At 39.6% G+C, this 262,771-nt stretch overlaps 8 protein-coding genes across 12 annotated transcripts in view; 7 read left to right on the plus strand and 1 right to left on the minus strand.

Annotated features, from left to right (window-relative positions):
* The window catches only part of xpc (XPC complex subunit, DNA damage recognition and repair factor), an 11,353-nt gene extending 1,638 nt beyond the window's left edge, over positions 1 to 9,715 (plus strand). The window contains exons 2-14 of the mRNA XM_005800178.2: positions 1 to 5; positions 248 to 344; positions 1,406 to 1,490; positions 1,588 to 1,745; positions 2,295 to 2,415; positions 2,502 to 2,591; positions 3,099 to 3,965; positions 4,576 to 4,736; positions 5,829 to 5,910; positions 6,062 to 6,193; positions 6,919 to 7,088; positions 7,217 to 7,310; positions 7,856 to 9,715. The exon at positions 1 to 5 is cut by the window's left edge and continues 301 nt beyond it. Coding sequence (XP_005800235.1) covers positions 1 to 5; positions 248 to 344; positions 1,406 to 1,490; positions 1,588 to 1,745; positions 2,295 to 2,415; positions 2,502 to 2,591; positions 3,099 to 3,965; positions 4,576 to 4,736; positions 5,829 to 5,910; positions 6,062 to 6,193; positions 6,919 to 7,088; positions 7,217 to 7,310; positions 7,856 to 8,185 — 2,392 coding nt within the window. The 3' untranslated portion in view covers positions 8,186 to 9,715. The remainder of the gene's footprint in view (positions 6 to 247; positions 345 to 1,405; positions 1,491 to 1,587; positions 1,746 to 2,294; positions 2,416 to 2,501; positions 2,592 to 3,098; positions 3,966 to 4,575; positions 4,737 to 5,828; positions 5,911 to 6,061; positions 6,194 to 6,918; positions 7,089 to 7,216; positions 7,311 to 7,855) is intronic.
* Positions 9,716 to 12,269: 2,554 nt separating this feature from the next.
* On the plus strand, positions 12,270 to 28,501 carry arih2 (ariadne RBR E3 ubiquitin protein ligase 2). Of its 2 annotated transcripts, XM_005800131.3 has the most exons (15): positions 12,270 to 12,414; positions 15,815 to 16,338; positions 18,386 to 18,453; positions 18,957 to 19,029; positions 19,909 to 20,050; positions 22,175 to 22,296; positions 23,422 to 23,531; positions 23,658 to 23,775; positions 23,942 to 23,992; positions 24,143 to 24,164; positions 24,279 to 24,430; positions 25,003 to 25,146; positions 25,690 to 25,758; positions 26,086 to 26,211; positions 27,115 to 28,501. In XM_005800131.3, the coding sequence occupies exons 2-15, from the start codon at positions 16,072 to 16,074 to the stop codon at positions 27,184 to 27,186; spliced, it is 1,536 nt and encodes a 511-aa protein (XP_005800188.1). In that variant the 5' UTR covers positions 12,270 to 12,414; positions 15,815 to 16,071; the 3' UTR covers positions 27,187 to 28,501. The 2 variants fall into 2 exon arrangements, with proteins under 2 accessions (XP_005800188.1, XP_023186117.1); XM_023330349.1 differs by having other exon boundaries at positions 24,143 to 24,430.
* A 287-nt stretch (positions 28,502 to 28,788) lies between these two features.
* Positions 28,789 to 39,516, plus strand: impdh2 (inosine monophosphate dehydrogenase 2). Of its 2 annotated transcripts, XM_005800128.3 has the most exons (14): positions 28,789 to 30,127; positions 31,369 to 31,417; positions 31,673 to 31,774; positions 31,859 to 31,933; positions 32,284 to 32,490; positions 33,768 to 33,855; positions 33,956 to 34,155; positions 34,797 to 34,887; positions 35,176 to 35,271; positions 36,782 to 36,925; positions 37,235 to 37,379; positions 38,645 to 38,788; positions 38,909 to 38,992; positions 39,168 to 39,516. In XM_005800128.3, exons 1-14 carry the CDS (start codon positions 30,030 to 30,032, stop codon positions 39,187 to 39,189), a joined length of 1,545 nt encoding a protein of 514 aa, XP_005800185.1. In that variant the 5' UTR covers positions 28,789 to 30,029; the 3' UTR covers positions 39,190 to 39,516. The 2 variants fall into 2 exon arrangements, with proteins under 2 accessions (XP_005800185.1, XP_023186131.1); XM_023330363.1 differs by lacking the exons at positions 28,789 to 30,127; positions 31,369 to 31,417 and adding an exon at positions 32,097 to 32,103 and having other exon boundaries at positions 31,682 to 31,774.
* A 9,357-nt stretch (positions 39,517 to 48,873) lies between these two features.
* Positions 48,874 to 58,408, plus strand: dalrd3 (DALR anticodon binding domain containing 3). The gene is made up of 13 exons (XM_005800127.2): positions 48,874 to 49,337; positions 50,565 to 50,872; positions 51,002 to 51,312; positions 52,345 to 52,403; positions 52,510 to 52,611; positions 52,716 to 52,780; positions 53,103 to 53,161; positions 53,398 to 53,480; positions 53,701 to 53,827; positions 54,772 to 54,830; positions 54,966 to 55,082; positions 55,173 to 55,241; positions 56,122 to 58,408. The coding sequence occupies exons 1-13, from the start codon at positions 49,104 to 49,106 to the stop codon at positions 56,239 to 56,241; spliced, it is 1,713 nt and encodes a 570-aa protein (XP_005800184.1). The 5' UTR covers positions 48,874 to 49,103; the 3' UTR covers positions 56,242 to 58,408.
* Positions 58,409 to 91,163: 32,755 nt separating this feature from the next.
* On the plus strand, positions 91,164 to 214,301 carry celsr3 (cadherin EGF LAG seven-pass G-type receptor 3). Of its 2 annotated transcripts, XM_023334615.1 has the most exons (37): positions 91,164 to 96,713; positions 115,742 to 116,085; positions 119,131 to 119,419; positions 136,582 to 136,804; positions 139,495 to 139,610; positions 140,058 to 140,146; positions 140,429 to 140,443; positions 140,799 to 140,956; positions 164,756 to 164,919; positions 166,161 to 166,286; positions 167,161 to 167,330; positions 170,216 to 170,401; positions 172,530 to 172,640; positions 172,772 to 172,940; positions 181,723 to 181,864; positions 183,029 to 183,149; positions 184,393 to 184,576; positions 184,818 to 184,919; positions 185,008 to 185,102; positions 185,521 to 185,730; positions 192,220 to 192,418; positions 194,852 to 195,043; positions 195,130 to 195,316; positions 195,932 to 196,099; positions 196,638 to 196,764; positions 197,055 to 197,261; positions 199,995 to 200,169; positions 201,670 to 201,782; positions 202,472 to 202,551; positions 203,200 to 203,326; positions 203,415 to 203,534; positions 205,388 to 205,485; positions 206,618 to 206,709; positions 207,137 to 207,310; positions 209,044 to 209,232; positions 209,771 to 210,830; positions 212,050 to 214,301. In XM_023334615.1, exons 1-37 carry the CDS (start codon positions 91,244 to 91,246, stop codon positions 212,075 to 212,077), a joined length of 11,820 nt encoding a protein of 3,939 aa, XP_023190383.1. In that variant the 5' UTR covers positions 91,164 to 91,243; the 3' UTR covers positions 212,078 to 214,301. The 2 variants fall into 2 exon arrangements, with proteins under 2 accessions (XP_023190383.1, XP_005800234.3); XM_005800177.3 differs by lacking the exon at positions 140,429 to 140,443.
* Positions 214,302 to 216,589: 2,288 nt separating this feature from the next.
* Positions 216,590 to 220,185, minus strand: LOC102223975. Its single transcript, XM_023334647.1, has 4 exons — positions 219,907 to 220,185; positions 219,034 to 219,080; positions 218,742 to 218,910; positions 216,590 to 218,213 (listed from the first exon to the last, which is right to left on the minus strand). Exons 1-4 carry the CDS (start codon positions 220,109 to 220,111, stop codon positions 217,852 to 217,854), a joined length of 783 nt encoding a protein of 260 aa, XP_023190415.1. The 5' UTR covers positions 220,112 to 220,185; the 3' UTR covers positions 216,590 to 217,851.
* Positions 220,186 to 221,046: 861 nt separating this feature from the next.
* On the plus strand, positions 221,047 to 229,075 carry wdr6 (WD repeat domain 6). Its single transcript, XM_014469161.2, has 7 exons — positions 221,047 to 221,152; positions 221,419 to 221,511; positions 222,418 to 222,561; positions 223,102 to 225,616; positions 226,673 to 226,750; positions 227,139 to 227,255; positions 228,119 to 229,075. Exons 2-7 carry the CDS (start codon positions 221,442 to 221,444, stop codon positions 228,930 to 228,932), a joined length of 3,738 nt encoding a protein of 1,245 aa, XP_014324647.1. The 5' UTR covers positions 221,047 to 221,152; positions 221,419 to 221,441; the 3' UTR covers positions 228,933 to 229,075.
* A 15,320-nt stretch (positions 229,076 to 244,395) lies between these two features.
* The window catches only part of slc26a6 (solute carrier family 26 member 6), an 18,611-nt gene continuing 235 nt past the window's right edge, over positions 244,396 to 262,771 (plus strand). The window contains exons 1-20 of one of the 2 annotated variants that reach the window (XM_023334640.1): positions 244,396 to 244,855; positions 245,271 to 245,410; positions 247,032 to 247,171; positions 247,539 to 247,649; positions 248,494 to 248,669; positions 249,494 to 249,658; positions 249,741 to 249,893; positions 249,969 to 250,051; positions 250,139 to 250,286; positions 250,382 to 250,495; positions 252,681 to 252,758; positions 253,180 to 253,275; positions 254,231 to 254,337; positions 254,601 to 254,670; positions 255,640 to 255,732; positions 257,716 to 257,838; positions 258,036 to 258,179; positions 259,772 to 259,826; positions 260,575 to 260,720; positions 262,117 to 262,771. The exon at positions 262,117 to 262,771 is cut by the window's right edge and continues 235 nt beyond it. In XM_023334640.1, coding sequence (XP_023190408.1) covers positions 245,283 to 245,410; positions 247,032 to 247,171; positions 247,539 to 247,649; positions 248,494 to 248,669; positions 249,494 to 249,658; positions 249,741 to 249,893; positions 249,969 to 250,051; positions 250,139 to 250,286; positions 250,382 to 250,495; positions 252,681 to 252,758; positions 253,180 to 253,275; positions 254,231 to 254,337; positions 254,601 to 254,670; positions 255,640 to 255,732; positions 257,716 to 257,838; positions 258,036 to 258,179; positions 259,772 to 259,826; positions 260,575 to 260,720; positions 262,117 to 262,140 — 2,154 coding nt within the window. In that variant the 5' untranslated portion in view covers positions 244,396 to 244,855; positions 245,271 to 245,282 and the 3' untranslated portion in view covers positions 262,141 to 262,771. Of the gene's footprint in view, positions 244,856 to 245,270; positions 245,411 to 247,031; positions 247,172 to 247,538; positions 247,650 to 248,493; positions 248,670 to 249,493; positions 249,659 to 249,740; positions 249,894 to 249,968; positions 250,052 to 250,138; positions 250,287 to 250,381; positions 250,496 to 252,680; positions 252,759 to 253,179; positions 253,276 to 254,230; positions 254,338 to 254,600; positions 254,671 to 255,639; positions 255,733 to 257,715; positions 257,839 to 258,032; positions 258,180 to 259,771; positions 259,827 to 260,574; positions 260,721 to 262,116 lie in introns of both variants that reach the window. The other variant, XM_023334635.1, reaches the window with a different exon arrangement.

The following is a 262,771-nucleotide window of genomic DNA, read 5'->3' on the forward strand; positions in this document are numbered from 1 at the left end:
GGAAGGTAATCCTGGAAAATCAAAGATTTAATGGTGTGAGCAGACGGGTGGAAAGGAATCTGAAAACACTGGGTTTGTTGTTGTGCGTGTGTGTGTTTGTGTGTGTGTGTGTGTGTGTTTGTGTGTGTGTGTGTGTGTGTGTGTGTGTGTGTGTGTGTGTGTGTGTGTGTGTGTGTGTGTGTGTGTGTGTGTGTGTGTGTGTGTGTGTGTGTGTGTGTGTGTGTGTGTGTGTGTGTGTGGGGATCAGAGCTGGCCGAGCCGCTGGGTCCGGCTGAAACACCAGAACCCGTCCTGTCGCCTCAGCCTGTAGAGATCGAGATTGAGACCGCAGAAGTCAGAAAGCAGTGAGTAGATATGTGCAGAAACAATTAGAAATACTCCAAATATTTTAGCTTTAGTGTTATTTTTCATTATAATAAAAAATGATTACAATGTTGAAATAATAGTAGTTTACACCCCTTACCTCTCACCCCATAAACACTTCAAACCTCCTGTGCATGCAAGTCAATGGGTTCATGAGGACACCGCTGTCCTCATGCCAGTTAAGGGGCTTCAAAGATGGATGATTTCATGAACTTTGGATTTTATAGCAGACATACAAATAATTGCACAAATATTCTCACCCCTTGATCTTTTTCACATTTTCTCATGTTAAAATATGGCCTGTAATAGACTGAATTAGTGAAATGAAATGTTTATGGGAAATGATTCATGGTTTTCTGAAGCTTTCATAAGCAAAAATCTGAAAAGTGTGGTGGTGTAATTAACTCACCACCTCCAAATCAACAATTTGCTGAACCAGTTGGATTTGAGTCTTGACTTTGACTAGGACATTATAGTACATAAATGAGCTTTGATGTGAAACTTTTAATCATAGGCGTAGCTCTGACTGTATGTGTAGACACCTTTTCCTACTGAAAGGTGAACATGCACAACCTAATCAGTCCAGGGGCCACAAATGGAACAAAACGTCCAGAAAACTGCAAAACATTCGAAACACTGAGTTTCTTTAAATGTGGGCTAAAAACGCACCTGTTTAGAGTAGTAAACAGAACATGGATCAATATGTTTGATGTTCATTGACTTGATGATTTTGATGATGGCATTTGACAAAATGAAATGCTTGTTTCATAAATAGTGACACAGATTTTTTTTTTAACAGACTTTGAACTGCCTTGCAGCTGAAATGTGCTGTACCAATAAACTTGGCTTGATTGGACAAATGTCCTCTGGGCTGCGCTTTGTACGGCCCTACTCTAAACATTCTGAAGTCTCATACATTTTTAATTTAAACACAGGTGGTAATAGTTTTAGGTAACCTTTATGACAGATATACAAACTGCAATATCTCCATTTTATATGACTAGGAGTTAAAAGCAAGTATTTGTTTCTGACCTTCTGCCAGGAAGAAGAGGCAGGCGGAGTTTGAGACGTACCTCAGGCGAATGATGAAGCGGTACAAGAAGGACCTGCTGATAGACACACACAAGGTGAAAACACCATTCACACCTCCTCTCCTGTGGCCTCATTTTTGTCGGCGCAGCGGGGTTTCCGATCTTCACCGACCTCTGACCTCTGGTGTTTCAGGTCCACCTGCTGTGCCTTCTAGCTAACGGGATGTTCCGCAACAGGCTGTGCAGCGAACCGGACCTGCTGGCGGTCGCTCTGTCTCTGCTGCCCCCGCACTTCTGCACGGTGGCCAGGGAACACATTGACCAGAACTACCTCTCTGGACTCCTCAAGTGGTGTGTGTGAATGTCTGCAATGTGCTGAACTTTGAACTCTTTTTTTCTTTTTTTTTTTGAAAACTCTAAATGTCCTCAAACTCTGCCAGTCATGTGAATGTGGACATTGGAATCCTTTTTATACCTTTCAATTAGAGTAGAAGCATGTTGTGTATTTTTTTTATATATTTTTTTTATTAGAGCCAAAGGAAAAAAAAAAAAAACATGCAATACACATCTCACTATGCACACATACTAATCAATACACTCAACAATACAATACTGGCAAACATTGGGCAAAAAGAAAATTAGAAAATTTTAAGGCACCAGTTTCAGCGGATTTTTTTTCCAACAGAAAAAAAGAAAAATTAAACAATAAAACTAGAAAACAGTATATATAGAAAACAGTAAATATTGTGGGACATTTATCCAGTGTAACAATAAAGTACATCTGTCCATTAAAGATGGAAAAGCAACAATATCCATTTGAGCAGAACTTGGCACTAAAGTAGGGTTGAGAATTACATTTTTTTATTTTTTTATCATATTCTACCTTTTTGCCCCTTTTAGGTTTAGAGCGACCTTCACCCTCGACCCCAGTCTTCCCACTGAGGAGCGTCCGGACCCACAGGCTCTCCTGCAGAGACGACTGGGAAGCCTCTCAGCCAGGGACCACCAGGAGATGACTCATGTTGGTTTTTAATAAATAATAAATGAATAATTAATAATAAATAATAGTTTTAGCATTAATTCCATGTATTTTGTTTTTTCCTGCAGCTTTTTCTGTTGTTCCTGAGGTCTCTGCAGCTCTTCTGCCGACTGGTTCTCTCTCTGCACCCAGTTCTTTTCAAGCCTCCGTCCTCAAAGGTGATAACTAACTTCACTAACTTCATGTTGATGGACATATTCTGTTTAGATGATTTCTTGATTCTGCAGGTCAGGCAGTCTAGCTACTGAGATTACCTTCTGTCTTTCAAAAAAATGCTTGAATAATTGCTTTATTATAGGTTCATTATAGAGCTACAGTACTTCTCAGTGCAACGCTGGTAAAAACTTAGTTGTGTTGTGATGTTGTGATGACTTTCTGAAGGCAAGGTTTCAGAAAAAGCAGGAGTTTTTAAAGAGACAGAGCCCCAACTTCAAGGTGCTAAATTATTAAATCTGTCATATGTGATAGAGCATTTTTATAAGAAATGACTGAAAATAGTTGATTGTGCGATTGATTTATTCTGTGTGGCTTGAAAACACATAATAATGCTGCTTTAATGTCAACATTAGCTTGATACGAAACATTTAGGTGTGTCAAAATGACAAAAGCCTGGAGAAAGCTTTAGAGGCACAACTGTAATAACCATAAATAGCTATTTTTTTCAGTCCAAAGGGGCTAAAACATCAACTGGCGCTGCAGAACGTTGCCAGACAAGCCAGGAAAGCTCCAAGAGCAACTCTCCTGAGACAAAAGTTTCTCCAGGCACCAAGAGACGAGCTCAAGGTGAGAAAGTCAAAGGGAGCAGCAGAGGCAAGAAAGCAAAGAGGAAAGAAATGAAGGAGGAAGAAGAGGAGAAGCCCGTGTTATCTGGAGGCCAGAGACCAAAAAACTCCAAACGCCGCAGCGTCGCCTCAAAGGTCAACTACAAAGAAGAGAGCAACAGTGAGGCAGACGAGGAAGAAAAAGAGGAAGCTAGTGATGCCGAGGAATATCAGGAATCCAGCGAGGACGATTTTGAAACCAGCACCAAACCTGCAAGAAAGAGGACGGGGCTCGGAAAGAGCTCTGAGAAGACCTCAAGTACCCAAGGCGCCCTAAAGAGAAGAAGAACCGGTGGGAAACAGCAGGAGAAAAACGAGGACGGTGAGTGGGAGGAGGGTAAAGAAGAAGAGGATGATGAAGACGAAGGCACGACGAGCAACAGAGCGAAGGGACGGAGCAGGCAGAGGAAAGACGGACCCGGAGCGGACGAGTGGATAGAGGTCTACCTAGACAAATCGTCTTCGTGGGTGTGCGTGGACGTGGAGCATGGAGTCGGAGTTCCCCACCTCTGCTCACAGAACGCCACCGCGCCGCTGACCTACGTGGTGGCGGTGGACGGAGACGGCTTCCTGAAGGACCTGGGAAGGAAGTACGACCCTACCTGGATGACGGCGTCCCGGAAGAGGCGGGTGGACGACGAGTGGTGGGAGGATACCCTGGAGCCATTCATGGGCCCAGAGGATGAGAGGGACAAAAGGGAGGAGAAAGAGGTAAGTCCAAGCAATCGACTCCAAATGCTTCATGAATTATTTTCTTAACCCTTTTGATTTTGTTGCTTTTGTAAATTCTTTTAATTATTTGCTTTTTTTGTAGTAAATCCAGTGCTTGTAAAACCATTTATTTCTCTTGCACTCCTGCACTTTGGCTCAAACTGTGATGAGTATTATTGGGATTTCATGTGATAGATCAATACAGATGTGAATAATTGTGAACTGGAATGAAAACGATCCATAGTTTTCCAAAGGTTTCTACCAATAGAAATCTGAAGTGTATTTGGTATTTCTGTTAAGCCCTTTTATGTTTGATACCCCTTAAATAAACTTCAGTGCAACCAATCGCCATCAGAAGTCACCTTATTAGTAAATGGAGTCTGCCAATGTGTCATGTAATCCAATTTTAAATCCAGCTGTTCTTTAAAGACCAACATTTCAAGTAGTGTGGTGTTACTGCAAACATTTGGCTAAATTATGTGCAATGTGACAAACCAGGTTAATTACGAATGATCTGAAAGGTTGTGTCAAGGAAAATAAAATGCACACTTTATGCGTTTACTCATAAATTAACTGTATGCATTTTTGATCATTTCACCTCCCTTCCCAGCTCCAGAGCAAGCTGCTGAACAAACCTATGCCAACCTCCATAGCGGAGTATAAAAGCCATCCTCTGTACGCCTTAAAGAGACACCTGCTGAAGTACGAAGCCCTCTATCCTCCAACAGCCGCTGTGCTCGGATACTGCAGAGGAGAACCAGTGTACTCCAGGTCAGTTCTACCCCTGTCCTTATTGACCGAGTACGCAGATGTTGCACATATTTATACATTTACACCTTTAATGCTTTAATGATCAGCTGTACTGAGCCAGGAGATGGATATGAGTATTTAAAATGTTCGGTAGCCTGCAGAATCTGAGTTTTACGCAGTCGTTGGCAGTTTGGAGTTTATTTCAGCTTCCTTTTTTGCATAAAACCAAAAAACTAGATCATTTCTAAACAGAAACAAGCTGGTCGACTAGGGTTCTACTGTAAATATTGCCCTAAAGATGGAAACTGTTGAGTCCATGTTTTTCTGTGTCCACCTGATGGTGCTGTGTTGTTCTTAAAGCTGTTCTTCTCCACTTCTCAGTCCAAAGTTAATGTCATTTTAATATTACACCTTTTTTAGAAATACACCTAAAAGTTTTTAGTAAGGTGCTTTATAGAGCAAATACCCCAAATAGTCATAAAGAGGATATGATTGTATTCAGATGTAGTATATATTTAAAAGAAAACCGTAGGATACACTTTTAAAGACAAATTAGGGTAAAAGAGAAAAATAAAAGCAGCTTAGATTTGTTTTGGAAACGCTCATTTTATTTGCATATCTAAAGTCTGATAAGACATGATTCCATGTATTTCTCCTTTATCTTTTTCATTCTGATTAGAAGGCCAGACCACAAAGAGTCCAGGGACTCAAATGGCTTCTTAGATATCGCGGTGCTCTCCCATTTTAAATGCTTTAAATTTACAGTCAGTCTTAAAAGCTGAATTTTAACCAATGAACAGAAAGAAGCCTGACAAGCCATGTTTGACTGAAGCAATTTTTCCCCCCTTTCTTTTACAGAGATATCTTGCTGTTAACTAAAACCTAACAATAAAAATAACAGTCTAAATGCAATTTTTGTTTTCTTCCTCCAACACAACATTTTGCTCATTTTAGTACCAATAATAAAATTTCAAACAGGAATAATGTAATGCCTTTTCATTTTCTGTCATCGTCAATCATGAGTGACTGCATCTGGTGGTTTCACTTTGCCAGCTTGAAAAGAATTTTAAAAATGGGGTGGGAAAATAATATTTCTGTCTTCACCTTTGTTAGGGATTGTGTGCGCACCCTCCACTCCAGAGAAACCTGGCTGAAGGAAGCTAGAACTGTTCGACTTGGAGAGGAGCCGTACAAGGTGACACCCTAGCTGGATCCTGTTAGCCTCTGAAGTTCGAGGAAGCCTTTACATGAAAACACGGTTCTACTCTTACGTTTTAGATATGTCCGATCGACATCCACTTACAACCTCTTTTAAATATTCCTGTTAATTATTCCATCCTTATCAGATGGTGAAAGGCTTCTCCAACCGCTCCAGAAAGGCCAGGATGATGTCCGAGATGAAGGACGAGAATGATCTTCCTCTGTTTGGAGAATGGCAGACTGAAGAATACCAGCCACCCATAGCTGTGGATGGGAAGGTACCTGCCTCAAGAAGAAACACAGTTGTGCTCATGTGTTTGCAAACCCTGATAGAATTTCTGGGGGGATGGAGGAGGGTTTGGCAATCTTTTAGAGAACATGAAATTGCAACAAGTGGGAAATTATTGGAAACAACAAAATTTTCATTATAACTGCAAAGACGATTATTCAAGGTGCAAAGAAAAACCCTTAAAAGTTTGCCGCCTGTTTGCAATACGCACAATAAAGAGGCACTTGAAGAAATTTGATCTCTGTGGCCCAGTTTCCAGAAGAAAGCCAATACTACTCTATAATTCACAGAGACACGTTTATGGGCGAATTTTACTGCCATAAGTCAAGAGCACACATTTTCAATTTGAAAGCTGATTCATTTCTTTGCACTCAAAACTTCTGCTCTCTTTCAGATGTTCTCTGTGTGCTCTCAAATCTTTGTACTCACACTCAGACTTTATCCTTACGCGCAAAACTTCTCTCCACACGGATTAACTCTCCGCTCGCAAACCTCTCTGCTCGCTTGTGAATTATTTTCTGTTCTCTCGCAAAACAAAAAAAAAACCCATCGCCCTGGCAACGTTTCAGCCAATACAATGAAAGTGTTATTCTGTAAATCTGTAAAATCCCGTCAACAGTGTGTCCTATCCCATTTAAAAAGGGCAAATTAAAAGAGAAACATGCAACATTTTTGGCATAATTCTCTTATTTACTCCCTCTGTGTCCCGTTCAGGTCCCCCGTAATGATTACGGTAACGTCTACCTGTTTAAAGCCTGTATGATCCCGGTGGGCTGCGTTCACCTGAGGCTGCCCAACCTGCACCGCGTGGCTAGGAAGCTGGACCTGGATGCTGCGCCTGCAGTCACAGGATTCGACTACCACGGAGGATACTCCCACGCTGTGTAAGACCCGACGGCGGGCTGACACACACTGCCACAGCACCTTTACTCGCACCTACAAGCTCCAGCTTTCCCTTTTTGAATTTCCTCATCGTGTATTTGATCAATTAGTAAATTCCTCTGTGTTATAGGACTGATGGTTACATCGTGTGTGAAGAGAACGAGGAGGTCCTCCGAGCTGCCTGGGTGGAAGAGCAGGAGATTCAGAAGCAGAAAGAAAAAGAGGTGTGGATCTTTCTGGGGTTCGTTTTTACTGAGTGGACGTTTTGAACTTCAGGTTTCCCACGAGGTCAGAACGAGTCTGGAAAAGTCTGGATGTTCGTTATTCTTCTATGCAAATGTTTGATCCGACTGTCCATTCGTACATCCATCCATCTAAACATCCCTCCATCCATCATTACATTTAGACGTCCATCTATCTATCCATCCATCCATCTATTTGTGAGTCCATCTGACCATTTGTACATCCATCCATCCATCTATACCTCCATTCATTCATCCTTTTGAATCTCCATCCATCTAGCTGTCCATTTATCCTTCCATCCATCCATACGTCTATCCATCCATCCATCTTTTCATCCATCCATCCACTGATAACTAAGGAGTTAAATATAAAAAAGTAAACAGTTCTGACCATCCATGTAGTATTTTAGTTAAAAGTGATTAGATTTTTTTTTTCCAAGTTAAACACAAACCAGCCATTTAAACTCCAATTACCTGGAAAACTCAGCTTGAGCTTGTTTTCTTCTTTCTATCTTTCTGCCTCCCAGAAAAAAGAGAAGAGAGCGATCGCCAGCTGGACTCTGCTGGTGAAGGGACTCCTGATCAGAGAGAGGCTGAAGCAGCGTTACAGCCAGAAGAGCCCGGGCCTGGGGAGCCTCACTCCTGGAGAGGAAGCTGGAGGTTTCTCCTCCGATGAGGACGGGGTCGAAGTTGATCTTCCCGGAGCCAAAACGGCATCTGAGACTCTGGCGCTGTCCTGGCCCCAAAACAGACAAGCAGAGGAGGACGCAGATCCAGGCAAACAGAAGAAGAAGAAGACGACAAAGCGAGAGAAGAAGGGTCAAGAGAAACATTTATTTCCTTTTGAGAAAGTTTAAAGCTAGAAACCAAACATCAACGGTTTTCCTTTTTGGCTAAAAAAAAAAAAGTGATTCAAAATGTGAATCGACAAAGCACTAAACTGAACACTTCTAGCATTTTCTTGCTTTGGTAGCAGGATGTAATGCTTCTCAGGAGCTGATGCCAAATTTTAGCAAGACTAAACAAAAAGAGGAGGTGAGGAAAGGAGAGAAATGTTTCTTCTTCCAGCTGTGATGCTTTTTGTATTTGCGTGTTCACTATACAATAGTCTTACGTTTGGAGCCAGCAGGAATGCTTTTGTTAACGACCTTTCTGTAGAGAAAACAAACACAGTATGAATGTTAAAAAAAGTGTCCTTCAGGTTAAGGTGTGCAAATCATCACACTGCTGCTGGTTAGAGGTGGCTGCTGTCTAGTAGGTTTAGCATTTACTGTCTCCATTGGTGAAGATGTGTGCAATTATATTTTATTGCATTATATTTTATTGCAGCAGTATAATCTCACACTAAAATATTTTCAGCACTTATAGAGATCTTTTACCTCCCACATCGTTTTTCTTCGCTGTGCACAACATCAAGATAAACCTGTGTCCTCCACCAAGTTGTTGTTTTAAACTTTTTAATCACATCTCTGTAGATATTGAAAAGTTCCAATAAGAAATTATTTTCGTGCAGCTGTTTTCTGACTTGTTGATCAACAGATATCTACCTTACTTGAAAGAGAAGAAAAGAAACGGAGAAAATGGATGGATGGACGACTATGACTATGGACGGCCCTCTGTGTCGCATCATATTTATACTCCAGGGAAGCAGGTTGTCATGGATTGCTTATGCTTTTGAATAATATTATTTCAAATGAATTGTTAGAGATGTTAATAAATGTTGGATTGTATGCCCACACTGAATCAGCTAAAAGGTTGTATTTCTTTAATTTTTTAGTGTGAGATTATACTGCGGTGGCAATAAAGGAATTTATTTCATGACCTTTTAACACAATTTTCCCCAATAACTGTAGAATTTGCAGCCTATGATAATGTGTTGAAGGTAATTACAGTGGTTGGTTGAATTGGCTGATCCACCAGTTGTTTTTTTTATGCTCTATAAAAAAGAATCTGCAACAAAAACATGACAATAGAAATTCAGGAAGGACCAAAAGTCCTGCTGTGTTTATTTAACCTCCGATTGTACAGATTTGTCCATTTTAACGCAATCACAGTGACGTTTAGCATTGATGTGAATCGGTTTTGGTTTGTGAGGTGGAAAGCACTTGATGATCAAAGAGCAGGCTGAGTCCTAAAGTTCAGGGTGTCCTTCCTCTTTGAATATGTTCTCTTGCTTATGTGCTCCATTCTTTCACAGTATTTTTTATTTTCATACAGATTCCAGTGTACAACTTTCCACATTTGTCTTTGTATCTTTTGTCACTCTTTCTCAACTTTAATTTCTGCAATATTCTTGTACACGAGGCGACGGTAGCAGTAATAAAACTAGTAATGTGTTTTTCTATGAAAAGTATTTTTGTAAGAAATGTTATGAGTAAAAAAGCAAAATAACCAAAAGAATTGATGAAGTCTTGTCTTTTTTGTTTTCAAGCATTTACAAGACAAACAGAGTTAACAAGTTTTAAACCACTAAGCAAAGGGCATATCTGAGATAATTTGACTTGACGCAAAACCCTCTTGTGCAAACTGTACAACACATTGATTAGATTAGGCATCATAGTTGTTGGAACATTTTCACTCTTTACATCTTTTCACTCAACACAAAGTCCTTTTATTGTATTACTTTATTCTTAATGCATTGATATAATAGTTGCCTAGTTGCAATTAATACATTAACATTAAAATTCTCCTAGATAGATGCTAATTGACTGACTGAGTAATCTTTATGATCTTAAAGATAAACAGAAGGATTACAAATAATAATCTGCAAATAGTATCCTGAAATCTGTTATTGCTCATTGATTCTCACACTTTTCTCGATGTCCATATGTTGTGGTTTTATCTGTGTTGGCCAGCTTTTCCAAAGTTTCTTTATCAGGGGAGGCTGATTGGGAGGTATTTGTGTACAGTGAACTGACAGTTCCATTACTTTCTGGTGAATTTTGCAGCTGATTCATTATTAAAATAAATTAGTTAATTACTCATCTTCTGAATGTGAATATGAGGAACTTTAAATCTACACTTTAAACTTACATTTGAAACTTCAATGTCTAGCATAAATTTTTCACTTTTTTTACCCATTTATCAAGTTACAACCAAAACACAATGTATTATAGTAGCATTGAAAAGTGGAAGGAAAACTATCCCTGTTCTCCGTTGTTTACTATTTAAAAACTGAAAAGTGTGGTGTACATTTGTTTGCAGAAACATGTAATCTAACACATCTAAATAGAATGTTGTGCAACTAGCTACATTCAGAATTTAAGATCTTTTTGGCCTATGTGCAAAACTAAAATTAGATACAACACATAATTACAGTAAAACATGGTTCGGGTGTCATTGTCATTCAACCACAGGGACAGGGAAGGTGGTCAGAGATGATGACCGCCTTCCCTGAGGATAGATGAAGCAAAACTACAGGGGAATACTGAAAGAAAATAAGTTAGATGCCCTACCAGGCTTGAGAACAGGACAGTATAAGAACAACCATAAACACAGTCACTATCTTGAAAAATTCAGGACCAGAAGATTTGCTTTCTACTGCTTGAACAATAAAACTGAACTCTGGCTAATGTAAGCAAAAGCTCCAGAGACATAAAAGCCACTGCACACTTTTCTTTTACTGAACTTTCCTTTAAAACCCCGGCTGCTTTGAAACCTGAATACAAAGGAAACGTACCACTCTTATAGAATGTAAAATATAAACAGTTGCAGCATTAAGCACATTAGACCTACCTCCTCAGCAGTTCCGGACCTATTATCTCTGCATTTACTCCTGCTCCTCAACCCCCTCGTTCTCATTTGCAACACAGAAGCACATTAGAGGATAATGCATAAAAAATGTAGACCTTGCTCCGATACCTTTATTGCCACAAGTGCATTATCTCATCTAACAGAAGAGATGCATTAATGTTTCACAGTTTCACTTTAACCTATGGAACTTGTGAAAAAGGCAGTGGGCATGTTCTGGGTCTGTCAGATGACGGATTTATGGGTCATTAGTGGACAGGGATGTTCTTTATGGTATGACATCAGGACATTGGACACTGAGGACACCATCCATGTTCACTCAAGAGCATCTCATGTACTCTGAAGTTTCATGATGTTGTTTTTGTTGCTGACACAAGTGTGGGATGTGAAACCGAGAGCAGCAGAGCGTGCACTTAAAGCAGGAGAATGAATGCTTATATGGACTAGCGTGGTTATTATTACTGTGTTAAATTGACATGGCTTCTCTTTGCATCTGCACACTCCATTTTCAGTCCAGAGCGTGAAATTGTCAGTAAATAATTCTAAGTAATTTGAAGTAAACAAAGGACTTATTTTTGCTAAGGCAGATTTAAATGTACATATTTGACTAATTATTTTTTTAATATGTTTATTACTCAAATTTTTTAACAAATCATTTACTGTTTTATTACAGTCCCTAAAGAGGACAGTGGGAGGAGCTAACTCCTAATTGGTCTTAACTTGGGTTGCTGTGCAGGTCAAATTTTAAGGTCAATAGTGGGAAAGCGATAGTCTCACACACGACGTAAGCAACATTTACAGGTAATATCAAAATAGTTCTAATAATGATTTTTTTCTTTTCGAAACAAGGAATAACACTTTTCACTTTTCTTACGCAAATTCTATGTAAGTTTTTGTTGTTTTTTTTCATAATGTTATGTCGATAATGTTATGTATGTTGATAATGTTATGTCGCTTCTATTACAATTCAGATAGTTACTTTACTAAAAACTACTGATTTAAAAAAAAAAGTAAAATCAGTATGTTTTAATTTCTCAAAACATTGAGGAATTAATGTTTTGGCTGGAATTTATTATTGGGTTATTTTGGGATGAAATTATGAATAATAATTTTAAAAAAAAAACTCGGTTCTAAAGAGCATTTTAGTGCTGATAAGGCGCTTTAATGCGACCACAGAGATCCGTCCTGCAGCGCAGAGAGAAGCGGACGTTACGTCGCCGATAAGCGCCTCGCCACCTTCCGCCAAGCAAAAGAGTGGAAATCGCTCTTTAGGTTTTCCCCACACAGAGGCCGTTGTCCGCTGTTACAGCAGGTCCAGCCAGCTCTACTCTGACAGGTAACTGTCGCCTGGTTTTTGCTCTGGAAATGAACGCAGCAGTTGTTTAAATGGACGTGTTTACTCCGGAGCTGCACCGGGCCTTGTTTACATCTCAGTCCCCGGAGTAGAGTAGGTGAGAGGCGGAGGCTGAGGGGAGTGATAAGGAAGGGTGGCTACTTCTTGGTGTGCTTTTTTTTTTTTATTCTTAACTGAGTAAATATAACGTGTCGTATAACACTTTTGCAAGCTCCCTCTAGTTGCGCTCATTGGTGTAACTCGTCGTATTTTGGGGGGTTTACGCATATCGCTACTTTAACTGCTGAACACAACAACTACAGCACGCTAGCCTGGAAGCTAACCCTGCTAACGACAGAGGCAGCCACTCTGGGGATTTAACTTCAGCCGTTCTTCTGGCTCTGGTCGGACTAAAATGCCAGTGCCCACACTTTATTAACCAGTTTTCCCACTTTCAGTTCCCCTTCCGAACACGCCAGCAGAGTTCGGTTAAACCTGTTATCTAACCTGTACGGTCGCTGTGTTGCATTAGCCTAGCGGGATGTGTGTCACCCACTTTGCTGACTATTTTTAACTTGGATCGGACGGAATGTGAACGCTGGTCCAAAGCTAGGCTGGCACCGGGACCCGCTGGCTGGCTCCCCCCGTGTTTTCTTTCCAGATTAACATTTTCAAAGTCACATCTGAAGTCCGTTACCAGTTGACCTCTTTAATATATTTTTTAAACTGTAATAAATAATCATGTGTCGAATTTAACTAGGCCACCCTGGCCTTGTTGTCCCTTATAATTCCCATAGTTTTTATTGGGTATGCTTATAAAGAATTCAGTATTAAAGATGGTAGTCGTACTTTTCTCTAAACTCATATAAGATACTTTATCTTAGATTTAAAAAAATCAATTGGTCAAGTTTTCTATTTAGTTCGATATTTCTTGTGTAAAACAATAATTATACAACGTATATTGTGTGCATATATATACAGTACAGACCAAATGTTTTTTACACACCTTTCTAATTCAATGGGTTTTCTTTATTTTCATGACTATTTATAAGGCAAGAAATCCCACTTATTAACCTGACAGGGCTCACCTATGAAGTGAAAACCATTTCAGGTGACGACCTCTTGAAGCTCATCAAGAAAATGCAGAGTGTGTGCAAAGCAGTAATCACAGCAAAAGGTTGCTACTTTGAAGAAACTAGAATATAAGGGGTATTTTCAGTTGTTTTACACTTTTTTGTTTAGTGCATATTTCCACTTGTGTTATTCATAGTTTTGATGCCTTCAGTGTGAATCTACAATGTCAATAGTCATGAAAATAAAGGAAACTCATTGAATTAAAAGGTGTGTCCAAACATTTGGTCTGTACTGTATGTATATATATATATATATGTATATATATATGTATATATATATATATATATATATATATATATATATATATATATATATAACCTTATCAAAACAAGCAGCTAGCCCACATGCCTCTAGTGATGTTACAAAACAACTGCTCATTTTTAAGTATGTCCATTTGTATTTCTTGTTTTTTCTGTTTTGCTTAGTAAAAATCTTCTTTAAGGGGCATTACTTGTATTTCTGTAACAAATTTACCGTACTTGAGATGGAAAATGTGATAACAAAACGCATGAGGCTTTTCTTGAAGAGAGTCAGACGATTCGTGTCAAAAGAAAAAAAAAATTGCTTAGCGTTTGTCGTTTTCCAGATCATTATTTCTTGTCCCTTTTGTGATGTCACCAACCAAAATACACATCGAGCAAAATGTTCAGTTTTCAACTTTTGTGTGCTTTAAAAAGAATACTTTTTTGTGAAATCCTGCAGTGAAAATCAATCTTTTATTATTCCGCTGCCAGTTGTTGTTGGTGTAAAGTTTGTACTGTAAAAATATACTACTGAGTAGACTCTTTAAGGATCTCTTTTTAGTTTAGTATGATCTAATCCAGGCTGTTTAAAGCCTAGTTAGAGTGCATCAACAGGGTCAAACTTCTCTTTGAATTAAGACCATCTAGTCATCTGGAATCCATAAAAACTAATAAATCAAATTTACAAAGCGGTAGTTGTAATTGAGACCTATTCTAGATTGTTTTATGGATATAATAACTGAAAGATCAACTGTTTAGAGGAGAAATGGTTGATTTAAGGACACTTTGGATTTTAGCACAATCTGGTTTGACTTGTTTGATTCTATGCAGTTCAGGTCTAACCTCGTCTTCTATGACTAGCTTAGGGGGATCAGTTGTCATGCATAGCAAAAGTATTTTCTCTGCGATTTTTTTTTTAACTTATTTTATCCACCGCAGCATGTCTTTAGTCTACAGAGGATAGTGTTCATATTTGTGAAATAGCCAAAACAATTATGGACTGTGTCTAACACTCACAAGTTTTGCTTAGTTTTTTAAATACTTTAGTCACTTGTTGTTTGGTGCCATTTTTTTTTCCTCAATGGCTTTGACTTTAAATCATGTGGTCATATTTCTGGCTAGTTAAGGAAACCGATAATAAATTTTGCCCTCTTATATCCTGTGCATTGCTGTGAAAAAGTATTTGCTGCCTTATCTGTTTCTGTGTTTTTGTCATAGTTAAATATTTCAGATCTAAATTAAATTTCAGTAATGGAAATTTACTCCGGATGTACCTGAGTAAATATGAAATTCAATTCAATTTATCAGTGGAAAAAGCAATATGAAACTCAATCCCGTGTAAACGAGTAACTTCTAAAGCCAATCACTTGTGTCACCACTGTTGGCATTTCTGAAAAGAAGAGGTTAGGGTTTAATGTGATTGTAATGTTACCTTCTGGGGCTGATTTGAAGCTTTGGGACCACAATAACTTGCTATAATTGATGGATCCATAAATTCAGCTTTCTACCAAAAAACTCCTGAAACGAAGTGTCTGCATTAAAATGATCTGAAGGACACCAGCAGCAAATCCATTTGCGAACAGCTCAAAAACAACTGAAGGATTTGGAGTGTCCTTGTCAAAGACTTGTATAACAATTAGTTTCATCTAAAACATCGGAGTATGACCGAAAGCACTGTCCAACCACATGGAGTATTGTTTAAACTATATTTTCACAAATGTACTTTTTTTTCATGTAATCAGTTTGCCATTAAAAAAAAAAATCACAACATTTTTATAAAAATGTTGCATTTTTGGCAGTACAGAAACTCTATGACATCAGTTTACAGCCATTTTTAACTTGAAAGAAATATCACAGGACTCCTGAAATGTGTTTGTACACCATCTGTGTCTTATATAACCTCCAAACTAGTAACAGGATGTTTGAATATGGAATTAAACTTCATGGAACTCATTGACAGGTCACTTTTCCATTATTTTTGTTACTGTTTTTACTCTTCCTTTGTCTGTTTTTTCCTCTTCCTCCAGATTGCGCCTGGAACCCGTTTTCCAAATGAGTGACGGGGAGTGCGACTTCTTCTGCTTTTTCCGCTGCTGCTGAGTGCGCTCTGTTGCGCCTCAGTCAGAAAGGAGGGGAGGGTTTCTCTCTCTCTACACACTGACTCGAAGTGGAAAAGAGGAGGGAGCGGAGCTTCAGTCAAACCATTTCAGCTAGGGCTGGACCTCTGAAATCCGACAGGTAGGCGGCTCGTCTACCTGTCCGGGTGATTGGCACAATCGACTGAATGTCTGTGGACATGAACAGCCAGGCATCGGACAGCAATGAGGAAGACTTTGGGGTGAACTCTGAGGAAGAGCAGGAGGAAGACGATGGAGGAGAGGAAGAGGATCCGGGCGATATCGCAGACTATTACGATGGGGTGGCCAGTGACGTTGAGCAGCAGGGGGCGGATTCCTCCGACCCAGAGGAGTACCAGTTTACCTGTCTGACCTACAAAGAGAGCCAGCGAGTGTTGACGGAGGAAGTGAACACCGTGGCTGCTGCTCTGAAGGTACGTTTATCCCATACCTGGACTAAATCGTTGGGAAAATCTCACTTTCTGCACCAGAGCGAGAACATAAAGTACTTCTACAACATAAAATGTTTTCCAGCATTTCCTCTGAGAGCAGTTATTGATTGTTGTAGTTGAGGTGACAGTGTCAGAGAGCAGACATTTTAAATTGACATTTGAAACACTTTTGTTAGTGGGTTGCTAGGTTTCTAAAACAACAAGTTTTCTATCTACTTCTTTAAAAAAAACAAAAACACTGTTAGAAAAATTATCCTCCTGTTCATTTACTCATGAGTTTATTTTACAAGTTATGTTTTCATATTATTCTTTCATATTATTCTTTTTATATTATTACTCTCATATTATTCTTCTTTTTATATTTACTTAACTTCTCTTTCTTTTGTAGTGTAGTATATTATTAACTTTGTTTAGGATGTTTGTTTGGAAGCTAAAAACGTTAAACATTCATGTGTTATTAGTTCCATATGTAACTGATTAGTTGTGGTCAGTCACATGCCCTTGTAAGGGCATGTCCATAGGAGGTTCCAGAATGTAAAGACGGTTGGTCAATTCTCTGTGTGACTGTGTGAAGAAGCCCAACCTCCTTTTTCTATACAATAAAGAGAAATGCAAAGAAAGAACTGGCAGAATTGAGTCCAGACAGTGTTTGACAACGATTCGTCGTGTCTGTTCTCAATTCTCCTATTCTGCAGAAAAGAAATTAAAAGAAACCTAGTCTCTGTCTCTGGCTGATTCTTTGCAGGTTATGACAAATAAACCTATCAAACACCTGTAGATCTTAAATCAGAAACTTCCTAAAGGCTGCCGACGATTCCAAATCCAGATTGTTCCATGTCAGAGCACGGTTGAAGTCTCAAAAGGACAAAACATCAACCTTGCTGTACTCCAGTCCACTCAGCCTTCCTGTTTACTATTTAAAGTGTTGCTCTCTTGCAACAATGTCCTTGAAAATAGTTTAATCTCTGCTCTTTCTTTGAATTCATTTTATGGCGCATTGCTGATTCTAAAATCAAACTAACTGAATCTTCACTCAGTTACAGAGTAACGGCCGCATGTTTAGGTTTGATGATGGAGTTTGTCTCTCTGGGGTGTGTTTAGTTTGTTTCTGGAGCAGTGATAGAATATGTTTTACATACATGGTGTATATAAAACATAATTAAGCAAAGTGTGTTTTGATTTCTATTGTTTTATATTATTTAGAATAAATAGTTTACTTGGACATACGACTAATATTATTGTTTTACACTGCAGTAATGAGACCTACAGAGATTAAACCCCTGCTTTTCTCACTCTTCTTTCTCTTTTGTTCTCATAATGTTCCAGCTTCTCTCCTTTAGCGTTAGCATCTCAGTCACTAAATCGAACTGTACACATTGAAGAGAGTTAAATTCCTTCCAGTGGGTTCAAATTTAATTGTGGCAATGCAGTATGTGACTGCATGGCCTCTTGATATATAGTTGCCCTCTAAATGTTGCATGCAAGCAGTCTTCTGTGATCGCAGAGTTGCACACACTGGTATTGCAGTGACCTTTGCAATTCTGTAAATTGTGCAGCTCTATGTAGTTTAGCATCACTAATCAGCATTGATCAAAATCAGACAGTTCTTTTGACTGTTGTTTGACTCAAATCACTGATCGGCAGACTAGAAAATGAAAATAATGTTTTGTTTTCATTATGCGTTGGAACATTACATGCATTAACACAGAACACTTTACTCTGTTCATAAAAACATCAGCAAACGGCATATTTAGTGATGCATTTTGTTTCGAGTTTAGTAGAAGTCACATAAAGGTTAGGACTGATCCTTTATTGCAGTGAAAGGCAAGTTCTTTTATTTTAAACTTCTGCTCTTATCAAGGAGGTTGTAGAATATGTTTTCTAATCCAATATATCTAGCTTTTATTTTTGTCATTTTACACAGACTACTTTTGCAAGAAAATCCTCAGAATCCATTTTTCTTAATCAAAATCATGTGACTTTAAATTAAAAATAACTTTAAACCATGTCTTGTTTTTTTTCCTTGCAGGTTTCACCGTCGGTAGCAAAACTGATCCTGGTGCATTTTCACTGGCAGGTTTCACAAATACTGGACAGGTATGTCTCTTCTTATGTGTCACAATTCATAGATTTTTTTGCTTTTTTTTATAACTGGTTGTTAACTGGCTCATCTTCCTCAGTCACAAGGTTCTCTCAAACCTTTTTGTTAGTTTTTTTTTTATCTTAGATCCCTCTGATTTCTCTAGAATATCATTTTGATTTACATAATGTCTCTTATGACTCTGTTACGTTGATTTTATTGGTTTTACTGCAGTTAGTGCCAAAGTCCAGCTCTTAAGGACTTTCTAAGATGATATCTATATTAATATATAATGCTGATAAACTCCTTCACAATACTTTTGACATTTAAAGCTATCACAAAAATGATATTTCCCAATCCCAGCTCTACACTGAGAGATCGACTTTATAGTGGTGACGCTGCTTTTCAAGCATTTGTTTTTTAATATTGAGCTGTTACATGAACTAATCTGTGATTTTTTTTTTAATGTTTTTTCCTCTTTCCCTTTCAACCTTTTTTTTTCTGCCCATCTTTCTGACAGATGTAAGTCCAGCTCTTCTCAGCTTTTGTCAGATGCTCTGGTCCAGTCCAGCAGCGCATGCAGATTAGCCACTGTGAGTACAACTTCTTTCTCTTGGCCAGTGATTGACTGTAGGGTTGCAATATTTTTGGTGCTATTGTGATAACGATAAAAATTAGGTTAACTGTATGGCTGTGATTACATGGCACAGCATTTATAATGCCACAAACACAAATACTATTGAAAAGAATTCCCATTTAAAATGGGTCTGTTTAGGATGCCACTTACTAAGAAGTGTTATGTCACACAAAGTATCTTCATTCAATCATGTTTTCAAATGTACTGGTATTTATTGATGCTGTCATGAAGCAAACAGTGGAGAAAATGGTAAAAATGATATTTCCAATAATACAATAAGTTTTTTTTTTTTAAAGTTGTCATTCATTGAAATTTATCAAGACAAAAATGAATCAAAATTCTTAAGTTATTCTCAATAAATAATGCAATAAATGCCTATTTTTGGGTCATCATTACACTCCCTTTCTTGTATCATCAAATTTACAATATATTCTAACAGCTGAAAAATTGGTTCTTACTCATATTTGTAAACTTCAGCTAGATTGACCCTGACTTGGTTGTAGAAATAATAGTAGTAGTAAAGTAGCTCAGAGCTACCAGGTTATAAAGCTGTAACGACAAGAAGAAGACTCTAGATTAGAGGTTTTCAGAATCTCTAGGTGTCTAATGATCCAATAATTGATATAAAAGGAGCATCTATTTTCATTGATATATCCATAAATGTCAGAGGTCCATTGTGGCTGTGAGAGGACGAGCGAGAGCACTACTTTCAACAGGCAGGCTTAATGGAGCGGATTAATTTGCCATTCATGAAATAATTACTAAAAAAATTAAATATATTAGACGAGCGGTACTGCGACTACTGTGCTTACTTATCTTCCCGTGTGTGTTTCAGGCCGCCCAGTCCCTCCAGTGCGGTGTGTGTCTACAGGTTGTACGGAGAGACTCCCTGCTGGCTCTGCCCTGTCAGCACTCCTTCTGCAAAGCATGCTGGGAGCAGCACTGCACCGTGCTAGTCAAAGACGGCATGGGAGTGGGTGAGTGCTGAGCTCTGAGCATGTGTGCGTGTGTCTCTGCGATCATCCCATCTGGTGTTACAGTGGCCGAGTCATTCTGGTTGTGTTCTTGGTCAGAGGTTGGGTTATTCAGAGCACACACAGTTTTAGTTTTAATATCTATCCAGTAGCAGTTTGTTTTTTTTTGGGGGGGGGGGGTTTACTGGCTGAAGGCTTTGCAGGTCCTAGATGTGTCTCTACAGGTTTCTTCATAAATATGGAGTCAAAATGTCTTAAAGATTTTAAGCTTTTAGAGGAGATTTGATGAGGCCCATCTGGATTGCAGTTTACAAATAAAGCATGCGGTTGCAGCAGGCTCATGAAAATCAGCAAGTGTGTGAAAGTGTGCTTGTGTCAGCAACAAAACAAATTAGTGTGTAGGCGTGTATATGGATTGGTTTAAAGTTGCTCTGTGTTTGTGTGTGTAATGGAAAAAAAGCCTAGTTTATTAGAGTCACTTTCCTGAAGTTGTGACTCCACTAGTTCTGTTTATGATCCTGTTTGTATGAAAAATGTTCCTGTGCTTCTTTTTAATGACCTCTGTGATAAATTCAGCCTGTAAAGGTCAGATGACTCTGTGCTGGCTGCAACAAGGACAGATTTAAAATGACCTCCAACCCCAGTCCAGTGTAACAGTAGAAACCAGTTTGTTTTCAAACCAAACACAACAGCAGGGATTTTCCAAGTTATTAATCAGTTCTATTTGGTGTTGCTTTTACACAGCATTGTGTCCAATCAGTGCTCTCTACAGTAGCAATTCACTTTGCTGGTCTATTGTTTTTATCTTGGAGCTGACTCGGTCTGTTTTACATATACAGTAAGCGCCTTGCAACCTTTTCATATTTTATGACATTGTAACTGCAAACTCTCATACTCAGTCTGGTTGGATTGAGACCATTTGTGAGCATCCATTTTCACATTTTGTAACACCTCTCAATTCACCATCCCTTCATGAGACTGTCTTGGGAAAACAGAGTGCCTTCAGTCAGAGGCCTATTCAGATTCGCTGTAAAACAGACTGCTACAAGAGATCTTTCTTGCTAACAGCCATCACTTTCTACAATAACTCTTTGAAAAATTTGAATTAATGAGTTACAACATTTTATTTCCCTTTGGGAACAATACAGTATTTATTTTTTTTTTTTACCCCTTCAAGGGGGTCTTTTTGTGGGCTGTAGTGTCCTTTATACAAAAGTAGGCTGACAGGAAGGGGGAAGGAGAAGGGGGAAAACATGCGGCAAATATTGTTGGGTCCGGGAGTCGAACCTGTGACGGCCGCGTCGAGGACTCAAGGCCTCCAAACATGGGTCGCGCTATCCCTTACGCCATCACGGCGTGCCCCACAATACAGTATTTTTGAATTGGAATTGAATTTGATCTGTACTTTGACTGGGCCATTCTAACTCATGATATGCTTTGATCTGCATCATTCCATTGTAGCTCAGGCTGCAGGTTTGGGGTTGCTCCTCGGTTTGAAGGTGAACCTCAGCTCCCAGTCTCAACCTTTTAAGGGTGATGTGAAACACTAAGTGATTTTTGTAAATCTGTATTTATAGCAATAGAAAAGCTTACATTGTTTTTTTTTTCTGAAGACAACTGACACTCTATTTTACCAAGAGTAATGGAGTAAAATGAGCTGATTAGAAATGCATATCACATAATGCTATTTAGCTCGGTTTGGATTTCTCTACTACTTCATAATTATAAATCACTTTGTGTTGGCCAGTCATTTAAAAATCCTAATAAAATACACTGCATTGGTTCTTTCTTCATTGCCTGTTTATTTTTAATTAAAAATACCCTGACTTTTTCTGTAGCAGAGGACTTGTGAAGGTTGTCCCTTGTGAATGCTAGTTTAGCCACGTATGCTTATTCTGACATGATGAGTATCTGAGTTACCTGAGGAATAAACAGCCGGACTGCCGGTATCAATATGCTATTGTTTGACCTTCAGTTTTCCTGTTATTAACCGGAAAAAAATTGCCTGACCTGTTTTTTATTCTTTCCCTAAAAGCTTCAAAAAGATTGAGGGTCTGTGGAAAGTGCTGCTCCATGTTTTGTCACCGAGAGCCTCGACATTTCATCAAACAACGTTTGTGCTTTCAGGAATCTCATGTATGGCTCAGGACTGTTCCCTGCGGATGCCAGAAGACTTTGTCCTCCCGTTGCTGCCAGGAGAGGAGCTAAAGGACAAATACAAACGCTACCTCTTCAGAGACTATGTTGAGGTGTGTTCGTCCACCGTCTGACGAAGCAGCAACCAAACACATCAGTTTAGCAACATTTGTGCGAATGTCGAAATTCAGCGATCTTCAACATTCACACAAATGATGGCATCTCACGAGAGAAGTTTATGTTGAATTGAGTAGAATAAAATGTTCACTCACGCCGAAATCACTTTTTGTTTAATGCCAACAACAATTATTGATTTCATTGCATCAAACAATCAGATAAACATCTAAGGCTATGTTCACGTAGCAGGCAAATGTGACCCATATTTGGCTTTTTTTACCGCAGCCTGAATGGGCCAATTCCAACCTTTTCATAAAAAATAAAAAAAATGAAAGAAATGCGATCTGTGCCACTCCCATATGTGGTACTAATTCAGAAACCCTCTATTTGTTTTTAACGTGTCTGCAATCTGAACGGTCATGTCACATTTTATCCTCCTTCTATGTCATTCATGTGAGACATGCGGCAAAATTCTGCTCCAGAAAAAGCCAGACGTGGTAAAGCCAGACGTAAACACTGGCTGAAAATTATAATTATGAACTTATGAAAGGAGTTTGTTCCACTGAAGCGAAAGATCACAATCCCACCACTCTTCCCTCTGCCTACACATCCAGACAGACTTCTTTACAGAAGCTGCAGTCAATGCTCTACAAAAGGCCATTATTAGTCCAGATTTTTTTTTATCATCTTCCTTCTTATGATTTTGATGATACTGTCTTTTCCCAATTCTAAAAAAACTTTAACCTCCATCCATAAATATCTCCATACACTATTAATTCCGTAAAAAAAGAAGTGTTGCTGTGACATCAATGTTCTTCTGTGCATGCGAGGCACTTCGGGGTCATAAACCGTTCACACAGAAGCCTCTCTGCGGTTTAATTAGTAGTAAGAACGACCAAGCAAAAAAAATCAATAAAAAAAATCAAGAGTTTTGGCAAAAAAGAAGAAAAAAATCATAATTAAACATTAAGACCTGATGTGTAAAGGTAGCCTAAATATTAAAAACATCCTGCTAAAAATGTTCCCTTCTTAGACCTGGATAAACTGAAATCAGTTTTATTAAAACATTTTAAAGGGTTTCTCTTGACTTGCATACATTGTTTGTGTTTTATTTTTTTCAGAGTCACTTCCAGTTGCAGTTGTGTCCAGGTGCAGACTGTCCCATCGTCATCAAGGTGCAGGAGCCCAGGCCGCGCAGAGTGCAGTGCAGCCGCTGCAGTGAAGTCTTCTGGTATGACGCGGAGAATGCAATATGTTGATTGAAATTTGTGACTCTTTTATTTAAAAAAAATAAAAAATGTTGAAAATCCTGGAATCCAAGTTGCTTTTTGACACATTTCATGCAACTTTCTTCCAGTTTCAAATGCCGCCAGATGTACCACGCGCCGACAGACTGCGCAACAATTCGGAAATGGCTGACTAAATGCGCAGATGACTCAGAGACGGCAAACTACATCAGCGCACATACTAAAGATGTACGGTCGCCACACACAAAGCTTTGTGACCGCTGTTTACTTTGACATGCAGCAGATACTTACTGTGCGCTCGGAGTTTAGAATAATAACAGAGGACTTAGGTGTTTCTCTGTGATCTTCGGATCAGATTTGCGATAAAGAGCCTTTTTTTTTTTTTGTCTTCCAGTGTCCGAAGTGCAATATCTGCATCGAAAAGAACGGAGGGTGCAATCACATGGTGAGAATCCCACTTTGTCAGAGTACAGAAAATACTTCTGACTCCAGCTAAACACTTTATCAGCATATAGTTGCTGTTACCTCTGTTGAGTCTGACTAATAGAAGTAGCTGCTTTTTGGTTAATTTCTTCCTTTTCTTGATGTCCTTTAGCAATGCTCCAAGTGCAAACATGGTAAGTTTTGCTTCTCAGACTTTCTCATTATTAAGAAGCTATTATCCATAACTCATACTCCGAATCATTTTGGATGCATTTGGAGTCCGTTAAGGGTTATTTTTCTGCTAAAAGATTTCTGCTGGATGTGTCTTGGGGACTGGAAGACTCATGGCAGTGAATACTACGAGTGCAGCCGATACAAAGAAAACCCTGATATAGTCAACCAGAGCCAGCAAGCTCAGGCCAGGGAGGCACTCAAGAAATACCTCTTCTATTTTGAGAGGGTAAGATGCTTTTCTTTTTTCTATTTGATCTTTTATTGCTCTGGATGATCCATCTCAGCTAAATACAGGGGCTTAAAAGAATTCTAGATTTAAATCTTTCTACATTTTTTAAATGTATAATTTAGATTTTTTTTTTTTAATTTAGCTCCTCAAATAGGTTTATTCATTTTGTCATTTGTATGGAGACGAATAAAAGATTTTAGAGAGTTTCAGAAAATGGTGCAGCCTTATTGGATTCAGGAGTATCCAGATTAGACAGAATCATCTTTAACTTTACATTTTGCTGATGCTGCTTTGTTCATACCCAGTTCTGGTTCTGCCTCTCCAAAGCCTGAGATGCTTCAGCAACTTACAGTCCTGGAGCAATTTTAGCTTTTTATAGTCACTTTTTGACTCTAAAAGACAATTCTCCTCAATAAAATAAGGTGGAAGGAAATGTACGCTGGAAAAGCTTCGAGGGCCTGATCTACTGTTTAGTTTTTTTAACCTTAACTACAGATATATTTCATAAGTGAGAGATGCCTTGTTTTATATTCCCGTTTATTTATGTTGGCTGTTTTTCGTGTAACAAGTGGGAGAACCACAATAAGTCCCTGCAGTTAGAGGCTCAGACATACCAGAGGATCCAGGAGAAAATCCAGGAGAGAGTAATGAACAATCTGGGAACTTGGATCGACTGGCAGTACCTGCATAATGCTGCAAAGCTACTGGCTAAGGTATGGATGAAACAAATTATCTGATTGGATGGTTGGATAAACTGCAAGTATACAAGGTTGCTACAAAGACTTTTAGTCTGGAATTTAATTTTAGTGTTTTCCATGCCTGGATAAGTATGGATAAATGAAAATAAGGTGTGAAAAAATATTTGTATTTGTTTTCTCCCCTTTCCTCCTCTTCATTATTTCTTTCTTTTTGCTTTATGTCCTTTTCTTCCCTGCTTTTCTTTTTTCCTTCCTTCGTCTAGCATTTATTAAGCATTTATTTCAAACATAAATGTGTTAAACAACTGACACCTTTATTTGAATTAAACTCAGTTGTTTTATTCTGCTGTTCTGTATATGAACATAACAATCAGCAGAGAAGAGAATGTTCTTCAGGTTGCTACACTTTGTTCCTTCATTTGTTATTCTATTCCTACTGGAGACTTTATTTAGAACAAAGCATATGCACTATCAAAGCTTATGTCAGTAAATTTAACTGTATTGGCTCATTTTTAGCTTTTGTTGAAATGACTAGGATGAGTTTTCCTTTGTTTCCAGTGTCGCTACACGCTGCAGTACACCTACCCTTACGCCTATTACATGGAGTCTGGGCCGCGCAAAAAACTGGTGAGAAACAAACTTCTACACAGTCAATTTTACAGGTTTTCATTGTTCAAATGTTTTGGTTTTTAAATTATGTGAGCTGACCTTTACGTGCACAAAAACATGCCAGATTCCATCGTGTTGTTGATGAAGTCAAAATGGGAATTTGTACAGAACAAATGAAGATCTAGAAATGATTAAAAAAAAATGTATTTTCCTTTTTACTTTACTTTATATCAGCTGCGATTCAACTTTGTTACCATTTTGGCTCAATCTTATCTTACGTGAACTTTGTATCGGTTAGAAATGGAGCCCTCCTTTGAAGCGGAGATCTGTTTCTTTCCTCTGCAGTTTGAATACCAGCAGGCGCAGCTGGAAGCAGAGATAGAAAACCTGTCATGGAAGGTGGAGCGGGCCGACAGCTACGAGAGAGGAGTGGTGGGAGGAGAGGTGGAGCTCAGCGCCAGCGACAGAGGGGTGAGCATGTTATAAATCTATGTTTATGTTGCATCTTAACCCCCCTCCATTCATAAAATCTATGATTTCACCTATCATGGTCTAACTTTCTTAATCTGAAAAAGTATTGAAATATTTGAATTTCCATATTTCTGCCATATTTTCTTATCTAAGAAATAGCAGTTGAATTTTCTACCTTAGATTTCTCATGTCGGTGATGAAGTGTTTGTCCAACGTTGGAGTTACTGATAAATCCACTCTTATTGAAAAATCTACTGTTTTTCCTGTTTGGACGTAGACACAGAATCCAGTTCCAGCATTGTGTTGCGATTTATGTAACATGCAGATAAAACAACCCAACTTCGTTAAGGGTTTCTACTCAGACTTAAAGAATGTTGGAAGAAACCATCAGAAAAATGTAGAACTTTGAGTCTGTATGGAGTTTTGTTGGAAGAAATTTTGTAGGAACCCCGTACGTTCAGACCCCTTCTCTCTGATGCCTCTAAATATGCAAGACCAAATATTCTCTTTCACAATACACCTAAAAAGCTGACATTTCATACAAATGCAGGCCATGTACCATTTTTGTAGTTCTCGTGTAAAAATGTGAAAAGTTAAGGATACATAAAAATTTACAGAAAACTGGTCGTTATAGCATGCTGATGACACAAGCATAGTTGTGGATAAGCGCTTACCATCTGGTTTGAGTCTACACACGTTGTGTCTGATAAGTTGATTAACACAACTTTTTATTGTGTGTTTACATTTGTTCTTCTCTTTGCTGGATATTTAGTAGACTTATTAAACTCTCCAAATAATTTTGACCCAGCCCCCGGCTCGGGCTATAAACCAAAACACCGTGCATACAAATGGACAGTGTATGCCAGTGTTGCTCAGCACGTTTTTTTTTTGGTTTTTTTTCAGGATCTGGAGAATCAGATGCACATTGCTGAGCAGAGGCGACGCACGCTGCTGAAGGATTTCCATAAAACCTGAAGCTCCATTCGCGACTGCAGAGCACCAGCGTCCTCCCTCCTTTTCTTTGTTCCTCGCCCTCCTACCTTTGCTTCCTTCCCCGATCAGCCGTTGTTGCAGTCACACTTTCCCTCCCTTCCTCCCTCACTCTGCCTCCCCACACTGACTCATTCGCTTCCTTCGCTCCGCCTTTCCCTCCTCTCACCGCCATAACGCAGCAGGGTCACAGAATGTCACACTTGCTTCACTCCCTTCCTTCTCATTTCATTCCCATCTCCTTAGATATATTTGACACAACGTCTGTTGTGGTCACACTCGTTTCAACACATCCGGTCTGATCTCGTGGGTCACTGTTTAAGGTTTCGTGTCTGAAAACAGAGTAAAATTGCTTTGACATAAGCAACTACAAGCAACATGTTGCCTGCTGGAGATTAGGAATCTTCCTGAGTAGTTTTTCCTGTTATGGTGGGATTATCATTTGAGAAGAGCAACTGAAGTAGAAGCCTGGGCTATTGAGTAGAGGAGGAATTGGTGGCAGAATGATCGTATTGTTTTTTTTAAGGCAGCAGTGCAACCAGTGGATCTGTATTTTGTGGGTTTTTTTTATATAAACCTGACTGATATACAGGCACCTGTTAAGTCTTGCACCTGTGATAGTAATTTGATTTGGAAATTTTAAGAATGGATATCGTCTCATGTGCTGCAAAATAAGTCATGGAAATGATTAAAATAATTCCTAAAAATGTATTTTCCTGGTTTACATCAACTCGTACAACTGCTAAGTTGTATAAGAAAGATGCTTCCTACTTTTGTCTTTCTTTTTTTTTTGTTTTTCTTTACAAACTGTTCTCAGCACCCTACTTAATATGCGTAACTTCAAACCAAATTTAAAAGTAGTAATATTAAGGTCCAAAAGAGTTGAATAAAATGTAGGGATTTAGACGGCAGCTACCTTGAGTTTTTGCCACCGATGTTTACCTTTATTAGGTGTTGCACCATGACCTGACAGCAACACACGAGGTAAAACCGAGATTTGACCTCCTTCCTTAATGTCCAACATTTAAATGTAATCTCATTCGCATTCGTCATTCACAAGCGCTACAGCACCTCCCGGCGACATTCAGATGGCGCGCGCACGCCAACGCTCCCATGTGCAAACACTCCACTAAAGAAACAGTAGCTGTTAATTTGTTCCCCCTGTCCTCCTCCCCCCGCCCGCTCCGTCTCATGCTCTCTCTTCTTACTTTGTCATCCCAACGTTTTATTTTGCCGTTTTTTTTGTTTTCCTTCAGCTCATGTTGCTCACCTCTGAAAAATGGCTGTTGATAGTTAGATCATTTAAAAAAAGAAATGGGTAAAAAAAAAAAAAAAGAAGAAAAAAAATACACAAAAAAAAATTTGCTGTAATTTTCAACGGTTGTACATTAATACAGAAATAGTTACTGAAAGTTTTTAAAACCGGACAATGTCTCTTGTGTGTTCATTGCACATGCAAACACTGAATAAGCACGCAGCACAAGAAAATTATTCATAGGTCGAATCTCACTGTAAAATAAGAAAGCCAGTTTCTTTTGTTTTTTTTTTTGCAAGATCCATTTTTATTTTTATTTTACTTGTAGTAAAAAAAAAAAAGTCCACTTCTAACGTAACCATGCTGGCCCCTCATCACCTGCATCAGAGTCTTCCACAGAGTTTTCTAGTTGAATGCTACTGTGTGCCAAGAAGTATTTTAAGTGTTGCCACTGTTTGGCCGTATGTTTGTGTCTCATATGTTCACAGATGAGTCTGTGAATGATTACTCCCTCGAGTGGTTACGTCAAAAAACACCTCTATTCTATACCAGCTCCATGTCCACCAAGGGCCAATCTGATGGCCCTTGGAGCTCTTGGCCCATTTTGCTGGTCGTGAGAAATGTTTTGTGCATCAGAAGGGGAAAAAAAATTGGTTTGCTAAATAACTTAAACTCAGACAAAGGCTAATTTGTATTTTTGCTTTTGTCTATGTTTAGAATGGTTTATTCCATGAAAAGTCAACCTGCTATTGGATTGGCCTTTTTGTTCACTGCCCCATACTGTTGCCTTACAGTCCAAAAACGTGCTTGGTTATCTACTGTCCTGTCTTTAACTCCATTGAACCCATTTGAACCTATACAAAATTTTTCATTGACATGGTAAGATGAACTAAACTTGTTGTGTTCGGCCCTCTGTTGCGGTACAGTCTTATTCTCTGAGAACAGCTAAAAGACCATGTAAACCTGTTTTTCCAACCTCAAATGTCAGGACAGGACAAATTAATGTGTGCAGGAGCAACAGAGCCCCCTAGAGTCATTAAGCGGGACGTAGCGAAAAGGTTCATTCCGAAATAAAAAATAATAATAATAAAAAACTGCCAAAAAATGCTAACATTTATGTCCAAAAGTCATAAATGTATAATAACGAAAATATTTTTGGTGATTCTTAAGGGGGGAAAAAAACCGGCGAATTACCCGGATGTGAACGTCAGCGTCGGAAACTGTCAGGAGCAGGTTGCACGTGCGGACTGAACATGAGCAGCAGGCCAGCGGAGACGCAGAGGCCTGATGAAGGGCGAAATCATTTTTACACACTCCACGTTTGTGCTGGGTTTTAGCAGCTAAGCACACCCAGACAGCAGCACCCACAGCAGCTGCTGGAGGAAAGGTTGGACCGGTAGCTAAACGGACGGAGCTCAACTCGCGGCAAGAGGGAGGAAAGTTCTGGATCCGCGCTGTTGACCAGCCGGTGTGTCCGTCCGGTTTCAGATTCTGCGCCCCCCCCCCCAAATACCTGGGGTTTTTTTTCTGTAAAGGTGGTTTCTTAGTTTGGTTCTGTTTGGAGAGTTTGACCATGGCGGACTACCTGATCAGCGGGGAGACCAGTTACGTACCGGAGGACGGGCTGACGGGACAGCAGCTGTTCAACTGTGGAGACGGCCTCACATACAAGTAAACACTAGATAAACACCAATAACTTGGGTTTAAATGTTAACGTTGCTCGTATTTGAATCATGGGGATTTCTTAAGAAAACGTCATAGTTTAATACTAAAGAAGGATTACTTTGTTTAAAATGCTTTATGCCTCCTGTGTTACAGGTCATGTATGAATGTCACCCCTTGTAAATTATTATTAGAAAGACCTTTAAACGATGTCAGGGTGATCCTAACAGCGCTTTGAAATGCGATTATTTTAGTGTTTTTACAACTAGAGCGCATATTTAATATCATTGTTTCTCTGCCACTATAGCAATTTGTTGTTGCTCAGACCACCCAGTGATGTAAAGACCCCCTGGGTGCAGAGCCATATTGCCCATGTGAAAAACCACCACTGCTTGGCTCACGGGCGGCCACTCACTCTGTTTTTAGCCTTATTTCTTGTTTAACTGGTCCTCTTCTGAAATATCATACTCTGAGGTGCTTAAATAATTCATGTCATAACTTGAACTTGCTCAAGGAAGTTTGTTTTATTATGTTTTCCAGTCAAATAGATTGGCTTAGTCTTTGAACTGAAGGTTTCTGGAAATTGTAAAGCTCTGTGGAAGTGTTTTCCAGGTCTGGATAACATGGAAAAATAAACTTGGATTTACTTTATTGTCATTGCACAAAGACACAAGAATTTGGCTTCGAAATGTCGTTGCTTGGTTACCAGTGGACACAGAAAAAATACTGAAAACTATATGTGTGACTATATATACACACATGCACTTATAATACTACTATTTCTAAACTTTATTCTCTATCCCATTATTCCTCCATCTTGCCAGTCTGCTAACTATCCTTTCTTGTCATCCATTCTTCCATCCATCTGGTTTAGATTCATATTTGAAGCCTGATTGTTTAAGGGGGGGAAAAAAAGGCATAAATTCAGAGTAAACTAGTGTAAGTCTGAAAATATAGAGATTTCGATGTGAAAAATGTATTGTAGCTCTGTGAACTTGGAACAGCACAAGCAGATCAGTGTCATATAAAACTTTAGTTTTAATTCTATTCGATTTGTATCTCCTATTTGTGTAGAGAAGATGGGTACGTTTAAGCAGCTAGTGTTAGCTAACTCAAGTTTGGACGTTTTTAACTAACCTCGGTGTGTAAATGCTTAGTTTCTAAATCAGTTATCTCCAGTTTATGAAGATGACTTTATGAAGCTCCTAGGATGGATAAATGTGTAACCAGCTATTCTTTCTCTTCTTCAGTGACTTCCTGATTTTACCTGGCTACATCGACTTTACGGCTGAACAAGTGGTGAGTAAATATGCACAAACATGCTGTAGCCTCTCCATTATGCTTTGACTGGAAGTGATTGGATTGCATAAAGTCTGTATAATTTCAAATTAATTCTTGGTGGTTTTTCAAAGTGTGATATTAAAAGAATGAACAGGTGTGTGAGCCATGTTTCAGCGCAGTGAGACTTAAACTGAAGGGGCTAAGTTTAGCCCTGTTATCTGACACAGATTTGCAGGCTAACCTGATGTATTTTGACGTGCGTCTCTCGTTCAGGACTTGACATCAGCGCTCACCAAACGGATCACCATGAAGACACCGTTCGTCTCGTCCCCGATGGACACAGTAACAGAGGCCAACATGGCCATCGCCATGGCGGTGAGCGATCGCAGAGACCCGGGGTTTCTTTAGGACGCAGTGATGTTCATTCACTCACTCACTCGTGTGTTATTTCCGTCTCAGTTAACGGGGGGCATCGGCTTCATCCACCACAACTGTACTCCAGAGTTCCAGGCTAATGAAGTTCGCAAAGTCAAGGTACTGATTCAAAGCTTCACTGTGCTCTTTCTTCTTCTGCTGTTTCGATGTAATGACTTTGTTTGATCTAAGATATTTTCTTTGTTTTTATTCATCCAACCCCATTTTCATCATCTCACTGTCTTGATTTTGCATGTTTGTCCCACTTCCTGGGGGGGGGCAGTAATGTTGTATGTTGATCCTTTTAGAGCAATTTTTTTTTTCTCCGTGTTGCTCGTCTCCCGGCTGTAGAACGTAGTCAGTGATCGCTTTATGTTCCCTGTGTTGCTCTCTCTCCGCTGCGGCCCCCAACTCCCCAATCCTTCCACATCCCAATTCCCGGTCTTCCCACGCTTCCTCCCTCCCTCCAGCGGTACGAGCAGGGCTTCATCACAGACCCTGTGGTGATGAGCCCCCAAGAGCGAGTGCGAGACGTCTTCCAAGCCAAGGCGCGCCACGGCTTCTGTGGCATCCCCATTACAGACAACGGCAAGATGGGCGGCAAGCTGGTGGGAATCATCTCGTCCAGAGATATCGATTTCCTGAAAGAGGACGACCACAACCTGCCACTAAGTGAGGTGAGGAATATTCATAAACTTAAAACAGGTGTCAGGTTTCAACAAAGTTAAGTAGCTTTTGTGGTTTTAATCAAGTACTCGAGATGAAGTGGGGGTTTTTATGTATACCTTCTGTTGGGCTCAGTAGCAATTTTAGGCACTTTTGGGTTTAATCATTTAACTGTGACTTGTTTGTTACAGCGCCTTGCTAAAGCATTCAGTGTGCTTTTGTCCACTTACAAAAACTTTATTGAAATGGATGTGATTAGGGTTATAGCTAATGATCATTTTAGTAATCGGTTAATCTATAGATTATTCTGGTGATTCACATTTAAATCGAGAAAAGATATGGCACATTCTACAGATTTTTTTATTTAACCACTTAATTCTGTTTGGGACTATATTAGAAAAACATGAAATATGCAAATAATTTAGCTCCTTTTTTAAATAGAAAAAAGTAACATTTTATTGCCTAAAATGCAGTAACATAGAATTCCTTTAGTAAATCTGAACCGGGTGAAATTTTGGCTAGAAGCTATTTACAGACTAAGGTATTATTATCTGAAATGCAAAATGTGTATATTTTTGCACAGTTTTTGCTTAATTACTGCTCTGAATATGTTGTTTTCTTTCAGCAAATTGCATTGTTTTGAGTCTATATTCTCCAGTTAATAATTAATCGATTCCTAAATTAGTTGAGGATTATTTCAATAATCGATTAATCTGATTTATCGTTTCAGCCCCTAGATGTGACAAACACTTTCTACCACAGTTGAGATGTGGGAGGGAAATAATGCAGTTTTCTAAAAGTGACAAGTGTAGCTTCAGTTTGTAAGAAATAGGAAAAGTTTGGCTCTGCTACATCAGGTCAATATCTCAGAATCTATTGACAACAATTAGTGTCTCACTCCACAGGCCCTTTTTTTTCTTTCATTTTTTTAATAGAAGACTGGCAAGAAGAAATTCATTGAAATAAGATTTGCCGCTTTTCATATTCAATCAAAATCTTTGGCCAGATTTATAAATTGTTGCTTACAGAAATTTTCCAATCTGACAAGATTTGTACTTCTCTGTGCAGATTTGGGAAAATATTTCAGTCTCTATATGTGTGTAAAAGGTAGAGATGAGTTCTACAAAAAGCCATGTGAATATAAATGTAGAACACATTGATACTGATTTGTCTCTCTGACTTGCTTCTGTACTTAATATCACAAAAAGTACTTTAGAGTTGGTGAAGTAAAAGATTATTATGAGTTGAATGAATAATAATGAGTGTGCTGTTCTTACCAATATGGCAGGTGATGACTAGGGAGGAGGATTTAGTAGTTGCTCCAGCTGGAGTGACGTTGAAAGAAGCCAATGAAATCCTCCAGAGGAGCAAGAAAGGTGGAGGGAAAAAAAACACATTTTGCACAACTTGCTGCTTTTAAATGTAGCCAAAGTGGAACTATGCAAACTCAGTGTGTTTACCTGGTTCCTCCTGCAGGTAAACTTCCCATCGTGAATAAGGAGGGCTCCCTGGTGGCCATCATTGCGCGTACAGACTTGAAGAAGAACCGGGACTTCCCTCTGGCCTCCAAAGACTCCCGGAAGCAGCTGCTGTGTGGCGCCGCCATCGGAACCCACAATGACGACAAGTACAGACTGGACCTGCTGGTGCAGAGCGGCGTGGACGTGGTTGTACTGGTGAGCACTTCTGCTTCTACTGGTCTGCTGGGACAAGGAGGATGACTGTGTTTAGAGAGTTTTTGTTGGACCAGTCTGGAGAGCTATGGAGTTTGATTTCAGCATCCGACAGTCCTTCTGTTTGTCTATCCTCCCTCCTTTCCTTTCTGGTGTCCTTTCTTCATCGTGGCAAATCTCCAGTTCTTGATTATTTTCCTATCCATCCTACCTTTCTTCCTCATTTCCCATTTGCTACTTCCTTTTCTTCCTTGTATCCAACTTTCCTGGCTTTCTTTGTTGTATTATACCTTTATTCCCTCTGTCCTCTTTCTTCCATGTTTTCTACTTTGCTTTCATTTGTTCTTAACTTGCATCTTTCCTTCTTTCTTCTGTCCCCCTCTAGTTTTTCATACTTCAACTTATTCATTGTGTAAATCTTTGTGCCTCCTACCTCTTTTCTGTCTTTCCTTTTCTTCTTCCTTCTTTGTCATCTGTTCCCTTCTTCCTCTTTTTTGTCTTCCCTCCCTTGCTTCCCTCTTCTTTGTGTCCCCCCAACTTTCCTCCTTACTTCGTCGTGTCCTGCCATTCATCAATTACATCTGTACCCACAAGATATCTGCAATAACGTCACAGTGATGATGATGATGTGTTTCTGTCAACAGGACTCGTCTCAGGGCAACTCCGTCTTCCAGATCAACATGATCAAATACATTAAAGAAAAGTACCCCAGCTTACAAGTTATTGGAGGCAATGGTAACCACACAGATTAATTTCTACGTCTGAAATGTAAAAGTGTCCTTGACTAATTCTACTGATCTCTGCTTCCCAAATGAACGTTTGGAAATATTGTTCTGGAGGCCATTTATTCTCCAAAAGCAGATCATTGTGATAGAAGAAGCATATATTGTATTTTTGTCATTATCTTTGATGGGGAATGTATCAAAAATGTCAAATTTTAGTGAGAAATCATTTAAATTCTCTTGAGTTCTGAGGTTCTGGTTGAGTTCTTACTGGTCCTCTGTCTCCCCCTGTCTGTGGCAGTGGTGACTGCGGCTCAGGCCAAGAACCTCATTGATGCAGGCGTGGATGCCCTGAGAGTGGGGATGGGCAGCGGCTCCATCTGCATCACACAGGAAGGTGAGGATCACACAGAAACATGGCCAAACTCAGGAAATAACACAGCTCCACTCCTTCTGCTCTCATCTTTCTGTTTGATCCTGATGTCTCAGTTCAGTTTGTTTGGAAAAATAGTGTTAGAATCTGCACGCTTGCAACAAGAACAATAATGCTACATCCCAGATGGATGTGAAATACCTTCTTTTTTATTTCTTTTTACATCTTTTCATTTTTCTGAGATGTGGTTCTTATTGTGTGTAATACAGGTGATAGATAGAAGAAAACAAGTGGCATCCATTTGACATCAGTTTGGATTCTGAAAGTGTCTTATTGATGCCTTATTCCTCCTTTTCACATGTACAGAGCATGTACCAATACAAATAAAGCACTAAAATTGTGGTAATTGATAATATTATATGATAAAGGCAGTTAAAAAGGTCAATCTTTTCCAAACATGACCTGTAAATTAGTTCCTCAAACCAGGTGTGACACAAAATAAAGTGATTGGTCAGAACCGGTTCAAGGCTCCTCTACAGTCACATCTTTTATTTAAAATGTCAATCCCTGATTTAAGTATTTCTGGTAACAGCTTTGCATTTGTGGGTGTAGGTTTTAGTGGCTGGAGTTTTGGGGTTTGCTTGCTCTTGCGTCCATTGATCTATTAACCATCCATGGTCTTCCTCCACCAACTTTTCTGACCTGTTGCTCTCTAGACATGCAGTAGGATACCAAAAGTTGAAAGAATGTTGAGGACAGCTCAAACTAAAGCTTCATCCTTTTACTTCTGATTTTTTTTGTTTTGTTTTCTAAACATGTAAATAAAGACTTTTTTACTAAACTTTTGAGCAGCAGTTTGATCACTTTCATGAATGCAGACAGGGAGAGCAAAGATGTTCCTCTTAACAATGATTTGCTGGACTTTTTCAATCAAATATTTCATGGTGAATAAATGAAAGGAGGAGCCCTTTTTAGCATTTTTTTGCTAATGCCTTTCATACACACTGGAGGAAGTTTCAATGAGTGAAAACTCTGTCATCCCGACATTACGCACCTTAAAATCAGTGAATAACTTTACTACTGATCGTCCTTGTTCCTCTTTCTTAACACTGATTGGTCGGTTTCAGAAACCTATCAGCCGGCTGTACTGAGTTTAATGCTGGCAGATGAGTAATATGGAGAGTTTTGGACATGGTTTGATATTTTTTGTGCTGATGTGGCAACTTTAACTTCCTCATTTTCACGTAGCAAACACGAAGAGGCACATTATCAGCTTGTGTTTTTACTCATGTATTCTTTTATCACTTCCTGTATTTAAAACGCGACATGCACTTCATTTTTTAAAAAATCAAATTAGCTTATGTGAATTCTGTATTTTTTACTTTGGTAGATCTGTAAAAGCAGAAAAGAACAAAAATCCGACTTTAAACAGATCATGTGAAGAGCGCAGGTCTAAAGCCAGTCATCAGACTGGAATTAAACTGGTACTCTTCCTTGGCCGTCCATGGTAACTCCTTTGACTCTGTTTTATCAGTGCTGGCGTGCGGCAGACCCCAGGCCACAGCCGTTTATAAAGTTTCCGAGTACGCCAGACGTTTCTGTGTGCCCGTCATTGCTGACGGTGGCATTCAGACTGTTGGGCACATCGCCAAAGCCCTGGCTCTGGGAGCATCAACAGGTGAGGATGACGGAGGAAATATGCTTAGAAATAAAAGTTTTATGATGCGATGTATGTCAATTTAAGTGTGTGTATGTACCTGTAGCAATAGACGGAAATGTAAATAATTTGCAGTTAGAAGGTGTGCACCTTATGTTTCAAGATTTTTTAGAAGTTGGTTCATAGAGTTATGTAGTAGTTTTCAGATGGTGAACCATGGTCACTCAACACACAATTGTATCTTGTTGTAGATTCTAAATAGATTTGCATCAGAAACTGCTTTGTGTGAAACATTTTTATATATATGTGTGTGTGGGCGTGTGTGCGCAGTGATGATGGGTTCTCTGCTGGCTGCCACCAGCGAAGCTCCTGGTGAATATTTCTTTTCCGACGGGATTCGGTTGAAGAAATACCGCGGCATGGGCTCTCTGGACGCCATGGACAAAAACCTCGGCTCCCAAAACAGATACTTCAGGTACGCAATCCACACAACATCCTGCTGCCACAGTATTCTGCTTTTTTTCACCCCCAGCTTTCATCACGTCTTCCTCATTTCATTCTCAGTGGTATCTAGACAGCATCTTGTGGCACAGACTGATGAGCCTGCTAGAAAAGAGTGGCAGATATTTCAGGAAATGCCTGAAATGTCTTCGTGCAGTGATTTTTTTTTTTTCCCCACAGGAACTTCATAAAAACCGAAGTGTGCCGCAAGGAGGGGTTTTGCACTTGATCTTAATACAGTCATGACTACTTGAAAGCACATCCTCTTTCAATTAGGAGGCTTTACAGACAAGAAAAAAAAGCTGTTCTAGAGTCTAAAAAGCTTTAGCATCTCAAATGTACTAAACCAAAACGGAAAAGATGTGCATGAAAAGTGTAACTCCACCTTTCCAAACAATCAGTGGTGCCCATTAATCTGGGAGGGGTTTTAAGGGTATTCCCAACTATCATTCTACAGTCCCACTGTAAAAAATTTCTGAAGGCCTTTTAAAAAATAGATTTACAGTCAAAAGAAGTAGTTGAAGAGTATAAACATTTGGACTTCAGCCAGTTTTCTGACGATGTGAAGCAGTGCTATGCTCAGGGAATTTGCAAAAAGACACGATAAATTTGAAATTTAAGACCAACGAAAAGATTTTTGGATATAACACATGTCAGATTTCTTTCTGTACCAGCTGTATGCATGGTGGTGGAGTGTTGATGATTTGGGCTTGTTGTATCCAAAGGACCTAAACCCCTTGCTGTCATTGAATCAACCGTGAACACAACCAAAACACAAATAAGACACCATTTGTCCAACAGAATGGCTGACAAAGAAAGGAGTCAAGGTGTTGCAATGGCCTAGTTCAAGTCCAAACTTCAACCTGACTTTAAATGCTGAGGCGGCAACGTAAAGCTGTGTAGAAAGAAATGAAAGCAAAACTCATATTGACGCAATTTTGTGTTGTTGCTGTTAAATGTGGTTCATAATTTATTGGCTCAAATATGTTTTGTGTTGTGAACATGATATGGTGACGTGCTACTGGAGGTCAGGTCCGTTTTATTGTTCTTGTCATGGGAAGCCCTTTAAGTGGGTGTACTGTCTTATCAGTACTTCAGGTTAGTCCGGTGTATCCTGCCTAATCTGAAATCAGATTTAAGAAATGAATGAAGATTACTGACATTTACCCAAGTTAAGCAGGTCTGACCCCACCAGACTCACCTAACCGACACTCCACTTTTCCATCTCTTCCTTCACAGCGAGAGCGACAAGATTAAAGTTGCTCAAGGCGTTTCTGGAGCTGTGCAGGACAAAGGCTCCATCCACAAGTTTGTCCCCTACATACTGGCTGGCACTCAGCACTCCTGTCAAGACATCGGCGCCAAAAGCCTCACCCAGCTCAGGTAAGGCTGCGCCGACACCATCAAAGTGTCGCAGTCCCCAGTTCAGTGATACAAGAGGTACAGATGAGCTTAGAGACAGTTACTGTCCCGTCAACATCTGGTTCGTTTTTGTCCGTTTAGAGCCCTGATGTACTCTGGAGAGCTGAAATTTGAAAAGAGAACATCATCAGCTCAGATAGAGGGCGGAGTCCACAGTCTGCACAGGTATATAAAACACACACAAATTGGTACTTTCCACTCGGTTTCACATTCCATTGTCCTAATCTGCTAGTTTCGTGTCTTCACCACAATCACACAAGCCTTCGGTTCGACTTCCTCTTGGTGCCTCAGTTTGGACGCTGAGCGAGTCGTGTGATCTCTCCTTCTGACTTTCCCACAGTTACGAAAAACGTCTGTTTTGAGAGGAGCGGCGCGTTCAAGTGGAGAATCAGTCCGGCGGATGACACTACAACCTCTTCCAAGACCTGCTTAGAATCCTGCAGCTGACTTCAGATTACACTAAATCACTACTCTTCCAGAGATCCATTAGTCTTCCTTTCAGTGTCATCTATGCGTTGTAGGGTGTGTGTGTGTGTGTGTGTGTGTGTAATGGAGAATGTTGCGAAATTAGCTTTTATTAATAGGTGCATGCATGAGTTGAATGAGGAGGGAAGTTCACTCCTATTGTGATATCTCCATGTTTGTCCATTTTAAAGCAAAAAAATTATTAAAGGCCTCATTGTTTTTCACACTTGTCTGTTTTTCTTGTCTAGAAGATTAAAGTCAAAATTCAGGAAGTACTTTTATTCCTTAACTAGTAGCAACTTACATGCAAGTCAGTCTGCATATAATTAAATAACTAAACAAGCTTAAGAAGAACTGAAGTTTGCGTCTAAGAATATACCTAACCTGCCTTTGCAGTGTTTAAGGGTGAAGAGGCAGGTAGGGTTACCAGGGTCTCATTACCTGGAGGGGGGCTCGTATCCCAGGAGGACTTGCTACAGCTTGTAGTGAGAAACTGAGTCTGCAAGGGACAAAAGGATTCAGCTGAGGGCATGTGGTGAACTGTTGGGCTTAACTTTGCTTGTATTGAGAGGCTTTTGCTACCAGTTTATAATAAAGTCAGACAGGCAGTGAGGATATATTTTAATCTAAGAAGGGAAGAAACAACTTAATATCACCTAAACCATAACTGCAACCTTTACAGTCCAAAGAGCCGTTTTTATCCTCAATGTTGCCAAAAATCTTCATTTAGAGACATACATTAAGACATTTTATTTTAAATACTTACTGTAGGAAATTTGTCATTTTTTAAACGGGCAACTTTTTAATTAATATTAAATTTTAATTTAAAAAAACACATTGGGCAGAAAATGGATACATCGTTTTCCTATAGGAAGTTACTCGTAGAAAATGTAAAAGAAAGACAAGAACAATGTTTTAGCAAATGCGAAACCTCCATCTTGTTTTTGTATATATTTAAAAACAGTTTTTTTTATGTTAGCCTTAGACTACAGATGCTCTTTACTGCAAATCATCCAAACTACATGGAATAAACCTTCAGTACCTTTCAGAAAAGTAAAGATGTCATTTATTATCCATCATGGTTTTCATGGGATCAACATAAAGTTCCCTTCATGTCGATCCTTTTACTCTGATACGTCTAACAAATTGCCTTCTGGGGTCACCTAAATAGGGTCTGGCTGTGTGTGTTTTAATGTCTCCTCTCTGATTCAGCTGTTCTGTTAAGGCCTCATGTTTGTTCATAAACAGCATCATGAAGACCAAGGAACATGGCAGACAGAACAAGGACAAAGATGTGGAGAAGGTTACTTCATGGTTGGGTAAGAAAACTGTACTCCAAGCTTCGAGATCTCTTCATTTCTTCAGCATGGACAGTGAAGCTGCGTGGTCAGAATGGGTGGAGGATCTGCTAGATGCTGTAGAAAGTTGGGTGGAGGTTCAGGAACTTAGCGTACAACCAGCGGTACAATGCAGTGGTTTAGAACAAAGCATTATGTGTTGGAAAATCTGAACAAAGACCAGACCTACCTAAAACACATCGACAATCAGTCAGATCGGTTTTTATTTGTATAGTCCCAAAATACATTTATGTAAAGACTTTACATATTATATAATTTTAATAGGCGCTCATGAATTCAATTAACATTTTGGCAGTTTGTTAATTTTACACTCTACCCCAACCACTGAGGGCATTCATGATCTTGATTTGGCCTGAAATGAAAATGTTTTAACCAGAAAATCCACAAAAAAAAAAAAGTCTGTTTGTAACATGACAAAATGTGGAAAGGTTTAAACAACCATACTTTTATATGGGAAAACTATTTTATATTTATTCAAGTCAAAAATTAAACAAAAAAATAAATAAATAAATAATGCACACGTTTCTTTACTGCTAAACCTCTAACGAACATCTGGTCCAAAGCACATCATTAATGAGCTGCACTGAACCGAAGAACAAGCAAACAGCTCGTCTCCTCTCGTCTCACCTCCACCTTCCTCCTCCAGGTCTCCAGAGAGAATCAGGTGCTCCTCTGAATCCTCCGGACTTTCCAGGCTGAAACCCAAACGGACCTGATGGGAGTCGTCCCCGTCGCGCTCTGTTGGTCACACCTGTCTCACATCATCCATCATGAGGCGCTCAGATGTTTCTAATTAGACAGAGAAGAAGAGCACATCCACAGACCTCCATTAGCCTGGCAGAAAGATGAGCTTTTCCCATGAGAACTAAAAAAAAAACGGCAGCTCATGAAAGTTTACCACAGCCAGATGCTCGCTGTACTACAGTCACCTGCATTTACTGTCACAACCAGAGTTTCATTAATACTGACACAACATCATTGCTTTTGTCCAAACAACAAAATTATAAAATGTGTTCATTTTTTCTTGCTTAAAATACAAATTTCTATTGCCTATAAAACACAAGCTGTATTAACAGGCGGTTGCACTTAATGTTGGATGTCACTCACTTAACAGTGCAAGCTTCTTGCTTGAATGCATTCAACCAGGAATATGAATAATTTTGTGCTCAACTGTAACAAATCCATGATGAATCCAATCCAAACCAGTATAAGAAATAAGCAAAATGCATGAAATTACTGAATTATCTGATTATCTTAACACTCGATGGGTGTTTTTTTTATATTTCGACAGGTCAGAGTATTTTATTGCATTTTAGGCAAGAAAGGGTAGCTGAAGCGTTCTTCTGCGTGTTTTATGAAATATCTGAGTAGAATATCTAAAACAGAAGGGGCATATTTTGCTTCAAACTATTTGTATTATATTTTTAAATGGTTTGTGCATCTTCGATGTTTTTTTTTTTTTGAAAACAACTCATTCTGTTGGCCTCATCCTAAAAACATGTTTTTTCCCCCCTTAGTAAAAGTTACATCATGTGGTTCTAAAATGTGAAAAGTGGAAATATATTTTAAATATTGTAGTTTAATTTCTTTAGCTTTTAAAATGAAACATTTAGTATTTGCAGCTTTCATCTACCAAATGTAGCGAATTATTTCTATTTGCTAAATGCCAGAAAACTTGGCGTGAACTGTTTTTTTATAAGTTTTTTTTTTTTTTCAACTTTCCTTGAATTCAAGTGGTTACATACATTTGGTCAGTATCAGGGATAACTGTGTTTTAAAATGTATGATTTTGGTCAAACCCAAATGGACAATGACCCTAAGCAGAGAGACAGAGAGGTTATAACGTGGGTTAAGGACAACAAAGTCGATGTTTTACTACAAAGCCCCAATCTCAGTTTTATGGAGAAGTTTTGTGGGATGATCTGAAACGGCGTGTGTGAGTGAAGCGGCCATCAAAATGGACCCAGGTCCACCTGCTCCATCTGGAGGAAGAGCCAGAACTCCAGCAAACTATTGTGAGGAGTTTGTGGAAGGAAGCCCAAAAGTCAGACAGCTTTTGAATTTTTGAAAGTTATAAACTATATAAAAACTTTTGAATTTTTGAAAGTTATAAAAAAACAAAAAACAACCAAATGTCTAAAAATCTTTTAAGTTCTATGGACTTTAGAAAATATAAATTTGGTTAATTTTAAATAAACTAGACACAATAAAAGTTTGGTTTGATTCAACTTCAGACAGTGCTAAAAAAAAAAGTGTCTTTGTATTCAGTGTATGTAAATATCTGGTTTCAACTGTAAGCCAAAAATGTTTTTTGTCTCCTTAAAGTGCACGTGATAAAATAAGGTCTACCTGCCACAGAGCTGATTTTAGGGTTATTAATTGAACAGTGCTTTGTCAGATGTTCAAATGTTGCAATGTTGTTCTGCAGCCTAAAACCTGTTTTGTTCAAACTTCTCCAAAACTTTCTCCCTCACCTGTTTGCTACATTGTTTGGTCTTCATAATGCCATTTGCCTCTAATACAATAGAGGCCTTCACAGAAAAGCTGAACTCTATTTACACTGGATTGTATTTATTCATTCGTTTTCACTCACTTTCACAACTCTGCGTTATTTTGTATGATCGGTCACATAAAATCCCATTAAAAATGCATTGAAGGTTGTGATTAGTTTGCACAAAGTTCAAAGGGGTTGAATACTTATGCAAGTTACTGTATTTTAATGGGACCTGTTCAGATTAAAAATGGATTTTACCATTGTGGTATGAAAATATTTCCTAACACTGCTATCTGAAAATGCACATGCTTCTGGTAAAAACAAACAAACAAAAAAAAAACATTTCATATGGAGTATTACCAACAAGCAATAGAGAATAATAAGAAAATACAGAATAATAGAGGTGAGAGAAAAAACAACTTTCTGCCCAGAAGGCAGAAGGGAGAGGAGGCAGGGAGTTAGTGGACAAAGGAAGGAAAGGAGGAGTTTGGTTCGCTCAGGAGAAGTGAAAGTGAAATGAATCTCTGGAGTATTTAAAGAGGAAGTTTGGACTAACAGAGCTGTTGGCAGGCAGCGCTGCGGAGGACGACCTGCTGCTCCGAGACGATGGTGAGCTCAACAACATTTCCTATTCTTCACACTCCACAGACAAGCCCAGGCAGCGGCTGCTTGTTTGTTTTCACTTTGATTTTATTCATTAGGCTCTCTAAAGTCAGTCCGCCCTCTTCTTTTATTCTTCACTTTGTCACTCATTTAATATTTCACCTCACTTATCCTAATATTGGATCACTTCACTGCTTTAACAGGCGGTTAAAATGAATGTTTCACAGGCACAAAAGTGAAAATGTTTCAGGCTGTGAAGGTTTTGCAGTACAGCTGTCAAACTGAAAGTATGTTTAGGACGGTTGTACTCTTAGGTGTGTTTAGGTTCATTTTCTGTCAGTCAGTTTTCAGCTTTATTTAAGCCGTCTTGTGTCTTTAGGCTACAGGAAGCTTCAAGTCGGGGTAAATCAGACGTTTAAATCTCTTTCAGCCGTCTCTTCCTTTATCACCTCATCAGCCCTTCCTCGTCAGACTGACCTCTTGTACAACTCCTTTCCTGCATTTCTCCTCCCACCCCCCATTTGTCTTACAACAGATAATACACAACAGGTTTTTCAAGACAGAGCGCTAAATAACAGCACAGTGATACAAAGAGAGAGATGAGCCATTATGCAACACAAAATGAAAAATATACAACTTCCCTGCTGGACTTCCAGACTTTTAAATATGCAGAGTTTTTTCCCCCCCTCTTTCTTCTTCTTCTTCTTCTTCTTTCTAATTGAGATAAAAGTTGTTTTCATTCTTTGACGACGCTGTTAGGCTGCGACAGATGCATCTTGGTGCCGCTCCTTCTCGTACACGACCCAAACGTCAAGGAGGAGTCACGGCTTTGGTATTTTCTGTAGATTGATCTAATCTGGCTGCTAAATCTGCAGGTCGTTTCTTGGGAAAAAAAATGTAAAAAAAAACAAAAACATGTCTGAACCACAAGAATTGCAAAAATATATCATCACTTTTTCTTGTAAATAGAAAAAGAAATCAACATTAAGAAGAAATGTAGACAATTTCGCAGCAGGCTTGATCTTGAAGAGCATTTTAGATTCAGTCATAAGGACCCGGGTTATTATTATTTTTTAGAAATTGAACAGTTCTGATTAGATTCTAACTTTGTGGTGTAACTCAAGTATCTGAGTTCAGGCTGAATTAGAGCGATCACTCTATTTATCAAAACAAAACTGAAACTCTTTAAGGTGCCAATAAAGTTTTATAACCATTTATAGTGCAATGTGCTCTGCTAAATACAGCTTTACAGTAGGTGGGATACTTTTCACACCCAATAATGCATCAAGTTCCACTCTGATTACTGTAAAAAAAGACAATTTCTTCCTGATCACGTGTGACTGAGTCACATCTGCATAATAAAAATGGTGAGCAGAAGTCACTTTGCCATTGCTGCCACAATATTTCTCAGTAGTTTTTGTCAGAGTAGAAAGAAGAGTCAGTTCCTATTTTCAAACCAGTTTCTATAACAATTTAAAAACAAAAAAAAGTTTTGCTTGGAGTTCAAAATTGATTTAGGGGAAGATTTTTTATTACACCTTGTTTTTTTTTTCTCTACAGCGCTACAATATGAACTAGAAAACCCAAGAAAAAAAAAAGCATTTTTTTTCTTTTTTCTCTGTTTCTAACCGAGTTTTGTCTTTTTAGCTGACCGGACACAAGCCCACCCTTGCAACCTGTTTTCTCCTTTTGTGGGTGGGATTGTAACGGAACCCATAATGCAGCTGTGATTCTGAGGCCCAGCTGGTTATGGGGTCCGTTTCCATCCCACAGCGCACAATACACCCCGAGGAGACGCACCAATGAGGAGAACCTCTGCAGCGAGACGAACGATCCGACTGCGTCCTCCTTTTACATCCACTGTAAGGCGCAGTGACAGAATTGGTAACACAATTTGTCACACCGCGAGTCTTGATTGCTCAATAGTGGGGCAGTGAAAACAAGTCTAAAAAAATGAGGTCAGAACAGAACAGTGTAAAAACGACAGGCAGCTACTCCCTGCCGCCTCCATTTTATGTTTAGCTCCAGTTTGGCTTTGATACGGAACGAAGTGAAACTAAAACCACCAGGGCTACCTGGGCATAAAGGTTTCTTGGTTTGCCTTCATGGTCCGATGATGATGTTGTTCCTCAATGACACGTTTTCTCCCGGATTGCTGGTAAGCCTGAATGCAACCGGGAATTTCGTGTCAGCCAAGAATGACATCTATGTCAACACTTAAAAAAAAGAAACAGAGAAAAAACAGTAGTCATTTGTAGAAGGAGTCCATATGTTAAAAGTCTTAATAAATGTTATGTTTTTAATATATGGATGTGTGTATTTTTGTTTAATAAGTCACTTCAATTTAGCTTTAGAACAAATTGAGTTTCTCCACCTGTCAGTGCAAATGCCTTCACATTAATGTCAGTAAGAAGTGAATAATAAATTTCCTTCAACACAAACAAAGAATGGAGCATCTCTGGTCTCTGAAAAGAGCAGCGTGCGTACAGGAAGCTCAGGAGCTGTTGCTGTGATAAATATTTCATATTTATCTATTCGTCCTGATCTGTAACAGAGCAGATGGTCACGTTAAAACAGCAGCTAGAAACGCAGGAGGCCTAAAAATGATCAAATAGTTTATTTTCTACTTTGATCCATCTTCTCTGAAACTATTACTCCGTCCTTCGCCATTTAAAAGCAGCAGCCAAACTTGCTAGAAGGGGTTTATTTTCTGAGATATAAAACTGGTGGTCAGCTTTCAGTTTGAATGCATTACCTAAATATAACAGACCATAACAGAAACTTAAAACACTAATTTAGACATGTGTGGCAGGCCTCAGAGACATAAAGGCTGGCTTTTAAAATGCTGCAACATTTTCTTAGCCGCTCATTCAGCAAGCAGATCTCTCTTCTCGCCGCTTAAAAAGCGATCTATAGAGGTCCTGGGTGTCCTTATGTTGCATGTTATTCATGCTGATGAACATTTAAATTCTTAATCTAAAAGAGTGCACTCTAGCTATAATATAGTCTGAACTAAAAACAGAAATCAGCATGTGCCCATAAAACTCTGATCAGCTCAAAGTATCTTGTAAATGTGACATTTTAGGAGATGCAACACTGACACACACACACACACACACAAAATAATTTCAACATACTAACCTCTAAGTCAAATAAATTTTTACTGCAATACATATTTTTCTACCAGTATCATATCTGAGTCTCTTGAAACAGGATTCTGATTTCCTCCCAACCATTGAAACCATCCATGTTTCCTCTGCGACCATTTGAGGTTTTCTATGGTTTTGAGGCGTTTTTAGCATTAAATTAATTGAAAGCCTACTTACAGCAGGCCCTATCAGTTGTCTAATTATTTTTAATACAACATGGATTTGAAGAGAAAAGGTTCAAGTTTTTGCTCTAGCATCTTTTTGTAGTCATGGAAACCACATTTAAAGAGCAGCAAAGAAAAAAAAAAATTAAAGAAAATCAGCCAAATGCACATGATGCATTTTGAACCAGAATGAGTACCTCTTACAGTTTCTAGGTATCAGTAGTCATAACTTTGTTTAATTGCTTTTTGTAAGATAAGACCGGTGAGGGCTTAGGCCGCTGTCAGCTGGTAGAGAAAAGAGTCAGAGGATTTAAATACCCCCAATAAATCCTACGGAGCCAAAGTCGCTCACACAGAAAGAATCCATTAAAGGTCTGTGGAGGATGAAGGCGAAGGAAACCTGGAGAGTGTTCTTTGAATGAGCTTCAGGTTCCTTTCTTGGTTTTCTCAACTTATCTTTTAACTCATAGATGTCAGTTGACTAATGAGATTGTTCTCGTGGTTCATTAACCACTGCGGTCGAGCATCTTCCTGCGCCTGCATGGCAGCGTCTATCTGTCCGAGCTGTGCCTCAGTTGCAGCCACTTTCTTAGAAACTTGCTGCATCACTTATGTTGTCCTTTTCTTTAATGGAACTGTAAACGTAACAGGACGGTAGCTACTCAAAATGAAAGCTATCTTCCACTTTCAACCTCAGCTGTCTACTGTTATATAAACAGAACCATGTTCAGGAGCTACAAATCTGGGCCCAGGCCTCCTTTTCTCACCTCGGTCTAATGCGCAGCAGCGATGCACTGATTCTGTACTTTAAAGCTGTCAAGGGGGGATAATGACAGAGCTGAAGCCAGGAGTGGGTGTGAAGACGGAGTGGTGCAAGAAAAAAAAAAGTGCACAAACAGCAGCGCTGTCACCCCACTGCTTGCAATGCCTGAAATATGTGTGTAAGCAGGAGTTGTTGCAGGTTACTGATGAAACATTTTTGGTTTTTAAGAGGGTCTTATGGGATACTCACACTTTATATATAAATACATTTGGGGTTTTCATTATGCAAGCTATTACCTAACTTACGCATAAATGTCTGAAATGTGTCGTCCTATCTGTGGTGAATCTATATCACACTGAACTTGAAATAAACTTTCAATGATACTGTACTTTTATGAAACCTACCTGTATCTAACGAATCTAAAAATATATATAATATTAACTTTCTTGGAGTTCTCCTGTTGCCTTGGCCAGAAAAAGACCCAATGTTGTGAGAGATGTTCCACATTCTGCCAAATTAACCCATGTAAATCCAAACATTTAAAATTATCATCAACTATTAAAACATCTTCATGTCTTTAAAAAAAAAGACAATAAAGCCAGGTGATTGAACCTGTTCATAAACAGGTGTCTACAATGTTTTTTTCAGGTTGTAATCCTATTGCTTGTGCAAGGTGACCCCCGATACCCTCACCAAGTTTTGTTGTGGACTGCACATATTTTATCAGAAGCACCATTCACAGCTATTTTAATTAAGATAAATGACTCATCATTGAGTAAGAAACTACAGAAAATGGTAAAAATCACAAATATATAAACAGCAATGTCATAATTATTTACTTTGGGTCATTGTTTATTACTAGCATAACGCTTTATGAAACAGATCCAGTTGCGTATTAGCGATACAGATTCATATTTGACGTCAAATGTTAGAGAAAACAGGCTGGCAACACCTGCACTGTGAAAGTCACATTTTGAAGTACAAGCTGCATTTACTCCTGCAATCCACTAGATGGCACCACACAGGTACAACCAAAAAACGTGTCTCGGGAGAAACATGCTTTTCACGTAGTTCCGCTGACAGTAAACAACCAACGCAGACCTCCCAACCACACACAGCCAATATCTGACATCGACCAGCAAGTAGCGGGCCAGAACACCGCAACATCCACCGCTACTTCCACCAGGGGCACCAACACTTCAGCGGCTCCGAGACGGACATGGACGGAGAGTGAATGAGCAGACAGCGAGCTTAGCTCACCTGTCAGAGCCGCGGTGAGGATGGAGAACACCGAGGAGCTCTCACCTCTGCGGATCACCTCCACAGTGCGAGCGCTCAGCTCCGCACTGCGAGGGAAGAGTGAACACGTCCACGGCTCCGGCCGCGGTGAAAGCGACAGGATGTTCCCCGAACCGGAGAAGCTCTGGTTCAAGGAGAGCAGCGCGAAAAACCTGCGGAACAGGGACTTCTTGTCCCCGAGCACGATGCTCAACACGCTGTATGCGGACGGACAGGTCTGTCAGTCTTATACCCATTAAAATAAAATAAAATGTAAATGTACTGTAATCGTGTCTCGCTTCAAATTCTCGTTCGCTGTGCACATAGAAACTTTAAGCTTCTCGTCTGAAGGCGTACTAACTACATTTTTAACGCCAACTGCACTTATGACGTACCGTCACTTTATCTGCTGATAATCAACACGTAAAAGTTCATGCGACAAAAATCCTGATTTTATTCTTCCGCTGAGCAATATAGTTCTCGTTCGTATCAACGCTTCCACTCAGGTGTTCGACAACTTCAACGTTAGCCAATAAAAACAGAGGACGGAACTATCTACCTGAAAACGTAGGCTGACTCCAGAAAACTGGCTGTAGTTAAAAACTACCAAAAAGTTACATTTGCTCACTATGTAAAGGAATAAGGCAATCCATAAACTACATTTAAATATGTATGGCACTGCCAGAGTCCATATATTGATTATAAGCCACTGGTTTTCCTCCGTTGTGTGAGAGCAGACACTACCAGCCTGTAGCTGTAATTATTTACACACGAGTTGCAAATCTAATGTGGGTCAGCTGGCTGCTGAAACAGAGGCTGCACATACATTTCTCAGGCTAGAACTTCACACGAGCACTACTAAATAAAAGCAACCTTTACCTTTTTAGGTGGAAACGTGTCTCTTAAAGTTCTCTCTATTAATTGACATTTTTACACGTTTGTGTAGAAAATGTTTTAGCTTGTGCTGCCGTCATAAAGATATTAGTAAATGCTTCCAGACATCATCAAAACTCAGCCACCCGCCCGACATTTACAAAATCAAACAAAATATGGTGTCAATCACCTGTGCTGTGTTAGCACAAATTTCATTTGTGCAGTTATTTCTTTTTTTAGGATTACTCTTTTTTTTCCCCAGAGGTCACAAGAGATCAACCTGCCCCATGCCAGCCCCATACCACATACTGATATAAATACTAACAACATCAAATGAAACTGATATAAATTAACTGTGATATGTTTATGCAGCCAACATGTTTGTTTCACAGTTGATTGGCACCAAATTTGTTGGATTTTTGTCAATGAGGGGGAAAGGGGATGCCCTTTAGTGACCTCTGAAAACATTTCTTAATATGTTTAAAATGAGAGCGGCACAAATCTGCACAAGCTGTGTATAGGGCTGTTGTAGTTGTATCATCTACTTGATTATTTCTAGTCTGTTCCCTTTTATGTGTGTCTCCACTCAGGTTCCTCTGGCGGTCATGTCCCGAGTCCTGTCTCTCCGAGGCGGTGGGGTGCTTCCTGTGGCGGGTGGTGAGGTGATGGGTGAGGGCTTGAGGCTGCGAGTGGACCGGGTTGCAGCTTTCAGGGCTGTCCTGGTAGGCGGAACCACCGAGTATCTAAAGCCCTCGAGTCAGAGGGAGGGCTGTGTGGTGCTCAACTGTCCTGCGCTGCACCCTAAACCCAACACACCCAGTCCTGACACGCTGAGCCTGGGTCAGCTGAGAACTGTTCTGCTGGCTGACCACATGGGGGCACTGTTGAGGAGACAAGGGTGAGTCCGTAAGGGAATTTTAAGATGACAGAGAAGAATAACAGGGTGTCTTATTAGAAGATCAGACTATTTTTATTTTTCATTAATTGATAAAAATTTTAATGACGTGATAATTCTTCCTCCCCACAGATTTGAAGTGTACTTCTGCCCAACTCTGCCGGAGGGCAGCGACGTCGCCACCTTCTTCCAAGCTCTGGGCATTGATTGGCCGACGGCTCCCGCTAACTGCGCGAATGATGAGCGGGAGGAGAAGATCCAGAAAGCGCTAGAGAACTCTCCGTACAGAGAAAGGGGAACAGAGAGAGGCAGGAGGACCAGCGGGGGAGGAGGTAGAAAAGCTGCAGAGGAGGAGAACGAAGGAGGGCTCCGAATTAATTTGAAACGGGTTTTCCAAGAGGAAGGGCTGCTAGGGTATGACCCCACCCTTGGCACCTGCAAAGGTAAGGCCTGGGTCTTAGAATTTTGCATTTATTTAAAAACCCCTCGTTAAGTTTCTACGCTGTACCCCTCCTCCAATGCACAAAGATTATTTATGAACATTTTCTTTATTAAATGTGTTTCTTAGTTGACTGAGAGACTTCTCAAAATCCTGGTTTTATAATGAAGCTTCAAATCTTGATTTGTTGTAGGCAATGAAGATGTAAATGTGAATTTTGAATATTAACTGGTTAGATGACTTGTGTTTTGAATATGAGCGGCCATTTTCTGCTTGTATTTACCCAGTAGATGGGGTTTTGCTTGGTATGTTTATTTGGGGTTAAGAATTGTTTCAGCTGTTTGTTGTTTCACTAGCACACACATATACCAAAATTGATATTTTCTACTGGATCTAAGCACACAATTTTACTCTGAGGAGTAAACAAAAAAGATAAGAATGTTGCCAATCTTCCCAAGAGGGGGCGCCCCAGCAAATGATCACCGATGTCAAACCTTGCAATCCTCCGAGAAATGACAAAAACAGTTAAAACCTGTTAAGATTTTCAGGACTCGGTTAGCCTGCCAAAAATCTGAACAAATATGTTTCGTATTGGTAGAAAAAAAAGTCTCTTGTCCCTAAAAATAGTCTGGCGGCATGACTTAAATATGTACAGTTCCACCTGAACAAACTCCAATACTTCAATCTCAGTTGAACAGACAAATGACAAGTAGAGACGTCTGCCATAAAGCACCGCGCCATTTAGGAATAATAGAGCACAGCGCCTATGGTCAACTTTAGAGTCCAGCTGCACACGGAAAATATTCATTTTAGAAAAATATTTAACTTGTAAAAATATCTCCTGTAGTTTGTTTTTATCATGTGACAGTTCAGTCACTGTACCTGTAATAAAGCCAGGTGTAGTGCTTTCAAAAATACGTTTTTGCTACAAAATGTGCTGGATGTTTTTGACCAGGTTTAGGAAATCAAATATAAGAAAAGATGAGAGGATGGATGCTGAACAGCAATTTGATTCTCTTTTTTTTTTTATTTCTAGTTCACAGAGACAGTGTTTCCCACCTGGCACAACTGGATCTGTCCACGGCTGACATCACCGTGAGACAAACAAACACACACTTCGAAGCACACAAGTACCACATGTTGCAGAATCCTCTTTGTTCTCACGAAAAATGTCCTTCCTGGCTTTTTTTTTTCCCCCCAGGAAACCATGGTAACAGTGCTACATGTGACTTCTTGTCAGGATGAGTTTCGCCAGCAGCAGATAGCAGTGCTGTGGAGAGCCAGTGGAGCGACACACTCTCAGGTAACCACCATCATTCGCTCTCACACACGCACACACACACACACAACAGTGCAACTTATTGTGTTCATATTTTTTTAACCTGCTTTTACTCTTTCTGGGTGCAGAGACATCTTGTGTGTGGGCCTGTGAAGACCGCCGGTTCTCACCTCACTGCTGCACAGTACCTACAGTAAGATTCATTACTGTTCATATTTATTAAGTCTTTTTATCTCATGACTTGTTTTATAAACTTACCAGACTTTCTTCTGGTAAATTTGTAAAACAAGTTTACCAGACAACAAAGACAACAAAGAAATTTGTTGTCTTTGTGTTTTAGACCAGAAAAAGAAGAGATGTGCTTTTTATCTTCACTACTAACATTAATTACTAAATTACATTTCTACAATAACTGAATGCAAGACTAGTGATTTTTTTTTTCTGTTAGTGTTGTAGCCATATGTTTTAAACCCAGACTTTGGTGTAAATGTAGCTTCTGTTTTCCTCTCATCCAGGCTGAGAAAAGGTCAGATGAAGGAGGCTTCAGAGATGAAGTATGGAGATAAATTAGAGGGTGCGTATTGATTTTTAAAGAGTCTGGCTCCTTAAACAAATTGCTTTTGCAAAAGTCTGTACTTTTAACGTTTAGTGACCGTACAACCATAGACATTTTTTTAAAGTTTGCAGAATATGACTACCTGTGCCACTTCCTGTATGTGCTCTGTGTGTGTAAATGTTTTGAAGGGCAACAGGAGTGATGTTCTATACAGTATGTTAAATGTAAATGAGTCAAATGAACCCCTGCTGCAGGTCAGACCTGGGATGACATCATCAAAGTTATGACCTCTGCCACGGTCAGATTTGAGCTGCTATCAACAGTTCACACAAGCCCTGTGAGTTAAAACTCTCTTTACGCCTGAACTTGTCATGCGGGTGGTTCTGTACTCACATGCGCAAAGATTGTATGTTCGTAAAGATGCCTACATCGCTTAAATAAACCCACTTTTCCGCTGCTTCATGGTGTCAAACACGTCTTTTAACTAGAATCAGTTCCTTCAGGCTGAAGGAATTTTGAAAGAATGTAGTGAGCATGATCGAGGTCCGTGTGTCCAGGTGACGCTGGACGTCCAGAGGGAAGGGGGTGTGTCTACCAAAGGGCCAAGAGGAGGCGTGTTTGTGATGTATAACTGCGCCAGATTGCACACTCTGTTCGACAGCTACGAGAGAGGAGTGGAGAAGGGTGAGACCCGCTGACGCCTTTCAGTTCTGATGAACAGCTTGCAAACGAGCAGCCAGCTGACCCTCTAGTTTTCCCAGAATATAACATTACTAACATTTATTTGTTGTATTTATTGAACCTTGAGAGCTGTTAGATGCCAATACAGAACACACTTTTACAGTTAAGTGACAGCATGTCATGGATTGTGTTTTATAAAGGAATTTCTAAGTAGATACTTTGGTAATGGTAGTAACATTCACGTCCTATTTACTTGTTTTCAGTCGGTCTCAAACTTTTCTAACCCTCGGATGTACCTCAGTGTTCACTGTTTGATGAACAAATGAATGCTAAAAGTGATGTTAGCAATCTTAACTAGACAATATCTTAATGCCAATTATATTTTTGTTGTTTTATATAACATTAGGGAGTGGTCATTATTAAAGTATTACTTCCAAACATATCTTTAGTGCATTTTGATTTTTATTCACTAATAACCGCCACTAATCTTTGCAGTGCTTTACCAATTGGGAGATCTCGCCCTGTTGTGTTTTTTTTAGTTTAACCCAATAACTGGCATTTGTAATGTAAACATTTTGCAATAAAATTATTATTATAAGAAAAAACTGAGCGCTTGAATTTCTGAATAACGGAGTAAAAATTCTGGTTTTGGCAGAAATCAATGTTAATTGAGATTTGGAAATTAGATTTAGTGTTTGCCAAAACTGGGAGCCAAAATGATTGATTATTAGGTATAGATTACTGTGTTGCTTCCAGTTGTATAATAAAGGAAAATAATGAAAACAACTACAAAATAAAAGGAGAATCATCAGCTTTTATGTGGGGGTCATTGTTGTTGCACGGCTTAACACACACTCGTGTGTATATATGCATTCCTGCTCTGGTTGAAGCGTTAAGACTGAAAGACATTAGTGCAAGATGAGAGGCTTTCCACCATCTGTCTGCAGGTCTGTACCCAGAAATCCCTGATGGGTCCCAGTTGGACTTCTCTGCTCTCAAAGAAGAGGTACCATTCCATGTTTTTCCCTAATTTCTTTACATTTCATTGTTGTTTTTGTTGGTGTTTGAAGTCTGCCTACCACTGCAAAAACAATTCAACCCTAAACGCTGCTTTTCCTCCCTCCACCCGCACCCCCTACAGGGTGAGTGGCTTTTGCTCTTCAATTACCTTATTCCTTTCTCGGAGCTTCTCGACCAATCAGGACAATCATTAGATTGTGAAGGAGGAGGAGCCAGAGCGAACATTAAAACCGAACAGGTACGCCCGATTGACGAGCCATCGTTGTTGTCCGATAACTCAGGACTGTTGGAAGATTTTAATGTAACTTCCTTGCTTGTGTCCCTCCAGATCTGTAAATTTCTCGTCTCGCTCAGTAAAGACTTCAGCTCGTACTACAATAGAGTCCATGTGCTGGGGGTGAGGACGCGCTCATGTGATTTTCTGTGTTTTGATCGGATGAAACTGCAGCTTATTTTAAAATCAGTTCAAGTTGCCGACCATCTTTGTTCTTCTCAGAGTCGCTTGCGAATGTACTTCGGCCCACTGAACTTTTCCACATTTTGTCAAATTGCAATTAGGCCTCTCACAATAAACAATAAATCAATTAATCACACAATAAATGAAAAGAAACTCAATAACCTTCATTTGCTTGATTTATCGATTTTCTCTTTTCTCTCTCTTTCTAAAAAAAACAGATTTTCAGTCATGTGCTTGTCTCAACTATCCCTTTTTTTGAAAGACGAATTTGTTTACAGATTCATAATTCATTTGTTGTTTATTTATTTTGGATCTTTCAAATGCCTCCTAGTTCCGTTGTTTAAATGATCATTAGAATTGAACGTTTATTGATTTTGAGAATGTGTTCTTTCATTATTATGCCATTATTACTATTATATCACTTGAAAATGGTCTCAAAACAACAATATCATTGTTTATCGCAATAAGTTCTGGGACAATTTATCGTCCAGCAAAATATGTTATTGTGACAGGCCTAATTGCAACCAGAAACTTTAATGTGATTTAGTCATTATCCTCAGAGTTTCATGGAAGGTATTAAAAAAAATAAATAAATTGTCCTCCAACTAAACAACTTTGTACACAAAAAATGGACATTTGTGGTTGTGATTTGACAAAACGGGACAAAATCTTCATTTTGCAAACAATCTATGTTTATCCAATGCGGTTCTCATGTGTTTATGATTTGTTTGCTCAGTTAGGCATATGCATTGCTATTTATATATGTATTTACCACAAACATATATAAATGCTCTCTGTAATTATTATCTCTTGTTTCCAGGAACCATTGCCTCACCTGTTCAACCAGATGTTTTGTCGTCTCCATCTGCTAAGAGCCCTGAGGGAGCTGTACCACAGAGCTCTGGAGACCCTTAACCTCCCCCCCATCAGGCAGCTATAGCCTCAACATTACACCATCATCCTTCACACTTTGCTTCACCCAATCCGCCTTCTTTCCTAAACTCTTGCCTGTATGTCGTGTATCCAGCTGAGAGACTCAGTGTTACAGATACTTGTAGGATTTCTGCCCGTCAGTGTTGGTGGACTTACTGGAACTGATTATTTTATAAATGTCACTGTAAGATAGTTGCTCAGTTGCAGAGTTTTGACAGGAATAATTTGGCATTTTGACTCTGATGATGGGTATGGATGTCAGTATGACTCATCCATTTCATTCCGACTCAGTCGATTCTCATGCGTATTAGGAAACCTTGATTTTTTTTTTTCCTCTCCGTCCGTCTGGAGATCAATCAAAAATATCAAAGTATTCCTGTACCTTTTTCCATCAGCACATCTAGGACCAGAACCGGGACACCAGAATCGGGCTTTTGATTTCTGAACTTGTTCTCAGAACAGCACTACTGACAGATACCGTGTGATCTGACTCAAAAACACACTGAACCAAACAGATATAGTTTGATGTTTGTGCAAAAATCGGAGTACTATGAATCTACCAGTTGACAGATTTAGCTCTAAAACCTGCCTTAATGTCTCCGTGTATGCGTTTTGACCAACATTAACTCGAATCAGATTAATTTTGTGTATTTTAGGATAAATTTGATCAATTTTGAACCTGAACCTTGATATTGATGGATGATTTTGCATTTTTCTAATTTACTATAGAATAAAAGTCTAAATCAGAATAAACAGCCTAAGTTTAGTCACAACAAAAACTCACCTGTTTCATTTTTGCTGTGTGAACTGGATGTATTTAAAGTCTTACGTTTGAAGTTGATGCCAATGAAACTGGTTGTTAAAGCTGTTGCTTTAAAGAAAAGCCGAGTCAAACTGACTCTAACTTCAGGTTGATGCCGTTCTTGAAAGTGGTGAGTATATAGAGCACTCTGCATTTACACAGTGCATGTATTTATTAGCACCACTGGCTTAGAAAAGCTGTAAGAAGAGTTCACCTATAGCATACTAATGTAAGATCAAACTGGAAAGATGACAGAAATCCAACCTTCGTTAAGATTATTTAGTTGAGGAAAAACGTTCTATGAGCCATGAGGTCCTGCAGCTAGTGGTAGCATGATGTACGCAAGTAAAGCAAGCTGCTCCTGTGAGAACCAAGCTATTTACAATTTACAGTCATAATAAAGCAATTGGAGCTATAATGCACAAGGCTGGATCAGGACCAAGTTTCTCTCCCTGCCAAAACCCGGGGAGGACGACGATAAGGGAGGTAGAAAAAAACTTTCAAAGCTCAGTTTTAGGAGAATTGCAGCTATTTTTCCCCCCAATCTAAAAAAACTAAGAAAATTAAAATGCAACTTTGTGGCAGAAGTTGATGATAACTCGCTCATTGAGGTTAAAGAAGCTTGTTAAAGTAAACTGGTTTCTGTAAAACTAAACCTTTTTTTTTTTCTGTTGGTCCAAATCGCATTCATGTCTCGCCTCTTTAAATCACCTCCACTTCTCTATGCCTAACTGACGTTTACTGATTCCAGTTCGTCTGTGTATTTGTTCATGCCATAGATATATTTATTGTTGATTATTAAAAAATAAAATAGATATCTGTACATTGTGTATGTTATGCACACAAGTCTTAATCTAGATGTGTTCCTGAAGGTATCACGTAAATCCCCATTAAATCCCATCTATCCTGCTGGACAAATCACAGCCGTTAGTATTATATTGTGGAGTAAGTTATTGACAAAAACCCGAGCAGATATTAGGTCGTCGTGCCACAAAGTTAGAAAATATAAGACATAGCATGAAATTTATACATGAAAGTCTTATTTATGGATTTGGGAAGGGGACACTTAATGGCTGAACTGCTTTTTAATTTTGTATTAAACTGATTATTTTATCAGTTTCTTTTGGGGGTTTTTTGTGTTTTTTTTTTTTTTTACATCTAGCATACATTTCAAAATGAAACTAAATTGGTGTTTTGTGAACAAACGTCAAACACAAAAAACTCACATTTTAAAGATGATTTCTTTATTTTGACCCATGGAGATGTGTGGTACTTCTGTTTTATAGACTTTTGTTTGCCAAGAAACGGTGAGACGATTTTATTTGCCACTGTAATTGCAACAGTATTAAAGCAGAGGACATGCACAAATGAAGATTTTTCCTGTTTTTATTTCACACTCTACACTCTTACGCTACACTCTGCGAAGAACAACAAACCGTTCTCTACAAACAATCCACCATCTTGAAGATCTCTCAAACATGTTAGTATATTTATCTATATGATTATGGATAATACTACCGAACATCTGCCTATACACATCTGTCTGGCCTGTTTTCTCTCTATTTTTTTTTTCCCCACTTTGCAGAGTAAAACAGCACAGGCAGACGTTCTCAGAGTGGTTGCCTCCCTCAGGCTTGGGGAGACAGATGGACACACTGTTGATGCTTTGAATGATAAATCCCCGCATGCAAACAAGCAGATCCAACAAATGTCAACAAACAACACAGATCTACATCCTGTGAGGAAGAGCTTATTAATCCTCCATCATCTTTTTATCTCTAAGTCTAAGGAGCTGGTCTTTCTTACCATTTTTATCCTGATTAGTGGATCTCTAGTCTTCCTGAATGTCTTTTTTTTTCTCTTAGGATTTGAAATTGACTTTAGAGTAGATTCACATGCCCTTTGCTACTTGACGCCATAATGTGTTTGAATTTCTTTTGCTTAGACTAAAAATGAGTGAAGACAACATTTTGATAAACTAGAAAAAAAATCACAGTCTTTGTTTTGCAGACGTAACAGTCGCACTAAATGTAATTAAAAGAAGAATTGACTTTGTTTAATTAAAGCTCAAGCAATGTCAGCTGACTCTTTACTAATAATAATGGAAATATGAGTTTTACCACGTTTAGGGTCGCAGGCATCAATTAGTGTGTGCTTAGATCGAGCATTCAGTCAATTACTGGACATTTTCATGGAACGAAGAAGGTAATTGAACACTATAGGTTTATATCTGGGATGATCCTTGGGCACAGAGTGTTTTAAATTAGCTCAGGTCAATAATACATGAAATGTGTTTTTTAGTCACCAGATGTGGCATTTAATATGAATAATAATCAGCATGGAAATGCTGTAGTGCAAATATGTGGTGGAATCATTAATCCTGAGCAATTAAGAGGACTGAATCAGAGGGCAGAGTGGGGGTTGTGTGTTATTTTGGATCCTCCATGCATGAATTCTGAGCTTACTCAGGATGTATGTCCTAATTGTTAAAACTTTAGGAAAGAAAAATAATTAAACATTTTAAACAGGCTTCTTTCAGGTCTACTCTGGTGGATAACATGGATTTAGACTTTAAATGGGCCTCACACTGGACACGCCTGATCCAGTATATCTACATTTACATGACATATACAGACATTGCCTATCACAAACGTCCACTACTGCAATGTAATATGTCTCAGTATAATTAAATTTAAAGGATTTCACTGTAACTCACACAGTAGAATGTTAGAACAAGTGTTGTTTTCGTAACAAAACCCCATATCTTAACGCAAATGTTAATAAATATGAAAACAAGTCTGTTTAAATATGTCCAAGAACAATATAATCAAAGTGCTTGATAAAACATAGCCAGTGATGCAAGACTTCCACAAAAATGGACATATGATCAGTTGTTATAATTTTATCACAACATAAAATGAATCCATAAAATCTTTTTGACAGTTATATTAGTCTCTTTTTTTTTTTCTAAAATTTGTGTAGCTGTGGAAATTTCCATTTACATCCAGAAGGTGGCAGTGTATGGAGTGACACACCAGATTTTAAAAAAAAGTGTTAATTTATAAATAATCATCTGTTTCTACATATTGGCTTGAGGTCATTAGTAGAACAAAAACAGACAAAACTCTTTCTTTACTGAGAAAGTTCAAATGTTTTAACCGATCACTGGCCCTTTCCAGGACTAACAACTGTGTGAGCATTATACAAAGAGCCAAACCCATTTTGACGTTATTCTCGCATGCTGTGCTGCTCTGAGGTTTTCCCAGGGACGTGATAACGAGCCACCTCTGAGATTTGAAGGCGACGCGCAGATATTCAAAGACCAAGCAGAGCCAAACGGCCAATGTGGACAGCTCTCCACAGAGCAGCTTAATGAGGCCTGCTTCAACCTGACCTCCAGTAATGAGCTGCCAGCTGTATCTGTCTCTGCTGCAGGTGACACAGTTCACCAAATCAAACACACAATGCAGCCTGCTTTCAACTACAAATCATTGACAGAAAGCCTCGAGAAGCACCAAACCAGGTTGGAGTTATTGCCCACTGAGCGGCCAGTCGTTATCAGAACTACGGACCTGAGACCTGAACATTAATCTCTCATGTGATTATGTGCAGCATACATTACTACGCATGCATTCGATTAATGCGCGTCCAAATATAGGAGCAGCTACTCAGGTCCTCAGCAGCTATAACCCAAGAATCTGTTCCCAGCTTCTTCTCTGGCTGAAGAAGCTGGGAACAGGTGGGTTTAAGTCCCAGAGGGAGTGTGTTCAGGAGCATCGTGTGTGTGTGTGTTAGACTTTTTCCATTTGTAGATTTATCTGGGAGTAAGTATATGTTTCAGCCAGAGTGTCTGGATATTTTTAGGAGCAGTAGCGATTCAAAAGAGCAGATTTGTTAGCTATAAGTTATGGGTCAGAAAACAAAGCACCTACTCTGTATAATATACATATACTTTTACATGACTGTATTTAAATCTCATGCATTTGCACAGTTTCCACAGTGAATTTACCTCAGTGAGAATGTGATAAGTTGGGGCAGACAGGAAGCACAGGTCAGTCTGAATGAGAAACCTTGTAAAGACATGATGTAATTTTGTAAGCCATGAGCCGTTCCCACCACACGGTGGCGGTATTGAGACAGTCATTTTTTAAATGCATGACCCTCAAACCCTGAACCCAGCTGGATACACTACAAAACAAACACAACAAAAAGTAAAGAAAGAAAAAGCTGAAGCCCTAACAGGATGGACTGTGGGTTTTTTTTTTTAGCTACAATCACAGAGAGATTGGTAAACAATTTTTACTTTTGTGTTTTGCATTTCTTTGCTAATCCACATTTTCATTAGATACCTTGCAGTCAGTATAATCTATAATTTCCCACAATTAATCATTGAGCGTGGTGTGTAAAAAGCAAACTGTATCATAAATCAAAAGCTTTAGGTCCTTTGTTTTTAAGCATATGCACTGACTGATGGCACCTTTTAAATTTCGTTGTCCTTGTGACAATGACAATAAAGATTTATCTCTATCTCTCTATCTCTACTGGGAGAAGAATTTTAGAAAATATCTTCTCTGTAATTGCTTGAATGACCAGATGTGTTTGTTTTTTTTGTGCGGTTCATTGTATTTTCACCCTGCTGGAACTTAAGGAGGGTTCACAGATCCCAAGAGAAACACGTAAGATGAGGATGGAGCGCTCCTCTGCGCTCACCGTTAAGTCATCCCAATTAAGAGCTGCAAAGCTGCCTGACAGAAAAGTTGCTTCCCAGACATCCTGTGGGAAACCTCTGTGATAAGACTTGAATAAGTAGGTAGTGACTCTCTGTCTAGTCAGAGCAGATCAGACTGAACAGACACCAGGCTTGTCACACATGTCTGCTTGCTGTCCTCATTCTTGCAAGAATTAATAAAGTGCTACCTGAGTGAAAATCTAAGATTGATAGTTAATTAGGGGAAAGTCATTTTTTCCTTTATTATTTATTTATTCTTTCCATTTGCACCTGCTAAGGCATAAATTGTAAATGGACATCTAAATATGGACAGAAATCTAGTTTCCTGACAACCTGGTTACAAGTAGAAACTTTTTATGTAACATGGAGGATTTTTTTTCCCCCCTGCTGGTGTTTTGTGCACCATTGAGTCTACAATATATAATCATCTGTGCAACTCATGTGATTGAGAAAAGGCTGCAGGGACGCACATTATCCTGAGTTTTAACAGCTTCTGTCGTATTTCATCTGGGTTACAGATCAAAACCAGCCTGCCAGGTTTTTAGTATCTACCAATTTTGAAAGAAAAAGAAAACTTAAAAAGGGACATTGTTGATGTTTTTAAACCTTTGTAAAGACGAGGTTTTGTCCTTGAAATTAATTTTAGTCCTTGTAGTTGCTTCACATTAACATTTACTGAAGTCAGTGGGGGGGGGGGGGGGGGGGGATGAAGTTGTGGAGGGAAAAAGGTTAAAACTTGAAGCTATTTTTAGCTTAATTAACCACTTCCTGTTCTTCGTTTTTCCATAGTTTTTCTTCACTCATTTCACTGCTCAGTTTGGTTTTCCAAATTCCTCAAAGTCTTTTGGCCGCCAGAGCAAAAACGGAGAACAAAAGCAGAGTTCAAAGTAGCCACTACGAGCATGGCTGACGTGAAGAAACCTTCCAAAAAAGGATGCGATAAATTTCAAAGAACGTTTTTGCAGCGCAGTCCAGAAGGCTTTCTCCTTTTCATCTCCCTCACCAATCACAATCTCCCCTTGGAAGAGCCCTACTTGCTTGTCAATCACTTCCCCTGGGTGATAGGTTGGATCAAGACAAAAGAGGGAGGAGAGTGATGGAAATAAAAAAAAAATAGGCCTAGGGGTGGGGGGTTGATGTGAAAACGGATGAAAACACAGAGACGGGATGTTGGAAAGAGCGGAGCATGTAGAGTAATTGCTGAAAGCAGAGTCACCGTCTTGAAGAGGGATGAATGAATGGGGTCAGGGACGCTCCTGAGAATTAAGAGGGAGAGGAAGAAAAGGATGAAGGGAGAAAGGTTTGGGTGGAGAAATATTGTGAGCTGGATACGGGCAGAAGGTGGGAGAAGAGACGGATTCAATCAGAGCTAAAGAAGAGATGGAGAAAACCCTGTGGAGTGCTGGGAAAAAGGAGACATCAGAGGAAAAGAGGAAGACAAAAAGAGAATCCATCAAACTTCAGGAGCAGATTTACTTCCCACTATAGACAAGAGAAGCAGATAAATACCTATTTAATATTAGCAACAAATAACTCTTATGAAGTTAAAAAAATACTTTGGGAGAGTTAATATTGAAGCTCTAACAGCTAGTTAGTGTTAGTCAGTGTTAAATGACCAACTCCAGACAGATTTGGAATTTGACACTTAATTAGAGTTAAGGAACAAACTCAAAAGATATATATATATATATATATATATATATATATATATATATATATATATATATATATATATATATATATAACAAAAATTTCAGATATGTCTTATGATTTTGTTCAGTGGAAAAAAAAAACAACAACTGTGAAATCAGCTACAGGAAAACCAAACTATATGTGTTCATATGGGTTTTATGGGAGCTTGAATTTCTACCCAAAAGATTTGCACATCAAATGTTTTTTTATTCCCTCTTTATTTAGAGTATAGAAAATCATTGCTGCTCATCCTATCAAAGGCCTGGCTTGTTGATAATTAATTTCAAGAATTACATTTGGAAGCAAAGTTTCTTTTCATGTCAGGACAGTTATCCAGATACGATCTCTATTATTTTTGTATCCTGTAAAGATCCTGACATAAATAAAAGATGACTCGCTCGACACAGACTGGGAGGGAGAAGTGTGTGACAGGAGCTCAGTGTAACTTTGTTCCCATGACTGCGCGGATACATTTTGTGTGAGCGTTTCCAACTGCAAACGCTCACTCAACGTGGCAGCAAAAAACAGAGGATATGAAAGGAGCTAAGACTCTAATTTGAGCTGGATTCATCTTCCACCAGGCGGTGAGTTCCTTCTTGACTCAGCAGGAAGGCTGAAGGAGGAAGAGGAGGAGGGTGGGAGGAAGACTAAAGCAGGCAGGAAGGAGGTGAGCCGCCGCTGGTTTGGTTGGCCCGCTCACTTAGCATCAAAAACAGATGACTTGTAATTTTCCTGATTCACACCTAGAGCAATTGTGGCTGAGGGCAAAATGAGTTAAACTCAGCGTAAATGTCACTTCATCTTAAGGAGAAAAAAAAACACAAAAAAAAACATGCTGCTTTGCAGTTCTGGGTTTCTCTCACTGAGCTCCAAAAATGAGAGCAAAAAGTGGTGGCTGCTCAAAAACACAGAATGTTCTGATGATAGAAGTCAGAGTGATCTGACAATGGAACCACGTCCACTATATATCTGCTTCTTTTGACAAAATTACATGGAAATAACATCACACCTAAGTTCTTTTTTTCTAATTTTGTCACATTACAACCACAAATGTCAATGTGTTCTTATCAAATTGCTATTACGTAGGGCACAGTTGTAAAATGACAAATGGTTTTCAACGTTTCTTACCAATAAGAATCTGAAATGTGTGGCAGACATTTGCATTCACCTCCTTCGTCAGGACTTCATCAAACCACTTTTTGGACAATCAGAGACGGGAATCTTTGTTCATTCTCCTCAAAATAACTCAGAGTCGGAGTTCATGACCATGAATTTGTATTTTTACAACACCATCTCAACAGGATTTATTTCTGGACTTCATCACATAACACTTTTAAATAAGCCAATCACTCGAAGGCTGCATTTTAAAGGTTGCTGACCTGCGGAAAGGTAAACTCTAAATCAAGGTTAAAGCCTTGTGTAGCCTTGAAAACGATTTCTTTCAGCACTCTCCTGTAGTTAGCTCCTTGTATTGTCCCATCAACTCTGGCCAGTTTACATGTTACAGAAAACCTCCATGATGCTGCCAACACCATCTTTTCCTGTGGTGATGCGTTCAGTGTGATGGGTAATGTTGGCTTTCTACAACATGCAACATTTTGCTTGTAGGCCAAAAAGGTTCAAATTTGTTCTTATCTATACTAAGATTTAACTACACGCACATGGACTTTATTTTTTGATGAAGTGACTTGTTGCAACGGATTTTATTTAAGAGGGTTGGAGTGGGACTAAACATAAATGAAACCACACAATGAAGGTCTTGATGGGAACATGAGTAAATGTGTTCAAATTTCAAACAGTGGATATCGTTGCAACTCAAAAATCTCTAACAGCTCAACATGAGGTTGCTATGTGGTCAGAAAATCACTTCTACGTGTATTTACCCAAGGCCAGCACTTAAAGTAACAGAGAAATCTAGTTGCTTACATTTTGTGGCGAAGGATTCTGAAAATCACACTGAATTACACTGTGAACTCTGAACATCATGATTACTTTACTGAAGCATTTGAAGTCAGGCACAAACCTCCCTGTTAGGCTGGCATCCCACATATTTTTATGAAGTAGTGCACACATGGCATCAGCGGAAACATGGCTGCACTCGCATTGATTCGGGAAGGAGGATGGAGGAGCTGCGGATATCACTGTGGCTGACAGAGTGGAAAAATCTCCCCGCAGCAAAGACTCAGCTCTCTGGCTGGTTCCAACACGTGGGGTGTTTCCTGAACCGTGCACCTCCATTTAAATTCCCCAAACAACTGCAAATGTTTCTGTCAAATGCAGCCGCGGAGGAGTGAAAGGTGGGAGATTGCGACGGCTTCGGTCGCGTCAGCAATGCCTGCAGGGAGGCCTGCAGAGCAGAGATGGGGTCCATGTTAGCCAATAATTAAATAAATTGGGAACAGAATCAAATTTGATAATAGAAATTAGGATTCTGGTTTTATATAATTGCTGTGAACGTGGTTTGCTTGCCCTGGGCCATAGTTCAGGATGGGGGGCTGGGCTGCAGCAAGTGAAAGAAAATATGTGACAAAGTGTTCCAGAATTTAATGCAACAGTGTAGATTTTGGGGGAATAACATTTTTTAATAAAGAAAATAAAACTCTGACTAAAAAAGTCTAAATAGTCTGAGCTCATATAGGAGCTCAATACAGGGGCTATAATAGGCATTAACTCCCTTGGATGTTGGACTCTTTTTAATGCTTTTACATGTAAATCATGATCAAAAATGTCAAAGTGAAAAGTGATTTTTACTAAATAGTAAATATTAAGGTATTAAGTATAAAATATCACACCAAACTTATTAAAAGAAGAATTTCTAAATAACTGGAGATTTGTTGGATCATTTGATTCGAGCTATTGTATGTGAGCATGTGTTTGGATGCATCACTTTGTCATGATCTGGGATAAAACCTAAACTACTGAACTTAGGATGTTTAGCAACAACCCAAGAACCATGAAGGCTAAAACTTGATAGAAACTGGAAGCAGTGAAGAGTTTCCCATCACATCACCAACAAACAGTCTACAGCTGATGTTTCTGTGCTCATGTCTCACCATGCATGCACTTGTTGAACAGGAAAAGCAGCGACTTACGCTCTCAAAGCACATTTGTTTTGGGTTAAATATTAACATAGAGGCTATACTAAATGTAGATAGATTTCTACTTAAAATGGCAAGCTTTGTAGTTAGAGTTGTATTGGAAATGCTCTTCCTCTATAGATTCTTCTTCTACTAATTGTAGATTTTATCTGCGGCGACATCCACTGTCTAAAAGATGAGTCGTGGTGAATCAGGTGCGCCTCAAGCAAGTAATACAATTTAAAGAACTTTCTTCATGTTGACAACACATGGCAAGGGAAGGGGAAAACTGATTATTGAGAATTGGGAAAAGGCATCTGCTTTAAAATCAATGCCATCAGGCTGGAGATTTCCACAAAGACAAACCAAATGTCCTCTGGAGAAAAGTTGTAGAATCAGAGGAGGCTAAACTTTTACTATTTGCCCCCACAGTGATGACAGGTACAGTATATTGTAAGAGTGAAATTGAGGCCACAAAATCTTTTAATAACATCTTGTTTTATAACAGACAAGGCAGGGAAAATCAAGCTTTTCCTGAACAATACTGAAAGTTTGTGGTTAAATATTCAACTAAAATCACGACAAAAGCTTTTTGATGGTTACAAAAACCATAATCTGGTAAGGATATCCAGACATTATTGGGGATGTCTGTAGATATTTGACCCTGGCAGTATAACTTTGATCATAATGATTAAAGGTCGTAAACCCATATCTGCTTTTTTAAATCAGTAAAGTTGGATGTTTTATCATGGTGCTACTCCATCCATTGGAAAAACAAACAGTCTGTCTGAGTGCATTATTAAATATATAACAAACTTCTGGCCCTAACTTTGTGCTTATAGGCTTAAAAACACAAGAAACACCAAACAGCTGCAGGAATAAAACCACTTAAAGAAGAGGCTAACTACACTGAAAATGAGAAACTCTCAACATTGCTGCAGAGCAACGTCAGCGTCAGACGGAAACTGCCTGCCAGAGCCGGGTAAGTCCTCAACTCACATGGCAAAAACAGGTCATGGAACATAACAGGGAGCCCAAGGTCCTGAGAAGGACTTAAACTCCCCAGATACGTCTGTGATCAAGCATCCCCCAAGTAGCACCGGCACAGTCCACAAAAAGGATTTGACTTTGCTCACTGCAGCAGCTGCAGGATCCACTGCCGACATCAAACACTCAACACTGTCCCTTGTCTGTGTCTTGACAATTCACGAGAGGAGGCTGCATTAAAATCATGTCAGTGAGTTACTTTGATGAATGTTGGTGTTTAAAGGGCTGCGGCGTGTGTCACTGTATTAAATAGGTTAGATTTTCATCTGTCTGACTCCATTTGTTAAAGGTTCCCTGAAGAGGAGGAAACTGGCAAGCCGAGGTATTACTGCTCTTCCAAACATCAGTACCTATAACAACCACACTGGAAGAAAGCAGCACGCAGTATTAATATGGAGACAAATGGTATGCAGCAGCTATCTTGAAATGTGTCCTGACCATGAAACTAGATATTTAATACACCGTGCAAAAAAAAACCCTGGCAAAAACAAACAAACAAACAAACATAAAAAAAACCCATAACCTCACTTTCTGCTTAAATCTGATTAAACTTTTCTGCTTTAGTTCAGCTAGAGTTACCAAAATGATTTCTATTTAATAGGTACCTATCAAAATGATGAGGGGCAGAGTTTGTAATTATTTTTCTTCAAATGCATATGTTTACATTAAATAAGACCACCATGGCTTTACACAATACCCTAAAACCGAGGTGATGACTTTGTAAGTTTCTGGAAGGTTAACTCACAACGTTTGAGTTAAATTGTTACATCAAACAAGGGAACAGGAAGTAAACCGTGGACGTCAACAAGTCTGGTTTATCCTTGCAGACGTTTAAGAAGCTTGAAACTGCCATCTCTTCAAATAATTATGTGCAGGTATCCAACCAGTATCTCCTTCAGGAATTACTCTCCATGGTTCTAATACCAATCTAGTGGCGTATCCTGCACGTCTTCATCCCTTCTCTCCTCTCAACACGTTTCCTGTCTATTGTGGATGAAGGCCACTTGTATCACACGTCAAGAAACACCACAAAGAATTCAGGAAATCCTTGAAAAGCTACTGTGTGATTTAACATGAAACAGTAAAAAAAAAAAAAGGAATTGTCTCTTTAAAGACTGGATTAAAATGTCTAGGTGTATTTATATATCAATTTTATATTTTATATATATATATATTCATGTCTTAACTCTTTTTTTTTTCCCAGCTCATTTTGTTAACGTAGCTCAAGGTGAGCTGTGTGTTTTCTAACGCGTGTGTGGGTGAATGAGTCTGTGTTTGCGTCATAATTTAACTGGGTCCCACCCTCCCACAGCGGAGATGGTCAGATTTAATCAGATAAACTCTCGGTGCAGCAGCTGTCGGACCAGCCCCAGCCTCCATGACCCAGTGTCCCTGCCTCCCCTTCCTCCCACTCTCCTGCTCCTCCTCTTAATTCCTCTGTATTCTATCTGAATCTGATCCTCTTTAACTACATCTGTGTGTAAAGTACGCCTTGAAAACACACGCACGCAGCATATTCTGGAGCATATTCTCCCGAGCGAGACGTTGCTCTTACAAAACAATGCAAGCACGATAAGGTCAGAGGGTAGCTCACATATCCATCCGTAATCCAAGCATCTAAGGATCTGGTTCAATAAAACTTCTCTTTGGAAGAAAACAAACCTGAGCATATATTATTTATTTGTTTATTTATTTAGGGACTGAGGCACCAAGCACATGGTCTTTGAGCGTCCATCTGAAAGAGGGATAGTGAAAACAGGACACTGCATGTGTGTGCTGCTGTGATCTTAGACCTTTTCCTTACATACCTCAGGGTCTAATTGCCATGCAACACTCGCTGCGGTACTTTTAGTTTTGCACCAAAAGTAGGTTGTGTTTGAAATTTGCCTTCTTATTGTTTAATAAGAGCAACATATTTCTGGATTACTTCTGATGTTCACTTTGAAATGTAGTTCAAACCTTCATCCAAGGTTGTAACTTTGAGTTGCAAGTTGGTGGAGATGAGGAAGAGCCCTGGGGGCGGAGGGGTGATGCACCCACAGTTACTGGAAGGCCTTTTCTTTTTTAGTGCCAAGAATAAAGCCAAAACTTACATGTGAATGCCAGACAGATTGATAGTACCTTTCAAAAATAACCTTTTAGCAAGTATAAACATGCTACTAAATATAAATATGTTCAAACGGAAGTAATCTAATTAATCTATATAATGTCTTTCAATTGGTGGTGGAATTGATTTTATCAAGTGCTAGAAACATCAACAACATGAGATTCTGTAACAATCAAAATGCTATTAAACATTTCAAAAGCAGAATAAGGAACTTCTGTGTAACTTCTGTGACAAATGAATCTTTGTCAGAACAAACTTTGTATTTTTCAATGATGTGATTCTGACTCCACAGCTGTTCCTCAGCTGGTTGGCAAAACCTTTGTCCTGCTGAATTATACATAGCAGATGAGATATGATGTGTCTTTAATATAGAAAATGTTAAAGATGCAAAAACCTTTTTGGGTCTGATTGGGGCATTTCATGAGTAGAGAGACCATCAATGTTAAATGTGGCTTAAAGCTGAGATGCTGATGTTTGGATATGTAAAAATATATATTCCTTTTGAATATAAATCTATAAATCGTTTGGTTTCTGTCAGTTCTGTAAAGACACCAGAGAGAACTAAGCGAATTTCTGTTTTATATTGGCCAATATTTTAATTTTACTTAATTGTCGCTGCAGGAGTCATGGTTTAAAATTGAACAAACTTTGGCTCTTTATGCTTTATGAAATATTTCATCCTATTTGATGATTGCTCTGAATATTGCCACGTTCTCCGACCAAATGATGCAATTAGTTCAGGGGAAAAATGTAGAAAAACGGGCGACTGTTGTAGCAGACCCCCCCTCAAATGAAGGATTTTGGCTTTACTGATGAACAGGTTTATTGGGAGTATGATATGTGGTTGACTTCAGGTTCCTGATTTGATGCTTTTATTTTGATAAGACCACCAATAATGACACTTTTAATGCAAAATTGCTCTAAAAGTTGCATGGAAAGTCCATTAGAAGTGCGAATTTGGATTATTTTGTAAATAATGAAACTTTAATGCAAATTTGGCACTTTTAATGGACTTTCAATGCAACTTTTAGAGCAACTTTGCATTAAAAGTGTCATTATTTACCAAATGACACTTCATGACAACAGTCATAGACATTCATAAAGACGCCTTCATGTTCATGACAGGTGTTTCGTCATGTTTGTGACAGTGTCATGTCAGTCTTATGCACACCCTGTCAAGTAAAGTGTTACCGGATCGGCTGTGGTTCTTGTTTCTTTTTTTTTTTTTTTTTTGACTGTTGTTTTTTTGAACATTGGGACAAACAGTGGTAAGTATGCACAAAGACAGATTTACTAACAATACATGTGTTTGTTATAATCTGGGACCGTGTACAGAAAACCCTCAGTTTAAAGACTCAATATGTACTATACCAGATTATTTCTTCTCTCCAGATAATTTCTATCTGGATTACCAGTGGCATCTACAAGAAAGAACAATGAGGAACAGAATACATAAAAAAAACTCAAAGTTTTTAAAGAAAATATCAGTTTCTAAAGGCATCAGAAGTAGATAAAACATCCGATATTTTATTTATATAATCAAGGGAACTATGAATAAATAAAATCTTGCCTGTTTTATCTCAAATGGACAAAAATTCTCTTCTAGGCACAAATATGATCCACAACCAATACGTACTGTTCTGGTGCCCAAACTTTGGATTTAAAAGTAATCTACCAATGGGTCTCAATCTTCTAACAACAAACAGTGTTGTAATCTATTTAAAAGCAAGACCAGAACAATCCAGGAGCAGCGGCACACTTTACACTTTAACACTAATCAGCAGGACGGTCTGAAAATGACAAGAAGCATTCAAATTGGTTTTTCTGTGAGATCTTTGACATTTCACAACATTTATGAGTCATATTTAAATGCTCAAAAGAACATTCGACTCAAAACATAGCACCCGTACAGTCAAGCATAATCACAGACGACACTTAGTTGTCAACTTGATAACTAAAGGCAACATGCACTAATATTTATTCTACTTAACTGCCTCAGTGATGGATTTTTTTTGGTAATGAACTGACAAGTTAGCCTACAGGAACACCATGTTGCTGTATTTTAAATGAATGGGGATAATATAACGTGATTTATTTATTCGGCTGTGGAAGAACTTCTGCTTTTGCATGCTTTCTGCAGTTATTCATCAAGCACATGTTAATTGGCATGTTTTAATATAAATTGTCTGTTTTGGAATAGGACTATAAGAGGAGTGAAAACAACTGAACACATGTCCTATAATGAGACAAAAATATGCTAAAGCAATCTAGATGGTTCAGTAAAATTTGGGAGAATGACGGTAAGAGCAAGGGGCCTATAAAAGTTAAGCTTAAAAAAAGAAAGTGGAGGCAAAGTTTAAATACGACTGCAAATGTTTGCTTAGGGCTTAGTTAAAAGTGAACAGCTCTAAGTTAGCTTAGAATTAGCCTCTGAGCAGCTATTGATCTTTCCAAATTTCTGTCTCAATAGAAATTCAAGAGTTTGCGTAAAGCCTGTTTGGCTGCAAAGAGTTAGCAGCTAATAAAGCTAACAAAGCTAATGAAAGTCAATCAATCAACCAGATCTCAAATGCTGCAAGTGACCTGCTAGTCATTTTATTGTTAATTTGAATCAGCTGATATCACTTTGTTATTCTGACTGGATTAGAAAAGTAGAGTAGTTGCTGTAGAAAAACCTGCAACCTCAAATTATTTGCTTTGTTCATTAATAGCGACGGCCAGAGGAGTCGTTTAGTGTAATAAAAGCTGCTAAATATTTGATAAATAAGCCTGTAGATCCCTAGGGAGTAACAATAGCAGAATTCCAGATTCAAGTGTTGCTCTGTACACTTATGATGAGTGTCTACATGCAGTGATAAATTAAACAAAAAGGAAATGCAAATGCCTTGACGTTTAAGGTTCTGAAGAATATGGGAAAATGTAGCCATTTTGTTCTGCTGAATCTGCTTCTTCTCCACCCTAATGCGTGTCTCAAGGCTTTTTCATGTCCACCGATTCAGTAATTATGTAAAAGAAAGAAAAAAAACCCTCAAGTTTTACTGCTCCTTGGTATTCTGCCAAAACGAGAACACTTGTACTGGTCTCAATTATCCTGTCAACCGTATGAAATGCATATGGAAATGCTCCACTTTGAAAAGGTGTAGCGGGTTGCAAATTATTGTGCCTTCTATTTGCATTGCAGCAGGAAATCATGGGTGCAGATAATGTAGGTTAAAGGGGGTTATTACCGCCATTTATTGCCTTGCAGTGTCGCAGCATGTCTTTTAAATGCTGAGTGACAGATACTTGCCACTTTGCTGCCGTGGCCTCTAGACGGCTGTCGACCCCGAAGGATCTGTGAGACAAAGACTTTTTCATCTCGTCTTTTTATGTTTTACATTTGAAGAGCTCCCCTTGTGTTTCTAGACAGGTACAAGGTAGGGAAAGTTAAATTACAGATGCAATCTAATGCTTTTTCTATCTTTTCTATAGAAAGACGCTGTCAGTTTGCCGAATTTAAGAATAAATAAGGTTAACCTGGATTCATTGCAAATCTTTAAGTAAACAGCAAATAAGACAGATCATTTTAAAGATTCCCAACTTATGTATTTTAAAAATCTGCCTTGAACAGTTATAATTTCATGTTTTTTGGGGAACTTTGGACCTTCAGAGACTAAAATATTTGCCCATTTTTTAGAAAACAGCTCAAGCTCAGTCTGACTGGATGGAGAACATATGTGAACATCATTCATTTGTTCATTTTGTTCATGGGTTTTTCTGACATGTCAAAAAAATCTGACATGTCAGGTTTTTCTCTAGACATATCTGGACTTTAGCTGGGACATTCTAATGATAATGCTTCAATAGAAACCATTCTATGCCAGCTCAGGTTTTATGCCAGCCTTAAGCCTTTTGCTGCCTCCAATAGATCCAATATTCTCCTGTATTTAGCTCCATTCAATTTCCCATCAACTCCAGAATTTCTGCATACAAGAGGAAAAAAAAAAAAAAACAACAAAAAACAACAACAAACAACAAAATTAAAATTTGTACACCTGATATAAGATAAAACTTACAAGTAACTTTTTTTCAGCAACATATAGGAACTTTTTAAAAGTAATTTTGTCCTTAATGTAGATGAAAAACTACTAGTTTCATTGGCAGATTATTTCACTTGTTGTTATGGTTACTGACCTCTAGGGGCTCTCTTCATGAGCGAGGTCTCTTTGTGTTTCAGTTCTACCTGACTGCCACAGGTGCAACGTGTTGGAGCTCGTCAGCCACCCCATAAAGAGCTGAGATGTCAGATCCCTTTTTCCCCTGGGTCTTGATCTGAAGTGATCTTGTCTGTGAGTTGACCGTTTTGTGGGGACTTAAATGATTTTGCTGTGAGCATATTGTGAAGAATCAAGTGTCTAACTAAAGTAATGTTTCTATTCACAGTGGAAACTGGTAGGGGTTCTCTGCCATTTTGTTTTACTGTTTTCTCCTGTTTTGTGGTTAGCTGGGGAGTTCAGGTTTTGTACTATTTTTTTCAGTTCTTCTCTAGAAAGTGTTTTTTTAAATTTTATTTTATAGTTAAAAAGGGGGTGGTTTGTTTATTGTTTTGGCCTTGGAGACCCTGAAGATTAAAGCTTCCCTGTGTTTTCCGCCTCCTGTGATTGAGGTTTTACCTGAACTGTAAAATAAACTTATCTTTTGCTATTGACATCAACTGTCTAGATTACTGATTTTTGCGTTACAACCAGTGCCAGAATTTATCCTTAGTGGTTTTGGGGAGGGGTTGTAACACGTGTAACAATATTTTTTCCATGGTAGAAATGAATCAGTCTGCCAGTGGAACTATTAGTACTTCTTCATCAATATTAAGGTAATTTTATACTTCTAACAAGCCGCTATGTATTGCTGGAAATTTATTTGTAAGTTAAATTTGTAATTTTTCAAGTATACTGATATATTCGCATTAGAAACTAGTAGACCAAAAATACTTAAGATTTTTTGTTTTTGCAGTGGAAAAAAAAAACACGTTGAAACTTGTGGATGTAGCATGACAAAATATAAAATGGTTCAAGGAGCGGGAATACTTCTGTAAGGTGCGGCATGTGATTGATTACTCATTTTTACCATCAGTTATTTTCTCTCAAACCGTCCATGTGTAATGCAATCACGGCATTAAAGTGCAGTCTTCCCTTTTCATCATGCATTAGCGTTGCTCCCCTCACAGGTAATCTGGAGACAAGACAGTGATGCAATAAGACGTATCGCTCGCTCCTGGCTTCACTATTGATCCAATTTGTGATTCCCGTCTGAGCTTTGGCAGCAGGCTGACTTGCAGGGTGCCAAGCAAACAGACAGACTGACTGGGTGAAGCAGGAGCCAGAGCCAAGCCCGCACAAAGCTCCACTGATCTGAATGTGAACACAGTTTGACTCGAATCCAGACAGAAGCCGCTCCACTCCGAGAGAGATGCAGAGATGAGTGGCACTTAACAGGCTCAGATTGCAGATGTGCTTCACAGGCTGATGACCGGTTTGGTCGTCTGATTGGGCCAAGTGTCTCGTTGTTAATGCGGCACGTGCCAAATTGCGAGAAACGATACGAGCAACTGGTCTAGTGGTCTTTTAAAACATAAGAGAAGGAGAAAAAGATGAGTTTTAGACTTATTTTTAAAAACTAGGCGTTTGCAAGAAGAGCAACGGAGAGTGTTTGAATACACGGTTCAAAAAGCTTCCTGGTGCATGAAATCATATGCATAGAATCACTTTATTTTTGGTTCAGTTGCCACTTTGTTTTTTTCCTCTTTTTTTCCTGTCATTTTGGGCAGATCAAAGAAATATCCCAGCTTGGTTTGTTTTTTGGAAATGTTTTATGTTTAATCCGCATTTTTATTTCAATGCACAATATAGTAACTACAAAGAAGGCAACTTATTGCTGCTATTTTTTTTATATCTGGATACTTTTAGAGAAATAAACATAGCCTCTGTTTATTTGAAATATTGTATTTTCAGAGCTGAGTTGGCTCTCTGACTGTCCTCTGTCCGGCGTCTGTCTCTGTAACCATGTAGAAATAATGTGTGGCTTGTCTTGGGTCTGGGATGCTGTTCCAGCTCTGTTTGACATCACACCTGCCGTGGGCCTACAGCAGAGTGGAAACCATGGAAAAAGCTGTCCTAGATCTATCTCACTTGCTTTCTTCTGCTATTTTAATTTAAACCGTCTGTCTGTCCGCCTGGAAAATCAATAGGACTCTCTAGTAGTTGTAAATAATGCCCAAAGTTAACAGTAACTGGCAATACTATCAATAATAGAGTTATCTCCATTTTATGCACTTAAACGTTAAAGCAAATTTGCGCCTTTGAAGATTAAGCAGTTTTGCTAATAGTGCATGCACAGTGCTATGTGTGACACTAAGCATCAAACGTGCAACAAACATTTCTGAACGTGCGACAGCCATGTTGGATAATGAGCTGTGGTGACATTTTTCATGTCTAGACGACATTGGTGTTTAGTTTATTCTGTTTGGTGTTGTACTTATGCCATTCCAATGTTGGTTTATGCAGATTAAGTTTTCCACAGTTTCTTTGTAGTGCTGCATGTGTTCAGTCATTTATGATAGCCAGCCTTCCTCAGTTGCCACAGACTTCCTGCTCATATCGAAATGGACCAAAATTAGTGAAGAACATTCCTGACTCCTTGTTGAATCCATGGCCCAAAGAATTAAGGCCATTCTGAAAATGTGGTCCAACTCTGTTGAAGCACAGTGCACCCAATAAAATGGCCGGTGAGTGTAGCTATGTAGTGAAGTCTCTTCACTGTTGCACCAAACATTCTGAGCTCATCCTAAGTCTCGTAATATCGCAGTAACTTTATAAGCAGATCTGAGCCGAAGGTACCGGCTCGCAATAAATCTTTGATATTCTGGATCAATAATGAAAACTGGAGTATGAATCAGAGCTGTGAACCCTCTGTTCACCCAGAAACGTTAGCTGCTCTCAAAGGTATGATGAGAAAAATACCAAGCTGTTCCTGAATCCTCCTGACGGCACACTGAGCTACTCGTGCCACAGCGCTGTGAGTGCTGCTGTTTTGAGCTGAGGTTGCCACGAGCAGCCATGAATCCTCTGAGTGATGCTAATGGATTCTGCCCTTGTTTCTGATCACATTCTCAGCACTAGAAACGCACTTATCTGCCCAGATTAATATTCAAAACGAGGAAAAACCAGATCCTCCCCCCTTTTTTTGTAGACCAAATATCTGCAAGTGATGGTTTGTTTTCTGAAGATGAATTACTCCTTTCATTTAATCTAAACTTTTAATGCTGTGTATTCAGCAGCACTTTGCTGTCCAAATACGGCTAATGATCCCTGTGTATTTTGAATTCACAGCTTGGCATGCTTCAGATGTTTCCTGTTCCCTCATGCATGTTGTGGTGCTTTGCCGTGGCTGCAGGGAGACAGGGTGTGTGTGTGTGTGTGTACTGTGTAGTGAACCATCGTTGCAGTCACAAAGTTTTTGCTCTGGAAATGTAAAACAGGCAACACAGGAATAACAAGCTCAGATATTTATAACTGCGCCGCATAATTTCAACTCCATAAATGTCACCGTTTTCGCTCCCTTTCCTCTTTCTCCATTATTCTCTTCAACACCACTTCCCCGCCATCCAACAGAACCTTTTCCTTTCCCTTCTCCTCTCTCTCCACGTCTTTTACTCACTTCTCAAGTTATCATTGCTTCACATTGCTTAAACCCATGAACAGCCCTACAAACAACCCACAAACACTCTCTATGGTTGTTCTCTCTCTTTTTTATTCTGTGATTTAGGTCACTGAGTGACTAAAAGACGACACACAGCTGGCCTATAAACCTTCCTTTGCAGTCCCCTCCCCTCTGTATCACACGGAGCATGATGAATCAGTCTTTTTCCCTGAATCTCACCCACAGTGTACCAAAGAACGTCTTTTTTGTGTGCATCTTCCCTTTAACTTGATCTGCAGCCGACTTTCCCTTTTTCTAAAATGTTTGCACATTTTTCTAGTTATTCCTACGCTCTTTCATATGCAAATCCCTGGAATTCAAAATATAATTTTTCATAGAGTTCATAGAGTAGTGTTCATGTTTCTGGCCTGTGGAGAATGCTGGGAAGTTTTAACGACCTAACATCGGGTCTTTAGAGCTCTTTTCATTGATCAGACGTAAAACGAGGCGATGTCAGTGAACGCATCATGTGTGTTGAGCAGTTTATAATATTTATGATGGGCTATTTTTAAAAATCTTTTTATTTTGTTTGCGTGTGAAACAGGATTTGATAAAGTGTAATGCCAAGACCAATGGAGAGCCAGCATCTTCTGGTTAATTTTTATTTTATTTATTTATTTATTTATTTATTTATTTATTTATTTATTTATTTATTTATTTATTTATTTATTTATTTTGATCAAAATCACCAAATTAAAAAAAAAAACAAAACTGTTCAGATGTAATCAAAAAGTTGCATGGAGATCATTTAATTCAAAGATGAAGCATCCTAAAAATACTGCCCAGTTTTATAATAATCTGTTTCACGTCCAGAGGTGAGTTTTCTATTCATACAAAAAGGCTAATTTGGGTTTTACTGCACTGCCTCTAGCGGCAGAAATAAGTATTACAGCAACAAACACAAGACTCAAAAGAAGGGTGGACTTTCTGGACTGAACAGGAGGAAATATTTTTTAGCTTCTTTTTTAAAAGGAAGAATAATATAGTTGAAACTAAATAAATAAAAAAAGAACAATTGATCAGAGTTTGTAAATCTTTTTTTTTTACCCTCAGAGAAAACATAGTCTGGTAGTAAAAGAAAAATAAAACATCAGAAATATAAATATATTAAGAAAATGTGGCTTCTTGATTGCTACATAAAGAAATTGTTTTTGCTGGCATAATAACTCAGATGTGGATATTGTTTGTTTGTTATTATGCTGTTTGTTTTCTTTGGATAAACAGAACAGCAATAGGTCAACAATTTAATGACCAAACTGCCCATGCATGCAGGCTCACCCTCTCTAATTTTGTCATCTAATAACATGGCCACCAGACGCAGCGCACAATCCAACATCCAGGCATACACACACAGCGATGCATTCAGATGAAGACAGTGACACACCCTCAGCACACACACACACACACACACGCACACACACGCTTAATCACATAATCTCTGGGCAAATAATTAATGGCATCATTTTTGGATGGTGCAACGAGACCCAGGGCAATTGGGCGCCGGAGGTAATAAAGCAGAGGCAGAATGGAGGAACAGGAACAAAGACAGTCTTAAAAACAGTAGAGAACAGAGAAAACGGGTTGAAGGAAGGAATAAAGACAGCAATGTTACAGGAACGGAAATGTTGGGTGTTTGTTATGGAGCTTTTGGCATTTGAGTACATGCTTTTACACTAACTAGTACTTTTGAGTCAAAGATGATCTAAATTAGACATTAAATTTGTCCAAAGGAGGTGAAGCTGAAAACTGGAACACTTTGAGACACAGAACAGAGATTTCATTTGGTTATTTATTTGTTGTGGTGTTTTTACACGGCTGTATCGTGATCGGATTCTGAGTGTTGAAAGTTATTTCAAACTATATATATATAACAAAAGTTTCACTGTTTTGACTGGCTATTTATAAATTGACCCTGATTATTAGTGTTTCTTAACCTTAAGAGGCTTTTATTTAATAATTCCTTCTTATATTTGTTGTTACCTGACAGCCTTACCATTATCATGTATAGACAAACGAGTATAGATGATGGATGGATGGATGGATTGACAGACGTTTGCTTCAAGTTTGTGGTAAGACCTTTAGACATGATCTTTAAAATGTCAACTCAGATTGGTTCACCAGACAAAAATAAAATATTTATTAAACCAGCGATTCAATTCAGTTTCACCAACAGAGAACAAATGTCGTCTCCTGGCATTCCCCCTCCTCCAAAAAAAATATTTTTTTTCAGCTCAGCTACATACTGTACGTTCCCACAGTACATGAGGCTCAATTAATTATTCAAAGTAGTTTTAAAAGTTTCTAAGGAAACCCAGCAGACTGCTTCAAGTCAGTGACATGCAGACAATTTTTAAATTTGGATTTCAACAGAAAAAAGTTCGACCTTCAGGCGACTTTGAAGGTCGAAAGTGGAAGGCATCACAATCCAAATGATCCAAAACTTTCTCACAATAGCACTGAAAAGAGTTAGATTTATTAAAGAGCCATGCAAAAATAGAAAAATAAGTAAAACGAATAAGACACATTAAAAACTATACTTGATCCAGAGTCAAAATAATTTCTTACGCCTACAGGAACTTGGAACTTCCATGTAGCTCATCAGTTCATAAATGGTCACAACATTTTAATCGAGGGGGGTCAAGATATGCATTTTCTTTTTCGTGCCTCCTCTGAGAGCTCTGAAGGTTTCTTTCCTGTGGCGGTGGGGAACACCTGGGAACCGTGTTCAGAAATGAGCAGGAATGACAAAAGCTAAAGAGAGCAAATGTCATTTTAACGCGAACAGGACAGAGGCTGAGCGAAGAGGAGCCGAGAACAGGGACTTTAATGATGAAACGAGGAGCCAGCTGTTAAATTTACAGCTATGGTTCACAGGAGAAGGAGCAGCTCTACAGAAGGTTTCCTTTATTTTATTTTTTTTTGTCACCTCTTTTTTTTTTTTCTCCCCACCCCGCAATGCTTTCATCTTTTTCATCAAGAGATGCGCGTCCCCGTGGAGAGGCGAGGCTCATTATTCATGCGCGCACAATCATGGCACGCGCTGGGCAGCTGCCGCCATATGCCTTCCTCTCTCTCTCTGTGTGTGTGTGTGAATATTTTTTCCAGCAAGTGTCTGTCTTGCCTCTTTTAGTGGTGGGCACCCGCGTCTAGCCACACACATACATAAAATCAGTCCCGGCTCAGTCACCCTTGGCCTTTAGTTAAATATGCATCAGCGCTGCATCACTTCCAGGCAGAAGGCGAGTGGCCACCTGCTGGTCCCACACAGGAGCTCCCTGGTTTTATTTGAGGGGGTTGCTAGGAGGGGGAGACCCAGGATACAGACAGCCTGTGGCCTACCCCACTACCTCTACAGCCCCCCTTCATATTCTCCCTGTGGGATGGATCAACAGAGAAAGGCTGAGGGCAGGAGGCAATTAGAGGGGAGTGTTATACGAGAGGGGAAAGGCAATGAGGACACAAAACGACCTTATCTGCAGAGGTTACCTTTACTGTCATCACTTTTCTTTAGATATTTCTCCGTCTTGCTCTTTGTGTTTGTGTGTTTGTTGTGTTTGCGTGTGTGCGCGTGCTTAAGGTTCCACTTATTTATATATATATATATATTTTCAGCTTTTTTCCCTTTCAGTCGTCTCGTCTCGACCTCGGTGGTCACCTTTACATCTCCCTTGTCTTTCTGTCTCACTCTGTTTCGCTCAGTCTCACTGTAACCCCCAGTAAGCACCCCCCCACCACACAACAAACACACACACAGACCAGTGGACTGTTCCCATGGAAACTCACGTCGACAGAAAGCATACTGGCCTCTGCCTGGAAGCTCGAAGCAGTGTGGAGACTTCCTGCGAAGAGTCAGCCGGTTATTGATCCATCAGCACATGGAGGCCAGCTGACTGCCCAAACATACACACGCCCATGCACGCACACACACACACACACACACACACACACACGCACGCACGCACGCACGCACACACACACACACACACACACACACACTTATTCTCTGGTTACCATAGACAAACAAGAAACTGAAACTGAACCCAGTGCTGGTTTTTGATTTTGCTTTGTTGAGAGCTGAACTGAACCGTAAAACATGTCAAACAATGACCTCTAGTCATTTTTAAGGCACTCGGCAAAATATTAATGTGATTTTTATTAGTTTGAGATGAAGAATAAGAGTAAGAGTGATGGAATGAAGAGCAGAACCAGAGGTAAGGAGAGACCTAGTCGAGGGTTTGGGAGAGTGAGGTTGAAAAATGTGATAGCTGAATTGGGTAGAACGAGACCAGAGGTTGAGGAGTGGCCCTGCTACCAAACCTAAGTTAATATGTTATTTATTTGGTGACGTTGGCAGAATTTTGTCCTGTAATTGGTGGGTTGCTGGTTTGAAAACCCCCTCTCCATGTGTTTTAGTCGTTGTATCCTTGGGCAAGACACTTCACCTGCCTTGCCTGCTGGTGGCGCCACTGCATGGCAACACCACCTCTGTCAGTGTCCCCCGGCACTTTGGAGTCCTCTGGACTAGATAAAACACTGTACAAGTTTGGGCCATTTACCATTTAATTTTGCATGGGACACATGTCCACAGAGACGCTTTTTTTTCTTTCTTTTTACAGGAATTTCTTGTGGCTTTCTTTTTTTTAACAATCGATCGAATCTTCCTGCCATTTTGCCACCGGCCCCAGATTTCCCAGGTGTATGAATAATAGTTGTCCTGTCAGCTGATCCTCCGTCCTGGTTTGTGAATTTCAGACGATGGATTGAACAGCGCTAGTGTGAAATCCTCAAAGCTAATTATTATGTGACCTCTCTAGCAAACCCCTATTGCTTTCACATAACTGGATTTATGCTTCTCAAGGCAGTTGGTTTCAGTAGATTTTATTTAGGGGTTTCAGAGTAAAGGGTGTGGAAAATAGACAGATTTTTATGCGTAAAAATGTAAGTGAGACAGCACTTCACCATGCTGTCTCAGTGTCTCAACATGTGAAAAGGTTGAAGGATTATGAATACGTAATTTAGCATTATGTACATGCATCTATCCCAGTACCTGCCTATGTTATCCTTGCTTGTATTTTCTTACACCTTTGAATTGTGGAATGTCTCTCCTCTTAACATGATTTCTATAGTTTTTTTTTCCTTTCTTCATTCAAAATATTCTACAAGTGCTTCATTTTAATTGTGTTTAATGTTGCTTTTATTGTTATAGTCATGTGTAAATATTATTATAACCTTTGGCTTTGTTAAACTACTTAGGGTGACACGTCCACTTCAAAACTGACACACAGAACGTAGAGATGAATTTCAGGATAACAGAGTAAACCCACATTTGCTCAATGCTCACATTCTCGTGTTTTTTGGGGGAAATGTCAGAACAGAACACGCTAAAACAATCATTCCCTCGAGGCGAGTAATAATTAAATTCATAGGATTCCAACATGACCTTTGGGTTGCTTTGTAATTGTTGTAAGAGCTCCTCCCTGAACCCCGCAAGCAAAACGAAATGAAATCCTGTTCTTCAACACCTGACACCATGGTATTAAAATATTTTATAGTAGTTTGTAATTGTGCCTTTTTGTGTGTGGCAAAAGTCACTAAAGTTACTTTTCTTATATTAAACCAATTAAACAGTCGCACAGAGCTGTTTCCGCGCAGCATTTATTTTCAGTTTTAATACTCCGTTCATATTAGCACGCGGATAGATATTAATAAGCAGCAGAGCGGATGGCAGCAGAGTGGATCAGAGCTCTGATTCAGCTGTTCTGACCCATATTGCCTCAACTAAATTAGGAATACATTTTTTCATATGAATGATGTCTGCACATTTCTGATTTCGCTGCAAGCTGCTGGCTTTTAGAAGCTGCTCTCAGGCTCCTGATGCTACCCAGAAAAAGTCAGAGGGTTCAGTTTTCTGTCTTCATTCTGTTAGTTACAGCAAGACCACACAGCAGGGAGTACACTGTGGTCCTTAATGAAGCAAGTCTTCCTACTTTTAGGAGAAATTCTTCCAGCAAGTCATTTCATCCTATTAACAGGCAGGTAGGAGAGCTTGGTTCTGTTTTCCTGGATAATTGCCTCTTGAGGAGTGAAATGCTCTCTCTCTCTCTGGGATGTGTTCATTTAAAGCTAAAATGAACAGCAGTGGTGGAAGTTATTTCTCAACTACCTGCAGATTAATTCAGACTTTAAGCTGCAGAGTCGGTCGATGAAAAAAACATAAAAATTGAGCAGCATCAAAACTGACAAAAGCAAACACGTTTTCTCCACTTATGGGAACAAGACTGAAGAAATCGCCAAAAGACAACTACAGTCTCTTTTCAGCTCAAAAACGTTCATCGGCATTCTGCGTCCGTATGCTGCAGATTTACGAAACGACACAGCAATGTCAATTGAAAAGCAACATTTTACAGGTTGAAGAACTCATGGAGTGAAATTGATTATTTTCCTTGAAAGGGTTGGCAATCTTCTAAGTATTTCTTATTATGAAAGTTCTGCAGTAAAACAGAAGAAACCTCCATGTCAGTTCTCTAACGAAAGGCTTGTAACATTTGTTTGGTTCTGCGCTGTAGTTAGTTAGACATGAGGGTTCATTCTACAAATGGAGGTTAATAGCTTTGGATTGGATGATTATATGGCTTAATGTAATTACTTAAACTTGAACGCGGCTGGTTGCTGCCAGTTGTCAGGGAGCCGGATGCAATAAAAACACTTGTTTGGACATTTGCGTTTTACATACAATCTGATTTTCAACTTTTATTATTACCCTCTTCTTTGTATATAACCGCACTACAGTTTCTGTCTTTCAGGCTAAAGTCTCTAGATTAAATGTTTTGGGAAAGTATTCACACTTCGTTAAACTTTTTTGTGTTTCATCAGATTACAACCAGAGACGTCCGTAAATCTGTTCTTTATGGAAGAAAGCCAAAAGACGTCCTGCAGTGTGTTGCTAAGCAGGGACAGGGAGTTAATATGAATGGAGTTGAATACAAGGCAATGCTAGAAAGAACAGCAAAAACAGTTGTGAGCTGCAATTCCTGAAGAATGTGGCTCAACAAAAATAATGACATTAGTCATTTCATGTATATTTCTGGGGAAAAAAAATAAAGTCAAGTGTCATTTGCTTACCAATTTTCAATCATCTACTATTTTTTGTTAGTCTCACACAAAAAATCCCATAGAGAACAAACAGTTAAAAGATCAAATATGAAGGGGTGTCAATACTTTTCCCACATTGTCACACTATGCTTTTTGTCTTAAAAGTTGATCCTTTCTTATCTCACACAGACAGAATTTGTTTCCATACACAAGCGGATCAGGCTGTTACATTCAGGACCACAGACAGCTCCCTGACATGGAGAGGAAACAGAAATGTTCACTTATTTTCTGTCTTTAAACATGTCCTGTTGTCATCCACTGTAAGGCTGTAAAACTTCAGCTGTAATAGACGATGTGATCAGAAATAAGCTTCTGCTACATCTGGGAAAAAAATATATATGTCAAGTTACTTTTCATGTCTTTCAGCTGCTCAACTTTCCTTCCCTTCCCGCCCTTCGCAGTCTCTTCCCATCATGCTCCGTCTCTCTCTCCCTCTGATGTCAGAGCCCCACAGGGTGCCGTAGTAACTGTCTGTCAGTCAGTTTCGTTTAGCGTTTATAGTCCATCCAGCCTCTCTGATCCATAATAAATAGCTCTAAGTGGCACGGCACACTCCTTGCTGCCTCTAAACACCCCGTCTATTAGACTCCCTGCTCGGCTTAATTAATCTGACTAGATGCTCGGAATTAAAATAAAGGTGGACACGAAACAGCAGCATCCCCGATGTATAATCCTATTAGCCTACAGATTAGTAACTTTTCAACAGATCAACTCTAAAGTTTATTTACTGAGGCATGTTGAATCCGTTTGTTTACTTAATTAGAGCTGCACAGAATCGGGGATCAGGCACGGTTGGTTTATGTTGGTATTCATGTGTACTGACATGCACGGCCATTCATAATTATTCTAATTTTTTTTTTTAAGGATGCATTGATGACTCTTCAAGGTTGTGTCGTCTGTCAAATAGAACAAATCTACTAATGTTTGAATACAACTTAAGTTCTCCCTGGAAATTTTTTATCACTTTTAAACTGTTAATTCAGATTTTGTGACCTTTTGTTTACAATACAAAGGTTGGAATTTCCTAATCTGCTCTGATTGTAGGATTATTATTATTATTATTATTATTATTATTATTATTATTCAGTTTACCGTGATGTTTGCTTTGACAACAACAAGACTTGGAAACACGGTAGGCTTTGTCGGTGCACAGCGTGGGTCGGTTTACATCTCATTTTCCAAAATGGACCCAGAGCCCGCGCACGTTTTCACGTCCCGGTGTTATTAGACTTCCTGTTCGCTGTAATTAACTGCCTCTCTTCCACAGCAGAGGAAGCAAAATTATTTCACGGCAGAAAATTTCCCCCCGGTGGATTCTCTGCGGTCTCGATTATATGCTCCCTGGTGGAGCGGCGGGGCTTTTAATACCTCAAAGGCCTTCAAGGGCAAACAAGGATTAGACTAGTTTTCCTATTCTGTAATGTGGAGAGAGACTTTTAATATGAAATGTGTAATCCCGTCCATCCTCATGTTTAATAATGCCTTTTTTTTTGTCTAATGAATGCTGTGTGACAGACCTGTAACTCCACTCTGAAGTAATATACTGCTGCAATACTTGTTCTGTAAGGACTATAATGATCAAATATGCCATTAATATTCTCAGTAAATTTATATATAATTGGGCTATTGATGTGAAATTCACTCTCGTTGTCGCTAACAACAAAAGTGATCCAAACATACAAAGAAATTAGAACAATTATCTCATAATTCAAGTCATGTGTAACAAATTGGATTGGCAAAGGGATGACATTATGAAAAAGGCATAGAAAGCTCTATGTCATTTTATGGGACCAGGTTTGTCATCTGCTACATTTTTACCAAACGCTAAACTTTACCAGGATTTGGCTTTGAAATACTGTACATTTCAGGGATGAAATTCTCAAGATGAAAAGAGGAGGATTTTTCAGCAACAGGCGGGTCGATCACCTGACTTTAATCCATTTGGAAATCAACGGGAAAAAAAAAAAAAAATCACTCGCAACACAAATAGTAACAATGGGGTTTAATTACTGGTATTGTGCTACAATAGAGCAGATCAGATCTCAAAAAGCCTGAATGTGTTCATTTCCTCTAGATACACTGTTACAATCATAATTCCTGTGTGTGTTTGAAGGTATAATAATGGTAATAAATACCCCTTTATTATATTGTCACATTACATTCTCAAACTTCTTTGTGTTTCATTTGGGGTTTTATGCAATAGCAACTCAGAGTAGAGCACAGATGTCAATTTGAAGGGAAAATATACATTAAAAAATATTTTTTTAAAAACCTTGAAAAGTGCAGTATGTATTTGTTTTTAGTCTTTAAGGAGTTTATGAGTTCAATTTATTAATTTGTTGTTGTTTCACATATGCCAAACATTTTTTTAAGCATATTTTGCACAATGTGCAGTGAAAGAGTGGACTGAACATGTGTGAAAGAGCAGCTGATTCTGTAACTTTGTCTTTGTGATGTCGGCTCTTAACTCAGGTCCCAATCATGTGACCTCTGACAGTCCATAGTTGCAGTGAATTTTGATTTAGGTTTATCAGAGTAAAACAGGGATAAATCAAAGGCACATAACACTTTTCAGATTTTTATTTGTCAAAAAAATGTGGGAACCTTGAGTGATTCTCTATCCTACTTTGTGTTGGTCTATCACATAAAGTCCTAAGAAAATACACTGAAGTTTATTGTGTGCCAAAATGTGTGACCCAGATGTGTGATCAGGCAGTGCCTTTACTTCATGATGCTGATTAAATACGAAGCTGTGACAGCCACTTCAGCAGCCACCTGCCTCGTTAAAGCCTGGATTTCTGCGACCTCTGACCTCTGGATGACCGGCCTCAAACCGAAGACTTCCTCTATATTTCCGGTACAGCTATCATTGTACTGAAGCTGTCGTTGCTGAAGGGCTAAACCGCCCCGCAGCCATCATCCCGCTTCTCACGCTGACCAGTTACAACTTGTCTAGACGTCCTCGTGCTCTCCTGACACGGACCCATCCCAAATCCTGTTAACATCCGCGGCTCGCGCCACAATAACCTACATTCTGCTGCAGTCGCTCCCGCTGGCTGAGGCGGGTTTGTGAGGAGGTGCCCGGGATAAAGGAAAATTAGAAAAAGAAAAAAAAAAGCTGTAAATCCTGGTGACAGAGCGTGAGCATGAAGGGAGGCTGCGGACACCCGGAAAGGGGAGATGAAGCTTTTTTTTCTTTTGTGTTTCTAAATCTGTGTTGGGGAAAGGAGGGTGTGTGTGTGATTTGAATCACCATATTGACGTGGCAGCGTTCCAAGCGTTCAAGCCAGGAAGGAAAAACACAGGAGGCAGGGATCTAGCCTGACTGGGACACACACACACACATAGACATGTTAACACAATGTGATACAAGTATTGGATATTTTATTCAGCAAAGAATTAAATTGCTGATTTTGCTTAAAGCAGCAATTTGGACTTATGAGAGTAAATCAAAGGGCCAAGTATTCAATGTATATTTAGATTTTATTCTTATTGAGTAAACTTTATTGAATTGAATTCAGTTTATTACAATACAACTTTTACAATGATTTCTAAGCTGTTACTAATATGTTAACTTAAAATTTTTTTTTTTTTTTAATTTGATGCCATTGTACCACACCCTTCTTATCAAACATCACTTTCTTAGGGCTAGTAAGACACCCTACCCATTTAGTATAAACACAGAAAAGTAGGGCCAATACAAAGAATGGGACCAAGAGATTAAAAAGGTTTAGCTCTGGATAACATTTTAATTCTTTTTTTTCTTTCTTTCTTTTCAAATCTTTGTTTGGCTTTGCCAGCTTATTCTGTTTTACTAACTCGGCAAAGAAACACTCTGGTCCATATCTGCTGTAACCAGATAAACTACCTGAAAGACAAAAAAATTGTTATAATCATTTCATTCACATGGAAACTGATAAACTTGCAGTTTACGTCAATGTGTTCTTACATACCGACATTTGAAAATATCAAATGAGGGTTGGAAAGAGCCAAAGGTTGAGTTTAGAGATGATTTAAACCGACCTAAGCATTGACTTGGTTGGCACAGAAGGACATAGTGGTGATCTATCAGCTCCACTTCCAGCAAAATACATTGAAGCTGTTATGTGGCAAAATGTGGTAAACATCTGTAATCTATCATCACCCGTTTGATATGAACTTACTTTTATCATTTAACAGCTTATTCCAGTAGATATTTTAAAAGTGTCAACAAAGTTTACCCAGGTCACTTCAGCTTATTATTTTTGCACAGACTCATTTTTGCAGTTAATGCAATAATGTGAACACTTGATCTATTGTTTGTGTAAATCCTTGTGACTTAACACGCTCACAGTCCGAGACCCTTCGGACTGTGAGCTTCCCTTCGTTATTGTGTCTCTGCGAGGACATTTATTACTCGAAGATACCACGGGACTGAGCGACATCTTCAAGACACAGGCACAGCGTGGACGGACGCGTGCCCGTGCAGACGCGCGGTCACGCAGCTCTCTGTCTGTTCCTCTGGGCTTCTCGTCTCAGCCTTGTGTATCTCCTTCCATCAGCCGTGATGGGGGGGGGGGGGGGGGGGGGGGGACTGATATTGAATTTGAGCCGCCATTAGAAACTGTGTACCACCCAGACAGCATTATAAATTGGTACTGAATGGGAAGCTTGTGAGTCAATGTTGGAGGAAATTTGAAGCTTAAAAATTTGCATAATGCGATTTTTTTTTTCCAGCCCCCAAAACTAAGTATCAGGAAATTGATCTGCCCATTTAGCCGTGTGCAAATTAGTGTTAAACTGGGATGATCGCGCGGATGTGCCTGTAATTATTCGCATCACTAATCCCATATGTTACGTTTTGGGGAGATCCAAAATTACCTAAATATTTTTAAATAAATAAGAAAATCCTTATCGTGTTTCATTAATTAATTAAAATTGGAAGCAAACCCGGCTTATTGGGCATAGCTGGGTATTTACATTCAAAAAATGTTTTTATCCACAAAAAATATCTATTTCACTGTTTCACAAAAAAAAAAAAATGCTGTCAATTTGAGTCATAATTGTCGGTGGGCGGGGCTAATACTGCTAAATGCTTGAAGGTGGACGGAAACATGAAGTGATCTAAAACTTTGGTCCCGGTTGACTCTGCTGACTTTGCACTTGATAAAACAAACAGCAGATGACCTGTTTCTCCGTATCACAACTAATGTGAAAACATCACGTAGATTCTGGACCTCTCCATCTTGAAAGGGATTTGCTTTTCAATATTTCCAAGGCTGTGGTAATCCCTATTGACTGTACCAGCTTTTCTATACCACTTTCTTCTTCCTCTCAAACTTCTGGGACACTGTTGATGCCCCTTTTCTACTTAATAAATAAAATCATCTTTTGGGAATTTTTTGCCTTATTGTTGTTTCCTTATAATGTATTATGCTTTTTGGAAGATGTGATTGATAACCTAAAACATGTGCAATAAAAAAAAAAACAGAAGATAATTATAATGGACGAGGTGCTTTTTCCACCGCACTGAATGAATTTCACATTTTTAAATTCAATTACTGAAATTATATATATACATATATATGGTGTTTTATTTATTACACGAGGCATCTTCGGATCCCCAACCTTTCAGAAAATATATAAGTTGCAGCTGAAATTGGAGTAACCCATGTCTGCGTGTAAGGGAGATGTAGTAATGGGCATAACAAGCAGATTACGTCACTTTTACATGATTTAATCTGATACAACCGGAGCTGACCTCACAGTGAGGGTGCGCAAAGCAAGAAAATCTGAAAAATCTGAAACGGCAACCTCAGTCTTTCTTTAGCTTATATGCATTTATTTAAGTTTCAGAGGATTCCCTGTCATAAGTTTGTGCTCTTGTTGACAGTCTGTAGGGATGGTCACGCTTCATGTAAGGAGATGACGGTGTGATACGGACTGCTTCTCCCTCCTTTTCCAGCTGCGGGGATGGCGACGCCGCGGGTGCTGTGTAACAGCCCTTCTTACCGGAGCCGCGCATTTAAAGAGAAAAAGGAGAGAGGGAGAGGCTGTGGAGATGCAAGCAAAAGGGGGAGGGGAGGAGAGATGGAGGAGAGCGTGATTGCGTGTGTGTGCGTGTGTGTGTGTGTGTGTGCGTATGGATGGATGCTACACATTCATACTGCCTCTCTCTCTCTCTCTCTCTCTCTCTCTCTCTCTCTCTCTCTCTCTCACACACACACACACACACACACACACACACACACACACACACACACACACACACACACACACACACACACACACACACACACACACACACACACACACACGCTGAGAGACAGTGTGTGAGCCAGCCCGCCAGTCAGTGTGAGTGTGTGAGCCATGTTGGATGTGAATGAACAAGAGGAGAGATGCTGCCGCCGCCGCGCCGATCCTAGCGCTCACGCCTCCAGCTCCACGGAGCACAGCGGGTAGATGCCAACTCTCCAGGCCGGCAGAGAGACGGGGGAGCCTGGGGGAAGGTGTCGGGCGGTGCAGGCGGTCCTGGAAGTGGCCACCTAGCCGGAGCGGAACGAGGGTGGAGAGAAGTAAGGTGGAGACGTGGAGAAGTGGAAGCGCGCACTCTGGAGAGAACGATAGAGGATAGTCTGAAGTGGAGAAGGGAGAAAGGAGGGGAGGGATACGGAGAAAGGAAGAGACTAAATGGCTGCACCTATAACGGGCTTCACCCCGCTCCTGCTCTCGTCTCTGGCGCTCCACCTGCTTCTCCTCGGTCCTTTGTTAGCCCTCACCCCGGGGACGGTGAACACAGGAGGGGCTCCCAGCAGAAGGACCCCTGCCCTCAGCTACCGAGTCGCCGGTGAAGTAAACCAGCAGCAGCAGCAGCAGCATCGGTGTGAGGAAGCAGGCGGATTACCGAGGGGCAGCTGGGATCTCCGCTGGAGCAGGTGGACTGTAGTGCGGATACAGAGAGAGGAATGCACCGGAGCGCAGCGCGCAGGAGGGAACCTGGGAGGAGATCAACTGGATGGGGCACGGAAAGAGAGACTGAGAGGATTACAACGCCCTCGGGCTCATTTCCTACCACCTTTTACTCTTCGCCTCCCCAGCACCAGGAGCATCTCTACCTCTGATGGCTTCGGCGCTGCAGAGGGTGTGGAGAGAGGCGAGATGGGGAGAAAGGGCGTTGTTTCACCTCCCGCTTCACCTGTCTTTACCTCTTTGCCCGCTCAAAACGGCAAGAAAAGGGCAGTACAAAGGACTAAAACGTGCGCGCAACGGTGGTGGGCGCCGAGGCCACACCTCGTAAAACGTGGTGCTGACAGAGCCTTTGTGCACGCCTCCGGACCGCGCAGCTCACCCGGAAGTTGCGAGAGGAGAGGGGGAAAGGTGTGCAGAGGGGCTCCTGAGGTGAAGAGAGTCTCAGCACCACGGCGTGTCCGCTGTCTAATCCCTAACAAGCAACACATCCTTTCAGCCAACAAGCCTTCACTTGGCTCCTTTACGGCCGCTCCCTCCTGGTGCAATCATCCTATTTCTGGATGCAGTTTACCTCATACTGATGCTTCAGATGACATCTTCAGATGTTACACAGTTTGTACCATTTCAGACTGTGTCAGAGCAACAAAACTGGACTGCATCTGTCAGTTTCCAACTTTTAATCTCTGCAACAATGGCTGCATTTATAAAACCAATCAGCAACCAGTTTACAGGGAAAGCAGCAGCAAGATGGTTTGGGATGCCAATGGGAACTCAGCTAGTGTGGGGAGGAGGGCTGATGATTGTTCTTATTTAAGGAGGCACAATGTTATCAATCTAAACAGGAGCAGAGAGAGGGGTGATGATGGGACGGTGGCGTGGTCCATGACAAGAGGAGGGGCTTTTTTAGATGGTTCTCTTTTTTGTTGTGGGTTTGCAAAACCCAAGCCTGCCAGAATTACAAGTGAAGGGAGGGGTGACGGTACAGATGGAAATGATCTCAGAGGAGGAAGAGGGGTTGACCACGTCAACAAACACGTTAACTTGTCTAATTACCCGGATAATGATTTAGTTTTTCCGTCTCCGACACTGGGGAAATTAGTGCCTGCATCCAGGCAGCAGAGCAGTCAAACCCTGGGAGGAAGGAGGGAGGTTACCGGTGGCTGCTTTAGCTGTTTGGGCCGAAGAGAAATGGGGGTGGCTCTCTCTATGACCCCCATGGGAGGCATGGCTCAGATGAATCTCCTCATCCAATTTGCACTCAGCAGCATTGCAGAGATGCGAGGCAGACAGGTTTTACCCAACAAAAGAGCCATTACGCCACTCGTTCAGACAGATGTAGATCATTTTTCAGTGAGAGTTAAACAAGCTGAAAAGCTCCACATGTGTGCTCTAAGAGTGAAGGAAACTTCAGAGGCTGAGTCTACCGGTGACTCAGGCCTTTTCTTGCCTGCTAAGTTTCCCGTTACATCTCCTTGTGCTGTGTCTGCCACATCTTACTCTGCTGCTGAAGATAATCCCTTTCTCCCTATGCAGCCTAATCACCCAGTAGTAAAGAGCATCTTGTTTTTCTCGCAAGTTAATGTGACAACTCAGCAGGATGAAACCATGCTTCACTCATCCTCTGCAGAGGAGGTAGTTTCAGCACCAAAAGAAGCTCTGCATGTGCTTTTGTGGAGCAAATTCAACACTAACAGCAATAACAACAACGAAAAGAAAGAAAATAATGAGAGTAATGGTCAGGAATCTGATACTGGAAAATCCTCGTGGCATAGCGAGATGCAACAAGGGGATCTTGGGTGCGCTGAAAGTATTTCCAACGACTGCTCAGCAATTGAGCGAGGTGAAAGCACACATATGCAATTAAAATCCGGTGATCAAGAGCCATTAGAGCCCGAAGGTGTCAGACAGTCAGATAGGCAGCAGATGGGGACTGGAGAAGAAAGAAAGAAGAGTGCTGAAAGGGAGGGAGAGAGCTTGGAGGGGTCCGCTGCTGTTGCTGATGCTGTTTGGGGAGGAAAATTACAGGTGGGGGAGGGCAAGACGAGGCTGATGGGAGGCAAGGAACCACGTGCAGACGAGGAAGAGGAGGTGTGGGAGAAGGAAAGGGTAAAGGGAGTAACAAAGACTGGCCAGGAAGAAAGTGAAGCAAAGGGAGGGTTGGGTCAGTATAGGGGCAGCAGCACCTCAACCATCACACAGTTTGATCGCAATAGAGGGAAGAGAGAAACCCAAGCAGATGAAAGCCACCAGGGAGCTGAGGGGGATGAGGTCGAGTGGGAGAAAAGACACACTTCAAGGGGAGAGAGGAGCCTGGAACGCCTGATAATAGTGGCAGATGATGATAGCTCTCAGGGAGAAAAGGCAAGGAGGATTTTGATGCCATGGTCTCGTTCTAGACGTGCAGCCAATAGACACCCTCATTTCTCACTGTATAACTACCAAGTCCAGGTGGCAGAGAACCAGCCACCAAGCACCTCTGTCATTATAATGTCAGCCACAGACCCTGATGGAGGTGATGCAGGTCGGGTGAGCTACACAATGGCCCCACTGGTGAATAGTCGATCATCTGACTATTTTCACATCCATCCAGACACAGGCCTCATCACTAGCACTCAGATTCTGGACAGAGAACACATGGATCTGCATTACTTCCGGGTCACAGCGACAGATCACGGATCCCCTCGGCTCTCTGGGACCACAATGTTAACCATTACTGTTTCAGACCGTAACGATCATTCACCTATATTTGAACAGTCAGAGTACAGAGAGACAATTAGGGAGAATGTGGAAGAAGGTTATCCAATTTTACAGTTGAGAGCAACAGATTCAGACTCTCCGTCCAATGCCAATATCCGTTACCGTTTTATCGGTGATTCTGCTGCAATAGCACGAGCTGCTTTCGAGATTGACCCACGTTCAGGACTAATTACAACCAGAGGATCTGTGGACAGGGAAACAAATGAACATTACACTCTTCAGGTGGAGGCCAGTGACCAGGGGAAGGATCCAGGTCCACGCTCTGCCACTGTCAAAGTTTATATAACCGTTCTGGATGAAAATGACAATGTACCACAGTTCAGCGAAAAGCGCTACGTGGTGGCAGTGAAGGAGGATGTTCGACCTCACTCTGAGATCCTACGTGTGAGCGCTACAGACAGGGACAAGGACAGCAATGCTGCTGTTCACTATAATATCATCAGTGGTAATAGTCGTGGACAGTTTTCCATTGATAGTGTAACAGGTGAAATTCAGGTGGTGGCACCCCTGGACTATGAATCTGAGCGGGAGTATACACTTCGTGTTCGTGCTCAGGACAATGGCCGGCCACCTCTCTCCAACAATACTGGAATTGTGAGTGTGCAAGTGACCGATGTCAATGATAACCCTCCTATCTTTGTATCCACACCATTCCAAGCATCTGTACTTGAGAGTGCCCCAGTTGGTAGTTCAATCCTCCACATCCAGGCTATAGATACAGATTCAGCTGATAATGCTCGGCTGGAGTACAGGTTGACTGGGACTGGCTCAGACACGCCCTTTGTCATCAACTCCGCAACGGGCTGGGTCACTGTCAGCTCGATTCTCGACAGGGAGTCTGTGGAACACTATTTCTTTGGTGTGGAGGCCAGAGATTATGGCATGCCACCTCTCTCTGCTACAGCGAGTGTCACAATTACAGTCATGGATGTTAATGACAATCGCCCCGAGTTCCTCCAAAAGGAGTATTATTCCCGCCTGAATGAGGATGCAGTCGTTGGCACCAGTGTAGTGACTGTCACGGCTGTGGATAGAGATGTAAACAGTGCAGTGACTTATCAGATCACAGGCGGAAACACCAGAAACCGTTTTGCTATCAGCACAGCAGGAGGAGCGGGGCTTCTCTCCTTAGCTCTACCACTGGACTATAAACAGGAGCGTCGTTATGTTCTAACTGTCACTGCCTCAGATCGAACACTCCATGACACTTGCCAGGTGCACATAAACATTACTGATGCCAACACGCACCGACCTGTTTTCCAGAGTGCCCATTACTCTGTCAGCGTGAACGAGGACAGGCCACCAGGAAGTACAGTGGTTGTGATTAGCGCTACAGATGACGATGTAGGAGAAAATGCTCGGATCACGTACTTTCTTGAAGACAACATTCCCCAGTTCCGTATTGATCCGGCAACAGGAGCGATCACACTCCAGGCAGAGCTTGACTATGAGGACCAAATGACCTACACTTTAGCTATCACAGCGAAAGACAATGGCATACCACAGAAATCTGACACAACATATGTTGAGGTGAACGTGAATGACGTGAATGACAATGCACCTCAGTTCCTCAGTCCCAGATATCAGGGGACAGTGAGTGAAGATGCTCCCCCCTTCACTAGTGTCCTGCAGGTCTCCGCCACTGACCGTGACGCACACGCCAATGGCCGGGTTCAGTACACTTTTCAAAATGGTGAGGATGGAGATGGAGATTTTACCATTGAACCCACTTCTGGCATTGTACGAACTGTTCGCCGTTTGGATCGGGAGAGTGTGCCATTTTACGAGCTCACAGCCTATGCTGTGGATCGTGGGGTGCCCCCTCAAAGAACACCTGTCCACATCCAGGTGACAGTTCTTGATGTAAATGACAACGCTCCTGTCTTCCCTGCTGACGATTTTGAGGTATTGGTTAAGGAAAATAGCGCTGTGGGGTCTGTGGTAGCCCAGATTACTGCCACTGACCCTGATGAAGGCGCTAATGCTCAGATCATGTACCAAATTGTTGAGGGCAATATCCCTGAGATCTTTCAGATGGACATCTTTTCAGGAGAGCTCACCTCACTCATTGATCTTGACTATGAGGCTCGCAATGAATATGTTATTGTAGTCCAGGCCACATCAGCACCTCTAGTGAGCCGGGCTACCATCAGAATCCGTTTGGTGGACCAGAACGACAATCGGCCAACCCTGCAAGACTTTCAAATCATTTTCAACAACTTTGTTTCCAATCGGTCCAACAGTTTCCCCAGTGGGGTGATTGGCAGGGTACCAGCCCATGACCCTGATGTGTCTGACAGGCTGTACTACACCATCGACAGAGGCAATGAGCTTCACCTTCTGCTCCTGAATCACACCAGCGGAGAGATTCGACTGAGCCGAAAACTGGATAACAACAGGCCCCTGGTTGCTCCCATGCTGATCACTGTCACAGGTAAGAGACCGTGAAGGGAATATGTGTGGCAAATGTGGACTGGAGAGTGTGTGTGTGTGTTAAGCTCATTTAGATGCCCCTACAGCTTTATTTGGCAAGGAAAATAGTGTGAAGATAAGAACTTCAGCTCTACAAGGTTGGGAGTAAAAGATAAATGCTAAAGCTGGAGAATGAGAGGGTTGCTTTTTGAGTTTCTCTTGAAGAAAATGCTTTTATTAAAAGCATGAGCTGGCATTTCTAAAGGCCTCTTGAATAATAAACCAACCGAAAAAATATTGCAACTCCATCCACAATTCAGATAGTAAAATACATTTATTTTATCTACTTTTGTATTTTATGTATTCTTTTTGGAATAGAATAATCTCACACTGAAACAATTTTAAGAAATTAAACCCTTAATTCAGTAAGGAATTAAAGTCCAATCTTTAATAAATATTGGTTTTACCCAAAATACATCAAAAAGTGGCCGGAGTGTCTCAAATCTTTTGGTTTATATTACTTTAATGTTCTTTGTTTTACAGGTTTTCTGTAAAAACAGTAAAACATTTAGATTAATTTTGTTTTAATCTTCCAAAATCTGGAATTGCTCACTATAAAATAGCTACCTCACTAAACTTGCAGAAGTACACAGACACTACAGTACATAAACTTTTACAACAACTGGAACAGTAAAAGCAATAATTGCCATTCTGAGGTCACCAATAGTAATAGTTTATTTTAAACATTTTTTTACATGAGTGTTAAAATTGTTTTTGTTCTGACCAGAGTAGCTTTTGTGTTGTGTTTGCAGATTCTCTAACAGTAACTCTAGATGGAATATAGAGAGTGAAGAAGGTATTGTTTTAGCAAGAATTGCATAAAATCAAGCAAATTAATAAAGCCTGATGGTCATTCTATCTGGAAACACAGTTATTCTCTCTTTGTGAGGCATGGCGAGGATTTTATTTTCTGTGAGCAAAGTTTATTTCTTTAGAAAATATTGCAAATCTTCAATGTGTGATCCCAGATTCCAACTATGTGTTGAAAATTTTAACAGGTTTCCGAATTTGTTTGCGTTGTTGCCTTTGATATGAATGCTGTTTAATTTGTACTTGGATGTCCAATTTTTATGGAGAAACGGATGGAGCTGTGTGTTTATAAGCAGTGATCAATTTAACAGCTCTGCAAACACAATTAATTGGTTAGATCTGAGAAAAGTGTGGCCCAAATTGCCTTAACTATTTCATTTGAATAAAGAAACTGTAAAAGCTAAAATAGTAGCATAAAATGATACAGTTCTACCTGTCAGAGTAAAGTGCTTTTATTAATCAGATATCTATAATTGACTATCACTGCATTTAGTATTGTAAGGTGTTTGCTGCTTGAATGATACAGTCCAGAAAACGTTGTGAGGGCAACAACCTTTTTGACTTCCCTTACTTGTAAATCAGTCATATCAGAGAACGAATAGAATTTAGGTTTCAAGCTGCTTAAATGTACCACCACCACACAGGACTTTGTTTTATTCAAATATGTTTTCTTTAATGTGCTTTTAAAGAAGCTTTCCTTTTGCACTTATTGGGTTTAGCTCTAAGGCTTCACAGATCCTCTGCTGTCAGCGATCAAAGCCTTGGAGACCAAATAAGCTCCAGAAAATTAAAAGGAGAGCAACGTTCATGCTTTGAGGATGTGATTGTTTTTCTGTTTGCGTTCTGCTCGGCGGAGGAGAGGTTGCTTGGGATTGTGTGTGACCTGCTATCCCACTAACACAGTTTTTTTTTTATCTTAAAAAAGAGCTTCATTTGCTTAGATGTCAGTTGATTAATATTTACTTTGGTGTCATTTTCCACGACTAAACGAGGAGAATGCTGTGTGAGAGGATGAGAAAGTGGTGGGAAGCATAATGAAAGTGAATGAGAGAGAATGAATTATGAGTTTTTTGGGATCATTACATGGGAGTGAGTGACGGTGAGCGAGCTTGAGCGAGAAAGTAGATAGTTTTAGTAGATAAGTGAGTGTGTAAATAGGTTTAGTAGAAGAGTTACTTCACTAATCATCCAAGTAGCAGAGTGAGAGTGAGAAAAGAAGATAGAGTGACTTTGTGAAAGCATATGAGTTTATACATAAATTATAATGATTATGAAGCAGAGCGGTGATTAACTCTAAAATGTGTAATAAGCCTTAAAATGAATTCATCCTTTTTAGGACCAGCAAATCTCACACTGAATATAAAACAAAACAGAACTTCATTTGTGTTAATCTATTTCAGTCAGAAAAAAAAATAGAAAAGAAAAAAGTCAGTATTAGATTTTTTTTTTTAAATCCCTTGTGGAACAATAGTTTATACATCCCAGTTTGGCAATTGAACAGCACTCAGCCTGCTGCTGTTGTTTCAGAAGGACTTCATAAGGATTTTACTGGATTTCTATTTAAAATTTCCTGGCACTTCAGACCAGAGGACAAAATGTCAACAAACATGGAGTTTTAAAATCCACTTCAAAAATTAAACTGACGAAGAAGAGGATGGCAAAGCACTTCTATCATATAAATATGAGGAGAAATGAAAAACAATTCTTGCAATTAGACGATGTTGGTTTTATCTTTGTCTCTGTAGTCGACTCAGCTGATGGTCAGGGTCACTGACTATCTACTGTTGTCAGAAAGGGACAGTTAAGAAAAAAACCCTTTTAAACAGTTTCTAATTTCACTCTAAAATGATTTCTGGGCACAAAATAAGGTATTACTCAGGGCAACAGAGGTCCTTCCTTAACAAATACATGTTTCCAAAAAGATCTCATCTATGCAAAACATATAGTTTTAGTAGAGTTTAGCAAACATTTTCCTAGCATTGGTACACGGAGCATCTACTGCTGCTCCTCCGTGGTAGGCCTTACCATCTTGCTCTCTGAGCTTTTGGTAAGATAGAGATGGGTCTCGATCAAGATGCTTTAATACGTCTCCATGATTTACCTTTACTTACATTTGTCAACCTTTGCTCCCATTTGCCTCTTCCGGTTTGCGTTCAGGTCAGATGAGCCACATGTTGATCCATTTCCATTTTCAGTCTGTTCCTCCTCCTCTGTGAAGCAATTACACCCTCCCTCGCCCTTTCCTATTCCTCCTCTCCTTCTCCGCCGCTCCAGGATGTGACAGTTATGAGATTATAATGAAACAACAGTCAGCCAGAGTCACAGTCAGAGCAAAGCTGTCACTTTCATTGTTTGCTGTGTATTATCTGTGTCGCCATGTCAGCTCCCAGCTCACGACTCACTTCCTCTTGCCTCATTGCATTTGTAGAGCTAAGTTTTTCTGTTTTAACTTTTCTATTAGTCCCTTTTTCCTGTCTTTTTTATTTTTACATGTGTGTTTTTTTTCATGTGCCTTGTTTTCGGCATTGTGCTCCCTACGTTTTGTCTTATTTTCATTCCACCGGGGATTCTTTGTACACTGGAGCACAGGAGAAGGGCCCCTGACTGTAGCTTACCTGTGTGAACAACACCGCAAGAGAATGATGGCTTGATTTCCAAATGCAGAAATGTGAAAATGGAACAAGTTTTGAGCAATTTTGTTATTTCAAGAGCGGAAAAGGAAAATGTACTTGAAGCAAAGTTAGTGATCACTGCACATGTGAGTTTTTGTAAAGCATGTTCCTGTCAGATTTCGCCCGTTCCACTGAATAACACATTTTGGACCTAATAGAACAGTGAGAGTCGTGATAAAAAAATAAAAAATATATATTTTGGGGAAAACCAGAGGTGCTTTATCCTCTTCATCATTCGTTCTTGTTTAATATCCATGCTTAACCAGTTCATTGTTCTGTCTGTGATAAATTCCCTGCACAGAATCAAGATAGACCAGCATTTTACTCTTGATTTAGTCCAGTTCTTCTGTTTTTATCCCTCCAAAATGCCACAGAGTTGTGTGTTTTATCTTTATCAATTTGCATGGCTTGTTTTAAAATGACTTTATATTTTTTTACATTTTCAAACTTGTAATTTAAATGTAAAATTGGATAAGATGCTGAAAAGTTATCATTTTTTTGTGTCCATGCAAAGCATCACCATTCTAGTGTCTGCTGAATGCCATCAAAGATTTGTTCTTCAGTGGAACAAGGTTTTATCTTCCTTTTTTAATCAAACTTCTAATTCATCTGTTTTAACTATAATCTAAAATTAAACACCTATTTCTCTAATCATAGTATTAATTAGATTAGCAGCTACTTTATAACACACTCCTCCTGCTGTTTGACAGACATCAGTTATTTCAGTTTTTTAAAGGCTTAATCCATGTCTTCTGGTTCGTGTAATAAGATTTGAAATGTTGGGAAATTTGTAAAATGTAGAGAATTGCACCACTGCAATTTTGTGGGCATTAGTAAGGGCAACAAAAAAATTCACCTATTTTCTCTTTCTCTCTGAGTTTTTGCCTGTTTAATCCCTCTCTCCTCTGATTATCCCCGTCTCCCTCAGCCTCTGCCTGTAATCCTCTCATACAGTAACTCTCGCTGGCTGTTTCTTTAAACTACATATTTTTCAGAAATATGTAGAAATACGTAGTTATGCTCCTTTCATTCTATCTCCTCACAACATTTCTCTGTTTCTTTTTCTTTTATTTCATTGTTTACAGTACTTCCTCCCTGTGAGTGTCTGCGTTGTGTACTGTGTAAGGTTGCGTATTCCGTGTTATTTGCAGACATGGGCATGCTTTATTTATTTGTGTTTCTGAGCAGTGTTTTCCTGTAGCAGATAGATTTGTTTTTTCTGTGTGTGTGTATAGGTTTTTGTGCATCACTTGCGTTTGTGTATTCTCAGGTGGCTCTGGATCGCACTTGAGGGTGCATTCATATCTTCTCTATGAATAATATCTGCACACGCCAGAGTGCTGGGACTGCTTTCCTCCCATTTTTGCCCTTCGTGCTTTTCTCAAGTGCTTCCCTTTGCTCTTTCCTCCCTCTGTTTCTCTCTTTGCCCGTGTTGTCTGTCCACTTTCTTTCTCTAAATCTCTTCTTTGTTCTCTTTGTGACCATTGGTGTCTGACTATTGATTCTCAGGGGATTCATGTATTTGTTGTGCAAAGAGCCGCTGTTTATGCCCACAAAAACACATACATGAAGCTGGCTTTAGGGTTGAGGCCATAATGAGATCACTTGGCATCCCAAACAGCAGCTGCTCAAGGTGTCCTTGAGCAAAGTAACCCTCACCAGCTCCAGTGGCCAGCAGCAGAGTCTGTGGCTGGTTGTACTGGCAAACCCCCAGTAGTGGCTGTAGTTAGCCGTCTGAATGTAGAGCAGAGCTTTACTGGGAGAAGAAATTTGTGCCTAAGTAGACGTCTCTGGGTGAAGGAAGGTTAAGGCAAAGTCGATGTGGCGTAAACATGTCTGGGAGACGTTTTCAGTCAGCATTTGTCTGAGAAGATATTTAGACAAGAGACAAACGTCAGTGTCTGCCCAGACACATTTTCTTCTTCAGTTTGACAGTCAAGTTTCTCAATTAAATGCTTAAAATAAGTATATGCAGCAATTTGTCTGGTTTAATTTTCATGGGAGTGATGCGTTTGAGGGCCAGATGGAGAGGAAAAAAAAAACCCAACAAACAGGTTGATTCTCTGGAGCTTTACTCCGACTTTTCACACATTTATGTTCAGGGTTCAGTCAGGGTTTTCCAATACTTTTGGTAACACAAAGTGAAGGCAAAGAGGAATAGGAATGTCTTAGGAAACATTTTAAACCAGCAGCTAAAAAAGTATTCACCCTCCGTGAACTTTCCCACTCTTTGCCACATTACATTTACAAATCTCATTGAATTTTATTTGATTGACTAACATGAAGTGAGTGTAAAGTGGAAGAATAGAATAGAAATTATGCCCTTTATTGTCCCACATAAGAATAAAACTCCATTCATCTGCAACCTCCCTGCTTTGTAGTTGAGAGGATGTGTTCAGGTGGCTGTCTAATGTTGGTTTACCACAATAGAATGTATGTAGCGCAAAACATTCAATTTTGGTTTCATCTGATGAGAATACCTTCTGCAACAGCATTGCTCCTTTGGACACATTTAGGTAAAAATAAGATTTGTGGAGTTCGCTGTCAGCAGATCTTCCTACCTGAGCTGCAGATCTCTACAGCCAGTAAAATACTCAGCAGTGCCTGCTTGTGACGTGACAAAATGATAAATGAAATGAAATCAAAGTGCAAGAGGTGCGAATACTTGTACTTGTAATATTTGCTTTGATGAATTTCATTATGTTTACATCCCTGTCATTCTCAATCGTCTTAACAAGCATATAAAATAATGCACGCTGAAGTTTGCTGCTGGCAAGTTTTATGTAACATACACGGGCAAATTAATATTGCATCCGTTTCCATGCTGGGAATTAGCAAAAAACAGATGATGTAACCCCTTCAAAGCCGTTAATGGTGTTTGTGCCTGCAAAAAAAAAAATAACGGCTTGAGTTATAAGCTATTTTCTGTAATGATTACAAGTTAATACATACATTTTATTGATTTGGTTAGACTCACTTGATGCTAAAATAAATATAAATGTAATTGTGAAACCCAAGACATCCAGCTATGAGCTAAGAAATACATGTAATTTTAGATGTGCCCAGATTCGCCTGTTATTGTCTGTCATCACATTAACTGGCTAAATAAGCTAAATAGTTTATGTGTTTTAGTCACACTCACTGTGATATATAAAACACGTACCAGTGCACAGAGCCATATGCTTCCGTTTTCTTCGCACTACTTCCATCAAAGCCTTCATACTCCTGATGTTCTGACGCTGTATTTTTGTACTTTTTTTTGTTTTTTGACATTGACTTCTCTGTCCAAATTCGCCACACAAAGTTGCCTGAGCTTGAAGGCGCGTGTCGAAGAGTTGACATTCTGTGAACCATCCGGCTCTTACTGGAAAAACGGATTATGCAACTATTTTTCTACCCCAGCTCAAGTTTAAAGGGGCTTTTTTTTCTCCTGCTATTTGCCAGGTATTCCAAGAGCTCAGATGGTGAGCACATTATGTAGTATTTTCAAGCCTGGATACAGATCAGTGCACAGGAAATTCACTTACAATACATATAGGTCAACACTCTGAAGTTAACCACTGTCTTCTGGGTGAGCACGCTGACGGTTCTTGTCTAATGTGGGTCAGCTGAGAGAGGTCAGGTCCCGAGTGAATATGCTTTTATTCTTGATTAAGTCCATCTGAGAAGGCATTGGGTTTTTGCTTTTTTTCTCTTTTAAAACAAGGAGAGATTAAAGTTGCGGTGGCTCCCGAGGCAGAGCAGGTTGTTCTCTCATCATTATCTCACAAGTTTGATTTCCAACTTCTCCAATCCACATGTCAAAGTGCCTTCGGCGAGAACACTGAGTCCACCAGGCTCTGATGGATCAGTGAGGAAAAGGAGCGTTGTACATAGGATAAAATGCTCAGCTGGATGGATGAAGCTTTCAATGTAAAGAGCTTTGAGTGGCCAATAGCACTATAACCTCCGTTTACATCGCTCTCCTTTTTGCATTCTGCATTTGCTGCTATGGATAAGAACCATAATTCCTTTTCTCCTGGCCATCCAAGACTTTTAATGATCTATTATATTTCAGTGTTCTGGTGCAACAGTGGTGTCACTTAAAAACAGAACGGATAGAGAAGACAAGACTTTGAGTCTTCTCGTGTTTGGATGGAAACACTTTAATGTTTTGACTCACAGGAAGGTTCTTCGTCCTCCGAAGTAATAGCAGTAGAGATTTTACTAGAAAAGTTCAGAATTGTGAGCTCTTCACTGTCATCTCAAACAGAAACCAAACTAAACATCTGAGGCATAAACACTTAAAATACTGAGCAACAGTCTTCTAGTCATGGTCACAAAATCACAAAATAGAACATGGACACGTATCATGACTTCGACTATAAAGTTGAAATACAATTTCAACTTTATCCTCTGATGGAATAGATAAAAAAAAGTATTCCAATAAAACCTGCACTATTTCTGCACTCATTTGTAGGCATCCTTGTGTATGAGGCCATCTAGTCTTTGTGCAACTATGACACAAAGACTAGACATCTTTGTGTCATGAAAAAACCTGCGACACAGGCGAGTTTTCACATTGACCTAAATTTGCAGCTTTATTTTTGAAAAATATCTTTATATCTTTTAAGCTTGTTGCTTTCATTGCATTTCCCCAACAGCAGACACACACCTCCGCTTCAGAATGTTTTAGAAACGTGTGGGACCGTTTCTGACACAGAATATAAGATTAGCCTATAGCAGCGCTAATCTAATTTCATGCTATGTCGTTTAACCAGCTGCAGGCCAAAGATGCCGTTGTTTTGGGTCATGTATGTTACGCCGTCACATGTGTAATTGCTTGACATTACACTGGCACTGAAAGTAAAGTGGGCGGTCTGTCTAGTCGACAAATATGCTGAAAAACGTCTGCTTCCCCAACTTGTCGGATTTTCCCCCTACGTTGTCATCAGGAGGCTTTACTCATTATCTTCAGGGAGCTGCCCTGCACACAAGAAAAAGAGGTCTGCTTGATGAGCGTCTTTCATTCCAAAGTGATTTGACTGACAGAATAATTCCTGGGAAGTTGAGATAAATGCAGCAGCTTTATACTGCAGGGGGCATGCTGTGGCGGCGAGTTCACGCTTTGGAACGGAAGAACGTTCTGACACGAATAGTTTCCATACAGTTCAAGCGTAACAAATTCACGCTCCCCGCTGAGAGCTTTGCAGAGAGGCTGGGGAAGCTCTGCTGCTGAAAGCTGCTCCTCACACCTTTTAGGTCCAATTCACATGAAAAAGTGTCCACACATAACAGGAAAATTACTACTTTTTTGTTTTGTTGATTCTGGAAATATACTTAAATCATTAGAGAAAAGGAGTAGGGTTTTATAACGATGAAGTGAACTCAAATGTTTCACATAAATCATCACCATATAGTCGAGGAGGCAAAACTGTTTCTGTGCTCCGCTACTTTATCTTGACATTTATCTCCCGTTTGTTTCTCATTAGCAGCTTTCCGAACATATGGTCGGGTGAGTTTTTAAAATACCACAGAAGATTGAGTTTAGATAAGGAAAGTGTCTAAAAATGAAAATAGATGCTTACAGTTACATGTTTTTAGAGAGCAAAGAGTAAATTGTGGAGTGGAGAAAAGTAATCCATGAGTCTATTAGCAACAATTGTGTCTGTCCACATTGAAGATGAGTCCATATCAGTGAGTGCAGAAATCATCATGCGACTGAAACGATGAAGCACTGTCACAAAACTGGCACTGTTATTAATGAAAAACTATCACATTAGCCTTATAATTTTAGTATTTTGTTGTATAAAAGCAAGACTGCAGCAGTGAGAAAGAAAACACTCACGCCCCCTGTGTTTACCGCTTCAGTGTCATTGAAGATTTTGTTTCCCTTTTCTGTGTTTTCTTGTAAGGCTAAAAATTAACTTTTGTTCCATTATTAATTATAATTGTAAAGTTTTGAAAGGTTTGCCCCCCTTCATTCTGATGATACCAAAGAAAAAAACAAATGCAACCGAATGTTTTCAGGAAGTCTCTAGTCAGTAAACACAGTCAGTCTGTGTGTAGTAAGACTCAGTGTTTACAGCTGTTCTGTGATGGCAAAAGAGAGTTTTGAGAACATACAAAAACCGTGTTGGACACATAAAACATGTTGAATAAGATGTTCAGGTGAGATGAGATCAAAATTAAATGTCACGGCTTACACTGAAAGCACCATATGTGGCCGAAAGCCAAAACTGTAATTCATCCTCATTTCCCATGGTGAAGCATAGTGGTGGCAGCATCATTCTTTGGGTCTGCTTTTGTTCAGCAGGAAAGAGAAATCCAGCAATAAACTTGTTAACAAATAAACAACCATAGCTGCAATCTAATGACTTAGATTTTCAAATTTAACAATGGCCTAGTCAAAGGCCAAGCCTAAATCCAGTTAAAAATTAGCTGCAAGACTTGAAAACTGAGGTTAATAGATAGACTCTGATTAATCCAGCTGCACTTGACCAATTTTGCAAAGAGGACCGGGCAAATATTTCTGTTTTTATGTACACAGCTGATAGTGGCGTACTGCAAGAGAGTTGGAACTGCAATTAAAATTAAAACGAAAACATTTGCTAGGCACTGAATATTTAACACGATAAATAAAAGTAATGGAAACTTGTATTCCACTTACAAAGTTGTTGTTAAAGCTGCACATCTGAGAGAATGGCATGCAGACAGAGGCAGGTGCAGGTATGAGGAGGACGGCTGCAGCTGCTCCACACGCTCAGTGGAGAGGTCACTGCAGGTCACTGCAGAACAATAAACATCAGGATTTGTCTGAACTTGAGAAGATTCAGTGACTTTTGAGTGTAACTCATTGGACAGTTGACCCATAATTTAGTTTAAACTTAAAATGAATTATAAACCATAAATTAGGCTGCTGTTGTTTGTAGCTTTTCTGATTTTCATTTTCATAAGAATGCATAAAATTAAACTCCGTAGAGCCCACGAATGGAAAGACTTTGGCAATCAAACAGAATCCGTGAATAAACAGAAATCCACTGACAGGCCAATGCCTGGGTGTTGTTGGAATGATGCATAATGCACTTTTCATTCTTGTGTTATTCTACAGGCTTTAATATATGGTCTCTCTCTCTTTCTCTTCAGACTTGCCTTAACTGAAGTGTTTCTTTATTTTGACTCTTCACACTTTCACACTGTCTTTAGGAGGGAAGTCATTTCTTTCCCCCTTTGGGGCGTGTGCGCTTCAAGCAGCCGTCTCTGAGCTCCATTAACAGCCGCGTTCAGAAGTGGCTGCATTTGTTCAGCAGCAGCAGCAGCCATTTATTTGACAGAGCCGAGGGCAGCTGGGAACGCCGCCGGATTCGTTACACAGAGTTTTGAAAATACTCCCCTGCGCCGCCTTTTGTTGGGACTTCTCGGGAAGACCCAACAAAAGCACAAGTGACAACACAGTGTGAAATGGGATTTAAAAACATGTGATTGTGAGTGCACAGCCTGTGAAGTAACGGGTCGAGGGCGCTCAGATAGAGTCTGGAACGTTTGAGGGTAAACCAGCGTAGCTTTTGTTCACTGTAAATCCGATTGTACTCTTTTTATTTATTTATTTATTTATTTAATTCCTGGGTTCTGCATGCAAGCTGCACTATCTTCCCGTTTGGTTTATTTCCTTTTAATCCGCCCTCATTATCGTTTTAGGAGCGCAAACCGTTCCAGTCAGACCCTTTGCTTCAGCAGTGTTAATGTCATGAGTGAAGCATTGCTGAAGCATGGAGGGTTTTGAACTTCTAACCCTGGCAGTGTGAGTCTTCACCATGACTGATAAAGAAGAAATGGATTAACGACACTGTAGGCACTACAGTTCCTTTACATCGTTTGAGTCCAGAGATCAAGTGTACAACATGACCTCAAAAAAGGTTTTTTGACTTACGGTTTGAAAATAAGGGATATTTAAAATCTGTCACGGTTGCATTTTGTAGCCAAATAGTCACATTTTGGTCTCCTCTAATGAGAGCATGTTCTTCTTTGCTGTGTGGCTGGTGGAAAAGTGCAAACTGGAATTTGTTTTGCTTTTTTTGAACACTGATTTTCTTCTTGCCATTCCTCCGTAAAGACCAGATTTGTGAGACGAACGATTAAAGCAGACGGTCTTGTTAACAGATTCTCCCACCTGAGTTGTGGCTCTCAGCAGCTGCTCCAGAGTTGGTCGGTTTTCTGCGTTGCCACAGTTTTCTAAAGTTTGATGGTTTGAACAGCGCTTTCAGAGCTTTTCAAGGCCTGGAAGGATGTTTTGTAAAGTAACCATGCATGCTGTAATCGACTCCATGAATTTATCTCTCACCAGTCTGCTGTGTTCCTTGTTCTCAGATGTTCTCTAAGAAATCTTCTGACACCTTCACAGAACATCAACACACATAGATGAAATTACATCTTGTTACTAAATATGTGACATTTGAAGGCAAATGTTTGCACTACGTTTTATCTAGAGCTGCCAGGGAGCTGAATGCAAATGTCCGCCACACGTTTCTGATTTCTGTTAGTAGGTTAAATATGAAAATCCTTTGTCATTTTGCTTCCGCTTCACAGTAATGTCCTTCTTCTTTTTGGTCGACAGAACAAAATGTGAAAAAGTTCATATTTTTAACCCTCCTATAAGGTCACGTACCTTTAAGTTGTCTTCAAACTGGAAAATATTTTATTTAAATATTGAAAGCCTTTTGAAATCACAAGTCAGCTAACTGGCATATCTGAATTTGTCCCTCTTCCTGCCATAGGGGAAAATGCCAGGGCTCTTGTTAATGACCCCTCGCTCTGGCATATGTTGACCATTTTTTAAAGTATTTCTGAGGCTGTTTCCTGCCTTTCTGCTGAACGCTTCTTAATATACTATTTCCGTTCAGATTTCCTGGCAGCAGGCTCAGGATGTTCTGACATTCAAGAAGCTTTGAGTGTGTTATTAGTCAGGCTACCTGGCGCAGAGAGATAGCACTGAACTCCCTCAACCCTTTGAAACGCTGGGACCGCTCTCCCCACAAAGCGTCTCAGGGAGCCCAAGCGCCGATCGGAGGTCAGCCTCACTTTCATGGCTCGCGCATCGGCTGAACCTCTGCGTTGGTTCTAAATCAGTGTGGTTATTCTTAGAGTTTCTATGCATGCCAACCCCCCGACTCTCCTCCTCCTTTGAAGTGCGGACACATGCAGGGGAAAACGCCAGAAGGAAACCCATAGGAGCAGTAAAAGCTTCCAAAAGTGTCTCAAAGTTGTTAATGGCGAAAAGCTTTGTTTTCCCCTCGGTGCAAAAGATGTCAGAGTAACCTTCCATTTGTTCGGTTTTCAATTTGGGGGTTATTAATGTTTCATTGTTTTTATGCACACTGAAGTGAGTAGGTATGGAGGCTGTCGGATGCATTAGTTATGACTTTCTGGCTTCAGGGGAGGATTACCTCTCCTCACCTCTCACCTAAAGCAATCCACATTTCATACAGTCTTTATATTACTCTGAAGTAGATCTGATAGAGTGTGGGCGAATATTAAAGGAAGAGTTGGCAATTTAAAGAGAGATGTTAGGGGCTGATGAAAAATGCATATTTGCTTTTATGTCTTTTTAGTCAGTTTCAGTATTGACCCTTTAGATTCAATTTATCACCAACTCAGAGGTTGGACATATACTATATGCAGCTGCAAAATACTAAAATTACCTTTCTTTAAATTGTGAAGGAAAATGTGCAACAGTATTGTAAAATCTGGATTGGGATGGATCTTTTCTGGACAATAGCAGAAAAATATGACTTTTTATATATGGTGTTGGAAAATAATGATAGTAGAAAATATGATGCTATAATTGACAACATTCAAGTCGCAGCAACGTGATGATAGACCATGTGTGTTTACAAAGCATGTAAGTAGGATGACTGTACTAAAAAAGCGAATCTTATCACATCATTTTCTTGAGCGGCTTTCTTAGTATACATATGGGGAATTTTTCACGTGTCCAGCTCAGCTGTGTCAGAGTCCTCATGCAGCCTGTCCAAATGTACTCAGTGCTTTAAGTAAAGCAAAAGTTGTTGTAAAGTCTTCTGCTGATCAACATTTGTACACTCAGCCTTATTAAACCTGAGCTGATCTGCATTGTCAAAGCAAACGTCTTTTTGAGTGGAACGTTCCCCATCTATTCTCCTGCAACAATCCTGAATAGAAAAACCGCCACACTGTGCACTGCTTACGCGAAGCCCTTTCTTTCACAGGAGAATATTGCAAAAGAGTTTTTAACATGCAGCAGTAAAACATTCACATTACGTGCTGCCTAATCAAAGCCCCAAGCAAAACAAATGTACGAAGAAACCAAATTAAAGTCGGTGATGCTCCGTGTTCCTTAAAAACAAGTCATACTTTATTCATTATTACAATTTCACAACGATACATACAAGTAAAAATTCATGTTACTGGGTGGAAATAAATACCATGAAGGTGCAGGAAGCAAAACTAAACTTTAAAGATTTTCATCTACTGGCTGAGTTTGGATGCAAAATTAATATCAATAATATAATAGATACGTGGACTATTTAGGTGACTAAATATTTACTACCTTTACCTTTACAGCGCACAGTCATTGCATGTTAAAACAGAAGCTTGATAATTGGTGGTCCACTTTAACCCTCATCTATGCTGGGAACTTTTATGATATCATAAAAGTAAAGAATACATGCAGATAACGGACTGAAAGGACCTTAGACACAAGGTGTGAAGCTTAAAGCACAGCTTCAAATACTGAGGAAAACCTTTTAGCACTATGCGATACACACTCCCCTTTGGCAACGGATATCAGAAGATCTCATAGCACAAAACCTTGTAACACCCCTGTGGTGGTTTTACTCCTCATTCTCAGACCTCCAAACTGGTTCTGTGAAAGTTCCTGTGTTAATGTCAGCTGCTCAGATTAGCTTTACTGCAACTAAAAAGAAAGCTGTGAAAAAGACTTAAAAGCAGACCAGAAAGACGGCAAATGTCTAAAAGCTCAAACAAAATGTAGCCACACAACATGAGTTTTCAAACAGATTTTATTTGACAAGATTTGATCACAGGAAACTAAAGAATGGAACAGAAAGATAGAAGGAAAAAGTTCCTGTCTTTTTTTGAGCTGATATTTTTTGTCCTCAGTGAATAAAATCTGTCTATATGCCGTCTTCAGGATTGCAGTCAAATGTGGTACGTATGCCGTGCCAGCAGGTGGCGATCACCTCTACACTAACAACACCAAAACCGAAAAAACCCCACAATAACCTTAGCAGGGTCATATATATGCTCCCTCAGCCTGTTTGGCCTGTTTTTAACTTCTCGCAGCTCACACGCATTTAGCATTTATTAGAAATAGAGTCAAGACAAAGTGAGACGGATGTCGTGTGGGAGGGAGAAACATTGAAAAGGTAATACACGTGCAAAATAGGCAACCAGGTCAAAGTTTTGAATTCTCTCCCGAGGTCCTTTCATCAGGACAAAAAAAAAAAAAATCTGTTTTCCTCACGGAGAAAACTCAGTTTGCATGTTTACAACAGCTGGAAATGTTGAAGAAAATTGTTTTGCTCAATATCTGTGGTAGAGTGGAGAGCACCTAACTATAACATCTGATGTTATAGTTACCAGATGGCTCTGGTAATCACTTATTAATTAGTAATCATGACTAGGCGAGACGTGGAAGTAAAGCAAAGTACAGACTTTCACACGGTGATGGTTTTGACTGGCTGAAAAAGGGTTAGCACAACTAAAATCAGTCCAATAAACAAAATCAAATAAAATCCAAAAATGAGACTCCACTGAGTTTTTGCGTGAAACAGATGTACAGTATATCTGGTTTACAGTCAGAGGCTAGAGTTGTAGCTTGAGGGCATAAAATGCTCTGAAGTTTGATAAAATCTCCCTGAATTTAGAAGCCACCATCCAGTCATCCGTCGTCCGAACCCGGTTATCCTTGCAGCGGTGAGGGAGGGGAGCTGGTCCCTATCTCCAGCGGTCATTGGGCCGGAGGGCAGGGTACACCCTGGACAAATCAACAGTCCATCAACAACACAGAGCAACCAACTGTGCACACACAAACGCACACATAAGAGCAATTTCAAGATCAACTAACATGAGAAAATAGGAGAATACCCAAGCTCTTTGGAGAAAGAAACCACTTTGGGATTGGACTGCATTGCTGCTTGGGAACAGTGATACCAACTGCATCACAATACTGCCCTGGATCCCACCAGGAGACCTGATGCTGATTCCTTTAAAGGGCGTTTTACGTTTTGATCCATTTGTGTGATTTGTTGATTTGTCAAAATTTGCAGCTTGAACGCCCCACGTTTCTGCTGCGAGCCTCTGAAAGAGGCTTCCTGTGAGGCTGTGACTCAGATGAACATTTCCCCTTTGTCTGGCGGTGGGATTGCTTTTTATGTTTGTCTGAAAACAAGCACAGGGACTGCAGGAGGCTATCATGCTTCCTGTGCATAAAACAGCTTGCAAAAAAAAAACCATCGAGCCCCCAGAGTGTCTGTGGGAAGAATAATTTTTTGTTTTTGTTTTTTTTTTGGGAAAAGCTTCCCTGAAAATATCACATTTTTGTTGAAATCGAAAACAAAAATTTTATTTAGAGTCATAAACTTAAGCAAAAATATAGAATAAACTAAATCTGGTCATTTTTTTGAGTGCTTGCTACAAAGAATATTATACAGCATTGCTCCTCTGCTTTTTATCGCATAACATTGGGAGTCTAACAACATGATATCAGCTTTCATCATTTAATCAAGAGATCTGCTTAGTAACCAGCCTGCATTCAGCTGCTTTACAGATGAGCCGTCATAGCTTGTTAGCTCCAGTTTTAAAATGGCATTACCTGAATAAGAGTGATGCACCTCTCATAGGAACTCAATTATATGATGTAAAACCAGAGTTTAGTAACCATTTCCAGGCTGAACTGTGCATTTAGCAGTGTATTTAATGACGTGATCGTGTGCTGCTCCAGCAGATTACCCCAGCTTTTGTCACGGATCCCAAGATCATTTTAATGACAGAGAAGGATCAGAATCAATTACTGGATTTTGTTTGCTTTTGGATTCAGCCTAGTAATAAATAATTTGGACCATTTAACATGAGCAGAATAAACATGTCCATTATGTGTGTATCTCTATATTATAGAGCAGTTCTTCCTCTTGCTGTAAATGTATTATGAAGGCCATTTGGTTTTGAACGTGGGTGCTGGCGTGTGTGCGTGTGTAGGTGTGTGTGTGTGTGCGTGTGTGTGTGTGTGTGTGTGTTGGGGGTCAGTAGGGAGTGAGGCTCCTTGTAATCCAGTAATCAAACCAGCTGCCACCGAACCCAACCCCCCACTTTTGTACTCCTGTTATTTCTCCCATCCTCCCTCCATTTCTTCCTCCTGTTTCAGTGATTCTGACCACTGGTTTTATTTGTATGTCCGTCTTCGTTTTGACAATCTTGCTTATTTTCACCTCTCCTTTCCTGCCTTTGTTTGCACAGTTTCAGTCCACAGTAATTGACAAAAAAATCCAAACAAGTATTTGGTTCTTTATTCTTCATATTTTGACAGGTGTGTCTTTTATTACTTTTTAAAACCAATCCTTTTTTTCCACTCCTTCACCGTTGCGTGCTTTTCCTCTTCCTGGGTTTTTAATAAACCTCCTTTGCCGTCCTTCATCCTCTGCTGCCTCTCTGTCCTCCTGATCCTCTGTGTCCCTCTTTCCCTCTGCCCCTCACCCTCCATCAATGTCTGCCATGTCCCTCTCTTTCCTTCATCACAGTATTATGTTTTCCTGCTACAGGGCCTTTTTTATATATTGCCACCTTACTCATTCAGTCAAGATTTACTGTTTTTTATTTGTTTGACTTTAACACCAAGTCACCACCGCACTGTTAGAAATTGCCTCCTCCAGTTGGTGCAGCCCCTTTGTCACAATGGATTGCTATATGGACACACAGAGCAGCAGTCTATTGTGTGTCCTGTATTGACGATGAAACACAGGTTGTGGATGAAATAGCTGTTGGTCAATAATGAACTGTTTTTAACTAAAGGAGCACGACTGGTGTTGGAAGTAAGGAGAAATAATTGTTTTGTGCATCTTTGTGACTTATTAAAACTTCCGTGGAGTGCAACAATATTTAATACAGTATATTTATGCTGTGATATGAAACTAATGAATTTCATGTTTACATCGATGGTTCTGGAATTGTCCATTTTCTTAAATGCTCAATGGATTCCTATTCACACGAATGATAACTGCACTAGCAGTGATATGCCAAGCTATCATTAAAAATCAGAAACATGTTGATTCTGACTGCTATAGACATTGCATGGGGCCAAAGGTTGGAAGTTTCCACTCTGTGTGCTTCATGGATGATTTTATTGTAACCCTGGAAGTAAAACTAACAGGGTAGAAATGTTTCATCACATGACAGATGGGATAGTTCAGAAGGATATTTTTCTCCAATGGCCTTTTCTTAACCAAAATCTGCTTTCAAAATATGGAGAGCTGCCTGTTTACTTCTCCAAAAGCAGTCACTGTTTTTGATTTTTTAAAATAATATATGACCCATAAATGCAACTTGTCTCAAAGTTCTTCTTACTCGAATAAACGGATTCAAGAAGATTAAGTATAAACTTGCTCTGGTGAAAACAGATGCAAAAAGTAAATCACATTTGATTTATCTTGACAGTTTAATTAAAATAGGCTTGAGGAGGGTTTTGTGGCTGATGTAGTTCTTTAATACAGCAGCCATTACCCGAATATTTAATTTGCTGGCAGCATCTCTTGCCATGAATGCATGTATCTGTAATTTATGGTCATATGCAAGTGAAGTACGCAGTGAGCAATTGTTTCATTGTATTAGAGTCACTGCATATTTAATCTCCATCTCTGTTGCTCTTTTATTTCTCTGTCTCTTTTTCCTTTCTCATTTCTGTCCTGGACTAGGTCACACAAAACACACAGGAGGGTTTTTAGACCACATTAGTAAATGTAATTTAGCTGCAGCTATTATTTCATGTGATATTCATCACTTTAGATGTTGCTTAAATCTATTTACTCAACTACATTCAAAACTACATTTTATTACAACTTTAACTGCTTAATGTGTTTGGGATTTTTTACAAAACTAAACAAAAACAGAGGCAATTGTTCCATCAATCTGAGGAACAAGTTGATTAAAATAAGAACTGTCCATACGTTAGAAAGACTGGAATTATGACAAAAGAAAAAAAAAAACGACTTTTGTTCATTGTTATTTAATTCCAGTATGTGTATCTCTGTGTACATATTTTAAATCTTATTTTATGTTTCTTAGCGATGCTTGTATCTACTTGTTATATTTAAGTGATATATGTTTTATTATCTTTATTAAACAGCATTTTGGTCTAAGCTGCATGTTTTAAAATATGCCACTAACCGACAGGCGCACTGAAAAAAAACAAAACAAAAAAAAAACAGGTTTGGATTCACACCAACGATCTTCCCCTCTCGACTCTTTCCTAACTTTTCAGATGGCGTCCACAGCATCTCAGCCCAGTGTGTCCTGCGTGTCCTCATCATCACAGAGGACATGCTGGGAAGCAGCGTCACCGTCCGGCTCCAGAACATGTCCCAGGAGCACTTCCTCTCCCCGCTGCTGGGCAACTTCCTGGAGGGTGTGTCCGCGGTTCTCTCTGTGCCCGTCGAGGACGTTTTCATCTTCAACATCCAGCCGGACTCGGACGCGACACCGGGACGCATCCTGAACGTCAGCTTCTCTGCCGCGTTGCCGGGCGGCCATTTCTTCCCCTCCGAGACGCTGGAGGAGCAGCTGTATTTGAACAGGCCCAGGCTGACGTCGCTGACGCAGATGGAGGTTTGTTTACATTAAGACACAACACAGAGATGCTTCGGCACAGCCGTCAGGCAAGTAGCTGCTTCGCTTAGTCCTGTGTCCTTATTCAACTCGAAATGCCATTGTGCACCCATTTGTAAAGTTTACTGAACAACAGATTTATATTTTTATTTTGAACAATGCTTAGTGACTTACTTGATCATGATTTTAAGAAAAAGGTTTACAACAAAATAAAGCTTATTTCAAATAGGAAAAGGTTGATAAAAGTTTATTACTAACCATATATTCTTTACCAATTTCGTAGCTATTTTTAGATTCCCAAATATACATTTAAAGGAGACAATTATGCCCTTTTGTAAAGGTTGACATTCTTTCTTTAGGTATTAGTGAAATGTCTGACTTTCAAAATACATAGAACCTGATAAGCAGAAACTTTACCAATCAAAACAATACAAATATGGATAAAATACCCAGCTTCACCTCAATAAAAAAAAAGAACCAAAAAGTTAAGGGATTTCAGTAATTAAGTTCAAAATGTGAACCCCTTACATGTAGAATTGCACATTTATGTGTTTATTTCTGTTCATTATATTGATTATGGCTTACAAAAAAATCAGAATTTTACATTACACCAATAAAAAAATATTTTCAGTACAGAAATGCAAGGAAACTGTTGATCTAACAGCTGCCCAGCAGACAGCCGTTGCCATTATCCACAAGGAGGGAACGCCACAAACGTTCATTACTGAAAAAGCTCACTTAGAGGGATCATCTTACCTGGTTAAGGGAGACAAAAGTACTGTTTTCAGGAGAAGGTGAAATGTACATTTCATTTGGAAGTTAAGGGTCAAGAATCTGGAGGTAGAATGAAGAGACACATCATCCAAGTTTCTTGTTCATCCAGTCTAAAGTTAGCACAGCTCTTTACCAGGAAGTCATAGAGCACTTAATGCTTTCATGTGCTGACACACTTTAATGGAGATGATCATTTATCGAGATGAATGCATGTTTGTTAAATCACCTAACTCAAATAGTTCAGATTTCTCTTGACTTACCAAAAGTGATCTCAGGAACTGACAGTAACACAAGCCAGATGCTAATCACACAGCAGCCATATGGCTTCACGCAAGACTACACAAATATCACCACCATATGTTACCATGCATGAAATCCACATACCTGCACTCAACACTGGGCATCTGTTGTCTACATGTGTACACAGCCCTGAGCAATTCTGTGCACACAGAACCAGAAACAAACACACAAAAAAAACACACAGATCTGAACATGTGAACGTGTGAAATCTGCAGGGCAGAGCATTTCTAAAATGAAGCCCAGAGATGCATTGTGAATTGTCTATGGCTGCCATTTCATGGGTATGAAGGCAGCACTGAAGAACTTTGATTTTAAGAATTCAAGTTGAGTTTTTATTTCATTTACCAGATCTGATGGGGAAAATGGGCAGATTTTGGAAACTAACTGATCTTACACAGTTTGGTGACAAACTACTTAAAGGTTTCCTCATACTGTTGACTTCCTGGCATAATATTTCTAATATGTAGTGAAGCAATTTTATGGAAAAGTACTGATGCCATCCATCTTAATCTAATACTTTTGTTTTTAGAAAATAATTTAAAAAAGAATAAATAATTTTTACAATTTAAAAGTGTACATCAAAAACAAAGCATATGGCAATTTAAAATGCTTAAGTGGAGATTCAGATTCAAACCTAACATCAACGAGTAATGGCTCTCCAGGAAGAGCAAATCTGTCCTTAGTTACTGAAGATATTCGCACATGAAAGACAGGAAGGGATCACAGATTTGCAGAAAACAGGACAGGCAGAGGACACTATCAAAAGTATCTCAGGATAGAGACATTTTGAGGGAATAAACAGAGGTTTTTCAAGGACAGAACGAACAGAAACATTCAACATAAATGGCCAATATCAGGATTAAAAAAACCAAGTGGCAGTGAAAATTTCTCAGTGACATGTGGCGCGTTATTTCATACAAACACAGTGATGATGAAGAATTGCAAACACTCATCCTCACCAGTTATAACACAGCAGCAGGTACAGTTCCAGCTGAGGATCCAGAGTCTGGATTATGTACTAAGTAGCTGTGGCAGATTTAGAGTAATCAAATTAATTGGAAGGTTTATTTTGGCAGGATAAAATGGTTTTAATTGATAAACTTTTAGAAAACATTAGAAATACATGGAAAGTTAATGAGCCAGACTCTGAGATCCGTCCGTCCGTCCGTCCGTCCGTCCGAGAGTCCATTTACCTTTCCATTGAAACATCATGTGCATTGTTGCTTACAGAAAGTACTGAGTGGTGATTGGGGTTCTGGCTGAAGGTTTTGGTTTGTAATGGAACATGCTTTATTTTATTGATTCATCTTCACAAGGGAGGAGTTTAAATTTTTCCATCACTGCTTTTTATGACTCATAGGAATATCCATTAAAAGAGCCATTAAAGTTTCCATCTAACTCAGCTCCCGTTTATGCAAAGCTGGCTGAAGTCTGAGCTAGATGGAGGCGGGCTGATTCTGGTTTAATTGTAAAGTTAAGATAACAACTGAAAAGTTGAAAGAGACAACTGTGCAGAGGCCTAATTCCGGTGGCGGTGAATATCTACAGCGTCGTAGCTAAAAGAGACAAGTTGGCGTGAAAACCAGGGAGCAGATAGAGCAGAGGTGGGTGATTAGAAATGAAGGAGAGGTAAAAACCAGCAGAACAAAGACAAAGGGAATTTCATAGTTTAATTAAATCAAAAAACATCAAAATGACTCAAAATATATTAAAAAACTAAGCCAAAAAGTAATTCTTGGTTAAGTGCAAAGAAGTAACATAATTCTTTTAAGAGTGGTACAATGTGGAGCCATTTAATAGCACCACATTGTGCTATTAAATGGCTCTGTGAAGTAACTACGTTATATTTAGCTGTTATGAAAAAAACCCCAAAACAACTTAAATACTAAGCAAGGAAGTACAATGGTCTGTGATTGGGATTGTTCTCCACAAGTACCTTTCTCTTTCCTCTCTCCTCTTCCATTGTTCAAGGTTCTCCCATTTGATGACAACGTGTGTTTGCGAGAGCCCTGCCAGAACTACATGAAGTGCATCTCAGTTCTGCGCTTCAATAGTTCTGCGCCCTTCATCTCGTCGCCTTCCATCTTGTTCCGCCCGATCCATCCCATTGCCGGCTTGCGGTGCCGGTGCCCGGTGGGCTTCACGGGCGATTACTGCGAGACGGAGATCAACCTGTGCTACTCCAACCCCTGCCTGAACGGAGGAGTGTGTGCCCGCAGAGAAGGAGGCTACACCTGCATCTGCCGTGAAGACTACACCGGTGAGTGGGATGGAGAGAGTCCTGGATGAAGGCAAAGAAAGAGGTGCAGGCACAGTTTGATCTGTGGAATAGAAAACTCAAATGTGAGCAATTTCAGATTTCTCTTCTGAAACGGAACCATTATAATGTCCATGTGTTGGTTCTGACTGCTCCGGTTGGCAGAATATGCCGTACAGCCTCCAATTTTCCATGCACTCCCAACATACATGGTTTATATTAATTGCTCTTTCCTGTGCAACTGCTACAATGAAACATCGGACTCTGTAAAGAATGTGTGAACTTGGCTATAAACTGGACCTTCTTTGGGTTGCAGCGGTAGTGAAAAACATGACTCAATGCATATAAACATTGAAGGTCATTGTAACCAGAACCATTAGACTTTTTAACACACAAATTAGCAGATTTGTTAGGGAATAATTAATAACTAATTAATTGCATTTTAGCTGTGTTGCCATATTTAGTTCCAGTGAACTTTTTGTACAGACCATCATGTGTATGAATGCCGTAATATAATTTTGGCCTTTTAGTGATTCATTTTAATTATTTATTTATTGAGCGTGGCCTACAACAGAGACTAAGAAGGAAACCAAAGTTTAAGTAAAGTTAAAGCATAACAAATTTGCATCTGTCTATTCAAGAGTCAAAGATTCAGCTCCACTGTGAAGCATGGGGGTGGCAGTAGCATTCTGAGGGTCTGTTTTGCACTCCAGGAATATTAACAGGATCTTTGTAATGGCAACAAAAATTTTGTTGCTTCTTTGTAACGAGCATTTAGCTCAAAAATCATTTTGGTTGTTTGTGGGTGTTTCAGCACAGTGTTTAGCTCTGTGTGAATGAAAAAAAAAATTCACAATCAAACTTTTGCAACTAATTTTATATTTTTTTTAACCCAAAACCCAAGATACATTTTCAATGTTTTCTTTCTCAATATGCCAACCTGACATAAATGTTTGAAAACTTGAAGGCATTTGAATTACTTAATTTATTAATAATAAAAAAACATGTTTTATTACAAATACAGGAAATATATCATGATGAATTTGTTCATAGACATTAGCGGTAGGAACAAACCAATGTTTGCTTCCACATTATTAATTTAGAAGCTGAAGACACATTGAAAGTAAAGAGCAGCGAGTGCATCCATCTGTTTTTGTTTTAAGTCTTTAAGTGTGCTCTGGTAAAGTAACACAGACTGTCAGTGATTCTTTGTTCTTGTCCCACACTGACTTCCTTTTTGATCGACTCCGTTGTCTCTCTTTTGTCATGTTGAGACGAACAACATGAAAACACACACACACACACACACACACACGCACGCACGCACGCACACACACACACACACACACACACACACACACACACACACACACACACACACACACACACACACACACACACCGCCTCACGGGAGCCTTTCCTCCTCCCGAACTACCTGTTACTTCGTCTGTAACACACAGGCATTCACACACACAAACACACGCAGAGAGGCAGTTGCTATTTTTTAATTCGTCATCTTCTCGCCTGCTATAACCCAGACACAAAAGCTGTTGCATCTTTCTTACCTTGCCCAATAGACCAAGCTCTTTTCAGACATCATCCCTCTTCTCTGTCCCTTTATATTGCCTCAGTCATTGACTTGATATAAAAGAGTATGGAGACTAGGTTGTGTGCGACTATATCCGAGTCTGGGGGATATTTTACATTTCTTTTTATTTCGCGTCAAAAGAGAGCTGGAAGAAGGAAGCGGCACTTCTCTTTCATGAGCGAGGCAGAACGTTTTCCAGTCTCCCACTGAGACGGAGGGGAAGAGATGAGCAGAGAGATAAGAAATGAGGAGAGCAGAAAGAGAAGTGTTGTGACAAAGTGAAAGAGAGATGAAGGAGCCCAGGAAAGCTTACAGAATGGAGAGAAATCTGAGAAGTAGAGCTGATGGGAACATGAGGGAGAAGAAGTAATAAAATCTTTATTAGGGAGAAATAGAAAAGCGGTGGAGATCATTTTAGATAATCGGATTTAGGAGAGAAAAGTTATTTGGTGGGTAAGAAATGCGGTAAAAAGTTTGGTCTGTGAATTCCCAGCTGTGTGGGCGGATCCCACCAAAACATTACCAGAGAGGATCCAGATTTCCAGACATATCTGGACCGGTGATGTGAGTTCAGTTAAAATAAGGAATGAGACGGGCAGCGACTTAAAAACAATGTGTCACGAAGAGATATGGAAATGTTTTAAAGTAGTACATTTTATGTCAGTGAATGAAAATAATTTGATGGAAGTTGGAGCTTGGAGCTGGGATTGATGTCATGGTTGTGTAATTAGTCGGAGAGCCAGTGGGATCTTCTAGTTAATGCTCAAAAACCAAGATAAATGCAATTAGCAATACAATTCATGTTTAACTTTTATGTCTATTCAATGCATTGAAACGCTACAAGACCAAGGTCACAATTTTTGTTTCACTGTAGCTCATTGGAGAAGGAAGTGACATAGCACAACATGTCACTTCCTACTGCGAGTAAAAAACTTTAACTTTTGGATGTTTCCCAAATCATAAATTATGATTTGTTAATTATTTAAAAAAAAAAAAAGACTTAAGTCTAATAAATGAAGACAAAGGGGATAAAAATAATTGCAAAATAAATAGATAAATATAAAAAAAAATTCTGGGTGTCACAGAGAAAATGTTTTACAATAACTTAACAAGAAAAATTGAGAAATAATGGAGTCAGCTTGAAAGGAGAGGGTTGAGTATGACAAAGGCTTTAGTTGTGGATGGAGAGAGACGGATGAACTGAGTGAGAATAATAAAGAGGTAAAGCTTCCGGGGGAAATGGATGAAGAGAGGTGAGCGAGAACAAGGGAAATCAGCCGGGTCTGTTGTTGTTGAGCTCTTTCTGCGTAGGTGTCGGGAGTTATAGCGTCTCCTCACCGCCCCGGGGCAAACAGAAGTAAAAAAAAAGAGGGATGACGAGGAATAGTCAGGGACGAATTGATTCTGCAACTCCTAGAAATCTCCAGACATCTACTAACCTTGTTTGCTTTGTATTTCATTTGGTTTTCCGTCCGGCCCCGCCGTTACCCCTTTCCCCCTTAGCCTTTCTTTGTGGCTTTGATTCGGTTTTTCCCTGAAACTCTATGGATCGCTCTCACAGGCAGGAGCTCAGCTTGCCCGGGGTTTTCATCAACACTGGAAACCTTGGTTTTCCACAGAGGGAGTCATATCTTTACTTTTATTTTTTCAATCAGAAACAGAAGTCTGCATCAGATCTGAGTCAGGTTTGATGCGTGAATAACTGCGCTGATGTCCCTTTGCAGCACACAAGCTCTGAAAAGAGATTAGTGTAGTGCCTACACATAACCTAACTTCAAAGAAAATCTCAATATTATTTTTTTCTCATCTGCCCGTCATGGCGGTGACGTTTTAAATTTGATGAGAACCCAAATGCTAAAACCAAGGGACTGGAAACAGCAGGGAACAAGTCTAAGGAACTGAGGAGATTAGACTAGTGACAGCATAGAAATATAGAATAACAGTGATAATCAACTTTCACACAAAAATAACTCAAAAACACAATGCACAAGATACAGAGGTCAGACAAAAAATAATCAGGGTGACGACAAAACACAATCAGCCTTAACTTAGTCAGAATTTAACTCTTTAAAAGAGAGGTTTCCTACTTTCCTACTGCGTAAATCGCTGTGAAAAGCCCATGGATGTCTTGGTGTTGTATTCGAGCTTTAACTTGGTGTTGTGTTAGCGCTTTAACTCGGTGTTGTATTAGAGCTTTAACTCGGTGTTGTGTTAGAGCTTTAACTCGGTGTTGTGTTAGAGCTTTAACTCGGTGTTGTGTTAGAGCTTTAACTCGGTGTTGTGTTAGAGCTTTAACTCGGTGTTGTGTTAGCGCTTTAACTACTTTCAGGTCTTTTCACTGTGGTCACTTATACATGCGTATTGTTGGGGAATAATGCATCCTTTTTCAAGCATTTTTAATTTTCTTCTTTCTTCTTCTTCTTCTTCAGCTATTTGTGCCAAGCTTAAAGATACCACCATTTCTATGAAGGCAACAAAAACCCAAATTGGTAATAAAATATAGATTTCCTATGTGAGATTTCACATAATGCAAGATTTTGCTTTTCTGAGACAAAAGCATTAAACTGTTCATCGAGGATTAGTAGAAACAATACAGGATGAGGGATTTTTGATAGATTTTGACATTCTGAAACAAGTCACATTTGAAATACAACCGAGCCTTTAATGAGGATTCGGAGGTAAACGGTGAGAATGATGATTGTCTTCAAACCTGTCAGTAGTGGCAAATCTGTTTCATTTTCTGTTTATGTTCCCATCTGTTTGGTTAAGTTTTAGGGTCCTCACTGATAAAATGACTTAATTCTGTGTTATGTGATTTACCAATACAGTGGCAATGCAGGCACTCTAAACTCATTCTACTTAACTCGTCTAAGCAACTCAGCTTTTTCTGGCAGCGGTTCTGTAGGAGACATTGCCGGGACTTGAGCATCAGTATCTTATGTAATATCACCGTAGTGACATGTATGCATGGAAACATGTTTTTGAAATAAATGTTATTTTGGTTTTAAATATCAAAGTAAAGATAAAACCTGACAAAATCATGTTCTACGTTATGCCAAACTAGGTCAAAATGAGCTCAACTGATTTTACAGAAAAGTCTAGTGTTATAAGGAAACAAATGAGAAATACACTCACTGACTGAGTCTTTGGAAAAGAAAAATAAATCAGCTCTTAAGCGCCTGCAAATTTCTCGCGACCTGACATCTGCCTCCTTAAATAATTAATCTAAACTGGGAATGAAACAGCTGCTGTGGTGTTTTATATTAGTGAGTCCAAACCTCAGAGGATGTCTGCTGGCCAAAGAGCAAAACTGGTTGAAAAGTTGGTTTCTAATCTTCCACTTACTCAAATGTACGTTCATGACCACCAGATATGCTTCCTGTACAATCAAAATGTGCTTGTCAAATGTAAAGATATTAAACATAAGGGCTATTGTTGATGTTGATACAGGTTTAGGGTTTGGTATTGGAGCATAAGTTTGGTTTGAATTGCAAAAATGTTAGTTTCACTAAAAAATTAACACTCTGTGTTGGGAGTCTAGTCTGCATGTACAGTACCTGCCAAAAGTGGAGAATAACCTTTCGTGATAAACTATGTCTGAATAAAACTAAAGTTCTGGCTGCTATCAGGCAGACACATCGTCTGTTCAGGTTCTGCTCAGCCAATCTTGCAAGATGCAAAATGTTTCCCATCTCCCATAACTTCTAGTAAGTACCATGTAAGAGCAGCAGTGAAGAGAAGCTGCTGAAAATCTCAGTTTTGTAGAATTGTAACCTGTAAACCCTGTAATAATGTGGCTGTCAGAGCAGGGTTTTTTAAAAAAAAATTTATTTTTACAGCCTATGCCACACCACTCAAACATTGTAACTCCCAAAAAAATCCACTTCAAGCTAATCCTACACAAAGGAAGCTAAAGAACTGACGTAAAATTCAAAAAGCAGTCAAACACCATCTTCAGATAACAATTGGTGGCGACCACTAATTATAACGGGTAAATGTGTAGGAGGACCATTTGTAGAAAACTGTTTTGATTTAATTTATAATGGCACTATCTGCTGAGATCAGCCAATATGTTTTACACAAAAAAGCCCAAACATCACTAAAACAGTACATTTCCCGAATAACACCCACAGTGGAGCTTTTTGTTTTCAATTTGGCATGATCTGTGTTATGTTCTTGTCCTTCAGCTTTGGGTTGTTTCTTCCCTGCAAGCCAACTTTACAATTGCTTCATATTCACCAGAGGCACACAAAAAAAGTATTCTTAATAGAAGAGCTGTATGAGGAGAAGTCCTCCCTCTTTACTCACATTTCCTGCACGGAGAATCGATAGTGAAAGTAAAAGTGCTCACTCCATCATTTTCTGTGTTGCCAATAAGTAACATCCATTTGAGTTATATTTCCATTAGAAAGTGTTTCTTCTTGTTAACAACAAGGGCTTCTTTTTAGTTTCAGCGTTGTGCTCTGGTGGTCCAGATGGCACATAGTGCCTTTTTATTTTAGAGACGTGCCTTCAAAAGCTCTTTTTGTGTTAGACGAGTTATCTGGCTCCAAAATCTAATGATATTTCCGCTTTAAAAAATTTCTCTTGTTACTTTTCCATCCATCAGTCTTTCCATAAACTGTTCTGTATTATGGGAAAATCCTTCTGGTGGCTTTTTAGGACATCCTGTAAATATGTGACAAGTTTCTATATTTAATTGATTTATTGATTTTTGCCTTGAGTGGTAGTTTTAGTGAACCCACTGGCTCATAGCGCCAAACTCTCATCATACCTTGTGATATATGAGGTTAACTTATGAAAACGTAGAAAACAAGAAAAAAAATGTTCTTTTATTTATAAGAGAAGTAGATTTTACCTACATAGAAATTATTCCATAGAAATAAAAATGCATATTCTGCATCTCTGACATAAACAGCAGCACGCCATTTATTAGCTCTGAAAGTAGTCAGTGATTTCAGGAAGTTCCCAGCAGACAGCAAACCTTACAGGTGTAGATAAAAGCCGACAAAAAGGGCAGGTATGTGATTACACTCGCTGTAACACAGGGGCAACGCCTCGCAGAGCTGAACGATACAAAGAAAAGATTCATGAGATGCAAGGGAGACGGAAGTCAGAGAGACGGAAGCGAGGATCCGCACTAAATTAGTTTGTGAGAGGATAAACTGGTGAACGGCGAGAAGAGAGGACAGAGACAGAAATTAAATCTGTTGGTTCTGCAGAAGTAATTTATATTTTTACACCAGGGGAGATAGAAGCACAACATAGGAGTTAGTAACACAGAGCAAGCTGGAGAAGAAATGCGGTAGGCAGAGATCAGATTAGTTTTGGGTGTGATAAAGTAGATATGCGTGTTAGACTGAGAAATCTAATCCTGCCGATAGGGAGAGGAGACAGATCCCACACAGAGAGCACATTAACTGGATGAAGCTTGAGAAGAAAAATGCTCGATATAAGCAAATGCTACTTTTTATCACCAAAATGGGCCGGGTTTAAAAGTCAAGACAGGAAGCAACGTGGGAAGAGGAGACAGTTGGGAAGAGAAGGATTTATAAATGAAGAAAAAGACAAAAGGGTTAGTCTGTGATCTTTAATCAGACTGGACGAAATTACAAGCGACAGGAAATGGAATTAAATCAAAGATGGACACAAAATACATTTTTTATAGCTTCTTTAAAATAACACATCACAAAAGCAGAGTGCACACCTGAACTTTTTGCAGCACAAGAACATTTTTTTTAGTATTTTACTTTGAATAACAAAAACTTTAATATTTTTTGTATATTTAAGCTAAAAATTATTCATGCCCCTGTCACAGTTAGATGCACAAGCTTCAGTCAAACGTTTTCTTTCTGAAAGTGAGCCAAGCAGCTCACAAACGTTAACATGACTTATAAGGAGTGGAGGTTTTAAAAAAAACATCTGCTTTAATTTACACGTTTGCCAATTCTAAACTGGCTATGAATAAAAAAAATATATACCTTTATTGGCATTAAAGCAACCAGTCAACAATTATTTTAAAAAAATAGTAAATCATAAAGTATAAGTTGACACAGAAATATGGAAATATGGTGTACAAATTTTAGCAACATGTCTAATATTTTGCCTCATGTATTTCTGAAATTATTTTTGTAGGACATGTGAATGTAAAGTAGCCAGAGGCAGGAATGAGCGTGAACACAGAGCCAGCTATAAAGGTTATGGAGCTTATTATGCAGGAGACTGAAACTCTCTTCGGACTGCAAAAAAATCTATGTTTTACATCAATTATTTTGATGAGGCAAGAATTTTCTAGTTTCTTTTTAAGAAATGTATTTTCATGTTCAATTTATTCGTTTTCTTTTGTCATTTTATTCTGTGAATTTGAGCAAAGATTCTAAAATTGTAAAGAAAAACATTTGAGAAACAATAATTAGTTATTTAAATTCCGGTGTGGTTTAAACACTAGAATAACTAGCTGATCCTTGTTTATTACACAGTATTTTGGCTGTTTTTCAGCGTACAAATACCTTATTAAAGATTTGCAGGGCACAACAGTCTGACGTTTAAGAGTCATTCGTGGAGAGAAAGTAAAACAAACTCACTTAGCTGTATAGCGAGTCTGACACCTGGGAGAAAATGCAATGAAAGTGATGGCGAAAGAAATCACTTCTGAGCTAAAACGCTGAGGATGCTTCAAGAATCGGAGTTAAGATTACATGTTGAAGAAAAAAAAGGTAATTTTGAAAGAAAATTGGAGAAAAGCAGCTTGAATAAAACGTTTAAAGTGGGAGATGAGTTAGAAGTAGAAACAAACAGTTTGAGAAGATGGCTGAAGAGGAAGATGAGGGCAGCGGGTTGTTGGGTAGATAAAAGCCATTCAAAGACAGGAGAGCCAGGGACGAAAAGAGATAATGGTATAGAATGGATTCAGCGAGTGACATTCATTATAAAGGTCATAAACCGAGTGACTGATTGTGTCTCTTGTGCGTTGAGACTGGGCAACAGAGAATTAAGTGAGTGCCATCAGTTCCTAAAATGATCCGTTTTTCAAGTAGCCGGAGGAAACAGGGGTGTCTAAATACACAATAGGCACTATTTATAATATGCATGTTGAATGGGGAAAAAAGAATCTTACTGCAGTGGGCATAATTTGCAGAACTAAGTGGGATAAATGAATAAAAGAGTTTGGTGAGGACAGGAAAAGGAGGCAGGGTTTGTTTTAGGAAGATAACGCTAAGAGCTGTGAGGTGCAGGTTCAGGCTCCTCGAGGGCATTTCTGGTTTCTTTTAAAAGTGAACAATTCAGATCAGATCAAAACTTTATAGAGTCAGTGAATATTCACATGACCTTGCTATTTTTGTACCAATCAATTAGAAAGTAGTTATCTTCAGTGTTCCTGTTTTCCAAAGGATGAAGGACAGACTTTTTGTATACTTTGGTGCTAAACACCTGTATAAATTAATGTTATGTAAAAAGAAAAACGTAATTTCTTGGTATTACCATAAAAAAAACACAAATCTGTACTGCACAGTCTATCTTTCACGTTTCACATTTTTTGTCACGGTACATCCAAAAACTGCCGATTTATTTCGTTGGGCTTTTATGTGGTAAATCTTCAAAGTGCCAAAATGCAGAGTAAGAGGAAAATTATGTAAGCTTTTAGCATTTTTTTTTACCAATACTTCTAAATAAAGTTACCAACCCAAATCACAATATGAGGACCATGTTGATCTGCAAAGAATATTTTGTGGGCTTTAAATGTTATACATTCATGTTCCAGGTATGAACTCTCGTTGCTTTTGCTGTCGACACCTGATACGCCGCGTATCAGAAGAGACACGATAATGAAGGAAGAGAAGAAGAAGAATCACAAAATATGAATGTCATATTTAAACAATAATGTTCCAGTTGCTTGTTTTTCAAACATTTTCCAGCTTTTCTTTTTCTTTTTTTTGACAGACTAGCATCAAAGAAGCCATTGTTTGCAGGTTTCCACAATGAGCTGAGTCAGCAAGCATGTGCAAGAAGGTTCGGTGATCAGACGAGACCAAAATCAAACTTTTTGTCCTACAAGCAGGCTCTGTTCAGTTTCTGAATGTGTAAAGCTTGTTTGAGACACACCAGAAAATACCTGTTGCTGTAGTCGAAAAAAAAACAAAGTTCTTCAAAGTGCTGATGAATTTTTGCACGACACATGACCCTTACTTTCACTTTACAGTTTTGCTCTCTGTGTTCTTCGATCACATAAAGTACCTTGAAATGCCTGCATGTGGCAAAAATGTGGAAAGGTTGAGGGCATATGGTTATTTTTGCAAGGTGTTGTATCAGATACTTTTACTGAAATTGATTTTGACCAATAATGTTAACTTAACCTGGACCAGATACTTCTTCCTCTCTGCTTTTGTTTCTTCAAGTCTGAAGAGGCGTTCCCAAGAAAACCTTCAGATTTTACAAACAAAGCCCGAGATTTGAAAGGAATAAATTGGCACCGCACAAATACTCACTGTAGTAGTGAGATCACCGACACACTAATAAATAATGAAGTACACTACGAAGCTGTTTGACAGCAGCTTTCCTTTGGATGACACATCCCTGAAATGATCCGTCCTCAGGCTGTCGGCTGGCCAGTGTCGTTTCATGACATCATCTCTATTTTTGCCTCTGGGCTCAGATTCCCGTCGAAAGGGCGCAGCAGACTGTGTTTATGGTTATTGATTTTATACATCAAAGTCACAGTCTCTTCAAACAGTGCCTGTGTTTTACTTCTAGCCGAAACATTTGTTCCAGTTTTGAACAGCTTATCTTTGTTTATCTTGCAAGTTATTTCTGCTTGCTTGCAGCGCAACGGTTGGGAATTTTGTCCCACCCTGAGAAATGTGAATCTTTGCATAACTTTGTTTTAAACGAGTAGTTAAAACACTGCATGTGGTCTAAGCGTCGTAAAGACGCACAAGTAAGGAAAAGCAAGTGCAATAGGAAGGAGTAAGGGGAAGCAAGTGGGAGCGTGCTGGCCTCTGGGGAAGCACCATGTGTTGGGCTGGAGGAAGAGGAGGAGGAGGAGGGCCATGGGGCGAAGCGAAGCAAGATGCCGGGGGCAGGAGGGGTTGAAGAATACCCGCTTTGATGAATAAAACATCTGCGTGAATGAAGGGGCGGTGTGAATGCATTAAGGCAGGCGCAGAGGAAGAAAAGGGAAAAGAAGAAAGAAAGGGTGAGATTTGGAGAGAGAAAGAGAGAGCGGGAACGGGGGGAATTGTAGAAGGACGTAAGCAAGGAAGAAACATGAGGATGCAGGGAGGGAACACGAGAACATAACGTTACATTAATGAAGTAATAAATTCAAACTGGGAGCAGAAAAATATGTCTTGATATGCTTCTTGAATTCTGGACAAGGTGTGAGAATCACACAAGCTGGAATGTGCTGGTAGGTGCGTCCCAGTGAAAACATAGATGGGATACATGAAAATGTTAACTCTAGGCATGGGCTGGAATGTGATCCTCATGCTGAACACGTTGATGTAGCTGGTTAGTTAGTTAGGCTATCTGCAAAGGTAGCTAGCCTGCACTCAGCTGCTTAACACTCTTAAGTTATTAACCGGTATTTAAATCAGGGTAATTGCTGGTGCACATTTACCTTTGGTATAACTGTTTATGTTTTTATATATGTATTTTTTTTATGTATGTAGAAAAGCGTTTTGGTTCCAATAGAGAATTTTGGAGCCAAAAGCACAGAAAAGCTTTGATTTTGGTTCCAAAAAGCATTTCTATTATAGAAGAGCATTACTCACTGGTTCACAAATCTGGAGAAAACGCCAATCACGCCAGCACTTATTTTAGTATTACAACAAATAAAAAATTAAACCATAACTTTTTAAAATCTTGGTATTCTTTGGTGCTAAACACCTGCATAAATTAATATCATGCAAAAAAAAAGATAAACATAATTTTCTTGTATTGCTATAACAAAAAATATGCTTCGTGTACTCTGTTTTAGCTTAAAACAAAAAATAATTCATTTTACCACAAAAACAATATTACATATTGACAGTTTTAACAACGGGCTGAACTCCTTAAGTTTGCAGATCACAAGTACTTGTGTTTTTCACAGCTTGAGTATTTTTTCCAAACGGCCAAATTTATCTACTTGAAAGCGAGGAAAGACGATAGTAGCTGTCTTTTTCAGCCAGCTGACCAGCAGTGTACAACAACAGTCTGAGGACGGGGGAGTGCTGTATCACTCTTTATTCCATGGCAAACAGTCACTGTCTCTCAAGCCACATCAAATGACTTAAACCATCAAAATGGTCTGAGGCCGTTTCTATAAAGTTGCTCATAGCCGGTATAATGTAGCGTTCATCTATATCTAAGCACACACACGCACGCACACACACACACACACACACACCCACGCACACACACACGCACACACACACACACACACACCCCCACACACACACACACACACACACACGAGTCTTCTCTCTTCTTTGTGTTGCTGAAGATTTTAAGCGATCCAATTATAGTCAATAGAGCTATCAAACTGCTTTATGTTTGTTAAAACATGGGACTGCAAAAGCAGTTATTAGTGGCAGTGAAGTGGAGTAAAAAGTTTAATGATCCCACCTGACATGTTGCTGTAATTTTCCCCATTTGCCTTCAGTAGGGCTGTCTGCATGACGCGTCTCACTCTATATGCTCTTCTTTGTTCGGCTGCATGTTTCTATTAAATGCCATCTCGCCTGTGTGGCTGTGTGGGTGTGCTCGCTTCCATTATGGTATGCTCATTAAAAACCATCTGTGCATGCAGCTTATGCATGCTTTTTTTTTTTGCATGAATTTCTAAGTGCTTTCTTGCAATAGGACTCCCACTGTTTTGTAATCGCTTGACCTTTGTGTCCATCTGCATGAGGAACCGCACACCATTTCCCTACTCCGGTGTTGTGTGTGTCGCGCTGCTGTTGATCAATGGGAGCCTCGATGGAGTTCACACCTTACGAGACAAGAAATAAACCCATCTTTGATTCAGTCTGAGAAACTGTCTGCTGGTTTTCTAACTATAATTACAATGCATACATTCCTCTGGATGCGGATTTCTGTTTGTTCTCTTTTTGATATTGTACATCTGCATGCACATATGTTTTATTTTTTTTGCCTTTTTGACTGTCTTCCTTTAGCCAATTTATTTTCTGTCTGTCAACTTGAGCTCAACTCTGTGTGCATAACAAACAGTGTATATCGGTGTGTGTGTGTGTGGATGCGTTTGTAGTTGTCTGTGTTAAGGTCTCACCTCACGCATAATTCATGAGTATTAATGCGTATTTATTTATTTTAATATTAATGAGAGGGTCTCTACGGATGAGCGGTTGCTGCAAACAAAAGCAGGAATATGGAGTGGTGGTTCTCCCAGTCTATATACTTCAGTTTCTTTGTTTTTTTTCCAATATAATTGCTTCCCTGTTGTGTGCACTCACAGGCGAGTGTAGACTTAACCTGCTATGACCGGCGTCATGAGGGAAGGCACACCACGGACAGGCAGATGTGATCATTCTGAAACGTCCCCAAGTCGTTGTAAGCTGAGCTGGGATTGTGTCTGGGTGTCTCTCTGTATGGGTGAGAGCGTTCGCATCCCCGGGGGGTTTGACGCAGCCGCGGTGTGAAAGAGAGAGTGCTTGTCAGCCAAAATCGGGAAGATACGGGCCCGCCCGGAGCCATGGCAAATTAAGTGAGGCAGAGAAACAGGGTGATTAAAAGCAGAGTGGACAAACTGCGAGAGAGTGATATATGGAAGAAAACATGGCTCAGATAAACGGCGACAGCCATCGAGAGTCGGGCCAAGAAACAGAGACCTCTTATTAATTGATGAGATCAGGTGGGTGCTAACAAATGAAGTGGATTTTTTTTTTTTTACAAGGATTTGATGCTTTATGCATACAGTGCCGAATATTCACATCCTGATACACATGTTCACATTTTACCTTGTTAAAAACACACAAACTTCAATGATTTACTGGGAACATTTTGGTGATAGACTCAACAAAAAGAATCCAGTTTGACACGTTTGATCTGAATCATTACTTTATAGCTCAGATTGTTTGTTGTTGGCCTGTTTTCTTCTCTCTGTTGGTAAAAAAAGAATCCCCACAACATCATACCACCACCACCACCACCACCGTGTTTCAAAGTGGGCAGTGTGTGTTCAGGGTGGTGTGGTGTTTTGCTTGTGGTCAAAGCGTAGAATTTGGTCTAAGCTGTGTTTCTGCTTGTTTGCTGTATCCCAAAGGTGACTCGTTGCAAACTACAAACAGGACTTCCAGAAGCGGGTTCTCTCTCTCTCTTGACACTCTTTCAAAAAAGCGAGGTTTGTGAACGCACCACTAACAGTTGTCCCGTCAACAGACTGGATTTCTTGAAAAGTGAAATGGTTATGAAGACATTTGCGAGGAGAAATCATGGTTCAAATAAACAGGAAATGATCAAGAGTCCAGAGAATACTCGTTGACAGCTGAGGTCAGATTAATCTTGGAAATGCCGTGAAGCAGCTGAATGTTATTGTAAAAGCTCCCAAAGCTTTAGAAATAACAGCGTGCCATTCGATTTGTCCTGTGTCAGATAGACTCCGTATCAACATGTGAATCAGACATGTGAGTTTTTACAGCCTTCCTCTTGGTGTGTTGCTTTGACTCGCCCTGCAGAATCTTTATGTGTTTCTCTAAATGTGTTTTTTTTGCTGTATGTGGGATGGCGGTCTGGAAGTGGCCGTGTCTTGCGTGTGTCATACCAAATTTATATCTAATTGGTCACGAGGAAAGGTGAGGACTTTTATTGACTCACAGCTGCAGTGCTGTATGCAGGCGTGTGCAGGTCTGTGTGTGTGTCCCTGTAAAGATGTGAGGTCGCTGCCAGCGGCTTCTCTGGCATCTAAAAGCAGCGAAAACAAAGTGCCAGCAAAGACAGTTACATGATCAAACCCGACAGCCTCGAGGGCAGGGGCAATGATCCATGTATGTGCTGATGTGTGTGTGCGTATGAGGTAGAAAGAGAGGGAAATAAAGTGTTTATGTCCGTTTTGGATATAAAATATATCTGCATTGTGTTAATTATTGATGTGTTAGCAATTTGGTTTTGTTTTGTCTGGTATTTCACTGTCTGTGTGTATTTTGGGGCCGTCAGCAGGTTCTAAAGTGGGTCCTCAAGGAGCCATCTGTCTTTAGGCTACTTTCAAACCCGTCTGCTCTGCCGATGCGAGGGGGCAGTGTGTGTGGGTGTTCTTTGTGTGCAGCTGCTAAATGTCAGACAGTGTGTGTGTCCAAATGCGCTCAAGGAAAGGTGAAAAGAGAAAGTCAATGTGCTTCCTTATGTACCTATTTCTGCAGTGCTTCTGTTTGCGTGTGTGTGTGTGTGTGAGGAGGTGGGGGGGACCGGGAGGGGTTCAAACTCACTAAAACACCCCAGACTAGCACTTTCTTGACTCGCAGCCAAATTTGTGTTTATTCCCGTCTGCAGATTTGTTCATGCTGTTTTTGTTTTGCCACCCAGTTCCGAAGCAACAGAATTGAGTCAACAGGAAGATATTTCTTTCTCTTTATATCCTGCAGAGATGCACCTTCAGCTTCAAACAGCCTCAGAATATCTCATGGCTTTAAGGAGGAAACTTTCAAATGTAATTTTGATTTCTTTTAAAAGGATGGAAAATATTAGCCTGATGCAAACGCGGCTAGAAATTAGCATAGGTTCATCCATTCTCTAATCAAGGAGGAATTGAATTTTTTAGCATTCTAATAAACCACTGCCATACATGTTAAATAATTATAAAAACTCCCATGTTGGAAAACCTCCTTTAACTCGTCAGAGTCCCACACAGTATTTGTTGATCCACGGAGCAGCAGAGAGACTGATTAGCTGATTGCATATCTGAATTTCTGTTTTCAAAACCAAAAGACATGATCAATTTCCCTGGTTTTTAGAACCTTATGAACCGTAAAATATTCAACATGCACAACCATGTAGTCAGAGTAACGTGTTCAATAACAGGATCTCATAGCATAGTCATGAGAGGAAGGTGTAATTTGGGGACCAGCCTTGCTTTTTGCAGAAGATGTCGATCTCTTGGCCCCATCAAGCCGGGACCTTCACCGTGAAGTGGAGCGGGTCCACAGAGTGAGAGTCAGCTTTGTTAGGTCTGAGCCAATGGTTCTCAACCTGCTCTTGTTGGGTTGTGGGGGTCGGTCTCTACTTCAGGTGGAGGGCTTCATGTGCTTTGGTGTGTTTTTTCACATGGGTGGCTTTGGAGAAGGATGGACAGGTTGGTGCAACGTTTGCAGTATTGCAGGCACTGAGAAGGTCTTTCTTGTTGAAAACATTAAACTCTAGATTTTCTGGTCTGTCTTCACTCTGACTGACCTTTATCGTTTCTGGGTCACGGCTGAAGAAAAGAGATCATGAATACAGCAGCAGAGGTATGTTGAGATGCTCCATCATCTGTGCAGAGCTGCTGTTCCACATTGAAAGAAGTGAGTTGAGATAGCTGGGGCAAAATCTGATCAGGATGCATTGATTATGCTAGTTGTGTTTCCCCATAAGACATGGTGACTGGATAAATCTTTCACCAAATTTTTCTGTCATCAGTAAGTAGCTCACCCTTCTGTTCGATAACAGAAACACATATTAACCAAGTGGACACTTCTTTTCTCCAATTAGTGCTTCCTCCGCACGGCAAAACCAGGGGGTGAACTCTTGTAAATAGCTTTACATTCATTTTCCCCCAATTAGTAAAACAGACGTTTACTGTTTGGTGCGGAGAAATGACCAAACTGGTTTCTCACTGCTTGAATTAAGAACTTTTTTAAAAGTCTGTCTTTCCTCTCCTTACCATAAACCCTTTGTATGTAAGTAAGTCGCACTCAGTGCTTTTCATTAAGGATTTCTGTATGACTGGTCAGAACCAGTTTTTGAAGAGACAAGCCCTGACTTTACTTTACTGTGTTTACTGTTCATGTCTTTTAAAAAGAAACATGTAAAAGTTTCTTTGCACTAAATGAAAAAAGAAACCAAAATGGTTGAAATAAATCATTAGGAGCCCATAAAAAATGTAGAATCCATGAACTATTTCACTGAAGAGTGTGACTAAACTACTGACAGGTAGTATATAATAATCCAGCTACACGATTTCAGGATTAGAATAGATTTAATCTGCTATCCTGACCCTTTCTGATGCATTTTCCGTGAGTACTCACTTAGTGCCTCATGCAGCCTCATTTTTAAAGAGTATTTAATCTGAGCCAAAGGTATTAACCAGAATGTTTGTCACAGAGGTAAAGATCTGTCCGTCTGAACGATGCTCGCCTAAAGCATCTGCTTTTTTCACTGGCTTGTTTTTATCCCACTTTAAAGAAATTCCTGAAAAGGATCTCTGTATTTCAGGGTGTTTGTTTCTTCTTATATGTAACATCTGATAACTCCGCATATCATCCCACAGTGTAGTAGCTCTGGGGTGAAACAAGAACTGTTTTGCAGCAAGTGTGTATTTTCTAAAGGTTTAGTTTCATCTGCTTCATTCGTTAACATATAAACTGATGATTTATTTTCCTTATTTCAGGTGACCGATGTGAGTTGGACCGGAGGCAGGGTCGGTGCGTGTCCGGCGTGTGTCGTAATGGAGGGACATGTCGGGAGCTTTCCGGTGGAGGTTTCCGCTGTGAGTGTCCGCCGGGAGGCTACGAGCGGCCGTACTGCACCGTCACCGCCAGGTCTTTCCCACCGAAATCCTTCGCGATGTTCCGGGGCCTCAGGCAGAGATTTCACCTCTCCATTTCATTGAGGTCAGTAGAGTTTAAAGCGCACAATTAGAAAGTCTTTCTTCGTAGCTTGTCTTCTGTCTGCTCCGTACCTCATCGTCCAGCCTCTGGCAGACTGAGATCCTTAAGTATTCATCTTTGATTCTGGCTTCCCTCACAGAGCATCTTCTCTTTAATCTATCCATTTCATCTCTATGTGAGATCAATCCTGCAACTCATCTTTTCTCCCGTTGCCGACTCCCTCCATTGAGGAGGGCCGTTTCTCCACACACTTCTCTTTCATCTGCCTATTTGCTGATTTCAGTAGCATCTCTGCGACCTCCTGTCCTTAAAATTTATGTTCTTATCTTACATCTAATTCCCGTTTCTGTCTCCTATCCTTTAGGCTTACACATGGGTGACCTCAGTCTTTCATGTCAGATCAGGAAAATAAAAAGCTTGGTTTTCAGAGCTGATAAGATGTGTTTTTATTTTTTTTTAATAAGTTGGACATAAATGTTCAACTTATTTAATTAAGAAAGGCTAATAAAAGGATTTGTTTTTACTTCTGTGAAGTAAATGAATGCATATATAAAGTCTTATGAGCTTGCCAGAACATTGTTTACTAATAAGCTACCAATTAACTATAGTTTCCAGTCTTGCTTTGTCTGCTTTTGATTAACTCTACTAGTAAGCTACGACCCCCACACTCATTTGTCTGCAGCCTCTTAACATGCCAATTGGATCTCCAAGGGAGATCTCAAGGAGTGGCCATGCAGGATTATGGGATGGTTGCCATGGGTGAAGTCATCTAATGATAGTTGCTAAGGTGATGTTGCCCGTGGGGTTGTTGCTGGCCTGATAAGGCCACCATTAGTGGTTTCTGCGAGACGTCAGTCGTGGGTGCCTTAAAGCGCTGCGTCTGATTTGTTCTATTGATTTGTGGCGTCCATTTGTGTAGCGATGATAAGTGGAGGAATGAAGTTAAGGGTTAACAGGGGGTCTTTCTTAAGGAGAGCCTTAATTTATGAGCTTTTAACAAATCTGTTAACGTTACTCCTTTATAGAAGATAGACCGATTGATGCTGGATGCTCCAAGCCCTGTTACAATAAGCAATAAATCAAGTAATCGCATGATAAATTAAAACAGGCTCAATAACGTCCACTTGCACGATTTATCATTTTTCTCTCTCTCTACCAAAAACTGGATAACAAAAGTCTTCATTCTGGCATGTTGGTCTTAACTTAACTGAAGGACAATTTTATTTTTGGTTGTTTTATTTATTTATGTTGGATATTTAAAATGTCCTCCAGTTCCAGTGTTAAATGTTCATTAACATTTAAGATATTAACAAAGCTACACAATATACCAACCTAATTTTACAAAAGGGCATACTCTTTTTATAGGAGGTGTTAAATAAAATTGTCACATATAAGCATTGTGCATAGGTAGCACTTAATTTTCACTTATTTTTTAGTTTTTACAAACATACTTACATTCACACTGCAGCACAGCTTCTTGCTTCAGGAGGTTAGAACAGTGTTCAGTGTTCATAGAAATAAATAGTCATAACAGGCCTACGTGGTGAAACTAGTTACACACACCAGGTTAGAAGGTTAGTAATATGGTTTATTATTAGTAATAAAATAGTTTTTTGTCCTGCTCGCCTACACCCAGGTACCCTGAAACATCTCATTAAGAGCTGAGAAACGGACGCCACAGTCGTAGTTTCTAAGTTTCTTTGACTTTCGGTGTTTTGTGACATAGATTAGAACTTTGTTTACAACTACAAAAAATGTTTGTAAAGGTCTTGTATTTGTAACCCACTGTGTTAAAGTATTGGTAATTATTGCGCTACTGAACTGAGTTATGAAAACACAATGTTTTACCCTGAGGTAGAAACGTATTTACAGCCCAGTTGGGGAAAAGTGTGAGTAGACGAGCTGTTTTTGTTTTGTTTTTTTTCCAGACATTTTTCATTTCTTCAGCTCTACTGGAAGTCATAGCCAACTGACGAGTTGAACCAGTTTTAGGAAAAGAAATTATAACGACGACATAATATTTATACATGCAGTTTTATTGCTAGTGGGAATAAGACGCTTCATTTTGATGAGGAGTTCAAATCATGAATTTCCCCAACAGTAATTACGCTATCTAGAAGATGTAAAGCAACCTTCTTTGCATATGTTTGCTCCCTCTAGTTGTGTGCATCTCTGATACATTAACTCTGCAGACAAAGGTCAGGATGCTCCTTTTTTTCTCCTGTTTCTGGAGGCATGTAGAGATTTGATCTGCATGCATTAAAAGATGGCATAATGACACGTCGGATGCACAAGGATGAGACTAGAGTTTATGTAGACGAGAAATTATCCCCAGATAAGGTTTTATGACGGATTATCTTATGTTTTATAGAAAGCTTTTCTTCTCTGTAAATTTCTACACACTGCAGCTGTTCTGTATTGTAAGAAAATACTAACAAGGATTTGTAACTGTATAAAGTTTAACCTTCTAGACTTTATGATTTATTCAGCCGTATCACACATTAATTATCTCTTAGCTTGAACAAAGCTGAACCTGACCTTAAACATTGGCGGAGTTAAAAATATAGTCTCCTGGGATGATTGGGTTGTATCTATTTAACCTTCCTGGTAGTTCGTAATACTATGATAATGCCTGTTCACCAATACTTATTGGATGAATCATAAGTGTGTGTGTGTGTGTGTGTCTTGTCTAGTTTTGCCACTCTGGAGAAGAGCGGTCTTCTCTTCTACAATGGACGCTTCAATGAGAAACATGATTTCATCGCACTGGAGATCCAAGAAGGACAAGTGGTCTTCAAATATTCCACAGGTACTTCATCAGCTGAAGAGTGAGGCTCTGCTTAACACTGTTTGTATTCCCAGAAGAAAGCTTTGTGGGAGTGTAAATATAGCGCATACGTATACTGTATTTTTCTCATAAAGCTGTAAATTTTGTTCATGCCTCATGAACATGTGCAGGCTGTGGAAAGGAATTTCCCCACAGGGACGATAATATCTAATTATCTGTCTCCTTGTGCCTCCAGGGAGGAAATGCTTTGAGTCAAAACAAAGAGAGTAATGTTGTTGAATGAAAATTAATTTATTTTGCACACAGAATCGCAAAGATCGTTGTAAATGAGCGCATTTATTTTAATCAGGACATACAACAGGCCATATTCCTGCATCGCTCTCAAAAGTAAAGTGTTCCTAAGATGAACAAGCACAACCATGATGCCACCTGCTCAGGTTTAACACGTCTTCCTCCATCCGCCTCCAGGTGAGTCGTCCACTCAGGTGAGCCCCTTCCTGCTCGGAGGCGTGAGCGATGGAAACTGGCACACGGTTCACATCCATTACTACAACAAGGTGGGTTTGCCGCGCGCCGCTCCCTGCGAACCTCCACAATTTTCATCCCTCGACTTTGATCTCTGATTCCTGTTTCGCTTGTTGTTTGTGCTTCTGATGTGTTGGCAGAAAAGTTTTCCGTGCTGACGGAGCACTTTGATTTGAGACGATTTGTTTCTGCGTGTGCTTATTTTTTTATGTGGGCGTTTGCTTGTCCCCATTATTCTCATGCATATTTTCTGCACATCTCTTTTAATTTTCTACATTGTTTTTTGATTTTTTTTTTTGCTTCATTTTCTTCAGCCGGCTACACGCTATGTGAGTATGAATGTGTGTCATGATGCACAAAAACATCCCTCTTCCTTTTATCCTGCCATGCTTTCCCTTTTTAAAACTAAAACCCTGATGGAAAGATTAGGAATCTCTTCCGCCTGCTGTTCTTTGTTTTTGCTAAATTTGTACTTCTACTTCTTGCCACACTAACTATGATTCCCCCAACCTTTTTTTCATTAACATTTAATACTGTAGCACAGTGTTTCTCAACCGTGGTTCTTAGATTTAATAAGCAAAAGCTGTTCTCTTTCCTGCATGTCATCTTAACTCAACTTGTTTCATTCTCTTCTAGCTCTTTGGATTGGTTTTTAATCCTGCGTATGTAAATGTATGTGTTCAGCCCAGACGCAGTTTGATCGGAGAAGCCCAGGGTCCGTCTGACGAGAAGGTGGCCGTGGTGAGCATCGACGACTGCGACACGGCTCTCTCGCTTCGCTTCGGTACGCAGCTTGGAAATTATAGCTGTGCTGCACAGGGCAAACAGACCAGCAGCAAGAAGTGAGTTTTTTTCTCTTTATTTGTTCTCTTCTCTAATTACATAAAATAGATTTTTTGTTTTTGTTTTTTTGGAGCTGAAGTAAAAACAACACATTGTCAAGATCTGTGGTTTTTCTTGTGTTTCTATTTAGGTCATAGGCCTGTCACGATAACTAATTTTGCTGAGCGATTAATTGTCTCAAAAATTATTGCGATAAACAGTAATATTGTTTGAAGACCTTCTTACACTGATTTAATGGAAATGACGTAATAACGCATGCGATTTCCTGCCAAAGATAGATACACTTTATTTTCAAAAGAACATTTAACACTGGAATTGATAAACAAAATAAACAAAACAACCAAAAACAAAAATAAAATGGATTCTCAGTCTCCATCAACAAAAAATGTACTTGAATAAAAACTAAACAACATAAAGCCAAAGTGGAAATAAATACTGCATTCAACCAAAAGAGTGCAGATTATGAAGTCTGTATACTAGATTGCCCTTCAGTAATCATTAGATTTAAATAGAGAAGATGGGCACATCGACTACCTGATGCAATAGTTCACACTACATGATTTTCTGCTGCTATTTTTACGACAATCTTAGAACGTCGGCCGTTCTAAGATTGTCGCTTACGATTTCATAATAACCCATCATCCTGTAGTGTGTGGTGTGTTATGGTAGATCGTTGTTGCCGCTCCCATCTAAATAAGGGGTTTTCCCAGACTGGGATTTTAATGCAGCCTGTCGAATGTGACAGGTAGCCAATCAGAAAGCACGGATTCTCCTCCAGCTTTCTCAGGGGAAATTACAGAGGGGAATCCCAAACAGCTGACCCAGATGGAGATGATTCACATTGGAGATGATATGTGGAAACAACATTAATGTTTATTCAACATGCAAAGAATATAGAAATGACAAGAGGAGGAGTTGGAGCGAAATTGCTACCGCAGTTGATAAACCCGGTAACTTTTCAGCTGTTCTTCGTTAACGTGACATAAATAGGTTATAATGATTTTCAATCAGTCAGGACTTTACGCTGACACTAGCCACATGCATTGCAGGTAGATTGTAGTAAAGCATTGATTAATGCCTGGTTTTAAAATTAGTTAACTGAACTTGTAGCCATTATTTTGTGCCCATTGTTGGACAACACACGGCACGATTGAACCGATCGAACCGTTATACCTAGGATTTCTGTGGGCTAATGTGTGATCTCTCAGGTATAGAAAATGGGCCAACAATCGGCCGATAGCTCTAAGATCGTGTAGTGTGCGCTGGGCATTACACATCATTTTACATTTTTCTGAAATATCAATACAAGAGAACAATAACTTTTCAAATTGTTTTATAATCTTTTGTATGATATTTGTCTCATTTCATTTCACAGACATTTTATTTGAATAAAATAATCTTAGTTAATCTGCTAGGAGTAAATTTGCTATATTCAGAAGCTGATTTTGAATCTAAATTTCTAATCTTTGCTTATGTTTAGTTTTATGCTATTCTTGATACATTCACTGGTTATTTTTTAATGGAACCACAGGCAGATGTAAAATGTGATCAATAGTGAAGATTTCCACCAGAAAACAAAAACCATAGATACAAAGTTTTTACTTGTGAAAATATTCAGGAGTCAATTGATGCTCCAGGCAGGTTAAATTGTTCTGAACTGGTACCTCAATTAACTCTACAGTTTTTGGACTAAGAAATAAAAACTAAGAGTCTGAAGTAACTGAAAACTGCTCACAGTTTGAAACCTTTATATATCTATTTTAAAAGGACGTGCTCTCCTCAATACTACCTTGATTTAAACCTCAGCTGTTTCATAACGGATTTTATTTCTAGTGCACTGACTGAAAACCACTTAATTGTCGCCAGCCCTGCGCTGTCAGTGGTGTTTGCAGAAGAGGTGCCAGCGTCGTCACACAGATAGCTTTCATTAAATATAATCTGCGACTGATCAGGGGCTCCGTGTTTATTCAAAGGTAATTTCCACAAAGTAAAAATCCAATAGAATTGATTGGTGTTGGTGTCAGTATACAGCCCAGCTAGCAGTAGGCCACTAGATTAGTTTTAAAACAACTCAGCTACTGAATGTATTCCCGTATTTGTTTAGGCAAATGTTGGGCATTTATTGAATTACTGTTTTATTTTGTGCTGGAAAGCAATATTTTCTAGCGACTTCAAAAAAATCTCAATCATGAATTTGTCAAAAGTGGAAAAGCTTCTCATCACTGGTGCCAGTTACTGCAATTGCTTGGTATTATTTTGTTTCACCTGAAAACCTACTAAAGTTTCTACACTAGACCTTTAAAAACATTCAGGTTAGCGAGCACATTACTCTCTTTTGTAGCAAACAAAAACTGGAGAAGTAAAATAATCCAGCTCCGATTTACGCTGTCTAATCTGTTTAAACTCTACTTTGAAGTCAGTCAGAGAGGATTCCCAGGTCTAATCTTTGCGTAGAGGTGACTGAGGGAATATTGGGGAAAACTGAAGCAATAAAAGCGAGACTGAAGCACAGAGATTTCCTTATTAATTGTCTGTCTGAATATTTCTTTTTGTACCCATAGAGCAATACACTACATCGTCAGTTCTGTGAACTCACGAAACCCCTTGCAAAAGTATTCACAAAGTCTATGGAAGCCTGTTTCTGCCATTTATTTATTTAAAAATAAATACATAAATAATCTCATAATAATGAGATAGTATCTGAAAATAATGAGATATCTCAAAATATCTCATTATTTTCAGATACTATCTCATTATAATGAGATTATTTTTTATTTATTTTTTTAACAGAGTGGTGGAAACGGGCTTCCATTCGTTTCCGCCACTCGGTTAAAAAAATAAAATAAATATTTTTTTATTTTATATTTTTTTAGATTATTTATCTCATTGTAATGAGATAAATAATCTCATTATAATGAGATTATGTATTTTATTTTTTTTTAACAGAGTGGCAGAAACGTATGGAAGCCCGTTTCGACCACACTGTTAAAAAAATAAAATAAATTATCTTATTATTTTGAGGTTGACGCTTAAAATAATGAGATATCTCAAAATATCTCATTATTTTGAGATGATATCTCAAAATAAATTACTATTTTGTATTTCATACAAAATAGTATTATATAGTATTATATCTACAAAATAGTAAAATATCTTATATTGTGTATCTTATTATAGATTATTATTTAGTATCTCATTATTTTGAGATATTATCTCATTATTTTGAGATTATTTATTTATTTATTTTTTAACAGAGAGGTGGAAACAGGCTTCCATATTGTATTGACATTTTAATGCAATACAAAAATGTTTTTAAAAGTAAAAAAAAAAAAAGGATGCAGATCCTGAATAGAAAATAAAAAAGGCGACTTAAACAGCAACTCTGACAGATCATCAGTAGAACAAAAGCTAATCTACCACATTGATCACTTATTAATAATCCTAAATAAACATCAAGCAATAAAAACATAAAACTGTAATGGACTGCATATTCTGTTTTTTTTGTGTGGCGATATTAATATTACTTTTATTATTATTAAAAAACATCCATTTATTATATAGTGTGAACAAAATCTTTTTGTCCTGTGGGAGGAAGCCGGAGCACCCGGAGAGAACCCATTAATCAATCAATCAATCAAATTTTATTTGTATAGCACATTTCAGCAGCAAGGCATTTCAATGTGCTTTACATCATATCAAACACAGAAACACAATGCAACATAGAATCAACAATCAAAATAGGACATTAAGTCAGGTTCCATCAATAAATTTGTAATTGATTACGTTTCAAATACAATCCAAAACAGGTGGGTTTTTAGTCAAGTTTGCATCCATAAAAGGTTTACCTGTTACACTCCTACTGTGTTATATGGAACAAAATACCTGTTGCTATTTTTATTCCCACTCACAATCACACAGTTTAAAACGATGTAGACAGCATTTTAATGGGCTTCTGGCACGAGGCTCCGTACTCCTCGTTCACAGAATTTCGAGCAGGGACTCCGCCGTCCCTCACGGATTTTTGTGCAATTCTTTTTGTAATTATTTTTTTATTTAGAAAGAGAGATTCCCATCACATTCGTTAATTACAGCTTTACCCATCTAAGATTGTACATGAGTATACAACCGGAGAATCCAAGTGATTTTGTCAATACTGCCTTTCTGGTATTTTCTTTTACAGACTATTACTAAATTTTGTTGTGAACAATAACAAAAATGAACAGAATTGAACAATAACGGGGATTGCACCATCTCGAGCAATAAAAAAAACACAAGAACATACAAGGGCAGGGCACATAGTTCTCAAGAACAATCAAATGAAGTCAGATCTAATTGGTTTTACATACTCAGTCCAATTGGTCCAGATCTTATAAAACTTTCCTCTTTCAACTTGGAGGGAAAAAGAAATCTTTCCCATAACATAAATCTGATCAACAATTTCAATCCATTCGTCGATAGTGGGTGGGTCTGGTTTTAGCCATTTCCTTGTGATGGCTTTCTTACTGGCTGCCAGTAGTATAGCCAGAAGTTTTTTGTCTTGGTTGGTCCATGTGTCCAACTGTAGGTTGCCCAAGTACAACGTTTCACATTTGAATTAAATTTTTACATTGAATATATTTTCAATATGTTTGTGGAACTCTTCCCAATATGGTTTTATTACTTGGCAGTCTCAAAAAACATGGAAGTGGTTGGCTCCTTTAGACTCACCAAGTCTCCAGCAGGCGTCCCCGTTATTTTGATATCGTCTCTGAATGGGTGTAACAAAAAATCATGCAATGTTTTTCCAACAAAACTCCCGCCATGTGTTTGATCCGGTCGAGACCCACTGCAGTTGACATATTTCTTCCCATCTTCTTGTGAGATTATTACCTTAATTTCCTTTCCCCATTTCCTCTTTATGTATTCTGTATTCTCATGTTTCGATAGCTGTATGGCATTGTATAACTTGGAGATAATTCTGCTGTCTGATCTGGGTTTAATTAGTGTTAGAAATACCTCCATGAAACTGGAATCATTTTTTCTCAACACTTCTTTAAAATTTCTATTAAAATAATGTCTCACCTGCAGGTACCTAAAAAAATCCTCTTTTTCCAGTCCATGATCCTTCTGTAAGGTTTCAAGGCTCTGAAATATCCCTTTGTGGACAAATGAATAATAGGTAGTTAAACCTTTTGAGATCCATAACTTGAATCTGTTATCTTTTCTATTTGGTGTAAAATCCGAATCATAGGCTCACCTCCTCATAATTTTAGAATCGTCTCGGAGGCATTCAAAATATGATGCAGCACTTCTTTTTTTTTTCACGTCCTCGCAAACGTTTCTTCCTTTCTTCACGACGTCTCCGTTCTGCGTTGCAGACGTCGCAGCCAGGTAGGATGGGTTCTCGTCTTCTGGGAGCTTTGGGAAGTTTGGGGGGGTATTTGTCCAGTACGACAGATTTGTCTTCCTGGGTCTCTTTCTTTAATGTTGCTGAAAGATCCGAGGTTGGGCCAGAGGTTGGGCCAGAGGTTGGGTCTACAGACTCAACTTTTAAGGTCAAGTGAGAGGTTGAGTCTTTGGGCTCAACCTCTGAAGTTATTTTTGCTTCACAGCAAACTTCCCCAGCCGGGGAAGTTTCTTTTTCAGTATCGTCATCTGAAGACTCGTCGTGCTGCGAGTCTTCTCTATCCGGTATTGTTTGCTTCCGAGTCCCAAAAGTGTTAAAAAGATAGTCGGAGTAATCCACGTTCTCATCTTCATGGCTGCTACAATCAAATGTGACACCAGGAAATAGCGTGGTCACAAGTTTTCTCACACCAGTGGTTACTAAATACCCGGCGCCAAAAGACAACGGAAAAAAGACGGCAGCTGTTAAAAGTTTCTCCATATTACAATCCTAGTAAATGAAAGCGAGGGGTTGAAATGGTATCTGTCAAAGGGTTGCTTGTAAAATACCTGATGTTTTGAGATGGACGCATTCATAACCTCGGATGTTCTTTGATCTATGACATAGATCTATGTCATAGATGTCGTCATAGCTACAATGAGCTCACTGTAGTTCTGGGGGAATGTCTTGCTTCTGAACGTTGCTATGGAAACGGTCAGATCAGTTCTGCATGACTCAAACTATTAACCCTTTGCAAGTGTATATTTCAGGAGGCTGGGGATTAAAACAGGGATTTTAATAGTTAAATATTAAGTTTAGTTTGACAATAGTATATTAAAACCATTAATTTAAGTAGGTTTTTTTTATCATTCTATCAGGTTTAAAATTTTGAATCATACTTGACTTAAAAATATCTTGAAAGTAAAATTAAATGTAACTTACAGACGTGTGCTGCTGCTGCTGTTGTAAAATGTGACAAGAAATTTTGCCCGCTTGGAGAAGAGCTACAAAGAATTAATTTTGGTTTAATCATTTTACACATTATCTCAAAATAATTAGATAATATCTCAAAATAATGAGATACTAAATAATAAGATATTTTACTATTTTGTAGATATAATACTATATAATACTATTTTGTATAAAATACAAAATAGTATTATATTTTGAGATATCATCTCAAAATAATGAGATATTTTGAGATATCTCATTATTTTAAGCGTCAACCTCAAAATAATAAGATAATTTATTTTATTTTTTTAACAGAGTGGTGGAAACGGGCTTCCATACATTTCTGCCACTCTGTTAAAAAAAAAAAAATAATAATCTCATTATAATGAGATTATTCATCTCATTACAATGAGATAAATAATCTAAAAAAATATATATATTTTTTTTTTAACAGAGTGGCGGAAACGTATGGAAGCCCGTTTCCACCACTCTGTTAAAAAAAAAAAAATCTCATTATAATGAGATAGTATCTGAAAATAATGAGATATTTTGAGATATCTCATTATTTTAAGCGTCAATCTCAAAATAATGACATAGTATCTGAGATATGAGATAGTATCTCATTATTATGAGATTATTTATTTATTTATTTTTAAATAAATAAATGGCAGAAACGGGCTTCCATAGAGTTTGTGAAAACTTTTGCAAGGCGTTTCGTGAGTTCACAGAACTGACGATGTACAGTAGTGTATTGCTGTTTGGGTACGAAAAGAAATATTCAGACAGACAATTAATAAGGAAATCTCTGTGCTTCAGTCTCGCTTTATTGCTTCAGTTTTCCCCAATATTCCCTCAGTCACCTCTACGCAAAGATTAGACCTGGGAATCCTCTCTGACTGACTTCAGAGCAGAGTTTAAACAGATTAGACAGCGTAAATCGGAGCTGGATTATTTTACTTCTCCAGTTTTTGTTTGCTCATATTGACGTCATCAAACCAAATTTCAGATCTACCATAACTGACTGACACCTGCTGGCCTCAGGTTTGCAACCAGCTTGTGACTGAGAAACCAGCAACCTCCTCCCATATGATGACATGAAATTGTTAGTTCCTCTGTCCATTGTAGTAGCTGATATATTGTGAAAATATCAGTTTCCTCTTCCTTCTGCGTTCAGCCAGAGCCGACAGGACAGTGAGCTTGATTAGAGGACAGAGATTCACACTGTGACACGATGCCTTTTGAGCCAATGATCCTGCATAAACTGTCTGGATTTTTTTGCATCTGTTGGTGCATCTTATTACATCTGAGGACATATTTGATGGGTTGTAAACAATCCACTCCAACACATTTGTTCTGTATGGTGTGGAAATGTAAGTAATAGACAGAATGTAATGTCTTCCAGCTTTTTCTGTGTAATTGAGAGCTTGACACTGTCACTTTGACCGGCGGAGGCTCTGTGATAGGTATTTTCCTTTCGAACCTAAATAAAAGAAAGAACCACAGACAACGTATATGAATTTTATGTAGAGCTTTTGCAAAAGGAGAACGCTCTATCAAAACTTCTCCTCCGATCAGTTCTACAGAGCGTTCTGACCTGTTCTCACAAAAACTCCTGTTTTTATTGTCAAAGAAGGACAGGCAAGGGGGCAGTCAGGAAAAACAACAGAGGTCGTAAAGTTTCTAACCCAAACATCTAACAACCCAGGTCCAGATGTGATATCTGATCAAAGGTCTGAGCCCGGTTCAAATCTCGGTCAATACTGTCAAGAAAACAATATACGACTGATTAAATTAGGAGGTGTTCTTGCAAAAGGGTTTAAAGTCTGAGAAACTCAGTGTTATCTATTTCTCGTAAAGTTGAACAGACAGTAGTGACCTCCAGGTCATTTAAAGAAGAGAACTTTTTAAACAGAAAATCACTTTAAACAGAAGATCACTTTAAACAGAAAATCACTAAGATCTATAGACTTAAGGTGAACCAGAGTAAGAATGAAATGATAATACCAAAAAATCTCTAACACTCTGCGTTTAAAGAAGGAAGTGAGGCAACGAATGTCTTTGAGGTGGATTTATTTGGGAGCTCCAAGTCTTCATTACACCAGCACCCCTTTCTTTTAGTGAAACAAAGAAGCTGACATTTATACCTGAGGCAAGTTCCAACACTTACACCAGGTAAAGGGGTGATCCAAAAAGAAAAGACAAACAAACACTACTTACACAAACCTAACAATAAATGATCCAACAAATATTTACATGCATGCAAATTATTAAAATTAAACTAATCTAAAGTCAATCAAAAGTAAATATAACTAAATATAAATCCTCAGAGTATTCCCCCTCTTAATGGAAGTTGGTATGCTCCAGGAGCATTTGTCTCCCTCTCTGATCCACCTTGCTGAGACACACCCAGAAAGGCAAATACTCAATTAACTCAAATTGAACTAATCTAAATCAAAATGAACTGACATTTCCTCCCCCCACATTCTTCGAACAGGAAAGATGGCCAGTCTCCCCACCCACAAAGAATGTTCACCAAATGTCACAATATAACTAAACAAAGAACTAATACAAACACATTTGAACTGAAAACAACATAATGTCAATAATCAACATGGGATGGAACCCGTGGTCTCCATCACATTTCCTCCCCCGTCACCCAGGACAACAGTACTCAGTCCTCAAACATCCTGGACAGAGAGTCAGCCACAAGGTTAGACTTCCCTGACCGATACTGCACTGTAAAATCAAAAGGTTGTAGTGACAGATACCATCTTGCAGTGCGCATATTAGAGTCTTTCATTTGGTGTAGCCATGTCAGCGCCCGATGATCTGTCTCCAGGGTAAAATGGCGGCCCAACAGATAGTACCGCAGTGATTCCACAGCCCACTTAACTGCAAGGCATTCTTTTTCGACTGTGGAATACCTGGTCTCTCTGTCTTGAAGTTTCCTACTGAGGAAAACAATAGGATGTCTCTCACCATCAATGTCCTGCAGCAATACAGCACCAAGGCCTACTCCAGAGGCGTCAGTTTGCAATGTAAACGGTTCATCAAAGTCTGGACTGTAGAGAACAGAGTCACTGGAAATTGCAGACTTCAGGTCCCTGAAAGCTTTGTCACACCCCTCAGTCCACTGTACTTTATTTGGTGCAGAGACTTTTGTTAAATCTGTAAGAACAGCAGCCCTGTCTGCGAAATGGGGAATGAACTTACTATACCACCCCACTAACCCAACAAAGGCACGGACCTTCCTTTTAGTCGTAGGAACTGGGTATGCATGAATCACTTCTACTTTTCCCACTTGAGGTCTAACTTGGCCATGTCCCACCACATAGCCCAGGTACTCTACCTGCCTCTGAGCCAACTTACATTTATTAGGGTTAATGGTAAGGCCCGCACATCTAATGAGCTGTAAAACATGCTGCAAACGATGAACATGCTCCTCCCACGTCTGGCTGAAAACCACCACGTCATCCAGGTATGCCGCAGCAAAATCAGATGCCTCCCTCAGCACCTGGTCCATGAGGCGCTGAAATGTCGCCGGTGCCCCCTGCAGGCCAAAGGGCATCACCCTAAACTGAAAAACCCCACATGGTGTTTTAAACGCAGTCAGTTCTTTCGCCTCTGATGCCAAGGCCAGCTGCCAGTAGCCCTTACTGAGGTCAAGTGTGGTAATAAAATTGCATCTCCCAACTCTCTCCAACAGTTCATCAATGCGAGGCATTGGATAAGGGTCAAATTTAGAGACACTATTTAGGTATCTAAAATCAATACAAAACCTTAAAGTGCCATCCTTTTTTGGTACTAGCACTACTGGACTGCACCATTCACTCACAGAGGGCTCAATGACCCCCAGCTCCAACATGAACTGTATCTCGTTCTTGAGTTGTGGGACGAGACGTTCCGGAACCCTGTAGAACTTCCTGCGAGGTGCAGCATCGTCTCTGAGGTGAACCTTGTGTTGCATCAGGCTTGTAAACCCAGGTTTTTCCTGAAACAACTCCGGATCCAAAAGGGGTTTCATGTCCTGCTGTTGGGATGGCTGAAGATGAGAGAGAGAAATTGCAACAGGTGCGGAGCTACAGGCTGGAAAAAATTGCTCATCTTCCTCCTCATCGTCCACCACACGCACAAAGAGTTGCGGTACAACAGTGTCTGCATGCTCCTTATTCTGCATTGGGACCTGTTGAGATGACTGAGAAACAGACGGCATTGCAAACTGTTGTGGTGAATCGTGGTATTGTTTCAAAAGATTAACATGGAAAGTCTGATGTTTCTTCTTCCTATCTGGCATATACAGTTCATAATTAAGCTTCCCAACACATCGTGTGACCTCATAAGGTCCCTGCCATTTCGTGAGAAGCTTATTATCACTGGTGGGGAGCAACAACACCACTTTCTGTCCAGGATGAAAACTCCTCTCCCTGGCCTTTTTATCGTACCAGGTTTTTTGTTTTGCTTGAGCAGTTGTCATGTGTTGATGTGCCATTACAGCCATTTGTTCAAGTCTCTCTCTCATTTTTATCACATAAGACACCACATGCTCACCCGATGGACTTGGGCTTTCCCATTGCTCTTTAAGAAGATCCAACGGCCCCCGCACTTGTCGTCCATACAGCAGCTCGAATGGAGAGAATCCAGTTGACGCTTGTGGAACTTCTCGATATGCAAAAAGCATATAGGGCAGCCATTTGTCCCACTCTGTGCCAGTCTCTGAAACAAACTTGCGCAACATGTTCTTCAGTGTTTGGTTAAAACGTTCAACCAGTCCATCTGACTGGGGGTGGTACGGGGTGGTGTTTATACCCTTTATACCCAACAACTGATAGACCTGCTTCAAAAGGTTTGACAGGAAATTAGTCCCGCAGTCTGTAAGGATCTCTCTAGGAATGCCTACCCGTGAAAACAGATGAAGCAAACAGTTAGCTACTTGTTTAGCTTTCACTGATCTCAAAGGAAAAGCTTCAGGGTATCTTGTAGCATAATCACAGATAACCAGAATGTAACGGTTACCAGAGGAGCTTCTCCCCAGGGGACCTACAACATCCATTCCTATCCTTTCAAATGGTGTTTCTATGATAGGTAATGGCTGTAGAAGTGCTTTAGAAACACCTCTGTTCGTAGTTAACTGACACGTGTGACAGGAAGAGCAGAACTGTTGCACCTGTGTGTACATGCCTGGCCACACAAACCGACTCGCTATTCTATGAAGGGATTTCTGAAATCCCAGGTGCCCGGCCCAAGGAACTGAATGAGCCAGTTCCATCACTTTTCCCCTTAGCTGCTGTGGTAAAGCAATGGCTTCCGATCTACCCTTAACCTGATAAAGGACACCATTCTTCACAACATAAGTTTCATCTTCCAAGGCATTTAGTTTACCCTGCTTCTTTCCCTCTACTTCTGTAACCTTATCAAACCATGGTTTTAATGTTGGGTCCGATCTCTGATGGGCAGAAATATCTGAAGGAATATCAAAATCAAATAAAGGGCAAGGTTTCATTTTACCTTCCACCTCCATTCTGGCCGAACCCAAAAACTTCTCCTTTCTTCTTTGTGCTCTGGATTTGGATGGTTTTACACCACCCACCTCCAGTTCTACATCATAGAATGGTAATTCCTTAAGTGAGTTCTGTACTGCCTGGGCTCTAGTAGTGACCAAGCTACAGATTGGAGAGGAAAATTCTGCTCCTGCCACTATGGGGACATGTTTTTGGAAGAGTGTAGTGTTCTGAGTCTTGACCTGGGATCCCTCATGGCCATCAGTTTGAGTCAAATGTCCAGCTGCAGTGTTCAACACTAAATCAGTCAAAGTGGGGACATCCAAGCCCAAAATGACAGCATAAGGAAGCCTTGAAGCTAATGCTACAGGTAATAGAAATGTCTGACCGCCTATAGTTAGATAAATCTCAGCTACAGGATACTCCATTTCATCACCGTGAATACAACTTATTTTTGTCTTAGCATCACCCCACAGTTCTCTTGGCACTAAGCTAGACAGAACCACAGACTTAAAACTTCCTGTGTCTAACAAAGCTGTTTCACGTTGACCATTAACCAACACAGGGACTGTGTGAGCAGATTCAGGGGCAGGGGATGGGGAGGGCGGTCTGGGAACCGAACAGAGAAGGGAGGGCTTACTTCGTATAGTGGCAGGACATGTATACTGTGTATGACCCATTCTGTTACACTGAAAACACCTGACATCGGGTCTTAAGGAAGAGTAGTTCTTAGCAGGGTTGGGTTTAGCAACAGAAAATGACTTTGCAGCTGAATAACTCCTAGTCTGACCTAGCGCACCACCCCTTTCACCCCCATCAGACTTACTTCTTCCCGTAGGAAAGTTGTCACGGCCAAAGTGGGCTCTTCTGGTCCCTGTCCTCGCTGACAAGAAGACTTCTGCCAAACTTGCCGCCTCCTCTGCAGATGTTGGGGCTCGTTCCCGGATCCACACCTCCAAGTCCGGATTCACCATCCTCAGGAACTGCTCCATGATCATCAGTTCTGAAATGTTCTTCACTGTAGAAGTCTCTGGTTTAACCCACTTATAGAACATGTCTTTAAGCCGAACATAAAGTTCTTTTGGCGTCTCACCCTGATGAATGTCCAGGGATCGAAACCTCCTTCTATAGGTGTCGGCAGTTATCTCATATTTGGTCAGAACGGCATCTTTCACCTTGTCATACATGTGAGAATCAGCAATGTCCATCAGCACATACGCACTACGTGCTTTCCCAGTAAGTAGCGGAACCAGTCGGACTGCCCACTCCTCTTTAGGCCAATGACAGACCTTAGCTATCCTTTCAAAAGTTGTCAAGAAGTGCTCCACATCATCATCAGAAGCCAATGGAAGCAGCTTTGGCTCCCTCTGTGTGGCTGGAAGCTGGAAAGACATCTGACTTCGTCCATCATCATGGCTGTCGCCGTCATCATCATGAGTGTGAGGATCCTCCTCCAAAAAGTCACCCTCATGTTGTCGTTCCTCCTTCAATTCCTCCACATGAGTCTGGAGTTGTCGAAACTGTTGTTGTAAATTCTTCCATCTTACTTCTTGGCGTGCTGATTCCTTCTCAATCTGCTGGTCTCGGGCAGTTTGAGACTGCATCGGTGACTTGACGAGGCTAGCCAGCTGATCCAGTTTGTCATCAGCGCTAGCACCAGCAGCTGCTTCAGCTCCACTCATAGCAGCACTACTCTCCGGATTCTCAGTTTCATTACTTCTTTTACCACCTCTTGTCATCATCGTCTCATTGTTCCTCCAAAAGCCACACTTCTGACACCATTTGTCACTTTGACCGGCGGAGGCTCTGCGTTTAAAGAAGGAAGTGAGGCAACGAATGTCTTTGAGGTGGATTTATTTGGGAGCTCCAAGTCTTCATTACACCAGCACCCCTTTCTTTTAGTGAAACAAAGAAGCTGACATTTATACCTGAGGCAAGTTCCAACACTTACACCAGGTAAAGGGGTGATCCAAAAAGAAAAGACAAACAAACACTACTTACACAAACCTAAGAATAAATGATCCAACAAATATTTACATGCATGCAAATTATTAAAATTAAACTAATCTAAAGTCAATCAAAAGTAAATATAACTAAATATAAATCCTCAGAGTATTCCCCCTCTTAATGGAAGTTGGTATGCTCCAGGAGCATTTGTCTCCCTCTCTGATCCACCTTGCTGAGACACACCCAGAAAGGCAAATACTCAATTAACTCAAATTGAACTAATCTAAATCAAAATGAACTGACATTTCCTCCCCCCACATTCTTCGAACAGGAAAGATGGCCAGTCTCCCCACCCACAAAGAATGTTCACCAAATGTCACAATATAACTAAACAAAGAACTAATACAAACACATTTGAACTGAAAACAACATAATATCAATAATCAACATGGGATGGAACCCGTGGTCTCCATCACAGACACCAACAGCAGCCCACACTGCTGATAGCCGGGAAGGAGATAAATGAGTCCATTTCTATGCTCTCCTGTAAACTGGTTATGAGTCTGGTGGTTTTTTGTGTATTTTAACTATTAAAACAGGTAAACAAATGTTTATATCTGTTTTTAAAAGAATAGCAGCTTCTCTCTTATGTCTCCATCAGATGACCAGCATTAGCAGCTTTTGGTGACATTATTATTAATAATAATTAGATTGTTTTTGAAGACGATGCAGGATTTAAAATGAACTGATGAAGATGGTCTATGTGTCAAGTCTGGCCTGGGAGGTGTTACGGAGTAAAGCTTCTTCTCAAACAAGACGGAGGCTCGTATTTCTTTTACTGAACCTTTCTGTTCAGTATTTATTGACGAGAAAAAGAACGGCGTCAGTTGATAACGGGCAACAGCTGTTCGTAACCAATGGCAATCAAAAGTCAACAAAGCAAGATAGTGACAAACAGTAACAGATCCTTAAGCATTCTTCAAAATAAAAGACTTCCTCTATTCAAATAAATCATGTCTTGCACTTAAATATATTTCACTTCACCTTTGTAATTATATACAATCATGTTCAATACAATTAATAATAATCATCATGTAAATTATGCTTAACATATAATTGTAAATCAGTCACTTATCATGCAAATATACCGAACAACATAAGTGTAAAAAAGTCACAACAGGAGGGACGTCTGTGCTTCCTTTCTGGACCTGTTAAACCTTCAACCCGATGTGATAGATGTTACTGGCACCAGACCTAGGGGAATCTGAGCCAGTATCAAGCGGTGCAAAGGCACATGAATCCTTTGCAACCAATTTCTGTGGATCACAGAGGAAGCGAGTTGAAACAATGTTACTCTGGCAGAGCTCGTTTATTCTGAGTCGCGCATTTTCAATTAAACAAACACAACCACAATACAATTCAAATGCAGTCAACAACATCTGGAGTTTCCACAAAGAAATAAAATAAAATAAAATCCTCAAATAAAATAACATAATAGCAAAAGAAATTAAGAAAATCTAATCCTAAATTAACATAACCCAACTGAACAAAATGTTCCATCTACAACACACAGTAAACACCAACGTTTGTCAGTTACAACTGTTTTTTTTACGTTTGTCAGTTGTAACTGTTACAGCGGCCACAAAAGAGATCAAGCCCACCACAAAAAAATACACTGTTATAAGAAACAAAAATATTATAATGCTACCCAAACAATACTGACCGATCAAGTGATATAAATAAATTTAAAAATCCCCAAGGCTCCAACAACAAAAAGCAAGCTACACGCCGACACAGATCAACGGCAATACAAAACTTTGCAAATTATACATGTAAGTTATACAATAGACTCCGAAATTAATCTTTATATATGTACAGATCATTTTACATGGCCTATGAGAGTGGCCTTCTATCTTACCTGTGGATCACAGAGGAAGCGAGTTGAAACAATGTTACTCTGGCAGAGCTGGTTTATTCTGAGCCGCGCATGCCCAGAGCCAGGAAACTCGTTCTCCTCGCTAGACCCACGGCGGCGCGAGAGCGCCCCCACTGGCAAGAAGACACACGCACACAACAAACACGTCTACACACACAGGAAAGAAACAAAGACAAAAGACAAGACCAACTCCGATAGAAAAATAGGGGGTGTATTTTCTATTTATTTATTGATTTTTTTTTAACCTTTTTTCCTCAACCTACTACACTTTCTGGACCTGTTAAACCTTCAACCCGATGTGAAAGACTAGCTGTGCAAATGCCTTTCCATGCAATTCAGCTTGATTCTCATCTCCCTTCAACACTCTGTCTGAGATTTCTCCCACTGACCTCGGTTTCTCCAGTAGGATTTCAACCAGGCCAATCGGCGAACAGAAGGAGAAGTTGTGAACGATAATATCGATTTTCTGGTCTCCTTTAGTGTTATAATCTGCTTGTAGTTTTGTTCACTGACTCCGCAGTGAACAAAGTCTTTCAGTCTGTGTTGGCCACTTCTCCTAGCATTGAGAAATTAAAGTCGGACCAAGAAGAATGTTCAAGACATTTTATTCCTGGTAAAGATGCCATTTGGCTTGGCATTTCTATTTTGGATGGTTTGCATTTACCATTAAGATTCATGATTCCTTCATGATTGAGCTGGCACATTTTATATGTCACGGCCAAACGCTAGCAATTTGGTATTGTAATCTAATTCTTTGAAACTTGAAGTTCACACCTCTTTTAGACAATCATTTCTCAGTAGCCCAGGGTCTAGACCCGGTGTATGAAGCAAAGCGTAAATAAATACTTAAACCTCAGCTGTTTCATAACGGATTTTATTTCTAGTGCACTGACTGAAAACCACTTAATTGTCGCCAGCCCTGCGCTGTCAGTGGTGTTTGCACAAGAGGTGCCAGCGTCGTCACACAGATCGCTTTCATTAAATATAATATGCGACTGATCAGGGGCTCCGTGTTTATTCAAAGGTAATTTCCACAAAGTAAAAATCCAATAGAATTGATTGGTGTTGGTGTCAGTATACAGCCCACCTAGCAGTAGGCCACTAGATTAGTTTTAAAACGACTCAGCTACTGAATGTATTCCCGTATTTGTTTAGGCAAATGTTGGGCATTTATTGAATTACTGTTTTATTTTGTGCTGGAAAGCAATATTTTCTAGCGACTTCAAAAAAATCTCAATCATGAATTTGTCAAAAGTGGAAAAGCTTCTCATCACTGGTGCCAGTTACTGCAATTGCTTGGTATTATTTTGTTTCACCTGAAAACCTACTAAAGTTTCTACACTAGACCTTTAAAAACATTCAGGTTAGCGAGCACATTACTCTCTTTTGTAGCAAACAAAAACTGGAGAAGTAAAATAATCCAGCTCCGATTTACGCTGTCTAATCTGTTTAAACTCTGCTCTGAAGTCAGTCAGAGAGGATTCCCAGGTCTAATCTTTGCGTAGAGGTGACTGAGGGAATATTGGGGAAAACTGAAGCAATAAAAGCGAGACTGAAGCACAGAGATTTCCTTATTAATTGTCTGTCTGAATATTTCTTTTCGTACCCATAGAGCAATACACTACATCGTCAGTTCTGTGAACTCACGAAACCCCTTGCAAAAGTATTCACAAACTCTATGGAAGCCTGTTTCTGCCATTTATTTATTTAAAAATAAATAAATCATCTCATAATAATGAGATACTATCTCATTATTTTGAAATTTACGCTTAAAATAATGAGATATCTCAAAATATCTCATTATAATGAGATTATTTTTTTATTTATTTTTTTAACAGAGTGGTGGAAACGGGCTTCCATACGTTTCGGCCACACTGTTAAAAAAATAAAATAAATTATCTTATTATTTTGAGATTGACGCTTAAAATAATGAGATATCTCAAAATATCTCATTATTTTGAGATTATATCTCAAAATAAAATACTATTTTGCATTTTATACAAAATAGTTTTATATAGTATTATATCTACAAAATAGTAAAATATCTTATATTGTGTATCTTATTATACATTATTATTCAGTATCTCATTATTTTGAGATATTATCTCATTATTTTGAGATAATTTATTTATTTATTTTTTAACAGAGTGGTGGAAACAGGCTTCCATATTGTATTGACATTTTAATGCAATACAAAAATGTTTTTAAAAGTAAAAAAAAAAAAGAAGGATGCAGACCCTGAATAGAAAATAAAAAAGGCGACTTAAACAGCAACTCTGACAGATCATCAGTAGAGCGGTAGCTAATCTACCACATTGATCACTTATTAATAATCTTAAATAAACATCAAGCAATAAAAACATAAAACTGTAATGGACTGCATATTCTGTTTTTTTGTGTGGCGATATTAATATTACTTTTATTATTATTAAAAAACATCCATTTATTATCTAGTGTGAACAAAATCTTTTTGTACTGTGGGAGGAAGCCGGAGCACCCGGAGAGAACCCATTAATCAATCAATCAATCAAATTTTATTTGTATAGCACATTTCAGCAGCAAGGCATTTCAAAGTGCTTTACATCCTATCAAACACAGAAACACAATGCAACATAGAATCAACAATCAAAATAGGACATTAAGTCAGGTTCCATCAATAAATTTGTAATTTATTACGTTTCAAATACAATCCTAAACAGGTGGGTTTTTAATCGAGTTTGCATCCATAAAAGGTTTACCTGTTACACTCTTACTGTGTTATATGGAACAAAATACCTGTTGCTATTTTTATTCCCACTCACAATCACACAGTTTAAAACGATGTAGACAGCATTTTAATGGGCTTCTGGCACGAGGCTCCGTACTCCTCGTTCACAGAATTTCGAGCAGGGACTCCTCCGTCCCTCACGGATTTTTGTGCAATTCTTTTTGTAATTATTTTTTTATTTAGAAAGAGAGATTTCCATCACATTCGTTAATTACAGCTTTACCCATCTAAGATTGTACATGAGTATACAACCGGAGAATCCAAGTGATTTTGTCCATACTGCCTTTCTGGTATTTTCTTTTACAGACTATTACTAAATTTTGTTGTGAACAATAACAAAAATGAACAGAATTGAACAATAACGGGGATTGCACCATCTCAAGCAATAAAAAAAACACATGAACAATACAAGGGCAGAGCACATAGTTCTCAAGAACAATCAAATGAAGTCAGATCTAATTGGTTTTACATACTCAGTCCAATTGGTCCAGATCTTATAAAACTTTCCTCTTTCAACTTGGAGGGAAAAAGAAATCTTTTCCATAACATAAATCTGATCAACAATTTCAATCCATTCGTCGATAGTGGGTGGGTCTGGTTTTAGCCATTTCCTTGTGATGGCTTTCTTACTGGCTGCCAGTAGTATAGCCAGAAGTTTTTTGTCTTGGTTGGTCCATGTGTCCAACTGTAGGTTGCCCAAGTACAATGTTTCACATTTGAATGAAATTTTTACATTGAATATATTTTCAATATGTTTGTGGAACTCTTCCCAATATGGTTTTATTACTTGGCAGTCTCAAAAACATGGAAGTGGTTGGCTCCTTTAGACTGGCAAAGTCTCCAGCAGGCGTCCCCGTTATTTTGATATCGTCTCTGAATGGGTGTAACAAAAAATCATGCAATGTTTTTCCAACAAAACTCCCGCCATGTGTTTGATCCGGTCGAGACCCACTGCAGTTGACATATTTCTTCCCATCTTCTTGTGAGATTATTACCTTAATTTCCTTTCCCCATTTCCTCTTTATGTATTCTGTAATCTCATGTTTCGATAGCTGTATGGCATTGTATAACTTGGAGATAATTCTGCTGTCTGATCTGGGTTTAATTAGTGTTAGAAATACCTCCATGAAACTGGAATCATTTTTTCTCAACACCTCTTTAAAATTTCTATTAAAATAATGTCTCACCTGCAGGTACCTAAAAAATCCTCTTTTTCCAGTCCATGATCCTTCTGTAAGGTTTCAAGGCTCTGAAATATCCCTTTGTGGACAAATGAATAAAGGTAGTTAAGCCTTTTGAGATCCATAGCTTGAATCTGTTATCATTTCTATTTGGTGTAAAATCCAAATCATAGGCTCACCTCCTCATAATTTTAGAATCGTCTCGGAGGCATTCAAAATATGATGCAGCACTTCTTTTTTTTTTCACGTCCTCGCAAACGTTTCTTCCTTTCTTCACGACGTCTCCGTTCTGCGTTGCAGACGTCGCAGCCAGGTAGGATGGGTTCTCGTCTTCTGGGAGCTTTGGGAAGTTTGGGGGGGTATTTGTCCAGTACGACAGATTTGTCTTCCTGGGTCTCTTTCTTTAATGTTGCTGAAAGATCCGAGGTTGGGCCAGAGGTTGGGCCAGAGGTTGGGTCTACAGACTCAACTTTTAAGGTCAAGTGAGAGGTTGAGTCTTTGGGCTCAACCTCTGAAGTTATTTTTGCTTCACAGCAAACTTCCCCAGCCGGGGAAGTTTCTTTTTCAGTATCGTCATCTGTAGACTCGTCGTGCTGCGAGTCTTCTCTATCCGGTATTGTTTGCTTCCGAGTCCCAAAAGTGTTAAAAAGATAGTCGGAGTAATCCACGTTCTCATCTTCATGGCTGCTACAATCAAATGTGACACCAGGAAATAGCGTGGTCACAAGTTTTCTCACACCAGTGGTTACTAAATACCCGGCGCCAAAAGACAACGGAAAAAAGACGGCAGCTCTTAAAAGTTTCTCCATATTACAATCCTAGTAAATGAAAGCGAGGGGTTGAAATGGTATCTGTCAAAGGGTTGCTTGTAAAATACCTGATGTTTTGAGATGGACGCATTCATAACCTCGGATGTTCTTTGATCTCTGACATAGATCTATGTCATAGATGTCGTCATAGCTACAATGAGCTCACTGTAGTTCTGGGGGAATGTCTTGCTTCTGAACGTTGCTATGGAAACGGTCAGATCAGTTCTGCATGACTCAAACTATTAACCCTTTGCAAGTGTATATTTCAGGAGGCTGGGGATTAAAACAGGGATTTTAATAGTTAAATAGTAAGTTTAGTTTGACAATAGTATATTAAAACCATTAATTTAAGTAGTTTTTTTTTATCATTCTATCAGGTTTAAAATTTTGAATCATACTTGACTTAAAAATATCTTGAGAGGAAAATTAAATGTAACTTACAGACATTTGCTGCTGCTGCTGTTGTTGTAAAATGTGACAAGAAATTTTGCCCGCTTGGAGAAGAGCTACAAAGAAATAATTTTGGTTTAATCATTTTACACGTTAGCATAAATATAGAATAAAGAATGATCCCAAAGAAATGATGCTGCCGCTCCATATTTGATGGGTTGTAAACAATCCACTCCAACACATTTGTTCTGTATGGTGTGGAAATGTAAGTAATAGACAGAATGTAATGTCTTCCAGCTTTTTCTGTGTAATTGAGAGCTTGACACCAACAGCAGCCCACACTGCTGATAGCCGGGAAGGAGATAAATGAGTCCATTTCTATGCTCTCCTGTAAACTGGTTATGAGTCTGTTGGTTTTTTGTGTATTTTAACTATTAAAACTGGTAAACAAATGTTTATATCTGTTTTTAAAAGAATAGCAGCTTCTCTCTTATGTCTCCATCAGATGACCAGCATTAGCAGCTTTTGGTGACATTATTATTAATAATAATTAGATTGTTTTTGAATACGATGCAGGATTTAAAATGAACTGATGAAGATGGTCTATGCGTCAAGTCTGGCCTGGGAGGGATGTCTATGGTTCCTTTCTGGACCTGTTCAACCTTCAACCCGATGTGATAGACTAGCTGTGCAAATGCCTTTCCATGCAATTCAGCTTGATTCTCATCTCCCTTCAGTACTCTGTCTGAGATTTCTCCCACTGACCTCGGTTTCTGCAGTAGGATTTCAACCAGGCCAATCGGCGAACAGAAGGAGAAGTTGTGAACGATGATATCGCTTTTCTGGTCTCCTTTAGTGTTATAATCTGCTTGTAGTTTTGTTCACTGACTCCGCAGTGAACAAAGTCTTTCAGTCTGTGTTGGCCACTTCTCCTAGCATTGAGAAATTAAAGTCGGACCAAGAAGAATGTTCAAGACATTTTATTCCTGGTAAAGATGCCATTTGGCTTGGCATTTCTATTTTGGATGGTTTGCATTTACCATTAAGCTTCATGATTCCTTCATGATTGAGCTGACACATTTTATACGTCACGGCCAAACGCTAGCAATTTGGTATTGTAATCTAATTCTTTGAAACTTGAAGTTCACACCTCTATTAGACAATCATTTCTCAGTAGCCCAGGGTCTAGACCCGGTGTATGAAGCAAAGCGTAAATCAAGAAGCTGGGTTTTTCCAGGCTAGTGGGACACAACAGATAGAAATTGATCTTAAGTATGTGTGCATAGATGCGTCTTTGTCAGTGACCCTCGGGACAACCTGTGAACAACAAAAACATTCAGCAACCATGGTAACTGCGGCCGTCAGACAGTAGAAACCGATGCCAGAGAACGTTGGTGTGGTTAGTTTTGAGTTTTAGCTGAAATTGTGATTTGTGGAATTTCTAACCGTATCAGAAAAACATTTGTTCTGCTTCTGGTGTGACGTATAAAAGAAAAAAAGACAAGCAGCACAAAGCTTACTTCAAGATATTTATTGTTGTATCACTGTCATCACTGATTTACATAAAATGTAAATTAAGACAGAGATCATCTCAAAGCAGAAAGGGGAACAGTATACAACATATCAAACAGGTCCTGTGCAAAAACAAGGTAACAGAAGTTTTCCTGACTACATGACTAATAAAATGTAAATATTTCACACATATATATTTATGTTTATATATACTAATTTATTTGGTCTCATTAATCACAACTTCATGGAAAACACCAATTAAAACTTGAATTTTGTAGCCCAATATCAGTTTTTGATGAAAAAACAGTCAATAAATGATCAGCGTTTTGGAGATTTGCACCGAATTTAAGATTTAATAAAGAAGTTTACTTAGTTTAAAGAATCATCTTATGAATATAACATTTGTCCTCAGATGTAATAAGATGCACCAACAGATGCAAAAAAACCCAGACAGTTCATGCAGGATCATTGGCTCAAAAGGCATCGTGTCACAGTGTGATTCTCTGTCCTCTAATCAAGCTCACTGTGTCCTGTCGGCTCTGGCTGAACGCAGAAGGAAGAGGAAACTGATCAAAGACGAAGGCCAAAGACTCACTTCACTTCAACCTATTTTTCTCTTCTTTTCCATTTATCCATTACCAGCTCAGCCTCCTCTGATGCAGACACCACATCCTTTGCTAATGACTCATTCTGTTGATATTTGCTTCAGTTGTTACTTAAGCGCTTGTGTGTTTGACTCTGTGGTATCGTTTGTCTTCTTGCTTTTTTAAAACATTCTCCACTGTCTGTTTCCTGGCATTCAGCACTTCTGGTCGTAGTTCTGAAGAGGGATGAAAGGTCTTTCTTCAGTAAAGATAAACATGTTGAATAGACAGCATTTTCTCAGAGCTGCCATCAACAACTTCATCTCGTTTTTACGTTGTCCCTCTGTCATTATTTAGTCATTTAATCTTTTATTTGTTTCTCTCTCTCTCTCTTCTCTCCAGTCCCATCCATAGGGATTCATGTTCTCTTATCTTGCTATGTTTTGATGTCCACTAACAGCTACCGTACTTCATGTTTTACTTCTTCCCGTTTCCTGCAGCTGTCCAGAGATTTGCTATAACTCATGTTTAATCTTTTGTATGTTCACCATCTGCTTTCGGTTCTGCCTCAACTTTTCCAACACATCTCCTCCTCGGTGGCCTGAACTTTTCTCCGAAGAGCATCCCAGCCTTTTACCTTCATCTCTCCTGAACTCTAAATCTGGTTCCTTTTAATGTTCACATTCGATGTCACCTTTAATCTGTTGAGTATGTAAATCCTTTTCTAACATATGCACCTTTGCACTTATCAGGTTCCTGTTTTTTTTTTTTTCATTCGTCTCCCCTCACTCTTTAATTCTGCTTTTATTCCCTTTTACTCATATTTTCTCTCTTTTTAATCCTCCTCTTGTTTCTTAGGTCTCTGGATCTGACTGGCCCTTTATTTCTGGGTGGAGTCCCCAATGTACCTGACAACTTTCCCTTTGGCAGCAGGGAGTTTATCGGTTGCATGAAAGACCTGCACATTGACAGCAAGGCGCTGGATCTGGCTGGATTTATCGCTAACAACGGGACACTTCCAGGTCAGCGCTACTATTGCAATATATTGCCTTAATGCATGAATCACTGTTAAAATTTTTTATAGATTCTTAGCTGTTTTTAATAAACAAATGACAGATGTAGGTTATTATAATAGTTGATTTATTGTAATCTTCTTTTGAAGAAAACAGCACATAAAATAATCCTATCTAGTTTATTTGCCTTCAGATTTGCATTCTATGACATCACCATGAATTGAAATATAGCATGACTAACAGTATTAAAGCCCAAAAGAAAATACAGAATTTAATTACATTAAAGGATAAGGCTTCATATCCCTTATTTTGTGTAGTATTAAGCATACTGTCTGACTCATAGTATTTATGCCATTCAAGATGCAAAGCACAAGAGAGCGACTTTGTCATTAAGAAAAAAAAATCATTTTGTAAATATAGAATTGTGGTTGGCTAAGTCTTTCTTTTTTATCTTTTTAAACTCCAAAGTCAAGGAATTTCCATATATGTATAGGTATAATTTTAAAACTTTAGCACAGCACATAAACCGCTGCTCAGACACATAAATAATCACTTCAATATGACCAATATTTGGCACTATGGCTAAGGTCAGCATGTTTTGGTCTTTACCCTTGATAAAGACCAAAAGCCTTCTAATATAATCCCCACCAAAACAAGGAGGAATGGCATAGAAATGCCCTAACTGTATCAAAAGACGAAAACAAATGCGGTAAACAAGACCAATTATTAGACTCTTGAAAAACTACATGGTAGCTAGTTAAAATGTTATATATATGTTATATATACATGTATACGTATATATATTAAAATGCTTTTTCCAAAAAGAACCAAATTTAAGAACATTGAACAACAATGCTGCTGCATTGCAGTAATATTTAAGCATATTGACAAAATAAAGTCCAAAGAAAATGTTTAACAGAACAACTAAAAGGCTAAAAAAGCTCCATCATAGCTAACTGTAGAAGGCTACAAGAATGTTTTTTTCTTAATTTCAAACACTTTTTAGCGAACACTTATTCAACAAACATATTCATCAACAAATTGATGTAATAATTTATGCATAATTGCAAAAAAAACCCAGTAACCTAATTTTCTTAATATTAATGACATCTGAAGGTTAGTTATCAAGACTTCTTTGAACAACTAAAACAAAACGTACTAATCCTTATTAATCTACCCTGCTTTGTGTGTTGCATTTCTCTGCAGGCAGTTTTTAAGGCAACCTTTTTTATTTGTGTTGTTGTTTACAGGTTGCAGTGCCAAACACCCGTTCTGCAAGTCCAACCCGTGTCAGAATGGGGGAACCTGCCGGGTGAGCTGGGAGACCTTCTCCTGTGATTGTCCTCTAGGTTATGGAGGGAAGGACTGCAGCTACAGTAAGAGCCTTCATCTGTTTTTAACCACTTAAGTATAGTAGCACATGTTGTGTTAATAATTGCGCTATCATTAATCTACAGTAATGTTAGTCTGATATAGTCTTTCTGTAAAATAGTGACATAATAACGGCCCATTATTTCATGGCATCTTACCCATTATAAGTAAATCAAGTAATGGCTGTAATTACTTGGCCATGTTTAAGTTGAGGTGTGAATGCGCCGACTTTCCTTCCTCAGCTGCACATCGGCTCAGGAAGGCTAAAACATTTGTCCGTTGGTGTTTTCCTTTGTTCTTGCTCATTTTTTCCTGCAGAGCTATTATTTCACATTCACAGCTGAGGGCTTTCAGAAAATGTAAGGATTCTGATTGTATGAGAAGAACCATATTTATCAGTAGAGTTAGGGCTGGTGAAGTTTAATCATATAGATGTAATTAAGGGAAAAAAAGGACAATCAAAAACTGCTGCGTATCTAAAAGTATCTTTGAAAACTACCTAAACTTTTCCTTTGAGATATGCACTCTGGATGTTTGGCGTTATTTATTGGGCTATAATTGGACAAAGATAAAAACAGGCTGATTTTCTCTATAGTTGGACAATCTTTTGTTCAGGTGGATGCAGACTGGGTAATAATCAGTTATTGTTACTGACACTTCTTGATTGTGAGCTAAAACATCCAACCCTAAAGGGAAATCATTTAGTAAAGCTGTTTTTTATCACTTAAAGATGAATAAAATCTTCTTTTACCATCGCTATTATGTTTTATTACCCTACAGCACATCCATTTAATAATTCACAACATGTTCATGAAGATTATTAGATGGTGTAAAATGTAGCAGTTTATATTCCCACTTTTCATCTCAATCTCGTTGCAGCCATGCCACACCCACATCGCTTCCTCGGGAACAGCGCCCTCTGGTGGGACCTGAAGAATGATGTAACCATCTCCACGCCCTGGTACCTGGGTTTGGTGTTCAGAACCAGAGCAAGAGAGGGGACGCTGCTGCAGGCCCAGGCTGGTCAGTACACCAGTCTGCTGTTCCAGGTGGGTACAGACGCACACATGCGCATGGTTTGTTTCTATTGACGTTTTAAAAGCCAAATTTTGCCAGAAGGTACGGCATTCCCCAAGGCTCAATTTTAGGTCCCATTTTGTTTCTTATTTTTATTGCCTCTTGGTCAGATTTTCCATAAATTTAACGTTTCCTTTCATTGCTTTGCGGATGACGTCCAGATTTATATGCCCCTTAAACTACAAAATGGTAAAAATGAATGTTCAGCTATTGATCGATTGTTTAGCGGAAGTCAAAACTTGGATGGAACAAAACTTTCTTCACCTCAATCAAAGTAAAACTCAAGTTATATTATTTGGTCAAAGTCTTCACACTACAAAATCCAGATCTGATTCTTGGCTCTTTAGCTCGGTTTTGTCGGACCTCTGTTAGGAATCTTGGTTTTACTTTTGACAGTTGTTTAAAGCTAGATAAACAAGTTAGCTCTGTTGTTAAATCAAGTTTTTATCACCTGCGGACTTTAGCAAAAGTTAAATCTTATTTCTGTTTTAAGGACTTTGAAGGACTTATCCATGTCTTCATTAGATCTTGTTTGGATTATTGCAATTCATTATATAGAGGCATGGATAAATCGCAGATGCAGCGACTTCAAATGATCCAGAACGCAGCAGTACAGCTTCTTATAGGAACCAGGAAGCGTGACCATATACGGCCCATACTGGCCTCTTTACACTGGCAGCCCGTCTTTTATCGAATAGATTTTAAGATTCTTTTATTAACTTATAAAGTTTTAAATGGATTAGCTCCCCCTTATCTTTGGGACCTTTTAAAATTTCAGTCTGTGTCCAGAACCCTACGATCAAATAATCAGCTGTTACTGACCGTTCCTCGGACCCGACTTAAGAGGAAAGGAGATCGCGCTTTTTCTGTTGTTGCTTCTATTCTATGGAACAATTTACCTTTCCAAATTAGATCTGCCCACAGCCTGGATCATTTTAAATCGCTTCTCAAAACTCATTTTTATTCTTTGGCATTTACTTGAAGTAATGTTTTGATACGTGGTGCAATTTTACACCTGTTTTTAAAGTGATATATAAATAAATTTGACATTGACATTGAGAAACAGCACGACTAGTATGAGAACATGTTTGAGGGTGTATCAGTAACAGTTATTACGTATAATCTGGCCACAAAGACGAGCCTCTGTTTATGTCACTTTGAGCCATTTCCATAAGCCAAACACTCACATTCACAATGAATATGTGTATTTGCCTAAGCATCACAGCAGTAGGGAGTGAAGGTTGGTTGATTCCCCACTGCACACCTACTTAGCATTTTGCCTCTGTGACAACCTCCCTGAGTGAATCTTAACGCCGCACAGTCATTCCCTCTGCTTTTACACAGATCTGACCTCAACGGCCAAAAAGCTTTAAAGTTTGAGTTGTTTTTTCTTCTGTTCATGGTGCAGCTATTGCAGAATATGAGTGAATCAAGGTTGAAATATGGTTAGGCAGAAATGTGAAGTCCATGCTGAAGCCTGACATTTAAATTACACAGAAAGTGGTCGATGACTTACTTGCTGACTCAACGTTCAACTATAACTGATATTATATCAAGGCTGATTCAACTATCATTAAAATTTTGACCTACACGTACATTTTAGATTGATTTATATTAAATCAATTTTGATTTATCCGACATCTAAATGGAAATCTCATGAATGTTTGTGTAATTATTAGCATGATTGTTTGATTTTGTGCCACCTTTTAAATGCCGTTCATATTGCTGGATGGACGTTAAAGCATCAAACAGTAAAAGAACAAAAATTAAAAGTTCACAATCTGGAATATTTCCAAACCACCCCAGATCAACAACCTATGGAAAGGTTCTGGATCTTTGCAACCCTAGTCCAGACAGAATAAAAAAAGTGAATGAACCTTTTAGTAAAAACTAGGAAGAAGACGATATCTTTAGTGTTTTTAGCTAGTGGCTAGCCAAGTGTGGTAAATTTATTGCGGTCTGTGAAACTGTCACACAGTTCTTTTTCTACTGAATACATAAAGTATTTCACAACATTTTGTGTAATAAACACAGAGGCTTCATCTGTGTTTATGTAGCTAAGAACTTTTAGCAAAGTCAACAGGAAGTCTTCCCCCCAGCAGGTCAAGGCTACTTAAGAACTACTTCCTTTACTTCAAAATAAGAGTCATGCATTGTCATGTGTTTTGCCCAAAATACTTCAAAAGACTTACTTAGACTTCAATAGACTCAATAGACTCACTTCATCTTAACATGGAACATAATACAGTATATAAAATAAAGATGCAATAATGGTGCATTTTAATATTGCAAGCGATTTGTTTGCATCCCAATTAGACATCTTTACTGTACTGAACAATTGGTGTGAACATTTATGTATTGAGAACTTTTGTGAAAATAATTTCTGTGGCTAGTTAGCAATTTTTTTTGTCTTCTCTCATGAATGCTGTAAGATAAATAATATCCTAATTTCCTTGTTTGTCTCTTCAGCAGTTTCTTGATGCTATTTTAGACTAAATTCTGCCAGAGGCCCCATGATGCTGGAGGCGGTTAAATCTGTTAACTGCAGTTGCACAGAAAGTGATAACACTTCACTGTCAGACTTATGCAATGGTGATCTATTTAGTGTTTAATTCTAGATTATATACTTCTGTGAAATGTGCTCTAATGAGAGGTTTTTCCTTGTAAAGCCAAAAAACAAATTCTTAAATTTTCTGAATCTTGGCAGGAGTGTCATTAGATTTCATGCTCTTGTTTTCACACACAACCACGCTCACAAGATCAGACGCTACATTCACATGGGATCCGTTTCTTTTTTTTTTCCTCACCCGTTCTTGTGATTTACTATTCTGTTTTACCGTTCTCTCTTACCTCCTAGGTGGTAAACGGTCAACTGGTGTTCTCAGTAACCCGCGGCGCCACCAGACCTGTGCGCTTGCGATTGGATCAGGTCCAAGTGGCAGATGGCCGGTGGCACGACCTCCAGCTGGAACTGCGAGACGTCCGCAGCGGCCGAGAGACACGCTACGTCGCCACGCTGCGGCTCGACTTTGGACTCTATCAGGTAAATCGTCAATATAGACACCTCTAATTGAATGGCATCAAGATGGAGACCAGCAATATTTTTGAAGGTTTGTTTTTTACATACTATGATTTTTTATCCGTGGCTTTTTAAAATAAATAAAAAATATTCAGTAGTGTTTCAAAATCCGTGGTTCAACCGTTATTAATATTTGTCATTCTGCCCTGCCGGGGTATAAATCATAGTTAAATAGAAATGTTTGCAGCATGCACAGATTTTCTACATCCCTGCACAGAATCAGAGTCCCCAAGATGTGGGACACTAATCCCAGTTTGCCTAATCTCTGCTGGATTACTGTGTCAGATTATGATGGATGATGTCTATTTGATGTGTGTGTCTGCATGGGTTTGTGTGAAGCGTGGGGCAGCCCATAAGTACAGAGAGAAGCAGATACGCTTCATCATTTTTGGCTTGTCTGAAGGCAAATAAACACTTGTTTCATGTTGCTGGGACTCAGAAATGATCCTTGGTTACATAATGCCTTTCATCTTTGCTGTTATTTCGGATGTTCCTCAAAGTGCATGAAAAAAAACACGCAGGTTAGACTTCGCAGAAAGCATTTGTAGATTTGAAACATTTCCGGAGAAAATTAAACGCTGAATATTTCTGAAGGGCTGTTGCATTCTTGCAGGGATTACAAGATGCATGCGAGCGTCTTCCCTTGCTGCTGAAACAGTAATGAATGGAGCTCATTGATTTAATGTTCATTCTTCCTGAGAGTTACTCACCTCGTCAGCTTTGCCTCCGGGTTGTAATCTGAGTACTGACCTCTCTTCAGTATCTTACTGAAATTTGTAAAAAGAGAGTCGGTCATGTTTTCAGAGGAAGATTATTGTCCCTTTTTGCAAAAGGTATTGCTACGCTGAATTGTTGTACATTTTTTTGCAGTTAGAACTTTAAACTTTGATATGTTTGATTTAAATTGTACATGATAGACCATTTTTAATAGTGTGCCAGAAATGTGAATTGTGCATTTGGTTTTCATCTTCTTTACTCTGATGCCCCTAAATGAACTACAGTTCATCAAAGGGGCCGTGTCTTGTAATATCAACATTTTTTGAGCTGTACATCATGTTCTAATGTAATTCCCTCATCAAAAAGATACCTGGAGTGCAACCCTGTTTGTTTCATACATATCTAAGAAATTCTTTAATCTCTCACACATCACACGTCTCTTGTGATGACTTCCTGAAGGCAGGGTTTCAGAAAGAGCAGGAGTTTTTAAGAAGACACAGGCCCAATTTCAAGGCACTTAACAGGAAGTAAAATTTATTTTAAGTCATACTTGACATATATAGCATTTTTATAACAACTCAAAGTAATATAGTTACTTGATTGTGCTATAAAGTGGCACTATGTACCTGGAAAACACATAATACTGCCCCTTTAAGAAGTTACTCAAGTAGCAAATAAATCCACCTTTGTTTAATTTAATTTCCGTATAAATACAGACAGCTGCTGTGTTAAAGCTTCACATTGTTCAGTGAAGCAGTCAAGAGGCCCATGGTAAATCTGGAGGAACTACAGAAATCCAAAGGTCAGATGCCAGACACTGTTAACAGGATGAATATTAGTCAAACGCTCCACTAATCTGGTCTTTATGGAAGAACGGCAACCAGCCGAAACATTAAGCCAGAGCCACAATAAGATGGTTTAGATCAAAGACTGTTCACAGGCACTCTTAATCCCGTCTGACATATACTATGTTGCAAAGCAGAATGGGGAAAAAAATGTCTCCTTATGTGCAGAGCTTGTCAAGATGTACCCCAATGGACTTAAAGCTTTAGCTACTGAAGGTTTTATGAAGTGACAGAGTCGGACTTAATATAAATTGAACCTTTTGCGATTTTAATCTGTGAAGAAATGTCATACTGTGTGTAAACTTTCCCCCGCTTTACAATTATGCACTACTTTTAAAAAATTATTGTGGGTCTAGTGTGAAAAAAGTTAAATATTCAAAGTGATATGAACATTTAAATCTTTAAATTCTTACTTTGAGACTTATGCAGATTAATAGATTTTTGTTGACATTTTTATATAATTAATAAAGGCAGCAACGGTCTTATCAAACTAACCCTTTCAGCTCTGTGTCTTTGCTTCCCCCTGTTAGGGAACAGTGATTGTGGGAAATGACATTCATGGCTTGAAAGTGAAACACCTGCATGTCGGAGGAGTGCTGGGCTCTGGCGAGGTCCAGAACGGGATAAAAGGATGCATACAGGTGAAGATTAATGCACTGAATTTTTAATGTTGTGGTGGATGGGTAGATGGAAGCTTTCAATGTCAGAGGAAATCAGTCATTTCTCAGCTATTTCTTGCCTCACTTCGACACGATCCTCGCTTCACCTGCAGGGAGTTCGTCTGGGCGTGAGGCCAGATGCCCCCGCCCTCCCGCGCCCATCCAGAGTTGTCAAGGTGGAGACTGGCTGTAATGTCGGAAACCCCTGTGTCTCGTCTCCTTGTCCAGCTCACAGCCGCTGCACCGACGTCTGGGAGCGCCACACCTGTATCTGTGAACCAGGTCAGGACACACACAGTTGGAAATAGTTTTCTGCGTGAAGTTTTGCTTTACGTGGCTGTACGTATTAGTCTGCTGATGACAATGTGATAATATTGAAACATTTGCTCTTTGGCGGGTGTAGACTCAATAAACTCTAACTAAACCATCTGCTTAATTTCATTTGTTAATATGAAGAATATTATTATTGCATTGCTTTGAGTTCTGATTTATGGCTTGCTAAGTTTTGATTCAAGATTTTACTGGTCAAGCGTAAGTGTAAACTAACACTGATATTTTTAATAAGATATATAGATATCTTATTAAAGATATTCAATATCTTTAAATATGAGAAAATATTAATATTTAATTCCACCTCCTTTGTTGTGATAAAGGCTCATAATTTACAAGGTTTGGATTTGATTGAAATAAAGGTTTCCAGTAGTTGATCATAATCTTTAAACATTACCCGTTATGTTTAAAGATTATGATTTAGCCAGATTTTTCTTCTCATCAACTTATTTTATTATCGTTCTTGTACAGCACTTTGGTGCAGTTTTACACCTGTTTTTAAAGTGCTATTTTAATAAATTTGACATCATCATTGAGATTATAAGGTTTCTATTTACTGGATTTTAGTGCTGAGGCAACATAGCATCACAAAAAGAACATCAAATGATCTTTAAGAGGCTAACTTACTGAAACCTACAGAAACTGTTTTCTTTCCTTACTGTCCTTCTCACTTTCTGCAGGAAAGTTGAAATATAGTTTCTCCTTTTGTCAAAGTGACTTTTGTGTTGTTGCCCTTTTCTGATTTATAAAGTTCAACAAATCTTTCCTAACTTGCATTGCATATTCATTCTGCTTTCTTTTTTAAGAAGTATCATCAAGAAATAGGACATCATATCATTTTTATCCTGTGATACACTAAAATAAATATGAAGTTCAAAAATGCATTTTATACTAGCAGGAGTTATGAGAGTTGCTGATTATTGCACCAAGGATTTTGCAATTAGTTCTTAACAGGAGATTTGGTTCCTCACTGAATAAAAACATTTCAATTAAAATTTGACATTTCCCAACATTTTTGGTGTGAGACTATTTAATGGCTGGAAGTGCAGCCTTTTTAATGGTATCTTTGCCTTAGCTAATAAATGTGAATGGGTGCTGCATGATGATGCAGCACCCATTCAGGTAAATGTGTCTCCTTCAGGACACATTTACCTGAAGGCATATCAATGTGTCCTTTTTATTGAATTAAAAAAAAAGTTACGTAGACTTTCTGAAATGGAAGGAGAAATTAGATTATTGCATGCCCATCTCTCTGTAGGTGTCTGCCAGCACTCTGACTGGGTTAAACTGATATTTAGGTAAACATAATGAGCTCTCACTTGAAGCCAGAAATAGAGGTTGAGGCCAGGCTAACTTCCAAGTCCCTTTGGTTAGGTGAAATATAATGAGGGGAATTACCACACTGGAGAAAAATATGATTAAAAGAAGAAATAGAGGAGGGAAAATTGAAAATATAGTATTTGTAGAGAGATGGAGAAAAACAATAGGAAGGATTAAAAATGCAGAGGAGGAACAAAGGCGCCCAAATATTTTAATGATTAATGAGTTGGGAAAAAAAGCACATGGCAGAAATGGTGCAAAAATGAAAGTTTTGAGGCAACGCAAGGGCACATAAAATCACATCAAATAGCCTGAAAACTCTTGTGACACATTTGGGAATAGATGCATTAAAAGCTCACACAAAAGTGCAGAAAAATTAAGATGACAGCTGCACACCGAACAGGAAAAATAAAAGGCAAATGTGAAAGCTGAAGACAGAAGATGAACAGACATCTGGTAATAATGCAGAGATTTATTAACGACAGCTGCAGTTCAGTACTGCAGGTATTGATTAAACATGCAAGACCAACTGAGCAGAGATGATTAAGGCATGTTATTCATACTTATGATTAAAGGAGAACGGGGAACCAAAGGTCTGATGGGATATTAATGAAAAAAGGAAAAGGAGAACAGGAAGAAAAGATGACTCCATTATTCAGTCAGAAAGCTGATTCTCTTTTTAGTTGCCTCTCTTCATATTCTCATTATTTGTCTTCCTAAGTTATCTTAAAACTACTATTTTTATTTAAATGAAAAGAAAAAGAAGTAGAGTTAACCAACCAAAATGTTCAGCTGCCACTTATAAAAGAAACAGTCAGAGCTATACATAAACCTTGTGCTGGCAACATTTTCATTGATTCCAATTGTAAACATATTGGATGAACCATTTAAGACATTGAATCATGTCTTTATTAGTTAAAATCAAACGTTTTCCCATCCAGTTTTGAATAAAATCGACATTTTTTTCCCCCCTCCAGCTGGAGCTCTAAGCAGCTAAGCTAACATGTTGCTGATCTGCAATGGTCTGCTTTCAGTCACTACACAGAGCTAGTGAGCATAGATGAGGATAGGAAGGTCTTTTGCCTCTCTCTTTACTGTGACACACCGGTGCAGCTCTTGCATCACTGCAGACGCTGCATCAATCCACTTATCAATCTATCAGTCTTCCCCCATCATTTGTGAAAAAGACCCCGAGCAGCCTCTATCTGGGGCAGAACCGAGAGAAGGCACTCCACCTTTGTCCGGTACAAGACCATTGTTTTAGATTTGAAGGTGGTTAGGAGCTGGCATGCTTACATTGGTGGTTTGAGTCTCACCAATGTGAGTCTAAAACATTTCAAACAGAATTTGGTTTTGAATTTTAAATGTCATTTTCTGCATATATTCTATTACAAAGAAATGCGACTGTGCTACTACAAACTTTTGGAGCCCAGATCAAACAAAACCCACTGTCAGTAACTTCCTGTTGGTAGATATTATTTAAGAAAATATTCTGCTGCGACTGAAGGCCCATCCTCAACAGCTCTAGCAAAAGTTGCTGCTGCTACAGCGGCACCTAAGTTTAGTGGATGGAGAGGAAACTTAAAACAAAGTTAGCAATAGAGGAGAAGTTGATCAAAAGAAAGTAAAAGATGAAAGTAAACGAGGATGGTGTGAAGGAAAAATGAATGTGCTCTGAATAGGAGTGTAATTGTAGTAGAGCCCGGGGTCTGGGAGCGCGGGGAGGAAGCAGAGAGGCGCTGTATCCCTGTAGCATCCTCTGCTAGCCTGCAAGCGAATGCTAACACCGTGACTCATTAAGATGGGAGCGCATACGGATGTTCCCACACCTAGATGGGATTACAGATACATGAACACACACACAGATCTGCAAGCTTGATGTGCGCACACCTATTTGCTGTAATCTCGCTCAGGGTGTCGTTCTCATTATCATTATGTTTCATCAGCACAACAAGAATTAAAATTTAAAAGTGTTATACGATGAATGTTGCTTAGAGACAAATCAAACTTTAATAAGTGTAGATGGGGGGAGAGAGAAGAGGTGCTGTGTGAATAATTCCCTTTCATTTAGGTGTGTGTGTGTTTTTAGCATTGTAATAAGTTTCACACTGCTGACAGTTATTCAGGTTTGAGCGATACAGCCTCCTACGTGGAGAACAGATGCCTTCTGTGTAACGCACTCTCACACTGAGATGAGGCTCTGCATGATAAAGCACGAAGATGTGAGCTTTTCCAGCTCCTCGCTTTGTGTGTCTGGAAGTATATTCACACTGCCGTTTGCTTACCTGGCACGACAGCGTCAGACAGTTGCCACTGGCTAATTTTCTGCTGTAACAAAATTCAGCCTAAAATGATAAATTACAGCCATGTAATTCACTGAATTGAGTTCCCAGAGTTGGTTAAAAACCAACCCAATTACAACCTCTTGAGTCCTTCTGTGGAGGAAAGAGTCATTTAGTGGAAGTGGGACTATTTGTTATGATATCGGTGATTGAAAACAACAAAAAAACAAAACATATATGCATATTTGTACCTGAGGATATGTTTTTCTTCCTGGGAAGAACTGAATGAAGGTTATTTTTTTTTGTGTGTGGTGTGCAGCTGCAGTTTGTTTGGCTCCATCCCTCAGGGACAAAATGGGACGGAGAAATGATTTATGAGTTTCAAGCTACATTTTCTGTGTTGGAACCTGCAGGAGGTGCTGGATCTCCTCAAGCTGCTGAATCAGGATAACGTTGTTCTCTGTGACAAACGACTCCACACCTGAGATTGGCATTTATTGACCAGGATTGATTATGATGATTAGAAATTTATCAGCTGGCAATTGTTATCCAGTTATATATGAATTATGCTTTTATAAAACTTGAAGCAGTTTTGTGTCGTTTAAGATTGGATCGTACATCTTATCAGTTTGTTTACTGTAGACACACAATTTGCTTGCATTTTTTTCTTGAATCCTTTAAAATGTCCAAAGATAAAATTATATGATGAAGATGGGAAGAAGTAAAATAGTATTTCAAAACCAACAAGGTAATTTACAGTAAGCTGTCAATTCAAGCCCTCAGCATACAGTTATCAGGCATCTCTCCAGCCCTGTGTCAAGACTTTGGTGGATTTTTTCCTTATTTTCCAAAGTGGGATTAAACCCAAAGTGAAAGCATAACTCCTCCTTCATAAAGGCGGAGAGGTTAAGTGGAAGGAGCCAAGAGACACCAAAGGTCCTGGCCAAGTGTTGGGCTGAGCGGAGCATCAGGACGAGGGTAAGCAACGTTGCCAACTTAGCGACTTTGTCGCTATATCTATCGACTTTTCAACAATAAACTTAGCAATTTTTTTCTGTGTTGATGGAAACCTCAGTGACAACATGTGAAAGCACCAATCGCTCTGCAGTAACTGTGCTGAGTGAGCAGCTAGTGCTGCTGTGAACTTGCTTTAGGACAACTTCAGACCAACACAGAAGCTTTATGAACCGGTCAAACCCTGGACTGGATTAACAGGCACTGACTGCAGAGTCTTACTTCATGAAACCTCTACCACATTTGTGTGAACCAAAAGAATTGGAGTAATGTTCCCAAGTCTAAAGTCTTCTCACGTCTTGTTCCCTTGAGCCTATTTCACGTGTGGTCTCGTCTTGTGAGCTAGATGTGTTTTAAGATTAGAGAGTTTGATTCAAGCAGTAAAATCAGTGTGACATTCAAAATCTTTGTTGAGTCAAAGATGCTGCTGGAAACACATGAGAAGAAAGGCTGGTTCAGTGAACAGATGGCCTATTGATCTATCCTGATTAAAGTCTTTTGGGGAAAGTCAACCTGCTGTTGTGGTACAACAAAGTCAGATGAGAAACGGTGAGTCACAGCGGATGCAAGCAAAGCTCAGTGGGCATAACTTTTGAAACAAACTTATGGACCTTGACTTGGGAAGTCAGTCAGAAACATATTTAACTTCAAGTGATGTATGCCTCATTGTTTTTGCAGACTCTAACCTCTTCCTATCTATGTCTATATCGTCTATTGTCTACTGACAAGGCCAGTGTCATTATGAGAATCTGAAAACGGCCAAGGCCGCCAGTTCCTCCCTTAGCCGGTTTCCATGGTGAGAGTGTGAATATGTATACGTTTGACACAATAACTGAATGTGTACATGATGAGCCCACAGGAAGAGATGAAAAGGAAAAAAGAAAGATGATGACTTTAATTATCGTTTCTTAAGCCTTTATTTTGCTTGAACTCCTGAAAAAATCCAGAAGTGAATACTAAAAATATAAACGCCTCAGTTTTTTTCTTTGCATAACTCACAACCTTTAGACAGGAGAAGTAAAAAGAAATATCATACACACCGTATTAGAAAATCAATGCCACTCAGTTTCTCTTCTTTTAATGTATATATGTAATTTTTTTTAAAAATTTCATGAAGAATGAAGGTCAGAGATAATAAGCAGAAGTCGCTGAAAAGCTGTGTGGGTCTGCAGCTGCAGTCCAAGGCCAAAGGCTTAATGGAGACTCTCTGCTACAGTTTCTACAGACAAACACACAAAAGCCCACCTCACACGTCATTGTCGGCTCCAGAGGGAGGGGAGAAGCGCTCGGTGAGCTGCTCACATCAGTCAGTGCCTCTTCAATCCATAACAAAAATCCCTCAGTTCATTGCTGTGAAATTAAAAAGGGAGCCTGGAGGCTGTGGCTGTTTGCTTTAAGCAGGTGAAAGCAGAGATTTTCATTGATTAAGACAACGCTTTGGCTACAGTGTGATATTTTCTTGCAAAAGTTGCATCACTTTGTAACCCGATATGTACATACATGCATTTGGATTCTCTCACATTGTGTATGAACAGAACAAAGAGCTCAACTGTGCTGCTTTCTTCTCTTTGTACATGTATGTTTTCCTTGTTTCCTTGGATGTTAACATTTATATTATATTCTTCAACAGTCAAGTGAAGAGCCGGCCCAAACTGAGCTTATGCGTAGCGGCTCCAAACCATCAAAGGGCCTTATGTAAATGCATAAATTTTAACACATACCATAGATCTAAGATTAGTATTTCTTTTCTCAACAAAGGAAATAATTAGTTAGATGTTCCAGCATAAATAAATGAAAATATAATTTTTTTTTAATCTAAACTTACTGTAAGTTTTAAAGTAATTGGCAAGTCTACTTTGCAAAAGTGTGAGGAATAACTTCCACTTGATGGTTGTGTTAGCATGGTTACAATCTGATGGTGTGAGTTTAATATTTTCTTTTGGTTTAAGCTCAGTTTGTTCACAAATACATCTCAGCAATACCACATAATAATCCATCACTTCTTTTAAAACCAGCCAATTATACTTGGTGTCCCACATTCCTCCACATCTGAAGCGGAAACGTTCTCAACAGGAAAAGGGGCCCTGTAGCAAAATATGCTTGTTATAGCAGATCAACAAATAAGTCATGCTTTAAGATTTTCCTAAAAGTGGATGTCTTTATAAGCATATAAACACAGAGCATAATGCAATGATATGAATTGTTTTTGCTCTGAAATCAGTAGAAAATGAAATGCTTTATCCTAAGGATAAGTAAAATCCCTGAGATATTTTATTCTAAACATCTGTTTTCCATTTAGGGAAATGATTCAAATGGTCTTTTTATTCACTCTTTCCATCTCAGTCAATATACTAGGAACTTTTATTCACCTCCCGAAATTAAAGGTGTTTTACCGTTTATTCCCTCAAAGTTGATTTATTGCTTCTGTAAATAACCACTCCTTAAAGACTAAATTGCCCAATTATGTTGTTTTCATATTAAAATAAGCCCTTGGTGAGAAGCTGATTGCATTTGTTCTGAACACACCCCAAAGTGTTCATGAAGCTCTCCGTTTTAGTCATTAGATTAAAAAGGGGTTTCTTGTGTGGGCCTCTGAGAGGCTGCTGTGTGTTTTGTGTGGAGTGTCTGTGGATCGCACTGAAGTGAGTGACGGCTTCATTCATCACAACGCACAGGTGCAACTCTGAAGGGAGCGCAGTTGGTGTGTTGCAGAAGTGTTTTCAACTACCTCGGAGTGTTTTAAAGTATATATGCCGCTTTTGCCGCTGGAGATCTGGGGTCTCTTACCAAAGAGAGAAGTTTGTGTTGCTTAGATAAATTCATGTTTATTAATTATTCCTTCCCACTGGTTTTTGTCTCAAGCTCACTGCTTTACTATGTAAACTTGTAGTTGGGGGTCATTTTAAGAATGAATGATTTAATAAGTGAAATAACCCAATAAAATAAAGATTTTTTTTTAGGTAATATTTAGTCAATGTTATTTTTTTAACAAATTGAATATTTAACGTCTCTGATTAACTGAAAGTGTTTTTAATTTAAGTTTGATAGTTAGGATGTCGAAACTATTTCTTCCTCCTGATTTCAAAAGCTTGCACAGTAATTCTTCTATTGTTGTAAATTATAATTTTCTCAGTTGCTTCTCAAGAGTGAACAATGTGGACCGTTTTGGTCTTTCGGGGACTTGCTTACTCGGCGTTCTTTGGACCAGAGCTCAACAAGACGAGGCAGTGTTTCGTTTCTGTGCTCACCAGCTCTGGAACAAACTGCCTTCTAACTTGAGATGTACAGAAACGGTTTGTACCTTCAAATCCGGAGTGTTTACTGCAGCTTTTGATCACAAATTATCAGACTAATGAATAAATATCAAAGGATATCTTTGATATCTGCATTGCAACTTATATTTCTTTTAAGAATTGCTTTCATGCTTATGCTTTGTTATTTCTATTTCTCTTTCCTTTCATCTCCTGCAAAGCCCTGTGGATTGTCCTGTGTATGAACGGTGTTATATAGAACTGTCTAATGTTGTGTGAGTGAAAATAAGTGAGTAAAACTACTTTTTTGTGTAGGGATAATTTTTAATGAAATCTAAGCTGATCATAAAGACACAATAAGAAAGAAAAATGTTTATTTATGTCTCGCCTTGACAAAAACAATCAGCCCTCGATTGCTTCGTGCAAGCTCAGATCATTAGCAGTCTGGAAGTGGAGAGAGCAACTCCGACTGGACCGACGTTTTAAAAGACAGATCTGAAAACCTGTAAAATATGAATGAAAAGTTTGCAACACTGTGCTGAAAGTCTCATTGTTGCAGCTGTTTGAATACGCCTGTAGACGTGTTTGAACAAGTTTCTATGTGTCTCATTCCATCATGAAACATTTTTTTTTCTGCAAGAACGTCTCACATCTTCTGCACTTCTTCTGACTAATAATTACTAACGTGATTTCTTTGCTCCGTCGCATCTTCGACACTAAAAAGTGTTGTTGTCAAGCGTTGAAATATATTCACTGATCTGTAAAATATGAATATTTTGCTTTTATTCAAATAACTTCTAATTGCACTCGTTTACTTCACAAAGTTGTATATTTTGCTTAAGAACGGTTTCCCTCTGTGCTTCACAGGGTACTACGGGAAGAGCTGCACCGACGCCTGCCACCTGAACCCATGTGAAAACGAGGCTCAGTGCCACCGGAAGCCGAGTTCTTCCCATGGATACATTTGCGACTGTGGAGATAATCACTACGGGCAGTACTGCCAGCACAGGTATACACACACACACACACACACACACACACCCCGACACGCAAACAAGCTTAATTGTTTCAGCAAGTGAACCCCAATTTACCTGTGAGATGTCAACAGCGTCTGAAGCACTTTGAAGTCTAAAACCATTTAAGCTCGGTGAGCGTCGGTGTGTCTTGTTAGCTCCCTCTCTGACTTGTTGCCCCACATCTCCAAAACTGCTTGTAATTCACTGCGGGACAAGTTCAGGCAGGAGTCAGAAGATACTCTCGCACGTTAAGGTTTCACGTGTGCGCTCAATTTTATTCACAGCGAGAGTGACTCTGACCTGACACCGAGCACTCTGCCTCTCCGAGAAATCCACTCAGCTTCAGCTTTTCCCCATGATCTGCTCTTTGTTTGAGTTCAGGTGTTTGTTTCAACCGTTCGCAGTTCAACTAATGTGTGTGTTTTCTTTTAAGATGCTCCTTGACAGATACTAATAAAATAAACACTTCATATAGTCAGTGTTCATAAATATATGCATATACTGGCACTTTCAAAGCCCCGTTAATCGCATCAACTATAAAGTGGAGAGAACAAGAAATGTAAAAAAAAAAAAAAAATCAGAAATGCAGCTTGAAGATTTTCTGATCTTATATTTCTTTTTATGTTATGCAAATGCTCTAAACCTGACATAATAAATAACATTAAATAAGTTGACAGGTGTATCAAATTTCTCCCCGAGGGAAGGCTTGTAATTTGTACGAATGTTTTGATTGTGAGGAAAGTCTTTTCTTCTTCGCCTCTGTTCTCCCATCAAGGATTATCGTCAAACAAAGCCGTTTGTCTTTTATAAAGCAAATATGCACTAATGGATGAGTCAATAAATGCATTCTTCCCAGATCAATTACATCTTGTGTTTGTTAAATTGAAGGAATTCACAGTAGCTTCCTTCCAGATGCAATAAAGAGATGCAGACAACCAATGAAAATCTGTTTTTCAATGACTTTTCAAACTTTATCCGTGCCGTTTGATTGTAAAGCCTTGAGATTTATTTGTAAGGAGCAGAGGCTCAGCTGCGACTTTAAAGTCCCCTCTTTTCAAGTCATTTCAGAATAAAAAAATTGCCAGACTTGCACTACTACTGATACACATTGTTGTTCTGCTTCATTCGTCTGCTTTGTCTGTGTTTTCAACATGTAGGATTGACCACCAGTGCCCCAGGGGCTGGTGGGGATCTCCCACCTGTGGACCATGTCACTGTGATATGAACAAAGGTTTTGACCCTGACTGTAACAAGACGAGTGGACACTGTCACTGCAAGGTAATCAACGCAAACGCAACAGCTTGGTTTCACAGAGTAAAGTGGGCAACCTGTGCATCTACAAAAACAAAAAAACAAAATCAAAAATTGAGTGGAAAAGTGTGTGTATTGATTACAGAAACACGAGAGGACGGTTGAAGGAAACAAAAGTAATTTATTATTTACACGGCAGCTGAGGCAACATCTGACACAGATCTTTGAATAGTTTTGAATTAAAAATGGACTGGAGCTTTGCCAACAAAAAAAAAGAAACGTATTAAATAATTGCAAGCTTTTAGGTTCAAAGTTCACATAAAAACAGGGGAAAACCTGCTGTGGCTGAGGCCAGACCTCACAGAGTATTACAGACTGATCAAGACACACTACTCTAAGATGAGTCCTTTGTTTCAACACATCTACCTTCTGTTCATTTATTTGTGCTGTAAAATGTTTGTGTGCAGCCAGGATGCTTAACCCAGATATACCCTGCACTTAATCTGATGTTTTGACCACAATCTTTAATCTCTGTTATTGACCTCAGCTCTGACCCTTACACACACATTACACACTCACACACAAAGACACAGACAGATCTATACCCATCCCTGAGGAAGACATTTTCTTGACTTAATTATGGTTCCTGGAGACTTGGAGAATCTACAGATTTTGTACAATGATCCAGATCAATGTCTAAGCATTGCTTTGCTTCTCCTCTGTGTTTCTCCTGGCCAGTGTTTCCATAATAATTACGCCCCCCTCATTCCTGCCGCAAAGTGGCACTTGTATGTCCAATAAATCCAGCTCATGCAGCTCTTACAGCTAATTTGACATTGGATTGGTAATTCATGTTATTGCTGCTTTTGTTTTTGAGTGCACAGAATAAAAAAAGCAATAGTCAATGCCCTTCTGGCGATCGTTAAGCTTCTGCTGTCAGGGAAAGATGTGAAGGTGCAGATCTGGAGCAGCAGCGGGAAAAAGAAAAATGGTGGAGAAAAAGATTTTTTTTTTAACTCTATTGTAATTTCAAATACACTTATTATTATTCCCAAAGGGGAATTAGATAATTCCATCAAAATGTCTCACCTTTGTCATGTTGCATCACAGCGAATTTGTCCAAATTTCCAGATATTTTCCCACATCACATACCTGTACATACCTGATGTGTTGTTACTGTTTCCAAAACTGAACTGCAGAACATTTTTGACAAAAGTCAGGCTGAGTGTGGTGAGTGCAGTCACTGCAGGACCTCATTTTCTCTGTTCAGGAGTTTCACTATCGACCTCGAGCCTCTGACACCTGCCTCCCGTGCGACTGCTACCCGGTGGGCTCCTTTTCACGATCGTGTGACCCCGAGACGGGCCAGTGTCAGTGCAGGCCTGGCGTGATTGGCCGCCAATGCAACATGTGCGACAACCCTTTCGCTGAAGTCACTAATTCAGGATGTGAAGGTGAGAAGGAAGAAACTAATCCTTTCAAATCTATTTCATTTTGCCTTCTTTTTTCTCGTAGCATCTGTTATTTCTGATTCGTTTGCTTGTTTGTGAACGTAAGCCAGGAAGTCTCTGGATATTTCAAATTTCAAATAGCTCCAAATCTTTTTTTCAGCATATCAAAGAAAAATCGTAAAATTTCAGTGGCTTGGCTTTTTATCCTGATATGTAAAGCTTTTTCACTGTGCTCTCCTTGCAGTTATCTACGATGGCTGTCCAAAGACCATCACTCAGGGGATCTGGTGGCCCCGAACCAAGTTTAACCTTCCTGCTGCCGTCCCCTGCCCCAAAGGCTCTGTTGGTTAGCACGCTCATATTAATGCCGTCCCATTATCATCCTTGTCCGTTTTAAACAACGTCTTTAAAGCTTCCTTTTCTGCCTCCGTCAGGCGCAGCGATCAGACACTGTGATGTGGAGAGAGGGTGGCTGGAACCCGACCTTTACAACTGCACCTCGCCTCCGTTTGTGGAGCTCAACATTGCTGTATGTCTTTGACTTTACAGACGTATCCAATGAGATACTTGTGTTTACAGGGTTCATTCGATCGTACAAGATTATTTATTTAAAACGGGGGGATACCTAAAAAGATTCATTTGCGTCTGATAATTCTGATTCATTATGTCTCTTTTTAAAGCTCTAAGTTGTTTTGTAAAGTCACCAACTCATTCAGACATCAACATGCTAATCTGTGAATTTATTACTGTATTGAAAAGTAAGGGAAGGAAACAGAAATATAACTTTTGGTGAACCAAATTAAATTCTCTCAAGGATAGTGGTTGTAACTTATCCTTTGAGTACCTTGAGATTTCCATGCTAATATTTTTTGTGTGTGAAATCCTATTAATCTCCGAGGATGTAAATGATGTATTTCTATTTTTGTTGTTGTTGTTGTTTTGTATAGCTTGATTCCCTGGAACGTAATGAGACAGAGCTCAACACCATCATGGAGAAGAAGCTTGCTCACCAGCTCAGGGATGTTACCGAGGCTACCGGCCGGCTCTATGGCAATGACCTGCAGATTGCCGAACGTCTCCTCTCCCGCCTCTTGACATTTGAGACCCAACAGAGTGGTTTTGGCCTCACCGCCACTCAGGATGCTCACTTCAATGAGGTAACGGACAGTCACGTTGTTGTTGTCTACTTGGTTCCAGTATTTCCTGTGCATGTGATGTGCATACGTTGAACACAGATTGCTATTACCTTTATTAGTTCTAGTTTTAAACTGCTACGTTTATGACTTTCTGTCATAGGCTGCTTTACTGAGGTTCTGATGCTAGTTTGTGTATTCTCAGAAATAGCAAGATGAGGTTTTTTTGTTTTGTTTTTTTATTTCCTTTATTTAACCAGGTTAAAACCCCATTGAGATCTGGATCTCATTTTCAAGAGGGACCTGGGCAGAAGTCTGCAATACACAGCAACCTGGTTACAGGTTCTTCTGTCATTCTCTATAAAACAATTTTATCAGCATCTATTCATATAAAATTGAAAGTATATTCCTGTTTAATTCTGGATGTGTAAAGCTAGGTTGCTATGTTGAGTTAAGTTGCTGATGGTTACTTACAGAGGAAATGCAGGTTGGAGTTGGTCAATCAATTATTTTCCTGTGTGAAACATACTGGAAGGATGACGCGTAATGCTTTAATCTGCAGGCTAATAAATTATTAAATGATAAAAAGAAATTGCAGAGATTTTCAAGCAGTGTGAAAACTAATCATCAATATGCACAGGTAATTTCTGTTATTTGCTAAGTGTCGCAATTTTGCAACACTGAGGTTCAAGACTTAGCTTGAAAGTTGGCACAACTGGTATTTTGAAATACCAGCTAAGCACAGCTTAAAACAATAGTTAATAATTTATTCGAACAAGTAGGCTAATGAGTCCTTTCAGTCACAATAAGCTAGTTTTTGATGTTAACTAGCTTTAAGATTTCTCACTTTGAAACCTCGTCTCGATCTTACTGCTTTATATTTTACATTAAGTTTGAAAAAGCTGCTTTTTTAAGCACTGCCTGCACATGATTGATAGACTGCACCATTGTAAGGGACAGAGTAGGTGACTCAATTTTAAAATAAGATGTCTACCTCTTTGAAATGGGAAGTGCTGCTGCTTTGACATAACCCATGAGAGATTGCAACATGTCAACTAAACACATCAGAATCTCATTTCTTCTGCTGCAACCCCGACAGCTGAGGATGCACCAGCTGAGGCGATCACAGCCGTTTGGCAAACATTTCTTGTGGGTTCTTCAAACATTTAATGTGCTTCTCAAATTTAGCAGAAAATGTCAATTAAACATAATATTTAAAAAGTAACCTTTCCCATTTGCGAGGTATCAGATGATGCTTCAGGTAGTTCCAATGGTTTGCTGTAGCAAAGATATAAACATGGAGCCTTCTTTCATGAAATGGAAAAAAAATAATCATTTTCTGCTTTATCACTGTCACTCAAAAACATTCTTACACATCACAGCAGTTCACAGCATCTTTTTCTAGCAATGTCAGTGGTGACGAAGCTTATTACAGTATTATCCAGATTTTCTTAACACATTTAAGATTTTATGCACATTAGCAGTGATCCAACACTACCTCATATTTTTCACTCTGTAATCTTTAGCTGTTCAGTTTCCAGGGAGTCGTTTATTCATTTTAATAAGGTCCATAGCGCATGAAAAAAAGAAAAAAGAAATGATTTTCTCTGATTTACAAACCTGGTAAAAATAATTAGTTTTTGCTAAATCTCAGGATTTCATCCATCTCCTGATAGACTTAGCCACACCCCTGTGGAGGTAAACAAAGGCTGAAAACCCAAAGAGATTCTAATCAAATAAAGCAAAAGAATCCCTCCTATATTGTCAAGTTTGGGTGCATAATTTCAAACCTAATTCACATTTCTGTTTTAAATCTGGCAGAAATGTTCAATTATTTGTGTGCTGTATATTTTTTGTCAACGAGATTTATTCTATTAAAACTGAGAGGTGTCGATAAACTTGATTTTGTTACATTTTAAAGAGTAAATGTGCAATTAATTACAGTGTGGTGCCCAGGCTAATGCCAAATGTGGATCAAATTCTCCCTGTTGCCAAATACATGATTGTCTGACAAAGGCAGTTTCTATGCCAACCCAGCAGCAGCATAAATTATATCCTATACAGAGGGAAATCAAAAGGAACCAATAAAGAACCTCCTATCTGACATATAGTTTAACCTGCCAATAAATCACAATTACGCCTTCAGCTGCTTTATAGTGCCATAAACCCGCTGTGCATTGCTACAGTAATAGAATAGTAGTTTTTTATAGTTTTTTTTTTTTTTTGCTCATTCTTGAACAAAAACCTAAAATGACTGGCTCTGTAATCTGAAGCTCTACCTGTGTGAAGCAGTCCTGTTGTCTTTATGTTGTCTCTTTAAAGCGGTTATCTCTGAAGCACAATCACAGACAGCCTAGTGGGTTTTTTTTTCTCAAAAAAGCCAAGAATATACATCTGATAACAGGTGACACCCCACTTTAGACAGCATCTATTAGCCCACATGAGCAGGTGATGCAGAGGACAGTTTCTATAGTAACACGGTGGAGGCAGCAGAGATTTGTAGCTGCAGGAAAAATGAATAAAGGCATGGTTGACAGTAGTTTTTACATCAAGAGTAAGGCTCCGAATAAAGGAAGACGTAAAACATTTCATGATAAAGCTGTGCTAAAAAATGAATCTGTGAATGAGTCCTTACTGTAAGTTTGCTGTAAAAATTTGATTGTTAAACATTTGAAACTGTATAATTATTACAATACACATTATGCAAAAAAAAACACCCTGTCAGTTTATAGAGCTGCATGTTAGCGTAATTATGGCTACTATATGATAACGTTGTATTAGGGGTATTAGTTGTCGTTTTAGTATAAATTGTGTAGAACCAGAAATTATGTGATTAAAACTGATTTACTCAAAACAGCACGAATATTAAAGCTGGTTGTTTGACTGGCACATGCAATTTGTCAACAATTACGTTCACGGTACCTCATTTTCAGCCTGTCATTTATTTTCTCTGCAGAATTATTTACCTTTTACCTTGTTTCCCAGCCTCTTCGTCCTGTTAGAGTTGATGTAACCAAAGAAGCAGGATGGGAAACAACACCCTATCTGTTCAGTCCCTCCACACGTTTTGAGGGGGTTACTGGTTTCATTTATTGCTATTATAATGCTTGTCTAATTCTAAGGTTGACCGAATGCCAAAATAACCCTGAAAATAATTGTTTTTTTATTTTGTTTTGTAAAGTAAAAGGTTACGCTAAAACAGAATTAGGTTGTTTAACCACAATCTACTACGGGAATATCGAAGAGCTGATAAAACCCTAACACATTTTCACTTAACGCGTTTAATCCCACCGGCAACAATTGTTGCCAGACATTTCTTTCTAACTTCTGGAAGCTCTAGAACAATTGTTTTGACTTTTGGCAGCTAATTGAAGTTTTAAAATAAAATAATATGGTGTCTACTTTAAGCAATATCAATTTCATGTATCTAGTGTGAAAGGTCACATGACCAGACCTCTTTGCTTCCTTTGTTTGACGCTGGAGGTAAATGTCTGTCACAAACCTGAACAAGAGGAAGTCAGTAAAATATTTAAATAAACAAATATAAATACAATATTTTGAACATTTGTTCTTTGAAGAGTCTTTTACTGTTATATAAAGAAAATTGTATCCCTTCATCCATATTTTGATCATAAGAAGAGTGAATGTAAGCATGGCAACAATTTTTGCCGCTATTATAATACATAGACAGCACTGTGCTGTGTGTCCATTGGTTTGCTGTTTATTCTATGTAACTTGCTGTTCCCACACAGCTTAAAACTATCAGATATTTTAGATCTTCTAGACCTTAAAGAACCTCAAAATGATGTTTTCTACATCACTGTCATTCCCCCAGTTGAAACCCTCCCCTGTTTCACCGCCCCAAAAGGCGATCCTTCACACAAAGTCTGGCCTGTACACCGAATAACGACTACAAGACGATGCCACGCCTGAAACTAGTTTAGGACAGAGCCAAGGTGTACTGCTTGGTCTGGTGGAACAGGGACAATTTCCTTCCAGATGCACATTTGTTCATACTAACATTTTCACCTGAGTTTGCCTCATTGATGAAATAACTAAATGAGGTCAAAGGTCATTTGGCACATTAAGACTATGACATCTGCAGGATGTAGCATTGAATCTTTATGTATCTAAAATATTTCTGAACACTCTTGTAACCATTCTTTGTTATAAAAGGTTATGCATGTCATGATGTTTCTTATTTTTTGATATGTATAAAGAGGATAGATTTGTGTAGTTTAGACTATGCAGTTTCCCACTGGCAACAATTGTTGTCGAGTATAGAACCTATATTTTCACTAACATAACCAACATAAATGTAATAATTTATAAATATAGTGTGGGGGAGGTCTAAGGATTGAAATGCATGGACTTATTTTGAAGGAAAACATTTGGGATTAAACGGGTTAAACAAATGTAAACAACCTTTTTAAAAAGTAACTCTATGACCATAATCTCTGCAAAAGACGTTTTACTCTTACTAATCCTTTAGTAAATCTGAAAACCATAAGAAAAAATTATTTAGATGATACTTTTTACATGCACCAAAGAGACTACAACAAAATAGAGCCAACGTTTTTCTTTTTCTGCTCATTTGGAAATAAATTAATGAATTATGATATCTTATTCCAGTAACATTTGCTGCCATATCAGCATCCAAAACTGAGAAAAACATACGAGTTTGTGTTCACTATGTGTTGGTTGCATGCGTCCCATTTCCTTTAGTTACAAACTCAAGCAAGTATGACCTAACATATCAAGTTTGTGATTTGGATTTAGGTTATTTTTGTCATTTGTTGCAAAAATGTATATGTGTTACTCTCATATTTGCTTTTAGTGCTAAATATATCATAACTAGCAGACTGTGTAATGATGATGACTGATGTAGGAATATGAATAAACAAGTTCATCATGTTCTGAAAACCATATTTCAAAACATGAGCAGAACCCAGGGAGCTAGAACAATAAAGATAGTAAAAGACACATAGCTTGCCTACAAAACTGCATTTCAGCAACATCAATTATACAAAACCTTCAGTAGTCATGCATTTTATCTCTGCCCCAAAAGATTTCCTTTGCTGGTTTGAATTTTTTCTATTTCATCCCAACTGTCTGCCTTCCATCCTCCTATTCCATCTCTTTAATTTTTTTTTTTTCATTCTTCTACACCCTTCCTAATTCCCTGAGCATTTCACCACCTTCTTCTCATACTGCACTGTCTGTAATTTCCCTTGTTTGTCTGGAGGTTGTTGTATGTAATTTTTTTCCTCCTCCCTTGAGCCTTGCATGACACCGCAGTAGTTTATTAGCTTTAGTGCAGCCTGACTGCAAAGATTCACCGCCTCAAATATTACTCTTTGTTCAGAGGAGTCTGCAAGGCTGTGGCCTTTGTCTGTGATGCCTCCAACAGGCTTCCGTCCAGGGTCGCCATGAAAGGAAATGACAGGCGTCACGGACGGTGGTGAAACCGGCTCTAATTGGCATGAAGATTTTGTCTGGTTTGATGTTCAGCTTACATTTTTGCAATTCATGGTGAAACACAGCTGAAAGGGTTTACAGGGCTGTTTAAGAACAGAAAGGGTTCCTTTTCACTTCTCTACTCATACATCCAACATTTACATTTGATGTGAAAAGTTTGACACTTTAAAGTGTTTAATAAGGATGTATTATGCTTCTACTCATGAAGTCACGGGTAATAAAGAGAGACCATCTATGTGTAATTTAGTCTTAATGTGAATCCAGCTGTTCTGTGAAGGACTCAGAAGGTTTGTTAGAGAACATTAGTGAACAAACGGCACCAAGGAACTCGGAGAGAACGTTGTGAAGATCTTTGAAACAGAGCTAGGTCATAAAACAAAATTCCAAGCTTTGGAGGAATATTTCTTTAATCCAAGATGAGAAAATGTAAAGCGTCTGACACAAGTAAACACAAGTAAACACCCGAGAGACGGCCGTCCACAAAAACTGGTAAGGAGACAGTTAGTCGGAAAATCAACCAATATGGTTATTGTAACTTTGGAAGAGCTGCGGAGGTACACAGCTCAGGTGCAAGAGACTGTTGGTTGTTCATCCCTTGATGTATGGGTTAACATACATTTGTGGAAGAGTTGCTGTGGTGAGAGGAGACCAAAATCAAACTTTTTGGCCAGCATGCAAATCATAATAACACCAAGAAGCTCCCACAGTGAAGCATAATGGTGGCAGTATCAGGCTGTGGGGATTGAAGGGTGTTTTCCGTCATCGTGGCCAGGGAAGCGTCTCGTAGTTCATTAAAATACAGGCAGACTCAAATAAAGGACGCTCCTGAAAAAAAACCGCTCCATAACTTTCCAAATTTTGATTTGTAAAAAAATTGTGACTGTTTAATTTTTCCTTCCACTTAACAATTTTGCTCTGCTTTGTGTTGGTCTGTAACATAAAGTTCCAGTTGCGACCATGTTCCAATGGTCCAAATTTTCTTGCACCATGTTCTTGTCTGCATTTTCTAATTGTTCATGTTCCTGCTGCTTTCAGAACGTCCTGCGAGGCTGCAGCGTGCTGTTGGGTCCCGCTACCTCCGGGCTTTGGCGGGCTCTCGCTCAAAATCAGAATCACCTTCTCGGCGGTGGTCCGGCTGAGCTGACGGAGCTGCTGGAGCAGTACTCCAAGAACATAGCCCAGAACATGAAGCTTACCTACCTCAACCCTGTGGCCTTGGTCTCCCCCAATATAGGTGAGCATAGGTTGATCGCACTTGCAGGCGGACGCACAGCATCGTTAAAACCAATGAAAATGAACGAGTCACTTGTAAAGTGCTAATCTTTGCAGAAAATTCGATTTGGTTTTCTTATAATTCTCAAAATCTCTGCTGTGAAATCAACCAGAATGACTCATTGTGAAGCAGGAGATGAAGAGCACTAATGCAAATGATGATGGCACAGCCGGAGCGCTTGGCAGGAGCACAAAACGACTGAATTTCACACTCCCACTCAAACATAGCAGTTAATTCTATGAGCACATGCACAAAAACCCTGAGGCGCGAACGCTCTGGCCAACGCACCATTCAGAATAACAGATGCCAAACGTACACACACACACACACACACACACGCTGAGGAACACGAGACAGGAGTGCAAACATGCTGCAGACACACACTAGTAGGAGCTAATATTAGTTTTAACATTAGTCAGATTAATGTGTGACTGAAAAATCCATTTCATATATGTAGACCTTTATGCACAGTCATGGCTGGGAGCCACTATTAGGGGTAAAACACTAATCTGCAACACAAGAAATGAATAGAGCTGCTAAACAATAAAACCAGCTTATTTAGCACTTCTTTTGTTTTTTTTTCTTGTTTTGTTTTTTCTAATCCCATTCACAATGTGTTCATGAAACACACCGGAGTTACCTGTCACCGACTCCTGCCTCATCACCTCCCAAAGTGGGTTTACTAACAAGCCTAATGATGAATGTGAAATTATCCTGTCTGTCTCTGCTGGTTTCAAGTATATTTTGCTCCCAAAGTATTCTTCTCTTAATTAAGTGGATGTGTCTCTTCACGTTGGAAATCGTATAACTTGCAGTGAAAGTGAAGCCCGATGCTCAGTAGGTGGGTATGCTATAGAAATAGCATGACTGGTGCAAGCAGAGGGACCAGTAGACATGACTAATGCTATATTTCTCACTCCTACACACACATATGCAACATTTGTTTTTGTCTTCAGGCAAATAGGATGGAATAGGTGCCATGAGATTCTGCCTCGACAAAATATCTGTTAATGATTTCCCTCTTTTACTGTTATTTCCACTCATTTACATATTTATTTGGCAACGATAAGAAAAAAAAAAAATCACATTTCTGTATGTGATTTTTAAACTCAGGCAAAAACAACATTTTTAGCACATCAGCAGCTCCAGACATGTTTTACATATCCTCTACGAAGAATGATTTGGTTTATTTCTAAGGTCGTTCCATTTCTGTTTGTCAGCTGATGAATGTAGAGGGTTTGTAATTTTAATCTGTCCTTGAAATCAAGTTTGATTTTTCGTTAGATTGAAATACTCCAGTGGTCGTATCTGTTGAGGGCAGCAGGGGCCATCTTCTTTCTGACAGAGAGTCGATAACAGTGTAATTTTGACATCTTATGTGGCCTTGATAGCATATGTTGAGTGGGAAAGAAGGCCTTATATGCAGAATGTTGCAGGTAGAAGTTGGGCATCCTGATGGGAAAGCAGAATTGTTGTATTTATTTAAAATTTTTATATATATTTAATCAATCTGGAGAGTAGGGCTGCAATTATTAATTATTTTAGTAATCGATTAATTTGATACAAAATGGCACATTTTGCTGTTTTTTATTTCACCACTTGAGCGTTAAAAGATGCAAATAAACAGATAAAAATATTTTTAGAACTAATCTATTTTAACATTGTCAAACAAATATAGAAACTAAAATCTATTTGTGCTGCAGTGGGTGCGATAAGCATATGAAAACTGAAAGTGAAGAAGTGTTGGTGAGTGTGGCTGCAGGTGTGATCATCACAACATTTTTTTGGACAGTTTTGGCTTAACACGCTCTGACTGTGTTGTTTTTTGATCAAACGGCCTTTTGTATGTCTGTTTACTCCGCTTGACATTTAATCAATTACTAAATCATTTGACAGCTACTTTAATAATCAATTCATCGCAATTGATCCAATTAATTGTTTCAGCCCTACTGGGGAAAAGACTATCAGAAAAGCATGAAAAAGAGTAGACAGCAGTGCAGCAGAAACAAAACGACAAAATGGATTACCAAGGCAAAAATGGCCGACAAAAACCCAACTTCCCTGCCCAGGAGTTTTTAGACAGAGTTGTAAAGAGGGAGCGCTAAGCATTTCAAACAGGTTCTAGTTTTCAGCATTAAAATTCTGTAATGTCAGTTAAATAATCTCAAGTTCACACTTTCAGTCACCTTTACCTGTAATAGATTTTGCTGTTATACAGTACATGCTGTGGGTATTTCCACAGGAGAGTACAATATGAAAAGCAACCGAAGCGTTTGAATGGAGTACAAAGACTGAAGTAGTGGAAGACCATGATGCTGTCATTGATGCTACTTGATGCCATTCGTAGTTTTTGAAAATTTTCACATACAGAATTTGATCTTGCTTGTCCCTCAGTCATGAACCTGGACCGCGTGGAGAACCACACCCACGTGCGACGGCGCTTCCCACGTTATCAGAACACCTTGTTCCGTGGTCAAGCTTTGTGGGACCCTTACACTCACGTGATACTGCCACCTGCTGCCCTGGTGCCGCAGCGACAGCAGCAGCAGCACAGCTGGAAGGAGAAGGAGCGCTCAGAGAAAGAACGTAAGTGAAGACTCGTTAATGGAATCACTGAAACGTCAGAGGTCAAGAACCACAAAAATATTCTAATTCTAGCTTCTCTTTTCCAGCCTCGGCCCCTCAGAGTGTCGCCTCGGCCCCTGCCAGCATTTCAGCCAATCAGACTAAGGAATATACAGCAACTAGACGCAGCGTTTCGTTGACTGACCCACCCATCACCATCGTCATCTTGTTGATCTATCGAAGCCTTGGGGCCGCGCTGCCTCCAAAGTACCACGCAGACCGGAGAGGAGTGAGGTGGGAATGAGTGGCTCCTAAAATGTTTTGATACTTTACTGAGTTATTCAATAACTGAAATAAGTAGTAAATCATTACCTTTATTCAATACTACACCGTCTGTCATTAATTTTATCCCAAAATTGCTTTAAGTGCTATGTGCTGCAATCTCTTTAGTAGCCTTTCTAAAGTGCAGGGCCAAATTGTGACCTCTATCTACTGTTTGTTAATCTTCTAACAAAAACATAAGCTCTCAAAATTAAAGCAAATGGTTTCGGTATTTGGTTCCTTTCCTCATGGATGGCGTGAATGAACATAGAAGTTAGCTAGCTTCTAAATTAGTGGAGAAACTGCTTTAGCACTAATTACAATATTGCCTTATTTGACATCTGTTCTTTTTTTCTCTATCTCGTTCTAACGGCGCCTTCCCTCCCGTCTGCCGTTTCTCACCTCTCCTCTGGGCTTAATTACACAGTAACGAGCTGTCCAGTTTGCAGTTGGCATCAATGAAAAGCCATTCATATCTAATCTAAAATGCAAATCCCGCTGCCTTTCTTCCTCACCGCCGGATATAAAACTCTATTAGTCCGATCAAGTGACTGGTTGGCAATTCTGTCTCTCCCCTCCCCCCCCAAGGCTTCCCAGACACCCAGTTATGAACTCCCCGGTGGTGACCATCTCCGTCTACAACAACCAGACGTTCGTGGGCGGTCACTTGGACCAGCCCATACTGCTGGAGTTTAAACTGCTGGAGACAGCCAATCGCAGCAAGCCTCTGTGTGTGCAGTGGAACCACAGCAGCCCGTGAGTGCAAATCAATGCAGCAACATCAACACCGTGTGTGCTCATAGGGCTGATTTTCTCATTTTTTCATAAGAAAATTCTGTATTAGAAACATTGTTTTGGACGGTACTTTTCTTAGGGCGGATTAATGATTTGATCTTAACTAATTTTACACATTGATTTGAAAAAGTGAGTGTTCCCCATAAGTCAGAAAATATATTTCTGCAATTTTCCAGGCTGTGTAAGAACCCTGTACTCCTTAATTTCTGATGAGCTGTCATAGCAGAGAGGACATCAATATACAGTATATATGACTAAAATAATGATAGCTCAGCTCTATAAAAAGTCCACTAGAGTTCATTCTGAGTACAAGGGTAAGAAGTGGAGCTGATGGATGCTGTTGAGTGGGTTGGAGACATTTCGTAGCGACACACCAGCGTAATTTTACCACTGCAGAAGTGAAAAACTGTCCAAACTTTACTAACAGACTTCTGGAAATACTTAACTCATGTTTTGACGAATCGTTTCCCTCCTGTAATTGAAACCCTTCTGTTTGCAGACATGAGAACGGAGGCTGCTGGACGGTGAGGGACTGTACAGTGGTGTACAGGAACACCTCTCACGTCCGCTGTCAGTGCCAGAGACTGGGCACCTTCGGCGTGCTGATGGACAGCTCCCATAGAGAGGTTAGATTTATACCATGACAGGTTCTATCATGATATGGCGCTCAATCAATCTAAAACTGTCTGCCGCAGCATTTCTCTTTTCATCTGAACATCTTAAATGGTTATGGAAGCTAGTTTGGCTAGCTTTTTTCCTTTATTAACAGAATCCTCATTACTACTTTAACTTAGTGATGTTTATGTGCAGAATCTAGTCATATTGTCATGCCTCATTATCACACAAGGCTGATCAACAAAGGTCTGACAAAGTTTCTTTCCTTCCCTTCTTTCCTCTCTCCTCTGTGTGCGAGCAGCAGCTGGAGGGGGATCTGGAGACGCTGGCCATGGTGACTTACTCCTCCTTGTGCGTCTCCATGCTGGCCCTCCTCCTCACTGTCCTGGTGCTGTCTTGCCTCCGGGGCCTGAAGTCCAACACTAGAAGCATCCACTCGAACACAGCGGCAGCCATGTTTCTGTCTGAGCTGGTGTACTTACTGGGGGTCAATCAGACTGAACAACAGGTAGAGAAGTTTGGTGTTTTTTTTCCCTAAATGTTGGTCTGTTCCAAGATGCTTTTGGCCTTGCTTTCACGATTTTCCTGAAGCCTGTCCATCAAGCTTTTTTCCTCCTACAATGGAAAAACTTTACCTGTCGTGTTATTTTTTTTATAATGTATGCAATATAGGCATGCTTTTTAATTCAGTCCATGTGCAATATGTCATTTCCAAGACACATTAACAATTATTTATGTCTATCTTAATTTTTTTTAAAAAGCTTATGTCTTTTTATTCAATAATTTTATTGAAATTTATGTTGCTGAGCTGTTTCAGTCTTGAAGTTTTGAGAAGGTTTTTAACCAAACCTGTCTGAAATCAGAAAAACATGGCTCCACTCATGTGATCACTGTCTTGCTATAGTTACCTCCACTTCACTGTTTCTTCCCCCCCCTCGCCTATTCTAACCTAAGCATGTCTGCTTTGTTACATAACACATGTTCTCGTGTTGGAGTGTGTTTGAAGAGCAGTGAATCTTGCAGAGAGGAAAGTGCAAATATGTGCTCACTCTGCGTGAAATCCAATTAATTAAGCTGTATCCCACCACTCTGTGGACTCTAAGGCTCTTTGCAGAGCGATTGGTAACTTCTAGCTGAACAATATGTTCTCTAACTCATGAACATCACGCTCCGGAAAGCATGTTAGTGCTCGCAGCTGTGCTGTGTATTTATTTTTTTTAGTAGTTTGTGCCTCTTTCTGTGTTAGCACGCTCCTGTTTGTGTGGGAGTGTGAAATTCATCGTCTGGCTGTATCGCTGCCAAGGTTGCTGTTGGTTTTTTCCTCTTTTTTTTGGCGTCCTTGGCTGTCAGTGTCAATTTGTGCTAAGCTTCTCTGGCCTCAAAATATGAGATGTAGCATTCTGCTTTCTTTAACCTAAACACACACAGAGCTCAACCACCAAGGTTTAGAGACGTACATACTCATTCCAGCGTAACAATAACATCTCAGAGATCCTAAAGTCTCGTTCTAAGTTTCTTTCCTTTGAGACAAAGGTAGAGTATTTTAAGGTAGAAAACTATCCTGAAGAAACACCACCAAGGTCGATTAATGGTTGTGAAGCTTGTAAATGTTTATAATATCTGCACTGTTAAATAAGTCACTGTAGTAACTGTAGTAAAGTACAGTAACTTACTGGCAGCAGGGTTGCCAGCCAGCTAGTTTCTGTAGGTTTTACAGTACAAAATTACAGTAACTTTACTTTAATTTTATTACAGTTTTACTGTAAATTTATTACAGTTTTACTGTAATTTTATTACAATTTAACTGTAATTCTATTATAGTCTTACTGTAATTTTATATACATAAATATAAATATAGCACCTTCTACGTTATGACGTTATATGTGATATTTTGATTTTGATGCAGAGCCTTGGACAAAAAATGAATACTTGCTAAACTTAGCAGTACTTTTTGAGGGATCACTGCGCAAAATAGCATCTATTTTATCCATACATCTTGTTAAAACGGAACAATTAGTTGATATTTGCTGATTATTCTGGAATAATCCAGAATAACTATTCCGGCTTTCTGCATAGCTAGCCAATCTGCAATCAACCTCTGGGAGAAGTGTTGTCTTCTTAAGATGTTAAACCATAGAGACGTTGTGATGAAATATCTGGAAAATGGAACTATTTAAAACTTGGTGTATATTGATTTATGTTGATTCTCAAAAGTCCTTTGTCAGGAAACACCAATTGATAAAAAATACGTAAAAAGTTAAAATGGCTGACAGGATTTTGGCAGAAGGAGTTAGTCAAAGAATTAGCCTAATCCAGAGTGGGATTTTCTCCTTAATGTTTTAAATTTGTAGATTTTTTAAGCAAGAATACAAAGCCTCAAGACTGCTCTTTATTTCTTAACTTTTTCCTGATAATCACTCTATGCAAAATTTCCAAACTTGAGAACTGTCGAGATGTTTTGATGGTCTTTCCGGTTTTAGCCCCACAGTTCTCTCAGAGAACTTTGTGGGTGATGTAAAACAGACGAACAAGATAGTAAAGATTCAAATCAACCAGTTCCAACATCACTCCTGCAGTCTGAGAGTAATTTCTCACAGATCTTAAATGCTTGTGTTCTACATTATTTATATGAAGTCAACATGACTTTTCCACAACAAACAGATCTTCACTTTGAGGAATTACTGTGAAGCTTTTATCTGCTCCAGTTATACGCACTGTAAACTGTGCTATTAGGACGACTTCAGCTGACTGCAATGAACAAAAACATTTCTACCATTTTTTCTGTAAAATAAATGCAGCTTTTACAATCATCACCCTCTGAAATGTTCTTGTTTTTGTCGTAATTACAGTCAAAAGGCTCTACTGGGTCGAATTTCTCGATCACAGCGCCTCCACAATATTGACTTTCAGTCGTTTTTGTGCTTTTCCAGGAAATCGTCTGCAACACCTTGCCCTAAACTCTGTTCATTAGTAATTGAATCATGAACGGCTGCTCTTTCACAGCTAACACCTGCGCCGCTGTGCTTTAATGAAGACATCTTGTTGATTTGCAGGGAAACCTGCTTTGCATTAGCCAGGCACTCAGTTTTTCTCTTTTCTCTTCTTTTAGCGCTACTTTTATTTGTGCTCCCATGTCTGGTATTTCTGTACTTCTTTTTACAAATCCATGTTCTTACCGCTGTATTCAATTTTCCATTCACCCCCCCCACAGGTTTTTCATTTCTCTCTGTCTTCCTTCCAGTTCTTGTGCACGGTCGTCGCCATCCTGCTGCATTACTTCTTCATGTCAACGTTCGCTTGGTTGTTCGTCGAGGGTCTCCATATCTACCGCATGCAGACTGAACAGCGCAACATCAACTACGGAGCCATGAGGTTCTACTACGCCATCGGCTGGGGCGTGCCTGCCATCATCACAGGTAACGCGGAAACGCGTCTCCGTGGAAACGCAGGCGGGTCTCGCCTCAGCTACGCGCTTTCATGGCACGGCAAAACACCGCCTCGCACAGGATCTGCACCGTCATATGCGTCACGTTTGTTCGGAGCAAGCTTGGCTGTGGAGATAAGGCCTTCCTATTGACACTTCTATTAAAACCATTTCGGTGGCATTTTAATATTGCGATAGTGAAGCAGAAATCCACAAGCAAGCAATTACCGCTCTGAGACATGTAATATCTGCCGGCTTTACTTTCTCTCCCCTCCCTTCACACGCGTACATTTGCAGTTTCCATCCAGAGCCGTAATGTGCTGTCAGCTCACCTCTATCTGCTGCTGCTTCTGTCACCGTCAGACCTGCAAGCTGCCGTCTCCCTACGCCTCGAGAATGGAGCCGTCTCCCACTACCTTACACTCACCTACTCACACACACGCGTGTCGTTCGCCTCAGGCAAGGAAGGTGCGCTAATCTGTCTGCCTTCGTTTAGGCTTTTCCCATCTCTTACGGTTTTGCAATTCAATTTTGAATATACACATCCGTGAATGTCAGAACCTTGACAGTGATCTCTAAGGAGACAACTGGACTGGAAACATCGTCGATGTCCTTGCAACCGCGTCTAGCACACGAGGAAAATGTCAAAAGAATACCTGCAAGTTGTGTTTCAGATAAAAATTGTTTTTTTTGTTGTTGTTTTTTACTTTTTAATTGCAACACCTCACTTTAATCGTTTTTAAAAGCCTTTGGACTTTTCCTTATTAAATTCCATTGTAATTAAAGTTTCAATAATATTTCATTTGAGCTGACAGCCCTTAAAGTAATGATTGTTTTTTTACAAAATAAAAATTCAGTCTAGACTGAGCCATACTTCATCCATTAATTACCTTTTATATTATTCCCATTGTGTCATAAACCTTAAACCTCAATGCATTTTGGGGAATTGTATGTGGCAGACCAACACAAGTTTGTACATAGTTGTGAGTTAAAAAGAAAAGGATACATGTTTTCCTTTCGTTCTTTTCTTAGAAATAAAATCTAAAAAATGTGCCATTTGTATTCAAGCCCCCTGAATAGACGCTTTAATACTTTGAGCGCGTGAAGTAAAGTGTAAACTGCATGTTTTTTATTCTTTCGAAAAATTTTATTGTTACTTAACACATTTTAAAAACATGGCATTTTACATTTATACAGAAATGTTCCTTTTTTTCCTTAATAAATACAATTCATTCTCAAGTTAAACTAAAAGAAGCTAAGAACAAGGATATAAAATCAAAGTCTCTATATGTTAAAAGTTGAGCAGGACCGGGGTGACTCCTTACGAAGTCCGTAGCCGTCCCGTCCTTCCAAACAGCGCTTGGTGCTCAGAGGGGAAACCTCCCCGAAGCTCCTAAACTGCATGTCACAGACAGCGCTTCATTTAGATCTTTGTGATTGGCCACAGACACAACCTTGATGCCTTATCTATCTGTCTCTGTCTGTCCTGCAGGCCTGGCTGTCGGTTTGGATCCTGAAGGTTACGGCAACCCAGATTTCTGTTGGATCTCCATATATGACAAACTCATCTGGAGCTTCGCTGGCCCTGTTGCAATCGTCTTACTGGTAACCATCTCCCTGCACATCACATATGCTGCACTCAACTCTGAAAGCACCCAAACCTAAATGAAATATTATCAAAGCAGTGAAGCAAAGGATGCTGATGAACATTGTTCAGCAAAGAAAAAAGTCTTACCAATAATTATATTTATTTATTTTTTTTGGCTTCGTCTCAAAGAATAACAGCCTCTAATGATGTGAAAATAATACCACCTAAGAAAAATAAGGTCTTGTTCATTGAACATTGTGTGAAAACTTGCTTCTTACTGTCCTGGCTTTTAATCTTTAGCTTGACTTCTAAGCAGGTTTCTGTCATCCACCACAAGAGGCAACACTACACTTGATTTCAGGATGAGAGCCTACTTGAACTTTACTGGAGCACAGTTTTAATTGCTTTTCTCATTGTGTTAACACCTTTCAATTTGAAAACAACAACCCACTTTTACCAGTCTTCAAATAAATCTTCCACTTCAGCGTAACATCTCATCATGGTATGAATAGTTTTACTGAACGATTGTTCTTTGAGGTGTGGATAAATTTGTCTGAATTGGTTGCCGATGGGCAACTATTTTATCCCCATTGATTTTGTGTCAACTGTTTACCCTGATCCCAGATGTTCCCAGGAGCAGAATTGGATTTGTTGAAGCACATTCGGTGTGTTACCTTACCATGGTTATTGATCTCCCTTTCTCCAGATGAATGGAGGGATTTTCACAGTTGTAGCCAAGATGTCCTGTAACCCATCGCAAAAGGAGACGAAGAAACTTCCTGTCATGTAAGTTTCCTTCTTAAATTTCACTTTACAGACACAAGGCAATATATTGAGTGCTCTAAGCTAAATTAAATTAAATTATCTTGCTGATAAACAGGTTAAGAGGCAATCTCTTAACCAACATAACATGGTCTCTTGTTTCAGATGTTGCTGCAGAATATAATGTGGAACACGTGAAAATGTTTCAGTGTAATCCAGATTCAGATCTAAGTACATATGACCCAATACAATCCCAACTGGAAGAATTTACAGTCCAATCCAGTTGATCAAATAATCATATTTGGTAAAAAAGAAAAAGAAAAATTATTTATCTAAAAGCGCTGAGATGACTTTGTAGAGCTGTAACCTTTGCAGCAATCCCTCATCCGGATCAAGAATGTGACGACTGTGGACCCATTCTTGAAAAAGAAACCTCTGGCAGAACCAGAACCAGACTCTATATGGGCATAGCCTTTCCCTGTTTCACTCTGCCTTACTTAAATATTCAGGTTTTCTAGAATAAAAACAAATTCCCGTATAAAACATGAATGATTTGTGTGTATTTATAAAATCTGTCAACAGGTTGTATAAATGACTAAATACCTTTAGTAGAGCTTACCTCCAGTTTAATGTAGATTTCCTTCTTCTCTGTGCTGCCTTTCACTGTTTCAGTGCTACTATCCGAAATGCCTTTCTGCTGTTGCTGGTTGCCACGTCCACCTGTCTGTGTGGTCTGATGGCTGTAAATAACAGCATCCTCGCCTTCTACTACATCTTCGATGTTCTCTGCCTACTGCAGGTATAAACAAAGCGCAGAGCGTGCGCTCTGAATCTGCACGGATACAGCGCAAGTCTTGCACCTTACTGTATTGCTTTCTCTTTCTCAGGGCCTGTCTGTGATGCTGGTCTTCACTGTGTTCAACTCTGAGGTTCAGGAGGCCTGGAGAGTTGCCTGTTTGGGTAAGAAGAGCCCTGGAGAAGAGCCGCAGAGGCCGCCGCAGAGCACAGTGAGTCCCACACGTTTGGTATTCCTAAACCATATGCAGGTTTTATCCATCATCGGCATTAGAGGGACTTTCATGTGCATTAGTCTGAAAATAAGGATGGAGCATTGTCAGCACCACTGAAATAATCTTTAGTGTCCCAACAGGATGGCCATTATTGAACTTTAATGACTCACAGAGTGACTCTAAAATCCCGAAGTGAAGCCATAAATCACCTCTCTGCATGATCCCAGAGCTTTTCTCTGTGGTTTATCCCAACTCCGTCTCTCTGAGACACATTTTCACCACGTCCCATTACTTGACGACACAAAAACTCTCCTGTCCTTCGTTTCTACTTCCATCAATCTTTCCTGCCCTCCCTTTGCCCCTCTTCAGCTGCCCTCAGGGTTTGCTGCTGACCCACATTAAACAATACACCAGCCACTGGAACGCTGCCTGTTCTTTAGCCTCTACAACGAAAGCTCTACGCTGTACTTATTTCATGACTGCGCGTGCGTGTGTGTTTGTGCATGTCAGTAAAATCCTATCCTACTTTACCCTCTTTACTCTCTTATGCCTCGCGTGTTTATTAGTACAGCTCAGTGCACATTAGCCACTGCCATGCTCAGCTAAGGACTCTTGATTTTCTCTCTTGTTTGCATGTGAGTGTGTGTGAGCACATGCATGTGCTTTGTATGCCTCGTATACAATTTGAATACAATATGCACACGGCCCCAAGAGAGGCATGAATGCATTTGTGAGATATTTGTATGGTAGGATGGGCTTGGATGAGCAATTGTGTGTGTGTGTGTGTGTGCGTGTGTGTGTGTGTGTGTGTGTTTTACTCCCCATTTCGCTTTTCCTCTCCATCACTGAGTCATCTGGGGAAGACGCCTGGAGCTATTATTAGAAGAATACTTTGGGGTTTTTATCTTTGATGGGCAACACATATTAATGGCAGCTTTTTCCCTGTCTGACTCATGTCCTGCTGCATGTTATTTATGAGTAGTTACTTATAGTATGCAGAGTAGGAAGGGCTGTGTCAGTTAAATGCTCCACTTTATTTCCTACAGCTAACTACACGTTCTGAAGGTAATGGAAAAATACATCAGTGGCGTTCTTTAGGACTAACAAAGCTTAACAAAAGCTTTGAATTTTTTTTTTGATTGTCTTAAATCCACTGTGATTTGTAAAATCTCAAGACAGAATAATAATTCCAGGTTTGAAAGGTGTATTATGTTCTGTCTCAATCTGAGGTGACCCTAATGCGAAACAAGTAATTGAAAGCTCCCTTTTTTATTTTGAGAGGCAAATAAATCTCAGTTCATGTGAAATTATCTAAGTGTAAATATTTAGTCTTTTTAGAGATTAGTGAGGATCAAATGAAGTCGATATCCATTTAAAACTATCTGAAAGGTTTTTACGTTAGTGCTGAAGTAAGAGCAGATGCTAAGTATATAGCGAGGTTGGCCAGATCTAATGTGGAATGTAATGCTTTTCTTATGTGCTTATAAACCAAATATACACATAATGGTTTCAAAACAAACATGGAGAAAAAAAAAGAAAAGCTATGGAGGGTTTCTTGATGTAAACAACTGTTGTCAGAAACATTAACGCAACAGAGCATTTTAAGAATGGCTTCCTTCCATCCTACAAAGAGTTAATTTCACAAGATCTTATGAAACTCCTAGATAATCATCCTGATGTTAATATATGGCAAGAAAAGTCAGGGAAAAAAATACTGTTTAACTCCTTGACACTGACATTTTGCTTATCCTTTTATTCATTCAACTAAGACATTTTTGAAATCTTGACGTCCTCCAGTGTGAATCAGTCATGTTTTGTGTGTGTTGTGTTGTGTTTGCGTGTGTGTTCAGACTCAGAATCCTTACCATAATGCATCTCTGTTGGAGCAGAGTGGGTTGCACCGCATCACCCTGGGAACCTCCACCGTCTCCTCTGTCAGCTCTGCCAGGTATTCATCAAGCAGTTTACACACTTTTACCAACATACTAGAAATCAGTCTGCTTTGAAACACAGACTTTGAGTAGTTTAATTACATCCCTGATAAAGGTGTTCAAAAAGCCTCAAGATTAATTATTTAGTTTTATTTTTATTTCTGTAGCATTATTTTTCTAAAATGAAAGTCTTCTAATGTGAGTACAAGTATTCAGAAATATCAAGAAATATCTTTGTTGCCATGTCCAATTTACAGTTCAAGTAAGTTTGTTATTCCACAGGGTTATGTTCTTGGTCCTATTTTATTTCTGGTTTATTTCATTTCTTTATATCATCTTATAAAAATTGTGTTTATAGTATATTTGTTTTAAATTCTCTTTAAACCTTCAATTTCTGAACAATCAGTTCAAATGTACATGAAACTCGTTGCTCTTTCATTTAAATTCTGTTGACTCAGTGGATATAGAAAGAAAAAAAAAAGCAGAAACCAATAATTCTACCATCTGGGATTTTAAAACAACTCTAATTGTGTACATTTATATTTTTATGGAGGGAGAGGAGGTTCTCCACTGACTGAATGTACTAGAATAAACATCTGGAAATTATACGACTTCTTTAAAAGATTAAATCACTGTCAGGCTTTTTTATACATCTTCAACAGTGGTGACAGCAAATTGTCTCTTTGTGCTATTGCTGCAAGAAGTCTACAGCATCAGCTATAACAGACAGAACATTAAAAGGATAAACCGATGTTGACTCTGAATGACAAAGAGATCATCGTTCAAAAGGGACTGCATTGGGGGTTTGTCGCATCTCTGCTGCTGTCTGAGTTAGGATTAGTTTGCTTCAGAGAGGAAATTCCCTGGTTAGTAAAATCCCCACTGTGTCCTTTTTTTTGGGTCAGTGGAGTAAAGATGAAGAAGATTGGATTGAACAATGCACTGTACTACATGTAGAGCGACACTAATGGACTCTTAAAATGGTAGTTGATGTCTTTAGGGCTCAATGATTGTCTCAGAGTTTGTATACAGCACACACACACACACACACACACACACTAGATGGTCGGATGTGCTTTAAATATATGTAGGTCTTCTGTGAGTTGTGTATGTACTCATTTGTCCTCGCTTGTCTCCTCCGCCTGTTAGAGAAAATCTGTTGGCTCGTCAGAATCTGGAGCAAAACATCGTCCACACCGGCGCGACTGACCTGGATGTAGCCATGTTCCACCGAGATGGAGGTTAGGGTGCAGGCACACACACACACACACACACACACACACACACACACACACACACACACACACACGCCAACAGGGAAGGGTTCGCATCAGCTGTGTCTAATTCCAGTCCTCAGGGAAGTGTGTTGCATGTTTTAGATGCGTCCCTGCTACAACACACCTGATTGGATGGGTAAACTGCCTGCTCAGCATGTCGCCAAGCTGTGCAGGTGCCTGCTAATGGGCTGTTCATTTAAATCAGGTGTGGCGATGCAGGGAAACATGCAGAACATCCCTGAGGGCTGGAATTCAACATCACCGGTTTGTATGACAAACTCTCTCCACCTCTGGGCTCTTTTCTTTACAAAAGATAAATCACCTTCAGTGCATCCATGGAGAATGTTTTCAGTGCACTGTCTTACGTTTATGTCTATTCTGCCCTGTTCAGGCGGGGATTCAGATTCAGACTCGGACCTCTCCATGGATGAGGAGCGGAGTCTCTCCATCCCTTCCTCCGAGAGCGACGACAATGTGCGTCTGCGGGGGCGCATCCAGCGGCGATTCAAGCGCTCCAATCACAGCGAGCGCCTGCTCACCGAACCCACCAACAATGGCACCAAAGGTAGACGAGCACCTTTCCTGTTTTGAATTTCTGAGCGAACTTGCTCGTGAAAAGTGGGATTTCATAATAACGTTTGATAATGAACTCATCAAACATCATTTTCCTTCCACTTGACAAATGTGAACCTTCTCGTGTTGGACTTTCGCATAAAGCTTGTGGTTATAACTTGATAAAATTTGGATGTACATTTCTGCTGTTATTTTGGGGTCCATGCCGACTCAAGACAGATAATTAAAAATAGCAAAGTCCATGGAAACCGGTCAGCTCAACTTCTCCGGTCAGTCGATTCCCTCGCATCACTGAGCTAAAAGCCATATGATGAAAACACGTAGCAAAGATTGGCACAACGTCAAACACCCACAGCAAGAAAAATGTCAACACAAGTTGTCACTATTGAATACCCTTCTCTTTCCGAAGCTTGTTAACTTATATCATTTTCTCATGCTCTTGACAATTGGTGAAATAAATGTCATGCTTGAATTGTTCTTCTGAAAGGCCAGATATGTTTAAATCAATAAATCCATACAAGTAATCATCTTTTTTAGCCTAATAAGCTGTTTGGATCAGTTGAACGTCATTTGGGTTTAAACCAGAACGCAGCTGTCTGCTGTGAGGTCCAGATGGCCAGCCAGGTCCAATCAATACATCACTGCAGACAAATCTAAGAGCAGCGCTGAGATAGCCGGCTTTTTTACCGAAAGGTCACAATGTGAAGGGATCCATTGACTACGACAAAGCATTAACCCCTGAAGCTGAGCAGCAGTTAACCTTCCATCACTGCAGATCCAGACAATGACGAGGAAAACGTCCCAGGCTAGGCAAATCAGATCAATAAAAATGACCACATCGACAAATCAAAATAGGCTCCTTAAACCTTGCTCTGTGAACAGAGACTTGAATAACAGAATGTAAAGCAAACCTTCAAATCCACAGTTCCGTTCTCACCTCGTGTTTGTAGACTCGTTCTCATGACACAGCTTATTGACACTGAATTTATTTGAACTTTAATGAAAAACACAATGTGTCTTATTTGATTTGCTGCATTACAAACGTGTCTACTCATAGATTATTTGCCGTAATCTGACATGTAATTTACCATTTTACACTCTTGAGTGTGCCGAGAACCGCTTCAGTGCTTTGCAAAAGTATTTATTCCTTCAAACTTCTTCACTTTTCTAAATCTATTTTGACAGAGCAATATAAAGTAGGACAAATTGAAGAGAACTAAGAGATCATTTTTTGTTGTTGTTTTTGTTTTTTACTAGTAAAAATCTGAAAAGTGTGGCGTGTATTTTTATTCAGTCCCCCCCATAGTGCTCTGTAGAGGCACCTTCAAATCGCAATTAAATCTCCAGACAATTTTATTTACTTTACATATTTATCACTTTCTTTTTGACCAGTGTGCCGTGTTTGCTGTTCTCCACAGTGCTGTTTTATTAAGATTCGATCACAAACAAATGGGCTGTATTTATTGATAAACGACTTCTGAAGGCACTGAGCTTTATTTGTGGATATACAAGTAGAGTAAGGGAGACTGAACACAAATGCTTGTCAAACCTTTCAGATTTTATTTGTAAAGGCTTAATGTCAACCAGAAGGATGAATTAGTAAAAGTCCAATCCTGAAAGCAATAATGCATGATCCAGAACTGAAAACCAAAAACTCGTCCTACTGTAAGTGACTAGTGGTCAACTGTAACCTAAAAGAAGTCACTCCTGTTTTTCATGCAACAGATTTGGATGGCAATGACCTTCTGTCCTACTGGCCTGCTTTGGATGAATGCGACACCTTGCAGAAGTGGGGCTCAGAGCGCCCCCTGGGGGGGGATTACAACAAAGACGCCGCCAACAACAACCAGCTTGACGCAGCGCTCACCAGCGGGGACGAAAACGGCCTCACCCAGCCACACAGGCACCGCAAGGGTGAGAGAGACATGAAGCTACTTCTTCCTCTGTTCTGTCTTCTGCCATATAGTTTAATCAGATGCAGAAGAAAGAATTAAAAATTTTTTGTTGCATCTGATTTGCATCATTGCAAGATTATTATGCGCAATCTGTGGCTGGCTTGATTTTCATTCATATATTAATGTCTTCAATGTATTCTCCCAAAAATGTCTCCAGACAGAAAACTTCAATTCCTATTCAAGACGTCAATAGGACGTCTGAAAGTCAGGAGCATAGGCTTAGGAAGTATAACTCTTTTCAGAAGAAACGACTGCTTTTCAATGTCTGCCTCAGGCTGTTCATTTTTCACAACCAAAACCAATGTGGTATCAGGATTCATAGCCTTTTAACAGCGACTGAAGGCACACTTAAAATATTCATAGTGTCACTGTTGTCTTCTTCTTTTCATTCTGGTTTTTTCTGCATAAACCTAAAATCTCATTTCTCTTTTAAATCTTGTCTTACATTCTCCTCAGCTGATATTGTTTATTCCCAGTTTCCTATTTTTCTTTGGCAGGTATCCTGAAGAATCGCCTTGGTTGTCAACCAGCACTGCAGGGTCTCTCCACCATGGGCCGGGTCCCTAGTGAGCTCAACTGGTACCGTACCTCCACACTCGGCCACAGAGGTGTTCCAGCAGCCTCCTACGGTCGCATGTACTCCGCCACTGCCGGTGCTACAGGAGGCTCTGGTTCTCTCTCCCAGCCAGCTTCCCGCTACTCCTCAAGGGAGCACCTAGACTCGCTTGCCAGGAGGCAGCTGTCCAGGGATCCCCTCGGAAGACAGACAGTCGGGGGGTCGAGAGAGCGTCTGGACTCCCGCGGCTCCAGGGATAACCTGGATCTTCTTCCCAGGAGGAGGGAGCTAGGATTCGGACTAGGGGCGGGGCTCGGGGGCTTGGATCACCAACGAGTCTCGTCGTCCAGGGAAAACTTGTCAGGATCCAGGGACAGACTGGACAACCATCACACCGCCAGCTTTCATGCGTCAAGGGAGGACTTGAGTGGGAATGGAGGAGCTGTAGGAGCCGGAATGGAGGGATACCTCAGTGGTTCCAGGTCCCAGTTGAACACATTAACTCGGCGGCAGGCCTCGTCGCGAGAGCACCTCGGAGGAGCTCTGATGAGCAGTAGGTCAAGGGAGCAGTTGGAGGCCAACGGGGTGGGAGCTCAGGCTCAGCCTTGTCGGGAGTGGCTCCGCAGTCTACCCCCCCGGCAGCCCTCGCACCACGACCAGCCTCTGTCCGCTTCTCCTCCTCCGCCAATCTCAGAGGAGCCACAACAAGAACAGCTACCTCCTCCAGCTCATGTCAGAGGACGCCTGGACTCTGCACCTTCATGTAGGTACCCTGGTCAGACTGTCCCCCAGCTTGCAGGTTCAAATCCAAACCCTCTGGTCCGACAGCCGTCCAGTGAACAGTTGGACATTTTATCCTCCATCCTGGCATCCTTCGGTTCCTCTGTCCTTACTCCTCCTGCTGCCTCTAACCCCGGCCCTAATGGCTCTGTCCACGGACCCTCCCCATCCCCACCCCAGTCTACCACTCACAGCATATCCGAAGTCTCTCCCGATTCAGAGTAAGTTTGTCTGTGTGCGTCATTCCAAGCCAGAGGTGACCAACGTCAGTCCTCAAGGTTCAGTATCCGGCTTGTTTTCGTTCTCTCCCTGACATACCTTCTCAGTATGTCAAAGTGTTGCAGAGGTTCTCCTAATGAATCGTTGCTGGTGTGTTGAACCAGGGAAAGAACTAAAACATGCAGGATAGTGGCCCTTGAGGACTGACTTCCTTATGTTTTCATTTTTGTCTGCATTTTGTGGTCCTGAAATAGTTTTTTTTTTTCCAGCTTACAGGCTTTAGCTCACCTCTGAAGAACTGTCAACTTGTTTCTAAGTAACTAATGCAATCTACAAAGTGTGCAGTCTTGATAGTTTGTTGCTCATTAAACCGGTATCATACATAGTTGTATGGATACCTATTGAGAATGTAGCCACTATGAACACATAGAACAAATAGTTAGCACCAAAACAAATTCAGCTGCTTTTCAACTTAGAACTAGAATGCTTTCAACTCAGGTGGGAAGTCAGTCTAACCCCGACTTCAGTGATTCCGAGTAACTGTTAATATAACTCTGAGGGTGGTTTCACACCTGTGGTATTTAGTCCTTTTAAAACAAACTTTGGTTTGTCTCACCCCTTGGTGCGGTTTGTGTCAATGTGACCACAGCAATCACTCTAGGATGTGGGCCAAAACAAAATATTGCAAGATCACTAGCCACAGCTACCAGGTGTACACTGCAAGCTTGAGCCAATCGTCTTTCTGTAGTCAAGTTTGCATTTCCTTGTGGGATCATGCTGTAAACAATCATCAATAAACAATGTTGGCAAATCTTCATCAGAAAAAGTTACAAATGAACAAACTCACCAACTGGTTTGAACCAAAGTAAATGAACTACAGGTGTGAAAATTCTCTTCATAATCATTTCAGTCTTAGTGGCTCTGAGTTTGACTCTAGTTAGCTGTTAGCTTGACGCCAAATCATTTTTAGCTTGAATCTTAGTAGCTTTTAGCTTGACACTAAATTCTTGCTAGCTTGCTTCTTCAAACTGAAACTGTTCTCACTGCTATAGTACTGTACATGCTCCAGGTAATGTTCATGATACAAGCACACACCACCTTTCTTAAACCTAAAAAAAAAAATGTAAGTTAGCATTTTGCTCATTTTGTTTTAGTGAATTGAAATTGGGAGCGTTGGCGTATGAACTTTTTGATGTTCCTTTTCTTTCCCCTTCACCTCAGAGCCCACAGGAGCGAGGGACAGTCTTGATGACAGCCTCCACACCCATTAATGCATTACAACAGTGCTGGAACAAAGCTCAAAGGTCAAGGATGGGCCTGAACTAAATGGACAACCTGGGAAGAAGAAACAGAATTGACTCAGAGGAGACAGAAAAGATGAAAAGGCAAAAAGAAAATTTACAGACAAGAGAGAGAGTCTGTGGCAAAAGAAGAAGTTTGTGAGTGGGTCGTTTTGTGCATATCGAGTTTTTACGTCCCACTGCTCTCGATCTATTGTTCCACGGACGTTGAATAAACCACCTAATCCTACTACCTAAGAACAGTTAGACAAAAAAGAAAATTACAAACAGACAAAAAAAAAATCTTCTCAGATGTTACACACACATACACACACAACCTAAGTCCGATCAGACCTGTCAAAACAGAAGAAGAAAAGTGTCTGTAAATAGCCTTTTTATACATTTTTTATCTTTTTCATTGAAGGTGAAAAAATATCTTGTGAAGTTTCTTTTTCTCTTTTTTTTTTTTTTTTTTTTTTTTTTACGCAGTCGTGTCCGTGCGTGAGGTTGTGAAAGAGGATGAAGCGAGTGCTATCTTGTGTGTTGCCGATGGAGGAAATTTCCTCTACAAAGTAAAAAAGGAAAAAAAAAAACCTCAAATTTCTCCCCAGAAATTCATTTCCCTCAGAATGTTGTCCTCAAACCTTTGAAGTTCATGTAAAGCGGCAGGGGTCCGGGCAGTAGAGTGACGAGGTTATGGAAAGACTCGGCTGAAAGGGTGATATCAAAGTATCGAGACGTGATTGTAAACAGAGGAAGGAATTATTATAGGAGAGGAGAGCTGATGGAGCAAGATGATTGTGCAAAGAAAGATTGCTAACAACACATTAGATTCAAAGATGGTTGCCTAACTACTAAAACTCAGTGACGTGTCTTTTTTTTTTTTTTTTTTAGTTTTTGAGCTGGCACATATAATCACGACCCGGTGCTCTCTGAAGCGGACCGTATCAATCCACTGACGCAACGGGAACATATAGGCGCAGTTTTAAAAACCTGGTGGGTGAAAGTTGATCTCGCCGTCTGCCTCTCTCCATGAGGCAGGATCGAGCAACAACCACTTTCAAGAACTTCTCAAGGTATCCTTTTACACTTTGATGCATCATGACCCAGCCTGCCGCCAGGGGTAGCACAGGAGCAGCCGAGTCTCTCCAGCAGCAACCAGGAAACCCATTTCTAAAAGCTTCTCATGCAGAAGCCTCTCGCCCAAATCTAAAGCCAAAGGGACATAAACCAGTGTGAAACTTTGTGTTGCTCTTTGTTTAGAAAATGCTTTCTACATGGTGTGATGGCTGTAGAAGTAAACCGCTTTTTTTAAGCTATGATTATTATTATTATTTTTTTTTTTTTTACACAAATATGAACCAAAATGAAAAATCTTTTGTTACCGAGGCCTTAGTTCTTCACTAGAATATAAACAGCGGTTTGGCTGTTTAATCTCGCTGTGCGAACTGATTTTGATTCTGAATGACGGAAGAAAAGACAAAAAAAATAACGAGAACAATGCTGTTGAATCCCGGCGCGCTCAAATATTTATTGAAGGCATGAAAGCAAGCGTGATGCTTGCGTGCGGCGCGGTGTCTACCTCAATATGTCAGCTCGCGTCTTTAGCATCTTTTCACTCCCAGACGCTCCTTAAAGGAAATACTCCATACAGGAAGCACTTATTTTTACATCTAATCAGGCTCCAAAATGTTCACCGCGAGCTCAAAGTGTTTCCTTCTCCTTCAGACAGATTGTCTTTTCCTTCCATTTGGAGGATTAATGGAGAGGAGGTATTATCTGAGGTCAGTCGAAGCTTCTGCTGCCGTGCGTTGGCTAACAAAAGGAAAGAAGAGGTGTCAGCAGTGCCGGCGCTAAAAGCTATCCTTTCTTTTTTTTTTTTTTTTTTTCAGATGTAGGTATTTGAATCAGCTGCTGATTCTTTCACACTGACGTTTGCAAAAGCAACGAGTTCCTGGTTTAAAGATTCAGGATTCTTAGGTGAGGTTCATACAAAAGTTACATCGTGTTGTATCAATCTCGGTTTCTTCTTTTAGTATGAATTCACATGGGGTGGTCCTAATGGCTCAAGTTAACAATTACCAATGACTGAAGGATAGGAAATGAATAGGAGGTGGTGCGCCACCATTAATCTTCCTGTGTGAAACATGAAAATTCTTCCAAAATACAGTTTGAAATAAAATGTTTGCTGTGCACACTCTTGTTTACTCTTGTGTTGGACAGCTAATCTGATCTGAAACACTTTAGATGTAGCACTCATGCTTCTTATAGGAAGGTCACTGGTAACACTGCCTCCATTCTTTATGACAAAACAAAAACAGGAATTTAAACACGTGGAATTATAGGTTTGTGATGTATTGTTTGCCTGCACTGCTTCGACATTTTGGAGATCTGAGAGGTTTAAGATGGTAAATTTGGATCTCGATTCCTCTCAGAGTATAAGTTGGCTTCAGCCTACAGAACCAGCTCATCTAGTTTACACTAAATGATGATAAGAGGGTTATGGGCATCAGGTAAAATGGTTACTGCCAATATTCTCTCAATCTTGAACCCTTAAAGCGAAAAACCCGTCTTCAGATGTACGAATGAAAAAGAGGTGTTTGTTAAAACAAAAAAAACAATTTGGCCAAAGTTTGTCTGAATGAGCAAGATCTTAGTTCAACAAAGAATGGACACAAAATACAAGTGGGCTAAAATCCAACAGAATGAACCCGTAAGACATTGGATGTTACAAAGCTAGACATCATCAGTAGGAGGATAAACTGGGTCAGAAATCATGACTGTGTTGCAAAACGCGTAGCTGCAGGGAGGAAGGCGTGGACACCGCTCGTCACGGAGACAGAAATAGTCAGAAATTTAGAAAAGAGGAGGGAAATGAAGACAGTGGAGATAAAGACGCGCATCACAAGCAAACGCGTATCTTCCCGCTCTGACTGTATGTCTGTCAGCCCCGTCTCCTCAGAACGTGACGCCAAATCTGTTCCTGACGGGATTATTGCCAAAAATGTTCCTGCTGGGGGAATGCCGCCTGTCAGCTAGTTAAAGAAGCAGTCCGCCTAAAAAAAATATGATTTTTTTTGTTTCCTTTTCACCTTTTTCCTGAGATCTATTTTATTTAGTGATAATTTCTTGACATTTTATGAAAGAGTTGTTTTACAATTTCTTTTAAATTGTATTTATTTTTTAATCACGAATGTGTTTTCTTTTTAAACCCAAACGTTCCCTTTTTTTTCCTTACACATGTGACTTTATTTATTGTTAATTATGACGTTAATTATGTTTCTCAAGGCCACAAGTCCCCAGTTTGATGAACAATGGGGAAATGTGTTAAAATAAATGTTTATATGTAAACAGCAAAAATTAAATCTAATGCCAGGCACAAGTACAGGACCTGCAAGAACCTGCCAAAACCAACAGACTGCAGTCAGTTAAAGTTATATTTATCTTCTTTAAATGGCTCACTTGGGTATGATGAATGTGTGATTTACTATTGCAGCGACGCCTCATTGCAAACCTGCACAAAACTGATCATTTGTCTGCTTAGACACTCTGTCGACTTATCAGTAAAGGGGAGAGAACCAGAAAAACAAAACCACAACTCCCAGATCATTTGTTTTAAACCAACAGAAGCCATAGAACCAGAGCCAGAGAGGGCAGATTTGAGTCGAAAATGTTGTCATCTGTTCTGAAGGCTGAAAAGGAAAACAAAGGGGGCGGGAGGGAAGAAAGGCAGGGGAAAGGTGGCAGAATGATGAGAGATTGTATTTGTTGGCTTGTGTGTTCATTATGAGATGCCTTCTGTCCCGCCGTCGGGACAGAAACAGCTGTTCCCCCTGTTTTCACAGAAAAACAAGAGAAATGTTGGACATTAAAAAAAAAAAAAATACTTATTCCTACCAGACTGTGTATGTGTGTGTTTATATTCCGTCTGTAATTGCTTCATATTCATGAGGACATTTTAGGGAGTGAGGCAGCGAGGAGAGGACGCATTCTGACAGGGCGTTTTTTTTTTTTTTTTTTTTTTGTTTTCCTCTTTTTCTTGTGAAGGTGCTTCTTGCTGACTTGTTTTGGTTCTCAAAGTGCTCAGTTGCCAACTGAATACAGTCAGCTCTGTTACAATATCGTCGTTTCTCAGATAAAAAAGTAGATTAACGTGTGAAGCAAACTTTTAATGCAGCTCTTCGCAAAATGATTCACATCACTTGACCTTTTTGGCATTCAGTTCCATTTTTTGTAGCAGACACACTAAAAGTAGTGCATAATTGCAAAGTGCAAATGAATTCAGCCGCTTTTCATGTCTGCAGATAACTCCTTTCATTATCGGGTTCTTGACCTACAGTCAGTAAAACAACTGAAGTGGGATCAGCAAAAACTAGCGCACAATCTCAGTAATTTTGTTTTCACTAATACGTAACTAAAGCCAGTTTAGTAATATCAGGATGACGCAACAGACCCACAAAAAAATGGTCAAGACTCTGAAGGAAATTTTACTTTTCATTCCTTTGTTTATGAAAATTACATTTTTTGAACCAACACATGTTGATTTTAACAGCAAAATCTAATAACATGCTCAATAAGAGTGTTAAAAACTGCATTTAGAGACGACCAACGAATTCGGAATAAACCGAATGCATCAGTTGAAGCAATTATAAAGAACACATTGCCTTAAAAGAACATAATGCAACAACAAAAACAAAAACAATGCCAATATGTTTAAAAAAAAAGCAGATACAGCATTACTGTTGTGGTTAATGTGCATTTCACAAAGTAATCAAATATATAGTTTTTCTACTTCACAACAGTGCCTTTGTGTGTTTGAACATCAGTACCACAGTCACTTTAGAACTGCTTCGTTCCAAATAAGAGTTGTGTTGTTGTTTTTTGTAAGGAAAGCAGCCACACAACCAGCTGCCGTCACACACAAACCTGTGCACACCTGCACGTTAAATGGCCTGTACTTGTGTAGAGCTTCATCAAGTCCAGAGAACTCCAAAACACTCCACACCACAGTCATTCACCCATTCACAGGCTTCAGCGCCACCGGGCGCTCTGACCGCCACCGGGCGCTCTGACCGCCACCGGGCGCTCTGACCGCCACCGGGCGCTCTGACCGCCACCGGGCGCTCTGACCGCCACCGGGAGCTCTGACCGCCACCGGGGAGGTGAAGCGTTTTGCCCAAGAACACGACGACTGAGACAGACAGAGTGAGGATTCGAACTGACAACTGTCACTGCCATATGTCACAGTACATATGGCATCATGGTTGTTATTCATGTAAAACTTCCAGACTCAGCCTTTTCTTTCACTTTAAACTATAAAATGCTAACATTTGCCAAGACTGTATGGCAGATTTTTCTACAAGAGATGTTTAAAAAAAATTAAAAACCGAATGAAGGATGCAAGAATGCAGGGAAGAGAGGAAGGAGGTAGGACACGAGGACAGAAGGAAGGATGAATGAAGGAAGGTAGAACATGAGGGAGGGAAGGAAAGACAAATATTTAGATTTTTTTTCATTCTTGGAAAAACAACCTGAATCAAATTCCAGACTTTTCCAGACCGCCTAGGAACCCAAAGGTTTTTTTTGGGTTCTGTATTGTGAATATCCAATCAATGACTTTTGATGCCCACAGTCTACTTTCACTAACCCACACCAGAACCTTCGATATAGAAATCTATCAAAAAGAGTCCCAAAGATTATAGACAAACACCACGAGAATGAAACAAGTATGAAAAACATCAGATCAACCGTTAAGCTCAGATATTTTTTCATCTTCTTCACCACTGCTGGAGGAGGACGGTGGCACGTCTTCACCCAGCCTCTTTAGTTTGGCCTTGTAATAGGCCTTTTTCATCCTGAAGGCCTTCTCCTTCTGTCGAGCTGCTTTCCTCTTCTCCCTGACCAGCTCCTGCTCCCAGGCAAGTACCTTCATCCGGTTTTCCCACTCCAGGATCTTCATCTGATCCAGCTGCTCCAAAGCCTCTGTCCGCTGCTGAAGCTCCAGTCTTGAAAAGTCCACAGAGTCATGAGGGGTCAGGCGGCGGCTGACCTCCTCCTCCTTGATGTCGGACGGATGAAGCTGATGGTTGATGGTTCTCGAGGTTCCTGTGTGGATGGAGGTGACAAAGGAAGCTCAGGTTTAAAGTTGTGTAAGCCAAAACAACTGGGGAGCTATTGATGTTCAGGGTGGCAACCGTTGCCAGGCAGCACTAGAAAGGTATGATGTGATTCAGATCTTCAAATTCAATGCTAAAGGGGTATTTAAAGGAATTTTTTTTAAGAACTGCACTTGATTATCTCTAGTTTAAAATCTAAGTTGCTAAGATAGACCAGACTTAAGCTGAAATAGTAACCTTTGTACACAGATTCTTTAACAAAATCGGATTTAATAGGCCTGCTTATCATGCAGAGCTTCAGTGCATTCATTTTGGTGAAAGTCAGCTTTCTTTCATTCTGAAATATATCCAATAAATAAATTTAATCGTAAGTTATGTTTTTTTTTTTTTTCTGACATAAAATAAAAATTTCTAATCAGGTTAGTAAATGAGCGGCTATAGCGAGATTAAAAACAAAATGTCTCAACAGCAAGGTTAAAAGATTTGATCTTTATTGTAGGTCTGTATCTGCCAGTACCTGGGACTGAGAAGTACGCAACAGGAAAGGCTGCATCCTGCAGCTCTGCATTGTGGGAACTGGAGTTTGTGGAGGGACTCTGATGCAGGTCTGACCAGTCGCTGCCTGTGATTCTGTCCAAAGCTTCACGCTGGAGGGCAAGGGTCATTTGCTCCTTGCTCTTCTCTACCTAATAGGGAGGCAGTGGGCAATAAAATTCCTTCTTACGAATCCAGTGGTTATGATTTATGAGCAACTTAGAATTTATTAATATCACTTAAATTATATATTTTTTAAAAACTGATATGTTTACCAGATTTGTGTTGCCGTTCATCTGTCTTGCATCGCCTATTAAACCACCTGCAATAATAGACAAAAAGGACAGAGACAGATGGGGAAGGTCTGTAGGACAATGTATCTCAGAACGCTTTGCAAAGAGCGCCTCCATCTGGTGGACGCAGGCATAACATTATACTTAAGTTTAAACAATTGTTGCAGTAAACAATTCAATTGTTTACTACAATAAAAAACAATTGCAGTCAAAATTCACAAAACTACAACCTACTGGGGAAAAAATCGGACACTAAGAAATAATAGGTTTTACAAGCTATTATTTATAAAAAAATAATAGTTTAACCCAGAAAGACTTAGGCAAAGGGGGATTGTAACTGGAGTAATAAAAAATACTCCAGCTCGCCGCTGCTCAGGTTTCTCTCTCTGTTGATGATCACGTTTATTTTACAAGCTTTGTTCTGTCAACATCTCTGATCTACTGGCTGCTGGTGTCCATAGAGACACATCATGTCCATGGCTCTCCATCCTTTTAGATGTCAAGCCAATTATAAATCATATTCAAGGAAGAAGCTGGCTTTTTTCATTTTTCTAAAACTGTTTTAACACGAATCATTATGAGTTTGAAAAGAGGCAAGCCGCAGCATTCACGCTGACTTTGTTTATGCAGTGAGTTATGCCACTTGATCAAAAACTCAGGTCCTCCACATCCTAACATGCCTGTGTGCTGATTAAGGCGCATCGTCTCAACTCAACACTGCAGAGACTCCGGTTGTGATCGACGACCAAATGCGCCAATTAAGAGTTAAGCAAACAAACACAACGCGTCCCATTCAACACACGTTGTTATTACCAGTCATTTCGCTGTCATAAACACAGAGGGAGGCGTACTAACCTTCCAGCAGCTTTCGGACCGCAGCTTTGTGGCCAGCTCCGCCTGCGTGGCTGGTGAGGGCAGCCTCGCCCATGGTCTGAAGTTTGATTGATTTGCAGCAGGCCCTGCACCGAGCGAAATGAATGTCATCGGCGTCTTTGACCAGCCAGTCCTTGAAAGCGTCCTTTGTCAGCCAGGAGTCCTGGAATTTACATTTCCCAGGCATTGTTAGCTTCAAAGTTAGCTGGACCGCTACCTAACACGGACAAGAATCCTATTTACAGTATTTTGCCATGTGATGCGTTTAGGTCCTCTGTGAAAGTGTGTTCAAAGCAGTATTCACTGCTTTGAACAGTGAATACTGTTCACTATTATATATATTTAATATGTAATATATTAAATTATATTTATTATTATTAATAATAATAATAATAATAATAATAATAATATCACGTAAAAATATTCCATAAATGACACTTAGGTAATATAATAGATTCATGCACAATTGATTGATCCATAAAACATAATACCTATTTCAACTATTCCATATGTGTCATTATTTTTAAAAAGATAAATAAAACCACATACACCAAACACCTTGATATTACACACAGTCACTCATAATTATTCTTATTATAAAAAAAAAAAACAATCTGTGGAAGAAGCCAAAAATTTCGGTGATGACAAGAAAGCCAATCCAACCTTAGAGACTCAGCAATGATAAGACTTTGCTTGCTCTAATGGGAAATATATAAAATGTAATTAATATGTTCCTATTAATTATTGAGAAAACTGTAAATATTAATAACTACTACTAGAAATAACAATTGCATCTATTTCATTCAAGTGTAAAAATAAAATTTTAAAAAGACATATCTCTTACTGTTTTGAGAGTTCAAGGCGCCTCATTTTCAATCTGAGACCAATTTCTTTTTTTTTAAATCACAAGAGGTTTTAAATAATGTGAGCTTAACTGTTTCTTACAGTGAACAACTCACTTTTTCAACTAACGTACTTTTTCTGAAAACACCTCAACGCAGCACAACTTTTCACCTTTTATCACGTGTGTTTTTTGGCCAATAAGCGCAGTTCAGTATTCCTGCAGCCAATCATCCTTCAGAAATCGGATTCTGTCGTTTTATTGGTTAAATTGGACCGGAAGTAATACAGAAACACATGTAGACAAAATTGCTGTTCTCAGAACTGAATAGCAATGTAAAATTACAAGTCAGAGACATGTTTCAGCTGTATTTAAAGCTTTAAAGAGGTACGCATTGATTATCATTCCATACGAAAAGCGAGCATTGTATTCCTCTGTTTATTAAATATAAATGAAGTGCTCCTGCTGTTAGCATGTTTTGCTAACTGAAAGCTTTTTCGTGTTGGGTTGTTTTCATTGCTAAGAGGAGCCAAACACACTGTCCATTTTCAGCGTCCACCAAACCCACTTTATCGTCAAAAATACACATTCTAAGTAGTAGCGTTGTGCCTTTCAGGAAGCATACAGAATGTTTATTTTTTTTTTTCTAATAGAAACTAAACAGTAGCTTGTAAAGATGGAGACTGCTGCCCTGGTGGCTCCTATCACAGGTTTGGAGTTGTTTCAGGATCGGTTTCTGCTGACAGGTAAGTCTCATTCTGCCACGTTAGAACCACACACTTCAATTAATGATGCACGGTTTTGGGTATGATTATATAAAAAAACAAGACAAAAATATAAACACTGCTCATCACTCTGAACACATTATCCTCACGGTCACGAGTGGGAGTAGCCGCATGCTGTGGTGATGCTTTTCTTCAGCGGGGATAGGGATGTTGGTCAGAGTTGATAAGCAGATGGATAAAGCTAAATACAGGCCAGTCCGGCAAGAAACCCAGTTTAAAAGCTGCAAAAGACTTGACATTGGATTGAATGTTCACCTTCTAATGGGACAAAACTAAACATCCAGTCATATCTACAAAGGAATGGCCCAGTCAAAGTCCAGACCAAAATGAGAACAAGTGGCAAGACTTGAAATTGCTCTTCACACCTGCATGCTTTCTGTCCAAACTGGCTTAGCTTGAGTTTTTCAAAGAATAATTGTCAAAAATATTCTGTTTCTGTGTGTGCACAGCTGGTAGAGACAAACCCCAAAAGACCTGCAGCTATATCTGTTGCAAAAAGGTGGTTTAAGTATTTACTCATCAGGGTTGAATATAGAAGAACTCTAATTTCTTTTTAGAGTTTTACTTATAATTTTGGAAACCATATATCATCAGTTGGCAGCGTTCCTCTAATTAACCAAGAAACTTGAGAAGCTGATGAGCAAAGAGATTAGAGGAAAACTTAATATAATGACTTGATGCTGAAATCTTAATAATGTCAGTATTGATTTTGATGACTAGCATTTCAACTGCTATTTTTTGCAAAAGGTAAATGATTTGCAAAAACTCAAGGTAATAAAAATATAACACACTTATATGTATTTCTTATTTTTTTTAATGGACTCCTGCACACTCCTACGCTTATTTTCCCATTGCTCTTCATGGCAGGTGAAGGACCAGTCTTGTCCGTGTACAGTCTCCTGCCCCGCCCGAATGTTGGTGCCTCGCTGAGTGTCCTGCAACATTACAGAATCCATGGGATCAGAGTGAGGAGCCGGGACACAGTGCCAACACAGAGCTCCACCGCCTCAGGTGCTATGCATTAATTTTCACACAGCAGGCAATTGGTTTGCCACTAACAAATTTTCTCTGAATCTAATGAGGAATGTTGCACTTGAATGTAATAAGTGTAAAAGTTGCACTTACAACATTTACACATTTTTTTGGCTTAAAATGTTGTTTTGAGCCTACAACAAATCAGTTTTTTTGCCCTTGTTGAAAATAAATGGTGAAAGTGATACTATCTTTATTAGAGATGCAGTAATTTTGCCAGTTCTGACACATACTTATTGTTTTTTGTTTAATTTTTTCCTCTAAGGAATAAAAAACAAAGATATAAGTGTGTCAGATTATCCCTCTTTAGCCATTGAAGCATCTGTTTGTCTGATTTTTTTTTTAATTTAAAAAAGTTTTACTTGCTGATTAAGGAAATTCTGGCTGATGTTGGTGCATCTCTAATCTTTATCTGTGGGAGGGGTTATTTGTAATATGTTTGTTCATTGCTTGTAAAAAGAGTTAACTCCCTTCCAGCTCGCAGTCGTCTTGATCTGTTTGTCTATTTCTGATCTCTAGAGAAGAACTCTGCCTCTACAAGCAGCTTCTACGACCTCGCCATATTTGGAGGAAAGGCAGTGAGGCTCGTCAGGCTTCATTTAGAGTGCCAGGATGTGGAGACTCTTCGCTTGGAGGCCCTGGGGCCCCTGTTGGACCTCAGGGACTGGGCCCTGGATGTCCGCTGGCTCTCCTCAGACAAGCAGTCCCTGCTCTGTGTCGCTGTTGCTCATAACGGTGCTCTTCTCCTGGACTCTACCACAGGGAGCGCCCTGGTTCAGTGCTCCTGCCTGGAGGGCTGTCTGCTGTACTCTGCCCTTCTTCTGGTTCATGACTCTTGGGCGGATACCGTCTTGGTTGGTGGGACTGTTTTCAACCAGATCATCATCTGGAAGCCTGGTCAGGATGATGAAATGATCAATTCTGGTCACAAGGCTCCAATTGAGTGCCGACTGCTGGGTCACAGCGGGGTCATCTTCAGCATTTCTTACCTCCAGGAGAACGGGTACCTCGCATCGGCGTCAGATGACCGCAGCATTCGGGTTTGGGGTGTCGGTGCCTTGGGCGGCCCTGGAGGGAAATGTGGAGAACCTAACCCGACGTGTTTAAGGGTCCTGTACGGCCACCAGGCCAGAGTGTTCTCGGTCCGTCTCTCAGGCAGGTACGCGTTCAGCGCAGGGGAGGACGGCGCATGTTTAGTCTGGGACTTGTTAGGAGGGGGGAAGGTGATTCGCACACTGAAGGGACACCGCGCGGGGGGGGTGCGTTCCCTAGCGGTCAGTGGGGGAACAGAAGATGGTGAGAGATGGGTGGCCACAGGAGGAGCAGATGGAGGGGTTAGGCTGTGGAAAGTAGGAGATAGTGAGGAGAAAGAGAGCCTAGAAGAGAAACTAACAGACCTGAAGTTTCCAGATGCTGCTCTTCCGAAAGTGGTTTGTCTAGTGGGAGGAGAAGAGGAAAAGACTTACTGGAGTCAGTTTTTGGTTTGTACTGACAGAGGGACAGTTTGCCAGTACAGCAATGGGAGCTGGGAGACGATATGGGAAGGCCCAGCTGAGTTTTCATCATATTGTGTGATGGAGACAGTGACTGTGTTAGTGAGAAATGCAGCTATCTTGGTTACATTGTGTGCTGTTGGGAACATCAGCGGCTCCATCCAGGTGTTTCCCACTTCCCATCCTCTGTCTGGTGTTCGTCTTACAGGCACACCAGGCAAGATCCATAGTATCGTTTGGAAAAAGGAAACGGATAATTTGTATTTACTCGCATCAGGTGCCGAAGGATTTGTCTGTCGCTGGTGTGTGGAGGTAAATATGACTGTAAACTGCTCATTAGTCATAAGTGTGGAACCTCTTCCACCTTTTCTCCTCCCTCTCTGCTCCAAGCGCTGGCTCACAGCTGCCGTTCGCCTCCGGCTTCACTCCAACAAGGTGCTGTGGGTGTGTGGAGACAGGAGAGGGTCACTGCTGTTGTATCAGGAAGAAGAAAACGTTGAGCTGAACCAAACCGATCATGAGAAACTCGGTGAAGGCTCACAGAGGAAAGAGGAAGAAGGGCGTGACTCTACACATCAGCCTCTGAGCTGTCTGTTCGGCGTGCATGGGAAACACGGCGTGACCTCGGTGTGCGAATACCAGGGGTTGCTTTACAGCACCGGGAAGGATGGCTGTGTGAGGATCTTCAGGACTCAGCATGAAGCCGGCGAGTTTCGGCTGGAGGTGCTCAGAGTCCAACGGGCCTGCCGGGGCATGGAGTGGCTGGAGAGAGTCTTCATTCTTGAGTCTGAAATCAGGAAAGGAGAGGAACCGGAAAATGCGATTGGAGAGGAGCCAAGGGAGGCCAGATTCGTCATCGCCGGCTTCCACGCTGTCCACTTTGTGGTGTGGGATCCTGTGAGACAGGAGAGGCTGATGGCAGTGGCCTGTGGTGGCGGGCATCGCTCCTGGAGTCTCTGGCCTTCGCACACAGGGGTTTGGCCCGGACGGGGAGCTTTGGTCTTCATCAAGCAGGGGGCCGTCCTGACTTCCCAGCCCCCAGGGGAGATGCTCAGCTGTGCTGGGGACGCAGGGAGAACTGGAGGATGGAGCTTGAGAGAGGGCATACATGGCAGGGGGATCTGGTGTGTGTGCAGGCTGGGAAGGATAGAAGAGACTGGAATTGACTCCCAAGCACGTACAGGAAGCAGTAAATCATATTGGGAGGTAGTGATGACAGGAGGGGAGGACACTAGCTTAGCGGTTCTGGCTATAAACCCAGTTTCTGGGATCATCAAGGTTCTCTCGGTTCTTACCGACCACATATCAGGCGTGCGAACAGCGACGGCGATAACTCGGCCACAGGGAGACACTCTCTCCTCCCTGGTACTGTCCGCCGGAGGCCGGGCTCAGATTCAGTGTAATCGGCTGCTGGTCACCTGGGACAGGCAGAGGCTGGCTCCTTATTGTCAGGTGATCCAGGTAGCGAGCCACCGATTGGACGTGCAGTGGGAGACGAAGCGGAATCGACACAAAACTGTGAAAATGGACCCAGAGTCGAGGTAAGTTTGGATAGGATAATTTAGATTGAGTTGCTTCTCAATAATCCATTTATTTTTTTTTTTTAATGTGCTGGTAGCAGAGCCATGTTACTATTCTAGCCAGGTGCAGTTTCATTTTATGCAGTTATGGGGCTGATCAGTGGTGCACTTGGTAGCACTGTTGCCTTGGGTTCGATTCCCAGCCCGGGGTCTTTCTGCATGGAGTTTGCATGTTCTCCCTGTGCATGCGTGGGTTCTCTCTGGGTACTCTGGCTTCCTCCCACAGTCCAAAAGCATGACTGTCAGGTTAATTGGTCTTTTTAAATTCTCCCTAGGTGTGTGTGTGCATGGTTGTTTGTCCTGTCTGTCTCTGTTGCCCTGCCATGGCCTGTCCAGGGTGACCATGCCTCTCACCAGGAACGTTAGCTGGAGATAAACACCAGCACCCGTCCAGACCCACTAGGGACAAGGGTGTTAGAAAATGGATGGATTGAGTTGCGGCCACCAGATGGCGCCAGTTAAAATGGACTAAAGGGATGTTTTTCAGTTCCTTTTTCTCAATTAACTTATTAACAAGAATTTGAACAGAATAATAAAAATGAGCAAAATCTTGACATGTCTGCATCATGACTCATAATTAAACAATGCAACTATTCCTTTATCTCAAAATGCAAAATGGATAGATTTTTTGTACAGTCTTGATTTAATTACTGTTCTAAGCAAAAAAATAGTGTTTTTTTGAATCCCCATTAATGATTAATCAATTAATGAATTAGTTAATTGTCATTTCAATAATTGATTCATCACAATTAATCTGATTAACCGTTTCAGCTCCACTCTTATCTTAGCACGTTAAGAACAGCCCTCTGATTGGTCAGACAGTTAACTGATAATTTATCCAATCTGACTTCATTACTTTACTCACTCTGGAGGGACAACAAGGCGCTTCCAGAACAGAAAGATTTTCTCAGAAGATGTGGGGCTGAAATGTGTTCAAGCAAATGGAAATGAATGGATTTGTTCTTCAGATTTGTTGTTCTGGATAAAGTTTGTCCTCTTGGGTTTGGCCTTCTCCAGGTACATGTCCATAGAGGTTCTGCAGGAAGAGACGGGCTGCGTCCTCGTGGCTCTGTCCTGCAGTGACGGGGCGCTCAGGTTAGTCTGGTTGCTGAAGACTTTTTAAGTGCTGTAATGTTTCTGAACGTGTTGATGACTGTCAGACGGGTCGGTATGGTGTCTTTACTTAATCAAGAGAGTAAATAGTGCCTTGCAGTGTTTGGACTTGTAGATATGTAGCTTGAATAATTTTGCCAGGAAAACATGAGGAACAAACATTTTTTATGTGATCATTTGAGCCTGGAAAAGTTTTGAATGTTGTAATTTTTTGGAAGTGGGAATCCTGCAGGTTCTTCTGCTTTTGCAGAACAACCACACACAATTGGGATCAGTGAATTCGAATAAAGCCAACCAACTATCTGTATAAGCTTTGGCTGTTCTCGTGATTTACACAGTTTTTGCTATTATTTTGTTGCTATTTCTCCAGATTGTTTTCTGTCAATGAAGGTGAAAATCAGATCGACCTGCTGTGGGAGACGTTTTACCACCAGCGCTGTGTTCTCTGTGTCGCCACTTGCAGCCTGCAGGACGACAAAGGCAACAGGTGATCAAGCCTTTGCTTCATGGATAGTTACATTTGTAAGATGCTTGCATAGATTCAGCACTGCCATGCATATCGTATTTGTAATGATTTACTTTAACAGTTGCTTTCTTCAGTCTGGAATGATGACAAAACAACTTCAATGAATTTTTGAAACAAGAACTGGGTCCAGAAGTTTGTGAATTGTCATGATTCCACGGGATCTAAAGAAATACAGACATATATTATATTACATATAGATAGAAACATTTCCACAAACTGCTTGGGTAAATATACTTTAGCAAATGACGGCTTAATCGCTGATCAACTATAAGCACCTAACTTATAGGTGATCAGCAGTAGAATTGATAGTTGATTCAAATCAGTTGGTTTCTGATAAAAAGAAAAAAAGATAATAAACTGAAATATACTGGAGTACCAGTGCCACTGTCATCAATGAAACCCTGTTAACATGGACTTATTTACCAAATAATGCAAAGTTGGCACTTTTTATGGACTTTAGATGCAGCTTTTAAAGCAACTTTCTATTAAACTGTCATTATTTACCGAATGACACTTCATGACAACAGTCATAAACATTCATAAAGACTTCTTCATGTTCATAACAGGTGTTATGTCATATTTATGACAGTGTCTTATCAGTCTTATGCACACCCCATCAAAAAATGTTACTGAAATTTCTTTGATCAAAATCTCCGCCGGGCCCGTTCTATTTGAAGTTTGCATGTTCTCTCTCTTCATGCATGAGTTTTCCAACAGTAATCCCCCCGAAAGTGTAAATGTATAAATGTCATGTATAATTTTTCAAAAAAGCCTGTTTTAGATGTTTTTTAGCCGTGATGCAGGAATGTGTTTCCCTCCCACAGGTCCAGGCTCCTGCTCAGTGCAGCCACAGACGGAAACATCGCAGTGTGGCGTTTGACTGAAAGTCTGTCCGTACCGGCCCAGAATTCAATCCCCTGCCTCGTCATCCCCGCCCACCAGAGCGGCATCAACTCATTGGCTGTTTGGGTGGAGATACTGGGACAACAAGAGGACGGTTGCCTGGTAACAGTTGCGAGCGGAGGAGATGACGGGCAGCTGACAGTGTCCACAGTGAGGGCGCAGCACCCAAAAGACGGGGAGCCTGTGGGGAGCCGGGGGTTTTCTCAGATAAGTGATGATCATGCCGCGCAGGATAATCCTTCCAACCAGTTTCAGCTTCGTTTTCACTCCCAGTTCAGCATCCCGCTGGCTCACGCTGCCTCCCTCACCGCCCTGAAGCTCCTGAGCCCCGGCCTCCTGGTTTCCACCTCCTCTGATCAGAGGGTTTGTCTGTGGAGAGTCAGCGGTACCAACATCAGCCACAACGGGGCGCTGTGCTCCCACGTTGCAGATGCCACGGGGCTCGCCGTGTGGGAGGAGGAGGAAGAAGTGGATGAAATGATGGGGTCTGAGGCTGAGCGGGTGAATGCAGTTTTGAAGGAAATAGTTGACCCAGTTTGTAAGACCAGCGAAGAGGAAAAGACAACCGATGATCCGAGGAATCCAGCGGAGGACGGAGACACCAGCACAGCTTCCTGTGAGGAGAGGAAGAAGACGGCGAAGGTGGGATGGAGCCTGGTCTGCGGCCAGGGCCTCCAGCTTCTGCGACTCAGGAACGCTGGGATGGATGCAGAGACGTGGAAAGAGAAACAGTAACTTTGGAATTAGAAGCCAAAAATGCAGTCAGAGGATCAAAGCAGTCCATAATTTATTTTTCAAAGACTTTTGTTGATATGTTTATCTTGACTGGTGTTTTATAAATCAAACCATTTTTAATTAAAGGTCACCAATTTTCCAGATTTCTTGTGCGTTAGTTTTTTTGACACAAAAGCAATGTGTTGTTTGTAGATGAACGGAGATGATGGGAATCTGTTTTAGAAACAGTTTTAACAGAATTAACGCAAATACATTACCAAGTATGTACAGCTCAGCTAAAAATGATTCGACCCCAACTACCAATTACCGTATTTTCCGCACTATAAGGCGCACCTAAAAACCTTCAATTTTCTCAACAGAATGCTTTTAAATCTTTTTTAAAGGTGTCTGTTTGTTACGTCTCCAAACCTCTGCCCTCAGACAACATTTCTTCTGACTTCCTCTTCCTCACTTGGAACATTATGTACATTTTCACTTTGTGAACTAAAACTGAAACTAGATAAATTGCTTCACTTCTTTTCTATTGGTTTGACATCCTGTCATCCATTGATGTCCAGATGTTTCCAAACATAACATGATCCACTTCATCTTTTGGTTGTTTTTACAACTGTTTTGTGATTGGTCTTTTTCTTTTTCTTTTGCCTTTCAACCTTCCTTTTTTTTTTTTTTTACCACTTACTCAATTTTAGACATTGAAACGAAAGAACTGCAGTGAGCTACAAACCAGAACACAACTGAAAAGGAAAAGTTACAAAAGTGACAGTACAGTACATGCCCTTTAATTCATTTGGCTGCTCTTGATAAGACAAGTTTTAACCACTGGAGCCCCGTTACGTGCCAATTTCCATGCCACTTTATCTGCATGCATGGGGGTCTTTATTGAGGTTAGAGCAGACAGTCTGCAGGTATTCATGAATATATGAATATTTTATTCTGATCTCAAATTACTTTTTGTCTCGTGCCCATCTCACTAACCTGCACTCAGAATGAAAGAGGAGAAAGACCGCGAGGGGAAGCTTGAGTGACGGAGAAAATGGAGGAGGGACATGAAGAGAAAGTTGATGAAAGCTCCTTGGATCCGGTTTCCTTTAGTGCCCTTTGTTCTCTGCTCTATCATACATAAAGTAAAGAAAGGAAGAGTGAGGAGGTGGGGTGCTGAAAATGTAAGCGTGATGTTAAGAAGAGAGAGGTCGATGTGGAGAAGTTTCCTGCTGCACTGAAAGTCCCAGTTGTTTTTCTGGAAACCGCATCAAAATAGAGGGAATAGAGAAAAAAAAATCAACAAGACATTTTGGGACTAGATGCAGAGGAAGATACTTGCCCAGGCCTGGATTTGTGTTTGTTTTTCGTTTTGTGGCTTAGGAGAAGGCTGTGTTGTGTAGTCCTTTTTCAGCCTTCCAACATGTGTGGAGAGAAGAGATAACTTATGGAATAGAGCCTGAGAAATCATCACCATCTGTAGTGATGAAGTGCCAGTAGGGGAACTGTTCCCGTGAAGGATGTTTTGCATCACCCATGAGAGCGAGGCATAAGAGCGCAGCTGTCAAAAGTGGAGAACGAGCGACATTTTGCATCATTCAAAGAGGTACACACACACACACACCCACTCAGAGGCTCCTGTCACTGTCTCTGGCTGTGTCCTCTATTTAACCTTAGTCCCAAAGTCCGTCTCAGAAATGTCAACTTTCTACAAAAGTAGATTTATTTTCACTATCAGGAAGGTTTCAGACAAGGTAATGGCCGTTCCTCATCTCCCAGCTTTCCATTTCCCCCCAGAAAAACATTGGAAGCCCAGCTTGAGAGCAAAACTGCAAAGACTTTAAAGAGCATCCCGTGCACATCAACCGCAAGCTTAAATGTCAAGAGGCTCATGCAGACCACTGCAAACAGATTGAATTGTTTTATGAGAGAATATTCATGACATAAAGCTGCAACTTGATGGCTGTCAATGTCATTAACAACAGCGCTGTGGAAAAACAACATGAGCCCTTACTGATTTTTCTCTATTTTTTTTTAACTTCATTTTGAGAAATTATTAAACAAATTGTAATATCAGATAAAGGTTTTAAAAAATGCAGATATGAAAACTATATCATTCATTAATAGAAAAAAAGCTAACCAAACTGAAATATTTTTACCCACAAAATTAAATCCTGGAGGGAATCTGTTTAACTTATTTTATTTTATTTTTTTTCATTTTCATTTAAAGAGCCATTATCCACAGCTTAAGAGAAACAAACAGTGGTGTACCTCCTCAAAAGCCACAATAACTGTATATTTCAACTAAGAACACGGTGTGACAAATTAATACAATTTTTACTTTACAACCTTGATGTTTTGTATTTTAGTGCCTGTGAACTATTTCTGTCTGTTATGTCAGTAATGATGGAGCGTAAATTGATGACATGTTTTCAGGAAACCTCTAATGGCTTTGGAAAGTGATATTGAATTTTGCTTTCTGGCTTCCAGATTTATGATGCCTCGCAAACGAATGCCTCTCATTGGTTCATCTGGGAGCAGAACAGGTAACGCTTTTTATGCTGAGATTTCAACACAGAGCAGGATCTTCAGCTCAAGAATTGTCTGTGAATCTAACAGTCTAATATGAGGCTCACAACAACAGTCTCATAAAAATGACTACAGTACGTCTACTCTTTCTTTTAAGGAACAGTTTCATTTCAGACCTAGTTAGGGGTTTAGATCATAACTCATCATATATTCAGCACCAACATCTGTTATTTACAAATTGCTGCATGATGTTGATTATACAGTAATTTCTTGAAAGTGGTGAGATGGATTTTAAATGTAACATTCCTGCGATTCCTGCTGAAACTCTGGCAGAAATGAAATGCAGAGAAAAAGCTCACAATAACTCACTACGGCACATATTGCATGTAACTTCTTCAAGGATATATCTTAAAAGCATTTCTTTCTTTTCTGTGTTTCTGTGCATACGCATACAGGTCCACCTCCCTTTAATTCCACTGCTCGCCAGCAACCACACCTGACGAATCGCAAGAAAGCTAACAGGCAGCCCCAGACTTCGTCCTCCTCTCAGCATCACCCAGGACCTTCTTCCATCCTCCTCTCAGACAACGTAACACCGTGGCGTGGCCTTGCTCACTCCGAGTCCTCCTTTACCATAACCCCCCCAGCAATTCCACCAACAAGACCCCCATCCCTCCCACCTGGTCCTCAGCCGACGGTTACCAATCCTCATGAGGAGGAAGAGGAGAACGATGAATGTTCATGTTCAGGTTTCAGCTCCGAAATCTCCTCTCCATGCCTGTTGATCCCTCGGAACAACACAGGTGTGTTATCAGACTGTTACTAAAGAATGTCTGATTTCCTTTCTTTTCATTGATGCAAAGGATAAGAAAAATATGCCTTTAAGCTTTAAAGTGTCTGCGTCACATTCCCAAAAGTATTTTGTGACGCAGCCGACTCATTAAATTCAGACAATCCAAAACGTTCCAACTTGTATCCACCACCTGGGAATGTAGACTTCCTCTACAAACATTTGTTAAACGAGGAAGCTCAGCGAAGTCCAGAGGTTGACAGGAAACCTCAAATACAATAAGAACATTTGTGAGATGTATTCCCTGCTAAACTCATCTTCAAAGATATTTTATTTACATTCTTGGTATCTTGCTAAACTACTTGGGATACTGTGCGTATTCTATGAGTTGCGCGGACAGTTGAGATTTCATAGACAAGTTTACTAATTGCATACATTTCTTGTGACAAATTCCTTCATTTGCCACAGTCCAAATGGATGGTGGCAAGTTTGATAAGTGAGTTGGGCACCTAGCCCCATTTATTCTCCACTAGCGCAGCCACTGCAGTGTGGCACAAAGTGGCAGTCTGACTGATGCGTGTCCTTGCGACTGGTTGCGCCGATTCTCAAACGTTTCAGCTTGATGTCACATACAAAACAGTCTGATGTAAACATAGTTTCCCACCAAGCAGTTTACTCTGTGTCACCAAGTATTTGCATGCGGTTGTAAAAACATATCTTTCTGCTTTGAGTCCATTTCCTCTGACCTCTGGAGAGGGAAATACATCAGAGGATGTGAGGTCCTTAAGAATCCAGTAGAAACAAATTATAGAGTCCAGTTTTCGCATTGGCTGTCTGGACAATGTGGCTCACATGCATCTCAGATCTCTCGAATATTGATGTGGCTTTCAGATTAGCTCAAGAACGCTTCTAAGAGAGCTTCATATATTGTCCAATGGACAGGGTCTGGGTTGGGTGGTTGCCTGGAGAGCCACATTTTCTGTTACCACTCTGCAGAGTGTAGAGGTTCTGTTTTTTTAAAAGGTGGGGCTGGTTGGAGTCGAACACTTTGCTCCAAGGAATGGAGCTCTTGATTCTTCCTCTAACCGAGACATTTTGTTGGATAACATTTTCTTGATTCTGTGGAAACACCTTGGGAATGCTTCCTACTCATTCCAACATGATTGCACACCAGTTTGAAATGCAAGGTCTTTAAGAACATAATGAGTGCATTAACTATGGAGAAAATACCCAAACCCTTGACATCAGCCTGTTGGAGCACCTTAGGGAGGAGTTAAAGACAAAACTGTGAGCCATGTAAGAATATTGATCAAATATTTCCACAAGGAATCCCCAAAGGTACTAATTTCCCTTTGGAATCAATAAAGTATATTTGGACTAAGCTGAATTAAAACTTTGTGAACAGCTTTCTGGTGAATCATTTGTAGCTTCACCAGAAAGCATGAAAAGTCTCAATACTTTGGTCAATACGACATGTCTTGCACATGTTAACAGAAGGATGTGATCAATGTAACTTAAACAGTTTTTTTTTTTTTAAAGTTGTCTGGTATTTTGTGTGTAGGTGGAGTGGGCAGAAGGCTGCAGGCGAGAAGCAGGGTCATACCTCAGTGTCAGGTTCCTCGCCTTCCACGCCTGCCACCGCTGAATCCAATCACCGAGCTCAGCTTCTCTCGAAGCTTCACGTTTTCCTTCTTTGAGCTGCCGCTGCATCATTCCCCTCACTGTCGGGCAGAACGTGCCAGAAACCTCTTTCAGCTGCTGAAGCAGATACACTACTGATACACTCTTGCATTAAAGGATTGTGAAACAAATCTAAATGTCTGAATTGTCAAATTAATGGCGGTGACGTGATGTCTTAAGAAACCAATGAATACTCTAAACTTGTAACTCTTAACTCCCATCATATGGGCACATTGTGTTGTGTCTCGCATGCTTTGCTCGGGTTTTGGTGTCAGTAAAATACCCATTAACAAACCTATTGAGTGGATGAAACGGTTTCAAACTGCTGCTGTTCGTGAATCCCTCCGATGGAATACCTTAAAATAGACTCAAAATGTCATATTTATTTCTCATTTAGTCCCTCACTCTCTTTTTGTCTGCCTCTGCAACTCTCGCACAAACATCCCTGAAAGTTGAGTTGGGATAATGCAGCCGTTCATTGGCTCTGAAAGACTGCTGAAGGGGAAAGAAAGGAGTGATAAAATGGCATCAGTGTGCAGAGTTCAAGGCTGTCTTCCTCATTCCCTGATTCACGTGTAACAGCTTGTGTAGTTCAGTGTGTGAACTACGCAACAGAACTATGCACTACCACAGGCACATGTGTGAACCCACTGTACTGATTCGGTTTCTCTATGTTAGACATTTCTCTATATTGCTCACATGCTCCTTTGATTTCGCTTCAGTTCTTTCGAAGTTACTTTTTGTGTTGTGAAGCGGTACGTCAAAGAAATCCTCACAATTAGCAAAGCAAAGAAAATGTTTGCATTTAAAATGACCAGGGATTTCAAATAGAAATCTGAAGTTCTTATAGTAAACAGCAGAATCTGGCAGTAATTTGGGATGATGCACAGGTGCATGTCCCAGGTCAGGAGTTGAAACATAAGTCTTTGTCATTTTTGCAGAAGGTGAAGGAACTCTAAAAGCAGGTTCTTCCTGGTCAGACTAACCTTTTCTTTTGAACTAGACCATTTCAGACATTCCAAGCTCTGCTGGCTTGCAGTCTGGTTTTATCCTGTCATTGCTGCCTGATGTTCGTTGAGGTGAAACAGTGGTGACAATCTGACAACAGAAGTCAATGTTCATCATCATCCAGCTGTCTGTAGATGAAGTTACTGCAATAAGTAGGAGCAATTTTCAAGGACTGCCACAAATTTTCACAAGGTCTGCACTTTGATTCATAACTCGTTACTTGAGTTATGAATATTTTTCCACCAAAACAACTATTGTAGTGTTGGAAATGTTTAGGTCATTGTCCTATCAGAAGGACCATGGCCTTTTTGAATTCATGCATCTTTGAACAGACTTTCTTTAACGATTACCCTGGATTTAGCTTCTTCCATGTTTACTGCAACTCTTATCAGACTCATGCTCCAGTTGAAAAAGCATCCTCAATGCTGCCACCACCATGCTTCTCATCAGCGGTGGTGTTTGCAGTTGAAACATGGCAAGATTGGTCAAAGCTTTAGGGGCGTGAATGCTTTTCCAAGGCATTGTGTTAGCTTGGACATTTGGGGAAGGTTGGAGGAGGAAATGTTTCAGCCAATCAGCTTAACTTGGGATGGTTCTTTACTCTGGGTTGTCTGTCACCTGCTGGGGGAGAAAGATAGATTTACTTCTATCCTCATTTGATGCAAGGTACTGAATGAGTGCTTTGAAAAGAAGCTGCCTTTCACCATATCTTGGGAACTTTTACTAAAGACACACACTCTCAAAAACACTGAGGAGACTCGTGTCCATAAGACGCACCCAGATGGACAGATGCCACACTGTTAAACTGACGAGTGACTCATTATTATATAATAATCTGTTTTTATCTCCATAACCACCAATGAGCAGATACGATAGATATCTGCACCTGGCCGCCTATTAGTCATCATTATCTCCTCTGATGGGGCTGGTGATAATTAAATCTGCGTGGCCTTTGTTTTAGTCAGGGCGGAGAATTCAGTTAGGTTCAAGGCTTGTAACTTGAATAAGCAGAAAACAGAACATATTGTCTGCAGATCTGCTAAGTACCTGAGTGAATGGACAGATGAATAGAAGGATGTTGTTGGCACGCCGAGGGTGCGCAGACAGATTTATTGAATGTTTAGACAGCCTAGTTGGTATTCTGTTTCTTAGTCAGAAATAGTCACATTCATTGGTTTCGTCCTGGTGCCATCTTGTCAGTGCAGATGGACGGTCCAGGTGGTGGGATGCAAACCGAGTGGGTCAGTAGAACTGGGTTATTTTTTTTTTGTTTTGCTTTGTCACTCCACAACAAGATTTTATCATTCTGGTCATATTTTATTGAAATTTGAATTGCTGTATTTTGAACACACACACAAAGTAGATGTTTTTATTTATATTTACTGTGTTGCCCTGTGATGGACTGGTGACCTGTGCAGGGTGTACCCCGCCTCTCGCCCGTTGACCGCTGGAGAGAGGCACCAGAACCCCTTAGGACTCCACTAGGGATAAACGTGTAAGATAATGGATGGATGGTTTAAACAGTATATATTAATCAGCTTGTTAATGTAGCTCCTTTCTCTTTATTTGTTAAATACCATGGAGTAGACATCATATTAGCCATGCTTACATTTTTTCTGTTTGTGACATTAAGTCTGACTTTCTTCACTCAAAGTCCAGTTCCTGGACCAAAGATCCTTGCAAAAGTTTGAATATGCCATTAACCTCACATTATTTTAATGTTTTGGATAAATACAAAGAAGACCAGATTTGAGAAGTGCAGCTTAACTTAACACTACACTGTCATGTGTTTCTTTCAAATGTGCAGCTTATTGAACAAAGCCAATAATAAAGTGTGTTACTGGCTTTGGGACGTTAATCAGCTATGAGTTTCCCTCAGTCCTGAAACGGCTCAGCTGTACTCCGTAAACATGCTGAATTCAAACACAATGTTTGCCATTTAAAACATCCTAAACCTTTAATTTAAATCATGAGGTGATTTCATCACTACTTCAACTAGAATATTTTGTAAAAAAAAAAAAAAAGAAAAGCAGATCATTATTTTAGCAGGAATTGATGGTTCTTATTTTTATTTTTTCTCTATTTCTGCTCTGGTGACTTGTTCCTGGTTTTGCTGTGGCATGTCACATTTTAGAAATCAACTGAACCTTTTGATTTTAATGCAGCCAAGATGCCTATTGATGCATGTTAGACACATAACAAGGATTGTATAATGAACTTCTGATGTCTCCACAGAACAGCTATATTTATACTGAAACTAAATGACATCCAGGGAGACGTTTGTGTTTTGGTTTCCTCTGTGATTAAACAAATGAGGTCGAACTAATCAGATGTTTCCCACCTGCTGTTTAAAAGCAAGTTTTTTCCATAACTCAGTTAAACATTATCAGATCTTATGTGAGGAAATCAAGGTGAAGTTGTGTTTTATTTATGACATTTTTATTGCTGTGCTCTTATCATCCTAATAAATCAATAAACTCGAGCATCACGTTTGCTGGGCTTTTCTTCTGACTCCAAAAATGGATTGATTTATTGATTCATGATTCGCAAATTTTTCTGAATGCCTTCCTTTTCTCCTTCAAGTTGTCCGTTGCTCTGTTTGGAAGCTAAACATTGCAGCTATATTTGAATACACTCTCACGAACACCCCCACATCCATACACTGACACGTAGATCACCAGGCAACCTACAGTAGAGAAAAGTACCTTGTCCAAGCGGCAGGAGAGAGCTGAAACTGAATCAGCAACTTTTAGATTTCAATAAATCTACACAGTTAGCCACGGTAACTCTGAAAACAAAACGTACTAAAGAGAATTTCTTGGAGATCTTTCATTGTTCCTGCCCTCTCTGACGGGTTAGAGCTGTGTTTGGAATATGTGAGACAACGGAGAGAAATAATCTTGTGTTAATTTAAGGTATCAGGTGTTCATGCATCATTTCCTCTTCCTGGCATATCCAATCAAAACAAGAAAGGAGTAGACGTCAGATCAGATGTAATTCCAGGGACTTTTCTGCGGGCCCAAACCTATGCTGTCTTCATTTGAGAAGAATGTCAGAGAAATCAGGTCCAAACTTCCTCTGCTCCCACTCACTCCCAGCAGGAGTTTGTCTGTGTGAGATACGTTTTCACATCTTAAAACTGCTTGGAGTCTGACAGTATGTCGCAGAACTCGTACTAATGCAAACTGAGGAAGTAAGACACATTGGCTTATCTACCTTCATCTCATCGCTTCTGTTTGTTCACAACACATAGGGTATGAGTTGTCCATTGTCTGACAAGAAAAAAAAGTTCCCAGATACTCAGGTAGAGCACTTTTCAGGAAGCTGGATGTTCAAAAACACCAAACTGAAACTTTCATTTGCAGCTTCGAAAAAAAATATTTTCCCATGTTTTCTAATAATTTTAGGTATTTTTCAAGCCTCACAAGCTTGTTCCCGTCAGATGAAGTATTCGGCCATGCACCCGCATATTTACGGGGGAAAACACTTCTGCTCCTGCTGCAGAAAATTAAGGCAGAAAAAGTTGAGCAAATACTGTGTGACAAATTTAACTATGGAGTGATGGAAGTTAATAACATAACAATTCTTAATTGGATTCAGACAGTTAATATGCTGAGAGGCCTTGAGACTGATTGGCAGACATGAGTCCCACTGACATGGCTCCTGATGATCCCCTGTGGACTGGCATATGTGAAATGTCATCGGTGCGAAAAAGGTCACTAATGATTATTCTACAGCTCATTTCTGGAAACAAATGTTCAACCTGATTTCAAGTGTATAGCTGATTAAATCCACCATCTGTCACACATCAAAACACCAAACTGTCACCACAGGCAGTCTGTCTGGGCTCAGAGGATCCCTGCGTTTCTGTCAGTCCTCTCTGTTCTCTGCATCTTATTTTCTCCTCAGTCTGTTTAACTTGTGGCTGCTGTTCTGCTCCCCCTTCACTCCCCAACTCCCCCCTGCACACTGGTGCTGGTCCATTATGCATTCATTGCATTGCATACTGCCGCTTTCTTTGAGGAAGCCCTTCCATGAATACACTTGGCATGGATTTGTTTTATTTGATTGATCCCAGAGCTAACTAGTTAACTACTAAAGCCCTCAAAAGGCAATGAAATAACCACTTATTAAACTGTGCACTGATTAAATATTGTTCTTTTATGATCTAAACCTGACAGTAAAACATTTACATCTTTTTCTGGAATGTTTTTTTTTCCCTGAGAGGTATTTAAACAATGATGGCACAAAAGAGATGGCTAATTGAGCTCTCTTTGTATCTGCTATTGTTCGACTTTTCTGGGACGCAAAAAGGTAAAATAATCCACCTCGTTTATGCTAATATTGCTCGCCAACCCTCCTTCTCAGTCTACGCCAAACCACGCCCACATGCACTCGGGCTCGAGGCAAGTCCATCCTTGGATGAAATTGGATGAATCCTGTGGCCCTGGGCTGTCCGTAAACCGAGGAGGCGTGGCTAGACGTCTGTCAATCACTCTGAGCTTATACCAGTTTATACTTATACCAGCCGTCCCTGCATAATAATAATAAGTTCATATTCATTTAGAAACAACAACACTAATGTTTTAACTCAGGAAGTGTTCAGAAACCAATATTTGGTGGGATAGCCATGAGGTTTTTAGTGCGGTTCAGTGCAGTGGTCTCTTCATTTTTTCCAGAGCTACATATACGTAAGGTCAATAGATAACAATGTCAAGTAAAGTTTGTATGATTGTCAGCAACCTTGGGACCAAATCAGAAAATAACTTAATATCCCCCCTCTGGATTCCCTGGAGTGTTCTCTATTATGTGCTGATCCAAACCACAACTTGCTGAACAGACAACCCAGGTGGTGTTTGCAACGCAGCCTTTGTTACTTTTGTCACACAGATGCTCACTGCTTCATTTTCAACGGCACTCGTTGCCAAACTGTCTCTTTGGTTCTCTCACTTTGTAAAATGAGAGAATAGAGAAAAGGGTGAAGTGCAGCTCACAGATTTTTATTTATGACACCTTCTGACCTTTCCATTACGTTTTTGCCAAGGACTTTACCTCCAACACAACCCTCCGGCTCTCTTTTGTCAGTCATCCAAACCAGAAGTTGGTATTCTAATTAAGCGTGATTGCTCGCTGTAGCTCCTCTCCATTCATCAAACACCACTGCATCTTTTTATGATATAGGACAAGACTAGACTTCATGCTGTAAACTCAAAGTGTGATAAACATCCTCACCTGGCTGAACACACTCTTCAGTTTGCAGATAAGAAATGCTGATAGGCCTCTTATCTCTTCCTATTTGCCTCGCTGTGTAAACACGTGCGTGAAGATTTATGATGTTCTCTGTGATTTTTGTCCATATTATGCGTTCAGCCGGGCCATGCTTGGTGTCCGTGTAGATGTGGCAGCATTTTTAGGTCAGCTTTCCACATCCAGCTGTGATTCTTGACATCTTTTCCAATTCCAGTTTCCAATCACTCACTCACACACCTACATGGCCTTGATAAAGTTTTTGTGCACCTTGATTTTTTTCAATTGTTATTTACATTTTGTCTCATCAAAACTGAACCCAAAAAAGAGTCTTTGAAAAAATGAAAAAAAAAAACGGAGTAGTGTGGATTACGTTTGTTTGTTGCCTTTTGGGTTCTTTTTAAGCACATTAAGAGTTTTAATCTTTCTTGTAATTTGTCTTAAAAAGTTAATTATGCTTCTGTTTATCCAAGACATTGACTGACACCACAAGATCAAACAGCAGATAAAAGATAACGTTAATGTAATGGTCAACCTTTAGATCCTAATTCATTGGTTGCTTCTGCTTTCCATAAATGATTCAAAAAGATATTATCACGGTTATTTTTACAATTATGACTCATCTCGTTTCTCATTGGTTTCTATAAACCAGTACATATCAGAACGGATTTTTAAGTCTAGGCAAAGTTCACCTTTTACACACAGAACAAGCTGTTCCAGCTGGAAGCTGTAAAAACATGTTTGCAGAAAATATATTTACACAAAGGGCAAAATGGCCTTTTTGTTTTCATTGAACATTTTCAACAAGACGAAATGATATTACATCGGCGCTGTCTGTCAATGAGTAGCTGAACGAACAGAACACGACTCAAAAACCAAGAGAATAAAGGTAAAGGTTAGACTTTAATGCCTTTTTAATTTGAATGTCTCACTATGTCGGGGAAGGAAATCAGGTCAAACCAAAGTTTTGTCTGTGCAAAGTCTTACCACTGCTCACAAGTAGGACAGGCATAGAAACAATTTTATGCTTCTCACTTTATCGTTGCACCTTTTTCTGGGATTTTAAAACAGCCCGTTTAGACAGGGTCCAACTGTTCTCCCTTTTCTATTGGCTGTGTTTTACATTAGAGTAAAAATCTTTAGCAATGCAAGATGGACTTTGACTTGACAATCCTTTAAAAGTTTTAAATGATACATATTAACTGGAGGTGACATGATTATGTAACAAACTTTAACAGAGAAGTTAGAATAATAATTTGGTGTTCACATTTGAATTTATGTGTAATTTCACTAAGTAATGATAGATAGATAGATAGATAGATAGATAGATAGATAGATAGATAGATAGATAGATAGATAGATAGATAGATAGATAGATAGATAGATAGATAGATAGATAGATAGATAGATAGATAGATAGATAGATAGATAGATAGATAGATAGATACGTTATGTATTTATCGCTCAAGGAAAAAAATCATTCTGAATAATAATAATAATAATAATAATAATAATAATAATAATAATAATAATAATAATAATAATAATAATAATAAAAATAAATTTTATTTGTAGGCACCTTTCTTGACCCCCAAGGTCACCTTACACAGTTTAACATAAAAACAGATGTGTCAGGATCTATGTTTTTCTGTGTGTTTATTTTGAGTTTCCTGTGTCTCTGTGTCTCCGTGTTGTCCTGTCTCCCTTTGATTAGTTCCCAGGTGTTTCTCGTTCCCTGATTACCTCTTGTGTATTTAGTGTCACCTGTGTGTCTTTGTTGGGTCCTCGTCTCATTTGGCTTGTAGTCTGTCGTCTGTGTATCTAGTCCGTTGTCTCGTCCGTTGTTTTACGGTTGCTACCGGCGTCGAGCCCTGGCTTCCGCTTGGCCGTGCTGCCCGTTGTTTGGACCATGTTGGATTGTGTTATTCTGGACATTCATCAATCATTTATTTATCGCATCCTGGGTCTACAGCGTCTGCCTCACCACCTCTACACCGCAATTTATGACAAGATGCTATATTTAATACACAGTAAAAATAAGTACAAAATAGTTTTTTAAATAAGTGCAGTTGTAATCATGGTCAAACGTAAAAATATATGTACACCCTCATTGATATTTGGTAAAATATTTTTAATACGGCACATTTCTTGCAGCCATCATCTGGCTTCTTGCACAGTTCTAGGTGGATATTTGGCCACTCTTATGGGAGCTGGTACAGGTCACTGAGAGGGCTTGGTATTTTGGTTAGGTGCTGCTTTTTAAGCAGGGATGTTAAATCTTCAACAAGGTTGAAGGTCTAGTCAGTTCTGGAAGGTTAACGTTTATTCAATCCAAAAACAGTTCTTGTTTGTGTTTGGGACCATTATCCTATTGGGAAACCCTGTGGTGTCAAAGTTTCCCTCATTTAACTTGAACTGTCACCTGTGACACAAACTGAAAACTTCCCAGAAATGGAAACTGCCAACACACCGGTGTCACCATTAGGCAGAGCTACGAGTGGAAAAATTACAAGTGCTGGAAGTTGACTCATACAATTATGGGACGCTTACGTGGGTGATTTTTTTTTTTACTCTACAGAAACAAATCCAGTTCTAAATCAAATCAGCATGAGCCAAATTCAAAACGTCGTGGGGCCACATTTACTATCCAAACGAAGACTTTAAACTGACTGAGTGCTGAGAAAACTCCAGAACCGTCTCCTCCTCAGGAGAATGCAACAGAACTATGCAGCCACCGGAGCAGAGCTTGGTCTGGTCACCTGAAGGTGAGAGTGTATACTGAATGCAGAGAGAGATTAGGAGTTTTTAACAATGATTAAAAAAAGAATAAGCTACTTTTGTCCAAACAGACATACACTACAGTTTTTTACAAATATCAATTGATGAGCTTACTTGTTCTCAGTTAGCTTTTTAAGAATTATACTACCAACTATATTTTGCACATCTGCTTTTTATTTTAAAAAACCACACAATTATAAAGAAATACATGACTATTTAATTTTAAATAACTCTCTATATGTTTTCACACGTTCTTGCTCTGTGACTGACCATGAGTGGACCTGAGCTAAATGAGATGTCCCAATGCTTGAGATGAACCCCTTGAAGACGTTGATCATTAGCCATGTGTCCATTAAACCTTTCAATCATTAAGGCTAATCATAAATTACTCAGTAAACATTGTGTGCTTGTGCATTCATGCGGCCTCCGTGGCAGCGTCGGGGCAGTGGTGAAACTCTGTACGGAAGTGATGTGGAAACTTGGAATAAAAATCTCTGGAAAGTTGTTTCTATTTTAAGAAAATACAACCTGACCTTTGAAACATGTGTGGCTGATAAAAGATTTAAGCCCAACAAGTGAACATTGTTCCAAATGGCAGTCGTTTGATTTAATTGCAAGTGTGCCTCTCTGCTTTCCGCATATTCAGTTTGCAAGTAGAATTTAGTGATATAAATCCTTCTTTCTTGGAGTGAATAAGTCTAAATCCTGTTTAGGCAAGCGGTGTCAGTTATTTAAAAGGCTTTTCCACATTCCTTCGGCGCAATTGTAAAAACAAATTAGCAAGGACACCAGAGGGAAATTACACGCTAATCTTGTCATAAATAATGGCGAACAGATAAAACACATCTAAGAGCTGTTGCATAGTTAAAAGAGTGCTTCATAAATTCTGCAGATCCATGTGTCCTTAAATTCACATCCATTTGGTTTACTTTTGCATATTTTTTTAAACATAATCTTTGCATCATGTGAGTTATTGAAATTCTGAAAACTGGGATTGCCGTGTTAAAAGAGCAGTGTGCTGACTCATTTAGTTAGTAATAAAACACACGCACGCTTACACACACCCACACACACACACACACACACACATGTTTGCATGGCTGTCTTTGTGGGGACTTTCCATTGACTTCCATTCATTTCTGAAACCTAAACTTAACCCTTATCCTAAACTTTATCCTAACCTTAACCCTTACATACCTAATCTTAATCCTAACCAAAACTCATTTCACACGTGAGTCATAAATCTAACCTCTGACCCAAAAACAGCGTTTCCCCTTGTGAGGACCAGGCTTTGGTCCCTACAATGTGTCAGGAAAATTGTCCCCACAACGTATTACAAACAAACAAACAAACACACACGCATGCACACACAACGTGCATGGACAACAGTTACCTCTGCCTCCTCTGTTTCCACTTGTTCTTTGCATTCAAAGAACTTTGCTCCGACTCTCCTTAACCAGGTCTGGTGTCGTATCAGTTCTTTCCTGAGGCACTTAAGCCACAACAGAAGAGCAGCTAGTCCACAGGTGTACAAGTGACAGCCTCGAGGACATTTAGAGACTTTGAGACTCTTGGAGCTGACGGAAAACTCTGCAGCAGACTGAGTAACCATCCCTGCACTCAGGCTGGATTTATTCACCACAAAGAGAGAAGTGCAAATATCTGACTTATGAGGAAGCCTTCACTTGGGGAAAATATACAATTAAAAACATTTGATTAAAGTCCTGATTATTTTTGGATTTGGAGCTTCTGAACAGAATTCGATCTAAGCATCAGATAGAAAAATTTATATTATGTAGCAACAAACCTGCATGGTTCTCATCAGAGTTTCAAAGGAATCCAGGATTTGTGTCTAAGCGTGGGAGCTGAAGATTGGGATTTTATCTTTGTTTCTTTACTGAAATACACCAAGGTAATTATTAGGGTTTTTTATCACAAGTTTGAAATGGAAAACTGCATTTTAAACTAACCAATTCAATGCTGGGGTCTCAAAAAATATTTTCTCTTATTTTGCTGCAAACCAGTCGTATAAACTTTTTTTTTAAAAGTGTTTATCAGCCGTTCTGTTCTGCTTCAGAAGAATTTTTTTTTTTTTTACCAAGTTACATAACTTCAAATTCAAAACAATGAATCAGTCAGAAACAATAAATCAGTCATAAAAAGTCAATCAGTCACAGAAAAGCCTTTCAACTGTACTTTAAAAAAACATTATGAGAAGCTTTGACTCCTTGAGAGCATTAACAGAACAATAACATATGCCTCAATGCATACGGGACCACCGATATGGCTCTAATGTTTTCCACTATTAATTGAGAATTTGCTGGCAGCTCATTGGAGCCATGGAGGAAAGAAGACGAGCGACCTACAAAGTCAACAGGGACGTCCTGGACGAAGTCAATCTGGATGAGATGGGAGAGAAGAGCGACACCAAACCATCTCTGCATGACAAAATAAAAGACTCAGTGAGGTAAATCCAGGCCATTACTTATTTCCCTCCCATGTCAGAAAGCACATGTCCACTCAGAAGAACTTTAAAATAAATAAGTGACAAACAAATTGAGTGAAAAATACAAAGTTTTAAAAAGCAGGCATTTTTCAAATTCTTAATAAATTGCTGTCTTTTGCCTATCAGACGTGTCAAGTGGTACATCCTCAGCTTCTAGAGTTACTTCAGCATCATTTGACTGTAGGTCAGGATTTTAAGAAATTCATAACTCATTTCGACCAATAATTAAATAAAACTGGAAACAAATGATTAAACATTGCTTAAGTAGAATATGTACATCTTATTCTCAGTAATAATCTGTATTTTATTTTAGAAAATACATATGGAAATACTAAAGGTAATTATTTCATGGTCACAGGAATTAGTTTTATTTTGCGAGTTGCATTCGTCAAAATTAGTGGCCATTGCTGTTATATAGCAATGGCCCCTCCCAGTTTGTTTTTTTTTTTTATTTCAGCTGTACTAGTTAACTTAGTAGCCTTAGTAGTTAACTTACTGGTTAACTACTCTGTTCAATTTAATAGGTCTGAAATGGAGCTGCAGTGCAGGTGAACCAGTCAAATGCTGAAGTCTGTTTACTGAATTATTTCATGATGCGTTTCACCAGTAGTGGTTTGGGGCCGCTGGTCTAATTGGACTGTCTGCCACCGGGTTTGAGAAAAGGTTTCACTGAACCTTACTAAAATATGAAATCCCTTATTAGAGCCTAATGTCGAAGCCTTTATGCAAGTCAACATTCACACACATGCAAGAAAAGAGCTTTTAATTAGGAATGAGCTGTTGTCAGCATAATGTGTGACAAAGGGTTAAATAGGAAAAAACATAGATTTATTCTGCATATGAAGTTCTGTGATTCTGTCACTACGTACAGCATTCAGTCAGTTCAAGGTTTTACCTTCCGAATATGTTTTCGTGTTTTCAAGGTAAATTGTTCCAATTAGCATTGGCCTCTCAAAGTTACAGCGTCCCACGTTCTCAAGAGGAACAAGAGCAGAAGAAAAACTAAACACCGTTGTTTATCTTCTTGAAAATTATTTTTATGATGCTTAAATAAATTGTGAAATGCCTGAAATGGATTTTTTTTCATTTATTAACTCATTTGTTCACTTCATAAAAGTACTTTTTTGACTCTTTAACACTCAGAGAACTGCTTTCTGCAGTAATAAATACAGAAAGCAGAAATAAACGCACGTGCTTGTGGAAAACATATCACAACGCTGGGTCTCTAAAAATAAATGCAGCTGCAAAGTCACATGTTCCCAGAATCACAAATCCTGCCAAGTGAGGATGTGAAAAGTTACATTTGAATCAAATTCCCCAAGTTTGGTGGCATATATGTGATTTACTTAAAGGTAAATCACATATAAACTAAAGGTGTCGAGTCCTAATAGAGGGAAACATGATGAGTCAACATCCCAAGTGAGCTTGAATCAACACAAAGACATTTCCAGTTGACTTGGGAGCAAATTTTTAAATTAGGTACTTTAATATACTTCAGGGCTGATATCAGTGTTATGTTCTAAATTTCTTGTTTGCTTTTTTTTGTGTGTTTTTTTTCCTTCTGTCATTTCAACACGCTCAGTTGTACAGGACCCAGGGTGAAGAACTGTATGCTGGGGACTTTTCCTGTTGCAAAATGGCTGCCTCGCTACGCTTTCAGAGAAGACGCTTTGGGTGACTTGGTGTCAGGAATCAGTGTGGGCATCATGCAGCTCCCACAGGGTGAGACGGAGCGCCAGTGGGTGTGGGTGGAGGTGGGGCTGGTTGCAGAATCAGAAGGGAGAGACTGAGCCATAAATGATTTGTTTATGATGGTAAGTTAATTAGTAGCAAGGCAGTAAATCTTTTAATAAACAAATCAAGCTTCCTTTGACTTTCTTTTGGTTTGACCTTAAAACAGTCGGTTTTCAGCACCATCTTTCCTAAAGTGTAGTGATCCCTGGTCTTTTAACTCATTCTCTGCTGCATTCAAGTTCTTGAGATGAATTGGGTTAGAGCTCAATTAGTTTCTAGAACCATAAAAAGCATTTTTCTTCAAGTCTTAGGATGACAGAAACTATTATTTTTGTTTGTGTTTGCATCCCTGTAGGTATGGCCTATGCACTGCTGGCATCTGTTCCTCCGGTATTTGGTCTTTACTCCTCCTTCTACCCAGTCCTCATCTACTTCATTTTTGGCACGTCGAAGCACATCTCGATCGGTAGGTTTGTTGTACTGACCCATTAATTTACTTTAGTAGCTGGCAACTGATCCAATTCCCAGAAAAATGATCACATCTCTTGGAACTTGACAGTAATAGCGAAAAAGTTGTGATTAAACAAATCTATTTTGAAACCGATCTGGTCTCGGAGATTTAGCACTTCATATTCTATTGCAGCAATAAAACAAGGTTGATAAAAGGAATATTAGGGACTTAAAAGACGTCTGACGCATCCAAAGGTGGACTGGAAGAATACGGTGATTGGTAAAAGTTATTAAAGCAGGAGTTTATACCTAAGTTTATTATCTGGCAGGTTTATTTTGTTTTGATTGTTGAACAAATAAACAAGCTGCCTTCTCTTCGTATTCATAATATTGAAAGGTTCATTTGAAAACAAGATATTTGGCATTGAAGGTGGATAAAATATTAAACTCTGTCTGTAGGGACACGTGTTTCTTGATTAAATCAGCTTTGGGGGAGATGACAATTAAGCTTGACTAATTTCAATATCTGTTATGTTAAAAATTATAGGGGACTGAGGCATTCTTTCTTTCTTTTTAGAAGAGAATGAAATAATCTAATCCCTCAAGTTTGCTTTTAATCATTCCCATTTGGTGGAAAACGACACCGCTGGGGTCGGATTGGGCTGGTCAGAGTGGGTGGGGAAGATGGACGGAGCTAAATTCAGGACAGTCCTGGAAGAAAACCTGTTAGAGGCGACAAAACACTAGAGAATGAGGCTCAGATTGATCTTCCAACAGGACAACAGCCACTCATAAAAAGAGCCAGAGCTGCAATTAAATCGTTAAGATCAGTGTTTTGTAATTGTGTCATCCTTCCTCAGGAACATACGCAGTGATGAGCGTAATGATAGGAGGGGTGGTCGACCGCCTGGCACCAGATTCTAACTTTGAGATCTGGGACAATGTGACCAACTCCAGCATCATCGACAGCGTTTCCCGGGATCAAGAGCGGGTCCGAATAGCTGTTGTAGTCACTTTTGTATCGGGCTTGTTTCAGGTATGTTGTAAAGCATACTTTGCAGCTTCATTTACATGTGATTGTGATGTGATGTCATATGATGTGACATGATGATTATCTGCCAGTGCCATCAGCTCATGAAATGCTTCCTGCAAGACACATGTTTTAAACAACACAGTTTAGTGCAAATAAAACACTTCATAGACTCCAAAAATGAGTTCTTATACTGAGATTACAGAGGGAAGAGTATTTATCCACAACATGACTTGATCTTCTAAGAGAGATTTCCAATCTGATAATCAGAGTCAGCATGAACACAACATGTGAACTGAACCAGTAGATTTTTATATTTAACAAGTAAAATATCCAATCTCTGCACATGCTTAGAAATCTGATGTGTAAAAGTAGAAATGCCCAAAATTATTCACAGTTTAAAGATTATACATGAGCAATTATGTGTTCTTGTTTTTTTGTTTTGGATAAATGGTGAAGATCACAGAACAACTCCTTTCTAGAAAAATGCTATTATTAGGAGAAAGCTGTGAAATTTCAGGAAAATGTAGTGCTGTGAATGTCTTTTGCCCTTGTACTACTAAATATCTCACCAATTGGAAGACAAATGGGGTTGAAAATCAGCAAATTGCCACATCTTGGTTGATTCAAGGGCAGAAAATAGAAAAACACGAATACCCTAAGAGGATCCTGAATCAATTTTTTTATTTAAACAATTCCAATGAAGATTAGAGCAGGATTTCAACTGAAAGTCTTCTAAGCCAGGTGCAAGCAAATATGTGTAAACGTAAAAAACATTTGCAAAACTTCCTGATTGCAAACATTCAGATTTCTGTTTGCCATGTGTGCAGATTCTGCTTGGTTTGGTCCAGTTTGGTTTCGTGGTAACTTACCTGTCCGAACCCCTCGTCCGAGGCTACACAACGGGAGCTGCCGTACACGTCATTGTTTCTCAGCTGAAATATGTCTTTGGTATCCACCCAAAGAGATACAGTGGACCCATTTCCTTGATTTATGTAAGAAAAAACACTTTTATTTCTATATGTAAGGTCATAGCCTTCTAAGATGATATGACAATCCTTTGTTTTACTTTCTCAGACGGTGCTGGAGATCTGCTATCTCCTTCCACAGACAAATATCGGCACATTGGTGGTCAGTATCGTGTCCATTGTCGCCCTCATTCTTGCCAAGGAGCTCAACGCATACTTGAGTAAAAAGCTCCCTGTCCCCCTGCCCATGGAGCTATTTGCTGTAAGTACAAAGGAAGGTTTGCATCACTTAAAACACTAATTAGGCCGTTTAATTGATCTGTTATGGTCTTTCTAGGTAATCATAGCAACAGTTATCTCTTGGCAAGTTAACCTGGAGAAGAGATATGGAGTGGATGTAGTGGGAGACATTCCCTCTGGGTGAGGAAAACACAATCACTACATGGCATCTCTGTACAAGAGGAGTGTGTAATGTCTCTTCTTCTGTCCGCCGTCTTTGTTTGGCAGTCTTCAGCCACCTGCTCTACCTGCTATGTCCCTGTTTGGCCAGGTGATTGGGGATGCCTTTGCCCTTGCTGTTGTAGGTTATGGCATTGCTATCTCCCTGGGACGAATATTTGCACTCAAATATGGCTACAAAGTGGACAGCAACCAGGTAGTGTGATCAAGGACCGATCAATAACGTCTGATATGTTTTGCTGTTGGCTATAGTGTATAAGTCTTGGGCTTTTTTTTTTTTTTTTGGTTTAGGAGCTAATCGCCCTTGGCTTAAGCAATTCAATTGGAGGAATTTTCCAGTGTTTCGCCATCAGCTGCTCAATGTCTCGCAGTTTGGTTCAGGAAAGCACCGGAGGAAAAACCCAGGTTGGAATGCATGCCTCTAATCCTACACAACTTCTGAAACAGAATACATAAATGTTACATTAGCACCGGTTCATCAGAGACTAGTTACTGTTTTGCTATTTTCTAAATGAAGTGGAAGCCAGTGAGGTGGAAACTAAGGGTCAATAGCGCGTGCATGTTCAGTGACATCCTAAAACCACAGCGCCGTACAGTGGCCTGGCATGACAACTGCAGCGGATTCAAGATGTCTTTGGCGGTGCCGTGTAAACGGGGAACCTTTCTCCAACCAACATCCAAAAATACTCGCAGTTTCCAGACACCAGTCTCGAGTAAACGTAACCAGCAGACAGGTTGGAGCCATAGAGGCCTCTCCTTGCAGCTTGCAGGACTTTAAGGATCTGCTGCTAGTACCAGACACAGAACTCCTTCGGGAGTCTGTCGATGTATATCAGAATTGTTCTGGCAGCAAAAGGGGAATGAGGGGCAATGAGGGGCGACCAAGCATTATTATAGAGGCGGTCATAATGTTGTGAGATTATGCTGATGTTCCATTCAGCTCCTTCAGAAATGAAGCTAAGATCTAGAGACAACATGTGCTCGTCTCTACTTACTAGTAACAGGAGAACAAAGATAGTAATGAACAGTCAAATGGACAAGTTTGTTTTATTATACAATATGACAAATTTAACTTTAACATCAGTAACTTGCCAAAACAGAAAAAGGCATGAGTCACCTGAAGAGAGGAAACACTCTAGATCTAAAAGTGAAATGTTTAAATATTTACTTCTTGAAGGCTGTTGTAACGTGTTTGGAGAGTGATCTGACATTCTGCTGCTATAAAAAGAAGCAATACCTTCCCTGACAGAAGAAAAAAAAAAGTATGTGTCTGGTTTGCAGCACACAATATGTTGCCTATTAGAGCCTGTGAATAGTGTTCATTACAGACAGCACTAGTTAAACAGTGTCGCACGATAGCTCCAGATATGTTATTCATTCCCTCTTCCATTTCAGGCCATGGAAATTTTACTTTGACCTTTGCCCTCTGGCCTTTCTTCACCTCTTGAAGACTAAAGTGGATTTATATTAGATTTTGTTTCATTCACATTGCATGGAGCACTAAATAATGCATCCTTTAATTTCTATTCATTTTTAAAAGAAAAATATCACTTTCTGTATATCCTAAACCAGTAGAACCAGTAAACGTTTCTGAATCATCTTTTGATTTACTGTTTCAAGTTGATCAAAATGCTTAGGAAAGTTCAATAAGTTATCTTTGTCTTCCTGTTTCCCTGTGGTTAGAAAATGACAGAATCTGATGTCCTGTAGCCACAATTCAAAATGGGAAATAGAAGAAAACATGCTTTTTCAAAGAAGGCAGATGTGTGCTGATTTATAAATGGCTACAAGAAAACAGCTACATGCCTGTCCTTACCTTACCAACATTCACACTAATAGTTAAAATAAATCAATCAAGTTTGTTCGTGTGGCACATTTCAGCAAAGAGACAGTTCAAAGTGCTTTACATCACAAAAACAAAGAAATTAAAAGTCATTGAACACACATTGTAATTTGTTAAGTGCCATCAGTATACATCAAAATGTTGGTCAGTGTTTCATTTAAACGACTAAAACACTCGGAAACGGTGGCAACCAAAGTTAGATGAGGGCCTGGGTTTATCTTTCCACCACGCAGAGTGAGGAAAATAAAATATGTTAAGATACATTTTATTCAGTTGATTTTTGCTGATTTTATCAGTGGATGCAATACAATATGTCGCCAGCTTATTCACCTGAAGTTCAATACGGTTATGGAAAGTTTTAGCTTCTTAAATTAAACTTGAAACACGTTGAAGAAAAAATTCTCAGAAATGTCATCCAGTATTTACATCTTGTCTCCTTGACAGATTTAAAAACGTTTGAAGAACTTCATGGGTTACTCCTAAAACACATGCTGCACAGACTACTGTCTACACTTCACCTTAAACCAGATTCAAGCCCATATCATTATTAACCAATCAGCCTCTTTGAACAAAAAACATGAACATTTACCGATGCTTCACTAATTCGTCTCCCTCTTTCAGCTCACACTGCTAATCGCTGCCTCATTAATCTCTTTAAAGTTACTCTCTAATGTTTTTGCTCTGATCTTTTTCACTTGATATCCATCCATTCGTCATGTGCCTGTTTTCCCTTTCTGTTCGCCGCAGGTTGCTGGGGCTGTATCGGCAGTGGTTATCCTTTTCATCACTCTCTGGATTGGATCTCTCTTTGAAGATCTACCCAAGGTATTCGCATGTGTGTTCGCGCGCACACACACACACACACAGTGGTGAACACACACACCCAAAGCCACGCAAGAATGTGTTCAGAATTACAAGGCCCGCTCCGAGCCCGGCTCAGGAGAGATTTACCTCACAGCTGAGGATTGTGCTCTAAAATGCAACCAGATTGTTCAGGTTTAAGGGCTTGGGATGCTTTTATCCTGCCGTAATGCTTTTCAATGCGTCACCTAATATCCGGTTAGGTCACCGGTTCACGTTCATAAAACATGTCAGTCCTTTAAAATCCTGAAAATAAACTTTAATGTCTGAGTTTATGTCCAAGTTACCTTTTAGTGGCCATTTAAATCCAGTGTTGAGCTCATCAAACCCAGTTTAGCACACCACACAAATTGCTCTGTTTGATGATTTTTCTTTTTTTTTTCAGGCAGTGCTGGCTGCCATCATCTTCGTTAATCTCCATGGCATGATGAAGCAGTTCTTGGACATCCCCGCTCTGTGGAAAAGCAATAAAATCGACATGGTGAGTGTGCCAAAATGTTGGCAAGGAAGATGTTTATTAGCAAAGACAGATTCTCTTTTCTTTTTTTTTCTTTTCATTTTGACGAAATGTTTGCACTTTTTGTGTTATTTATTCCCCATTATAAATATATTCTCACTCGAAACATCTCTCGTGCTTTTCTGCTAGTTTAATGTAAATCCCCAAACATCAGAGTTTAATGCTTGTTCACTGAACCATGCTGAAAAAAATCCCCTTCAGGAATTTCTTATATATTTTTTGATACCTGTAAATGTTTTATTATCAAGAATATTAACATCAAAGTTTTCAAATCATAATGTTATTTTTTTTAAACGACAAAAAATATCTCAGTCGCAATTAAGTCTGGACTTTGACTAGACAACTCCAAAATCTTAATTTTGCATTTTCTGAGCCAACCAGAAGATCTGCAGGTGTGCTTCCGATCGTTGGCCTGCTGCGTAAGCTTCCTTGAGTTTAACATCTCACACTGATGGATGGATGTTTTTCAGTCAGGACTTTCTGCTTGTGAGCAGAATTCATGATTCAGTGAATTATGATAAATCGTTCAGATCCTCAAGCAGGAAAGCAGCCCAGAACGCTCACTCTACAATGAACATGTAGATGTTTGACATTTGTGAAGCCATTTGTTAGTTTTATCCCACATGTAATGGTACAATGTTCCAGTTTAGTCTTGTCAATTCACAGCATTTTAGCGACTACAAAGGAGTTTTAAGGGAAAACATGAGACATGTCTTTGTGTGTTGTTTTTTTTATTACCAAAAACTTTCTTATGGGGGCCATTTTTGCCTAAGCTCTTTCTTGTTACGCGTATAATACTTCATTTCTGTAGACAATCAGGAAATCAAATTTTTCTTGATAGTTTTTGTTACTAAAACCTCATACTCATACAGCCATTGTTTTGTTTTGGGTCCTGATATGTAATTCTCTGTTTCTCCAGCTGGTCTGGGTGGCCACCTTCATCTTGACCGTGCTGTTGAACCCTGACCTGGGGCTAGCTGCTGCCATCGCCTTCTCCATGCTCACTGTCATCTTCAGGACACAGCTGTAAGGAGATCTTGCTGCTTACGTCTACATGAAGAACTACAGAGTCTAAATAGATCAAGGATTAGAAATGTTACACTTACTGAGAGAGTCGTAGCTAAGAGGTAGCAGAAGAAACACTGAATGTTTTTTTCTCCTTTTAAGCAACACGATAATATAGATCTAAAATTTACCAGGCACTTTATTTACATTTACAACATATACCAATACTTTATCAACATGAAGTGCAGTTTGGCAATCACTTCTTTGTTTTGTGTGTGTTTCAGACCCAAGTACTCTCTGTTAGGACAGGTGGCAGACACTGATATTTACAAGCCGGTGGAAGACTATGATAAGGTAAATTCTGAAAACCTTTTGACATAATTGACATGTTGAGATTTCATTCTTAAATTTAGAATATATATTAAAAAAGCAAGTCAGTGCAAAACTGACATTAATGAATGGGAAAAGGCAGTACTGTGACCTCTATGCTTTTGGCCTGTTTGTATCTTGTGAGTCTATTTGGCACAAGACATACAGCTAAGATATTTTGAGAAACGATGATATATTTTTAATGATTTTATTTTACATCTTTATTTATCCATGTAAAAATGTTTTAATTTTCTTCCCAGTTTCATTTTCGTGTCGATATTTGTCTGTGGAAGGAGATATAGGCCAACCTGATCAGTTTAATCTGCTTACTATTTTACAATACGCTCACCAACCAATTCATTTTATGACACCAGGCTGGATTTTGACGCCTAAATGCAATGAGTTGCTGCTGCTGTGATACATTACATTACATTACATAGCCAGTGGATGCAAGTAGTTTAGTGTTTGTTACTTAAATGTTGCTTTGTGTGTCTCACACAAAAAAACCTTTTGATTAAAACCCCTCTGACTTGTTACAATTGAGAAGAAGAATGATGGTGCTAAAGACTGAGAGAGGGGTGTTCTGTCAAAGTCCAGAGCTCAGCAAAGTTGGGAAAGATGGGGTTTTATTGTTTTAAGCATTATTCTGTTGGACTGTATACAAAATTTTCACATTATTCTATTTGTATTTATAAAAAAATAAATAAATGTGAAGATCCTGATGGGTGTTAATACTTTTTTAATACACTTTAGCATCTCATACGTATTCAGCTTCACCACCGGATTCAAGTTACAAGCTGTCACTTCAAGCTTAGTGGGACAACAACCAGATTGCATTTGCACAAAATATTGTGCAAATATTAGATATTTTCTCTAATATTAGCTTTAATGCATAGTCTTTAGTTGGAGCATTTACTAAATGTTTCTCTGTGTTTACCTCATTAATTGATTTAGGCGAAGCAAGTGCCAGGAATATTAATCTTCCGTTCCTCTGCCACCCTCTACTTTGCCAATGCTGAGATGTACCAAGAAGCTCTGGGAGAAAAGGTGACAGCACAAACACAAACACAACATTAAAGCGACAATCCGCTCCTAATTCTAAACTTGGCTTCAAACCCTAATATTTTGAAAAGTGACGACAAAATATGCTGTCTTTTTTACATTTTTTTCCCTGAAGGAAAACACGCATAATCATGCGTGCTGATATATTAATGTGTCTGCACCCAAAAGCAGTATCGGAGTCACACGTGCATCATGACGGACACTAAGCCCTGATTTAATGAACCAAGCAGACTCATATGCACACACACACCCACGCCCACACGCCCACACACACGCACACACACACACGTGCAACATGCAAGCAAAATAGAAGAACCAGCAGCAGCTGCAAACCATCTTGTCACATTTTTCTGTCAACTTCTCTTTTACAAACATCACTTCTGTCACACTAACAACAGATGAGGCACGTTACCGTTTTCACACATCACAGCCGTGACAGACATTGTTAAAAACGCCATCCCTCTCATTTCTCCTCTCTTTTTAAGTTTTTCCTCCAACACCCCATCCTCTGCCTCCCCCTCTTTTTCTTCTCCCTCCTCATCTTCATCCTCCTCCTCCTTCTTTCACGTCTCCTTGTTGCACATGGGAAGACAAATCGAGGGAACGTGGACAATAGATGCCAGCAGACGGGAGCGGAGAGGAGTGCAGAGACTGAATCAGGGAAGGAGATAATGGAACGTCTCATTCATTAAAATGTCAGCATGTCAAAGCCAAAGTATTTCTCTTTTGCTTTCTTATCTCGGAGGCACTAATATAAGCTCTCATTGAGCCGTCATGCACAGGCTGCAGGGATTGTTTACAGGGTGAGAAATCACCACCAGACAAACCCTGGTCCGGCTTTGTTTCTGGACAACTCAGTTGGTTGGAGATAATAGAGGAATTTAGTGTTGCTCACAATCTGTTTTCAGGGGCATGACCTGAAGAGGAGAAGTGATTTCTTTAGCATGATTAATATCTGAAAGTGACAATTTCATCGTCTTTTCCATAATGAATGAAAAATGCAAGAAGAGTGATGATGGTCTGCACAAAGAGCACTTGAAAGCTAATGAAGCGTAATTAGCGTCTACGTTTAAAAATCAAATTAATAATAAGCTTCAATTTTGATGAGAAGAGGGATAACTATTCCTACTGGTATATGACTGATTGCTGTGTTTGGGCTTCTTTTGGGCGTAAAACCTTTAATGTTTGCATTTATTCTGCCTCCCATCTGTCTGCCTGAATTTGGTTATAAACACAACAACCTCATGCATACTTAAAACGCTCACATTCCTGCAGGACACAAGATACAAAATATCAGCAGGCGTTTTCCTTATTTTTTTGTTCTAATTCTTTTCCCAGTCTTTATTGTTCTAACGTGTAGCTCCAAGTTTATGTTTATCCATTATTACTTTTACCTTGCATGTCACAATAATCCCTCCGGCTAATTTAAGAGTGTGCCCCCCGCCCCTCCTGAACTGATTCAAGTGATGGGTGTTGAAATCCTCCAACTACATTTCCTGTGCGAATGCAGTTGGTAGTTTTGCAAAGTTTTGTCGATAAAGTCGTCTGAGTTGAACGTTTGAGCCAGCAGGAGCAACAGAAAAGAATTGGTTAAACTTGCATTTTAGGAAACATGAATGAATGAAATCGTCACACTGGATCAATGTGGAGAGTACTTCAGCTTCTTACATAAATAAAACAAACAGTTAGTGTTATGCATATTTAATCCTCGTATTTATTTTCAGCTCTACTTTGTGCTGTTGGTTCAAGTTTTAATTTGTGTCACTTCACATACTGAGGGCTGCTTTATTTTTCATGTCATACTAACAAACCTGGTGTGTCTGTTTATTCTGGTGATGAAGTCGGCTTGTTGGATTTCTCTGGACTGACATATTAAAACCTGCGCTCTGTTGACTTATAGTAGATCTCACCTATTAACGGAGCTTTTAAAATAAACTTAAGGATAATTTTCTTTGCTGTTTCTTTTAGAGTGGCATGGACATCACTAAGATCCTGTCGATAAAGAAGAAACTGGAAGCCAAACGAAAGAGGCACGAAAAGAAACTGGCCAAGAAAGTGAAGAAAGAGCTCAAGAAGAATAAAGCCGACATGGTGAGCAAAAGCTAAAGAGTGAGTCTTGGCGGGTGGTTTGATAAAATGAAAGGAATATTTATCAGATAAGATTTTTACCATACTAGCTCTTCCTACTCAGGAGTTTCCCCAGTTTTAACTTTTTTTGTGGGAAATAATTGAAGTTTTTTTGTTTTTTTTTTCACCTTAACTGTGTTGTGTCACCTTCCATCCAGCAGGAGGAGCCAAATTCAGAGCACCAGAAGGGCATCGCCATCATTGACGTGGACAACGATCCTGACCCCTCACTGCCAAGGGCCATTATCCTTGACCTGAGCCCTGTGAACTTCCTGGATACAGTCGGGGTCAAGACAATCAAAAGTGTAAGAAAATAATACCCGAATGACTGCACAAAGGCAAAATATTGATTATTAAAAGATATTTTAAAAAATTAAGCAGCACATAAGATCATCACCTCCTGTTGAATTCACAAGAAAATCTACAACTTCAGTTTATTTAGTCTAGAACAGCGTTTCCCAATTCCGGTCCTCAGGCCTCCCTGCCCTGCATGTTTTAGGTGTTTCCATTCTGCTACACACCTGGATTGAATCTATGGGTGATCAACAGGTTTCTGCAGCACTTGATGGTCATGCAATCATTTGAATCAGCTGCTCTGGAATAGAGGCACATCTAAAACATGCAGAGCAGGGAGGCCTGAGGACCGGAATTGGGAAACGCTGGTCTAGAATTTCTTGGATCAATAAAGTTCAGATTAGACAAACTAGAGAGTCTAGTTATGTCTTTACTGTTTAGAAACTTTTTTTAGAAGTTTCCTTGCCTGTATTTATTCTCTTATATCTCCACAGCAGATGTCCATGTAAGATCAGAAAAATAAGGTTGAATTTGACCACAGAAATAAATTTTAAAAATCCTTTGTAGGGAGCTGGTAGGAATTTTTGATTGACAGAATTTCCCCAATATTATGATTTAGTCATTCCAGTTTCTACCTCTTCATATTGTCAAGCTGCTGTGAGGTGCTTTCTGGCAGAGTATGTTGTTTAGACTCGGTTTCTGAATCATCTGTTCATTTTACACTTTCTTGGAGGGATTTGAATTGAGTTGTATAGTGTAACCACAATGGAGCAACAATAAATCAGCCGGCCGATGAATCAGCTCCGATTTCATTTAATATTGGGAGATCTGATTGGCAAAAGATGCAAAAATCAACCACTGTTGTATTTTGCTATGTTGTGAGAGAGGGTTGACTGACCGACCCACCCACCAGGTCACGTCTACACTGTTGCCAACTCGGCGACTTTCTTGCCATATTTCGCCTTATTTTAGAGAAAAAAAGAAAATCATCATCATCTAAAATCGCAATCGGCAGTTCAGGGTTTTTAAAAATCGGTCATCAGTGATCGACCAAAAATCTGCAATCAGTGCACCCCTTGTAACCACTGTTGAAAACCAATCAGAAATCAGAACAAATCCAGAGGTTTCTATCTGTATGATATTCATAAAGCTTGTTAGTTACACCTTTGCATGGAACATCTTGGGATTTGATATACATTTTGGAGTAAAGCCAGTCTCTTTCTGAAAATCCCAGCTTTTATTTTTTTCCCACCTCTCTCCTACACACTAGGCAGCTTTCCTGCAGGCAGTAGCCTAAGCAGAATCAACCCTCCTAGTACCAGAAGACGTAATTAGCATAAACAGACGAACATTAGAGCAAGCAGCCTAGGGGAGCATAAAGGTTCAGGGTGAAGACGTTCCAGGGGATAAATGCTCAGGGCAGCATGATGGAAACACACCAACATGTCATAAATTCTCTAACTTTAAACCAGCTTTTTTCCTATATTTGTGAAGTATATTTTATCCATTCCTCCAGTATTTACCTGTCATTTATACTTTAAATCTTCCAGTTACTGTGAACTGGATTAAATAAATGATTCAGACATTTGTGCTTCTGTTTCAGATTCGGCGAGACTACGGGGAGATCGACATTGAGGTTATTTTAGCTTGCTGCCAAAGTAAGTCCAGCCTTCAGGTTTTGTACTGTCTGTTACCAGAATACAAACCAGTGTAATCACAATCAGGACCCAAATATCTGTAGTAATTTTGGTCAAATTGAAAGTGAAAAAACATTTTTTTTTTTACATAAATTGCATTGGTGTGGTTTCTATAGGAGACTTTGTCAGCATGCAGGGTTTATATTTCGGTTTCTCTTTTGTTAAACTGTAGGAGGTTTTCGTTGTTTTTTGTTTTTTTGTTTTTACTGTATCATGACAAAATAAGCATTTCCTCAGTGAAATCTGGTGTCGTCGCCTGTCATCCTGGTGTCAGTTTGTTTCTTTTTTTTTTTTTTTATCTGCAAATGTACTCCTAGTTTATGTTTAGATAATGGTTGACAAATTTAGACCTAATTTGCTAAACAGAGAAAAAAGCCCACAGATCTCTGGGGGACAAACAATCTGCTGGTGCAGAAAGCTGGGAGCCATCCAGATTACTTCAAAGGATCAGCAGCACTAATTAGCTTGCACCGAGCTGATAGCACTTGATAAGAAAAATGGCGTATTTAAAGTGTTTAGCCCTCCAATAAAGCTGCCAAAAATATTCTTGCATTCATAAAATATAGTGCATTTCACTGAAGACAGGAAAAAGCCTCCCTAACTCTGCAGCTTTTCATTCTACTGCATCCTTCTAGTTGCTCCGTGTTTTTTCAGCTTCTCTCGCTTTTTAGTGCAACGTTTGAGCTCTGAATGTTATCGTTGTGCCTAGGCGGTGTGGTGGAGAGCCTCCAGGCCGGGGGATTCTTCAGTAGCAATGTGACAAAGTCCTGCCTCTTCTACTCCATCCACGATGCGGTCCTGTACTGTCAGTCTGCAAAAACAAAGAATCCGTATGATGAAGAATATGAACAAGAGGTAAGAGCAGGCATTCACATCGACCGACATTGTGTCCATCCATGACAACAGTTCTAAACATTCATAAAGACTCCTTCATGTTCATAACAGGTGTTATATTATGTTTATGACAATGACATGTCACCCCATTAACTAAAGTTTTACCATGTTTCATTACATTTCAATACTAAGAATCATGTCAAAATATTACTTTATGTAATTCTTCCAAGGTTGTTGATGTATTAGTACTGTCTCAGTTCGTTTTCTAAATTCACCATTTTTGTTTTCGAGACAGATTTTTTTTTCATGTAGAACTTGGAGGTTTGCTGACTTTAGTCGTCAGCTAACTAAAGACTAAACCGAGGGAATGTGACTCAGTTCCCTTTAGCGGTTTGTGTTGCAGAACTGATGCATTAGGTTTCTCCGCATACACAGTGATAAAAACACGGCCCATTTGCTCTGACCTTTTACCCCTGCCATGTCCAAGCTGCTTGATCGAGACTGCAAATTAAACACAGAATCGATGCTCATAATTATATTTAAATGGGTTTGGATGTTAAATTACTCATGCTTCCCCACGCACAATTTAGCAGACAACCTATGCTGTTAGCTGGAAGATTACTCTTCATTCCACCGCAGACCAGGACTGCAAATATCCTCCCTGAGTTCAGCACAAACACACAAATAGCCTAGTTAAAGGCTTACGTTGGCTGTGTTTGCATTTGTGCTGATCTCCTCACATTTAAACACCTGTGCATTCTCGCCTGCATGTCTGCGATCATCTTTGAATGCAAACGCTTTTGTTTGTCCATGCTCTGTCTTGTGTTTATGTTGTGCATGTGGCCTTGTGTTTCTGTTATGACAGAGGAATTATGCAAAAAAATACATAAATTAATAAAACAATAAATGACTATCAATTTGATTTACACCCATAGCAGCACTGAAATAATTATATGTGCATGCACACGACAACAATGAGAGGAAACAGGCAGACTCCAATGGGAAGATCATTGCTCAATTTTGCATGCAAGCCAGCCTGCATGTGTTTCTTTCAAAGGCAATATGAAAGAAACACATTTATGGTGTTTTGTGCAATAAAATCACACACGTACACATGCATGTGTATACAAATAGTTAAATTTATTTCAAAGGCTCACTATTGGAAATGCAGTTTAAAGAGTTCAAAACAACCCAAGAGTGTCAGATGATGATTTAAAACTTAACTCCAACCCATTACTTCAGAGACAGTTTCATGCTGAGTCACAATTTCAAGCAGCAGCTTCGGTTTCCCTCCTCATTAAACTCTGAGATCAAGCCTACTGAGAACATATTTTAGAAAGTCAAGTTTCCTTTTCCGTGCAAGGACTTTTTCTTTTTCAGCTCTCGATTTTTTTTCCATGTCCTTCTTGCTTCGCAGGATTTGAAAGAAACACATTTCTGAGTCCTGAGAGAAGTAATGAAGGATGTTATGGAGAAGTGACAGACACTCTGCAGGAGGATTTTATCCAGAGAGCTTTGGAAAAATCTGGGACATCCTCTTTTGGGAAACCTACTGAGAGAAAACTCTAAAGGGGAGATTTTTATTATTTTTTTTCTACAAAATGTGTTTGCTTGAAGTAAATGTATTCAGCATCAAACTTACACATTTTTGTCCATAGGTGCTCACATTTGAAATAAGTGTTATTTACTGTTCTGTATGTTGTACATATACTGTGTTGATCAGAACGTCTGGGCCATAATTTGTTTATTGATCAGAAAGTCTGGAGCATAATTTGTTTATGTCTTAAATATATCTTTGTTTCTGCTTACGAGTACACTAACATGTTGATTTTTAATCTCTAAATAAATATTAGCAAACATATGTTATTTTTAAAAGGCCGCTAATTTGCATTAATTACAGGCCAAATAGGAAAATCGGGCAGCATGAGAGAAGAAATTCCCTCTCAGAGAGACGGAAAATCTGCACATTATTCTAATTAGAACAATATGAAACTGACATGTGTTTCTGCACTTTGAGCCTTTTCAAATGTTGTCACGTTACAGTCACAAGCTTCAATTTACCTTATTGGAAA

This window comes from Xiphophorus maculatus, chromosome 1 (genome assembly GCF_002775205.1).
Source record: "Xiphophorus maculatus strain JP 163 A chromosome 1, X_maculatus-5.0-male, whole genome shotgun sequence".
Lineage (NCBI taxonomy): Eukaryota > Metazoa > Chordata > Actinopteri > Cyprinodontiformes > Poeciliidae > Xiphophorus > Xiphophorus maculatus.

Coding starts and splice junctions, on each gene's coding strand:
- dalrd3 (XM_005800127.2), top strand. CDS start 49,104: ATGGAGAACACCGAGGAGCTCTCACCTCTGCGGATCACCTCCACAGTG. Junction 50,873..51,001: donor GCACTGTTGAGGAGACAAGG/GTGAGTCCGTAA, acceptor TCCTCCCCACAG/ATTTGAAGTGTACTTCTGCC. Junction 52,404..52,509: donor TGTCCACGGCTGACATCACC/GTGAGACAAACA, acceptor TTTTCCCCCCAG/GAAACCATGGTAACAGTGCT.
- LOC102223975 (XM_023334647.1), bottom strand. CDS start 220,111: ATGCCTGGGAAATGTAAATTCCAGGACTCCTGGCTGACAAAGGACGCT. Junction 218,911..219,033: donor TGAACGGCAACACAAATCTG/GTAAACATATCA, acceptor CCTCCCTATTAG/GTAGAGAAGAGCAAGGAGCA. Junction 218,214..218,741: donor TGCGTACTTCTCAGTCCCAG/GTACTGGCAGAT, acceptor CCATCCACACAG/GAACCTCGAGAACCATCAAC.
- impdh2 (XM_005800128.3), top strand. CDS start 30,030: ATGGCGGACTACCTGATCAGCGGGGAGACCAGTTACGTACCGGAGGAC. Junction 31,775..31,858: donor ACATGGCCATCGCCATGGCG/GTGAGCGATCGC, acceptor TTTCCGTCTCAG/TTAACGGGGGGCATCGGCTT. Junction 32,491..33,767: donor ACAACCTGCCACTAAGTGAG/GTGAGGAATATT, acceptor CCAATATGGCAG/GTGATGACTAGGGAGGAGGA.
- wdr6 (XM_014469161.2), top strand. CDS start 221,442: ATGGAGACTGCTGCCCTGGTGGCTCCTATCACAGGTTTGGAGTTGTTT. Junction 221,512..222,417: donor GGATCGGTTTCTGCTGACAG/GTAAGTCTCATT, acceptor TCTTCATGGCAG/GTGAAGGACCAGTCTTGTCC. Junction 226,751..227,138: donor TGCAGTGACGGGGCGCTCAG/GTTAGTCTGGTT, acceptor CTATTTCTCCAG/ATTGTTTTCTGTCAATGAAG.
- celsr3 (XM_023334615.1), top strand. CDS start 91,244: ATGGCTGCACCTATAACGGGCTTCACCCCGCTCCTGCTCTCGTCTCTG. Junction 183,150..184,392: donor GTGGACACTGTCACTGCAAG/GTAATCAACGCA, acceptor TTCTCTGTTCAG/GAGTTTCACTATCGACCTCG. Junction 192,419..194,851: donor CTTGGTCTCCCCCAATATAG/GTGAGCATAGGT, acceptor CTTGTCCCTCAG/TCATGAACCTGGACCGCGTG.
- arih2 (XM_023330349.1), top strand. CDS start 16,072: ATGTCTGTGGACATGAACAGCCAGGCATCGGACAGCAATGAGGAAGAC. Junction 18,454..18,956: donor GTTTCACAAATACTGGACAG/GTATGTCTCTTC, acceptor TCTTTCTGACAG/ATGTAAGTCCAGCTCTTCTC. Junction 25,147..25,689: donor CTGCAAAGCTACTGGCTAAG/GTATGGATGAAA, acceptor CTTTGTTTCCAG/TGTCGCTACACGCTGCAGTA.